Source organism: Populus trichocarpa, chromosome 7, assembly GCF_000002775.5.
Source record: "Populus trichocarpa isolate Nisqually-1 chromosome 7, P.trichocarpa_v4.1, whole genome shotgun sequence".
NCBI lineage: Eukaryota > Viridiplantae > Streptophyta > Magnoliopsida > Malpighiales > Salicaceae > Populus > Populus trichocarpa.
In genome coordinates this window covers 13,771,847-14,049,360 of record NC_037291.2, presented here as the reverse complement: position 1 = coordinate 14,049,360, position 277,514 = coordinate 13,771,847, and the positions used below count along the sequence as shown (strand labels likewise).

Genomic DNA, 277,514 nt, shown 5'->3' with positions numbered 1-277,514 from the left:
ACTGATAGGTATTCAATTGACTTTATAATAATAATAGATAGGAAGCACATAATGACATGATTAATAAAGGAACAAATGTGTTCGAGAGAGAAAATAAAATTAGCAGGAACGGAGAAGAAATAAAGAAACAAACCATTTGACATATGCTATCTAACAGTTGCAAGGCTTCTTCCCATCTGTTGACTCTGAGTAGTCCTTTAATAAGGTGAACTAAAATGCTTAGCTCTGGAATACTGCCCCTACTGATCATGTCCGCATACAACTCAAAAGCCTTATCAGCTTTATGTGCAAGTGACAGATTCTCAATCAAAGTAATGTGTATATTCTGATTGGCAGCGGAAAATGGTGAAAATGATGAGAGCTCTTCATTCAGCTCAAGAGCAATCTCTAGTCTTCCAGCCTTGATAAAATTATCAATCAGGACTCTATAAACTGGAGCAACTGGCACTGAATCATTCTCACTTATCTCAAATGAAAGATAAAGAGAAGCTATAAATTCACGATTGAAACCTTCAATGACTTTACGATAACCTGCTACATGTCTTGGCCAGTATGTCTGTTTCATCTCTTCTAAAAGTTTGTGAGCCTCATCTAAAAGGCCAGTAGAACAGCAGTGGTTTATCAAAACCCTATAGGTCACAAAATTTGGAGCACAGCCCTTGGAACTCATTTGTCGCAACAGCTCAAGGCATTTTTCAACTCTCCCTGCTTTTCCAAAGCCATCAATCATTGCAGTATAAGTTACGACATTTGGATTACATCCTTTTTCTTCCATCATAACCATAAGCTTGTAAGCTTCATCTGTCTTTCCGACTTTGCAGAGGCCGTCAATCATCTCGGTGTAAATAACAACATTGGGAGCACATGAATTTTCTAGCATTTTGGACAAGACTTTCAAGGCAAGATCTAACCGTTTATCCTTAAACAACCTATCAATCAAAGAGCTGTAAGTATATACATTTGGGTCATACCCACACTCCAACATCGTAGTAAACACTTCTTGTGCTTCGTCCAGCTTGCCAGCCTTGCAACATCCATCTATAAGGGCATCATATACGACATGGTTTGGCTCACAACCTTCCACTGACATAGATTTTAGCAAATCCCGTGCCTCTTTGACCTGATAGGCTTTGCACAAACCATCAACCAGAGCTCCATATGTAAAGACATTTGGTTCATTTGAAGCACCATCAACAACCCTGAAATGCATATCAACATCTGGGATCTCCACATTTTCCTTTTTCATTATTTTGTAAATCTGGCTAGCTTTTTCAATCTTCCCTGCTTTACATAGACCATCGATTAAAGCTGTATACGTGACAATATTAGGAGTACAGCCTTTGGACAGCATCATCTCATAAACTTCATTTGCCTTAGACACCTTCCTAGATTTAAGGTAAGCATGTATAAGAGCAGTATAAGTCACAACATTTGGGGCACAACCATCTCTTTCCATTTCATCAAACCAGTTGCGAGCCTGTTCTATAAAACCAGCTTTACAAAAACTATCAATTAGTGTAGTATATACATACACGTCTGGAGCAATACCATTCCTTTTCATTTCTTGAAACAATTGAAAAGCCTTCTCTACTTTGGATGCATTGCACAAATAACCAATCACTTTTGAATAAGTACTGGTATCAGGTATAAAACCCTTACTCATCATTTCACGGATAACATTATATGCCTTCTCAAATTTTCCAATCCCACAAAGACATCGAGAAAAATTGCTGATGTTGACCTTATTTAGTACAACCCCTGCTTCAAGCATTTCACCATAGGCTTTCTCAGCCAAGTCTAGCACATCCTTGCCTGGCTCCTCGCTGCTACAAATACCACCAATCAATATATTGTAAACCACATAACCTGGCTGGCACCCACATTGCACCATTTTCTTTAGCAACTTATAGGCATAAGCATAATCTCCAGATCTGCAATAAGCATGAACAAGAGAATTAAATATCCTAGGACTGGGATAACAGCCCTCTGTGATCATCATACTAAGAATTCTCTTACATCTACCAAGTTTTTCCTTATTCAAACACCCACAAAGCAAAATCCTATATGTCAAAACATTAGGAAGGCAAGAACTAGCCCGCATCCTGGTCAAAAAATCCATAGCTTCTTCAAAAAGCGAAGCTTCACATAACCCTGATATCATCTTCGTATAAAGCACTGTATCAGGCACAAATTCTTCCTTCTCTAGTAACGACAAGGCTTCTCTCCACTTTCCTGATTTACAAAGGGAATGCGCAAAACAGCCCAAAGTAAACTCATCCATTCTATACCCCATAGTTGACATCTCCCTATGAACCAAATATGCAGTATCTAATCTCTCAGCTCTTAAAAACACCTGAACCAAAGCATTATAAGTCAACCTTGACGGCTTATACCCAAAATCCTTTAGCCTACCTAACTCCTCCAATGCAGCATTCCACAACCCATTTTGACAACATTTACGAATCAATACATTGAGCAACTTCCCTAACACTTGCTTGTCATCATCCATAATTTCACGCAAAAATTTCTCTGGTACTCTATCAATACTATTATTACTACTACTTTCTAATATCTCTAACAAAGCATTGTACACGGGCAAAGTGTGATAATACCCAATTTGCCTACCAGCCCAAATAAAAAAATTAACACACAATTCAGGGATTTTAACTATATTCAAAACCTCAACAACCAAATTTGGATTCAATTTCTCCCTATGCTCTCTTAACAATTTCAGGGTCTGGTTCCCAAACCCATCATTATTATTCAAAATCACATTTGCAATCAAAGTAGCTTCATTTGAACACTTACCAAGATCAAATCTTTGCCTATCTTCACTAGGACTTAACAAAGAATCGCGTAAAATTGCGAATTCTTCGCTAGAAAAGGCCTCGACCCGCGATTCCACTTGCAAAAAAGGGTCATTTGGATCAACCAGTCCTTCAAGATTGTCACTTGGAGAGGTGGAGGTGAATCTGGTAGTTATAAAGGTTGAGTTTTGGCGTTGAATTTTGGGATTTTGGCTGGAAAGTTTGTAACTTTGAGAGTGAAATGATGAAAGGGAAAGGGGTTTTGATTTACGAGAGGAAAGATAAGGATTTAAGTGAGAAAGGAGTTTGGTTAAGACCCTCCTTTTCATTTGATTTTTGGGTGTGATTTTGGAGAATTTGAAAGAGAAATTGATTTTTTAGATTGTTTGTTTGTCTGTTCAGTTGAGGAAGTAGGGTTTAAGGAGGGTTTTTCTTTTGCAGGTGGATGGATTCTTGGGTCTCCTATGCTGGTTGAATGATGGGTCGTTTTCCTCTAAGGTTCGGAAATTATGTCAATTTTCCCATTATGTACAAATATTTTTCAAATACCTCCATTATTTCAATTTCACTTACATTTTGGGCCTTCTATAAACTTGAAGAAGTTTATAATTTGTTGAATCATGACCTTAATGTAGGAAGTAGAGGGACGACATTGAAAACAAAATTACAATCCTTGGACGATAATTAAAAAAATTGTAGTTTAGAGGAGACATTGAACAAACTCTCAAGCCTCAGGGAGCATTGTAAACACAAGACGCTATGTTTTGTTGAACCGCAGGTCGTTTGAGGCCTCCCCTCCCCTCGATGAATTCTGTCGGAAGTATCTTATTACATGGAAAAATAATAATAATAATAATAATTATTAATTTGATTGTAGCTTATCAATACGAGCTTACATCAAATATTATTAAACTCAGTTTAGCTACATAGATACTTAAAACTCAGTCAACCTTGCTCCGAGTTAAATGAAAAAAAAATAAAATAATTTGATTAATTGTTAATCTACTTAAAGATTATTTAATTAAAATTATTAAAAATAACAGTTTTAACCTTAAATTTTTTATATTGAATTGGGTTAAACAACCAAGCCGAGCCCGAACCTCGCATCATGTTAATTCTCGAATCGGCTTTAATAACTATGAGTTGTATGTGAAAAATATTATGCATAATAATGATCTTTTCACTTAATGTACTAGTGAACAATGATCTTCAATATGGTTCTGTAATTCTTTGCTTCATCTCCTTGATAAAGAATATAAGACCTAACAACAAGTGTCAATCAATAGTATTTTCTCTGGGTGGAAAGCTCCATTTTCACTGTGTAAAATCCTGCCATTCCATTTCATCTTTTCTGCAATACCTTTCACTTCAACAATGATGTCAACGTGATCTCTTATTATAACAGCTCCTTCTGGACGAAGAATCCGGTGCATCTCCAGAAGGATATCGAGAATGCTGCACCTGCATGAGACATAAACAATGCAAATAAGAAATAAGCATTTTTATCACATTCTTCTGTGGGTAGAGTATGGAGACTCATTTATGAAATCATGCCGGCGACCAGAGAAGATTACTGCAAAACTGAGTGATCAGAGCTAAACTCTAGTTTTCAGCAAATATTGGCATGGATATCTGCATGTATGGCTGTGTGTAGAGCAACAACATTGGAGAAGATTCATTAAATTTTTCTTACAATCACAGGGATTCAAAATCTGAAAGGCCAATAGAAAATTTAAATTAATTGTGGACAATAAGAGTTGTCTGGAGCTATCTATCATCACTGATGCTTTCAACAGTGACACTCTTGAGTCTTTTTCGAATCAATTCATTGAGCCTCTCTCTCTTTCTCTCTCCTTTTGTCTTCGAAAAAAACTTATCATGAGTTTTTTGTTGCAGGATACTGACTTGAAGAGAATTATACTGTCATTCAATAGGAAAAATTTGAGTAAACTGCTTACTTGTCCATATACATGCTGAATACACCATGAGCATGTATCAAGTCGTACGTCCGAGGGTATGTTGAGAAGGCTTCACACCTGCAATCTACCTTCTATTACTTCACATCTGAATAAATGAAAAGGAGTTGCATATTCTTCTCGAATGCATCTTAGTTTATCAGTTGTTTTTTTTTATAAAAAGAAGAAAATGATTTTCCAAAGAAATAAATGTCGAGTTACGCCAGTATAAGGCCTTGTCAAGGAATAGTCAGTCATACAAGGAAATGATTTCATAAATACTGGTGAGACAGCGTTGGGGTTCGAAGAGTTGAGCAAACCAGGAAGGGATAAAAGAAGAAAATTGAAAATCAGACTTCACTTTCAAAGATTCAACTTAAGTGTAATGCACAAAGCAAAGACTGCAGAAAATTACAGAGATCAATGATCTCCGCAATGTATATTACCATCATCGAAAAAATAGAAAATTATGCTAACATGAAAATTCAAAGAACTAATTTCATTCTTACCAATTCATGTATGTTCCAATGAGGCCACGATCGTACACAATGCTAAGGTTGTTCTGTTTAGCATCATAAGGTACTACATTCATTACCCAAACTGGATATTGAGTCAGTGCTGCAGCGAAACCTCCTATGCCAGCATTCATATCCATTATGTTTCTGTATCTGCCTCTGGAGAGAGATTTGAGTATGATCCCATAGTGTCTAACTCTTCTTTTCCATAACTGATTATCTCCTTCGAAGGCCGCACCTGAAATTCCTTCACTTTTAGTCCTAGGAGGAGCAATATTCAACCTTTTGGACCATTTTTCAAGAGAACCCCCTGAGATGTCGTGGATATCTGTTACATTTAGAAGAGGAGTAATACATGGTTTCATCTTTTTATACCTGTGAAAGCATCAAGAGAAATGAAAAAAAATTATCATGGGTTATTGGTACATTCAGAAATAATGAGGTTCCCACAACGTTTTACAAGATTTCATATTCACAAAAATCATCATGGGCTTCATGTCTTGAAATAAGTTTAGCTTGCAATGTGGCTTTGGTGATGTTTTTGAGCATCCTACTGCAGCATCACTCTAGTTACAACATACACCAAGAGGGAAGAGTATCAGACACATTCTGACATGATAAAAAAAGTAACCTATTTCCTTTTGACGTTGCCGATGTCAAACAAATTGACAGGAGTGAGCACACCACAACCCAGAAGGCAAGAGTCCCTTTGCAAGATTGTTATACCAGAACTCTTGCATGTTAGTCAGATCCAATTGCTGTGTCATGACTCGTGATTCATGGAAATTACAATGGCTAAAAGTGAAAATACAATGAACAAACTCACCAACCAGCATCAGGATCGCTGTTAATACAAAACCGGGAAGATTTCCAAATCCTCGACTTTATGATGCAGTGAATGTGGTTATTTGGTTTTCTCCACACAGCAATTGCTCCCTTCTCTGCAACTTTCTTCCAGCACAGTCGCACAGCAAGATCTTCCAACCTTGCTTGCTCTTGCTCCAACTCCTGAGCTCCCACCTCTGACCCCTTGTAATTAGCCTTCCAATTTATAGGTGGTCCAGAAAATATCCAGTAACCACCAGGACGCAACACACGGTCAATTTCCATGAGGTAAAGTCCATCTAGCCATTTGCATTGTGAAAAGAGAGGAAAAGAAATAAGACATCGGGATCCCATTGAACTTCCGCAAGGGGACAAGATCATGAATGAAATGGTTGTATGGGGCGTAAAAACCAAGAAAAACATAGATGCAAAATGAATCAAGTTTTTTTTTTTTCTTTCTGAAATTGATATGATTCTAATTTGACTCTTGGGGAGCAGTGTAAAAATTAATTCCAGTATAAATGTTCTTTTATCAATCTCAAATGCACCAACACCTTCAAAAGCCATGGAACGAAAAACGAAGATACTCTGTTTGTCACTTAACATTATAATGATAAACACACAGCAATGAATAGAACCTATTGTGAGTACCATATTTAGTCCATGGAACCAAGCATCTGGCACAGTGAGCCATATCAAATGATCTTGAAGGGAATGGCAACCGATGGATGCTAAGTATACCAAGCATGGCTGGAACTCCTCTTTCCAGTGCAAACTGTAATTGAGCTTCATGTTTATCACTTGGCGCTATTGACATTGTGAGGATGTTATAATCCATTAAATGTGCTCCAAAGCTTGCAACCTGGAAAGAATCAACCAATGGCCAAAATTTTAGCAAGCAGAGTCCAAGTATCAAATTTACAAGAACAGCTGTCATTTGCAATAAGTTCATATGTGATCAACTTCTACGATTTTAGCCTCTCTAAGCCCCCGCTTTCAAAATTGAAGATACAATACCTACAAGCAACAGTAAAAACAGGTTAAATCCATTAAAAATTAACACCCTTTACCTCTTCTCCTTCGTTGTGCTGTGAATCATCACAAACCCAAATATATAAGATCACAATTTAAAACATACCTAAAATGCAAGCACAGACAAGTTCCACCAAGTACCTAAACAAGAAGCAATTCATAACTTTCCATAACTTACCCCACATCCAACATCAAGAACGGTCCTTATGCTCCCAGATTTCAAAGGCACAAAACGTTTAATCTCATCAACATAACCCTTAACTCCTTTTCGAAATGAAGTCCCACCACCTGGAAAAACCAGCAAATCACCTTCCAATCTAACCCAATTCTGTGTTTTCTTGACCTCACTCAGCTCCTTAAAAGGCAGGTTCTTGAACCAAGCGTAGTCCCTACTCTTTGGCCATGAAAACGGTCTCTTGTACCCAGCAGGCCTTGGAACCAAACACATTGGTTTTTCATAAGGTTCAGGGCAATGTCTCTCTCTACTAAAGAATCTTTCGGCAGTAAAATCCGTTTCTCTTGATGGATCATGGCAAGGACAGTAGTTGGTGAAGTTTGGAGGGCAGAAGTTGAAGAATTGTAGGTTTCTGAGAGGTTCTTGAGGGAGAGAGAGTGTGTGGTGTGATTCAAAGTCAAGAACAGACAATGAGAAGTTAAGTTGGTGACAGTTAAGTGGCTGTTTCTGCTCTTGAAGAGGGGGGCTAGTAGAATTGTTGGAGCTGGTGTAGATACCAAGAATATAGGAGAGAGAGACAAGGAGAATGGAGATGAAGTATTTTAAAAGGGGATGCTTGAGAGGGTTTGGTTTTGCCATTACTGTGTCTCTGCTGCTGGGACTTGCAAAAGTCCACAAATGGTGGGATGGAAAGAAGTATTTTTGGAGTTCTTTTTGGTATTATAAGAGCTCTGGCCATACGTCGAAAAGGAAACGATGCTCATCAGTGAATTACTGTTTTGGAATTGGCCACATTTTTAGAGGATTTGGACTTCTGTTCTACGAGTCTCGTAAAGCATCATACCTTGAACTTAAAAGGCCTATCACTGTTTTCCAATAAGCCAACATCTTGTTATTAGTTAAAAACATTCAAAAAGCACAGCAGATGTGGAATGAATGCATCGATGCTTCTGGCAGAGAGAATCAATATGTTCTTCACTTCACGGCCAGTCCTAGCTTATTTCCATCTGGAGAGATGGATAATGACTGCTGCTTCTAGCATTATGATGGTTTTAACTGATAAATTAAATCCCGAGCAAAGTCAAAGCAACATTGATCTGCTCGCGCGAACCTGTAAGAAACTGTACTCCACTGCTTTGATAGATAAATCCTAGAGAAAATATGGCAACAGCCAGAACCTGGAAAATTCATGCATTTGAAGTGAACTGTAACAGGTAATCAAAGGGGAATCCCTGCATCAATTGGAGAAATAATAAAGTTTTTGACAACAAGTAGCATATTAATTCAATAAAACTCGATTAACTTGAATTTTTAATTATTTAATTCATCAATTCACGTAAAATATAATATAAATCATATCTTAAAATCTCATTTAACAATTTAAACTATTAAATTAAGTTGATTCTTTAACATGGTAAACTATTAAATAAAATTTTAAGATATAATTTATATTATTTTCTAACCGTTCAAATCAAACTAAGTTAATATTAAGAATTTTTTTAAAAAAAATAAAACAATATTGTTTTAATAAAAATAATTGAACCAATAATCCTAAAAGGTTGAACCAATAGATTAATTGGGTCTCTCAACTTTATTAATTTGATTGCGTAACTCCTTTTACTTCTAATTTGGTGAATCAAGCATTTATACTATTAATTGTTTTATTGCATTTGACCCTCCATCGAACTATGTAAATGAATCCAAGAAGCATTTTTATTCAAAAATGCAAGCACTTTCTAAAATATTGGCTTGTACTGGTTGGTTTTGTTCTGATAAACTTAAATTTAAAGGCTCTAAAAACCCCTCATAAAACTCAAACTTTATTGGACTCAGCCAAGGGAAGGACTCATCTTCTTCGGGCATATTTACATACTCTTCCTACACTCATTAAGTGTATAAAAGTCCTTCGAGAAACCACCATGGTTCCATCGATATTAATGTTGTGTTAGAGATAGTATGTGAAAGTTCTTCAAGAGCCCACCGTATTTTCATCCACGTTAATATATATGTTAGGGATATTTTCCATCAACATTAATATATATGTCAGAGATATTTTTTCTAATTAATACATATGTCAGAGATATTTCTCATCAAACATTAATACATATCAGGGATATTTTTCATCTTTAATACTATCAGGGTAATATTACATTTTAGCCCCTCCTCTCGTATAGCCTCATGAGCTATAAATAGATCATGAATTCTTTAAACAAAAGGTTTGGAATCTCCATTATTTACTGCATATTTATTTCCAGAGTATCTCTTTGTAATATTATTGTGTTTTCTCTCAAAAAGTCACTGACATAATCATCGGAGAGTCTCTAAATTCACTAAAGAAGACCTTTTACAAGTATCAGGCACCCGTCTCTAGCCATCTTATCTAGTGAGAATGGATCAGATTGTCAAAACTAAGAAATTAACTAATTATTCAAGGTATAAGTTTTGCCCTTAATCAACTTGGATATTTTGAGACATCATCATGTTCATTGGTTTTGGTACTTGCATTAAGGTTTGCTAAGATAATGGTTCAAAGTGAGAGAGACAACTTTTTGATGGAGTCTATAGAGTTATCTAATCCAACATTTGATGCTAGTTATTAATGGACTGAAGATAGATCTCATACTTATTAATTAAACCCGGTCTAGTCTGGTGGATTGACTTAAAAAACTCGGGACTAAGATCCTGACGTAGGTTGGGTTTCTAATTGAACTAAATAAAACATTAACATATTCAAATATGATTGACCCGACTAAGTTTTTAGTAACTCTGTTGACTTGACTAAATTAGCTCGCGTTGAATGTTTTGTTAAAAAAAAAAGAATAAAAAAATTGTTATGTAAATAAAAATGATTAACTCAGATTGATTTGGTAACCCATGAGTTGATCTAACAGTCTAGATATATTTTCGAGTCAATCCTAAATCGAGTTTAATTCCTATAATCATTAATGTTAAGAGATGCCTATAATTATAAAGAAGGAAATCATGGTGCAAATATGTTGGCTTTGCAAAATTTCTTTGGCATGTGTTAGACTTGGGAATCCAATATTGTTTTAATCCTAGTGAGTTTTTATCCATCTTACTTCTACTTCAGGATGTCTTAAAGGATGTTTTGCCTCGTCCTTTTAAAATGCATGTAATATATTTTCTAAGACCTTGGGCCTCTCCCTTTTAGTACCCAAAAATCCCAAAGCTAGAGTGTGAAAGGAAAATATAATATATGGTTATTGAATTTAGGTTGAAAGAGGGCATAAAAAAATATCATATGAATGAGCTACAAATGAGTGGGTGGGTGAAGGTGGGATTGAATTCAAAATTAATTATGAGATTTGAAATATAGCAAGTTAACAAAGTCATGTCAAGGCAACTACCACATGATTTAATTTTAAACCTAGACTAGACAAGGAATTGGATAAAAAGATTTCAATGTTGATCTGCTGTAATAAAATTATCAAATAATCATCTATGACTTATAAATTTTTTGTTAGTTTTAAAACAAATTGATCTGATATGTAGCATAGTGCATGCATATAAACTAATCAAAACTAAAAAAAAATAGATTTCTTAAAACTTAAAAGGTCTTTTTTAGAATGGGTTCAATTTGAAGTACATAGTAAAAAAGAAAGAGAGATAATAGTTTAAATTTAATTAAGCTTATTTGTTTATATAGTAAATCGCACGATGTACCACATAAACAAACAAACTCTAAGGATGGAGGGAAAACAGAAAAGATAAGTAAAACTATGGAATTGTGAAAGGATACAAGAGCAAGTTCGAACATATTAGTAGAATAAACACTGGGTTCATGTATAAAAACTAGGAAATCCAATTCTAAGTAAGGCTATGTTTGTTTGCTAAAAAGTAACATTCATTGGAAACTGAATTTCTAAAAAGTAAATTATTTTTTGATATTTAACAGTATCATAAAAAATGAGTTGGAAAACATTTTTCAGTGTTTGACTATACCTTGAAAAATAAGCTAAAAAATAACTTATAATATTTTACTTTTTTAATTTTATTAAAATAATAGGGAACAAATTTGATAAATGAAAAAAAATTGAAAGATGATGAAATTGAAAAATAAAATCAATTTCATAAATTATTCCAAATAAAACAAATAGCAATCAAAAGAATAAGGACAAAATCTATCAGATAAAAAATTTGAAAGAAAATAAAATTAAAAAAAATCAAATTTCATAAATTATTTCAAATAAAATAAATAGAAATTAAAAAAATGAGGACCAAATATTATAGATAAAAAATTAATTAAGAACAGAATAAGAGAAAAACAAATAAGGATTAAAAAAATAAGGATTAAAGTTGATAAAAAAAAATCAAGTTATAAATGGAAAATTGAATAAAATTAATAATAAGAAAATTCAAAAAAAAATATAACAATTAAAATTTTGAGGATTAAATTTGATATCATTAATAAATAATATGATTTTTTTAATTTTTTTATGACTTCTAAAAAATATATTCCATCTAAAATAAAAAAAAATTATCTTTCTAGAAACTAAAAAAAATATTTATGTTAACTAATTTTTTTTAATGAAAGACAAACACAAAAAAAACTAAAATAATTTATAAACAAGCACTTGCCATGGATAAGGTGCGTAGCTTTAGTAAAGCAATCATAAGTTCCCTAATGGGCCTCTTGCCCAATGAGCTCCCCTCTTTGTCGTGTCGGCAAGTAGTGCGAGTCCAATTTTTTAGATAATTAATTCCCGAATAAAAGTCAAGACCCAAGTCATTTCCTCCTTCTAGAGAAACTCTAATAGTAAAACTAATTTAAATGAGTTAAATTATTACTATAGTTTTTTTAAATAGTATAAATAAAATTTTTATTTATTTATTTAATATTAACACTTTTAATATATTTAAGAAAAATATTGAAAAAAACTATGAAGATTAAAGGAGTAATCTTTAAATAATTTATTTTAATACTTTTAGATTTTTTAATTAATATATGGGAAGAACTTTTCTGTTATAGAATAGTTATTTTGGCTATTTATTTGACTATTTCTTTGAAGCAGTAAAATCTAAAAATCTTTTTTTTTTCTTTTGATTTTTTCATTGGAGATGCTTTGGTAACTAAAAAGCTAAATCAAAATTAATTACACCTACCCTGAATTGATTCCAAAAATTTATGATAAAACAACAAAATATATTGACAAAATAAAATTTAATTAATCTAATTAAGTTTTTAATGATTTAGATAATTGGTCAAGCCCAATGAAATCAAAATCAAAGACTTTTTTAAAGAATAAAAAAAAATTATTTTAATAAAAATAATGAATTCAATAATTCATAAGAGAAATAGATTCTTTTTTAAATCAATATTTAAATTAGATCTCAATAATATAAGCTAAATTTCGAGACCACAACCCACAAGCAAGATAGTTTTTTAAAACATAAAACGAGTTTTATAAGTATATTTATAGATAAAAGACATGGATTAGATGTCTAAATTTCATGTAAATTTTTTTAAGAATTTGAATCTTAAATCTTTATACATGAATCTAATTTTAAGGTTTATAATCCTTGATTATCTTAAATCAAAGTATGATTAAATTTTATGTCTTAAAATGGACGATTCCAACTTTATAATTGAAAAGGATAACAATAGTTTATTTCTATATCTTCAAACATCATATTTAAAAATAAAAAACAATTTTGGTTTTTTTTTAAAAAAAAAAAATTATTTTTGATATTAAACATATTAAAATGATTAAAAAACATAAAAAAATATTAATTTGAAGTAAAGAAAAAAATTTAAATTTTTTTAAAATATTTTTAAAACGTAGTAAAAAAAAAATAGTTAAGCAAAAATTCCAAGAAAGATTTCTCAGAAGTTAATTTGCAATACATAAAAGTGAATAATTAGCTCGTTAGTGTGTGTTTGTCTTATAGACAACTGTAATTGGCTTCTCAAGAAACATAAAAATAAATGATTTTTTACTGTTTGAAACACGGTTTCCCGCATAGACACCTCCGTTTGTTTTTGTGTGGTTGGAAAATGCTCATGTAAAATTTGATTTTTTTTATTTTAAAATATATTTTTATATATTTTTAAATTTTTTTGATGTACATAATATATTTCTAGATAAAAATAACATTAAAAGTGTGTTTCATTGTGATTTTTAAAATTATGTTTGAAATAAAAAATATTAAATTAATGGTTTTTTTTTAATTTTTCTAATGATTTTAATGTGTTGATTTAAAAATATCAGAAAAAATTTATTTTGAAGTACTTTCAAGCAAAAAGTTATTTTGTAAAACATTTGTACCACAATTTCAAATATATACTGATACAATGTTTTTAGATTGTTTTGATGTGCTAATATTAAAAATAAATAAAATAAAATAATATTATTTTGATGCATTTTCAAGTAAAAAACATCTTAAAAAGCAATATCTACCATAATCTCAACACACATTTCCAAGTAAAACGGAGTTTTGCATGATTTCGAGGGTGTTTGTGACAGAAATAAAAGTTGCTTTTTAAATTTTTTTTGTTTGAAAATATATCAAAATAATATATTTTTTAAAATTTATTTTTGACATCAGCATATCAAGATAATTTAGAAATATAAAAAAAATTAATTTAATTTTTTTAAAAAAAAAGCCCTGTTACTTCCACGGGAACAAACAACCCCTATAGAATGGTAGTTGAACAAGTGTTTGGTAGTTAAAACCGTTCAATGCCTTGTGTAAGAAGTCTTAGCGTGGCAGATCATTATTTGTCCACGTATCACCTTATCTAATGTTTTTTATTTGATTGAAAAAGGCATGTGGTCTTCGAGGGTCGGTGGATGGTGGCCTGAGAGTTCTACGCCTGGCAATGGTCGGCACGCCACCTCTAGGCGACGAGGGCCCAAGCTCCAAGATCCATTTTGGTAAAACAACTTCCAAGAACAATTCTTATTTTCTTAGCCAAAAAAGTGTTTGCGGGCATGCTGTGAGAGGCTGGAGTTGAAGAGAGACCCATAATTTTGTTAAAGGTCCACACGGTTTTAATAACAACATTATCCTTTTCCTAGACTTTTTTTTAAAAAAAATTAGTTTAATTAATTAAAAATATTAAAGGAACAATAAAATAATTGATAAAATAATAAAATTTATATATTAAACATAACTTTTATAGATTGTTACCATTAAAAATCTTAAATGAACAAGAAAAATAGCAATATCATTTTAAAAACTATTAAATGAACAAGAAAAAAAAATCTTATAGACCCATTAAAATTCTGATTACGACATCATTAGTATCATCAAAAAAATCTCAATGAAACAAACATAATGATACTAAAAAAAGTTACTAATATTAACTTAAGGGAATCACACTCGCCGTCTAAAACAAACGTGTTACCTTTTATCTTTAGATAACAAGTATTAAAAAAATTGTGATGATTTTCAAATAAATTTATATAGTTTCAAATAAAAAATAGAAAATAGAAAAGACATAATAACAAAATACTACCTAAAACTTTATATGCAAGTTGTTTGTCCAATTTATGCACAACCGTTACCAGAAGCAGAGGCACACTACTTTTATTCCTTTTCTTTTCTTTTCTTTTCTTTTTTTCACTTTCCCTTTATTTTAATAAGTTTGACTTGATTCCTAAAAAAGAAAGGCAAAAAAGGGGCAAGGTGTTTCCTTAATTCAGGGACGAATTTGAGTTCCTGATGATGAAAGACACCGTCACCAAATCCTTTATAGGATTTGCGTTTCCTAGACCACACATTGGTATATTCAGAACCCAAGCTGATTAAACTTTTTTTTTTTTTTTTGAATTAAAGATTAATGGAACATAATTGAGTTAGTTTGAAAGTGTAGTTGTGGTTGTTTTTTAAAGTGTTTTTTACTCGAAAATACATTAAAATAATTTTTTTTATTTTTTAAAAATTATTTTTGACACCAGCACATCAAAATGATCTGAAAACACTAAAAAAAATATTAATTTAAAGCAGAGAAAAAAAAATAAAAAATTTTAAATTTTTTTCAACAACGTTGTTGAAACGCAAAAATAAATAGGACAAGATTAAACTTTTTTTTTTTAATTAAAGATCATAAAGTGGCTTGATATGATATATTTTATTGATTAAAATTTTTTTCTTTCCTCATTAATCTTAACTAACCATGTTTTTTTTTTCTTGCTTACCTAAGTTGATCAAATTAAACTTTTTTTTTTTTTGTGGTGTAAAATCTTACAATTGAAGCAATTATTTATCTTGGCTACGAATATACCAATATTTAATGTTCAAATTAAGGCTCTGGATAATAGCTTGTAGGAGAAAAAAGAAGAAGAAAGACCATAGGTGTCCCACTTGAAAGCAACCACGCAAGAACATGCTAGAAGGTTCATGGTGCTGAAGAATATTATGAGATGGAAAAGGAAGGAAAAGGGCTAGACGCAAACACACTTAGTTGTAAAAAATTGAGATAAATTTACGTTTCTGTTTTTACCTCATGAATATTTTTAGTCAATTCTTCATCTATTTAGACATAAGAGATAGAAGTAATATAACCATCTAGGAGCTGGTTAAGTGGTATAAATTTAGAATTAAGAGATTTGCTCTTCTTGTGGTCTCAAGTTTGAGCTCTGTAGTTGCTCATATGATGGTCATTGGAGGCTTACATGGTCGTTAACTTCAGGACTCGTGGGATTAGTCGAGGTGCGCGCAAGTTAGCCCGGACACCCACGTTAATAAAAAAAGTAAAGACAAAAGACAAAACCAGGTTAATTTTATATATGATTGGTTTGATTATCTATTTAATTATTAAATATATTTGATAATTTAATTATATTATCTTCTTGGAAATAAATTATATTTTTATGATGATTATACATTTTTTTCAAGATGATTTTGATGATCAATGAAGAAAATTATCATTTTGTCTTTGTTAAAAAAATTAATATTCATTATAAACTAAAATAAAAAAAATAATTTTTATTTATTATTTTAAACATTGCAAATTAAAATATTTTTAACAATTTTTTTATGTCTTATCATTCATTAATCAAATAAAATAAAGAGGTATTCACTTTATCTTCTGTACCAGACACAACTCCTTCTCTATCTTCTATTTTGTTTTGTTCCTTTAATTATTTTAACAGTCAATGTCTTGTCTATATCACGACGATAACAAACATTAATTTAAGAATTTTTTTTATAAAAATCTTAACTTTAAGAACATTACTCACTATTCATAGTGATAAGTTTTGTTTTTTAAATTATTTTTTATTTAAAAAATATTAAATTAATATTTTCTAAATGATTTTTAATATACTAATATAAAAAATATTATTTTAATATATTTTTAATTAAAAAGTATTATTAGAAAACAAAGCATGAAACTATAGTGCATGATTTGATGGATAATCCACGTGTAATTAAAAAAAAAACTCGAGGGAATTTGTTAACAATAGTGTCCAGAAAGGCAATTTTTTGTTTTGTTTCATATAATTAGTTTATTGGCGTGAGATTTTATCTTGTTTGTTTTTTGCGCTATAAAAATATTTTTAAAAAAATTTAATATTTTTTTAAATTAATATTTTTTTATATTTTTAAATCATTTTTTTATACTAATATAAAAAATATTTTTTAAAAATAAAAAAATATATTTTTAAATAAAAAATACTTAAAAAAACAAACACAATCTCATAGTAATTAAATCAAATTCATCAAACGGTTCGGAGGGGCACTCACGTCAGCCGCGGAAGCCCGACCACAGGATCCGCTGCAACGAGTAGTCGCTTTGGAATGGGATCGAAGGTGCCAAAGTAGCCTGGAAGGATGTGCTGTCCCAGGGAAGAAGGAGGTCTTTCAAGGGAAGCTGCAGCTTCTAGGGAAAATTAAAGCAGTCAACGGTAGCCGACACCGGTTTATGACTCACTAGATCACCTGTAAGTAATCAGTTCGACTCACAAAAATATATTATCTTACTTTTAGTATTAATCCGGATGGAGTTAGTTAAGTCAATTGGGATCTTAAAGACTTAATTGAGATTAATATCTTATACAATTCAATTAAATATTCAATCCGAATTAGTTTTATATTTTTTAAAATTAATTTATTAAACCGGGTTTAATAAACATGTTTAAAAATAATATATTTATTCTGCAAAATGGAAGTGTGAGCTTGGACAGAAGAAAAATTATACACCGTCTATTTTTCAAAGATAACTATTGGATAACCTTAAATAAAGTATATTATTATTATGAGTACTGTTATTGGTCCAATTAATTAATTAATTAATTAATTAATAGGAAACCACCGCTTCATCTTCCACAAATCAGAATTTGTGTCTCAGAGATAATCCTATAAATAAGGCAATCACCATTTGTGTTCATCATAACAGAAAACAAGTTCAAGATATCCATCAAAACCACCCACAAATCTACAACTTCCTTTAAAGATCATACAGAACCATCTCCTTTTACAATAGTTTCCATTTAGCTTTTCAGTCTCACAGTCTTCTACATATAACCACACTTCATCAGCTCTTTGCTTGTCACCATAGTTAAACACTACTCTACTTTCTACTCTCTGTATTGCTAGCTCTCTTTCTCTGAAGGCTGTACGCTCTTGTTCAACAATGGGATCGAGCCTAAGCAAATCTAGTTCTAGTGCTTCAGGGCTGGTTGATGGCAATAGCAAGTCTTTGATATCTCTTGAGGGATCAAACTTTGCTGCCAATGGCCACATCTTTCTCTCTGATGTCCCAGATAACATTACCCTCTCTCCCTCCCTTTGTACTGAAAAATCAATATCCTCTGGTGCCGGATCCTTTGTGGGGTTTGACTCGAAAGAATCCAAAGACAGGCATGTTGTCCCTATTGGGAAACTGAGGAACATAAAGTTCGCGAGCATATTCAGGTTCAAGGTTTGGTGGACAACCCACTGGGTTGGCTCCAATGGAAGAGATCTTGAACATGAGACTCAAATGGTCATGCTTGACAAGTCTGATGATTCAGGCCGACCCTACGTTCTCCTTCTTCCTCTTCTTGAAGGGCCTTTCCGAGCTTCTCTCCAGCCGGGCGACGACGACAACGTTGATGTTTGTGTGGAAAGTGGGTCCACAAAAGTTTGTGGAGCCGGATTCCGGAGTGTTGTTTACATGCATGCAGGTGATGATCCATACAATCTGGTGAAGGAGGCCATGAAGGTGGTGAGGATGCATCTGGGTACTTTCAAGCTTCTGGAGGAGAAAACTCCTCCCGGTATAGTGGATAAGTTTGGTTGGTGCACATGGGATGCATTCTATCTTACCGTGCACCCTCAAGGTATCTGGGAAGGTGTCAAGGGTCTTGTTGAAGGTGGGTGCCCACCTGGTCTTGTGTTGATTGATGATGGCTGGCAATCCATTAGTCATGATGAAGACCCCATCACAAAAGAAGGCATGAATGCTACTGTTGCAGGTGAACAGATGCCTTGCCGACTATTGAAGTTCGAAGAGAATTACAAATTCAGGGACTATGCCAGTCCTAAGAGTTTGGCAAATGGTGCCACCGAGAAAGGCATGGGGGCTTTTATCAAGGATTTGAAGGAAGAATTTAACAGTGTGGACTATGTTTATGTGTGGCATGCCTTCTGTGGCTATTGGGGTGGGCTAAGGCCTAATGTCCCTGGTTTGCCTCCAGCACAAGTTGTTCAGCCAAAATTGTCGCCGGGATTGGAGATGACGATGAAGGATCTGGCTGTCGATAAGATTCTGAGCACCGGCGTCGGGCTGGTGCCGCCGGAGATTGTAGATCAGATGTACGAAGGACTTCATTCACACTTGGAGAAGGTTGGGATTGACGGTGTCAAGGTGGACGTTATTCATGTAAGTTTCTAATAACCCAGCCACCGCATCCATACATCCTTTTTTTTAGATTAAATGGGAGGACAACTTGGTTACCTTGCAGGTTATTTATTCATTTACTTTTATTAAAATTACATTATTTTCATTTTTCTACAAAAATAAAATTTTATAAAAATAACTATTCTGTCAATTTTTTTTTTATCTAGAAAATCCAGTCAAAAAATAGAAATTTCCAAGAACAGAGATTTTGGATTCGAGCCAAAATACTTGATAATTTAACTCCTGATTTTTGGGTAACGTCGTAATAAAGTTCGTTTTGTGTCACATCGAAAGCGCTAGCTAGCTAGCTAGTTGTGTGTTAGAAGAGTTATGCTTTTCTAATCGTGCGGGACCAAATCTCACCTGTGTGTTTTCTTTTTTCTAATCCTTTTATCCGGAAAATTACTATTGAAAATTTCAGGATATTGAAGATTTAAATTATTATTAATTTTAAAATTTATAAAATTAATTAAAATATAAATAAATTCACCCCAGTTAACCCAAATTAGTCTTAAAAAAAAAAAATTGGCTTCGGCTGCTTTGACTTTTTTTGTCGGCACCTTAGTGCAATAATTCTGTTGGTGTTTGTTATTGTATTAGCTAATAGTAATTAATTTTTTTTATTTAAAAATATATTAAAATAGTATATTTTTTATTTTTAAAAAATTTATTTTTTATATTAACATATTAAAAAAATTAATTAAAAAAACACGGTATAGTTATGAAAACAAATAGGGTGTTATTGTACCATGTTAGTGTTTTTATTTTTTTCAAAAATACCTAGGTTTTTTTTCTCAACAAGACAAGAAAGTGACTGTGCAGCCCTAGAACTTTACAGAAATATCATGTACATTCATGATTCATTTAACATGTTTTTGATAAGATAATGATTTGTTAAAGTAGTGTTTATCAGCGTGGTTAAAATATTGAAAATTAATTTTTTTTGTTATTTTTATATTATTTTGATGTATTAATATTAAAAATAAATTTGAAAAATAAATAGAATATTATTTTAATATATTTTCTACCCCACACGTCCATAATAATTTTTAATTAATATTCTGCTATGCATGCGCACTGCAGTTGATGGAAATGGTGTGTGAAAACTATGGTGGCAGAGTAGACCTGGCTAAGGCATATTTCAAGGCATTGACAGCCTCTGTGAGGAAGCATTTCAAAGGAAATGGTGTCATAGCTAGCATGCAACACTGCAACGATTTCATGTTCCTTGGAACAGAGGCCATCTCTCTTGGTCGTGTTGGTATGTTACTTAAAACTTCTTATGATTATCGAAATGTTAGATAAATTACAGTAATTAAGCCCATGGATCATATTACGATATTTGATTTGGACCCAATTAACGTTCATATTATAGAGTAACATTCCTGTGTTGTTTCAACAGGTGATGATTTTTGGTGTACAGATCCATCTGGTGATCCTAATGGCACATTTTGGCTTCAAGGATGCCATATGGTGCACTGTGCTTATAACAGCCTATGGATGGGCAACTTCATCCATCCAGATTGGGATATGTTCCAGTCTACTCATCCCTGTGCTGAATTCCATGCCGCTTCTAGGGCGATTTCTGGAGGTCCAATTTATGTCAGTGATGCTGTAGGGAAGCACAACTTTCCGTTGCTCAAGAGGCTGGTGTTGCCCGACGGTTCAATTCTCCGGTGTGAGTACCATGCACTTCCAACCAGGGATTGCCTCTTTGAGGATCCTCTGCATGATGGCAATACCATGCTCAAGATTTGGAACCTCAACAAGGTAAGCAATTTTAGGCCATGTCAAAGAACTACCACCACAGTAGCACTTGCTAGTTCTGGCGGGCTGATCTAAACGTCTAATGCTTTTCCTGTGATTTAATCACCACAGTTTACTGGAGTTGTCGGAGCATTTAACTGCCAAGGAGGAGGATGGTGCCGTGAGACAAGACGCAACCAATGTGCATCCCAATTTTCTCACCTGGTGACTGCTAAGACCAACCCTCGAGACATTGAATGGAGCAGTGGCAAGAACCCAGTTTCCATCGAAGGAGTACAGATGTTTGCAATGTACCTGTCCCAGTCTAAGAAGTTGGTTCTCTCCAAGCCAGACGAGAACATTGAAATTGCACTGGAGCCGTTCAATTTTGAGCTTATTACAGTGTCCCCAGTCACCATCCTAGCTGGAAAATCAGTCCATTTTGCTCCTATAGGTTTGGTGAACATGCTCAACACTGGCGGTGCTATCCAGTCACTGGCTTATACTGATGATGCCAAGAGCACAGTCCGGATTGGCATCAAGGGAAGCGGAGAAATGAGGGTCTTTGCTTCAGAGAAACCAAGAGCTTGCAAAATTGATGGAAGAGAGGTTGCTTTTGAGTATGAAGAACACATGATTACCACTCAAGTGCCATGGTCTTCTCTATCTGGCCTATCTATTGTTGAATATTTATTTTAGAGTTAAAGTTTTTTTAAAAAATTTTGAGGGACATATTATTATCAATACCCTCCAAATTAAATAGGAAAATGTAAAGAATTATCAACTCTTGTTATCAATAGCTAATTATTACAATAAACAATGTTATTGTTATTCTCTCCCCCGTGTATATACACATAAATATTTTTAAAAAAAATATTTAATTTTGTTGATAATCCATCAATATGATTATTGATAGCGTTCTTAGAATACGGTAGTTTTTAATATTATAATAATAATTGTTTTTTATTCTAAAATGTATTAAAATAATATTTTTTTATTATTTTTTTAAAATTTATTTTTGATATCAAAATAATAAAAATATATAAAAAAATCAATTTTAAACAAAATAATTTTCAAATTTTTGCCTAACGGTGTTCCAAACATGTTCCCAAACGCTACTGTACAACATTCTATAGTCTGTGACCTTTCTGTGATGGTGGTCTTTGTGAGATTCCAAGTCTTGATTGCCTTGGTGAAAGAGACGGCGGGATTGAAGATTCAGATGACCAGTTCATCCACCTAATTAATTTATCACCTACATGATTTCCCATTAGTTGTAAGAGCCTGTGGTAGTTGTTGGTAAATACAATTTTAAGGCACCAGCTGCAGAACCAATCTGCTAACAAATGCTTGTATGTCAGGTTATGTCTATCATATACGACTTCTTTGCTCACTGTGTTATTTGAAAGGTGTATGCTTTCAATTTGTCAAGAAACTCATGCTTTACTTCTGCCAAAATGGCAAGTAACAACTTTTTCCAATCATCAATATTCAAGCCTCTAAGCTCCCAAAAGTGACCTGTGATGAGGAGATAAAGAAAGCCTGGGGTGAGAAGGATAATAGGCAATAGATAAGTGCTAAACCTGGTGAGATTGATGGAATCAACCTTTTAGGCTGGGGTTTGATTCCTGAGAAGTAAATTTAAGTTGTGGCAAGGAAAGAGGTGATACAGATGGTGCTGGAAGGGGAAACCTGGGTTTAGCAGGGGGAGTTTAATTTGATTAGGGAGATGCTTGCAAGGTCCTATGAATATTGCGGGTTTTGAAACTTACAGTTAAAGCTATCTTTTAGAATGTTTCTGAAAGAGAGATTTTGGCATGGCAATCGGGCTCAACCTGTCTATTTTCCTCTGTCATGTACTATGTATGCTACTGTCGTTGTAGCTGATTCTAAAATGGGGCATGGCTGTAACGCGTATAGTCCTGGTAAAACTGATGCTGTTGATTCTAAGATAGGTTCGTGTTGTGGCGATCCCCAAGCGGGGCTGCTATTGTTAAGCTGTTGGATCATCCATCGCCGGACGATTTTCATGGAGAACCGTGTAGAAGGTAAATGCAAGCGAAGGTTCACTGGTGAACAGTAATCGAAGAGAGCCTGACTATCAGCCAGTACTTATTACTACTAACACGGTATTTTAAGGTGAATTTCACAGGCAATCAGGAATGTATTAAAAAGAGGAAATTTATTGCAGTAAATCAAAGACGAGTTTATGACTTCCTTAAACCAGACAGAAACCATAACCAAACAGCATACTTAAAATAGTTCCGAGAACATTATAGATTCCCTTTAACAATTGCCAGTTACCACCAACAGAACCACAAATACTAGCATCATCACTGTTTAGAAACCACCACGGAGGCGAAGCACGAGGTGCAGAGTGGACTCCTTCTGGATATTGTAATCAGCCAAGGTCCTTCCATCTTCAAGCTGCTTCCCGGCAAAGATCAACCTCTGCTGGTCTGGTGGAATCCCCTCCTTGTCCTGGATTTTGGCCTTAACATTGTCAATTGTGTCCGAGCTCTCAACTTCCAAGGTTATGGTCTTCCCAGTGAGGGTCTTCACAAAGATCTGCATACCACCACGGAGGCGAAGAACCAAGTGGAGGGTGGACTCCTTCTGAATGTTGTAATCAGCAAGAGTGCGCCCATCCTCAAGTTGCTTCCCAGCAAAGATGAGTCTCTGTTGGTCTGGAGGGATGCCCTCCTTATCTTGGATTTTAGCCTTCACATTATCAATGGTGTCAGAGCTCTCCACCTCCAAGGTGATGGTCTTCCCGGTGAGTGTCTTGACAAAGATCTGCATACCTCCACGCAAGCGCAGCACCAAGTGAAGAGTAGACTCCTTCTGGATGTTGTAGTCAGCCAGAGTGCGCCCATCCTCTAGCTGCTTGCCAGCAAAGATAAGCCTCTGTTGATCTGGGGGGATGCCCTCTTTGTCCTGGATTTTTGCCTTGACATTATCGATGGTGTCAGAGCTCTCTACCTCCAAGGTAATGGTCTTCCCAGTCAAAGTCTTCACGAAAATCTGCATACCACCTCGAAGACGGAGCACCAAATGGAGGGTGGACTCCTTCTGGATGTTATAATCAGCAAGGGTGCGGCCATCCTCGAGCTGCTTTCCGGCAAAGATCAACCTTTGCTGGTCCGGAGGGATACCTTCCTTGTCCTGGATCTTGGCCTTGACATTGTCAATTGTGTCTGAGCTCTCAACTTCCAAGGTGATTGTCTTGCCAGTGAGGGTCTTAACAAAAATCTGCATACCACCTCTCAAACGTAGAACCAAGTGGAGAGTGGATTCCTTTTGGATGTTATAATCAGCAAGGGTTCGTCCATCCTCAAGCTGTTTGCCAGCAAAGATCAACCTCTGCTGATCTGGGGGGATCCCTTCCTTATCCTGGATCTTGGCTTTCACATTATCAATAGTATCCGAGCTTTCCACCTCAAGGGTGATGGTCTTGCCAGTGAGAGTTTTCACAAAAATTTGCATCTGATCACATAACAAAACACGGACAAGATCAGCCAATTTCAAAAATAGGAAAAATCTTCTTCATCACACCCCACAAATGCATCACTTATCGATCAATCTCATAATCTCATCACAAAATAAAAAGACCCATCAAGCATATTTTCAAAATCTTGCACAGATATAATCAATCAGAAGATCAAGTCAATCAAGCAGATGAAACACATATCGATCAATCCTAAAAAAATATTTTAGAATTTTCAAAATACTGATTATTTTAGGACTCTTAACAAAACCTTTCACAAATCAATTAAGTAACCCTCAAAGATCACAACTTTTTAATCAATAAAAGAAATAAATAAAAAATAATGATTGTAAAAACAGAGAAGAAAAACCGATAACTAATAAATCATAAAAGATCATATTTTTTCAATAAAAGAAGAATAAATACCTAAAGTAACAAAATCTATACGCTTAGCCGAAACAAAGACAGATCCTTTAATCTCACTAAATTTAGAGATCCAAAAAAAAAACTCATGAAATCGAAAACATCAATCAACAAACAGATCACGAAATAATGAATCGATTAAGGATTGTACAAAGAGTATTAAACAGAAATTGAGGATCAGATCATACCTTGAGAGATAGAGATTTGAGAGAATTTTAGGGATTGTTTTGATTGAAATTGTGAGAGAATTAGGGCTCCAGGTTATTGATTTATACTAGAAATTATATAGCGAATTGACGATAATGACCTGGAGACAAAGAAGGAATGAGTCACGCTTCTCTGGCTTGATTATTCACACGCGCTCCTCTTATTGGACCGACACTACAATGCCGGTAGATATTTTCTTTTTTCCCTTTTTCATAATTTTTTTCTTAAAAAAAATGGTTAGGTAGAAGTAGTTTTACGATATCACCTATACATCACAGTTGTCTGACCTGTCATGAGCATCGATGGGTTACCTTAATTTAATGGAGTTTAATAATTATACTATAAATTACACCAATAAACACATAACACGTAGATAAAATATAATATCTCGGTTTATAGTGTAAGCATTTCATAAAGTTTTATTAATGTTTTTTATATATTTTTTCATCCAATGATATAGCAAATTAAATTAGCTAATTTTGAAGGGTATAGCTTAATTGGTCAGGTTTTGAGTTTATTTTCTAAAAATAATTAGTTCGAGTCCCACAAATCTCAGGGTTACTGAAGGTTTATATTATTATTTACTTTAAAATTCGTGAGATTAGTTGAGATATAAACAAGTTATTCCGGGTATCTAATTAAAAAAAATTACCTAATAATCTCTCAAGTTTTTAGTATTTTATTGTAAATTTTTGTTGTTGAGCAACCAAGTTTTTTTTTTTGAATGTGGGTGTTCAGGCTAACCTGCGAGTACCTCGACTAATCCCACGGGCTCTGAAGTTAATGACTATAGAAGCTTTCAGTGACCATCATACTAGCAACTACATAACTCGAACCTGAGATCACAGAAAAGACAAATCTCTTAATTCCAAACTCTTATTATTACGCAACTGAGTTATTGATCAGTGATTTGTAGCATCACAGGTGACATGGAGAAGGATATATGATGGGCAAGACAATCATCTTCCTGGTCATTGCACAGAATTATCATCGATTAGTGAATTTTTTTTTTAATTATTTAGCTTGTGTTTAATACTGTAGTTTAATTTATTTTTTATTTAAAAATTTATTAAAATATTTTTAATTTTTTATATCAACACATTAAAACCATCAATATAATTATTTTTCAAGGGTAGCATTGCACAGAATTAGAACTAAATTCTTGTGGTTTTCAAGCAAGGAGTTTTTCTTTTTGGGTGTAGAATAATTGTTATCCCATCCTCCAAGCTTGACCCTTCAGAGAAAAGCTAAGAACGACTCTTCTTTTCATGGGAAAGGGCTCCCAACGTCTTTTACTTCCATCTGCCAAGCTTGACCCGTCAAAGAAAAGTCCAAGAAAACTCTCAACGTTTTTTTCTTCCCGGGAAGGTTCTGTGGGCGATGGTTATATGATTTGATTCTTGAACCGGCTCGGTCAAGGATTAGGTTACAAATACGGTAAATTAACTTGGGTTAATCCAAATCTTTTGAAGACTTGTGCAAATTGACCTTGTTCTTGCAGTCCCAAATTCTTTTTGAACATTTTTAATAAACTCGTCATAGGAACTATGCCTGACATGCTGTCTTATGCCTTTGCTTTAGTGTTGTCCATACACGATTATTTGGGTCAATTCGCTCAACTCGTAACTTGGATCTTGGACCGATTTATAGCCAGCCCAGCCGGTTTAATAACATTCCTCCTATGTCAGTGACTATTGCAGTAAACAATAGAAAGAAATAATGCCATACTTTTCATCATCTGCCATTCATAGCAACAGAGAGTTCAAATTGATGTAAAGATGTAACAAATAGTTATAACAAGAAGGCTATTTCCAATTGCAAACACAAAACAAAACATCTTGCCTCTGAGACTGTATGTTGCTTGCAAGAGTACCTTTAGGCCTGCATTGAAAATAGAATGCAAGACACTGTGAATTTCACTTGATAGCACCAAAGTTGTGCAGCACGCAAAAGAAATATAAGAGAAGAAAGGAATTGTAAGGGAATAGGTGAAGGCGAAGGAAAAAACTCACCAGCAAAGGATAAGATTTCCATTCATTTTCTTTGACAAACACATCTGTGCCCATGTTTTCTTTAACTTCTTTTGCAAACTGTGATGGCATGTTCGTCAGTATTAATTCCTTCAATGTGGTCAGTTTGCTTAATCCCTCAAGCTTCTCTAGTCTTTTGCAGGCTCTAATCTCTACTTGTTTAAGGCAAGGCATGGCTCCTTCCTTCACAATCAACTCCCTTAGCTCCACCAGCTTCCAGAGTTTCAGGACATGGAGTTGAGGAAATCCTCCTTGGTAACATGCAAGTTCTTCCCCCATGTAGGAATCAGCAAGAAGCCTAAGGATGTTGAGGTAAGGTAGCTGTCCTAGCGTCCGCATCGGGTCTTTTCTAAGTTGTGACATTGATAAAGTGAGGATTTTAAGGTTTGGAGGAAGTAGTTTGATGTTAATTGGCCTTGGTAACACTCCAAGCAAATACAAGTCCAGGAGTTTTTGATGGTCTGACAAGGCACTCAATTTGATGGATCCACGCTCGCCGGTGTTTTTAATTGATCTCAACCGTAGAGATTGAAGGGTGGTGAGTTGTGAAATCCAGTTATTTATTGGCTCTTGTGATGTTGAACTGAATCTCAAGGCCAACTTTCTAAGACATGTTATCTTGAATAATGAATTTAAAATGGGGCTGTGTTGACTTATAGACAGCCCCCATAAGGTCTGGAGCTTGGATAAAGGCTCTGAATCAGATGATACTTGAATGGAAATATCATCAAAATGAATCCAATCCATATAAAGATGTTGCAAGTTTTTCGCAGTCCAAATGGAACCAGGCAATGAGGTTATCATAGTGTGCTTCACATCTAAAGTTTCCAAGCATGGCAGATCACAAACTGACTCTGGGAGTGACTCTAAAGCTGTTGATCTTAAACCTAGATGCTTCAGGTTCAGCAGTTTTTGAAATGATTTAGGCAGCCTAGGTTTGTATACACCTTCAAGGTCAAGTACAGTCAACCATCCTACGTCTCTTCTTAGGATTATCTTGTTCAGAAACTTACCTATTTCTCGAGCAGGTATACCCCCTTTATGTGTGCTGAAGGAAATGTAAGACCGGAGACTTCGAGTGTACCAATCCAAGGAAGGGTAGTTCTTGATGCTCAAGTATGATGCAAGTCGCCTGACCGGGAATGATGGTTGGTCTCCAGATGAATAATGTGACTTGCAATGGATGTAAAACAATCCTATTTCTGCTGCTGCTTTTGGAGAGAAAATATCATATATGGCACCTGGCATTCTACATGTTTTGGGGATACCATCAGACCTCCATCTTGCAACTTCAATCATGTTCCTGTAAATTAGTTCTTCCAAAAACACTTCTGTCACTTCTCCAGGGCCTAATTCCCCTGAACGTGAGGGTGTCACCAGTCTCTCAGCAATCCATAGCTGAAACAATCTCCTCACAGGAACCTCAAACCCTTTCGGGAACATCCCCATGTAAAGAAAACAAGGCTTCATTCGATATGGAAGTTCTTTATAGCTTAAAGCAAGTATATCTCCATGAAGATTATCTGCATCCTCAATCACTCTTGACCATTCACTATTGCTCAACTCCACCTTAGATAAGATACCTCCCATCAAGCTAATTGGCAAAGGTAAACCATCACATAGTTTCAAGATTTTCTCCTTGAATGTGATCAAACTCAAATCCAGATTTTTACTTAAAGTATCTTCAGCTGAACATACCTTCTTTAAGAACAGCTCCCAGCTCTCCTCATTGCTCAATCTGCCCATCTGTAGAGTTGTAGAAGCAAATGCTGCTACATCCATATTGCGAGTAGTAACAACTATCCTGCTACCATTTTCTGAGTTTGGGATCACATTTTGTAACCTTTCCCACACTCCAGGTGCCCCAACATCATCAACAACAACAAGATACCTGTCCTTCCTCAAAACTTCACCCAGTCTAGACACCAATTCTTGCTCAAAAAGGGACTCTTCTGCTTCAGCTAATACCTCATCAACTTGTTTCAGCATGTCAAGCACAACATCTCTACCTTTGACCACATAATTACTAACATTAACCCAGATACAGTACTTAAAATGCTTTTTAATCCTTACCTTTTCATACACCATCCTGACAAGAGTTGTCTTGCCTGAACCTCTCTCGCCCGCCACTGAAATGAGTTCATGAGTAGCAGCTTGAATGTTTTCATTCGTGCAAATTAGGCGCTCTTCCAACTCCTTCGCTTGATCACCAAGACCAACAACATCTTTACCCACTTCTAAATAAGAACTTGCTCTTCTTGTTCCCTGATGCCTTGGATTCAGAATAGTTCCATCTTGTAAGCTTGACCCAGAAATGTTGTTATTGCAACCAGCATGTTCTATCAGAGACATGAATTTCTTGATTTGAACAGTAAACAAAAATTGGATCCAGAAGTCTTTAAAGCCTCTAAAGGGTTGACATATAGTCTCATTGTAACCCCTCAGTTTCTGCCTTTGCAAGAGTAGTGTTCTTGCAAGGAAGGTATCAGCGGCATCTTCGGCAGAGTAAAATGCATGTAGAAGCCTCTCTGTCTGCTCTTCATTTGTTGAAACTCTTATAGATTGGTGAAGTAAAATGAGCTTGTTGGTTGCTTCCTGTACTTGATTTCTCAAGCTGGGATTGGTAATAGTTTCTTCTCCATCTAGAAGAAGAGCTTGGAATTTCTGTATCAAAAGCAAAGCTACCCATTCAGCATCCATGGACTGATCTCTAGGAGAAAGTGAAAATAAGTTAGTACTACAAAATAATCATAGGGATATGGATTTCACGAGGATATGGTAAAAGTAAAAGTAAATTAATTTCAAATCTCTCTCTCTCTCTCTTTAATGGGACCATTCTTTTTTGTGGGTCCAAAAGTTAATAAATTTAAGTGATGCAGCTTGAAGGTTAATACAATGCCCAAGGGACCCCATCATCACTTTAATGGAGGTTTGACCTTTTCTTTTAGTTACTGTATCATCTCCTCAAACCTCCCTTTTCATCTCCTTGGCATCTGCGACAGCAAGATCAATAGGGTCTAGCTCACCATCTTCTTGACCAAACTCTTTTAGATTTCTTCACTAAGCCTCCCTGAGGACATTGTCTTGTTGGGTTCCAAAACTTTACTATCTTCTGCTTCTGCCTCCCATATACGTTAGCAGGATCTCTTTACTTTGAGTTAAACTTGAGATGCAGTGTTAGGCAAATTGGAGAAGAAACAAGGCTAGCTGTAGCAGCATATTTCAAGTTAGTATTAATGCTCTCTTTCTTGTTCAATGATAAGTAAGCTGTCGTTTAAAAGCTTGTTTTGCAAAGACTAATTGTTTATTCACCACCGGCTTTGTAGCTCTAGTTAAACATTCGAGAGATTAGCTGTTCAAAGTACGTAGTTAGAGCATCTCTTCTTTGTCAAATGATTCTGTTTTTGTGAGCAATTTAATGCTATTGATCATGACGAGGAGAAAGGCACTCCAGGTAATTCCTCCAAGTATGAGGGAATTGTGGAGCAAATGGCAACTAAGAGTAGTGGTTCTGACTAGTCTCATCCTTCAAATAGTGCTAATAATTTTTGGCAATCGTAGAAAATACATTTCCAGAAGTTGGATTAGATTTGCTGTTTGGTCTGCCTACCTAGCAGCAGATACTGTTGCTACCATGGCTCTTGGTGTAATCTCAAGTGACTTGGGAGAAATCTATGATGATGATGGTTCTATAGACCCAAATGTTGAGCTGAATGCGTTTTGGACACCATTTCTGCTGCTACACTTGGGTGGCCCTGACACCATTACTGCATATTCCTTAGAAGACAACGAGTTATGGTCTAGGCATCTCCTTGGACTAGTTATGCAAGCAATTGGCACCATTTACATTATTCTGATGGCCTGGACTGGCTCTCGTCTTTCTGTACTATTCATTCTGATGACTATTGCTGGCCTTATCAAGTTCGGAGAGAGGACATGGGTCCTCCGATCTGCTAGCAATGACCAGCTTAGAGACTCCATGAGGATTACTCGTTCTGATCAAGGTCCTGGAAACTCCAATCTAGTTGAGGAATACAAGTTGAAGGATGCTGAAGGATACAATGTGATACCCAGCAAAGTGATTGAGGTTCAGCTTCCTGTAGATTCTGCTGTTTTTGAAGGAAATTCCATCTCCAACGACCATGAATTATTGCTTGTAGCATATGGTTTATTTCACACATTTAAGGGTCTTTTTGCCGACGTCATACTTGGATCTCGAGATCGAGATACCAGCCAGACTATTTTCAGGAGCATTTCTTATGAGAATGCTTACAAACTAATTGAAATGGAATGTGGATTCATGTATGATTTGCTTTACACCAAGGCAATGTTGGTCTACAATCCATGGGGTCTTGGCCTGCGCTTTATCAGCTTCTTACTTACATGCTTTGTTTTGGTACTCTTCTCTTTGACTTCCGAGAAGCAAGACTACTCAAAGGTTGATCTTTCTTTAACTTTCATTCTACTAGCTGTAGCAATTTTTCTAGAGATATACGCAATACTAGTACTGCTTTCCTCAGACTGGACAATTGTTTGGCTGAGTACAAATAATAAAACATCTGCCTTGAAAGCAATCACTTCTCTCTCGCTGTTGCAAAATCCACGGTGGTCGAATTCCATGGCCCAGTACAGCCTGCTAAGCTTTACCCTTAAAGAAAAACCTGTGGGTTGTGTTGGAATCTTAAGGCGCTTCAGCATTGTCGAACAGCTAGAACAGCAAAGATATTTAACTAATGTGGAAGTCACTGGTAGTTTAAAAGAATGGATCTTTAATCATTTCAAGAAGAAGCTTAACAAAATTCAACAGGAAACAGAGTTGGGTTCATATAATCTTGGAGCCTTGAACACTGCAAGAGGAAACCTTGTATTACAAAAGTATAGTCATAGTGGATTGAATTGGAGCATTGAGGTAGAGTTTGACAAAAGCATTCTCATATGGCATATTGCTACGGAAATATGCTGCAAATTAGAAGATTCTACAGATGATATCATTCTATCAAAGCATCATATCAGCAAACTCTTGTCAGAGTATATGCTTTATCTTCTAGTCATGAATCCTTCAATGTTTCCAGTAGGGATGGGTCAGTTTGTCTTTGAAGACACTTGTGCAGAAGCTGTGAGATTTTTTAGCACAGCAGGTAAACTTGATGTTCATAGGAACTTGCTTCAGCAATACAACACTGGAGTCCAACAGCCTGGAGAAAGGTACAGATCAAAGAAATCAGTTCTATCTGATGCATGCAGGCTTGCGCAACAATTGGTAGATATTTCAGATAAGGAACAGGTGACTTTCCTTATAATTCAACCTTATTTATTCATTTTACAAATAAATTTCCTGTTAATTAAGATCCTTACCACCATGGTATAATATATGATATGACAGAAATGGAGCCTTGTTGCCGATGTTTGGGTGGAAATGCTAGCTTATGTTGCATATCAGAGTAATGGAAGACAGCATGCCGATCAACTAAGTGGAGGGGGAGAGTTTCTAACCCATGTATGGCTTTTAATGGCACATTTTGGCTTAACAGAACACTTCCAGATACCGCAACGCCGCGAAGTAGCAAGACTGATTGTCAGATAGTCAGTCTACCAAGTCAACAGAATCACTCTCTCAGCCTCTCTATCACTAATCACTCCCTATTCTCTTCCATCCATCAGTTATAAAACTTCTTCTATGTGTGATATACATGTGTTAAGTTATCCTAATTGACTTGGATTTTTAGTGTAATAGTTAGGGTATATAAGCATGTGACTCTCTAGGACTTGGTGAATATCCTGCTTCTTGTAAGAACTATAGTTCAGCTGGATTCAGAATTGGGGCTGTACTCAAAGGGATCGTCATTTTCTTCTTTTTGTACTGAATCCTAGCCTCCTAGCATGTTTTTTAATTGGTTTGACTAGTGTAAAATTTCCTTATCCATCTAAGAACAAAAAAGATACAATAAATGTAGAGGCTAGAGTCCATTGAATCCTGCAACGTTCCAAGAACTACATGGAAAGAACGGATCATTTATGCAAATCTCAGAACATGTGGTTGATCTTATTAGGCCCAAGTCCATGGGCAAAAACAAATGAGAACCCTCTAAAGTAGACACAGTGGTCTGCTCAGAAACCTCAATCACCAACTTGTAACGTGTTACGGCAAGTAAATCATGAAACATTGACTGGCCAACTAACAGCATACCTTGCATAATTCCATCTTCTTCTTTTGCTTTCTGTTTCCTCCTGAAGACATCATATTTTTCAACCAACATTCTCCTTCTTCCAGGTAAGTCTTGGATTGTTTTTTTGGTGTTTGTTTCCTTCAGTTTCTGTTCTTTTTGTGTGTGTGTCAGAGAGAGTGTGAGTGTGGTCGGCATTGATGATTCTATTGAATTGAGTTCTTAGCCCATGTTTTTCCTTAAACTTTGACTTTTTGTTGGTCGTTTGAATTTGAATTCATATATATATGAAAGCACTTTTGCCTGAAGGACAAGTTGCAATTTGAGTGTTCATTCAAAGCTGATTGCAGCTGGGTTGTACTTTTTTGGTAATTTTTTTTTATTTGATAAATTCTAAATATCAAAAAGTCTTAAAAGTTTTCGATAATAGCTTGCAAAAACTGTTTAAAAAGTAAACTAATTAAAACCAGAATTAATAAAATTATAACCTAATTAGGAAAGGAATCTAAAATAACAAGAAAAAAAAAAGTTCCAAAACAATCATTTCTAGGCGTAATTGAGTATGATCCCGACCTTGGTTAATGCCTGTTAGCCAACCTCATACAGATAAGGGTAAATTTCAGCTCGATTCAATTATCAAATGAAAATTTATGTCTTTTTTCATCAAAAAAACTTGTCTAGACTTCTTCTTAGACTTAAAACTAATGATCTGATCTATAAAAGTATCTACAAGAAGTTCAACATTTAGCATGTTAAAGATAAAGATAATTATATGAAAATGGTAATGCATGTACAAGTGTAATTCTGGTATGGGAATGGAAGCTTTTGACGAGCAAGAATGTGACACTCTAGCAAATTTTAAAGAGAGAATCGAGAGGAGATAAATAAAGGAGAAAAAGAAAGAGAGAAGAACTCGAGAAACAAAGTTATTGAGGTCAGATTTATGATTTAATATGTATAATTGTGGTTATTAGCTTTGATTTTTGATTTGTTGAGGTTTAGGGTTTGAATTTGCATTTTTAGGGATTAATTGATGAACTGATTATATAATGAATGAGTTGATTATAGTGTGATGAGTTGATTTGTTATAGGTTAATTATGTTGGGTTTTTGAGGTTTTTAGGTTAAAGTTGAGATATGTTGTTTTTTTAGAAAAACTGGTCTGGAATTCCCGACCAACCGGTAGACCGCTTGGCTACTAGATTTCAATCGACCGGTTGGGTTAAGCTAGTAGACGGTTAGTGTGTTAGATTAGGTCGACTAGTTGGGTTGAACTGGTAGACTGGTTGACTTGACAGTGAGAGAAGAATGATTCTTTTAGGTTCGGTCTGTTTAAATTATGTTTGGGATCGATCAGGTGAATTAATTCCAGTTTATAATTACGTTTTGATTTCCTAAAATGTATAGGGTTATGGATTAGACCCTAAATTAAGTATATTAAATGGATTGTATGTTCTTTTGGAATTTTTTTAAAATATTTTTTTTTTGTATTCAGATACTCTTGACACTCTACCTGCTAGGCATCAATAAGATTTTCTTAGACATCTGCTTTTGAGTTCTTTTTGTTTTTGAGTCTAGGGAGTGAATAATTTTTCATATGTTAGAGGAATAGTATAAATTCTTGAATTGTTGATATGATACTCTAATCTGCTTTTTAGTAATTCTTATATTGCTGTCTATCTCTTGTTTATGATTAAGCATGACCACTCCTTAAAACTAAATCTTTGATATGAGCTATTATGCATTTCTGAGTTGATAACTCCTCGTTTGATTGATATCATGAGTTGAGTTTTGAGATATAAATCTGTCTATTTGATTATGATATGACCCTTTGGTATACCAGTCAGAATACCCATACTAACAAGATAGTGTTAGTTTTTGATAAAAATCGTATCTAAACCTTAGTTGGTCAGGGGAGTCGCCAACCTGTGATGATTGATCATCTCACAATACAGAGCGTCATGCTCATTGCATTTTGATTTTTTGACGAACATTACCTTATAATATTCTTGTTATGCCCTGCTTGTGAAACTTTCTTGTAAAAGCCTAAAGCCAAATTCATATATGTTTTTCTTTGTCTTATTACCTCGTATGTGTATATTTAACGTTATCTACTCACCGATTTGTTGAACTCATCCTCTCGTTATTTTTTTTCAGGCTTATAACTTTGTTAGCAGGTTGCTTTTGTTGGATGTTTAAAACCTATTCTTTTATGCCTAGTTAGCGCTCCATAATTATAAAATTTTGTATTCAACTTTTGTATTAAGATAATCAATTTATAATACAAAGTTACTTATATTATCATGTTATGTAGAACTCTATTTTGTTTATATATATAAAAAAAAGTTTGTATATAAATTTGAATTTCAACTTTGTTTATATATATAAAAAAAATTTGTATATAAATTTGAATTTTTTATAGGTATAAAACTTTGAAGTAGGATTTTGTCTATATACTGGTGATAGATTCAAAAATTGGTCGTGACAAAATAGTTTCAGTGTTCAAATTATGAAATCCTTGGAAAAAGAAATGAATCAAAATATAATTGCTACGACCTAGTGGATAAATTAGGAATACCAAAACAAAAACCATAATTGAAGCAATTGCATTATAAGGTCGTAATTGAGCGGTCAAATTCACGTAACATAAAGCCTACAAGTACATAATCTTCATGCAAAGCAACAAAAGTCCACAGGTCTCCTAATTAACATCAATGAGTAAAATCTCCTTGTGTTTCAGGCCCATAGTAATTCAAAGAACGGGCTAAACTATTAGCGGGGGAAGAAATTGTGGCAGATAAGAAGTTGCAAACTTCCAAATAGGAACTGGCCAATCCATGGGTAGACCATCTTTCACCTTGCAGTAAATAGTATTGGTATTCTTCTTGTTGGTTTTCAGAAGCAAAATTACTCAAAGATTGATCTTCCCATAAATTCCCTCCTGCTAGCTGTAGTCTGTAGATATATTTTCAGAGAACTACACGATTCACTATTCCTACTTTCCTCTGACAGGACAATAGCTGGGTTGTGTAGACTTCAATCTGCTTTAAAAGCAACTAGTTCTCTCCCACTACTTCAAAATTCCCAGTGGCTGAATTCGATGGCTCAGTCTTGCGGTCTGCTAAACTTCACTGTTGAAGAAAAACCTGTTTTATCACCATAGAATTTTGAAGTGCCTTGGCATCGTTGAATAACTATCGCAGAAAAGCTTAAGAAAATTCAATAGGAAGGCTTTAAACACCACAAGAGGAAACTTTTTTTTTTTTGCAAATAAAACAGTGGTTATAGCAGATTGAATTAGAGCACCGAGGTTGAATCCGACCAAAGAATTCTCATCGCCGCAGAAATCTGCTGTATTTTAGATGATTCTGCAGATAGCTTTCAATCAAAGCATGACACGAACAAATTCTACTCACAGTATGTTCTAGTCATGAACCCTTCACTGTTACAATCTGGGGTGGGTCATTCTGTCTTTGCAGATATTTCTTGCCAAAGCTATGAGATGTTTTGGTAAAGAAAAACTTACTAGTGTGGACTTGCACAGGATTTGACCAATATTTTAGTTAAGAGTTTCTTCTTATTTTATTTTTTAAATCGAGAACAAGAGAAGCATTGGATTTTATAATAGTAGAAGATTACTGCAAGGTGGCAATAATAAGTTTTTGTTTGTAACGTCTTAGGTGGTCTCGATGTGTGCATGTGTAATAACAAAGACATTCTTGCCGGCCAACAAAGGTTACACACTCGAAAAACATTAAAAATCAATACCATAACATTGTTTCCACATTCTTCTGCCGTTTTTCCTGTTCTTTTCAACAAGACATCACCTTTTCAACAACATTTGGTCTCTTGGTCCTTCTCTTCTTGTGATTTGATCAAGATGAATGACTTACTCACGGTGAACTTTGTTTCTTTATATATATAACTTTTGTGTTTTGTTCCTCTGTAATTTAATTTTTGTGATCCGTGTATATGGGATTGGAGATGGTAGTGAATTGAGATCTTTAGCAACGTTTTACTTGATTTTGATGTGTTTTTTGAGGTTTGAATCTATCTGGGTTTGTAGTGATGGATTGGCTAGGAGCAGGTTTAGCGTTGCTTTTAGTGTGAAGTTGGCTTTGTTAACGATCATAGACTGAGACATGGTCATGAATAGCACTTAAAGTTTGATTCCTTTTTCTTTTAGTGGATTTTATTTGAATTTGGACCTTTCCAGGGATACCCGTGAATGATTTCTGTGGTTTTTGTTTCTAAATTCAGTGATCCAGATGATCTCAAGAAACGAATTTGATCATCTCTTAGTTTGGTAGTGAGAAAACAGAGGAAAAAGAAACTGAATTAAAGTTTTGATTTTGATCTTGTGAATAGAAAATTCAGTGGAAATTTTCTTAACTCTATAAAAGTTGTCATCTTTTTGTTCCCTTTCATCACAAAACTGAACCTTTGTTAATCCAGTTATGAAATTTTTGGGTTGGACTTTCCAATTCTTCAGTACCAAAACTTTCTTAAGCACTTTTACCCTGCAATGATATATCTATGAGTAACGTTGGACTTCTGTTGAATTTTTCCACTATGAATTGATTGTTCATTGAAAGCTGATACCAGTGTGTTGTTCTTCCACCTCCTATTGAAATGAGAAATATTTTGTGTTGCCTGTGTTTTATTTCCAGAGTTCGTTTATTGGTGATTCCAAAGGCCACCATCCTATCGACGGTGATATTGAAATGGGGATACGGGGTTCAAGGAGCAACAACCCTGATATGGGAATGGAAGCTTTCAATAAGAAGGTATATGACACCATTGTTTATTGTCCTTTGAGGTTCCAAATCCCATGGAAACAAGTCATGTAGGAATTGTGCATTTCTTTATACACGTTGCATTGTTCATCTTCTTGTTCTTGTTATATTTTTGTTTTTAAAATTTTGCTTTTAGTTTACATTTTCCTAATTGCTTCCTGGACTCATTCTTTTGCTCTTAGATACAAGAGGTTGGGAAGCAGCTTGATAAGATTAATGGGCTGCTAAAGAATCTGAAGGTAGGAAACCATACTTCCTTTATAATATGAAGTCAGGTTTTTTTGAGAAATTTCCTGGAATGTTAGATGATTAATCATATTGGCAAGCGGCAGGTAGATTTATGTGCTGTGGTTCTACTGTAGTAAAATGGCATAGTCAGATTATTTTATGGTGTCTCCTATCTCTATTTTTGTGTAGAAGATGGGGTATTTGCTTCTTCTTTTTCATGATTTATGAGTGGATTCCACAATGAGTATGATTTCACCATTATATTTGAGTTGAAACAATAATCAGAAAAAAGGGGGACTCGACTGATGTGCATTTCAATTCAACTTGGCATTGCAGCTGTATGGATGGCAATTTTCAGTTATGTGTTTATCTAGATTAGAAGAATCCCATGAATACTTTTTTTTTCTCTTAGATAACACGTGAATTCTGGTGGACTGTGGTCCCATCTGGCTGCACTTTGTTCGGAAAAGTTTGTCTCGTGTCCAAACTGCAGAAAGGATCAGTTTGGTTAAGGGTTCAAAATCTAGAAGGTATCAACATTGGTGCAATCAATGACACTGATGTGCTTCTACTCTGTCATTGCTGTTCTAGAGAAATGTCTTCTAGCATATTTGAGAAAAATAAAGTAAACTGTTCCCGATAATAACCACTGAGATTTTTCTTGGGCACAGTTTAGCTGATCTTCTAGTCATGATTTCACTTGCCAGAGTCAGAGAACGAAGACAAATTGATAATAGTTGCATTCCTCTTATGTAACATTCTAATGTCAACTTTTGTGCAGGAAGCTAATGAAGATTCAAAATCTGTAACAAAAGCATCTGCAATGAAAGGTGACTCTTTGTCTAGATGCTTTAGTTGTGTTAGAACACTTGAACTTTGAATTTCAACATTCCAAGTCCATGACATGTAGACGGCGAGTCTATCACTTGGCTGTTTGTGATCAGTGAAGAAACTTGGTGTTAGCTCATTGCTGGCCGTGTGACTAGATTGAAATTAGATTTAGTTGGCTGCTTAATTTGAGTACAAATTTAGATAACTTAATGAAACATGGTGCAGGAACTTTTATAGCTGTTTCTTCATTGTTTTGTCACCTTAGGCTATTGACTAAGTTTCCGAGATTTCCCCTTTTGCTTGTAGCATTCTAAGAATGTTGTTAAACCTTTGCAGCTATCAAGAAGCGGATGGAAAAAGATGTTGATGAAGTGGGTAAAATTGCACGTAATGTCAAAGAAAGAATAGTAGCAATAAACAAAGATGTAATCCTTCACTTTTCCTTGACTAGATCCCTCTTCATTCCTGTTAAGAATAGCTAGACATTTTTCTAGGCTGATTTCCTCTCTTTCCTGTCTGTTTTAGAACTTAGACAGCCGACAGAAACCTGGATGTGAAAAGGGAACTGGTGTTGACAGAGCAAGGATGAATGTTACGAAGTGTGTTTCCAACGAAGGGCTAGACTTTCTTGATTTAGAATGAAATCATATATATGTATTCCTCATGTCTATATGTGCACAAGGTATTTACCTTTAATTATTTTCCCATCTTAATTTATTCCAGTGCCATAACCAAGAGGTTCAGGGATCTAATGACAGAGTTCCAGGTAGATCTACATCTCGAGCAGGTTACTTTGTAGTTGTTCATGTACAGTTTCTCATTTTTGTATTTTTCTGCAGACCCTAAGACAAAAGATTCAAGATGAATATCGTGAGCTTGTGGAGAGAAGGGTTATTACAGGTTTGTATATGACAAAAAACATTGAAGTGACAATAAGGATATAGAGTGTATAATGATGATCTAATACTTTAAGTATGTTGCCATTTTAAAACGGTGGATTCATCTTTTGTTGTCTATGATTGAGCAGTCACGGGAACCAGACCAGACGAAAAGGTGAGCCTGAGTTTTAAAACTAGAAATTATGGTATAAGGCGATATGGAGGTTTTTATAATTTTTCAACTCTGATTGATCATGTTAGACAATTGACCACCTGATCGAAACTGGAAACAGTGAGCAAATCTTTCAGAAGGCAATTCAAGAACAGGGCCGAGGGGAGGTATGCCTTTCCTGACATCCAACACCACTCTGCGTAAAATACCGCAAGCTTTTTCAGTTTTAGAAAATTCACATACAAGAGCATAAATTTTGCTACATTTGAATAGTTTTGGATGTGATATTTGTTGGATAAACAGATTCTTTGGATTTCTTAGGAGTCTATATTTTGGTACATATATGGGAGTATTATGCTGTTCTCATATTGAATTTGAGTATCTTTAAGTTCACTGTTGAGTTGATGTTAGGTAGATCCTCTTGAAGCTTTTGTGATTAGAAAAGAATTCATACAGCTTCAACAATGGCGCCATAACACTGAACTCGTTTATTTGACAACAGGAGAAAAGATCACACAGTTCCCTACTGAGACAACAGAAACTATAGAATATCATGTCATTTTTCACCGGTTCTAGACACCGGTTCTTTCAATTTTAGTTTTTGAAGTTACTATTCGTCAGCTCAAGAATGGAAGAGTTTCTTCTTCTAATTGATTGCTTTAAAACCACTGTTTGATGGAACCGTTCTGTAAAGTTTGTAATTTTGAGACATGGCTGCAGGTGCTAAACACCTTGGAAGAAATCCAGGAGAGACACGATGCGGTAAAAGAAATTGAGAAAAAGCTTCTAGAACTGAAAGAGGTATATCTGCTGCTAGACCTGGATACAGTACTCATGCTAGCTGTTGAAAGCAAGCTTGCTAATATGATTATAATTTTGTCAGATTTTTGGTGATTTGGCTGTTCTAGTCGATGCTCAAGGAGAGATCCTAGATAACATCGAAAATCAGGTTTGTTCCTGCTCAGAGATCACATCCTTTTCCAACTTATCATGTGTATGTGGGAGTTGCCAGCTTTATGGCAAGATCGTGTGTTTCTTGGCATTGCACTAATGAAAATGTTGCTCAGGTTGCAAATGCAGTCACTCATGTCCCAGTCAGGGACATCTGCATTTCAAACTGCAAAGAAACTTAAGAAGAATTCTCGAAAATGGATGCGCATTGCCATTATAATACTTTTACTCCTAGCATGTTTGGGAATGTAGTTGCGGTTATTTTTTAAAGTGTTTTTTCCTCGAAAATGTGTCAAAATAATTTTTTAAAAATCACTTTTGATATTAGTGTATCAAAATGATTTAAAAACACAAAAAAATATTAATTTGAAGCAAATAAAAAAATAAAAAAATTTCAATTTTTTTCAAAAACACTTTTGAAACGCAAAAACAATCAGGGAATAGACTTTAATATTGGATCTAGCTTCATTCCCCATGTCTACCTGACCTGACTACCCTAATGCCATTTTGCAACAACACTTTATAATGAATATTCTGGTCCGTGAGAGTGGAAATTGGATCAAATCAATGGTGACACTTGGGTCAATTCAATTTCATCCAAACTTTTTGGTGTTGGTTGTGGTTCTGATCAAGAACCCAAAATTTATTTCAGATTTGTTCTTGTTAGATGTCATCTAAACAAATCTAACCCATTTCGTTCTGCTAATTAGAGTTTCTGGAGTAATACAATCTGCCATCACTTTGCATATGCATTCCTCATTTCATTATTGAAATGCAACACTGTTTTTGTTGGTAATTGTACGTGCAATTAACATTTCGATTGTCCATGCAACATAAGCATCAAGTTTTATATGTTACTGTATAATGACTTAGGATCGAGAACCTCAATTTCACTATTTTTGAACAACTTTTGGTGGGATTCCTGTTTCATGTGTCACAAAAATTAGACCGGCCATCTCCAACAACTACAATCTTACAGTTAACATTGCTCATCAATATGTTTTGCCTTCAATATTTTGGTTACAGGTGACAAATGCAGTGGACCATGTTCATAATGGTACAGATGCTCTTAGAACTGCAAAGAACTTGCAAAAGAAGTCAAGGAAATGCATGATGATTGCCATTATTTTGGTCTTGATCATTGCAATTATCATAGTCCTTTCTATTTTGAAACCTTGGAAGAAGAATTAATCCACACAGGAAAGTACGTTGACTGATCTTTTACAGTGTGCATGCGGTAGCTTTGTTTATATATTGTTCTAGTTCTCCCTTGACTTATTTATCAGATATAGCACAGAAAATCTGTCACACGGCCAGATCAGTGCATTCTGATTTTGGAATAAAGAATAATTAATCCAAGATTCCATGTTGTACAACTTGGCAATCTTGGAATGGTGATGTTTTTCGATTCAAATAACAGCCTTGGTTTCAGGAAAACCTGTGCAACAATAGCGAATGCTGAAGTTTGATGTTTACTGTTCCTCTCCAGTACAACTTGGCAATCTTGGAATGGTGATGTTTTTCGATTCAAATAACAGCCTTGGTTTCAGGAAAACCTGTGCAACAATAGCGAATGCTGAAGTTTGATGTTTACTGTTCCTCTCCAGATAAGTTTGCTAAGAAACCAACTAATGCATGATATAACAATTAGTTCAAATGTTTCCTGAGTGCCTTTAGGACCCAAAAAAACCCTCTTTCTATGTTTCCTGCGGAGATTTTTAGCTTTTTGATTAGTAACAGTCAAGTAACTATGCGTTAAATGCTAGTAAGTTTCAGGAACTAGCCTGAGTGTGCTTTAGCAATGGCGTACAGTAAAGCAGAAACATGATATAATATTGCAAACATACGAACTGAATTACAGTAAACATTGGCGAGTTCCAATTTTGACGAAGGCTTTTTAGAGAGAGCTAGAACAAGTAATAACAAGCACAATGTGGCTGGGGAAAAAAAAAGTAGCCAAGAATGGCCTAATAGCATATGGAAATTATTTCCGCAAATTATTCACTTCCAGTTCCAGAATATAGGAACTGGTTAATGTTCCAAATGACCCATTAACCATACTCAAAAGCAGCTCTTCTGTTACATCCTTGACTTAGCAACCACCTCAGTTCCTGCACCCCCCATGTCCATGGCTCCTGGCCTAGTCCATGTCTCTTTGAATTGCTCCTCGGTCACTCCTGTAAAACAGTATTAGAATTCAAGAATTTCAAGTTGTTTCCAATTAAACTCTCCTTTAATATACAAAAAATATGTGTATCCCTTACCTTTGCCCATGGCTGCAGTGGAGGAAATGCCTCCCTGGACAGTCTTCAGATACCGATCGTAGTAATTTGCACCGGACCATTTCTGATGTGCAAGGGTGTCAACTCCATTTTTCCTCTCCTCCCTCTGGATCCTCTCTACATAGGCCAACATTCCCCTCTTAGCATAATCTCTTGCAAAAGTATCGGTGACCAGTGCATCAGCATGGAAACCTGCCAGTGTAATGAACTGCCAGCAGTAACCCAACTTAGCAATCCTAGGAATGAAATCTCTCATTTGTTCATCGGTCATACCAGATGCATCCCAGTTGAAAGATGGGGAAAGATTATAGGCCAACATGATCTCAGGATGCATTGACTTCAATCCTTCTGCAAACTTGGTGCACTCAGCCAAATCTGGGCTCGCAGACTCCATCCAAATAAGATCAGCATGTGGAGCAAAAGCCCTGCCACGAACAACAGCCGCATCCACAGACCCTCTAAACCTATAGAACCCTTCTCTGGTCCTAGGCAAGTCCCAGTCCCAGAAAAGATTGTTAAGACCCAATCTTTCAGCAATCTCTCGGCCTTGTTCATGGGACAGGCACTTATCATAGCTAGAATGGTTCATCCATTCATTCAATCTCCTCTCCTTCTCATACTCTCCAATATTCATACTCTTGATTGCGTCTGTAACGCACTCAGAAAATGTCTTGAGTTGTGCCGTTGCAAGCCAATTGTCCTCAAGGGCTTGAAGTTCAGCTCCAGTTTTACCAGCAGCCATTGCTTCTGACAAAAGATTGGCCAAATTTTTCCCTCTAAGATTTGGATTAGTGGCACCCAAAATGAACTGGTGATCTCTAGCGTCCACATTGGTTTGGATCAAATTAGCTGCTTCTGCATCAGTCCTAGCTACCAACACTGTCTCCACCCCCATAACATCAAATTGCAGCCTTGCAGCGACAAGCCTGTTAATGTGCTCACTAATAGCAACAAGCACCTTACCAGCCATATGACCACATTTTTTGGTCACAGAGGACTGATCCTCAATATGGACACCAGCAGCACCACGCTCCACAAAGAGCTTGCAAAGCTTAACAGTTGCTGTAGTGCCTCCAAAACCAGTATCCCCATCAGCTATTATTGGCTTCAAGTAATCAACATATGGGGTCCTAGCCCTCTCCTCACGGCTCATGTTCATTCTTGCTTCTCTTTGCTTCCTGTCATGATATTGTTGTGCAAAGAACAGATGTTCTACTTTGTTAGGGACTGTGTCATAGGGGTAATCAGCAAGGTCAGGACCTGGTTCATTGGTACTGGTGTGTGTAGAGGAGCACTGCCAACCGGAAACATAAATGCTGTCCAAGTGCCTAGCCATCATGGCCACTTGGACAGGGTCAAGGGAACCAAAAGTCCTAGAGGCAGTGCCATTGGCTTGGTGAGTCTTGAGAGTTCTCCACAGCTTCTTGGCCATATCATTCGAGCCATAGCTTTGCTTTAGGTTGCCTCTTAAAGCCACAACATCTCTTGCTGAGTATGGTCTGCGGGTTAGCTTGAACCTCTCCGAGTTCCACCATGCTTGCACCTCTGCAACTTCGGCTTCAAACCTCCCTTCTTCCTCCATTATCTGCTTACAAATTGCAATATAATCACGCGTTGTAAAGATTTTCTGATTATTTAATTACTAAGAAAAAACACCCAAAACATTTGCTCTATTTATCCTAATAATTTTGTGAAGGAAAATTGGTGCACATAGTTCATACTGTGATGGATTTTAGCATGTCGAGCAAGAAAGAGAAATACTGTCTTGAATATCATCTACAGAGTACTTGAAAACTTGCACGAAAAGAATAAAAAGGTGTTGTTAAGGCTCTCACCATTGAAGGCACCGAGTAAGATGCAGCCATTGCTAGAACTCTTTTTCTAGAAAAGAATACTCCTTTTCCTTCGTATTGAGTGTAAAAACAACTAAGAGAAGTTCATGCAAAAGGCTTCTCCAACCTCCTCAATTTATAACAAAAGGGTGTTCACATACATCCTTATGATTATCTTTGCTGAAGAAAATATATTTAATTAAAGAAATAGATATATGAAATAATTATTTCTAGAATATTTTTTTGAATGAATTTTTATATTTTCAAGATAGAATATATATAAAAAAAAAACTATCTTTATCTTTTCTATCTCCCTACATTAATCAAATTCTATCTAAATTTACAAGAAAAAAAAAACTTTGCCTAAAGGGAGAAAACAAATTAATTTATTATTTTTCATTGCATTAATTCGAACCATTTAATCTTGTGTCTCTTTTGCATTATGAGTGTAACTTGTCCCTTGGATCAGCTGCATCTGCATGCAAGGGCACGTTTGGTGATGGCAATCTTTCCCAACTAGACACTGCCACCATGCATATCGTCTTACTTTCGTCATTTGATGTCACCATTTTCAGTCGTGTGTGCCCGGTTTCTTTCTTTGTTTCCAAAAATTTAAAATTAATAGCTTAATTAAGTTAATTCTTTCTATAAAATCATTCTTGAGATTTCATACTCGTTGTCTAAAACATAAACTATATCCAATTAATCTTGATTTCTAAGACAATAAATCTTACTTAACACCATGTAATAATTTAAAACAAAATAAATTATTGTTTTTCAGTTAAACTCTTTATTGAATAAGTTATGAAATCATATAATCCAACTTTGTAATGATTTTTTAGATTGAGAATGTAGAATATATTATGTGCGTTTATCCTACATTTAATCTATGATTTTGGATTAAAATGATGTTAATCCTTGTACGTAAGTGAGGTGTAGCTAGATATTAGTGGATATAATAGTTAATTATGTAGTTAATTACACGATAACGTACAAATATGAATGGCTCGTGGATTAATTATTTTTATATTTCATATATTGTTTTAATATGTTAATGTTAAAATATATATATGTATGTATGTTAGTAGTGTCAAGTGGTAGAGGGCAGGCACGGGCTCCTAGGAGAGCGAGATCGGGTGGTGACTGTCTTTACAATTCTGTGTCTTCCTGCTCTGCAAGATGACAACCATGTAAGCATTTTAAAATTGTATATAAAGAAGATGACAACCACGAGAATATTTCATTGCTGTGCTAACCCTAACCCCTATGATTATTACTGGAGCGAGTACGCAGTCCATAACTATCCATTTGCATTTGATATGTGATGGAGAATTGGGACAAGACGTCACATAAACATGGGGAGATGGAGGAAATCGCCCATTTGCACTCCGCACATGGATTGATTGAGGAAGAGGATGAGGAATTGTCCAATGGGCAATGGGCAATGGTGGGTTTTGGGGATGGGGGATTTTATGAGTTTGTTTTGCAGTCTGTGACATTGAAAATGTTCTGATAGATTGTGCAGAGGTGGGGACTTAGGGTTTACTGGTCCTGAATTGATTCTAGCAGGGTATGGAGTTTTTAGCACTTCGAGAAAGAAAAAGGAAGCTTCTTATCTCACATTTCTTTGGAGTTGGTTCTGTCCTTCAATGAGATTCCATGATCATAGCTGTTAGAGACCAATTTAGATTACTATAAGAAGTTGATGGTATATTGCACCCCCTCAGAAAAAGAGGGTTTTATGCAGCCGAATCTCCTTCACAAGAATATCTAAAATGATAGTTATCAAATAAAACCTATGCTATTTCATGTTTATCCCATATATATTATTTTGTATAGAATATAATTCAAAATATCACGAAGATAAAATTATATTTTAGTTCCTCCTCTTCATAAAATAATAAAGTTCATGAGCTATAAATATATCATGAATTTTTTAAGCCAAAGGTTCACAATCTTTTTATTCTTAATATTTTTAGCATGCATATTTTCAAAGTCTATCTTTCTAAAATCTCATTGCACTTTCTCCCTCTGTATAATTACTACTTTACAATCGGAGAATCCTCACGTTTATAAAAACAGATCTTTTGCATGTACCAACTACAAGTTACCTAGCATATCAGGCACCACTTGCTACTCCCACAATTGCTGGTTACCTAACTTATTGGGCACCACTTGCTACTACCATATTTACTGGTTAACTAGCTTACCAAGCATTACCTGATATTAATTACCGATTCTCTGGATTTTTCATATCAAGTCATTAAATATCTTGATTATAAAAAATTAAATCACAACCTGTCTTTGACAAGTTGATCTGGTATGTCATCAAGTTTGTCTCAAGTTGGGTTTATTTTCAAACTGGTTTGAAATTGAACCTTAGTCAAATTATTAATCAAATTTTGTTGGGAATTTTTCTTTTTCTTTTTCTTTTTAATTTAGAGGGTGTTTGGCAGTGTGGTAGTGGTTGCTTTTCAAATAGCTTTTCGTGCCGAAATACATGCCAATGATGTTTTTTTATTTTTTAAAAATTATTTTTGACATCAGCACATCAAAACGATTTAAAAAGTACAAACCGCACTCAATTTTAGCAAAAAAAAAAATTAAAATTCAGTCAAAAGCAGGTTCAACCGCATAGCCAAACAGGCTCTTAATGTCACCTTGAGGACACTAATATAAACAAACTTCCAACTTTTGAGACTACCCCTGATAGCCAAATCCATATCCTCCAGTACCGTTGTTCGATTCTTCCACCCTCCGGCTTCATTCTCTGCTGAAATTGTCCAGACGCCGGCGGTACCTGCACCAATTATTTATCCAATTTCGCATTTAAGATTCATTGGACATTAGAATTTGATGGCTTTGTTAAGAATGTTGAAGGAAGGACGTATAAGTTGCAGACCCCATTTCTTGCTCCACAGTGAAATGGTAATCCAATGACATCTCATGCATTCTTGACATCAAGCATTCATTGGAATTGACTGCAAAAAACCAGCCACGCCCCAGAAAAGTAATTTGATCAACTTAATTATATACTAGACCTTATTGATTAGCTTAATCAAGGATGTCAAAATTAGTTATAGTAATCAAGATTACAGAATTTCCAACGAGCTTGAACAAGAGCGATTTCGGGGTTGTGAGCTAGAAATGGTATGGTGAGCCAAAGAAAGTCGGGTTCAGGCTTAAAATCAGGACCAAATATGGCCACATAATCACATTGTTTAACATAGCTGTGTTTCATGCCATCTTTAAGAGCTCCTGCCTTGTATCCATTCCTGTTGTCCCTACTCTCATGCTTTATTTTAAGGCCTTCGCTTGCCTATCTCTAACATTCTAGCAACACCAAGCTCTGTACAGGTGTTTATTTTTATTATCTTGATGTGTCATTTACTTTGGACACAAACATATATTTTCAAGTCCTTTCAGCAAGGCAAATCACAATGGAATTCTAAGAGATCATGATGGAATGGTGTTGGGTTTATTCTCTATACCTGTTGGAGTCAGATTCTAATGAAGCTGAATTGCTTGCTGTTGTTAAAGCACTTGAATTATGTTCTTCAAGAGAAGATATGTTTGGAAGAAACATTATTGTAGAATCTGACTCTGCTAATGTGGTTAATTGGATGCTTAAACCATGTAATAGACCTTGGTATTATCATGAACTCTTCATTTTGGCTTCTCAATTCTTTTTTTTTTGGAAAAGATTAATTGTATAAATAGAATAAAAAGGACATAATACGAGAGGCATACCTCCGGGATACAAGAAAAAGGAAACGAAAACAGCAAAGGAAAAGGAATTAAAAAAGAAAGATTAAGGGAGCTACACTAAGAGGGCTGACTGCTTGAGAAAAGCCAACCCTTTAGTTTAAATTACAGGGGGAAGAAGTGGCGGGAAGCTAAGGCTCTTGGAGGTCCCAGGAGTCTCGGATAGAAGCTGGGATGGTACACTTGTGATCAAAGTTCATCAGGTGAGTTCGGATCAGTTGGAAGATGTCCTCATTTAGGTACTGAGGAGGTTGGTAGTGCTGGCAGAAGATGCGGTTGTTTTGTTCATACCATAGGAAATACACCGTAGTGGATAGGATGAGGCGAGCTAGCAGATGAGTGATTTCATGATGAGTTTGAAATTTGGAGGAGGCCCACTGGAGAAGCTGATGCAAGGGATGTTAGGCCATTGCATTTCAGACTTGCTGGTCACAGCTCCCCAAACTGTGCTGGAGTAAGAACATTGGAATTACAGGTGGTCATGGTTTTCAGTCTCCATTCCACAAAGAAAGCATGTTGTGTTTGTTATGCTCCCTGTAATGTGCAGTCTATCCATAGTGCGAAGGCGCTCCAGAGAAGCAAGCCAAATGAAGGATTGGCGAGGGATATGGCCTTTGAACCATAGCAAAATGGTGAATGGTATTTACAGCTCCGGTGTCTCGAAGCAACTCCCATGCTGAGTCTATGGTGAATTGCCCTGAGGAATTCCCTTTCCAAACGTGGTGATCTTCCATATGAGGTCTTGGCTGGAAAGGAATAGAATTCCAGATTGCTTGAAGGGCCTGGATGCTTCTTGGGAAATTCCAGCCTTCCTCATTGCTTGAAGGGCATGGCTATGATGTTGTGGTATCTTCAGAAGGCTGGATTCTTATTAAGCCGCAGGCTCTCTGTTCAGAATATCAATGCTGCGCTTATGGTTTCCCCAGTTGGTTCCTCCTTCAAGTATTGATCCTCTAATAAAAATGACAGAAGCGTTGGTTTCGTAGCTCGCCTGATTAGACGAAGCAATTCATCGCTCACTAATGTTTTTCCTCTGTTTGTGGTTTTTTTGCTCTTCAAAAATCGACATCCTGCATAATACTTTTGGTTTCTTTTCTGCCTACTACAGTCGTTATCTTGTATTCCTAAGCTTATCAAAAACTGGGTTCTAGAGATTCTGTTCTTGGTTGGTGAATTCCGCTGGCTAGGCTGTGCTACAGATATGGAAACTATTTAGCTCATGAAATTCCAGAAGATTATACATTGAATCTTGACTTCATCTTCAGTGGTGGTATCGTCTTCAAGCTTTGCATTGTTTCTTGCTGTTTTGAGGACAGAAAGGATACTACTGGGTAGAACTTGGCTGCTGCTGTTTTATCAGAGTCTTCTCTTTTGTATTTGCTTTCTCTCTTGTCGCCATTTCTCGTCCTGTAAGTTTATACCGCTTATCAAAACAAAAACTCAAGGCAAATTACAAGATGAGCTAGAGGCGGAAATCAACCTTAATGGCAGGATCTTTTGAGTCATCTAGCACTTGGATTATAATAAGCTTATATGCAGCTCTAAGATAGTGTTTGGTCAGCCCTTGGATTATAATACGATTAGTGACATAATAGTATATGAGAAAAAAAGATAGATATATGAGATTAAAAAAATCTTAAAATGATATAAGAAAATGCAATTTATATATAGATGAATTAAATAACTTTTTTTTTCTTGATTAAAATATTATTTTCAAGCCAATTATTTTACATAAAAACTAAAATTTCTTAGATAAATCAAATATAAAAACTTATCCTTTCAACTTATTTTGTAACATCTTTTAATGAGATCATAAGGATTTGTTATTATTATTTAGGTTGTGTTTGGTTATTGTTTCAAATAAAAAAAAATGGATACAAAGAAATATAAATATATTTGGTTAAAGAAATAAACACGTAAAATAAATATATCAATATAGTTTTGGAGTGAATTTTTTGTACAAATATGTCATATTTATATCTATTATCTTCATCTTTTTTATCACAAGATAGTAAATAAAATCTATCTTAAAATATAAATATAAATTTTTAGAAAATAATATAAATTATATATTACGGCTTTACCTAACAATTTATACTATTAGATTAAAATATTTATTTAATATGATATCAAAATATTCATAATTAAATATTCACAAACTTAAATCTTACTATATATTTCAAGCATGATATCACGTAACAACTTAACACAAACCAACACTTTATACTAGAATTGTGTTTACGTGAGATTGAACAATAAGACTTTTATCCTTCTTTGTTTTTTTTTTTTTTCCACTTTAATTGAGAAGTCTGCAAACGTTGTACTCTATATTTGTTGACCAAACAGATTAAGCATTTATGTGTTTCTTCATTAAAACAAAAAACATGTTTTTTCTTAAGTCAAGGACGGCTCTCCCCTTCATATCCAGTTGAACATGTTTTTCTCTACCCTCACGTCACTGAATAAGACATTTTTTCAGCTGTAATGTTCAATGTTTATGAATAGAATCCGAAATTTTTAATTTTCAGTCAGATTTTGAGTAAACTACACATAGAAGAAATCGTATCTCATGTGATAACAAGAGGAAGCAACTCCATTTACCATCAGAGTAAATTATTTCAACCATGCCACAATGGGCTTCAGAGTTTAGATGGAGTTCTTCGGTCTCAGCTCTCATCTGAAAACAAAAGAAGTCCATATCATTAGGTTTAATCTGTTCAACTAAATTACTAAAATCATTGTTAGATTAATTGGGTTTTGTCAGATTAATTTCTTATTTGATTCAGCTAGAAATCCAACTCGAATCAGATTTTATAAACTGAGTTTCAATATGCTAGCCATCCAGGTTAGACAACCAGAGTATAATCAGTATTTTGTTGAAATTTTAAAATTTAAACTGCTGGAACCTTATTTGGATCTTGAACTATAAAATATTACAAGGAAAAAGAGTTTTGTACTCTTTTTTAATCCCTCCATTCTAGGTATTTGCAAGAATTGACTCTGAAATTGTCATTTGCTTGATAAAATATCAAGTGATTTTACCAACGAAATTAGACACCGCCCACAAAAGATGAAAAAGACTAGACATAACGAAATATCTCCGGCTGTTTGCATCAGCCAAATTCTTCTCACGAATATGACAACTGACACGAAACATTGAGCTCTTAAAGTTCCACAAATCATTGAATGGGAAAAGATGCTTCTTGGATCACTGCTATACTACTCTGCCCTGAGCCGGAGCCAGAGGACTCAGCATGGCAGTCAGACCATGGATGCGTTTATAAATATCATACCTATTCCCTTTTCATATTTTGTCTGGCACCAGATCCCTGAGTTCAAAATGGTACCAGAATTGATGTCCCAGAAGAAAAATGTTAGCCAAGTTAAGAAGTCAAGGATCTGTTTATGATGCATCTTTATGCAAGTCACCAATCCCGGCCAGTCTCATAGATCATGGAATAGATAGCATCTGTGCTTGAAGATTTTCATACAAATTCCATGGATTGAAAGCTCCGTTTCACCACCATTGGAATTATATGCATACAGACCAAATAAAAGGGTGTCTAGGTTCATGTAAAAATTTCTCAATTTACCATATTAACAAGCAGATTTCATCTTACAATCTAGCTCCCAAACATTAATTAACTACCATTACCGCATTGAAAAACCATTGTACAGATATTTTGATCACAGCTAAACCCCCATATTGCAGTTCCTAAGTAGAACCAGATTTTGTTACAAACCAGCCAAAATTTTGACAACTCTAGGACATCAGACAGGACCTTGGACGTAGATCCCTAATTTACTGACTTGTAGAGTATCTTGAAGTCCAGTACTTCTCAATTTCCTCTGCTGTTCTTCCAGGAATCCTCCCAGCAATTAAAGTCCACCTAGAAAGATCAAAACTTTCTCAATCAAAACTAAAATGGTTGTAGTAAACAGACAGATGAAGGACAAGGGAGAAGTGAAGTTTAAGCCTACCTCTCACCAACCAGATTGTACATCCTAGTAATAAGAGTTTCCTCGTCTTCTGAGAATTCAAGCTTGGAATCTTGGCTTGTATCTGCGATTTATAACCCATGAAAAAAATCCAATCTTAAGTTTCAAATTGGTAGCTTAAGATAAAGGACTAACAATTTTCAATCTTGTAATAACCATGAAACCCAGAAAGAAAAACACAACTGGAGCAGAAATTAGCCAGAAAACAAAGAAATAAGCCCAAAATGAAAGTACATAGAGCTCCTTTGAGCATTTTCATGTACTAATTAATAATCCCATGACTAAAATCAAGAAAGTGTAAGGAAAACACCATTACTTTCAAAAGGGTACCTCTAAAATCAATCATTAAAGTTGAAAAAAAATGCAAAACCGACCGACCCTTGAATAACTAACAAAGAGGGCAAACATTCAAATTAAGTACCTCTAGAATCAACAGAGAGATCATCACTAGAGGAGTGATCCGAGTCAGCCATAATTAAGAGCAAAAAAAAATTAAAATCTTTTGAGTCTATGGAGGGTAACTGTGTGTGAAATTGAAGGGACATAAGAGGCGGAGTATTAATAGAGAAGGGCAAAAAAGATACAGCGAAAGGTGGACATCGATGGATGGAGAAGAATGGGCGCTGGTGTCGAAGAATGGTAGTTGAAGGAATTGTGTGTCGCTAGTCCAACTTTGATAGGTAGTTGAACACTTAACGGTTGGTTGGTTCGTTCTTGTAGCCATTATTTAAATGATTCTTTTCGTTTCTACTTGGGGAAGTTTGTGACTGTGACCATCATATTTACTAATACCAAGGGCTACAAGTCGGAAGATTAATCTAAGTTTATTTTAAAATTAAAAGTTTTTTTAATAATTAAATAATTTTTTTTTAAAATTTAAAAAAATAAGTTAGTTGAGATTGATCGAATTTTAGACAAAAATAACATGTAATTTATGTTAATATTGTAAATAAATCCCATGATTATCTTTGAGTGGCGAAAACTATGAGTTTATTAAGCACACAAGTTGATGTTTATCCCTGGATTAATTAAACCATTGTTCAAGCCAAGTAATAACGGTGTGCGACTGTGCGTAGTTTTTCCAATCATTCACTTCCTTTAACTTTTTGAAGGTTTTATCCAATACTTAATGGGACATTTTGACTAATTGTTATTTAAACACTTAAATATTGTCAATTAAAAACAAAACGAATCTTATTTCCAAATCTTGAGATCATTGGGATCTTAATGTCGGGTTTGAAATAGGTTTCTGAGTTAAATAATATTTAGAGATGAATGGGTTAAAGGAAGAAGTAGAAAAATGTCTGAAGCTACTTCGGGCATGAACAAGAGTCTAAAAGGAGGTTTTATGCATTCTAGGTTACTAGGGACAATCCCTGAGTGTTCCTCATCGAACCTCGACAGACTTAAAAAACTGGGTTAGCTTTGCAGTTAGAATACTCCTCGATCGGTGCTTAGAGCATCGAAAAAAATTGTTTTATAAAGTGTGTTTTTACTTAGAAAAATATTTTAAAATTTATTTTTAACTTTGTATATCAAATAGATTTAAAAACATAAAAAAAAACTAAATTAAAGCAAAAGAAAATCAAAAACTCATGGAAAACATAATTGAACCGCGCAGTCAGACAGCAACTTCTCAGTAACGTGTGTTGTTGGGGTTCGGTAGGTGTTAGGTAGAAAATGATAAGCTTTGTATTCTGCTCAGTTTTGTTTTCTTTCAGGACCTAGAACAGTGTTGAGATGGAGACCAGACCAGTGAGACTCAGGTCATGGCTGATTGGAGAAAGCACATGAAATGCGAGGAAGAAAACAAACAAGAAGATAAGAAAATAGTATGCCTACGTACATTAATTACGTGACAAGTGCATATACTTGCTTGATGTCTACGGAACACTTGTTTATTCCTGTATAAATTTACGTTTGACAAGTACAAGATGGCTGCTCCTTCTTGTCCTTCAGTCGATGAGCTCTTTTTCTGGTGAATCCCCCTTGTCCGCTTGCTTAAGATAAACAAAATGGTAAAAGATGATGAGAATTTGTTGTCTTCCCCGCCTAGCCTCTCTGTAGCCGCTAGACCATGGCCAGAACCATATCACCTTTGCACCATGGCTGTCAAATCCCCCTCACGAGACGCACAAACGCATGGCCAGAACCATCACCTTTGCGCCATGGCTGTCAAATCCTCCTCACGAGACGCCTGAATAGCACAAACGCATCCTACACAAATGCACGTGCTGGCACTTTTGGTTTTTATATAATATTTTGTAATTTTTAGTTAATCCTCTTAGTCAGTTAGATTATAACTCAAAAATTAGAATGAAAAATACAAAATAAACCTCTGGTTAAAAAAATATTGTTTTAAAAGTAATTTAGTTATTTTACTATACTTTATAAAAAATAAAAATTCAAAAAAAAAAACTCTTAAATATCCGTTAAATAAATTTTAATTTTAAAAATAATTTAATCATTTTGTTCTGTTTTAAAAATATGAAAAAACCAAATTATCTTTGTTCAATCTGGTACCTTGTAAATATACTATTTTACCCTTCAAAGATTAAAAAAAAAAAACAACCATCACTATATTGTTTCGGTACAATGAATCGAATGGAACACCGAAACAGCCCTCGATATATTGGGACCAACCAGATTCAAAAACCAAGGTGAAAACACACTAAAACAAACTGTGATGAGTCATGTCTAACTAGGTATGAAAACCCACTAAATCAAGCCGTGATGAGCCGGGTCCAACCAGACCCGACCCGAAAATCAAAGCAAATACCCACTGAAACAGGCTACATACAAAAACCAAATATTTATACCAACCCAAATAAGTCCTGTCAGGTCATGACCAATCAGGCCTGAAAACAAAACAAATAGCCACAGAACAGGCCCTGACCACCTAGGCCCAAAAAGGCTAATACAAGATGCAAATAATGGATTGAACCACCAGGCCGTTGTGTTAATTAAGGAAGTTTGTCCTGCCCTGACTGGTTTTTGTGACTTACAAGTTGCAGCATTTTGGTAACAGGAGGGGGGAAAAAAGAAGGAAAAAGCGTATGGAACAACCTATTTCAGAAGTTGTGTTCATCCTCAACAAACCCGTCAGAAATCCTTGTCAGGTCCAAATATATATCTATTTGGACATGTAAATACATACCAAAAAAACATCTGAAGTAAATACATATAAAATTTCCAAGTTGAAATCTGAGAACAAATATAACAAAAGCTCCTTAATGGACATTGAAGAGTGATTACAAAGAGGCACACAACCGCTTCTGTTCTCAACTTAAAGAAAAGGTTGAAAGGATCATGCAATTTACTGCTAGTAACACAAACATCTATAGAACGCCAGCAAGCTTTATTCTGGCAAGGGATCCGGTAGTCATACATATTTAATCCACATCACACAACAAGCAGCGAATCCACTTTTAAAATGCAGAAAACAGAATATCCTGAATTAATGTTGAAAAGAACACAAGCTAAAGATGCCAAGTTCTATATCGAACTTGATACCATGGAAGACGTGTAAACTAGGTATAGCAATTAGCTTGCTGCTTCTTAGAAACCATGAATCTTGATATTTTCCTTCTTCACAATGCCAGCCTGTTCACAGAGAGCAAAAGAAAAATTTTCATTCATTGCTCCTAAATATAAAAAGAACTACATTTAAAACAAGATCAGGGATGTGATTATTACCTGCACGAGAAAGGTGGAAACGTTCTTCCTTTGATCACCCTGAAGTTGAATGACCTGCACCCATGCACAAAAGCAGTGTTTAGTGCAAGCACAAGAAGGATCCATTAACGGTTACACACGTCCTTGCAGACAAACTCTCTTCATGTTGGCACACCTTAGCAGCTATCAACTGAATGCACTAGTAAAGACTATTGTTGATACAATAATTCCTAATGTCTGAACAGATGTGGTGTTTCTCTATACCATGCCAAATGAGAATTGTAGGTCCATGCTGCAAGCGCTCATTCTCTGGGTTGGTCTAGATAACAAACCGACTAGAAGAGAATAATGATGGAAATTTCTAAGTAGCTTCGGGGGAATAGATGGAAAATAAATCATCTGTTATGGATGCAGAAGGTTATAGTCTAGATAATAGAGAAAGATTTGGAAAGCAACTGAGGTTATAAGCAAGAAAGGGAATTTAGAAGTGTCAAGAGATAGCTACCAACGTGTAAAGGAACTTTCCACACAGGATGCATGGGAGATGGAGAATCAAATACCCACCCATAATATCAGAAAAGCTACAAGAGCTTTATTTTCAAAGAAGATATTCCAAAATACTTTACACGTCATTTTTCTCACAGTTTGAATAACAAAAGAGCTGAGGACTGCATGCAATCACCCCTTGTTGGCAACAGCAGACTATGTACAGATTCATGATAACATCTTTGAAGGACATTCTGGAAACAACATAGATAGAAACAAACCTGGCCTAACTCAGGGTCCTGGACAACAGTTCCATTGCAGCAGAACTCTTTCTTGAGGTCCTTAAGTATCTTGTTGTAGCTATATTCCTTCTTCAACCCTTGCACAGTAGTTAGGCTTTTCCTCCCATTTCGCTGCTGTACACGCACATGAACATAATCTTTTGTCCCAGCACCGGAGTCCTCAGCATTTGCCTCAGCAAAGGGATCTATTCATCCATTGAAGAAACATTATTACTATAAACTTCTAACTTCATCAGAATGATAAATATATATTAATCCAACAAATAAAACATACCAAAAGCAGTTGGAATAGCGTTGTCGAATTCAGACATGAAAGAAAGATTCTGGAAGTAGAAAGCGAAACCGACAAACAATTCTTTTGATATTAATCAAATTTCTCTGAGCTGAAACATATGCCAGAAAACAAAATTAAGGGTGGAAGGTTCCACAGGAGAGAGATACAGATCAAGATCCAGAGAATCCTACAATTTAATAGGTCAAGATAAGTGCTAAAGGACTTAGAAAGCTTTACTATCCAATCATCAGTTCTAATTTCACATTTACGACAAACCAAGCAATGAGAAGGTAAAATCCTTGGATGTGTAAAATAACCATGAAAGATTTTAACTATACATTAAAATGCAAGAATGGTAAATTTTATCATTCTGTATCGAATAACGCAAAAAAAAATTAAAAAACAAAATCAGTACTGTTAAACACTAAAATAACTAAAACAGCTACAGATTATCCATACATCAGATGGTTCTAGCTACAGTCTACACCACCATTTAACAAACAGATGTGTGTATCTTAATCAGCGTCATAGCCACGTATTCCTGTAGACCACTCAATGATTTCCGACTTCACTCAAAAAATGGGTTATCTTTTCAGAAACAAATCTATTTCCTCAATCTATTCCTATAATGGCAGCTGTTACACCTTATCATCAACAATCAGTCCAAAATAATAAAATCTAAAATGCATGTGGATCACCCCATTCATCAAACATATCTTTTCTTGTCAACTGATGAACAAACATCTTTAAGTACTAGTTCCATTATATCACTACAGAAAATTAAGGGTCATCTCCTTCCATCTCCTAACAAGACACTATGAATTTTGGTCACACCAGTCCCTCATGCCATCTGAGGCACAAGTCTGTAGCTTCATAATTCTCTATCAAAATACCCTATACTCAAATCTTAAGTTTCCAAACAGCCTATAAAAGTTTCAAACTTTTCCTCAAATAAACCCATTATTAACATAACCAAAAACTTGTAATTGATTGAATAATTCCAGGAACTGTGTTCTAGCAGTCCACAAGTGAAAAAAAAAAAAGCTAGAAACAATTAAGAGAGCTAGAAACACACAACATAAGCTGGATTCTAAACATTAAAATTTGGATCAGCCAATAGAAAAGGTTGAATGTTAATATGCAGTTACTTTTTCAGCTCCTTTCCCTCAAATCCTTATCAAACAAACAGAAAAACATACTCATCATCCAGGCTAGAAATGAAAAAATAAGAAAAACTTCAACACCATACAGAAATTTCTACCAATATTTTAAAAAAAATCATTTTTTCCCGCAAAAACCAACAAAAAACAATCACAAACAATAATACAAAACACCATCATGAACAAAAAACAATAAAAAAATCCAATTACGAAAAAATAAAGACAAAACACAAAATTAACCAAAACCTAATATTTACAAACAGAAAGACAAGATGAAACCAAAACAAAACCTTAAAAGAAACCAGGCTAGAAAAACTATGGATTATTACCTGACAGAAAGATTGAGAAACAAAGCAAGAAAACCCAAGAAAGATGAGAGATGAAATTTGGGTTTCTTTCTTTGGCGATTATGGTGATTATGCGAAGGTGAGAGACAATATTTATTGACCTCAGCAGCTTCTTCGGGTCGGCTGTTTCTACGGTTGAGATTGTTTGGAGGCCACGTGGGATAGGGACAGACAGTGGTCCTGATTCTTACCCCTTATGCTAAGTTGCTAACCTTTTTCTTTTATGTGGGAAAGGGCTTGAGGCCCATAAAACAACTATCCCAATGAGCACATGGGTGAGCCCATTTATAATTCTTTCTATAAAAAAAAAAAAAAGAGGGGCATTTTAGTAAACATGGAACTTCTTTTTTTTTTCATTTTCTACCTTAGCTATTAATCTTGATTTGGCCAATGGGTGGATCCGGCGATCTAAGAGCACAACTTGAACCAAGTTTATTTTTTACTTATTTAAGAATCGGGTTTATCACATTCAAATAACCTAATATTAAAATTGACTTAGTTAGAAGACCCTACCAAGTCAATTTTAATAATTTTATTCAAAAACAAATCATTTCAACTTTTTAATTTTTTTTTGCCCAAAATAATGTCATTTTTTATATTTAAAAAAAAACTTAAACAAGTCATTTTAAAATAAACATGAGTTGACTCATTCCCACAATCTAGATCTTGATCCAAGCATGATAGCTATTAAAAAAGCTAATTGTCCTTAGGAAGTAAATGTGCATCGAGACTCGGGATACTATTCATTATAATAGTATAATTATGAAATTATCCTTAAACAAAGAAACTATTTAACTAATCTTTTAAGTAGATGATTTTTTCATCATGATACAAATGCTTGTAACAAGTTGTATAAGATTAGATTAATCATTTTTTTTTATTGCACAATAAAATTACTCGTTTAACCATATAATAAAAAAATATATAATGTCTTTCACTCAAGGGCATCTTGATATTTTTCCCTTAAAATAGTATAATTACTTTAAAGTCTATAAAAAACAAAATTAACATCATTCCCTCACAATAGCTTTTTAGTCATTTTATATTAATTTTATTGAAAATTTTAAGATTTTTCATGGGCATTATTGTAATTGATATATATTAAATATTATTTTAAAAAACTTTTTAGAAGATATGTTAGTACGTCGTCATTTGAGGAACTCTTGTGGGATTATTCAGCAACCGAACACTGCTTTTTACAATGATATTTGAAATATTTTTTTTCATTCTCTCTCTATCTACCTTGAACGTCGCACCAACTTCTTCAAAAATTCAGACTAGCCACCATAGTTGATTTTTTTTTACATTTGATTTATATCCTTTTGATCGCTATTTTTTTTAATTATCTATAAAATTACAAATATTTTTTTTAATTTAACCCCTATCTTTTTTAAAACTATAAATAATTTATCAATTTACAAATGTTTTTTTTAATTTCCACCCTCTATGATTTTTTTTTCCAAATTTGGTCATTATTCTTTTTATTGCTATTTTTTATTTGAGATCATTTTTATTTTTTTTTATCAAATTTCATCGTTTTTGATTTTTTTTCTATCAAATTTTATCATCTTCTTTTTATTACTATTTGTTTTTGTTTTCACAAGTGTTTTTATCAATATTTTTCCCATGATTTCATCATTCAAAATTAAATTGATTGAAATTTATGTTTTTTGATTGAATCTGAGTTCAAGATTTCACGGGCTGTGAGTTTTGAAGATTAAATCATGTTTAATAGTTTTGTATGAGCTTACTTGGTTTTTTTTTCTTTTTGAAGTTGATGTTTTTTTTAACGTTTAATCTTTTAAGAGGTTAGCTTATGTATGTTTTTCTTTTGTTTTTTTTTAAAAAAAAAATTTCATTATTATTTTTTTTGATTAGTTTATTTATTGTTATTGATTTTTTTAGATATTTTTTAAATTATCAATTGAACCAATGGTTCAAGTCTCAGATTCTTTTATGCCAGAATTTTATTTTTACCCTGCTTGTGGTAGAGCGTGTACAACAAATCTGGTGTTTTCTATAACTCCATATTTATTTCAAACTAGAGAGTATATTTAGGATGGATTACAAGTTATCCACCCTTTAATAAAAAAGAAACAAAATATTGGTCAAGCAACAATTATATTCTTTAATGTAATGCTGAGTTTTTATTAATTTCTATATTTCAGTACTAGTTAATTGTAAAAAGATTTTTATATCTTTTATCATATAATAAAATAAAAATAAAATTAATTCAAGTTCATAACTTAAGTTATAAATTTAACGAATAAATAATCCTAGCCTATTTTGTTTTTCTTGCTTTTAATTTTTTTTTAGATTTATCTGTTAAAGAAAATCATAATCTAAACAATATTTTTTAAATATGAATTATTATACAAGGTTTAATAACAATGCCCAAAAAATGTTAAATTTCCAACATATAAAAGGTATGTTAAATTTCCAACATATAAAAGGGATGATAGGGATTAGGGATGTTTGGGATTAAACTATAAAATATTTTTAAAAATAACTTTTTGATTGAAAAAATATTAAAATAATTTTTTTTTCCAGATTTGTTTTTTATTTTTTATATTGGCAAATCAAAACCATAAAAAAATACTAAAAAAAATATCAAATTAATATTTTTTTAAAATTAAAAACACTAAAAAAAAACACCAGAAAACAAAAACACCAAAATAACCTAGTTTAAGAGGCTTGAAATATTATTTTATATTACTTCTGTTCTCAACTTGAAGAAAAGGTAGAAAGGATCACGTAATTTTTCAAGGTTTAATTTACTGCAAGGAACACAAACATCTATAGAACGCCAGCAACCTTTATTCTGATAAGGGATCCAGTGGTCATACATATTAAATCCACACAGCGAGCAACCTTTATTCCGGTGAAAGATCCGGTGGTTGTACATACTAAATCCACATCACACACAAAGAAGCGAATCCACTTTAAAAATGCAGAAAGCAGAATATCCTGAAATAAAGTTGAGGAGGACACAAGCTCTACCATGCGAGACGTGTAAACTAGGTATCCTAGCAATAAGCTTGCTACTTCTTAGAAACCATGAATCTTGATACTTTCCTTCTTCACAATGCCAGCCTGTTCACAGAGAGTAAACGAAGATTTTTCATTGATGGTTGCTAAATATACAAGTACTTTGTCTAAAACAAGACCAGGATGTGTTTGTTACCTGCACGAGGAAGGTGGATACGTTCTTCCTTTGATCACCCTGAAGTTGAATGACCTGCAGCCACGCACAAAAGCAGTGCTCACACTAAATTATTTCGGCAGAAAGATATTTAATATATCCAAACCAGGCTTATGCACTGGTATTTAGTGCAAGCACAAGACGGCCGATTAAAGGTTACACACATCCTTACTGACACTCTCTTCATGTTGGCACAGCTTACTAGTTACCAATTGAATGGCACTAGTAAAGACTATTGCTAATACAATAATTCCAAATGTTTGGACAGATGTGGTGTTTCTCTATTCCATGCCAAATGAGAAACCAAGGTCCATGCTGCAAGTGTTCATTCTCTGGGTTGGTCTAGATATCAAATTCAAACCAACTGTAAGAGATAATGATGGAAATTTCTAAGCAAGAAAGGGAATAAAGGAATGTCAGAGATAGCTCCCAACATGCAATGGATCGTTCCACAAGGGATGCGTGGGTAATGGAGAATCTAATACCCACCCATAATATAAAAAAAAATCTAGCTTTACAAGATCTTTATTTTCAAAGAAGATATTCCAAAATACTTTACACGTCATTTTCCCCACAGTTTGAATAACAAAAGAGCTGAGGACTGCATGTAATCACCCCTTGTTTGCAACAGCAGACTATGTACAGATTTATGATAATACCTCTCAAGGACATTCTGAAAACAACATAGATAGAAACAAACCTGGCCTAACTCAGGGTCCTGGACAACAGTTCCATTGCAGCAGAACTCTTTCTTGAGGTCCTTAAGTATCTTGTTGTAGCTATATTCCTTCTTCAACCCTTGAACAGTAGTCAGGCTTTTCCTCCCATTTCGCTGCTGCACGCGCACATGAACATAATCTTTTGTCCCAGCACCAGAGTCCTCAGCATTTGCCTCAGCGAAGGGATCTATTTCATCCATTGAAGAAACATTATTAGCATAAACTTCTAATTTCATCAGAACGCTAAACATATATTAATCCAACAAATAAAACATACCGAAAGCAGTTGGAATAGCGTTGTCGAATTCAGACATGAAAGAGAGATTCTGGAAGTAGAAAGTGATAGCAACGAGCAATTCTTTGATATTAATCAAACTTCTGTGAGCTGAATCAAACGGCAGAAAACAAAATTAATCAAGATGCAGAAAAGTCTTAAAAGCTAAACAGGTCAAAACAAGCACTAAAAATATTTAGAGAGATGCACCACTAAAAATATTTAGAGAGATGTACTATCCAATTGTCAGTTCTAATTTCATAATTTCAACAAACCAAGCAAGTTAGAAAGTAAATTCCTTATTTTAGATGTATAGAAAGTAATCATGAAAGATTTCAAGTTTTTAACAATGAATTAAAATAAAAGAACAGGTAAAATTTGTCAATCTTTAACAAATACGGCAACAAAAGAAAGTTACAATGACACCTCACTGAACTCAGTGCCAAAACCTAAAATACCTAAAGCATTTAGATATTATCCATACGTCAGGTGGTTCTAGCTATGATCAGCTCCTCCATTTAACAAACAGATAATAGTATCTTGTACAGAATCATAGCCAAATTCCAGCAGACCACTCATTGATTTCATCCTTCACTGAAGTCCCTCCTCATGGTTGCTAATTATTCTCAAATAATGGTTTATCTTTTCAGAAACAAAATTATTCCTCAACCTATTCCCTATCAAGCCACTGTTACACCTTATCATCAACAATTAGTCCAGATTATTATATCTAAAAAGCATGTTTCCTGTCAACTGCTCAACAAACATCTTTAAGTACTGGTTCTACTACATCACTACAGGCAGTTATGCCCTTCAATTCCATCTCTTATCGAGATGCTATGAACTCCAGTCACACAACACTCCATCATGACATCTGAGTCGCAAGTTTCATCATTTCTGATCAAAATTCTTTTAATCCAAACTTTAAATATTACTCCTAACTTGGAGATCACTCACCCCCACCCAACTATCACCTGAAAGTTTCAAACTTTACCTCAAAACTCATCGTTGACATAAAAAAAGAAATTGTATGGTTAATTCCAGGAACTGTGTTGTAACAGAAGAGATGAAAAACACAGAATGAAATCACATTAAAAGCACACAACATAACCAAGAAAAAAAATCCAAAACCCAGATTCTGAAAACCAAAATTTAGATTAGTCAGTAAAAACGATCTCATTCAATTTCATGTTCAGCTTTTGCAAAACAAATGTTCATCAGCCTAAACCTCGATTTTTCTGCCTTCCTTTACCCGAATTCCTTATCAAACAAACAGACACCCATGCTCATCATCCGTAATAAAAAAAATCCTTCAACACCATGCAGAAAAACCTACCAAGATAATTAAAAAGTACATATTTTTCCGCAAAAACCAGGCAACAAAAATCACGAACCATGATAAAAACAAAAACCCATCACGAACAACAAACCAAAACTAAGATTATCCCAGTAACGAAACAATCAAAACAAAACACAAAATTAACCAAAACCCAATATTTACATACAACCAAAACAAAAACAACGATCATCAAACTCAAGCAACCAAAACAAACCCTTCAAAGAAACAAGCTAGAAAACGACTATGAATTATTACCTGAGAGAAAGATTGGGGATCAAAGCAAGGAGACAGGAGAACGATAAGAGAATAAATGGGATTTCTTTCTATGTTATTATGATTATATAAGGCGAGAGAGAAGATTTACCGACCACGCAAACTTCTTTGGGTCGGTAATCGGTATCTATATAAAGAAAACTGGGGTTTTCCTTGATACCGTACGTCTTAAGTTCAATTATAAAATCCAAGTTTGACTTTTAGCTTTTATTTTAATTTTTTTAATTTTAAAACTACATTATTTTAATAAAAAATATTGATTTGCAAGCTCGAATTGGTTATTATAACCTTTAAAGCATTATTTTATAACCTGAATTGACTGACTAGGAATATATATATATATATATATATATTTTTTAAATTTAACGTGATGTTCCGAGTCAGCTTGCGTGCATCTCGATTAATTCTACGGGTCTTAAAGTTAACAACCATGTAAGCCTCCAGTGACCATCATATGAACAATCACATGGCTCGAACCTGAGACCACAGAAGAAGCAAACCTCTTGATCTAAAGCTTTTACTACTGGACCACCTAGATGGTTTATATATATGTTATTCTTATGAATCCAGGTCAAATGCGATCAAAATTTAATTATTAATATTGTTTTAAATAAAAATTAAATTAACATTAATGCTTGTTTTAAATCAGTTCAATCTCCCTTCTTTCTCTATATAAATCAGTTCTTTCTTTTCCAAATTACCCCACCAAAAATCACACAAAAAAAACCCAGCCACAAAGCCTTTTGCAACTGCAGCACCGATGTTTAAACCCCTGGACCAGTGGATGATGTATTTTCAGAGATATCAGTGCCATGGTTGATCTAGCAGTTGGTTTCCCTGATGGGATAGAGGGAGAGGTTGAGGCAGGCAGGACTTCCCATCACTAACGAATTAACTGGAGGAGTAACAGGAGGTGCTGATGAGGTTGAGGCCCTAAATTACGAGGTAAAAAGAAAACAGATTGGGAACTGGAGTGGGAAGTCAGGATTTTTATCCCTAAATCAGAATGGCGTCGTTTATCGTTAAAATTTCATGAAAAAAAATATCCGGGTTTCACTCGGTTCCGGTGAATCTGGCAGATCATTAAAGTTACGACAGCCATAGATATTAAACCCGAATTGCTCTGGCAGTTTGACTTAAAATCTAGTAGCTGACCGGTCTAGATGAGGGAAAAGATTGGAATGGATAAAAACCCAACAAAACTTGCCGGGTTAACTCTTGAGCTGAGCAATCCAATAAAACCTAATTGAGATAATTATTTACAAAAAAAAATTATAAAAAAGAGATATGAAAAAACACATTTATATATAAAAAAAATCTCAATCAAGTTTGGTTAGATGACCCAGATCATAAATCAACCAAGTTTTATCTGAGTTTTATCGTTTCCAGTCTTTTACCTCATCTAAATCGGTGCAGCCACCAAGTTAATTGCTGGATTAATTTGGGTGTAATAAATATAGTTTCACAACAATGCTTTAAAGATATCATTTTTTTTTTGTCATTGTCTATTTTTATATACGGTTCTGATTGCTTGAGTGTCTAGAATTTAACGGTGATGATGTTTGTGGACGAAGTCGGTTTTTGCCTTGGGGGCTGTTTCTACGGTTGAGATTGCTGGGTTCTAGAATTATAAAGTGAGAAAATGGGATTTATTTCGTCGGTGATTATGATTATTAAAGGGAGAGAAGATCTGTTGACCGCACAAACTTCTTTGGGTCGGTATCCATATAAAGGAAACTTGGGGTTTTCCTGATGCCTTACGTTTTCGGTTTTGAGAATATAAAGCATAACCAAAGTTTCAATTTAATCCAGAACTCAAGTTGTAAATCTATGATTGACCATGATTAAAGTTTTGACTTTTTTTTAAAGGAAAACTCTAAATCAATGTTGTTTTAATAAAAAAAATTAAGTTTTTATTTTATTTTATTAAATTGACAGTAGAGTAGAGAAATATTATCAACGAGCATCCATATAACGTAACAAATATATTTATAAATTAGTGAAATAAAATAGTTTTAAAAAGAGATCTGTTCGTGTTAGAGTAATAAAATGACATTAAGACCATGTTTGTTTTTTGGAAAGTGGTTTCTGAAAAATCACTTTCCAAACTTTCATGTGTTTGTTTGTCATTAAGAAAGTTGGTTAACGGAAAACAGTAACCAGTAAAAAAAAAATGGCTTGGTTTCCAGGAAAGTGTTTTCCTGAAAAATTTGGGCGGAAAACACTTTTCGGAAGTTGTGAAAAATTTAGAAATGTCATATTATTTGTTGATTATATCAAATTTGGTCCTCAAACTTTTAATTGCTATATATATTTTGTTTTGAATATTTATTTTTCAATTTCATCTCTTAAAATTTAATTTTTATACTTTGGTCCTCATTTTTATAATTGTTATTTGCTTTTCCCTTATCATTTTTTTATTGAAATTTTTTATCTATCAAATTTGATCCTCATTCTTTTGATTGTTACTTATTTTATTTGAAATAATTTATGAAATATTTATTATTATTATTTTAATTTCTTTATCTTTCATTTTTTTTTATTTTTTAGATTTGATCTCTATTATTTTGATTATTATTTATTTTATTTAAGATAATATATGAAATTATATTTTTTTTCAATTTCATTCTCATTCAACTTTTTAATTTGTAAGATTTGTTTCTCATTATTTTAATAAACTTGAGAAAAATAAAACATTAATAAGTTATTTTCCAACTCATTTTCCATAACATAATCAAACACTGGAAAGTGTTTTCCAACTTATTTTTCATTACACTACCAAACATCAGAAAATAATTCACTTTTCCGGAATTCACTTTCCAAAAAAAAACTAATTTCCAGCAAATAAACGGGGCCTTAAAATATCATAACTTTTAAGCGATCAGTTGTTCAGTTTTATAGGACACCCGGTTCTTTGGAAGACCTAAAATTAGGTTTCGAAGATATTATTTAAATCAATTTTGTTAGTTTTTCTTAATTTATCTAGATTTTATATTGGTTTTTCTTTTTGTTTAGGGATTATAATTTTGTTAGTTTTCCTTAATTATTCTTGTGAACTCCTATTTAGAATTTATATTTAAAAGTAAAATTATTACTCGAGTAATGTTGATGTTGTAATTATTTTTTAAAGTATTTTTTATCTTGAAATGTATCAAATAATATTTTTTTATTTTTTAAAATTTATTTTCAACTCCAACATACTAAAATCATAAAAAAATTAATTTGAAAAAAAAAAAATCAAAAGAAACACTACCTCAGTGTTCACGGGATAATCTTATTTCGGGCAAGACTCTGTTTTTCTTGTCTCATGTCTTTTCATTTGTGCTTCTATCTGCATCACCTTGCCAAATACTGGGTTGACAAGTCTCTTCGAGCCAGTTTTATAACTAGGCGTTTTTGGGCTCTGATTGCTCGAGGGTCTAGAATATTCTAATTGTGATATGTTTGTGGGCCACGTCGTTCTTACCTTGTGGGCTGTTTCTACTGCTAGATTGCGTTCCAAATGTTTTTGAGAAAGCCTTAAAGCAGCCATAGGCCCAAACTAACATCCTATAGGCACAAGACAAAACTGAAGTAAGAATGGAATCACTAGAATTTGCTAGCTTGATTTGCCTGGATTATATATATATTCCACAGGCCCAATATATTAAAACTTGACATTTAATTATATATATATATAATTTTTTTTTATATTTTTCAAAAATATTTAACGAAATGGAGGGTAGTTAATAACTGCCACATCATTACTTAAATACCATATCATTATTTAATATTCATATCATAACAGTCACGTCATCATTTAAAGAATACATTAAACATATATGGTCCATGCCATGCCTATCTTCTCTTTAAATTTTATTTTATTATTATTATTTTAAATTAAAAAAATAAAAATAAAATTTAAATAATATCATTTTGATTTATTCAAATTAACCTTTTTAATTTATGATTGAATTCTAAATTCGGTTATAAATACGCCGTGTTTAATAATTTTAATATATAAAATGTCTAATTTTATATACAAAATCCTATTAGATTTGTAGTTTTATACCTATTTTTTTTAAAATTTTATTTAATTATTATTATTTTAAGAGTCCACGCACAAATTTGCTTCCTTGCATACGTATAAAAAGGCACGTAACATTTCATTCAAACTCATAACATAAGCATGCTACGTAGTACAAACTAACTTGCGACAATGCAGCAGACGTTAACACCTTTCATGAAATACAAGGTTGCCTAATTCTCTTTCTCTCCATTTTTTCTTCCTCTTGAATGAGATTTTAAGCAATATCCGAAGTAAATGATCAGAAAGCTTTGGCTTTTACAATGAGGGTGGTGGTGGAGATTTTGACAGGAACCCTTTTCTACATTCAAGTGGGCAATGATGCCACGGTTGCAGATCTTAAGAAAGAGATTGAGGCACAGCAGAAACTACCTCAAGATCGTTTGATCCTGTTTCTCAGTAACAAACGAAGTCACCTGATAAATGAAGAAGGAGATGGGGCAGCTTTAGTTGATTGTGGGGTTCAAGATGGATCTCATATCTACCTCTTCTTCGATCCGGTTGATAATCATGATGAATCTACTGATCATTTGGTTTTCACCTGGCCTCATTCTTTCTTGGAGCAGGCATAGTTTCTTCGGCGAAATTCGGTGTCGAAAAGGAGATGAAATTTACCAGTCTTGTATGTTTTTCATCAAGCAGATGAAAGAAAATGCTAAATAGTACAGTGTAGTATAAGGAGTTTGAAGCATAAACTATGCTGTTGTATGAAATAATGATAGCAAAATGTTAGCTGATAGGATCAATAAGTTTTTCTCCTTTCCAAAATATGTTTTTATCAATAAAGCAACAAAAATTTCCTTGTGTTTTGTTTTCCTAGAGCCATCTGAGATTTTTTAGTTCTCCTTTTATATGTTGAGATGTTCTTGAGAATCACCTTCTTCCCCCCTTCAATCCACATTCCTGTTATTCTACTCCCAAGAACCAAGTAGGGTTTGGTATCCAGTAGTCAAGTGGTAAGGAATTAACCAGGGAGTAAAGACATTCCTGATTTGAATTCTAGCGTTGGTAGACGCTCCTCTGTGGTTTGGTTCTTGAGAGTGGCTACTTACCAGTAGATGGCGTCCAAGAGTGTGTCCACGATATATATATATAAAGAAGAAAAGAATCAAATAGGGTTGATGTTAAATCTCCTTCATTAGCTATTGAATCACATTCAAATCATTGACATTAATTTTTAATACTATAAATCATTACATTTACAATATGCATATTAATGGTTAAGATTATGATGATAAAGAGAGAATGATTTTTTTTTAATGGAAATAAAGAGAGAATTAATTCTCTTAGTATAATTTTTTTATTTCTGAAATATTTGAAGTAAATAGAACATCAAACATTTGAAATACATGAACTGAGAACATAAAATAATTGAAACCATTAACTTTAAAAATTAAAAAGGACACAGATAGATAGGCATGCATGTTTCATTTCAACTCAATCAACAGAACAGACCATGATAGCTACTTTAGTTACTAATCTGATGCTGAAAAGGCTAGAATTCAAACAGCATTCAAATTTTGTGGAACTAATAGCAGGGGACAATCCTCTGGTTGTAATAAACTAACGAGACCAAAGAAAATAGGAAACCTCTACTTGGAATTTCCACTGACATGGGCTTGATCTGCAACCATAACTGCAGAACATACAGCAACTCAGAATCCACTGCGGCTTGCTGTACCCTTTAACACATAAAGGGAATCATCATTTTCAAGACCATGCCACCTGAGGCTACAATCTCCGTTCATGATCCTTTGCTTGTTTATGAACAGATAATCGTCTTAGGGGAGAAATTCTCTGCTCAAAAGAAGCTGCCTTGTGCTATTAACAGTACACGAGTCCTTCATTTCCAAAGGAATGCATGCTGCATTAAGCTGACAAGATGGAGTTTGCACCACAATACTTAGCTTTCTCTTGGGAGGCTCATCAGTCATCCCCTTATTCGATTCATGGTTTCAAGGAACACAACAATCTCTGATGATTCATGGATTACATACTCACTCAGGTTGCGAAAATCTTCATCGATTTCCATCCCAGAAATGAAAAGAGACATCCTTTTGATTGGTTTGCCATCAACAATGTGAATTTTTTTCTTTTAGGCTACCCACCGTACGTATCTGATCTGTCATCTGTCAACCTCTTGCTGCAAATATTGCCATGACTTGAATCTTATCATGATAGCTTTTAAATGCTGGCATCATAGGTTTGATGGTGAGTTGAATCCTTGAGCCATCAGTGACCATGGTTTTTTCCTGTTGTCCTTGTATAGATCTTCTCCCACCATCTTACAGCTGCCTTCAATACATCTATCAGCTTTGGAAAAAAAAAGAGAAAAAGATCTTTCCCGTACACAGGATACGGGACCTTAGGAGGATGGATTAACATAATGTGCATGTATGAAGAAATTATTTCAATCATCTAATCAAAGGAAATGATTGCGCATATTTTTTTTATTTTTTATTTTTTTTATCTGTATTTACTCAATAATTTTGAGTTAGTGCCTTTCATGATTTCTGTGATTTACAACAATTTCTTCTTATGAACATAAAACCATTAATTGCTTTCGGAAGCTTGTCCAGTCGATCGATCAGCAAAGTTAGTGAATTAGCGTGTTCTGTATATTTTTAGGCCATGATTAAAAAGAAATTTAGAATAAAGAAGGAAATTATTATTTGATAATTTTAGATATTAATTACATTCAACTTATGTAGAGTTTATATAGTCTTAGGACACGTATAAAAATAAAATAAAATATAGAAAATATGTTTGCTCTTCTCATTTAATTAGATGATTGAAATAATTTTTTTGATTGTCTAGGGTTAGAATTAGAATTTTTCAATTATTTGATCTTTTATTTTTTTATTGATTAGAAAATAATTAATAATATTTACTTTGATTGTTTTTTTAATATGCCTCCTCAAACTCATGCTTTTTTTTTTTTTTCATGAGTTTGACATACACCACTTTTATTATCATTGTAGCCTCACCTTCACCTGCTTGTTTTTAAGCCAATTTTTTTTTTTAAAATTTAGCTTTTTAGATGGCTAATTTTGGCTTACTCTTTGTAAGAATGATGTTTTTTTTTTTTTTTTTTTTTTTTTTTTTTTTTTTTATCATGACTCAGTTATTTTCAATTTTTTTTTATAGGAAAACTCTCCCTTTCTTTTTCTTCCATGAGTAGTTTGTTTTATACCATCTTATCTTTTACGCAAGAACTTATCAACTTGCATCAAGTTTTTTTCGTTTCTGTTTGTATATTTTTCTCTTGATGCATAATCTCAATTCTTTTATTGGAGTATGTCATCTTAATTCACATGATCTTAAGATTTCTCGTTGATTTATCATTAAAAAAAATGATAGTAAATAAAAGATTACACTCAAGGCCGACAAGGTGGAGGAAATCACAACCCGTCAAGGCTTTACATTGCAGAATGCCGCGTACAGCTTGCTCAGACCTTTCTGCTCAAGAAATTGGTTGTTACAATATCCTGAATGGCACACAACAGTATCTATAATCTGTGTTCGACTGAGATGTGGATTGTTTGTGGAGGGTAGGTATCCACTGGGAGAATGTTTAATGCAAGTTTTATATATATATATATATATATATATTGAGTGATTAAGTGTAAGCTAAGATTATGCTAGCTAACACATTTTTTAGGCATGTTCTGGTATGAGGTCAAATCATTCCAAGAGGACATTTTTCAATTTTGGAAGTCTTTCTGACATGTTTGTTAACGTGCAATCATCTTATTTTTGTGTGCGTGTGTTTCTTTTTTTTAATAAAAGTAACAAGAACTTAGATCCAGCAAAAAAAAAAGGAAAATTCTACGTGGTTTGGGATCCTTCATGGCTTTATTTTGGGATCTTTCTATAGAACCAGTTCTCGTGAATTTTTTTTAAAAATTTAAGTTTAATTCAACGATGGAATAAAAAATTATAATATTTTACTAGATTTCTTCTTAGACTTAGTTCTACATATCGTTATTTTTTTTTTAGTTTAACGTGGGTGTCCGGGCTAGCTTGCGCGCACCTCGACTAATCCCACGGGCCCTGAAGTTAACGACCATGTAAGCCTTCAATGGCCATCATATGAGCAACCACATGGCTCGAACCTGAAACCACAGAGAGAGCAAACCTCTTGGTCCCAAACTCTTACCACTGGGCCACCACCTAGATGGTTCTACCTATCGTTACTTAATTGCTCGGAACCTTAACTTTCTACTAACTCGGCCACGTCAAGTACTTTATTTTTAAGACTAACAGGAAGCTTATATTAACATCATGATTAAGTTGCAGGAGCTTACAAACTTGCATTGTTGTGTTCCAACACATACTCGCCATTCTGAAAACTTTGTACTAGCTCACGCTCACGTACTCTCTCCTTGCTTTGTTTTATTGCCTTTCCTCCTCTGTTTCTTTCTGTGAGACATTTTTCTAGCGAGTTCTAGCAGTCAAATGCAATTGGATTTTCTCCTTTATCTGCTAACGTTCAAGGAGACTTAGAGGAGAGCAGGTATTCTGCAAACTCGAGTACTTGGTCAAAAATAAAAATAAAATAAAAACTTATGCCTAATGCGTGTAGAGCACAACTCAAGCCATAACCAATTGGCAATAACAAAGTGTTTTTCATTTGACAAAAATATTGCAAGTCGGCTCTTAAATTGTTGACCTTATCATATCAACAGCATGAATGAATAACTAATCAAATCACAGTTTGTGCAAAGACACTGTCAAAGGCTCAGCTTAACTATAAAAATGCCAGCAGACTCGTGTTCCGAACCATCTCAGCTTGAGGGATAACTTGCAAACTTCTCTTCAGGGAAAATGGCTGTTCAAAAGCTTTTCCCAGTCCTCTTTCTTCAACTAGCCCTTGCTTTTTTGCTTGCAGGCCTCACTAATGCAGGGGGTTTGCAACTCGGGTTCTACCAGGGAGCATGTCCTGATGCAGAGCTTATAGTCCATCAAACTCTTTACCGTTACATTTCTAGGGACCCAACCCTTGCTGCTCCTTTGCTGAGAATGCATTTCCATGATTGTTTCATCAGGGTAAGCCCTTAAGCTACACTACTGTGCAATTTACACAGTTCTGAAACAGAATTTATCTTGTATCATTATTTTCAACATTACGTTGCTGCATAAGCACACACAGAACAATATCCTAACAAGTTATTCTTTCCAGGGATGTGAGGGTTCTGTGCTCCTAAGTTCTACAAAGAATAATCAAGCTGAGAAAGACGCCATCCCAAATAAAACCTTAAGAGGGTTCAATGTCATTGATGCTGTAAAATCAGCACTAGAAAAGAAGTGTCCTGGTGTGGTTTCCTGTGCCGATATCTTGGCCTTGGTTGCTCGTGACGCGGTTCTAATGGTATCAAATTTACCAACACAATTTATCACCACTGATTAACTGGATCATTATGCCGATGCTTAACCAGTTTTTCCATTCAGATTGGCGGACCACGTTGGGATGTTCCCACAGGACGCAGAGACGGAAGGGTGTCGATTGCCAACGAGGCTTTATTCAATTTACCATCTCCTTTTGCCAACATAACTGTCCTGAAACAACAATTTGCTGCAACGGGTTTAAGTGTAAAGGACCTTGCAGTTTTATCAGGTAGTTTTCGTAACAAAAAAAGCTATCTATTAAGCAAAATATCAGCGTATTTACTTGGAATATGTTTTGGTGACAGGAGGACACACCATAGGAATTGGACACTGTACCATAATCTCGAACAGGTTGTACAATTTCACAGGCAAGGGAGATACTGACCCTTCATTGGACCCAAGATACGCTGCTCAACTGAAGAATAAATGTAAGCCTGGAAACTCCAACACAGTCGTTGAGATGGACCCTGGTAGCTTCAAGTCTTTCGACGAAGATTACTACAACATTGTAGCTAAAAGAAGAGGGCTATTCCGATCTGATGCAGCTCTTCTTGACGATGCTGAAACAAGAGGCTATGTCAAATTTCAGTCAATGACACAGGGATCCACTTTTGCACAAGATTTTGCTGAATCCATGGTGAAAATGGGTTACATTGGAGTCCTGACCGGCGAACAAGGCGAAATCAGGAAACATTGTGCTGTTGTGAATTAAATCGATCTTCTATTGATTTCCTGAAATGCACGTGTGATTTCATTTGTATTTGTTTCATTTATTTTCCCCCACATTTGCAACCCAAATGGTTGCAGGATGTACTTCATAATTTGAGGTTTTGCCTTCATGTTATTTCTTGTGATTTATTCAATATTTTCTTCATACGAATATAAACATCCACTACCTTCATAGTATTTTAATACCTGCTACAGTTTCTTTCACTCTTTTGGCTAGGCCATGAATATATGCATGCTTGGGCAGACTGCAACTCCCATGAACATACCCAACATCTTCACAGAAATTTACCTAAGTTTGCAGCAAGTATTCAATCTGGAAGAACATTTTTATATGTGCTCCTCGTAAAATCTCATTACCCAAATGCCTCTACTTATTTGTCTATAGAAGGAGAATCATATCATGACTTTAATTTTCTGTATATTTTCTTTAAATATTTTATATGTGATTAAAGAGATTCCTGTCATTGTGAGCAGGAAGTCATTTAAATTTTCTGTTATGATGGAACTATACAGGAATAAAGTGTGATCTGAGTTCCCTTAATTTGTTTTATAGCTTGCACCACTATTCTTTGGTTTCAAGGTCTAAATATTAGATCCCAGAAAGAGTAAGAACAATTTGCTTGCCATTGTCAGCACGCAACACAGAAACAAAGCGCATGTAAAAAGCCCATGCTAGTTAGGTCGAAATCAAGAAGGGTGCCAGCCAAGTTTCTTCGTAATATGAAATGCATAATCTTCGCCATTTTTGGCAGCCACTTTCACATCAAGCCGTTCGTCTTGCTGTTTGATGTTGTCTGCATTCTTAATCAGCTGAAATCCTTGTATTCTGAGTTATTCAAGGCTCTATAATCTCTTCAGTTTTATAGAAGGGTGGGAACTGATCAGAATTCCCTGGTGGGTTTCCATGCACTGTGTGACAGTTAATTATTGAGCAGTTTTTTTCTTTGTAACAAAAGCATAGAGTGAATCCTGCTTATTACACACGCATGATGCAAAGTCTTATGTGTTTCTTCTGTCTTCAAAGGCCAACATAAGTTATTGGTTCAGCTAAAGAATCTGAGGATGGTCGATGCACGTATTTTTCACGTATATGGTTTCTTCGAAACTAGCAGAAGACATGGTCTTGTAAAGTATCATGTGTCTGGGCGGGTATTAAGAATATTGCACGACCAGTTCCAGTTAATACAATAATGCTTAATCAATAAATATTCATTTATTATTAAAACGGCTATGTTCGATAGTACGATACCTGCCAACTCCTAGAATCAATAAAAAAAATCCCAATTATATTCAATGTTGTAAATATAATCTAAAATGGTTCTTCACAATCAAGTAATTAAAAATTCAGATTCAGATTTCACTGCGGCATTTGTAGCGGCAGAACTCAGAAAACTTGAAATGGTATGTTAAAGAATACTATAAAATCATTCTTGAAACCTCGTTCTTTCATAAGGTCAACAAGAGAGAAAATCAGAACAAGTCATGGCAATGTATACTTGGCAGAAAGTCGTGAACAGCATGCTTTAAACCTAGCATTCACATATAATATTTCGTTTCGTGATTAGGCCTTTGTTCTTGAGAGTTTGGTTATTATAATATCCTGAATGGTCACACAGCAGTATCTATAATCTATGCTTGTCTGCTTTGCCAAATTATTTTTGGTGGGTAGCCAATGGGAGAATGTTTAATGCAAGTTGAGCTATATATAATTTAAACGGTTGAGTGTAGGCTAAGATTCTGTTAACTATTATTTTCTGGGCATGTTTTGATATGAACTCGACTCATTCTAACGTAAATTCTTCCATTTCGATGTGCTTGAACTTTTTATTAAACACAATACTTCCCCTCCCAAAAAAACTTTCAAATTTGTTTGGAGTTCAGAAAACATATTTTAGAGGTTTCGATAGTTTTTCTTTGCAAGTTTGCTAATGTTTTTCAATTTTTTTCTCTTATATATAAGCATTATTTAGCAATGTAAAATATTAATCAAACTGTCATTTGATTAGTTATTAATTTGTTGTGGGTCAGCTCTTAAATTGTTGACTTTTTCATATAAACACCAACAATTCGTAACTAATCAAATGACAGTTCGTGCAAAGACACTGTCAAAGACCTTAGCTCAACTATAAAATGCCAGCACTTGTGTTCCAAACCATCTCATCCTTGAAGTACAGCTTTAAAACTTCACTCAAGGGAAAATGGCTATTCAAAAGCTTTTCGCGGTCTGCTTTCTTCAACTCGTTTTCGCCTTTTTGCTTGCAGGCCTCACTAATGCAGGGGGGCTGCAACTCGGATTCTACCAGAGAGCATGTCCTGATGCAGAGCTTATAGTCCATCAAACTCTTTATCGTTACGTCTCTAGGGACCGAACCCTTGCTGCTCCTCTGCTACGAATGCATTTCCATGATTGCTTTATCAGGGTAAGCTTTTAAGCTGAAGTACTAGTATGCAATTTACACAGTATGTATCTGATATCATCATCATCATCTCAATGTTACCTTGCCACAAAAGCACTTGGAAATCAAGCGTTTTCATCTTGTTTAGGAAACCACACAATTTCATATCCTAACAAGTTATGCTTTCCAGGGATGTGAGGGTTCTGTGCTCCTAAGTTCTACAAAGAATAATCAAGCTGAGAAAGACGCCATCCCAAATAAAACCTTAAGAGGGTTCAATGTCATTGATGCTGTAAAATCAGCACTAGAAAAGAAGTGTCCTGGTGTGGTTTCCTGTGCCGATATCTTGGCCTTGGTTGCTCGTGACGCGGTTCTAATGGTATCAAATTTACCAACACAATTTATCACCACTGATTAACTGGATCATTATGCCGATGCTTAACCAGTTTTTCCATTCAGATTGGCGGACCACGTTGGGATGTTCCCACAGGACGCAGAGACGGAAGGGTGTCGATTGCCAACGAGGCTTTATTCAATTTACCATCTCCTTTTGCCAACATAACTGTCCTGAAACAACAATTTGCTGCAACGGGTTTAAGTGTAAAGGACCTTGCAGTTTTATCAGGTAGTTTTCGTAACAAAAAAAGCTATCTATTAAGCAAAATATCAGCGTATTTACTTGGAATATGTTTTGGTGACAGGAGGACACACCATAGGAATTGGACACTGTACCATAATCTCGAACAGGTTGTACAATTTCACAGGCAAGGGAGATACTGACCCTTCATTGGACCCAAGATACGCTGCTCAACTGAAGAATAAATGTAAGCCTGGAAACTCCAACACAGTCGTTGAGATGGACCCTGGTAGCTTCAAGTCTTTCGACGAAGATTACTACAACATTGTAGCTAAAAGAAGAGGGCTATTCCGATCTGATGCAGCTCTTCTTGACGATGCTGAAACAAGAGGCTATGTCAAATTTCAGTCAATGACACAGGGATCCACTTTTGCACAAGATTTTGCTGAATCCATGGTGAAAATGGGTTACATTGGAGTCCTGACCGGCGAACAAGGCGAAATCAGGAAACATTGTGCTGTTGTGAATTAAATCGATCTTCTATTGATTTCCTGAAATGCACGTGTGATTTCATTTGTATTTGTTTCATTTATTTTCCCCCACATTTGCAACCCAATTAGTTGCAGGATGTACTTCATAATTTGAGGTTTTGCCTTCATGTTATTTCTTGTGATTTATTCAATATTTTCTTCATACGAATATAAACATCCACTACCTTCATAGTATTTTAATACCTGCTACAGTTTCTTTCACTCTTTTGGCTAGGCCATGAATATATGCATGCTTGGGCAGACTGCAACTCCCATGAACATACCCAACATCTTCACAGAAATTTACCTAAGTTTGCAGCAAGTATTCAATCTGGAAGAACATTTTTATATGTGCTCCTCGTAAAATCTCATTACCCAAATGCCTCTACTTATTTGTCTATAGAAGGAGAATCATATCATGACTTTAATTTTCTGTATATTTTCTTTAAATATTTTATATGTGATTAAAGAGATTCCTGTCATTGTGAGCAGGAAGTCATTTAAATTTTCTGTTATGATGGAACTATACAGGAATAAAGTGTGATCTGAGTTCCCTTAATTTGTTTTATAGCTTGCACCACTATTCTTTGGTTTCAAGGTCTAAATATTAGATCCCAGAAAGAGTAAGAACAATTTGCTTGCCATTGTCAGCACGCAACACAGAAACAAAGCGCATGTAAAAAGCCCATGCTAGTTAGGTCGAAATCAAGAAGGGTGCCAGCCAAGTTTCTTCGTAATATGAAATGCATAATCTTCGCCATTTTTGGCAGCCACTTTCACATCAAGCCGTTCGTCTTGCTGTTTGATGTTGTCTGCATTCTTAATCAGCTGAAATCCTTGTATTCTGAGTTATTCAAGGCTCTATAATCTCTTCAGTTTTATAGAAGGGTGGGAACTGATCAGAATTCCCTGGTGGGTTTCCATGCACTGTGTGACAGTTAATTATTGAGCAGTTTTTTTTCTTTGTAACAAAAGCATAGAGTGAATCCTGCTTATTACACACGCATGATGCAAAGTCTTATGTGTTTCTTCTGTCTTCAAAGGCCAACATAAGTTATTGGTTCAGCTAAAGAATCTGAGGATGGTCGATGCACGTATTTTTCACGTATATGGTTTCTTCGAAACTAGCAGAAGACATGGTCTTGTAAAGTATCATGTGTCTGGGCGGGTATTAAGAATATTGCACGACCAGTTCCAGTTAATACAATAATGCTTAATCAATAAATATTCATTTATTATTAAAACGGCTATGTTCGATAGTACGATACCTGCCAACTCCTAGAATCAATAAAAAAAATCCCAATTATATTCAATGTTGTAAATATAATCTAAAATGGTTCTTCACAATCAAGTAATTAAAAATTCAGATTCAGATTTCACTGCGGCATTTGTAGCGGCAGAACTCAGAAAACTTGAAATGGTATGTTAAAGAATACTATAAAATCATTCTTGAAACCTCGTTCTTTCATAAGGTCAACAAGAGAGAAAATCAGAACAAGTCATGGCAATGTATACTTGGCAGAAAGTCGTGAACAGCATGCTTTAAACCTAGCATTCACATATAATATTTCGTTTCGTGATTAGGCCTTTGTTCTTGAGAGTTTGGTTATTATAATATCCTGAATGGTCACACAGCAGTATCTATAATCTATGCTTGTCTGCTTTGCCAAATTATTTTTGGTGGGTAGCCAATGGGAGAATGTTTAATGCAAGTTGAGCTATATATAATTTAAACGGTTGAGTGTAGGCTAAGATTCTGTTAACTATTATTTTCTGGGCATGTTTTGATATGAACTCGACTCATTCTAACGTAAATTCTTCCATTTCGATGTGCTTGAACTTTTTATTAAACACAATACTTCCCCTCCCAAAAAAACTTTCAAATTTGTTTGGAGTTCAGAAAACATATTTTAGAGGTTTCGATAGTTTTTCTTTGCAAGTTTGCTAATGTTTTTCAATTTTTTTCTCTTATATATAAGCATTATTTAGCAATGTAAAATATTAATCAAACTGTCATTTGATTAGTTATTAATTTGTTGTGGGTCAGCTCTTAAATTGTTGACTTTTTCATATAAACACCAACAATTCGTAACTAATCAAATGACAGTTCGTGCAAAGACACTGTCAAAGACCTTAGCTCAACTATAAAATGCCAGCACTTGTGTTCCAAACCATCTCATCCTTGAAGTACAGCTTTAAAACTTCACTCAAGGGAAAATGGCTATTCAAAAGCTTTTCGCGGTCTGCTTTCTTCAACTCGTTTTCGCCTTTTTGCTTGCAGGCCTCACTAATGCAGGGGGGCTGCAACTCGGATTCTACCAGAGAGCATGTCCTGATGCAGAGCTTATAGTCCATCAAACTCTTTATCGTTACGTCTCTAGGGACCGAACCCTTGCTGCTCCTCTGCTACGAATGCATTTCCATGATTGCTTTATCAGGGTAAGCTTTTAAGCTGAAGTACTAGTATGCAATTTACACAGTATGTATCTGATATCATCATCATCATCTCAATGTTACCTTGCCACAAAAGCACTTGGAAATCAAGCGTTTTCATCTTGTTTAGGAAACCACACAATTTCATATCCTAACAAGTTATGCTTTCCAGGGATGTGAGGGTTCTGTGCTCCTAAGTTCTACAAAGAATAATCAAGCTGAGAAAGACGCCATCCCAAATAAAACCTTAAGAGGGTTCAATGTCATTGATGCTGTAAAATCAGCACTAGAAAAGAAGTGTCCTGGTGTGGTTTCCTGTGCCGATATCTTGGCCTTGGTTGCTCGTGACGCGGTTCTAATGGTATCAAATTTACCAACACAATTTATCACCACTGATTAACTGGATCATTATGCCGATGCTTAACCAGTTTTTCCATTCAGATTGGCGGACCACGTTGGGATGTTCCCACAGGACGCAGAGACGGAAGGGTGTCGATTGCCAACGAGGCTTTATTCAATTTACCATCTCCTTTTGCCAACATAACTGTCCTGAAACAACAATTTGCTGCAACGGGTTTAAGTGTAAAGGACCTTGCAGTTTTATCAGGTAGTTTTCGTAACAAAAAAAGCTATCTATTAAGCAAAATATCAGCGTATTTACTTGGAATATGTTTTGGTGACAGGAGGACACACCATAGGAATTGGACACTGTACCATAATCTCGAACAGGTTGTACAATTTCACAGGCAAGGGAGATACTGACCCTTCATTGGACCCAAGATACGCTGCTCAACTGAAGAATAAATGTAAGCCTGGAAACTCCAACACAGTCGTTGAGATGGACCCTGGTAGCTTCAAGTCTTTCGACGAAGATTACTACAACATTGTAGCTAAAAGAAGAGGGCTATTCCGATCTGATGCAGCTCTTCTTGACGATGCTGAAACAAGAGGCTATGTCAAATTTCAGTCAATGACACAGGGATCCACTTTTGCACAAGATTTTGCTGAATCCATGGTGAAAATGGGTTACATTGGAGTCCTGACCGGCGAACAAGGCGAAATCAGGAAACATTGTGCTGTTGTGAATTAAATCGATCTTCTATTGATTTCCTGAAATGCACGTGTGATTTCATTTGTATTTGTTTCATTTATTTTCCCCCACATTTGCAACCCAATTAGTTGCAGGATGTACTTCATAATTTGAGGTTTTGCCTTCATGTTATTTCTTGTGATTTATTCAATATTTTCTTCATACGAATATAAACATCCACTACCTTCATAGTATTTTAATACCTGCTACAGTTTCTTTCACTCTTTTGGCTAGGCCATGAATATATGCATGCTTGGGCAGACTGCAACTCCCATGAACATACCCAACATCTTCACAGAAATTTACCTAAGTTTGCAGCAAGTATTCAATCTGGAAGAACATTTTTATATGTGCTCCTCGTAAAATCTCATTACCCAAATGCCTCTACTTATTTGTCTATAGAAGGAGAATCATATCATGACTTTAATTTTCTGTATATTTTCTTTAAATATTTTATATGTGATTAAAGAGATTCCTGTCATTGTGAGCAGGAAGTCATTTAAATTTTCTGTTATGATGGAACTATACAGGAATAAAGTGTGATCTGAGTTCCCTTAATTTGTTTTATAGCTTGCACCACTATTCTTTGGTTTCAAGGTCTAAATATTAGATCCCAGAAAGAGTAAGAACAATTTGCTTGCCATTGTCAGCACGCAACACAGAAACAAAGCGCATGTAAAAAGCCCATGCTAGTTAGGTCGAAATCAAGAAGGGTGCCAGCCAAGTTTCTTCGTAATATGAAATGCATAATCTTCGCCATTTTTGGCAGCCACTTTCACATCAAGCCGTTCGTCTTGCTGTTTGATGTTGTCTGCATTCTTAATCAGCTGAAATCCTTGTATTCTGAGTTATTCAAGGCTCTATAATCTCTTCAGTTTTATAGAAGGGTGGGAACTGATCAGAATTCCCTGGTGGGTTTCCATGCACTGTGTGACAGTTAATTATTGAGCAGTTTTTTTCTTTGTAACAAAAGCATAGAGTGAATCCTGCTTATTACACACGCATGATGCAAAGTCTTATGTGTTTCTTCTGTCTTCAAAGGCCAACATAAGTTATTGGTTCAGCTAAAGAATCTGAGGATGGTCGATGCACGTATTTTTCACGTATATGGTTTCTTCGAAACTAGCAGAAGACATGGTCTTGTAAAGTATCATGTGTCTGGGCGGGTATTAAGAATATTGCACGACCAGTTCCAGTTAATACAATAATGCTTAATCAATAAATATTCATTTATTATTAAAACGGCTATGTTCGATAGTACGATACCTGCCAACTCCTAGAATCAATAAAAAAAATCCCAATTATATTCAATGTTGTAAATATAATCTAAAATGGTTCTTCACAATCAAGTAATTAAAAATTCAGATTCAGATTTCACTGCGGCATTTGTAGCGGCAGAACTCAGAAAACTTGAAATGGTATGTTAAAGAATACTATAAAATCATTCTTGAAACCTCGTTCTTTCATAAGGTCAACAAGAGAGAAAATCAGAACAAGTCATGGCAATGTATACTTGGCAGAAAGTCGTGAACAGCATGCTTTAAACCTAGCATTCACATATAATATTTCGTTTCGTGATTAGGCCTTTGTTCTTGAGAGTTTGGTTATTATAATATCCTGAATGGTCACACAGCAGTATCTATAATCTATGCTTGTCTGCTTTGCCAAATTATTTTTGGTGGGTAGCCAATGGGAGAATGTTTAATGCAAGTTGAGCTATATATAATTTAAACGGTTGAGTGTAGGCTAAGATTCTGTTAACTATTATTTTCTGGGCATGTTTTGATATGAACTCGACTCATTCTAACGTAAATTCTTCCATTTCGATGTGCTTGAACTTTTTATTAAACACAATACTTCCCCTCCCAAAAAAACTTTCAAATTTGTTTGGAGTTCAGAAAACATATTTTAGAGGTTTCGATAGTTTTTCTTTGCAAGTTTGCTAATGTTTTTCAATTTTTTTCTCTTATATATAAGCATTATTTAGCAATGTAAAATATTAATCAAACTGTCATTTGATTAGTTATTAATTTGTTGTGGGTCAGCTCTTAAATTGTTGACTTTTTCATATAAACACCAACAATTCGTAACTAATCAAATGACAGTTCGTGCAAAGACACTGTCAAAGACCTTAGCTCAACTATAAAATGCCAGCACTTGTGTTCCAAACCATCTCATCCTTGAAGTACAGCTTTAAAACTTCACTCAAGGGAAAATGGCTATTCAAAAGCTTTTCGCGGTCTGCTTTCTTCAACTCGTTTTCGCCTTTTTGCTTGCAGGCCTCACTAATGCAGGGGGGCTGCAACTCGGATTCTACCAGAGAGCATGTCCTGATGCAGAGCTTATAGTCCATCAAACTCTTTATCGTTACGTCTCTAGGGACCGAACCCTTGCTGCTCCTCTGCTACGAATGCATTTCCATGATTGCTTTATCAGGGTAAGCTTTTAAGCTGAAGTACTAGTATGCAATTTACACAGTATGTATCTGATATCATCATCATCATCTCAATGTTACCTTGCCACAAAAGCACTTGGAAATCAAGCGTTTTCATCTTGTTTAGGAAACCACACAATTTCATATCCTAACAAGTTATGCTTTCCAGGGATGTGAGGGTTCTGTGCTCCTAAGTTCTACAAAGAATAATCAAGCTGAGAAAGACGCCATCCCAAATAAAACCTTAAGAGGGTTCAATGTCATTGATGCTGTAAAATCAGCACTAGAAAAGAAGTGTCCTGGTGTGGTTTCCTGTGCCGATATCTTGGCCTTGGTTGCTCGTGACGCGGTTCTAATGGTATCAAATTTACCAACACAATTTATCACCACTGATTAACTGGATCATTATGCCGATGCTTAACCAGTTTTTCCATTCAGATTGGCGGACCACGTTGGGATGTTCCCACAGGACGCAGAGACGGAAGGGTGTCGATTGCCAACGAGGCTTTATTCAATTTACCATCTCCTTTTGCCAACATAACTGTCCTGAAACAACAATTTGCTGCAACGGGTTTAAGTGTAAAGGACCTTGCAGTTTTATCAGGTAGTTTTCGTAACAAAAAAAGCTATCTATTAAGCAAAATATCAGCGTATTTACTTGGAATATGTTTTGGTGACAGGAGGACACACCATAGGAATTGGACACTGTACCATAATCTCGAACAGGTTGTACAATTTCACAGGCAAGGGAGATACTGACCCTTCATTGGACCCAAGATACGCTGCTCAACTGAAGAATAAATGTAAGCCTGGAAACTCCAACACAGTCGTTGAGATGGACCCTGGTAGCTTCAAGTCTTTCGACGAAGATTACTACAACATTGTAGCTAAAAGAAGAGGGCTATTCCGATCTGATGCAGCTCTTCTTGACGATGCTGAAACAAGAGGCTATGTCAAATTTCAGTCAATGACACAGGGATCCACTTTTGCACAAGATTTTGCTGAATCCATGGTGAAAATGGGTTACATTGGAGTCCTGACCGGCGAACAAGGCGAAATCAGGAAACATTGTGCTGTTGTGAATTAAATCGATCTTCTATTGATTTCCTGAAATGCACGTGTGATTTCATTTGTATTTGTTTCATTTATTTTCCCCCACATTTGCAACCCAAATGGTTGCAGGATGTACTTCATAATTTGAGGTTTTGCCTTCATGTTATTTCTTGTGATTTATTCAATATTTTCTTCATACGAATATAAACATCCACTACCTTCATAGTATTTTAATACCTGCTACAGTTTCTTTCACTCTTTTGGCTAGGCCATGAATATATGCATGCTTGGGCAGACTGCAACTCCCATGAACATACCCAACATCTTCACAGAAATTTACCTAAGTTTGCAGCAAGTATTCAATCTGGAAGAACATTTTTATATGTGCTCCTCGTAAAATCTCATTACCCAAATGCCTCTACTTATTTGTCTATAGAAGGAGAATCATATCATGACTTTAATTTTCTGTATATTTTCTTTAAATATTTTATATGTGATTAAAGAGATTCCTGTCATTGTGAGCAGGAAGTCATTTAAATTTTCTGTTATGATGGAACTATACAGGAATAAAGTGTGATCTGAGTTCCCTTAATTTGTTTTATAGCTTGCACCACTATTCTTTGGTTTCAAGGTCTAAATATTAGATCCCAGAAAGAGTAAGAACAATTTGCTTGCCATTGTCAGCACGCAACACAGAAACAAAGCGCATGTAAAAAGCCCATGCTAGTTAGGTCGAAATCAAGAAGGGTGCCAGCCAAGTTTCTTCGTAATATGAAATGCATAATCTTCGCCATTTTTGGCAGCCACTTTCACATCAAGCCGTTCGTCTTGCTGTTTGATGTTGTCTGCATTCTTAATCAGCTGAAATCCTTGTATTCTGAGTTATTCAAGGCTCTATAATCTCTTCAGTTTTATAGAAGGGTGGGAACTGATCAGAATTCCCTGGTGGGTTTCCATGCACTGTGTGACAGTTAATTATTGAGCAGTTTTTTTCTTTGTAACAAAAGCATAGAGTGAATCCTGCTTATTACACACGCATGATGCAAAGTCTTATGTGTTTCTTCTGTCTTCAAAGGCCAACATAAGTTATTGGTTCAGCTAAAGAATCTGAGGATGGTCGATGCACGTATTTTTCACGTATATGGTTTCTTCGAAACTAGCAGAAGACATGGTCTTGTAAAGTATCATGTGTCTGGGCGGGTATTAAGAATATTGCACGACCAGTTCCAGTTAATACAATAATGCTTAATCAATAAATATTCATTTATTATTAAAACGGCTATGTTCGATAGTACGATACCTGCCAACTCCTAGAATCAATAAAAAAAATCCCAATTATATTCAATGTTGTAAATATAATCTAAAATGGTTCTTCACAATCAAGTAATTAAAAATTCAGATTCAGATTTCACTGCGGCATTTGTAGCGGCAGAACTCAGAAAACTTGAAATGGTATGTTAAAGAATACTATAAAATCATTCTTGAAACCTCGTTCTTTCATAAGGTCAACAAGAGAGAAAATCAGAACAAGTCATGGCAATGTATACTTGGCAGAAAGTCGTGAACAGCATGCTTTAAACCTAGCATTCACATATAATATTTCGTTTCGTGATTAGGCCTTTGTTCTTGAGAGTTTGGTTATTATAATATCCTGAATGGTCACACAGCAGTATCTATAATCTATGCTTGTCTGCTTTGCCAAATTATTTTTGGTGGGTAGCCAATGGGAGAATGTTTAATGCAAGTTGAGCTATATATAATTTAAACGGTTGAGTGTAGGCTAAGATTCTGTTAACTATTATTTTCTGGGCATGTTTTGATATGAACTCGACTCATTCTAACGTAAATTCTTCCATTTCGATGTGCTTGAACTTTTTATTAAACACAATACTTCCCCTCCCAAAAAAACTTTCAAATTTGTTTGGAGTTCAGAAAACATATTTTAGAGGTTTCGATAGTTTTTCTTTGCAAGTTTGCTAATGTTTTTCAATTTTTTTCTCTTATATATAAGCATTATTTAGCAATGTAAAATATTAATCAAACTGTCATTTGATTAGTTATTAATTTGTTGTGGGTCAGCTCTTAAATTGTTGACTTTTTCATATAAACACCAACAATTCGTAACTAATCAAATGACAGTTCGTGCAAAGACACTGTCAAAGACCTTAGCTCAACTATAAAATGCCAGCACTTGTGTTCCAAACCATCTCATCCTTGAAGTACAGCTTTAAAACTTCACTCAAGGGAAAATGGCTATTCAAAAGCTTTTCGCGGTCTGCTTTCTTCAACTCGTTTTCGCCTTTTTGCTTGCAGGCCTCACTAATGCAGGGGGGCTGCAACTCGGATTCTACCAGAGAGCATGTCCTGATGCAGAGCTTATAGTCCATCAAACTCTTTATCGTTACGTCTCTAGGGACCGAACCCTTGCTGCTCCTCTGCTACGAATGCATTTCCATGATTGCTTTATCAGGGTAAGCTTTTAAGCTGAAGTACTAGTATGCAATTTACACAGTATGTATCTGATATCATCATCATCATCTCAATGTTACCTTGCCACAAAAGCACTTGGAAATCAAGCGTTTTCATCTTGTTTAGGAAACCACACAATTTCATATCCTAACAAGTTATGCTTTCCAGGGATGTGAGGGTTCTGTGCTCCTAAGTTCTACAAAGAATAATCAAGCTGAGAAAGACGCCATCCCAAATAAAACCTTAAGAGGGTTCAATGTCATTGATGCTGTAAAATCAGCACTAGAAAAGAAGTGTCCTGGTGTGGTTTCCTGTGCCGATATCTTGGCCTTGGTTGCTCGTGACGCGGTTCTAATGGTATCAAATTTACCAACACAATTTATCACCACTGATTAACTGGATCATTATGCCGATGCTTAACCAGTTTTTCCATTCAGATTGGCGGACCACGTTGGGATGTTCCCACAGGACGCAGAGACGGAAGGGTGTCGATTGCCAACGAGGCTTTATTCAATTTACCATCTCCTTTTGCCAACATAACTGTCCTGAAACAACAATTTGCTGCAACGGGTTTAAGTGTAAAGGACCTTGCAGTTTTATCAGGTAGTTTTCGTAACAAAAAAAGCTATCTATTAAGCAAAATATCAGCGTATTTACTTGGAATATGTTTTGGTGACAGGAGGACACACCATAGGAATTGGACACTGTACCATAATCTCGAACAGGTTGTACAATTTCACAGGCAAGGGAGATACTGACCCTTCATTGGACCCAAGATACGCTGCTCAACTGAAGAATAAATGTAAGCCTGGAAACTCCAACACAGTCGTTGAGATGGACCCTGGTAGCTTCAAGTCTTTCGACGAAGATTACTACAACATTGTAGCTAAAAGAAGAGGGCTATTCCGATCTGATGCAGCTCTTCTTGACGATGCTGAAACAAGAGGCTATGTCAAATTTCAGTCAATGACACAGGGATCCACTTTTGCACAAGATTTTGCTGAATCCATGGTGAAAATGGGTTACATTGGAGTCCTGACCGGCGAACAAGGCGAAATCAGGAAACATTGTGCTGTTGTGAATTAAATCGATCTTCTATTGATTTCCTGAAATGCACGTGTGATTTCATTTGTATTTGTTTCATTTATTTTCCCCCACATTTGCAACCCAAATGGTTGCAGGATGTACTTCATAATTTGAGGTTTTGCCTTCATGTTATTTCTTGTGATTTATTCAATATTTTCTTCATACGAATATAAACATCCACTACCTTCATAGTATTTTAATACCTGCTACAGTTTCTTTCACTCTTTTGGCTAGGCCATGAATATATGCATGCTTGGGCAGACTGCAACTCCCATGAACATACCCAACATCTTCACAGAAATTTACCTAAGTTTGCAGCAAGTATTCAATCTGGAAGAACATTTTTATATGTGCTCCTCGTAAAATCTCATTACCCAAATGCCTCTACTTATTTGTCTATAGAAGGAGAATCATATCATGACTTTAATTTTCTGTATATTTTCTTTAAATATTTTATATGTGATTAAAGAGATTCCTGTCATTGTGAGCAGGAAGTCATTTAAATTTTCTGTTATGATGGAACTATACAGGAATAAAGTGTGATCTGAGTTCCCTTAATTTGTTTTATAGCTTGCACCACTATTCTTTGGTTTCAAGGTCTAAATATTAGATCCCAGAAAGAGTAAGAACAATTTGCTTGCCATTGTCAGCACGCAACACAGAAACAAAGCGCATGTAAAAAGCCCATGCTAGTTAGGTCGAAATCAAGAAGGGTGCCAGCCAAGTTTCTTCGTAATATGAAATGCATAATCTTCGCCATTTTTGGCAGCCACTTTCACATCAAGCCGTTCGTCTTGCTGTTTGATGTTGTCTGCATTCTTAATCAGCTGAAATCCTTGTATTCTGAGTTATTCAAGGCTCTATAATCTCTTCAGTTTTATAGAAGGGTGGGAACTGATCAGAATTCCCTGGTGGGTTTCCATGCACTGTGTGACAGTTAATTATTGAGCAGTTTTTTTCTTTGTAACAAAAGCATAGAGTGAATCCTGCTTATTACACACGCATGATGCAAAGTCTTATGTGTTTCTTCTGTCTTCAAAGGCCAACATAAGTTATTGGTTCAGCTAAAGAATCTGAGGATGGTCGATGCACGTATTTTTCACGTATATGGTTTCTTCGAAACTAGCAGAAGACATGGTCTTGTAAAGTATCATGTGTCTGGGCGGGTATTAAGAATATTGCACGACCAGTTCCAGTTAATACAATAATGCTTAATCAATAAATATTCATTTATTATTAAAACGGCTATGTTCGATAGTACGATACCTGCCAACTCCTAGAATCAATAAAAAAAATCCCAATTATATTCAATGTTGTAAATATAATCTAAAATGGTTCTTCACAATCAAGTAATTAAAAATTCAGATTCAGATTTCACTGCGGCATTTGTAGCGGCAGAACTCAGAAAACTTGAAATGGTATGTTAAAGAATACTATAAAATCATTCTTGAAACCTCGTTCTTTCATAAGGTCAACAAGAGAGAAAATCAGAACAAGTCATGGCAATGTATACTTGGCAGAAAGTCGTGAACAGCATGCTTTAAACCTAGCATTCACATATAATATTTCGTTTCGTGATTAGGCCTTTGTTCTTGAGAGTTTGGTTATTATAATATCCTGAATGGTCACACAGCAGTATCTATAATCTATGCTTGTCTGCTTTGCCAAATTATTTTTGGTGGGTAGCCAATGGGAGAATGTTTAATGCAAGTTGAGCTATATATAATTTAAACGGTTGAGTGTAGGCTAAGATTCTGTTAACTATTATTTTCTGGGCATGTTTTGATATGAACTCGACTCATTCTAACGTAAATTCTTCCATTTCGATGTGCTTGAACTTTTTATTAAACACAATACTTCCCCTCCCAAAAAAACTTTCAAATTTGTTTGGAGTTCAGAAAACATATTTTAGAGGTTTCGATAGTTTTTCTTTGCAAGTTTGCTAATGTTTTTCAATTTTTTTCTCTTATATATAAGCATTATTTAGCAATGTAAAATATTAATCAAACTGTCATTTGATTAGTTATTAATTTGTTGTGGGTCAGCTCTTAAATTGTTGACTTTTTCATATAAACACCAACAATTCGTAACTAATCAAATGACAGTTCGTGCAAAGACACTGTCAAAGACCTTAGCTCAACTATAAAATGCCAGCACTTGTGTTCCAAACCATCTCATCCTTGAAGTACAGCTTTAAAACTTCACTCAAGGGAAAATGGCTATTCAAAAGCTTTTCGCGGTCTGCTTTCTTCAACTCGTTTTCGCCTTTTTGCTTGCAGGCCTCACTAATGCAGGGGGGCTGCAACTCGGATTCTACCAGAGAGCATGTCCTGATGCAGAGCTTATAGTCCATCAAACTCTTTATCGTTACGTCTCTAGGGACCGAACCCTTGCTGCTCCTCTGCTACGAATGCATTTCCATGATTGCTTTATCAGGGTAAGCTTTTAAGCTGAAGTACTAGTATGCAATTTACACAGTATGTATCTGATATCATCATCATCATCTCAATGTTACCTTGCCACAAAAGCACTTGGAAATCAAGCGTTTTCATCTTGTTTAGGAAACCACACAATTTCATATCCTAACAAGTTATGCTTTCCAGGGATGTGAGGGTTCTGTGCTCCTAAGTTCTACAAAGAATAATCAAGCTGAGAAAGACGCCATCCCAAATAAAACCTTAAGAGGGTTCAATGTCATTGATGCTGTAAAATCAGCACTAGAAAAGAAGTGTCCTGGTGTGGTTTCCTGTGCCGATATCTTGGCCTTGGTTGCTCGTGACGCGGTTCTAATGGTATCAAATTTACCAACACAATTTATCACCACTGATTAACTGGATCATTATGCCGATGCTTAACCAGTTTTTCCATTCAGATTGGCGGACCACGTTGGGATGTTCCCACAGGACGCAGAGACGGAAGGGTGTCGATTGCCAACGAGGCTTTATTCAATTTACCATCTCCTTTTGCCAACATAACTGTCCTGAAACAACAATTTGCTGCAACGGGTTTAAGTGTAAAGGACCTTGCAGTTTTATCAGGTAGTTTTCGTAACAAAAAAAGCTATCTATTAAGCAAAATATCAGCGTATTTACTTGGAATATGTTTTGGTGACAGGAGGACACACCATAGGAATTGGACACTGTACCATAATCTCGAACAGGTTGTACAATTTCACAGGCAAGGGAGATACTGACCCTTCATTGGACCCAAGATACGCTGCTCAACTGAAGAATAAATGTAAGCCTGGAAACTCCAACACAGTCGTTGAGATGGACCCTGGTAGCTTCAAGTCTTTCGACGAAGATTACTACAACATTGTAGCTAAAAGAAGAGGGCTATTCCGATCTGATGCAGCTCTTCTTGACGATGCTGAAACAAGAGGCTATGTCAAATTTCAGTCAATGACACAGGGATCCACTTTTGCACAAGATTTTGCTGAATCCATGGTGAAAATGGGTTACATTGGAGTCCTGACCGGCGAACAAGGCGAAATCAGGAAACATTGTGCTGTTGTGAATTAAATCGATCTTCTATTGATTTCCTGAAATGCACGTGTGATTTCATTTGTATTTGTTTCATTTATTTTCCCCCACATTTGCAACCCAATTAGTTGCAGGATGTACTTCATAATTTGAGGTTTTGCCTTCATGTTATTTCTTGTGATTTATTCAATATTTTCTTCATACGAATATAAACATCCACTACCTTCATAGTATTTTAATACCTGCTACAGTTTCTTTCACTCTTTTGGCTAGGCCATGAATATATGCATGCTTGGGCAGACTGCAACTCCCATGAACATACCCAACATCTTCACAGAAATTTACCTAAGTTTGCAGCAAGTATTCAATCTGGAAGAACATTTTTATATGTGCTCCTCGTAAAATCTCATTACCCAAATGCCTCTACTTATTTGTCTATAGAAGGAGAATCATATCATGACTTTAATTTTCTGTATATTTTCTTTAAATATTTTATATGTGATTAAAGAGATTCCTGTCATTGTGAGCAGGAAGTCATTTAAATTTTCTGTTATGATGGAACTATACAGGAATAAAGTGTGATCTGAGTTCCCTTAATTTGTTTTATAGCTTGCACCACTATTCTTTGGTTTCAAGGTCTAAATATTAGATCCCAGAAAGAGTAAGAACAATTTGCTTGCCATTGTCAGCACGCAACACAGAAACAAAGCGCATGTAAAAAGCCCATGCTAGTTAGGTCGAAATCAAGAAGGGTGCCAGCCAAGTTTCTTCGTAATATGAAATGCATAATCTTCGCCATTTTTGGCAGCCACTTTCACATCAAGCCGTTCGTCTTGCTGTTTGATGTTGTCTGCATTCTTAATCAGCTGAAATCCTTGTATTCTGAGTTATTCAAGGCTCTATAATCTCTTCAGTTTTATAGAAGGGTGGGAACTGATCAGAATTCCCTGGTGGGTTTCCATGCACTGTGTGACAGTTAATTATTGAGCAGTTTTTTTCTTTGTAACAAAAGCATAGAGTGAATCCTGCTTATTACACACGCATGATGCAAAGTCTTATGTGTTTCTTCTGTCTTCAAAGGCCAACATAAGTTATTGGTTCAGCTAAAGAATCTGAGGATGGTCGATGCACGTATTTTTCACGTATATGGTTTCTTCGAAACTAGCAGAAGACATGGTCTTGTAAAGTATCATGTGTCTGGGCGGGTATTAAGAATATTGCACGACCAGTTCCAGTTAATACAATAATGCTTAATCAATAAATATTCATTTATTATTAAAACGGCTATGTTCGATAGTACGATACCTGCCAACTCCTAGAATCAATAAAAAAAATCCCAATTATATTCAATGTTGTAAATATAATCTAAAATGGTTCTTCACAATCAAGTAATTAAAAATTCAGATTCAGATTTCACTGCGGCATTTGTAGCGGCAGAACTCAGAAAACTTGAAATGGTATGTTAAAGAATACTATAAAATCATTCTTGAAACCTCGTTCTTTCATAAGGTCAACAAGAGAGAAAATCAGAACAAGTCATGGCAATGTATACTTGGCAGAAAGTCGTGAACAGCATGCTTTAAACCTAGCATTCACATATAATATTTCGTTTCGTGATTAGGCCTTTGTTCTTGAGAGTTTGGTTATTATAATATCCTGAATGGTCACACAGCAGTATCTATAATCTATGCTTGTCTGCTTTGCCAAATTATTTTTGGTGGGTAGCCAATGGGAGAATGTTTAATGCAAGTTGAGCTATATATAATTTAAACGGTTGAGTGTAGGCTAAGATTCTGTTAACTATTATTTTCTGGGCATGTTTTGATATGAACTCGACTCATTCTAACGTAAATTCTTCCATTTCGATGTGCTTGAACTTTTTATTAAACACAATACTTCCCCTCCCAAAAAAACTTTCAAATTTGTTTGGAGTTCAGAAAACATATTTTAGAGGTTTCGATAGTTTTTCTTTGCAAGTTTGCTAATGTTTTTCAATTTTTTTCTCTTATATATAAGCATTATTTAGCAATGTAAAATATTAATCAAACTGTCATTTGATTAGTTATTAATTTGTTGTGGGTCAGCTCTTAAATTGTTGACTTTTTCATATAAACACCAACAATTCGTAACTAATCAAATGACAGTTCGTGCAAAGACACTGTCAAAGACCTTAGCTCAACTATAAAATGCCAGCACTTGTGTTCCAAACCATCTCATCCTTGAAGTACAGCTTTAAAACTTCACTCAAGGGAAAATGGCTATTCAAAAGCTTTTCGCGGTCTGCTTTCTTCAACTCGTTTTCGCCTTTTTGCTTGCAGGCCTCACTAATGCAGGGGGGCTGCAACTCGGATTCTACCAGAGAGCATGTCCTGATGCAGAGCTTATAGTCCATCAAACTCTTTATCGTTACGTCTCTAGGGACCGAACCCTTGCTGCTCCTCTGCTACGAATGCATTTCCATGATTGCTTTATCAGGGTAAGCTTTTAAGCTGAAGTACTAGTATGCAATTTACACAGTATGTATCTGATATCATCATCATCATCTCAATGTTACCTTGCCACAAAAGCACTTGGAAATCAAGCGTTTTCATCTTGTTTAGGAAACCACACAATTTCATATCCTAACAAGTTATGCTTTCCAGGGATGTGAGGGTTCTGTGCTCCTAAGTTCTACAAAGAATAATCAAGCTGAGAAAGACGCCATCCCAAATAAAACCTTAAGAGGGTTCAATGTCATTGATGCTGTAAAATCAGCACTAGAAAAGAAGTGTCCTGGTGTGGTTTCCTGTGCCGATATCTTGGCCTTGGTTGCTCGTGACGCGGTTCAATTCACACAGTTGTGAAACATAATTTATCATATATCATTATTTTCAACATTACATTGCTGCTTAAGCACACGTAGAACAATATCCTAACAAGTTGTGGTTTCAGGGATGTGATGGCTCTGTGCTCCTAAGTTCTACAGAGAAAAATCAAGCTGAGAAAGACGCGATCCCGAATAAAACCTTAAGAGGATTCAATGTCATTGATGCTGTAAAATCTGCACTGGAGAAGAATTGTCCTGGTGTGGTTTCCTGTTCTGATGTCTTGGCCCTGGTGGCTCGTGACGCAGTCCTAATGGTATTAAATCTTCCAACACAAAATTTATCTCCACTAATAAACTGCACCATATGCGCATGTGCTTAATCAAAGCCTTTCCTTCCAGATTGGCGGACCACATTGGGATGTCCCCACGGGACGCAGAGACGGAAGAGTGTCGATTGCCAATGAGGCTTTATTCAATCTACCATCTCCTTTCGCCAACATAACTGTCCTGAAACAACAATTTGCTGCAACGGGTTTAAGTGTAAAGGACCTTGCAGTTTTATCAGGTAGTTTTCGTAACATAAAAAGCTGTCTATTAAGCAAAATATCAGCGTCTTTACTTGGAATATTTTTTGGTGACAGGAGGACACACCATAGGAATTGGACACTGTACCATAATCTCGAACAGGTTGTACAATTTCACAGGCAAAGGTGATACTGACCCTTCATTGGACCCAAGGTACGCTGCTCAACTGAAGAAAAAATGTAAGCCTGGAAACTCCAACACAGTCGTTGAGATGGACCCTGGGAGCTTCAAAACTTTCGACGAAGATTACTACAACATTGTAGCTAAAAGAAGAGGGCTATTCCGATCTGATGCAGCTCTTCTTGACGATGCTGAAACAAGAGACTACGTCAAGTTTCAGTCAAGGACACAAGGATCCACCTTTGCACAAGATTTTGCTGAATCCATGGTGAAAATGGGCTACATTGGAGTCCTGACCGGCGAACAAGGTGAAATCAGGAAACGTTGTGCTGTTGTGAACTAGGAGAATCTTTATTTTGATTTTTTTTTACAATGATTTAATTGATTGCAACAAAGTTGCATGGATTTGTGTTTGTTTCTTTTGGCTTTTTAAACATTTGCAAAGGAATTGGCTGCAGGAATTTTTATTTATTTTTTTGAAATTTTGAGGTTGTTCCCTTTATTCCATTATCTTTCTTATGAATAAATATATTGATTTCCTGAATTCATACTACTGTATTGCCTTTCTTCATGCTTTGAATTTTCCTTGAAACTCCTTCCATCTTATACTTCATGCCTAAAAATTTTACAGATTTGACTACAACAACAAAATTAATCAAGTTTGAGAGATTATTTTCTAAACCTGAAATGAAATTCCATTATAATCCACAAATTAGTGAATCAACCTATAAACTCATTGGATATAACTAAATTTACACCATCTATCAATTAAAAACTATTATTAGTATTTTCTTACAGAAGATGTCGAATAATAATAATAATAATAATAATAAAAGCACTTGCATAGATAAATAAAAAGTTAACGTTTGGAAACTTAGATTACAGTTTTGAGTCTCAGGTTTAAAAACAAGCCTGTAGCAGTGTAGCACGTAAGGAGTAAGGACAGTGATTATTTGAAAAATATAATAATAGTTATTTTTTAAAATATTTTTTATTTAAAATTATATTAAAATAATATATATATATATATATATATATATATGTTTTTTAAATTTTTTTAAAAACATCAAAAAAAAATTAAAATTAAAAAATTAAAATTTCACCAAATTTTTGTTTGGATCGCAATTCTAATCGAAGTGCTCGAGCACTCTCCCATTCCGTACAAATTTGAATAAAAATTGCTTGCTTTATTATCTTTGTAATCTCCGAGATGATGCCAAAGCACAATGGATATCCCAGAAACCACTTCATGGCAATCCCCCAGACTTGCAATTCAGTGAAACCACCCTATGAATGGGCATCTTGGGCGCCATTAAAGGACTCTGGCTCGGCTTGATTATATAGTCATCCCCTATCCCTGGACCTGAGCTCCAATAGGAAGCCTGATAACACTTTCAAGTGGCCCAAATTAGTTTCATGCATAGTAAATTCACTACAGCCTATCTGTGGTTTCTTCTTTCAGCGAAATTGCCAACATTCTTTTCCTGTTTGTCATTCACTGGACATTGCAATGTTATACGGTGTTAACAATGTAAAAATCATGTTATTTTAGCTCATAATTTTAACCAGATTCTGGCATTCTGCATTCTTATCTGTTTCTCTGTACTTCTTTTGTCAATGATATTTCCCTCTGTGAAAGTTCCATTGATCAACCAGGGAAAGGATTACACTCCAACTAGCTAGTTCAGTTGGTTGTGTACCTTCCCCTGCCCTAAGGGCCTTGAGCTGAACCATTCTGTATAACCAACAAGAAAAAAAAAAAAAAAAACACTAGAGAAATGACTAAATTTGTTTTAAGTTGGTGTGCTGTAATGGGATAGGAACTGATGATCTTTATTGTTAATCATACTTTTTTAGTTTGGGGTGCATGCAACCATGCGTTCCATCTTCATTGCATCTTGAAATGGGTGAATTCACAGACTTCACAAGCACACTGTCGCATGTACCGTAGGGAATGGCAGTTCAAAGAAAATACCGTAGGGAATGGCAGTTCCAAGAAACCTTCGGCTGTGTTTGTTTAGGAACTGTTTTTGTATTTGCAGTGCAAAAAACATAATAAGGCATTGGGTAATTGTTAAAACAGTGTTTTATATTGAGAGACCCACTAAAAGATTGAGTTTGAAACGCAGTTTTCATGAAACAACTTTTACATGTTTTTTTAACTGAGTTTTGTAAACACTGTTTGTTTTTGCGTTTCAAAAACGTTTTTGAAAAAAATTAATTTTTTTTATTTTTTTCCTTTAAATTAATATTTTTTTGGTGTTTTTAGATCATTTTGATGCACTGATATCAACACTAATTTTTAAAAAATAAAATACATTATTTTAATGCATTTTCAAGAAAAAAACACTTTGAGAAACAACTACAATCACACAACTGCCAAACATTTTAGTACATGTTTTTTTGTTGCACATAAACTTCAACCATAATTTTTACCAAACACATATTTAAATCCAACTAACTTCAGCTAACCATACTTTTTTAAAACTTATTTTTTTAAACAACAACCATAAAAACTACCTTCAAAACAAATACACTAAAATCTTACTATACTAACATCCTTGACATTACCAACTCTGCGTCAACTTCAAACACTTTAAACTTCATTCAGACCACACTAACTGACATTTCTACGTGAATCATTAAAGTTATCCCTCCAAAAAAATCGCGACAACCCTTTTAAAGTTAAATTTCATCCACGAGGTACAGATTTTTGACTAATCGTTGTTGTGTGTCCATGTGAGGAAATTTACCTCATTTGCACCATAAAGTAATTTGCCAGGAAAAAGGCATATAAGTCTGTACTGTGTTCCATCATGAGAACAAGGACCCTTGTCCGCCACCAATTATCATGTCAACCAACGCCACTCTCTATCTATACTATTCTGAGAATCATCAGTGGTTCACAAAATTCGTTGGCATTGTTGTGTAAGTTTCTATGCATGCATGTAATACAGTTCAGATTTGGTTCAAAAGTGTTACATGGGTACACTTGTTTTATGCTGCTGAGAATTTTGCAGCAAGTTTCCCTTTTATTTCCAGTCCAACTGTTGGATTAGCTGGTCAGAACAGAAGAGCCTTACGGCTTGTGGATCGCTAGTGGGCTGGAATTAATGATAGCATTGTAAGCCTAATGAACCATGTATATATTCGGGACAGTGATATTATATCAATTTGTGCACAGAAACATGAGCCTGCACGTATAAACACACACACAGGAGGCCCTCTGCCTTCTGAAGGAAAGAACCAACAAAAGCCATTCTTCCTTCTAATGCACTCATATTCTGTAATTGCATGGAGTTTGTTCGTAAAGTAAAGACACTGAAGCTTCAATGCAAGGATTTGATGACCTTTTCTTTTATATATAAATTATCTTGGATGTAAGAGAAAGGATTCATCTCTTGCCAAGGGCATCTTTTTGGGTAATCCCACATAGGAATAAATTGACTGATCCTATAAAAGGTGAAGAGCAGTGTGTCCACCATTGACACAATTCAACATAAAGAAAGCACATATCGGAAATAAATACAGGGAATCCAAACTCTTGAGGCACAAGCTAATTTGGTAGGAATCAAGGAGGGGGTCCTAGTATTTTTGGCATGTATTTATGAAACATGTGCAGGTTCATATGTTTATTGTCTCCACCCTCCAGTACCCCCATGAGTCCATGACATAAAGCAAGAAAAAAATTATAATGTCGGGAAAAATATACAATGTTAAATAATATTTATATAGATTTATTTATTAAGGGTAAAATAGTATTTTTATTTTAACTTATATATATTTTCTTTGTGTTAAACACTTACCACTCATAATAAACAAATCATTAAAAAATTTAGTCTTCTTGTTATGTTTGATTTTAATTATTTTAAGAACTATTTTAAGAACAGAGACGTGAAGTTTCTTCTCCCTAGCTGTTTCCTCCAAAGCCATTCTTACACTATACATTAGATTACTGTGTGAATATGCCCTGATGTATTCCTCGGTTCTCTCACATAAAAAAAGCGACCGACAGCTTATGGTTATCATAACTTAATTATATTTTATGCAATTAGCAATGTGCTGATACTCTCTTCTATGCATTTGTGTTCTCTTAAAATAAAATGGGATTCTAGATTTCAAGGTGCCTACTAAGGCTACAGCAACCTTGCATTGATGGATTTTTGCCTTTAAAATCACTAGTTTAGGTGTTCATAATTTGTTTGACATTCTATCATAGAATGATTTGATCTCGATATTTTTTTTTTTATAAGAAAACTTCATTTTCCGGAAAGCGTACTTTATGGGTCCAGGTGAGCGAGTAAAATCTCGGCTGTCTCAGGCTCTTACAATAGGTGCACGCCCTGACTCGAATTCGAGACCTACTATGCAGATCTCAAGCCCTTTGCCATCACACTACGCACCTTGAAGACTAAGCTCATTCGTGAGAATTCACCTTTGAAATAAAATAAGCATGGCAGTTGAGCCCTGGGTTTTGTTTTTGGTGATCAATACATATTGGTGGCAGCAGGTATCCAATTATTGATGAGAAATGTGAGCAGTTGGGGATTAATTAAGACAATGTTAGCCATCAGAGAGCAGGTGAACCAGTTGACCTCATTCTTGCCATATATATACATACAATTACCTTAAGATCAATTTCCGCCACGTCCCAACATTTCCATGGTCACCAATTTGTTTTATATTCAGTCGGCTTTAAAGAGATGATCAGGTTAAGTTTCTCCAGAGAAGCATGGGATTCTCTTGTAGTTTTCCCTGCACAATTACTCGTAAAGCAAGAGACTGGTGTTTGATTCTTACATCAATTTAGGGACACACATAACTAATTATCATATTTTTATCACTACTTTACATTAATTTATGTTTAAGCATTAGTCATGTTAGGTAGCTATGGGGGCCCTTTTATTCTTTTATCTTTTTGGTAGCTCAAGTTGCTAAGGCTCATGCTAAAAGAGAGGCCTATAAATCTAGCCTCATGTTCCAACTTTAATGTACTATAGATCTTGAAGTGGCATAAATTCCCATAACCAAGGTTGTGCTAAGTGGCTTCCACAGTGAAGTAGGAATTTTCCCTAGAAAATGAGGGGGTTTCGTTATTTTGGGATGATGTTCTTTTGTCTTTTGGTATTTATGGGATCAACTGAAGCTCAATTGCAGATGGGTTTTTATTCTAGTAGCTGCCCAAATGCTGAGAGGATTGCGCAAGACTATGTTAACAGGCATATCCATAATGCTCCATCACTGGCAGCAGCTATCATAAGAATGCATTTCCATGATTGTTTTGTTAGGGTATGTGTCTTCAATCTTTTTGTGACTGCCTAGATTTTCACCTCACAAATCTTTGAAACCTTTTGTTTTCACTTTTTTTTTTTTTTTTTATCAGGGTTGTGATGCATCTGTGCTTTTGAACACAACTTCAAGCAATAACCAAACTGAAAAGGTGGCAACTCCAAATTTGACACTGAGAGGCTTTGATTTCATTGACAAAGTTAAGAGCCTATTAGAAGCGGCCTGCCCTGCTGTAGTCTCCTGTGCTGACATTGTTGCTTTGGTTGCAAGGGATGCTGTTGTAGCCACTGTAAGGACTAAAATAAGTCATAACCAAGAATTCAATGCATATGTATATATATCTTCTCATTATTTGGCAAAAACCCTTCTGTTTGAACTTCAACAGGGTGGTCCATTCTGGAGAGTTCCAACGGGACGAAGAGACGGGACAATTTCAAGATCCTCGGAGGCCTTGAACAATATCCCGCCTCCAACAAGCAACTTCACCAATCTACAGAGACTTTTTGCTAACCAAGGACTGGACTTGAAAGACTTAGTCTTGCTATCAGGTACTACACTTAAAGAAAATGCCACTCCCTAGCTCTGCATATGATTTGAAACGTTGCTTGCCGCAATGTTTATCATGATCCTGCTGAATATTTCAGGTGCTCACACAATTGGGATATCACATTGTTCATCATTTTCAAACCGCCTTTACAATTTCACTGGAGTAGGTGATCAGGACCCAGCTCTAGATAGCGAATACGCTGCCAATCTCAAGGCAAGGAAGTGCAGAAGTCTTAATGACAATACCACTATAGTAGAAATGGACCCTGGAAGTTTCAGGACATTTGATCTTAGCTACTACAGTCTTTTACTCAAAAGACGGGGTCTGTTCCAATCTGATTCTGCCTTAACCACAAACTCCGCTACATTGTCTTTCGTCAACCAGCTACTCCAAGGTCCACTTCAGAATTTCTTTGCGGAATTCGCAAATTCCATGGAGAAAATGGGCAGAATCAATGTTAAGACCGGCACAACTGGAGAAATTAGAAAGCACTGTGCAGTTGTGAATAGCTAAGAATCTTCTGTTAATCGGTTCCTATGTGTGCATGTGCGTTTCATTTCTACTCAAATAATGTTAATAAGACTTTATTTCTTTTGAATTTGAGTCCACTTTTGCAACAAGAAAAAAAAAATTTGTGTACTGTTTATATATCTCCATCTAGCTTACTCCTTATGGATTCATCTAATCACCTAGAAACAGCTCAACCATGTAGTACAGCAGATTCAGCTGATCTCCAATTGTATTAACGAGGCTAAAAGTGATAAAATACAACTGTGGTTAGGTAAAATAAGGTTGTTTAGTCCAATCCTTCAAAAGCAAACATGGCTACTATCTTTGGAATCAGCATAAATTGTCCATTAAGGATCTAAGCACGAGTTAGTGCCCTTTTCGAGACACTTATATAGTAAATTAATAGCTGATTTGCCAAGGACCAACAAGATGCTGTTTTGCTTTTGGCAAAGCTATAGTATAATTAGAATGAGCAAGCATAAAGGTCCAACAATCAATAAATGATGATTATAAAGCAGTGACATTGGTAGTCAACAAAGACTAGATCAGACACAAGCAAGATGCATGCTGTTTTGCTTTTGGCAAAGCTATAGTATAATTAGCATGAGCAAGCATAAAGGTCCAACAATCAATAAATGATGATTATAAAGCAGTGACATTGGTAGCCAACAAAGACTAGATCAGACACATGCATGAATAATTAATATTCTGATTGCAGAAATCATGCAAAGATCTACCTTTTCTTTCTTGAATTTCATGTTTCTACTTTTGACAAAACGTATTCCTCTCACAGTGTAAACATATTAGAAATCCCATAAAGAATTTCGATGAATAAGAATAAAGGGGGTGTTGTATATGTTTACCAGGGCTTTAGCACATTTAGGAATCGCATCTTATTTTCATAGCTAAATACTTAATTCATGGTGCTCCTAACATCAAGTAATTAAACTCATCAAAGCAATTTACATGCATATAAAAATTCCAGGGACAGACAAAATTCAATGGCTTGAAAAATATGGTGACGAGTGATAAAGCTGCAACATATGTTACTACTTATTTTTCTTGTTCAGGGTAATTAACTTTGGTACAAATTACTCCATTCAGTGGCTGCATCAACCTAATCTTTTTCTATTTCATCAGGAGATGGCACAAAGATGGTCCATAATTATTTTCACTGTGTTCATCTCTCTTTTAGGTTTAACAATGCTCCTTTGGCTTGGTCATAGTGGACTCTTTGTATCTACCAAGAGGTCAGAGGTTTATATCCTATGTAAAATACGGTCAGATTTATACCGGCTTGTCAAAAGAAAAATCTCCAGTTTTCTGAGTTTGAACTTGTGAGCACCCTTAGTACACAAGAATTAAATGATGGATTGTAGGTTGATGGGAAACAATGAACTACTATTCTTATCTATGCCATGTGTGCTTAGTTCACTTATAAGGTGTTAATGCAGTACACAGCCTAAAAGTTTGACAGAAAGGTTTGTGAGCATGAACTATTTGCAGTTAGAAATTAAAGTTCTGCCAAATTCCATCTCAAAAGGAGAATGAGAAGGTTGTTGTTTATTACCACATAATCTTAGTCAGCATGGAATAATATATACACAACAGGAGCCAGCTGAGACCTGGTCCACATGTTGTTCTAAAAATATGTGAGAAAATCATGAGGTTCCTGAAGGATACAGAACAGAAAAGGACTGGTACCCAATAGTCTAACACTGATTAAGCCAACCGCTTCCAGCCCCAGAAAAAATGTCCCCGATATACAAGAATAGGGCCTAATACCCATCATGTTAAAAGACTTTCCAGATTTGCTTTTGACCCCCTGAGAAGTTCTTTTGGTAAAAGATGAAACTGAGATGATCAAATCTAAATCTTACTAGATATCCTGTTGTCATCAATCTTTTTCCCTCTAGTCTTCTGTCACTTTGTCTGCTGCTTTTTATGCGGATTCCTACTTACATATTCACAATTCTTCAGATGTCAGATTCTTTTCTTGACAATATTATATATTCTTCATCACCCTGCTAGCATCATGGGTGGCAGCGGTATTTTAGGAAAAGGGAAAACAGTTCAGAATTACGATAACATAGCCGCCATAGAGCAGGTGAACAAGTTATATTTATTCTTTTCCTAGTTTTGTTTGTACCTCAGAATACTTTAGCATGCCATAAAAAGAAAATTCTATCTACCAAATGAATACACATATATGTGTATCAACCGCCATCTGCTGATGAAACTATTGTTAGCAAGATCTATCCAGTCGAAACCAAGCCGTAATTTTTCATTCACCGAAAGATCAATGCAGGACAAGGAAATTTCGTCATCTGTAGATCAAATGAAAGGCCTTGATGATGCATGTGGGGTTTTACAGTAGGCTTACTTCACTTCTTCAAGAGCGACAATCCTAACTAATCATGCACTACTTTATACTAAAATATATCTATCTCATCACTACAAGATGGCACATGTTTGTTAGCTAGATGTACTGTATTTATCATTTTCTTATCATACTTATGCTAGATGTTTTGTTTTTATTATCTTGGCTTCTCATCTTGTAGCATAAATCTAGGGCAATAAATCTTTTCTCATGATAGGCATTGCTTGCACATTTGAAGTAAAGTAGTTTCTAGTAGTAGTGTACAGCATTCTACATATACGGTATTTAAGAAAATTTTATAAGAGAGAAAAGAAACTAGAAGCAATCAATATGGGAAAGATCGGTTGTACTGGGATACTAATCATTGGTCTTTTAGCATTTTTGGGCTCAACTGAAGCTTAACTAAAGATGGGTTTCTATGCTACGAGCTGCCCAAAAGCTGAGAAGACTGTGCAGGACTTTGTTAACCAGCACATCCACAATGCTCCATTCTTGTTAAAACAATTCAAATTAACATAAAAGAAATACGAAATAGAGAAAGATTTTCATTAATTATTTTATTCTGAAATGTTGCTTTAACTGAATACAAAGAGATTATACATAGACTAAACTGAAAATATTATTCTACTATTAATAAATAAAACAAGATAAATATACATATATTTCTTAACAGGCTGCAGCCTTTATCAGAATGCATTTTCATGATTGCCTTGTCAGGGTTTGTGCTTGCATGTAACTGCATTTTTAACTCTCTGCTATCTGCCTTTCTTCTCATGATTTTACTGCACAATGTTGAATATGTTGATTTTTCAGATTGTGAAATAACAAGAGAGGAAAAATGCTTGTGTCAGGGTTGTGATGCATCTGTGCTGTTGAACACAACTTCCGGCGAACAGCCTGAAAAGGCAGCCAGTCCAAATCTAACACTTAGAGGCTTTGACTTCATTGACAGAGTTAAAAGCCTAGTTAAAGCCGAATGTCCTGGAATTGTGTCTTGCGCAGATATTCTTACCTTGGTCGCAAGGGACAGTGTAGTAGCCATAGTATGTAATTCCAACACAAAAAACCCTTCACTAGATCTAATACTACTGATTGTTAAAAACACAAGTAAATTTTCTTTTCAATGTTGACAGGGAGGTCCATTCTGGGGAGTTCCAACTGGCCGGCGAGACGGGTTTGATCTCAAAGTCCTCAGAGGTCATTTCCAACATCCCACACTCCCTTTGGCAACTTCACCACTCTACAACACTCTTTTCTAACCAAGGTCTTGATTTGAAAGACCTGGTCTTGCTTTCTGGTATGTCCCATCTTAACATTTTCATTACGTGAGATTCTTACAGCCTTAAATCATAGATCATCAAACCAAATTAATTTCTCCAGGTGCTCATACAATTGGCATTGCTCATTGTTCATCGTTTTCGAACCGGCTATACAATTTTACTGGGACTGGAGACCAAGATCCAGCACTAGATAGTGAATACGCAGCAAATTTAAAGGCAAACAAGTGCAAGAACATTAATGATAACACTACTAAAGTTGAGATGGACCCTGGAAGCAGAAACACATTTGATCTTAGCTACTATGCACTTGTACTTAAAAGAAGAGGTCTCTTTGAATCAGATGCTGACTTGACCACAAATTCCGATGCATTGTCTATGATCAACCAACTACTCCAGGGCTCACTTGATTTCTATTCTGAATTTGCCAAGTCCATGGAGAAAATGGGTATGATTAATGTTAAAACCGGCTCCAACGGTGAGATTAGGAAGCAATGTGCTTTGGTTAATAGGTAGGGCTAAGTATCATGGGATCTTGGAGGTGATTGCTTTGTGTTCTTGAAGGGTTATTCTTTTGCTTATGTGAATAATTGGACTGTATTGTAATGTTCCTTTCTTGTCTTGAGAAATTCTGTGGCCTGTGATTATCTTTCCTTAGCGTTAATACGCCAGGGTTAATCAAAATGTGCCAAGTTAAACACAATTTACTATCATCAAACTTGATAAATAATTTAAATAGTGTTTGGAAACGTGGTTGAAACCATATTTTTTAAAAAATTAAAAAAAAATTAAAATTATTATTTTATGTTTTCAGATCGTTTTGATGTGCTGATGTTAAAAATTATTTTTAAAAAATAAATAAAAAATATATTTTTTAATACATTTCCGACTGAAAAGCATTTTTAACCGCAATCATTACCACACTCTTAAACATCCCTTTAATAATGTGATGTAACTTGAAGTGCAAACCTTTTTAGTCTAACCATGCTATAAGAGGTTTCAACTAAAAATTATGTTGAATTTATTAGGTATTTTTGTGTTGTCTTAGAAAAAAACCAAAAATTAATTAAACCAAAAAAATAATAATTGAAAAGGCATATTAGAAAACCAAAAATAAATTAATTAATCCAGTTTAGTTTCAATTTAAAGCTTTTGATATAGATAGAACCCTTAAGAATAAATATAAAAGATGTTGTTTATAATATGATTTCATAAAAAATAATATAAAAGATGTTTCATTTAAAAAAAAAACCTTGTATTTTATAATGGCAATATACTTTTTTTTTTCTCAGACCCTTAAGATTTTCATCATTTTATTAAAACATGAAATTCATATTGTTCCTAATGTATAAAGGATAACAAGTTAGGTTTTACATGCAATAATTTTATGTGATTACATTTATATATGTTGTTGAATAAGTTCATATGTTTTTCTATTTTTTTTCTATTTTTGTGATTATATTTATATATATTGTTAAGTATATGCAATTATCTAATTATTTTTATGAATTTAGTTTGCTTTTTACATCTTATTCTATAAAAATCAACTCAATTTAGTCTTAAAAAACCCATAAAGCTCAAAAAAAAAAAAAAAAAACACTAAAGAACTAACAAGTTTTTGCCACTTTTTTTTCTTTAAAAAACTAAACCAAAACTATTCAATTTGAATTAGTTTTCGGATAGATTCGATTTTAAATATGTATGTGTGTCTACACACATATATATTTGGTTTGGTTAATTTTAAAAATTTAACCGAATTAAAAATAATTACTTCTAATTGTAATTTTTATAAAATATTGTGTTAGAAGGTATTTTGTTATAAAATGATAAATAAATACTATAACATAATAAAAATATTCTAAAAATTTATTTTATTTATATTAATTTATGATTTTTTTAAACTCGTATATAATATACATATTGTTTTTATAAGAGTGGTTCTTAAATTTAGGAATAAAACAAAACGTAGGATAATAATATATACATGTATAGACATGTTATCTTTTTAAAAAAAAAAAATCAATTATACATAAAAAACAATTTTTAAAATATAATTACATAAAAAATTAGCATATTTGACATGTGTAAATAAAAAAATTAGTGAAGAAAGTTATTATTTTAATTAAAACAATAAGTGGACCTTATAGTAAGTGGTTGCGCTTTTGTTTAGAGACTTCTTCTCAAGGTTAAAAAAGTTTCTCCTTCCTATTAGTAATGTAGTATATTTAGTCCCTTTTCCTTAGAGAATTCTATTTTAGTCCCTGAAGAAATGAAAATTTAAATCTTTTTTCTCTTACATCTTTAACTCTTAAAAAATAGAAAATTAAGTCTTCCCCCTAAAATATGAAACATTTGGTCCTCTTCTCTTCTAAGAACTTCAGTTTGGTCCTTAAAAGAAAAAAATATTTATTTGAGTCATGCAAAATCTCTTGTGGATACAATACTTACCTAAAACCTATTACAAAAAAAAAAAAAAAAAACTTAATTTCAATATACAAAAATTGATCCGAGAATGGCATTCATGTAATTCAATTCAGAGAATATGGCCCAAGAAGTAGCTTACTATAATATAAACATAAAAGCCCAACAAATCCCAAAATGGGCCGTACTTAATGAGCCAGTAACACCAAAGCCCAAATACTGACACACTAAAACCCTACAGCCCGAACGAACACACCACAGATTCCTTGAAACCCTAGTTTCCATGCCACCAAACACTTAACAACATCCCCTATATATACACAACGAAACCCTCACAACTTCTCATCGCTTTTCCCTCTCCGCCAGACCACCCCGCGCAGATCTCAAATCCCATCAAGGGTTTATTCCTTTTCCCCTTCTTTTTTCGTTGTTGTACATGTTTTCTGCTGGTTTTTATCGTGTTTTAGTACAAAAAAGTCTTGATATTTTGGTTCCTGATGTTTTCTTACGGAAAAGAAAGAGTGCAGTGATGAAGCAAATTGTTTGTGGACTAGAGTTTCTGATCTGGGTTCTTCTCCCAGAACTTGATTACTAACCCTTGGCTGTCTGAGCACCTTTCTTGTTTGTTTATTCCTCTCTCCATCTCTCGTGTAGTAGTTTAGGTGTTCTTGAGGAAAAAGTCTTTTTTGGTCAATTGGGCAAATGATGATAACATAAATATCTTAGCGGATTTCAGTGAGATTTTCGAGTCAATGATCTGATTGTTACACACACTGAAGCCCTTTTGATTAAATCCTATTTTTTGATCAATTTTTTTATTTATTTTAAAATTGATTTTTCTAGCTAAATGCCTTTTGTATCACAAGGGATGATGTGGTTGCTGTGATGAGGTTAAGCACTAAATGTGTTGAAGAGCAGTGGACAAGTACTTGATCAAGTACTTGCCGTGAGCTCTCATTTACAAACGACTTCTCCTTCCACTGAGCCTCCCTAATCCCATTGTATAATCTTTCGTTTAGTTGTGTTTAGAGTCTTAATTATGTTTAAGTGACTGTTAATTGGGGTTAAATATATGAAATTTTGCACCCATTACCAATTCTGGGGGATTTATCAGTTCCTCTTGGCATAATGGCTTGGGTGCTAGAACCATATTTTGTGGCTTATCCTGATTAGTGACTGATATCCGTGTCATCTAATCCTGGAAACACCACATACATTTTCCTGCACAATAATGGCATGGTAAGCCCTCTCAGCTCGCAAGCCCTTGCATCAAAGGGATGGTGGAGACTGGACTGTTGGATTGATTAAAGTTGGCCTCGTCCAAGTTTTCCATGGTTGAAAGTCTAATTTGAAGAAAATTAAAATTAATCTAATAAAATTTATGAGATCAAAATGAAAACAAAATTATCAATGATAATGAAATTTTTAATAGCATTACAAGATTAATATTATTATAAAAATATCTAGATAGATGTAAGGATAATAAAATTTGTAATATCATTAGAAACATGCTAACAAGAAGAATTTTAAATCAATTTGAAAGAAAACCAGCTACTGATGTGAGGGGGAAATAAAACCCAAATAATTATAGGCAATCATGATTGTGCTCTAAAGAGTTTTCTGCCAAAGAGATGGTGATCGATTTTATCATTGTCAAAGAAACAAAGCTTGGCTTGGCACCTAAGGCTAGGGTTGAATTCCAAGTCCCATGCGTGGACACTCTATTGTTTTTCTTCAAAGAAATTCGGAGCACTGAACTGATATTAGTTAGACAACATTGGCATCCCATTGTCTTCAGAAGATAAAGATGACTTACTTGAGAACGTATGTTTCCATGCCACTAAAATGCATTGTCGCCTCGGAGACAGACGATGAGAGCAGAGTGATCATCAAGTTTAAACTGACGACTGGAGTTCATTTAGATGATGACAAAGCAACCTCTTGCGATTCATTTCAAGAACCTTTTTGATCAGGTGTTACAAGCTTGCAAACCACCATTTCCATGCTTAAAGAGAACTAAAATTGACAACAATCTGGGTTCCATGGAAGATTTGTTCTGTGCATTTTGTTTGACACCTTCTCATCGGATCTGAAGCTGCTTGCACAACATGCTCTCACGTGTAGGATTGTTTGCCCTCTGTGCCGTTGTTGTTTGCCTGTAGGATTGTTTGGATATTGAGTTGACTGGCCACCTGTGCTGCTGTTTATAATATAATTTCTTTTGTAGGATGAACTCCCATAAAAGAACTGTATAAAATCAACTGTCAATTAGTTACAAGTACGTATACATGAACCCTAGCAGGACTATTCATTCGTTATGTCCTTATTTGTTGTGACAAGTCAAACAAACTTCGAAAGAATATTGTGAATTGTGAGTATGAAACTGTGTATCCTCATCGTAAATGACCCACTGATGCGAATCGAAACTGGTTATAACTATTTCTTGCGTGAAAGGTAAAAGCCTGAAACAATAGCCACACCAGCAACTGCAACACCTAGAGATGCAAGAACCTTCCGAGCTGAAACAGCTGGTTTCTGTGAAGGAATTTCCATAAGATCCTTCATCTGCAACAATGGGAAGGTAGAACTGGTGAGTTTTAAAGAGTTAGAAAATCTAAGTGATTGGCACACAAGGACAATGCTAATCTGGTAAATTTTAAGGTTTCATTAATAAAACTAACTGTATTATGTGTCAGACTTTTGTCATTAATTGAATTATTAATGGACTAACTAACAAGTTTGGAATTCTGTAATCAAATAGCACACAACTCAAAAAATATTCTCAACCAACCTCAAAAGGTTGCCCCCAATGTTTCTTAATCCCTTGCAAATGCCCCTTTCCAACTACTGCAACGACTGAAGTGTGTTCTTTAGCAATTCTTAGTAGCGTTGACGACATGTACCTGAAAGTTGAAATGGATATTAAAATTGCATTAAAAAACAGAAAAGTTCTTCATAAGGAGCTCGTACCCCTAAACTATCACAGTTGTTCACAGAGAAGTAGTTCCTGATTAACTTTCTGTACATAAAAAGATGAAAGGAACATGAGTTCCGGGTGGATTTTTCCAAAAAAGTTTTCACAGAACAAGAGCATGTAGGTCAGACATCAAACTATAAACACGCTCTTCCAAAGTGAAATAGGCAATAGAAGTTGCAAAATATTTCTAGCAATTCCATTCCCTTTGTAAACTCATATAGAAACAGAAAACTGTTTACCAATAGACTGCTTCTTCCTTTTTATAAAAGCCAACAACAGAGGAAGGGATTGTCATCTTTTCACAACTAAAAAAGTATCAAAATACAAAATAAACAGAGGCAAAAGACTACTAACTGATCTCGCTCATGCACAAGGGTATCCATTAGAGTGGGGAACTGCTTGCTCATTTCTTGAATGACAAGAGTCAGCATGTCAACATCATCCATTTCTTTTAGCTGGAAATAAGCAAACAAATTGACTGTCAACAACAGTTCAACAATACTGAATAATTTCTGTAGCTAAGGAAAAAAATTAAAGTTTTTTGGAGGAAAATAAGTAAAGAAAATGGAGCTTAGAGAATTTACCATTTTGTCAAGATCCTCAGAGCTTGGTAAAAATAACGCTTGAAAAAGTAACGAGTACAGCAATTTCACTTTATGCCAAAGTGGCATTTTACCCCATGTCCTCTGCAAAGTAATCTGTTTCAATTGATGCCATCAGAGTCAGAGTAGTTTGTAACAGCAGTAAGAAGAAAGAAAAGAATAAAATCAAAAGAGAAGTGAAGAAAATTAAGTAAATAAGCTCATAAAATGCTAGGTGGACAAGACTTGATAGAGATTAAAATGTGAGTTTATTGTTTTACACCGTCTGCATTCATGAATAATGAGCTGAAGAAGCAATCCAGCAATAAACATTTGACAAATCCACTAAACATGAGATGTATCAGTCCAAAAGCCAGGGTAATGATAGGCACTTTAGATGGATGGCAATATATGCCGGGATGGGGAATTGTTGGGCCCTAGATTAGCAATAAGAAATGCTAACCAGACTAGGAAAGTAGCCAGTACCAAGCACAAAAATATGCACCATGCATCCCATGTATCAAATCTCACAGTCAACCTTCATGGTGGTTAAACCACCCTCTCTTTTTTTTGCATATTATTTTATACTTGAAAACTGATTGCAATAAAAATAAATGCTTGGGTATAGGGATACTGGCATTAGATGTAGATTTTGGACTAGAAAATGCAAATATGGATAGAGAAACTAGGGGCAACTGTAACGACCAAGTATGTGATGGGCAGACCAAAATTAAACCTCCTAATTGGCCTTCAGGGAGATTACTGTAAATTTTTTTCTCACATCCTCAAAATCCGCCTAAAGGAGGCTATACCACTAAATTTCTCTTACGAGAAAACTACATGTGAATGGCAATCAAATAAATCTACTAAATTCATAAACACAACCAGGAATTTCTCTTGCAGTAACAGGAAAGTATTACACCCAACTCCCAAGCAAGAAGTGGGCAGGACAACATAGTTAAGCCAGATTAATAGATAATCCAGCATATCAATGTCAAAAGCAACAAGCAATTCCAACTGGCAATACAGCAAAAGGATATTACCTGTACAGGACGATCACCAAGTACTACCTTACCCTCATACTTTCTCGCTTCTTCAAATGCTACCCGGAACTCAGAACCAGGAAAAACTTCAAGCTTATCAGAAACCTTACATAGAAAATAAAATAAAAGTTAACCAAATAATCTTGATGCAAGAGTTAACTTATATCAATATCAAAGTTTAACGTTGCAGTCTTGATTGAAAAACACAAATAAGAAATTCATCTTAAACACTTACCTTGGCAAGAAACCAGCTATAAAGAATTCCAAATGCGTTATGATTTTTCTTCCACATCTCTATCATTTCCCCCATAGTTGGCACCTGAACAATCAAAAAAGAACACATCAGAATATGAAAACTTGAAGGGTAAAGAACATTAATGAAAGAAAGCAAGAAACTTTCTGGAGGCAGACCTTTAAATTCTGAGGAGTAAGCACAGCCACTCTACTCGCACACAATTCCAGAAATACAACCTGTAATCAACAAATGCTAGCTTCACTTTGAGGAGACTAAATGGGACAAGTAAAACACCATAAAAACAATCTAAATGCAGGCAGCTAACCTTCTAAAAATAGACCTTTGCATTAATATTTGGAATCAAAATGTTATTGAAGTTTCACAAAAAGGGAAAAAGCACCTGTGGTTTCAAGTAACTGACTACAGCTTGTACTTCCCGGCATGATTCCTACAATTCGCAACCCAGCAAAAATATCAACATAAAAATTTACATATTTTTCAATTCTTGCTTGATTTTGCAAAAATTTACAAGATTAGCCATTTGATACTCACTTGAGAAAAGATTTATCTTTAGTCAAGCATCCCAAAACAACAAAAAGTTTTAAAATAGGAATTTCAGCTTTTTCCTTCACTTTCTCAGCAATAAAACAGAAAAATGAAATCAAAACCAAATAAAATACACATTCTTCAATGCCAGTTTAGTTTTGCAGAAAATACAAAAGTAGCTTTTTTAGGATCACTTAAGCAAAGAATTTCTTTTACACTTAAGCAAACTTCAACAATTTCTCTATTTTCCCTTCACTTTCTCAGCAACCAAGCATAAAGATTTAAACCATAACTAAATACTATACATTTTTCAATGCTAGTTTAGTTTTGCTAAAACTTACAAAATTAAAGAGTTTATACTCACTTGAGCACAGAATTTTTTTCTTCTTTCTCAGGTATCCAATACTAACACAAAAGCTCCAAAAAGTTACAGCACCAATACTTCCTCACTTTTCTTTCATTTGCTCCGAGACAAACAGAAAATTCAAATCAAAACCAAATATTTTGCTCTTTTCAATACTACTTAATTTTTTTGCAAATGTTAACTAACCACTCGTTTTATACTCAATTAAGAAAAAGATTTTTCTTTTTCTCAATCTAAGGAATCAAATACTAACACGACAAGTTTCAATATTTAATAAGTTCCGTGCTTTTTTTCCTTCACTTTCTCCATCCAAAAACACAAAAAGCTTATATGGAGACTGGAAAAAGAAAACAACACAAAGAAATTGTACACAGTATTCAATCCTAGCGTAATATTCACTAGCCATTTTAAACTCACTTAACTTCATTTTGTCAGCAGCCCAATAGAAAATCTAAATCAAACTAATTAATTCACACTGTACAATGCAAGTTTAATTGTTTTGCCAAAATTTTCCAATTAGACATCTTATGCTCACTAATAAAGCAAAGAATTTTCTCGTTCTCAATCTCAAGTATCCCATGCTAACGCAAAACACAAAAGTTTCTCACATTTTCCTTCACTTTCTAAGCAACCACACAAAAAAACATAAATTAAAACCAAGTAATTCACATTTCCACTACTTTATTTCTGCCAAAATGTAACAAAAATAAGCATTCTGCACAGAAAAAAGGTCCTAATCTTTCCAAATTTCTCACAATTTCCTTCATTTTCTCAACCAAACACACACAAAAAAAAACACAGAATTTCAATTTTTCACCTGAGAAACATGAGCAGTACCAACTAAATGCACGACACAAGTGCCACCTTCAGCTTTCGACTCGCACGTGAGAACCATAACGCTTCTAGAAAGTTCCTCTGGTAGCTCCTTCCTCCCCATCACGACGTCGTTTTTGTTATCATCCTCGCTAAGTTCATTAGCAACATCAACTATGCTTTCGCTTAAATGATTATCGTTATTGCTAGGACTTTCGATGTGAACAAAATCCTCTTTAGAAGGGTTCGGATCCATAGGATTCCGGTTCGGGTCGGCAATTATAGGATTTGTGGGTTTTTTGGTAGCAAAGGTGATAATTTGGGGGAACTTTCGGCGTGAGTAGATTGAGTGAGAGAAATTGAAGGTGGTTTGGGGGTGGCGGAGAGGGAGTTTCGTAGTGATGGTAGTGAAAAATCGGTGTGAATCGGGTGAGTTAAGGAGGGAGAGTTGTGAGCGAGTCAAGCGATTCATTAATCGGGATTTTATGGTCGTGGAGACTTTATAGGGACGCTGACTCGGTGGTTTTGGTTATCATGACGTGGTGATACCTGTCTTTATAGGGCTTTCGTGGGTCCAGTTGTACGTGGCTGACTTGTTTGGATGGTAAACAAGAGTGAAGTGTTAATTCCTGCTTTAACTTAATTTGATATTTTTTTCATGTTTTCATCTATTTTTTTTATTTTCTTTTCAAACAAATAATTTGTATTGACAATTTAATTTATTTTTTAAACTAAAATAAAACTTTATTTCATTTAAGAAAAAAACAATTTGATAAAAAAACATTCAAAATAAAACTTAACTGGGACAAATTACAAGTTATATAAACTTTTATATTACCTTGGTGAATATTTGAAGAAATATTTTTTTTTAATTTTAAAATTTAAATAATTAAAGAACATAAAATATCTTTTAATTATTGAGTTAATTTGCATTTTAAGTGTAAGTAGTATTTGAAATTATGATAACAATTATTTTTTAAAATGATTTAAAAAAAATATATTAAAATTTTTCAAATTTATTTTTAACATTATCATATAGAATGATCTAAAAACATAAAAAAATTAATTTAACATAAAAATTCTCTAAATGCATTTTCTGACGAAAAAAATCTATTCCAACTTTGTATTCATTAGTTTGTCAAAAATCACGAGTTAATTGGAGAATTCAGAATTATATAAAAGCATGGACAGAACAATCTCCTCAAAAAACTGTGCATCCTGTTCCTGAATTCATTTGATACAAATCGAAACTCTGGTTAGCTATTTCTTGCTTGAAAGATAAATGCTGAACCAATGGCCATACCAGCAACTGCAAGAACCTTCAGAGCTGAAAAGGGTGGTTTCTGAGGAGGAAGTTCAAGAAGATCCTTCAACTGCAACAGAGGGAAGGAAGAACTGATTGTAAACAAGGTGGATGCTAATCTGGTTGTTCTTATGATTCCATTAAATATAAACTAAGGGTATAATGTGTCAGATTTCTATCATTGATGGACTAACAGCAAACAAGTACATCACTCGAAAAATATTCTTAACCAACCTCAATAGGTTGCTCCCAATACTTCTTAATTCCTTGCAAATGCCCTTTTCCGATGACTGCTACGACCGAAGTATGTTCTTTGGCGATTCTTAGCAGGATCGATGACATGTACCTGCAAGTTAGCCAAATAGATAGGAATAAATTCATTCAAAAAGAACTTTGTAGAGAGCTCGTACCCCTGAGCTTTAAACAAGTTAATCACAGATTAGAGATTACAGATTAACTACTCTCCTGTACATAAATAGATATGCAATGAGTATGAGTTCAAGGTGAGTTTTTACAAAAACTCTTGTACCAAGAGTATGTAGCTTTGACATCAACTATAAACACGCTCCTCCAAAGAGACTCGGGCAATGGAAGTTGCAAAATATTTCCAGCAACTCTATTCCTTTTGTAAACTCATGCAATCAACATCAAGCAGAGAGAAACAAAAACAAAAAAACGATTTCTTAATGGACGCTGCTTCATCCTTTTTATGGAAGGCAACAACAGAAAAGTACCAGATTACAAAAATAAATGACGGGAAAAAAATATTAACTGATCTCGTTCGTCCACAACGGTTTCCATTACAGTGGGGTACTGCTTGCTTAGTTTTTTAGTTGAAATAGTAACCTTCTTAACATCATCCAAGTCTTTTATCTGAAAATAAGGGAACAAATTGACTGTCAACCACGTTTAGAAATCTTCAATAATTTCTGCAGATAAAGGATAAAAAAAGAATTGGCGGAAAAAAGTGAAGGAAAAGAGAGTTTAGAGATTTTACCATTGTGTCGATACTCTTAGAGCTCGATGAAAATAATGTTTGAACAAATACAGCACACAAGAATTTTACTTTATGCCAAAAAGGCAACTTACCTTGTGTCCTCCTGAAAGTAATCTGTTTCAGTTGACACCATCAAAGTCAGATTAGTTCGTGACAGCAGTAAGAAAAATGAAAAAGAGTGGCATCAAAAGAGAAGTGGAGAAAATTAATTAAAGAAGCTCACAAAAATCGCTAAAATGGACAAGACTTGATAAAAATGAAAATGTGAGTTTATTGCTTTTACACAGTAATTCATTCAAGAATCAAAGTTGAAGAAGCAGTCCAGCAATAGAGATTTGACAAATCCAATAAATTTATCCACTCGAAATGTCTCAGTCCAAAATACAGAGTAACAGATACTTTTGATGGATGGCAATATATGTCTGGATGTGGAAGTGCTGCCCGTAGATTAGCACAATGGAATGCTAGCCAGACTATGAGAAAAGCCAGTACCTAGCACAAAAGGACATAACATGCATCCCACGCATCGAATCTCTCAGTAAGCCTTCATGGTGGTTAGACCATCCATTTGTATATGATAATAGACTTGAAACATTATTGCTAGCAAAATAAATGCTAGGCTATAGGGATATTGGCATAATATTATATTGATGGTCATTTTGGACTAAAGAATGCAAACCAAATGGATAAAGAAATTAGTGGGGACACTAGACTCGAGACACGGTTCACACATGTGTAAGGTCGAAGATGATGGAGGATAGCCTAACCCCAAAATTATTAGATTTTATTTGGGTTTATTATTGGGCTAAATTTATATTATATTGATGGTCATTTTGTTTAGAGGGTTATAAGCCCAATTATTGGTGTTGGGTTAATTAGTGTTTTACTATTTATGTGTTTTTTCACATTATGGACAGTTAATGATGAATTAAGAAAAATCTGTGGATTTCTCCTCCTCCTGCCTTTCCCTTCCCTTCTCTTCTTCTTCCCAGCTCCTTCTTCCTCTTATTTCTTCCTCTCCTCCTTTTCTTTTCTTCAAATTTTATTGTCCCCCGTCAGAAACTAGTGTGGTTGTACAAAGCAACCAAGTGACCAATTAGGCAAACCATGAAATTAAACCTCATGATTGGCATTCAAAGACATGGCTACAATTTTTTCAGTCTCAAAATCAGCCTAAAGGACGCTATACCACTAAATTTCTCTTATGAGAAAACTATAAGTGAATGGCAATCAAATGAATACTGCTATATTCATAAACACAACCATGAACTTCTATTGCAGTAATAGCAAAGTAATCCACACGCTCCCAAGCAAGAAGTGGGAAGGACAACATGGGTTAAGCTAATTAATAGGGAATCCAGCATATCAGTGTCAGAAGAAACATAGCATTGGTTAAGTATTTCCAACTGGCAAGACAGCAAAAGGATCTCACCTGTGCAGGGCGATCACCAAGTACCACCTTGGCCTCACATTTTCTTGCTTCTTCAAATGCTACCTGGAACTCAGAACCAGGAACAACTCCAAGCTTATCACCAACCTTACATAAAAAGAAAAACAGAAGTTGATCAAATAATCTTGATGCAAAAATTAACTTATAACATTCTCAATGTACAATAATCTAGTTTTCATTGAAAAGCATGAATAATAAATTCATCTTAGATACTTACGGTGGCATAGAACCAGCTAAGAAAAATTTGAGCCGCGTTTTGTGTTTTCTTCCACTTTTCTATCATTTCCTTCATTGTTGGTACCTTAACAACCAAAAGTAAAGACACCAGAAAGTGGAAAATTGAAGGGTAAAGAACATAAATGAAAGAAAGAAAGCAAGAAACTTTCCAGGGACAGACCTTTAAATTCCGAATGGTAAGCAGACCGACTCTACTTGCACACAATTCCAGAAATACAACCTGTAATCAACGAAGTTGCGAATCTTCATGGGACAAGTAAAAGCCATAAAAAAAATTTAAATTCAGGCAGCTAACCTTCTAAACAATGACCTTTGCATTAATATTTGGAATACAAATGTTAATGAAATTTCAAAAAAAAAAAAAAACTGCAAAAGCACCTGTGGTTTCACATGACGGATTACAGCTTCTACTTCCCTGCATGATGCCTGCAACTCACAACCCAACAGAAAAATCAAGGTAAACAATTTGTAAATTTTTCAATTCTGGCACAAATTTGATAACCTTATAAATCCAGCCATTTTATACTCACTAAAGAAAAGAGTTTCCTTTTCTCAAGCATCCCAAAACACAAAAGCTTTCAAATTTTAATAATCCCAGCTTTTTCCTTCACTTTCCCAGCAATCAAACAGAAAAATAAAATGAAAACCAAATAAAATACATGCTTTTAAATGCCATTTTAGTTTTGCAGAAATTACTAAAGTCAAGCTCTCTCAAACCAAGAATTTCCCTTTCTCAAGCACCCAGAACCAGAAAACACAAAAAAAAAAAACATGGACTTTCAGCTTTCACCTGAGAAACATGAGCAGTGCCAACTAAATAAACCACACACTTGCCACCCTCAGCTTTCGACTCGCACGTGAGAACCACTACGTTTCTAGAAAATTCATGTAGTGGCTCCTTCCTCTCCGACGCGACGTCGTGTTTATTATCATCCTCCCTAAGTTCGTCAGCAGCATCAAATATGCTCTCGTTTTTTGTGGCAAATGTGGTAATTCGGAGGAATTTGGGGGGCGAGTAGGTGGGTCGAGTGGAAATGAGGGTGGTTTGGTGGTGGCGAAGAGGAGATTTGGTGGTGGTAGTGCTCGAGAAGAAGCGGTGCGAGTGTGGTGAGCTTAGCTGGGTGAGTAGTGAGCGAGTCATCCGCTTTACATATCGAGTCTTCATCGTTGTGAGGTGTTTATACGGACGCTGACACTGGCAGTGCTGTGCATTATAGGGCTTTGGTGGGTCAGGTTGATTAGTTTGTTTTATTTATATTTTTTTGCTTGAGTAAATTATAATTTAGTCCATAATTTTAAAATGAATTTGTATGTTAATCCTCTTTGTTTTGAGAAAATAAAGTAATTCCCTTTACCAAAGTTGATTTTGAAAGTTCTAAATTAAAAAAAGTGTTTTTAAGTTTGTATATTAGTAAGTGAGGTTGTAAAATTTGGTTAGAAATAAACTATGGTTAGAAAAATAATTAAATTAACATAAAAACAATTGGAAGAACTAAATTATAAAAATATATAAAAATATTTAGATTTGATATTAAATAATGAAAATTTTTCACTGTAATTTTATATTTAAATTAAGTGGAGGCGGTTAAGAAATTAGTGATTTATCAACAACTTATTGCTAATTAATCAATGAAAATTTATTTGTGGTTGTTTTGTTCTTGTTTTCAAACCCTTTATTTTACTAAATAAATAAACACAACAATTCAACCAAATTCCTTTTCTAATTTCTTTTTAAAAAGAAACCACAATGATTTTGAACAACTTACTAATTAGGGACTAAAAAACGATTATAGGGACCAAATTGACAAGCCTTTCAAACCTTAGGCATATTAACGTAGTTCATCCTTCTATTCCTTCACAATACCTTTCACTTTCTAGTTTCTACGCCTGCAGTAACCTTCAGGCGAATCACTTTCTCTCTCAAAAGCTTTCTCTTTGCAAATTGTTTTTCTCATAGATAATATATAAAAATGGCGGAAAGGAAGCTCTTCAAGACGAAGCTATGCGTATTATACCGAAAAGGCCGCTGTCATCGTCAAAATTGCTCTTTTGCTCATGGAAACGCCGAGCTTCGTCAATCCATGCCTTCTCGTTATGGTATCTTTGCTCTTCGTTCCGTTTTTTCTCGCTGTGTAACCCTATTTACTGCTATTTTGTATAATTTTTAATCGTTTTGTTGTTTAGTTTTTCTTTGCATTATTACTGGCTGTAATGTGTTCTATACTAGGTTTCAATTATTCTTATTCTTATTCTTATTCTTATTCTTATTACTATTATTGTTATTATTATTATTATTTACTGTAATTAATCAAATTTGTGTGAAATTTTTTTGATGAGATTGCTTCTTCTTTTTTTTTTTTTGTATTATTCATTTTTTTTAAAAAAAATTGTTTGGTTGGGTATTGTGAGCATAGTTGTTGATAGATTATTTTGTGAATGGGAGTAGTAAATTTTACTTTTTATTTAATATTCATTTGTTTAATTTTGTGTTTTTGAAAATGTTTTAGTTTATTATTGTTACGAGTGACAATTTATGATGAATACTTGTTTTCCAAATGATTATGCATGAGTTCAGAGAAAAAGCAGTGCGGTAAATGTGAAGTAGGGAATACAAATGAGGAGAATTCTTCGATTTGGATTTTATTGATGAGTGATTTGGAGACGTAATCAAAATGTCTTGCAGCAGATTTTTGTTTCATTTGATCAGCAGTATCAGGTAGTGATTTGGAGATGCATCAAAATGGCATCTGGAGAATGTGTTTCGTTAGTGTCAGCTACTATTGGCTTCCTTCAGAATGGATATTGCTCATTGGTCAATCTTAGAGCTGGTTCCAGTATTTTTTTTTTTGTCTCAGGATCTTTATTCTTGTTCATCATACTATACTGTATCTGCAAAATGGCAAATAATTTGGTGAAGGATTGATATTAGCCTCGTTGGAAATTTATAGCCTGTGATTATATGGACATAGCAAGCAACATTGTCAGAGTTCTCAGGTCTTATCTCTAGTGCATTCAGTAGTCTATATCCTGGTGGAGCTCATTATCTATTATGTCTCCTTGAATATCCTTTTCAAGCGATTTCTACCGGAGAAAGTATGCATTGTTTTGCGGGAGTTATTTCATGAAGAAACCAATTCTTCTTGCTGATGGTATATTCGTTGACATTCTCCTGTATTATGGTGCTGGCAACAAATCTATATTATTCGGATTCTATTATTTTGCTTATTGTCATCAAGAAGACAGAGTATACTGACTTGTCTTATTTATCGTGCAAACATTATACCACAAGATTTTACCATGGAGACATCATATTTCTTATTGCTAATCAAGAAGTCAGGACATATTGACTGGTTGTAGTCAATAGATTCTCATTATTTCTTAATATGGCACCGGAGAGCAATCTGTGTTATTCAGCTTGTATTGTATTCACTATTCCTCATTAAGAAGTCAGAATATATTGTCTAGTCTTATCCAATGCGACTTCTATATTTGAAGGGTTCTCTTCCTGGTGTTATATGGTAACCTTCTTTGTCAATTCATAATACATTGGGATAGTATCTTATCCCCTTTGGAATTGGCAAGCAAGCATTAGTACTATTCATTGCTCTTACTAATTTTGTTCCTTATGATGGTAAGCTTGGGATCATTATGATTTACAGGTCCTCCGGTTGCTTTAACTGAAACGTAGAAGATACTAACCTGCTGTACTGGAATTTATTCCCTTCCTTATTGTAGGTACGCGGGACTATCGAGGTGGTGACTTGAGGGATAAACTTGATCAAAGGCTTTCTCCTAAGCGCCAGTATTCCCCAGGAAAAGATGCAAACAGACGAGACTCATTTCGTGGTCAGTAATCGGGTCCTTGTAACTTGTCCACATCTTCTCTTCATACAGTTGTATTTTTATCCCCTCTTTTATCTCTGGGCTATGGATGAGTAGAGCAGTGCTTTAAATTATGAATGTGTTAACATAAATTATTACAGGAAAACTAGAATATTTTATGTAGTTATCTTTTTTTTAATCCGAACACATATGTAGTTATCAACTCAGTTTCTTTTGTCATATGACTACAATTGTCCCCTGATTTTTCCTTTCTTGTTGGCTGCATTTGTTTCAGGATCCAGCCCTTCCAGGTCTCTTGAGAAAAGCAAGTGAGTCAGCGCAATTCCACCTTTTACTGGTTCTAATTTATTCAAGGTTCCATAGGTGTTGCCTCTCTGAAGATATATCTTCCCTTTTGGGTTGATGGCTGTGCTATTGGCTTATGTTTACTTAAGCTTTTATGTTCTTGACTGGTGTAGTATAATTTTTTGTATCCTTTGGAACTTCATAGAGAGAGCATACCTACATCTCCATTGAAGTGTTCAAGAGACTTCATAAAACTTTGAAATTTCAAACAGAAGTTTGTCACTGTACTTTCTAGTATTACTGGAGCCCAGCCAGTGTGGATTTCATATTGAAGAGTCCATATCTTTCTTGATAATGGTTGATTGACTTGGCAAGAATACTTAAGATATTTTTATCCATTTCATGGTATGAATGATCTGGTTGTGAAACATTTTCAATCTACAGCTTGGAAGTTGTGTTAATTAACACTTCTACATGGTCCATCTATGCCATTAGATGGTGTGGCTTCTAAGTTTAATATGTAAAGGACTGTAGTTCATTGTACACTCCAATCTAGTGGCTACAGTGAAAATGTGGCATGTTTGGGGAGTTATTGAAAACTGCTTGTGTTAAAAAGGTTTGAGGAAACAAATATGGCAGTGCTTTTAGAAATATCTTTGCTGATTCTATAAACACATATTGAATACATAATGGCACACAAACTAAATTTTTGTGTGCTGTTCTGTTTTCATGCCCACACTATACATATTTGGCTTCCAAAAAATAATTAATTTTGCTCCTTTTAAAGTGACAGAAAACGTAGGAAGAAACAGCAGTATGATGGCCAAAGTGATTTCTCTGGGAGTCTGAAAGTCTCAGATAGGGCAGATGACCAAGTTAAAGAAAGAAAAGGTGCATCATCTGAGGTTAGAAGAGCTTGATCTGTTTGAATATTTTTACGAGGGAAATTCCATTTTCATTTATTTTTTAATTTTGGAACTATGTGCAGCTAAAAGAAATGCAGTCAAACATCAACAAGCTTGAGCACCACAAATCTGAATTAATGGTGAGTGCTGCTCTTCAGTTTCTAGATTTTTTAGTTGCTATTCTGCATGCAAAATAATTTTCTTGTCATTGTTTAATTCTTTTATTTCTTTAACCTGTCAAGTTTGCTGTTTATTGACGGGAACTTATTATGTTTTCTCTTGTTGTTTCATGTTATCATCTATTGCAGTGGTTTGAGGTGTGCATTCCTTTGTGGAAATGTTTTTCTCAAGTAGTTTATAGTGGCTGAAATAAGTGAAATGTTGATCTATGATTATGAATTCTGTTAGTATGTTTCATGAATAAGATCTATTAAAGTTTGACCAGCTTCAATTTTTATGCTATCCATCATTTGGTCTTGGGATGCATGTTGCATTATGATAATGTTAAAAGTACTTTCTTCTGACTTCATAACTCTAACATGTATCCCAAGAAACTTCTTTTGGTATTTCAAATATTACAATTGTTCTAGGTTCCTTTTTGCTTTCGCTTTTCTTTTCTTTTCTGCTTCTCTTGGTTTTCTCCAAAAAGAAAGCTCATTGACTATTGACAAACATTGTGGATTATTTTAATAAATATGTAACTTAAGAAGCAAAAATATTGTACTGAAATTTCCGGATGTTTTTCAAGTTCACTCAACTTTTGGGAGAGTGGTAATGAGAAAAGCTGTTTGACATGGGACGAAGAGTTTACTGCAACATTAGTTGATTTGAAATCAGCTTGCTTACCACATAGGAATTAAAAACCTAGAGGACATGCATATTCCTTTTCCATAAATGCTTGAGTTGCCAGCTCGGAGTGTTGAATTGAAGCATGAATCATTTTTCATATAGTGATTTGTCAATCTACATGTCTTCAAGCATCCTTTTTTTGTCTGCTACCAACATCTTTTTCTTCCCTTATATTTGATGTTGTTGCCTTTTAGTTTCATGAGAAGTAAAGACATTTTGACACTTGGTATATGTATTTTCTAAAGATCTTACTGGAAAAGAAAACTGAAGAAGCAGATAGTCTTATTTCTAGAATTCAGGAGCTTGAGGCTCAATTATCTGCAGAGAAAGAGGAATGTAAAAGGTAATTGCTAATATTTATTATCATAGTTTACCAATTTTTATCTAACCTTATGTTATCTCTCTACTACTCGATGGAAGACACACTTCTTTAGTTTTACCTATTTGCTCTTTGCTACTGACCATTCAGGATCACTTCAAACATCAAGAAGTTTGTCAAAGCATATAAGCACTATGTGCAGGCTCAAGATGAACTTAAAAGGCATTTTTCTTGATACCATTTCTCATGATCTTTCTGTGTTTTTGTTTGTTTGACACATTTTATCTTTCTTTGGTGGTTGGTGGTTTTCATAAGTCGATTTATTCATGGAACTTTATAGGTCAGAAGTTCGATTTAAGAAGTTGGGAGATCAGCTTGTTTCTGGTACTGCAACTGATTGCAATGAAGAGGATTCAAGCATCAAAATTGTCAATGATGGAGAGATAAATGGTCATTGTGCAATCAGCGCACAGAATGAGATGCGAAAGCAGAATAATTCCTCTCCAATTGAGAAAAGTTTGGGTGGTAAACAGTATACCGCTGAAAAATCAACACAAGGTATATGGTGTCTTTATATATTATATAGTAAATGGAATTTTTGGAACCTTCAAATTTGATTGGTCCCCTGATCTGACGTCATTATGTATCACATAGTATTAGCCCCCTATTACAAAAGGATATGTCATTGAAGATGTAGTTGAACATTTGTCAAGAAGAATAAGAAGCAAATATAAAGGCATGGAACAAGCAGCAGAGTCTAGACCAATAAGTGTGAAAGTTTTTATCTTTAATCTATCCTCTTCATCTATCCTCTTCATGTTGTTCCATAGCTGCATTATTTGGGCAAATGGTCATTCCATATTTCCATCACACTGCTGTATGCTACCATTAATTATTTCCAATACTTTGATATCAATGGAACTTAACTTGAAATGGCCTTTTTAATCTGGTCATTATTACTGATTTTCTGCCACAAAATCACGTGCAACTTTCTAGGTATGTGCTGACATCTTGCTGGATTTTTAGGCAATTTAACCAATGGTGGCCATCAGGCAGAGACTCTAAGACTGAGTAAGCTTTCCCAATTTCATTCACACCCTGTTCAGCTGAATAGCAACCTGGAATTTGGGGTGGTGGACAATAGGAATAACAGTCATTTTCCTATAGGAAATGAAGGCAAGCAAAAGAAAGGAAAAGGTGTTTCCGCCAGTATTCCCTTGGATAAGGTAATTTCTTCTTGCCCACTTTTGTTTTAGGTTTTCTTTATTTTCCTTTTGATGTTTGTCAATCATGACATGAGAGCCTTTTCCAGTAAAAATCAGAGATTAGCTTGTAACTTGAAGATGGTAAAAGCTAGCAAACAAGTGAGAAAATGTAGCCAGGAGAATTAAAAGGGAAAGGAAAATGTTGTTGGTTGCGTTTCTTGTACATATCATAATTTACACTTTGCAAGGTAGTTCCACAGTGCACCAGTATCAGCAGATGCCAGGTCTTGGCTCCTATCAACTTGCAAATTATCATTATAAGCATTGTTGTAGGGATTGCCCCTCTCATTGGAATATTTATGTTACTATTGTACTGTTAGAAATTAGAACACTCAAAACAACTTTTATATATTTTTTTTTTTATGTGGACAAGAGAGTGACCGAGTCATTGTCATTATTCATGAATTACAAGTGCAATGAATGGTGGACTAATTTAAGGAAATGCTTAACTTCATGCATGTTTGAATGGACAGACCAAGGGTTCATGCTCAGTGCTTCACGTACCATCAACCAGCATGGCTGCTCGTGCAATTGATGACCTAGTTGAAATTGAAATGGAGGAGAATGTTGAAGTGGTTGAAAATATTTCTCGGGGGATTGTTAGAGGAGGTGCTACATATGAGGCCCGAAGCTTGCCATTTTCACTTCCCCCACCTCCTCCAATCCATCGAAATACCCATTCAAAGGTTGGTTTGATGGTCTTGCCCTTCTGGTAGACCATAGGCACTTGGTTACATTGGCACAACATATAATAAGAATATGCAGATAGTGATTAAACTCTATCCAGAATCTGATCTCCCCTTGTCTAATATTTTTTATCGTCAAAAAAATGTTAATACTTGTATAGAATTTGTCATGACTTATCTATCTTGCACTTTAACATGTGATATTTATCTGACTTGCTCCGGACTTGCAGTATGAGGGTGAAGATGAGAATGTAGATGTTGGAGGCCTAGAGGAGGAGATGGTGGATATCGATATAGTCTGATACCATAATGGCATTCCACCTCTATACTGTGCGGGATTGATCTGTGAGCTTCATGTGTATAGTTTTGGGTTTTACAACTATCACTGTTTTGTAGTTCCTAAAGACTTGGATAATAGTATTGCTATTATTATGGCAGCTCTGATTGTGTTAACATGGGGTTGTAGGGGCCATACTAGTTTTACTTACATCACCTTATGCCTTGTACACATGGGGGAGCACATTGGTGCAGGCCGGTCTCTCGTGCCTCGTATAGCCATCCTACCGCTGTACAATGCAGTAGATGCTGTAGTCATTTAGCTTCTAGATGCATAACATGGCCATATTTATGAATTTGTGAATGCCAGTTGCCGGGTGTCTGAGGATGTCACTTGTGCTTGTAATGAAAAAGGAGAGCCCTCGAGTAAATCTTGATCAGAATAATTTGCAAAAGTTTTGTTGTCTTCTAATTTTTTTAGGGGGACTTAATGCGCGTTTGGCATTGTAGTAGCTTTTACGGTTGTGGTTTTGAAAAAATAAACAGGTTTAAATAAAGCTATAAATTGTAGTTTTTTCTTAACTAGGGTTCAAGATAGGTTTTAGTAGAATTCATGTAAAACCCCATGGTTATTTTATTAATCAAACAAGATTGAATCTGTGATCGGGATAAAATGTAACCCTAACCACATTAACATGCAAGCTTTGAATCTGCTTGTAAAGCCTGGCTGTCTTTAAATGGAAGACAAAAACAAAAAAAAAACACCATAGCAGTATCATTCAAAAAGATAATCTAAAACCACTCATCTTACAGCATTGATCAGGTGTGTGTGTGTGTATCTTCACACTCCGTTCTGAACGTCCGCAGCACAACAATTTCTGTCATGTATATATACTTTCCAAAAATACACTGCAACAGATGTTAATTTCCCATACAGTCCTATGCTTTCTGTAAAGATTAAAGCTGGAACGATAATAACACTAGTACAAGTTAAATCCACAGGTCAATGATCCTGAATTTCTTTGATCGTTCACAAATATAGGCTCACGGCTGTTTCCTTGCATTGCACCAAAAATAGCCTAGCTAGACATTAAAGTTTATACCATGGTTAGTTGTAAGACTCGTATGCCGTGTATTGAAAATCCTTGCTAGTGTCTGAAAAGTATAAAACCTAAGCTAGTAGGATGGGAAATCACACTGGGAGGTACCAAGCTACATAGTTCTTCTCCGGTATATAACCTACTATGATCAGTCTCAATTCCTAACTTCACAAATCTAGTCTAACCATAAAAACCCTAGATATGTTAAGAACTCTTCTTCTTCTTCTTCTTCTTCTTCTTCTTTCCCCATAAAGAAATTCTTGATATTTTTTCTCCATATTCTTGACACAATTATTAAAAAAAAAACACTAAAATAAATATTAATTTGGCTAAATCTAGAGAGTTAAAAGAAAGTCAATACATATATTAAATATATTTCCTTGTAATTTAGGAATATTATCATTTTTTATTATTGTGTAATTGATTATTATTTTTCTTGAATTTTATTGTTCTTATCCGATTTTTGACTACTTACAAGCGGCCGCCGCCAGGTCCATGCAGTTGTTTCGAGCAGCTAGTGAAATATAGCCACGTAAGCATCCAGATCAGATTTAGAACATCCGGTCAGACCTCGTCTCTTCACTTCAAAAGGTACAGCCAGTAAAACTAGCATTGGCTAACTACAAATCAGTCCTCCAAAGCCACTTTTATTTTTATATCAGTTCCTGAACTAGAAAATATCTTGATTTCATCATCCAACTAGCAATGAATTAACAATCAATTGGATTCTTATTAAAATTTACGGATTTTATTAGCATGCACATATCTTAATTACTATGTTATTAAAATTATGTTTAGTTAGTGTTTTAAAATAAAAATAATTAAAGATATAAAAGATAGAACATGTTTTGTTAAAGAAATAAAAAATATATATATTTATAAAATTATTTTAAATTGAATTTTTGTACTGCCCTTTATCTCGACTACATAATCATCATTTTGTTCATTTACTCCTAAATTGACTGATGCATTCACGATAAATATCGTATCGCAAGCTTTCTTCTTCGAATTCAATTCAATGTAGTTAGGGCATAAATTTGTAACAATTTATAGTTTTAGGGGACTAATTTGTAGCTACCCCAAAGGTTTTTTTTTTTTGTTTTTAGGAAAACAAAAACAAAAAGGTTGAAGAAACAAAAAGCAAGAACAAAACGCATCGACTCTGTCTCTCTCGTTGACGCAAAGCAGAAGCTTTAGCACGGCGAAAGCCAGCCAAGCCTGAGAGAGAAGAAACCCAATAATCGTTAAAAAAAACTCTTTCTGCTTCGTGTCCTTTTCGTATCCTCTGCTTTCGTGTCCTCTCCTTTTCGTATCCTCTGCTTTACTACACGACACGTCGTTTTTACCTCCCTCCATACCCCTTCTTCTGCATATATTATTAGTAGATTTTGAGAGGTTCGATTTTGTTTGGGAATGGCAACGGAGACATCAAAAGACGAATTATTGCAGCTAATCAAGCGATTTAGTGCTTATTTAACCGTCAAGATCTCAAATCTCTTCTCTTTTAATACCCTGGTTGGTCTTTCAATCCCCTTTTTTTCTTTTTTTCAGTTTTTGCTTCGATCTGATTGGGATTTTTTTTCTTCTGATTAATGAGTTTTCAGGGTTTAGTGTATTTGTAAATGTAACTGAAATCGTGGGATGTGGTTTGATTGTTGAAAATATTGATAATTAATGGCGTGTGATTTTAGGGTAATTTAATTAATTCTTGGTTTAAATAGGGTAAAGATTGAAGCTTTTGGTTGTAGTAGGGGTTGAGTTTTGTTGAATTTAATAATTTTTTCTTGCTTAAAAAGGGTTTGTTTTCTTTTTCTTTTTTTGTTCAATTGTTTCTAATTAGTTGATTGGTTTAATTTGTAATTCTTTTTATTTTTTATTTTTTCTCTTGATGGGATTTTTTCTTCTATCCTCATTTGTTCTTCCTTTTGAGATAATGTTGAAGATTTAACGATGTTATTGTGAAAATTTTATTTGAAGTATTGAAATTTCATCAAATGTATATTAACATAGAGATTATTTCTTATTTTAAGAAATTAGAAAATTAAAAGAATAGTTTTATTTGTGGTATTGAAGTGTACTCACACGGGATATATTTGGTATCAGGATTCACGATCAGTTGGGGCTGTTGCGGGGCTTGCTGTTGCGATAGTCTTTACATGGAGGTTGTTGAGGTCAAATAGCGGACCTCGAAGAAGGCAGCCGAAACGGCAAGCTTCTACGACTAGTAGTTCTGTTGTGACTACTCAACCCAATGCGGTGTCGATACCTTCTGGGGGTGTTTGTTCATCTTCCGAGGATTTGAGAGTTCAAAATGTTGTTGATGAGTTCTTTCAACCAGTAAAAGTAAGAAACCGATTGTTAAATTGTGTTTTTTTTATGTAGACTTTTGTTTATTCTTAATAATGCTTTTCCTTTTGCTTTTCAGCCAACTTTGGCGCAAATTGTTAGGCAAAAATTGAGCGAAGGAAGAAAGGTAAATCCAATCTTAGAACACTAAGCATTATTATGACTGTGCTCTCCCTTTGTTAGCTCCTTTGTTTTCATATCTCATTAAAATTGTTTTGGAAAGTTTTATTTGTCCAGTCTATGTGCAGTGACATCGAGGTTTAATTCATGCACTTTGTTTATTTGTGTTAAGTATCCTCTCATTTAGATCACGGGTGGATTTTTAATTTCCTATATAAAAGAAGTTCCTTTAACAAAACATAAATTGTGACTTTTTCAGCTATGAGCCATAGCCAAAATGCATATTCCTAGAACTTATATGAACAACTTTGTTATAGGTATTTGAGTTTGGTTCCTTGCATCTATATGCCACTTGCCTCAAGTTATCTTCCAGCACATGTTACTAGTATTTTTTCATGCTTGTTGAACTTTTCATTACATGTTTTGTTGCTATAAATGCCCATGCATGCAAATTTTTTTAATGGATTCTCTCAATTCTGGTCCAGTTTTCAATTGTTTACTTCTAATACATGCTGTAAGTTTTAGGATTGCTAGTTATAATGCAACAAGAAAAATTGAGTTGTCTAATAAAGAAAGCCATTTCCCTCAATGTTTCATGCTTTGATGACTTGTTTTGTGTAGGTCACATGTCGTTTGTTTGAAGTAATCCTTGAGGAAAGCAGTCCAGAGGAGCTTCAGATTGTGAGCCAAGCAACTGTGAGGTCCTCTGTGCTGGAAGTGCTGTTAGAAATCACAAAATTTTGTGATCTTTATCTCATGGAAAGAGTTCTTGATGATGAGAGTGAAGTACGTACAAACTTCATGGAGAACAGTATTTTATCATCATTTCTCATTTATTGTAAAATATCATTATTTTTGTTGATATTTGTGTTTCATGGTACTAGCGAGCAGGGTTTTATTTGCATAGTTTACATGCCCTTGTATACGTGACTAGCATGTGGTTGTCATTAAGTCTAAATTTTTCTAACACAAAGATTTGATGAGACTTAATATTTCTGATTTAGTTATAATGAAGTTGGATGTTTCAGTTGGGTTAGTTCTCCTAAACTTATCTGTGTGGCTATATCAGCATGGTTGAAGTTATTTTCTGTAATGTTCTGTATGTTTTTGCTCCATCTTATTTGATTTATATATTTCTTCGAGTTGATTCAAACATTCAATTTGGATAGTCTTCAACTTTAATCTTTTTTTTTAATGGTTTATCATTGATCATTGGCTCTATTTGTCCTAAATTACTGTATATAATTTTAGATTTGGTGGAAAATAACTACAAAGAAATTTTAAAGTATCTGTTAATGATATAAATGTTATCCAGAAATGAGATGCCCCTGTTACTTCTGTGACTGTTAGATGTACTTTAACCTGATCTATGCTCCTATATTACGTTATTCACATTCTTTTTCATCTCCACATTAACTTATCAACAGTTTACTATTCTAATTGACCGACTCAATGTTTGCCTTCTATCAATGTTATTTTGCTTTTGCAATTGTCAGTTATTTATGGAATAAATGGTTTCTGCCGTGAATTACATCGTGAACTATTTTCCGCAGCAAAAGATTCTTGCAGCTTTGGAAAATGCAGGAGTTTTCACTTCTGGTGGTTTGGTCAAAGACAAGGTACTTAGAAATGCTTTCAGAATAATATGGTTTCTATGGTAGCTAATGAGCAAAATTTTCTCATGTGGAATTGTTACACATGCATGATGCAATACAGTTGTTTCGTACTGGCTATTACATCATAACATTTTTTCTGGTATATATTAGGTGTGTTTCCTGGCATTCCTTTATATAAGTTGAATTTCAACTTATTTATGATTTTTCATAGCATATTAAGACAGCATGCATGGTTATGTTGGCTGCCAGAATCCAACCGAGCCTTTTATGCAGGGAGTAGGGAAGAGGTTGAATTTCATGAAATAATGCTTTTTTTACTCCTGATAAATTTTGAAGACTCATCAACTTTCCAAGATCACCTAAGAAAGAGTGTGGCTAATAAGCTCAAATAATATGACAAATATCCCTTCTATATCTATAACATTTTATACTCTCGCCAATATTTGATAATCATTAAGAAGAAGCTGGACTTGCTCAACTAGCCAACAAGGATGGAATTATGGTGGTGTAAAAATACGAGGAGAATTTGTCATGTCTGGAAGGTATTTATTTATATTTATTTGTTTATTGATATAATCTGGAGACTTGGGGCACGTCTGGTACATTGTAATCCAATTTGTAACATATTCATGAATACATTATGAATGCTGTTTCATTTCTACCTGTGTTCAAAATATAACACCTGAGTATTCTGCTGAGTTTTTAATATTACCATTTGACGTTTTTTTTTCCATCATTTAATTTTGTCTTTTGTTCTGTTTGTCTTAATTTCTGAAAAATGCATCTGCAGGTTCTCTTTTGTAGCACAGAAACTGGACGGTCATCTTTTGTTCGACAACTAGAGCCAGATTGGCATATTGACACTAATCCTGAAATCCTTTTTCAGTTAGCTGTATGCTTCCTTCACATGCCACGTTTTGAATTCGTCTTTGAAATATTTTTTATTAAACACCATCTGAGTTCCTTTTTTTTTTATGGCAGCGATTTATCAAATATCAGCTTCATGTTTCTCCTACTAGAATTGAACGGACGGCTGCAAATGTGTTCAGTTCTCCATCCTTGGAACAGTTCTTCGGATGCATATGATGTATCGACCCATAAAACTTGAAAATAGAATTTATAAGTCAAAATAGTTTGTTCTTTCTGTTCCGACTGATTACAGCTAAACGTTTTTCAGGCAATCTTTCCTAGTTGCCGGTCTTCTGATGAAGGGCTGTCATGCCATGTATTCCACCGCTATTTCAAGCTCAAAGCTCTGTTTGTTTGAAATTTTTTGCACTAGGCTGGTCACATTTGAACTCACCCAACTGGATATTTCACATATGGATATCAATCAAGAATGTTTTATAAAACTCTTGGACTCCTGAATCTTGAGTAGATTCGACAAACAATCAATATTTCATGATTAAGGGTGTAGTTTGTAGTAGAGGTCCCTTTATGTATCGTATTAACAATTGGTCAAAAGAAAAAAAATATCTCTTTAACATGGCTTTTTCCTATACCTATGAATTCTATGGGACATTGGAAGAATCCTTTTTTATGTGTTTTGTCTTCCAATATCAGTAATTTATCAGTGAAAGGATATTCAGGTCTACACTTGCGATTCCCTTGCCTCATGGCCCTTTGTTCTTCAGTGAGATCAAAGAAAATAATCTTCATTTATTCATTCGTGAGATGCAATAAAAAAGAATTACATGTAATGGTACTTGTGCTCAATAATTCAAGCGGTTGTATACTTTTTCAAGCTTCATCTTTTAATCATTCCAAGTTACAGGCACATTTTAGCCAAGATGGCTTCATAACCTCGTGTATTATTGCCCTTGTCACCTTAAGAAAACACCCCATCACATTCATGTGAGGTAAACATCAGCTAGGAATTGGATAGATTTATCACAACATGCAAGCTCCTTTTCTGGAGGTGTCTGTATCAGCAAGCTAAGTCAAACTGATAGAATTCTCCAGATTCCGCAAATTCCATTAATTGACTTCTTACCAATTGTTAAGCATTTGCATGTGCATGGTTGGGATATTTGATATTCACAGCTTTGAAAGTTGAAATTGACTGATTTGCAATCTTCATTCTCTCCTTGGAGATCAAGTCAGAAAGGCAATTTGCCGCTAAATTATTCCCTTCTTTTCCCACACATAGCTCTCTGGTTGGGCCATATAATCCGAAATCTGAGCAATGGAGAGGTGGAGGAAAATTAAGCAGAGAATCTTTGACCTCAGAACCAAGGGCCGAACCAGCTGTTTGAGCTTCAAGCATGTCAAGAACCAAAAATTGAAGAAACAAGAACGTAGTTCATGATAAAGTGCCCAAAGTTACAAGAATTACTAAGCCAATGAAAAGAAAATGTAGACATAGCAACTCAGGTCAGTCCATTCCTTGAGGGGGTGAAGAACTTTGAGTATCTTCAACTGATAACTCTGTAACATCATCAACAGCATTGGAGACGATGGCCCTTTCAATTCTTTGTGACGCACCATTTATCATCATCTCTTTCTCCAAGTGCGAGCAATAGCTCTCAAAGACTCGAGAACTGACCACAACCCCAAAATCCAAGAGGAAAAGGAATTCCATTTCAAGCCTGTTCAATTCTGCATTGCTCACTCCTCCAACCCGTGCATAGAATGCGTTGTTATAGTGCCTGTAATGTTGCAGTTTACACAACTGACATGATTACATGACTTATCAAATGCACTCATCATTTTCAAATATTGATCTAATCCATTGAACTTATCAAATGTAATAAATGTAGTGGTGGAAGTGCCAATATAGGTATAGAAATGATCGGATTCTTCCAACTCTATTTATATAAGCAATTTAAAAAAAAAAATAAACGAAAAACTGAGCATTTAAGAGAATTATTATCAATTCAGCTAATATCATTTGTAGTCAATATTATTCGAAAGTTTTTCTTTTTCAAAAAAAAAAAAAAAGCGACCTATGTAATTTAGAAATGTGGATTAAAGTACTTGTTTGATCATGAAAATAGACTCTTAATCATTCTAACAAAAATGTGGATTAAAAACGAATTCTTAATTTGAATCTCGAAAATAGGAAGATGGGATTTAGAAATTAAAAGAAGTTAGTATCGAATCTATCGGGCCTTGATTTCAAGAAGAAAAAAGAAGAAGTAAATATAACAAGGAATCAAGCTTAGAGAACAAACACACAAGAACATAAAGAGATGTAGTCCATTGAAAGAGAGAAAACTCACACATCATCCAGCATCTTAGAAGCAACCATGACACTTGTAACAAGCAACCTATGTACATTCAGTGAAATCACAAGAGAGTCGGGATGCTTATGTGTCAGCCTGTCTATATAAACATATCCGACCACAAAACACGATGGGCTACAGCTTGTGTACTTGTAAAGTCTCTCCAAGTACTTTACTATGCTTATGTTAGGAGCCCTCACACCATGGAACACATTCAAGCTCTTCCCGACCCTAGCCAAACCAGAGCTCACCCCATCTAGCTTTTTATCCATGTCATCCACAAGCTTGTCATTTCTAGCCACCAGCTTCTCTATCACATGAGATAATATGGTTAGGACTCTTGGTGTTGTTGACTCAGACGGGCTCGGCTCTGACTGCCGGCTGAGGTTGCTGGTGAGGTCGCCAGAGCCCAACATTTGAAGAGAGTTGTTGGAACATTGTTGGGTGGTTTATCTAGTCTGTGAGTTGGGGGGGTGAAGGGGGTTGTCGACACGTGGACGTTGACGACACGTCCAGTGCGAGGTGATGGGATTTGATGAAGTAGAAGAGATGGAAGTATCTGAGAAATGAATGGTGGGATGTGGGAATGTCGCTGGTGTGGATTGGGTGGTAGGGTAAAGGGGTCCCAAGGTGAATGACAGAAAACGAAGATGGACCTTACATGGACAATAGCGATTCATGAAACAAGTGGCTCACCTTGCCTGGCCTTAAACAGAAAGCACAAGTAAGTCAGACTGTCACGAGCAAATCCCCCTTGTCTACCTGCAATGACGGCTTACCAGAATCTCGGGCTACGAAGCGGACGATTCTTTTTTAAAAAAAAAAAATCAGATTCCGAGTTTTTTTTCTTTTTTTTATCATTGTAATTAAGCATGAAAAAATATATTGTTTTGAATTTTTAAAATATTATTTTTTCTATCAATATATCTTTTATTTGTCCAAGCCTCCGCAATGTTTTTAAGATCCCGTTTGTTTGCTGGAAAGTAGTTTTTTTTAAAAAAGTAAATTTCGAGAAAGTGAATTCCGGAAAAGTGAATTATTTTCTGATGTTTGGTAGTGTAATGGAAAATAAGTAGGAAAACATTTTCCAGTGTTTGGTTATGTCATGGAAAATGAGCTGCAAAATAACTTATTAATGTTTTATTTTTTCTAAATTTATTAAAATAATGATGAACAAATCTTACAAATTAAAAAGTTGAATGAGAATGAAATTGAAAAAAAATATAATTTTATAAATTATCTCAAATAAAATAAATAATAATCAAAATAATAGATATCAAATCTAAAAAATAAAAGAAATAAAAGATGAAGAAATTAAAATAATAATAATTAACATTTCATAAATTATTTCAAATAAAATAAGTAACAATCAAAAGAATGAGAATCAAATTTGATAGATAAAAAATTTCAATAAAAAAATGATAAGGGAAAAGCAAATAACAATTATAAAAATGAGGACCAAAGTTAATATAAAAATTAAATTTTAAGAGATGAAATTAAAAAATAAATATTCAAAACAAAATATATATATATATATATATATATAGCAATCAAAAGTTTGAGGACTAAATTTGATATAATCAGCAAATAATATGACATTTCTAAATTTTTCACAACTTCTGGAAAGTGTTTTCCGCCCAAATTTTTCAGGAAAACACTTTCCTGAAAACCAAGCCAAATTTTTCTTTGACTGTAAAGTGTTTTCCGTTAACCAACTTTTCTAATGACAAACAAACACTGGAAAATTTAAAAAATGATTTTCCGGAAACCACTTTCCGGGAAACAAACATGACCTAAATGAAGAATTGTTTTTGTTTTAAAAAAATCAAAATAATATATAAAAAATAAAAAATACAATAAATTTATGTTATAAATCTATCCAGACTTTCTAATAATAAAAAACCGATTCCAATTGATTTTTTTATGTTAATGTTATTATTTTTAAATCAAATATATAATAACTCAAAATTAATTATTAAAATTAAAATTTATAAGAGCATTTAAAAACTATATAAAAAATAGAAGGTAAATAAATATATTAAATGTTTTTTTTTAAGTGTAAGAATAAAAGAGTCAAAGGTCAAGCCCACACACGATGTCTGAGGCCTTGATTAGGTTTGAATTTGATAAAACTTGGACTTGTAGATCTAGAAAAAAACCATCTGATCTATCAGGTTAACTCGGCACTCGAGTGATCCATGGAGTGATCAACATGGATGTTCACTTTTTAAGGCTTCTTTTTTCTTTTCTTTTTTTAGTAACTTTTTTCAGTCCTGGGAATGTGGATATACTGATTGCTCCGCCTTTTCTTTTCCTATGCCAACATTTTCTTTAACAAACTGAAAAATTAAATCTATAGATAATTTTTTATAGCATGCCAACGAACATTTTTATGTTAAAAACTGTCATATAAGTGTTTTTTTATATCATGTCAACGGACATTTTAATGATAAACACTGTCAAATAAGCAAGCGGTTTTACCTAGAACGGACAACTTTTTTTAATTTGGGATATTAAATCCTAAAAAAAAAATTAATTTTTTCGAGTTGAATCAGTATCAACTACTTAATCGAGTTAACTCTTAAGTCATGATTAATAACATATCAAATGATTAAGAAAATATATTACGATGCTTCATAAAGCACCAAAAAAAATACCCTAATTCTTATAGTGATGTAGGTTTCTTTTAGCATACCCTCCTAATTCTTTTAATGTTGGAGGTTAATTAGCTAGTCAAATAGAAAAGCTTAGCGCTATAATGACAAAGTAATTGATGAATGATATATACTTCTAAATTGTGTATCTTTGAATAACCTATTCCTTTTTTGAACAAAAAATTTGAACGATCATATAGACTACGACTAAGAGTGGAATGGATAAAAACCTTTTTTCCAGCAAAAAACGAGGTTGCCGTTTAAAACTGTAGATCATGCTGCTTGCAAGAAGTAAGCATTTGTTTCTACACATTATGGTTGCTGGGTGCAAGTAATTTGTCTTCCTCAGATGAGATCTCCGAAAGCTGAAGATTTGACTTGGAACTCATTTTAGTCCATTCGTTTTCGACACGGAAGAAAACCCATTGGAATCGGCGAATCATCTCTAAGGCAGTGATTGTGAACACTGTAAGGTAATTGTGCCGAAGATGGGCAGACAGCTTGTAAGTCCATGCCAAACGCAGAATGAAATTGCTTCCTATCACCCAAAAATAAACCTGCAACTCCAAATTTATACAGTAAGATGACAGAACAAGAACAGCTAGGAAAGATAATAGGAAGACTATGGTGAAAACAAATGGTCACTCGGTTAATCTGAGATGTCAATGGGCAAATTGGTTGTCTTGTTGCCTATGAATAATTGGATCTAGGTGTTGAACAAACAGGCCAAAAGTATCAGAGACAGTTTAACTAAACCCAGCAAGACAACCATAATCCTAAAATAACTGCTGTGAATAGGAGTGCTGTAGAATTCTTACCCATTTCCGTCCATGTAATAGGTGTGAACAGAGACTCGGTTTGTTAAATTTGAAAATTCGGGTGAAGCAGCTGGCAAAAGAAAAGGAAACTCAATATCAGGCCTATCAGTCAATATTTTTGATGAGGTAAAAAAGCTTAGAAATAAACATGGTTTCAGTAGCAGATCATATTTTCAAAATGATGCCAAACAAACAAACGAATTAACATCATTAGTACAGTAACAACATTTGTAAAAAATTAGAGAATAAAAAATAATCCAGAAGTTAAATAACTGTCCTTCAATTATCCTCTGAAACTACAGTTATAACTCCAATTTCAAAGTCAAGGGTTCATGAAATCCTGTTCTTTTATTAGTAATAGTACAAAAGGCAAGCTGTAGAAAAGGGTGTGTCATAGTTCAAAGTTTCTACATGCTGTTTTGAATGCAAAGCAAAGCCAGTAAAATCACCAGGAAGACAAGGAAGCCAACCTAATACAATTCAAAACACAAAAAAGAAACTGGATCTCTGGGATGTTTTAGAATGTCAGGGTGAGTTGATTCTCAATAAGTGAGACCAATGGTAATGGCATTTTCGAGTAATCTAATTTGAAGATCACTCGCAAGTAACTTTTCAGATTGTAATTGAGAAACAGTACAATAGCAATCATCATACCTCAAGTCCCAATCCCTGGTCACATCCCAGTAGAACGAATATAATGAGTTTAAGACACCTGAGAGAAGCCACAGTGGCCTATAGAAGTTCGTCCAACTATCTGGGAGGACATGGTATTTAAGGGCTGAAACAAAAATCACTGGTACAGCGGTTGAATATTTTAAAGCTGAAACAGCAAGTAAATAAAGTTAATACAGTATTGCACCAAACAACATGCCTTGTATGAAGTCCAAAAGAAGAAGGAAAAAATAATACCATATAGAATTGTTAGCCTGAATACCAAATAATAAACTAGCACATAGATTGGAGGGTAATGAAAGGAAATTTCAAAGTAAATTCACCATTAAAAAGAGCTGTTTTCTCCTTAGTATCCTTGTATTGTCGAAGACACTGAAATAATCGGAAAATGTAAGGCAAAACTAGAATTATAGGGATGCCAATGGAGTGGCTGCCGCAAACAGAGTCAGCTTCAAACCATGCTATGGTGGCAACCTGAACACAAAATATCTTGCAATAAGCCTCATAGAACCATCATTTGTAGCAAACCAGATTCATACAGGAAGTGTCATTCATAATAACACTGAGAGGATAGAAACTGCTGCAAGTTAAATTTGCTGGTTAGGCTAGGCAGTTCAAATTATTAGCTTGAAATGTGAGCTAAAAGAAATGCACAAAGTCCTGTAAGATTAAAAAAAAAAAAGTTCCATAAAACCATGAAGACGTCATTTTAAATTGAATCTGGTAGCAAACAAGACTAGCAAAGGAACAATACACTAACCTGGCGATGGACCATACGACAAACTGAGCGCTCCAGATCTGAGAACACCTGCACAAAGTTGGTATATATAAGAATATCAAGAAAGTATAGGAATTCAACAAGCATCAAGAAACCATTTCCTCATCTGTCACTCTGAATACAAATATTGGTTACAACTATATCATATTCTCTTCAATATTTCTTTGGAATAATATGACAAAGGAAAGTGCAAGCCTGACAAAGTGGATGATGCATTGATGATCACCACGTTTTTTATTCCAGAAAGGAAAAAAATTGAATTCATCAAGTATAATGTGCCTAACACAGATACCATAGTGCAATCCAATTACACACTTTATCAGCTGGTTCAAAGCTTATTCTCCAACAATATGGAATCCTTGCACATAGCAGATAAACCCACATGAAATAGAAGGCTTTTAAAAACTGCAATCATCAACCATTTTCAAATAAAGTCCTAAACTCTCTTATCTGGGAATTGACCACAGAAGGCAACATCGACAATAAGAGAAAACAAAGCATACCTTTGACATGGAGGTCAAAATATCAGCTAAGAAGAAGTCAGAAAATGTAATAGCCTGTAACAACAGCGGAAACAAAAAATGGGTGTAAATATAAAAAATTAAATAAAGACAATTTGAACTGCAGCTGCAATTACACAGTACATTTCTCTCCCAGACCAATGAGTCAATTGTCCAATAGTGCTCGCTCTGGGTTCCTCCAAGAGAGTTTATGATGGGTAGGAATTACAAGTCTAAAGGAATTCTGGTATAATAAAGTAGTTGCTACAAACTATTAACAAGCGTCCATTGAGTTCAGACCAATTAAATTAAAAAAATCAGACAACACTTAGATTTTGTCAATGAGGTACAAGCCACCAAATTATTTGATACTTAGTCACGGAGCTTTTTAAGTCTAGATTTTTATATTAGAAGTCCACTCAACAGATCAAAAGGTTGATAATTGGCATGAATTAACCACAACAAGAATTAATGAGACAAGCCCCAAAAATTTTTTTAACTTGCCTGTAAAGGGAAAACTATCCGCCAAAGAGTCCTTAGCAAGTAGTAGCGGGATGACAAGTAAAAAATATCGAAGGGGAATATCAAAATCAAGGCAACAGCACAGTACAAGAAGACCTGTGATAATAGAGAACGTTAATTGATTGTATTTCCATTATAAATACCAGTGGTGATAAAAAAAAGATGAAGATTTAATTCTGACAATGCAGTATAGGATGGAAGGACTTTACTTTTCAGTCATATAATCATGATATTCAGAATATTATATTCAAGAATATCATTTTTCTTGTCATCCAAACATTATTTTTTTTGTACCAAATTATACCGTATGCTTTACTTTACAATTTTCAATTGAGGTTCAAATTTTGCAGCCCAGAAACTATTTTCCTAGTTCACGTATATAATCTTCAAAAACCAACATGTTTTGCATTATACTTCAGCAAACTCATCTCTTTCTCTATGCATAAGTGACTTCTTGTAGTTCGTTTTTTCAGCACAGTAACTATTTTACAAGTTCAAATATATAATCTTCACCGTGTTTCGCAATACAATAGAACATGCTAAAACACTCATCTCTTTCTCTATACATAAGTGACTCATGGATAGTTCGGCCATGTGATGACATGCAGGAGTAGGAGAGACCACTACCAGAGGACCACACTGATATAGATCTTCTAAACTGACAAACTTTCAATTGTTTATGACACTCGTACTTCCTAATTCCTATAGCAACTTCTCCAACTTAGTGACAAGCTTAAAAGTAATAAGGTCAACACAGATGAAATAGACATCGGGAAACTGATAATCACCTTAATAAATCTATTAAATGAATCTCATATTTTTTCTCAATAATGAATATCATCATCTATTTGAAATGCTAAACTTGTGCACTTAATTATTCATGTAGGAGAAAACAGAAATCCTCTTGAAGCATGAACAAATCATTGCAAGAAGTAAGGAAATGAAAAAAGAACCCATAATAAATCACTAAGTGAACAAAAGAAATTGTCAGCAAAATATAAGATCATCTATTACACTGGTTGTGATGCAGCCAATGATACTTCTCCGTGAGAATATAGGTAAAGATATGCTGTCATGCTAATTGGGACAATGATGGTCATCCATGTGGCAACCTGCAATGAACAAAATGGCAAATTAACCTCAAAAGGTGCACATGAAAGCAATAAACATGGACTAGAAAACAAGTTCTGGATAAGAGAAAAGAAAAGGAGAAGACAAACTACAAGGAAACAAAATTATCTCATCCTCTAAACGAGACATTTTGCTGCTCAAATATCACATCATGTGGCACAAAAGGCACTTTGATCATGTAGTGCTTGCTTAACAAATATCCAATAGGTAACTGGAACCTAAATCACTAATCACAACAGGCTACATATGTTCCAACCTAAGATGTAAAAGATTAGCAATACCAAAAGGAAAAAAAAAAAAAAAAAACAACAAGGGGAACAATAAGGTATGACAGATCTAATGCATCAGTTTTAAAATACAAACCTTCCATATTTCTCTGTGGGTAAGATGATTTTGGTCCAGATCAAAAATCTTGGCATAGCTGATGGTAGACTGTGCAAAAACCCACAAATTAACTCCCCAAAGCCACACCATCATAGTCTGCAAACCAAAAACCATACAAAAATTTCCTCACTGTAGAAATAACAAGATTAACATATTCTAATGTCAATAAAAACAAAGGTAACTAACCACAAGAAGAAGAGGATTGTAATACAAAAATGCTTCGTAAAGAAAAAGGTCCCGCAAATTCACACTCATTCTCATAACAGAATCCCATCCAATCTACAAAATTCAAACATACACCAAAACATGAACTTGTAATCATAGGTAATAAACACCAGTCATAAACAAATAGAAGAATATAAGTCTCACCTTGCAGCAAAAAAAACCCCAGAGAAAAAACAACAGTACCTATCCAACAATTAACCTCATTTAGCATTTTCAAACACCTCAATATAACAAAAAGAAAACAGATGGCCAAATAAGTAAGAACAAAAACCTTGAATCTCCATAATAATATCGGAGACGGCATTATAGCTGCAGTACTAATCGGTAAGCTAGGAATTTTCAAATCATCTGACTCTGTCGAATGTAACAAACCTTCCATTTCAGTGTTTCCCTGTTCACCATCTAACAAGTATTGCATGATACAATTATTGGATCAACAATCTTTCTTTTTTTTTCTAAGAAAACACACATTAAACTCAGCATTAATATCTAAAAGAGCATTCCAATAATAATCTTTTATTAATATTATTTCTACCAAGATCAAAGACGACAGGTCGGCTACCAGACTTCCTTAAGTGCGGACTATTGCTAGGCGGTACCACTTGTCCTCCAAACATAGATTTAATTGCTGATACTTTACAACCCTGCAATATACACACACACGCACACAACAGATTTCATCTACTAAAATACAAACAAACAAAAATTAATTAATCCAATAATGCAGTTACTTAGTCATCAAAATCTAATGCTTAGAATTAAGTGAAATTGAATCTTAATTAAATTTTTAATAAATATCAATACAAATACGTATAAAAATATGAGAAAAAAGTGAAATTATATATAAAAACTGAAATAATAAATAAATGCTGGTTAAGAAATCAACATTGCAGAATTTCATAGAGAAAACAAGATTGATTAATTAATTAGTTAAGAAGTTAATTTACTGAAGCAGACGCTGTAAGTGATTGAAGCTTAAGCTAAAATTAGAGTCAGAAATCGGATCTAAAATTAAAATAGAAAAGAAAAACCAAATTTACTAACCTGGATCGAGTGATTAACAGTAACGGTAAGATTAACGTGAAAAGTTTGGATCGCAAGAATTTCACAGAGAAACAGAGAGGGAGAGGGAGTTGATTAATTGATTAAAAATGTGATTAGAGGGAAAGATTAACTGAGAAGCTTAAGAATAAGGTGAAGACTTGGATCTAAACTGAATTAGAGAAGGAAGAAATGGAGATCCAGAGATCGACTTACAGAGGAAGATAGTGATTATTGTTAATCAGATTGATGTTGGATTTGATCTTTGTGATTATGGAGATCGACGAGATGGGAAGAAATGCATTTATTTTGTTTTGTTTGTTTGGAGGGATTTTTGAGTGTACAAAATGAAAATGTTTTCTTCTAGGAAAGAATTTATTGTCATATTTGTTGGGAGAGAGCTTGTCCGGCTTTGGGTCATTATAAAGAACAGAAATAACGAGAACGTTTTAATTTGTGGTAGTGATGATTTTTAAATTGTTTTTTATTTATAAATATATGAAAATAATATTTTTAATTTTTTTATATTAGTATATCAAAATAATTTAAAAATATTAAAAATTTTAATTTAAAATAAAAAAATTATTTTTTTATAAAAACACCAACCGATGGACTCTTCAAAACTATCATTTTGAAAAAAAAATATTTATGGTTGATGGAGATTTTTATTTAGATATAGTTTGCCATTAACTTTTATTTTTTAAAGTAATTTTTAAATTATTTTTTATTTTTAAAATTAATGTTTTTTAATATGATTTTAGATGGTTTTAATATGATTATATATATATATAATAATAATAATAATTATGAAAAAAATATAACCTTAATGTATTTTCAACTAAAACACACTTTTAAAAAATATTTATATCATATTATTAAACACACATTTAACTTTGATCAATTTGATTGGTTGGTCCGAGAAATTTAGGATTTAAAATCTAGCCCTGAGTTTTTAATTGAATTGAATATGATACTAACCCGATTAAATTCAATTAACTCGATCAGATTTTTAGTGATTTAGTTTATTTCAACAAAACCTAGTCCAAATCTAATTTTGGTCAATGACTTGCTAAAAAAAATATTGTTGTATTAATAAAATTAATTAATTCAAATTAACAATTCAATGATCCATATTTTTTTCTAGCTCAATTTCTAGATTGAGTCCGATAATTATAATTCATTACCCGAGCCAAGTTGACATTAAGAATTTGTTTGTACATGTCATATTGATAAAATAATATTTTAATTTTTTCTTAAATCTTTAAGTTCTTGGTACATAATATTCATCAATCCTCTAATTTTGAGAGAAAAACAGAGCATAGTAATATTTCATCATCACCATGTTTAAGTGGGGTCCAAAATCTACTATATTAATATTAGACATGAGCTGTTTAGTTTATAATCATTCATTATATAATATTAAGTTGGATAAGAGCACTAAAATGTTCAAGTTTTAAAAAAAACTCTTTTAGAAAAAAAAATTAATCAGATTTTATTATTTATGGCTTCGATGAGATAAAATAATAGATTGAAAAGAATTAATTCTTCATAAACCAAGAAATTATAAACTCAAATCCAAGTTCAGATTAGATTGGTAAAATATAATTTTTTATAGCCTAAAATTTTATTTTATAATAAACTCAAACTCATGTTCATGCTCGTATTTAAAGTTTGATGATCTTTAAACTTAATTTTAACTTTTCACAATTTCACTAAAAAAACTCATGTTCTAGAGGGTTTTGAATTTTTCTAAAACATGTCAATTGAGGGTTATTTAAAGATTAATTTTTTATTCATCTATAATTTATTTAAATTATATCAATATTTTATGTTAAAAAGTTTATATTGAAGATTAAAAAATGAACAACTCAACTTTTAATTTGGGTATTAAAAAAATGATTAAAAACATTAGCATCTAAGAATTTAAATTATTCAACCGTATATAAAAAAAGAAGCTCAACCATAAGACTTGAGATTTTAATCCGTGTCGATGGAGGATTATTCTCATTGTGTATTTTAAGAGTTTGGTAAGCTTCTCTTAAAAAACACTTCATTATCACTACGCCATGTTTGGCTGTGTTCGCAAAACACGGGAGCCAATCCCGCCGCGCTCAACTCATCTTGCTACGCAAAGCAAAAACATTTTTCTGTAGCGAAACAACTTTCGTCACAAGCTACACGCTGCTTTACGTGAAAACTGAAAAGCACCCGCAAAAGTACCAAAATCTATGGATCTTTTTACCTGCTTCCCGCCACGTTCTACTATTTTGTTATGCTAAGGACTGTTTGGTATCACTTGAGTGTTTTATTTTTTGTTTTCCATTTTTTTTTAAAATGATTTGGATACCAAATATATGGTTCCTAAAAATTTTCATGAGTTATTATATTTTAATTTTATTTTCTTGGGTGCTTTTTTTTTGGTAAATACTAGTCACTATTGAAAATGAAAATTGAGTTAATACATTTTTTTTGTATTTTATACTATAGGATTAGGTTCTTATAATATAGTTTATAACAGGCTAGGGCTGGCTTAAATTATTTTTCTCATCGTTTTTTCAACACCCTTTTTTAATTGTAAAGAGGACAAGGACATAATTATTCTATTTTTAATATATATATATATATATATATATATATATATATATATATATATATATATATTAATTACCATGACAAGGACAGTTATAGGATGATACATCTCCTCCGTCTATATGTGATAACAAAGGCAAGAAATCTACCAAATATCTGTTAAAAAACCTACCAAATATATATGATAAGATTTTACATATATACCTAATATGGTATCCTATTTATCCCATGCAATATTTGCACAAATGCTCACTCAGTGCACACTATGCCTATAAATACACATTCAAATATGCTTTCTAGGAATGCCTTTTAATTTCATAAGAGAAAATGCTGAAGCATTTGGAGATCTTTCTCACCATTCTAATCTTCTCAAGTGCTCATGAAGCAAAAGAGTCTATAACTAGCATGGACCCTCCTCGTTCAATTCCTTTAGACTTGCTTCATGTCTCAGAAACCAAGCCTTTGAAATACCCTCCATCTGAATCTAACCCTAGTCCTCCTCATCTAGCCTCTTTAGACTCGCTTCGAGTCTCAGCAGCAGCTGATCCTTTGAAATACCCTCCATCTGAACCTAATCCTGGTCCTCCTCATCTAACTTCTTTAGACTCGCTTCGAGTCTCAGTAGCTGACCCTTTGAAATACCCTCCATCTGGACCTAACCCTGGTCCTCCTCATCTAGCCTCTTTAAACTCGCTTCGAGTCTCAGAAGCTGACCCTTTGAAATACCCTCCATCTGGACCTAACCCTGGTCCTCCTCATCTAGCTTTTTTAGACTCGCTTCGAGTCTCAGCAGCAGCTAATCCTTTGAAATACCCTCCATCTGGACCTAACCCTGGTCCTCCTCATCTTGCCTCTTTAAACTCGCTTCGAGTCTCAGAAGCTGACCCTTTGAAATACCCTCCATCTGGACCTAACCCTGGTCCTCCTCATCTAGCTTCTTTAGACTCGCTTCGAGTCTTAGCAGCAACTAATCTTTTGAAATACCCTCCATCTGGACCTAACCCTGGTCCTCCTCATCTAGCCTCTTTAAACTCGCTTCGAGTCTCAGAAGTTGACTCTTTGAAATACCCTCCATCCGAACCTAACCCCGGTCCTCCCCATGCTCTTCATTGAAATGGGTCAAGAAATGGTGATATGGGTCGGGTCTCTTCCACCTGATCAAGGTCAGGGTTTTTCCCTTTATGTTAAAAATAAATAAATTAATAAAATCGGGTTCAAATCATCCCTATTATTCGAAAGAACATTGTTATATCGTTTCTGGGCTGAGTTGCTGAATGTTACTCGATGCATGCATGTTTATATTTCTGACAAGTAATTAAAAAGAATAAGAAGAGCTCAAATCCTGTTCAGATAAATCAATTATTTATACAAAAAAGGTTATAAGAATCCGTTTTTAATTTCTCCTTCGTCTCTAATTTAAATTAGTCACATTAATTTCCAATCCAAACTTTAAGACCATATTGTAAAGAAAAAGAAATTTAATAAATCAAGAAAATCAAGAACTCACCACCACAACACTTGAAAGCTTGTCCTTTAATTTTCGAACCAATGTTGCAAAGCACACTGCATAACTAGCAGGGATGGGAGCAAAAGCCATGAAGGGGTACAAGATGATTGTGTAATATTGTTCTATAAAAATTGTTGGCTATAAAAGGATTAATATAATTAAAATTTATAGGAATATCATTTCAGTTAATGATATCAATTAAATGAATTATTTTTTAGAATTATATTAAATGACTTTACATGAATTTGAATTTTTGTATTTAATTTTTTTCCCATCTCGGTTATGATAAAAAAAATGCAAAGTATCATCCAAACCAGATTTTCCTGATCCCTTTATTTATTTATTATTTGAAGATTTATAAGAAATAGAGAAAACTTTATAGCAAGCTGTCAAATCTAATTCTATGAAAAATTCAAAAAAAAAAAAACTTAGGTAATTTAATCACTTGATCACCTTCTAGATCATTGTATCAATTGTTTTTACTAAAATAAAAAAAATTACCATGATCATTTTATATTTTAGTTGTTTTTAAATTTAATTTTTGTATTTTTAAAAGTTACAGTTTCCATCCTACACTTTACTGTCACGTAGCAATTTACACGCTAAATTATTCTATTATTTAGTTTATTTGACACTCACTAAAAATATAAACAATATCAGTAATAATTTTTTAAAATATTGTAAAAACAAGTAAATAATAAGATAATAAGAATAAATTTTTCTAATTTATTTTAATTAGATTGATTGAGTGAAGAATTAATAAAAAATAAATGAATTAAAACTCGATCAAATCGAGAATCCAGTTTAATAACCAAGCCTGAAATTTGGAACCCAGCCAAAAAGCCGAGAGAGGAAGACACAATTTCCACGGCACCAGAATTCTCAAATCACAACATCAAAAGCTCATCACCCGTAAGGCCGTAACGCCACCTGTCCAGGGTGCACCAATGATCTCGAGATATAGATTTACGTAGTCGTCTTATCCCAACCCCAAAACAACTCGCCAATATCTCGCGGGCTTACTTGTCAATCACTTGGTGACCCATTTTGTTACCAAACCCACCCCCATTCTCCCCCTTATTTACAATATCTTGCCATTCCAATCCTGGACCCCGCTTAACAAGCCTGACCATACCAAAATTATCCCTCTCCTAATTAATCGTGTACATGTCAGCATAGAATCATCTCTCTAAGCCCACATTCTGACACGTGTCGAACACCCACTAATCCTAGGCAAAACGTGAATAAAATAACAGGCATACCTACCTGCTGTCTTGTCTCATAACATGTCACAAAGCAAGTAACAATGTGGTTAGCTAGTGTTCTTCTTTGATCATCTTCTCTTCTCTATTAGTTTTTTTTTTTTGTTCATCATTAATCACCTTCTTTTTTCTTCGTTAATGGATTGATTTAATTAAGCTAGTGGCGGAAATTCTGCAGTTTTTTTATTGGTGAGTGCCTTTCTTTCACACCATATTCATTGTTGTTGTTGCATGATTATAATAATGTTAATTTAGTTTCTGATAATGACATTAGATTAGTCTTAATGACTGTTCATTTGGAACTTGGCGACCGATTATTTTTTTCGTTTTGGATGTTCTTGCTTGTTGTTTTGAGAAATGGTGAAAGAATAGGGAACCTGTCATCTATGGTTTCAGGGTTGAAACAAAAAAAGCCGAATTTCAGCCACGAGTTTTAGTGTTAGGTTGTGTAGTTAGGAGAATAATTCTTGGTAATTAGTTTGCAGGAGAAGAGGGAAGGGAGCATGGAATCTGTATGTGATTTTTGTGGAGTGGAAAAGGCAGTAGTTTATTGTAAACCAGACTCCGCAAAGCTGTGCGTGCACTGTGATGGATGCGTGCATTCGGCTAACTTTTTGTCGCGGAGGCATCGGCGTTCGCTGCTATGTGATAAGTGCAGTTCACTGCCTGCAGTGGCGCGGTGCTTCGATGAAAAGTTGTCTATTTGTCAAGGATGTGATTGCAGTGCAAATGGATGTTCAAGCTTGGGGCATCAGCTTCGGGCGCTGAATTGTTATACAGGGTGTTATTCCTTGGCTGAGTTTTCGAAGATTTGGTCGTCGGTTCTTGAGGGATCCTCTTCAGGAGGCTTTGATTCAGGATGGGATTCACTCAATTCTGCGCCAATAAATGAGAATTGCATTAGTAGTTGCTTGGAACAAAGGGATAATGAGGGGTCATTCGGCTTGTTTACTGGAAAGTTGAATGAACTAGAATCTTGTTCCAAGCTTGAGCCTTGGAGGGGGCCGCCGAGCATCATCATGCCGAATCCAAATTACATGCCTTGTTGTAGAGATCAGGTGTCTATGTTTCCAGAAGTGACAAATCTGCCGAAGGTAACGTTTCATACCGACAATTTTCGCTGATTGGAACTGCAACATAGATGGTTTTATTTTGGCTATTTTTTCTATTATACTAGCCCTTTTCACTAGGTTTTGTAAGCTGCTTAATTCTAAGGAAAAGCTAGTTAAATCTAATACAGATCTTTTCAATTCTGCAGCAGGGTTGCTCCATCTTTAAGGATATTGGACTTCCGGATGGTGAAGATCTCTGTGAAGGTCTCAACTTGGACGATATACCATTGGACTTTGAAAACAGTGACGAAATATTTAGTTGTTCAGAAACTCAAAGCAAATATCAGTTTGGGGATGTAGGAAAAGACTGCATGTTAATGGAGAAAAACTTATCAGTTACCGGGTCTAATGGTCCTATCGAGAATACTATAGAGGTTTTTTCTCTATAATTTTCTTCTACAGCTATCTTCAATTATATGTCTGTTAGTTATTCTTTCCATATCGCATGACTAATATGAGGTAGTCAGATATTGTTAATTTGCAGCATTATGCGACTACTTGTATTGAAACCAAACCATCGTTGCTGACTGCTACCTTTGTGTTGCTTTTTTAGGTGTCATCATCGGGACAACTGGAATGTGCTGCTTTCCAATCATCCTGTGTTTCTGGGCCAGCTAGCGCAATGCAGACCATAAGTGGTAATGCTAATTGCAGCATATTTACGAATCCCAGTTGCTGCAAAAACCTCAATCTAGGATTCCCTGCTGTTTCTGGACAAGTTCATTCAAGCATGTCTCTTCCACTATCCAACATAATTGGTGAAAGTAGTGCAGCTGATTATCAAGATTGCGGATTATCACCACTATTTCTGACTGGTGAATCACCATGGGAATCGCATTTGGATGCTAGCTCGCCGCAGGCAAGAGACAAGGCTAAGATGAGATACAATGAAAAGAAGAAGACGCGAACGTATGTGCTTGAACTCGTGCTTCACAAATTTTTGTGGTGTTTACTATAAAAAATTCTGCTTACTTTCAACTCTAAGAGATTTCACTCAATTGTGATGTTTTTGCAGTTTCAGCAAGCAAATCAGATATGCCTCTCGTAAAGCCAGGGCTGATACTCGAAAACGAGTAAAAGGTAGATTTGTTAAAGCTGGGGAAGCATATGATTATGATCCGCTTCTGTCAAGCAACTTCTGAGCCAGATTACCGAATCTTTTATCCCTTTCCTTACAAGAGAATACTGAAAAGTAAATAACAAGGTAATGAACTCTCCACTTGCTTAATGTTCATGCATAATTTTCCATGTATGCTATCTGTTTTCCTTCTGGTTTCCAATCAAGCTGATTTATTTTTTGAATGCAATGGCAGATCTTTAGCACTAGTATACCCCTGGATTGTTTGAGTTGGACAAGCAGATCACATTTCTTGGCAGCAAGTGAACTGCTTCAACCATCATTTTTCTCAAAGATTCTTCTACTGGAGATCCTCTCTAGCCTTTCGCCACCACCTCCACCATCTTGCCGTAGGGCAACACCCTTATTGGCAGTCAATTTTGGCCGTTGTAGATGCATATTATCTCCTAGTTTCTCTATTCAATGTAATAAATTTTGATCCAATTATATATAGTTGTTAGGTTCAAATAAAACCTTAACCTCAATTTATCAGAATAATAAATGTCAATTTCTACTTCTCTTGTTGTTCTTGTATTTAATTTGCTGCACATTTGCAGCCCCTAGCTTAAAACGCCTTGCTATCTTATTTGTTCATATCCAGAACTCTACAAGAAAGTTCCTGCAATGGGATGGTTCTTACCATTGTTAGACTCAAGCCATGACTAAAATGATATGAAAGCAAAGATGAATAAAGCAAGCCTGCTGTATGAAGTCCTTGATAAATCGTATCTATCTTCTTTGGGATGACAAGTTATCATGCTTTACGGGCTGCAATGTGGACCTTTCTTAGACACTAGCTAGTAGCTACAACATTATCAATCTTGTCTCTTGGACCACTGCCTAGACAACATAAGATGGCGCTCTCTGTGCTGATATAGCTACCACTCATCATCTATCCTTTGTGATGTAATGCCATTTCTTGTCGATAGTGCTGCTATTAACATCGGGTAGAATATGTTGCTTCTGCTTAATGCATTTTGCAACTTGGAATTTTCAAGGAAAATGCCACTTGAATCATTGTAAACAGTTCATTCTTTGTTGTCATGTCTGCTTCTCTTGCGTGAATCAATGGTCGAGACCATTCCTCTCCAAACCAACAAAAATGGAAGGTGTTTCAGCATCTTCATTACCACAAATAATTATAAAATTCCGGTTGATATTTTCCTGTTTAAAAAAGCTGAGGAAAAATAGATTACTACTGTAATGAAAACTTTGCAGGTAATTAGGCAAATCACTTGCATATGACCATCTTCATAGCTTCATCTTTATTATTCTGAAAGGTCAATCTTTTTACACAGTTTGCTACACGAGAGATTTTCCCTTACCTTTTGATCTAAATGATTACACACTATTTATAACCAAAAAGAAAAGTACACACACCAGAAAAACATTACTTTGGACAAAAAAGAGGTGATAAAATTAGAAAATTTCCAGAGAAAAAAAAAATACATTTTCTGATTTAATTTGATCTCTTTCAGAGGATTTCATGGAGACAATGATTCCAGGGTATCCTCTATTTCATCACCCATCTTTCTGTCTGTGTTTTTCTCCTCTCTTCCTTTTCCAGGATTCCAAGCAGCTGCTATGGTCTCTGTATTTTCTTGGATATATATGGTGGTGCATATAACAGAAAAATTGACTGATCAATTTTATCACCCACTTGCAACAATTCTCATATGCACCCAAAACCCTTCAAGTGACAGTTTTGTGTTCTCTCCATCAATAAATCTCAAGAAAAAAAATCCTTGAACAGCACCAGAAAACTAAAAAAAAGGGAAGAAAAAAGGGACAGAAAAGGTGAAAGAGAGAAGCAGAATCAAAGAAACAAAAAGGGCATTTTAAGTGATCCAGAGCTCTTCTTTTCAAGATTAGAATTGCACTGCCTTCTTTCTCTCCAACTCACAATAGTTGGAAGCAACAACTCAGTTGAAGCCCCTATGAGATATCTTTGTGTAAGATTTTGGCATGTGTTGCATAGCATGCATCTAACATGCCTTTGAGCTAGGAAATTTGCTCCATGCACCCATTTGTCACATTTTTGACATAAAAATGCATCATCTGCTTGACAATATAATGATGCCCTTGATCCACACAGCTCACAACAAACCAATCTTGAGGTTGCCTTAGATGAAACCACCTCTTCGCCACAAGAACCGCCTTGGTTATTTCTCTCCTGATGAATACCCCTACACATTTTCAGAATCTCTCTCAAAATGGAATGGACAAAAAGAAAGATGGAAGAGGGCCATTTATATAGTAATAATGTTCACCTTCATTTCCATGGAAGCAAAATTGTGTCCTAGAATTTTAGCATATGACATGAATGCCACTACTCGACAAAATGGTCACAATTTTTCCCTTTCTCAATGTCCTATCCTTCCCCATCAGAAGTTTCTGTCACCTTTACGCCTTGCTCAGAAACTTGTGGATGAGAAAAATAGTCTGAGAAAAGAAACTTGAGGTGGGTTCGATTCAATGCACCAAAGGGTCTATTTTTGTGATTAAAAACTAGAGAAAATTGTGACTCCACTAGAAATGATTGAAACTGAAAAGAGTACTAAACAAGATTAAGTAAGTTACAAGCTTTATGAGATGCTTGAAGGCAATTTATGAACCATGATCTTTGTTGTTGAGTGGTTACCAGGTCCATTTTTTGTTACTAAAGAAGGGTTTTGCATGGCCAGGAATTAAAGCCTCCTTGGAGGTGGGAACCTACCATCGATCATACATGCAAGTTCCTTGCATGTACAGAGGGCTCAAATTGATTTGTCTAGTTTTACTCTTGGGTCGACGGGGCATTTGGTCCTTCTACTAAGTTTTATCTTAGTTTGGTCCCTTACTTTCACTCATCTTGATGTGTCAATCTTCAGCTCTTTGTTTGTAGTTATTTGGTCCTTCTATCACTGACAACGTTAAATCACACCATTAAAAGCAACCACGATGCAAACTCGCAACATCTACTCTGATATTTGAGTTTCAAATACATTTCATACGACATAATCGCATGATTATCATGTAAATTGGCAACATCCATTGATGATTATTATGTAAACTCACAACATTCACTCTGATATTTGAGTTTCAAATACATTTCATACGACACAAATTTTGTACGATCATTATGTAAACTCGTAGCATCTGCTATGCCACAACCATGACTAAAACAACGATTTAAATCCATACAAAACGGTATGATTTAATGCGAGATGAAACTAAAACAAAACAAAGAGTAAGTAGGACAACATTAAGACACATAAAAGTAAAGAGACTTAACTGATACAAAATTGAGAATGGAGGGACCAAATCAACCCGCTTAAACCTTCCTCTTTTCGTATGGTACCATTTGTTTTCAGACCATAAATCACTGCTGGTTTACGTGGAGAGCTGTGACTGGATCGGATGTCCAAGTCCACAATTTTGTAAGGGTTCATGTATTTGTCCATTTGACTGGTTGAAACGTGAGAGTTTCAAGTTCTTATTTACGCCATCCAAAATCGAAGAAATGGAGAAAATGGAAAACTACTTATTTTTGGCACAATCAAAGATTTTTTTGTTATTGTTTTATGAAAAAAAAAAAAAAAAAACACTACCATGTTTCGTTAAAAATAAAAAAGTAACTTAACTGATCAAACGTTAAGTTTGATCCTCCATAATCAAGAGTTCAAGTCTTCTTAAAACCATTGAAAATTTACATGATCGTTAATTTCATAGCTCATGAGATTAATTGAAATGCGCGCAAGTTGATTCTGACACTCATGTTAATAAAAAAATAATCTTTAATTTTTTAAAAATAAAAAAAAAGTAATTTTGTATTCACTATCCTCAAATAAAACAAAAGCATTTTTTATTTTTATAATGGCGAACAACAAACCCAAACCCAATCCCAAAGGTTGTGCCACAAATGTTTTTTGTGATTACGAGGATGCCAAGGTACTATGATTAAAATATGTTATCTAACCGACCTTAAAGCAAGAAAATAGAAAGTTAACATGTGTCATGTGCTCCAAGATGGGAACTTTTTCAAGGTTTTCACATCAAGCTTTCTCTGGTCTTCCATGGAGTCCTACTTGCTAGATGCTGTTCTTGTTGTGTGCTTGTGTTTTTTCCTTGTCCATTAATCTTAAATAAACCCAACCCATCACACGTTTTGTGGCTGGTAATTACTCACTTGAATTATTTAAACTTAATTAAAAAATTCCTAATCACCCAAAAAAAGAATTAATCTGCTTGCGTAAAAGGAGAGAGTTGAAATTAAGGGAATGAAGGAGAGGTTGGCCTCTCATTGATGTGGATTAATACCTAAACATCTATTTTTCACTCCCTATATATCTCTTATAGTAGGTGAGCATTAGCCTGCATGTCTACGTTATCCTGACGGGGATTTAAATTATTTTAAAAATAATAAAAAATTTATAGATCTTGGAAAAATATTTTTACATTGTAATTAAACTTGAAATTATCTTCTATTGATATATCTCTTATTTATTTTAGCAACCATGGTGTTTTTAACTAGAATAATTGTTTTTGTTTTTTTAAAAATATATATTAATTGTTAAAGTAAATATTTTTTTATTAAAATTTAAATAAAAATTTATAATAATAATTAAAAATCATGTCAAAACTAAAGAATAAATAAATATGATAATTTCTTTTTTTTTGAAGTGTAAATAAAAAAAAACCGAAGAAGAAGAAAAAGCCAGCAAAAACTAGGCCCAATGTCTAGCCCATCATCAACAGGGCAGCTGAGCCCGCATGTCTAACCTGTATTTTTTATTAAAAAAGAAAAAGACATGTCGTCGATCCTAGAAGCTAGACTCCTCGACGGTTCCTGCATTTCGTTTCGTTGTTTTTCTAGAAGATGGTATCATATCAAGCTAGGAAGTAGGAAGCACGTAGATATTACAGGCCTCAGCAAGTATATATTGTTATTCAGTACCACTCTAAAAAAAGAAAGAAAAGAAATTATTGAAAAACATGGTCTAACACTAAACATAGTCTGGTTTGAAAATGTCAATGTTACTAGAACTCTCAAGTATATTAATTAGCAAGGAGATCATTAGTTGAAGCTTGCGCTGTCTTCAAAGTATTACCAGGTATCTTACAAGGCTTTCGAGTGACAGTGTAGGGTGTCGGGTATATGCTCTCAGCTGCAATATTAGCTATGAGATATATTCATTATTTTCATTGCTATCACTGCCACCACCTCCTCCTCCTCCTCATCTGGTCAAAACCAACTCAACACCAACTGAAACTAAAGATTCAACCAGTAATGATGGTAATATTTTGGCCCCGATCCTATATGAAATTTTGCATCAACTTGCTTTACTAATCATATTTGATGTGGTTATGTGTACAGCAATTTAATAAGGTTTATGTTATGGCTGTGCACAAAAGTTTGTGAAGGGAATAGGAACGGATGATGTGCACAAAATGAAATTTTGAAGTGCATCCACATAGGGTTGTTATGTGTTCAAGAAACTGCCGCTGACAGACCTTCAATGTCACTGATTGTCATGATGCTCAATGGTTACACTATAACCTCTCCAGCGTCATCGCAGCCTGGTTTTTATGTGTCAATGGAAAATTCTGGACCAGTTTCAGGGACAGAAGATTCTGGTTCAACTCAGTAGCCATTTTCATCACAACAATCTATAAATGGGGTTTCGATCACTGAATTAGATCCTCGCTAGTGGTGTGAAATTGCTATATGGAGACATTGCCAGTTCAGTAATTGGGTTCCCACGACTGGAATAGAGGTTATGTTTCTGTTAGTTAACAGAAGAAAATAGTGAATTCATGCTCCTACGAGGTGATATTTATATGGTAAATAGTTTTGATCGGTTTCACTGTCTTAAGCAAGATGTAGAGAGCATTTTTGGTTTCCTATAGGTGAATTGTATTTGCTATAATAAAAGTAATTTCGATAACCTTTTGTCTTACTAACAGTGCTTGATTAACATGCATAAAATGTTATCAGAACCAAGTACAAATTTTGCAGAATTTTCCAGTTGCAGAACCCGGAGAAATATATGAAATAAGCAAGGAAATGCTGCATATATAACAAGTCGAATGACCTATCTTCAGATTTTCATAAGCAGGGTTACTTAGTGAAAAGTTATCAGTAGACATTAAATCTTTCTAGTCTTTTGATTTTGAGATTCCATGTATGTTTTCCTCTTCTTACAATTGCATTCGTTTTGAAAATTCAGTCTCTGGAATAGCCCAGACAGATGGACTTGGCCAAATTGAAACTGCTACACCTGAAACATTTTACCGAGGTAGATTTCGATATGATGGCCAGATAAATTCTTTTCTCACAAACTCCTCACTTAGCCAATCATATGATGGGCTGTGTTTCCAAAAAGTCCCTGACGAGAATTGTCCACCTGCTTCACATTTAGATGCTCCTTGTCAGCAACATATCATCACCAGTTCTAAGTGTTAGAAAGGTCAATCCTCAACTCATCATGATTTAGATCAAATGGAACGTATGACAATCTTCCTGTCCACGTTTATATTCTGATATAAATGAAAACAAACTGAGCCCCGCTTCTGCGATGCTGATTTCAGACATTAGAGTACTAAAACATGAACTTGGTGTAGTTTCATTTTTTAAATTTCTGTCATTATTCCTCGTTGAGGTTTCAAAGTGGCTCTTTGTTATGTTATTAATGAATGTATCTGATAATTCTGATGATTTATTGATTCTTTGCATGTCTTTTTTGAGTTGGTGAATCCTTGTATGCTGACAGCTTCCTCTCTTCTCATTGCCCTCTTCTGATGATTTAAGTTGGTTGGAATGCTTGATTCAGAGGGATATTTACTGCCAGCCAAAGTTTCCAGCCCTGATTTTGATGCAATGATATGCCATAACATGAACAAGAGAGTGACATGACTACAGAGGAGAGTCAAAGTTTTGATAGTAATTTACATGGTGCCAAAGTGTTCTTTCTGTTAATATGTTACTTCCAGAAACTTGGTGAGTTTTAAATCGAATTTCATCCACAGTATGTCCCATTTTTTAGTATGTTATCGAGATTTGCTTCTCGTGTCTTAGCTTCCTGATGTTCCATCTTTGGTTAAAGCCCATGTTTTCATTCTTGGAGTACGATGTTCAGGTCTTTTTTTTTTACACGGTTGGTTCAGCTATCGATAGGCTCTTCCTTTGTTTTTTAATAATCAGCTATTGGAAAACCTTGATCCAGAACCTCGAGCTGGTATTCAGTGAGCCAACATGGACTCGGAGGTCAGTGATTTCGATGGATTTCCGGAATATCTATATATAGTTTTCGTCCGTCTCGTCTGTTTGAAAGGGGCATAGACAAAGGCCGATTTTGTTTTGGGACTGCAACAAATTTCCAGATTTGGTCGGATCCACGACCTATTCTCAGTTGGGGAATCTTCCTGCGACTAAGCTATTTGTCTGGCCAGTCGCTTCTCTGTGGGTTCTTGGGAAAGAGTCTCATCTAGGAATTAGTAAAAAACAGAACCAAAGAGGGTTTGGCAGGTCTATGGTGGCCGACGTTATTGGGGGATGTCACATAATTCGTGCGTTCTGCTTTCAAAGGGCTTTCTTTAATTAGTTCTATTCCACCGCCGGTCCTATCACTATCAGTAGTAAACACGAATTCCTTTATTCAATTTAGTTCTCCTCCCTAACGTGCCGATCCGGGATACTCCGAAGGGCGACTAGATCAGTCCATTGAGGGAGGCGGAAAAGGCCCATTTGGCACTCTTTGTGCCCGAACTATCTGGATGATGTTTTTTGTACCATTCTATTAAGTGGTACTGTTAATACCATGAAGATCGTGGTCGAATAAGGCCCATAAACATCTTTGAATTCCGTTCCGTCACCCTCTGCTTCTTACTCGAGAATGCTTCTTTTGATCGGTACTTAGCTCAGTTATTTCAGAACGCACCTTGCCTCAGTTTAAGTCTCTTTCCTCGTCTCCGGTATCTTCATCTCTGGCCTGCTCCGCATCTGATCAAATTCTGTATCTGCTGTTTGCTAGCAGCAGACTCTCCTCCTCCCACTCAACAAAGGGAATACCATCTGAGTCTATTTGTGTGGAGGTCAGCTTCACTATTTTTACCCCAGGTGAACCTTGTAAGCTGACATCCTCATTTTTCTATTGACTTCTTCCACAAAATTCACTGTTTGGGACGCCCAGACAGATGGACATGGCTCAAGACACTGCTATTGTACGACAAAAAGGATATTTGAGTTTAAATGTTAAGAGGATAGTTATAAGATACCACTCGAGGATTCACCCGTGCTGAGGCTTGAGTCACTAGTCCGGAGTTGACTCAGGTCAACCTAAACTTTGACTTTTGTTTCTTAAAAACTCAATATAACTTTGTTTTGGTGAAAAGAAGAAAGGGTTTCCACTTACCTTAACCTCGCCTTGACCCAGGCATCGAGTTAGCGGGTTCCTAGTATGATGCCAGGCAGAGCCGGATCTTATAATTATGGTCAGAAGCTGGTGAATATTTGAATTCTGTATATGTTTGATAGGTTCACAAACAAAAACTACTGGCAATATGCATAAGCTGATAGAGAAGTGTGAATATTTCTAATTATTCTGTGAGCAGACCATTGAAAAGAGTTGTTTCTAGATTTAAAATTGGCCCCAGTCCTTGGATTTTCTGTTTGTATCTATTCCCACCTTCAAAGAAAACAAATACAAATACACAGAGATTGGTTTGACTTAGTCAGAAAGAAAGTAGTTTACTTTCTTAGACATCTCTTGTGACTGATACAATAATACAGGTGAAATCCTTGTTCTTTCATAAGCTTGGACTTTCTTGAACAAAATCCAGCCCTCTCACCCTACATTAACCTCGTAATTTTCTTATTGAAACCCTTCAGAAATTTCATATATGTGTCTGGTTTAAGTTCAATATTTTCATGTCAAACTTAATGCATTTCTCATTCATTCTTCCTCTGCAGCCTTCACCGAACTGACAATTATGCAATCGATGATGTTAGATGCTAGTTTCTTACTCTTGGTTTCATGTATTCTTCATTTTTACTACCTTTCTAAAGGCCAAGAAGTTACATACTGTGATAATTCCATGAATTACACTTCTGGGAGTGCCTATCAGCAGAACCTAAATCTTACCCTCACTTCATTAGCTGCAAATGCTTCTTTAACAGGCTACTATATCTCTACTGTGGGGCAGAACCCCAATCTGGTTTATGGACTCATAAATTGTCCAGGTTTTATATCCAACGAAGTTTGCAAAACCTGTGCAAATTCTGTCACTACAAAGATCATCCAACTGTGTCCTAACCAGAAGTCTGCTTCTGTATGCAACGAGAATTGTTCGCTACAGTACTCGGACTCGCAATTTTTCTCAACTGCTGACAGTGCTATAAGGCTTTCTGTTTTCAGCTCGCAGAATGCAGATGACCCCTTTCTTTTCAGGAGTCAATTAGGAAGTTTGCTTGGGAACATCTCAAACAACGCTGCAGCTGACACTTCAAGATTAGCAGTTGGGAGGACTAGTTACACAAGTTCTATTTACATAAATGGTATGGCTCAGTGCACCAGAAACTTAACAGGATCTGAATGTCTTCTCTGCCTTCAAATTATTATCAGCTATATTACATCGCTTTCGAGTGACAGTGTAGGTTTTCGGGTATATACTCTCAGCTGCAATATTCGCTACGAGATATATTCATTCTTTTCATTGTCATCACTGCCACCACCTCCTCCTCCTCCTCCATCAACTCCAACTCCTCCTCCATCAACTCCAACTCCTCCTCCATCGGTCCAACCCAATTCAACAGCAACTGCAACAAATGATTCAACTAGTAATGATGGTGATATTTTGGCCTTGGTCCTATATGAACTTTTGTATCAACTTGGTTTATTCTATAACCATATTTGATTTAGTTATATCAAAGCAATTTAATATGGTTTATGCTATGGATGTGCACAAAAGTTTGTCAAGGGAATAGGAACTGATGATGTTCTGAATATAACTGTTTCTGCAGGAAAAAGTCCCAACACTGTTGGTACCGTGGTCATATCAGTTGCCGTTACTTTGGCAGTGATTACAGCCATTCTTTGTGGTTTCTTATTTTGGAAAAAGCGAAAGACAAAGAGAGTTGGTGACATAGTTCATCATTCTAGACATGATGACAGCCAACCATGTAGCCGTGAGTTTCTAAATCTTTTACATATATTGCAATGAAGATAACCAAGTGCTATGTACAGGCATCGTACAGAAAACTAGAGAAGACATGATTGAAGATTAACACACCCAGGTGTGGAGCCAGGATATAAGGTTTGGGGGCCAAATTAAAAAACAATTTCTAAGAAGGGTCAAAAGTTAAAATTTACTGATTTTAAGGCCAAAATTTAAAATTATCCAAAGGGGGAGGCAGGGGAAAAAACTTTTTTGCAGGGGCCGGCCCCCCTGCCAACCACCCCCTGAAAAAACCGGCCTGTTAGCATTATAGCATTAGCATTTCTAATGTGATGCCCTGCAGAGGGAATTTAAGATATTACGGAGTCAGAATAATTTTTTCTTTTTAACTATTTGTTGATCAGCTGGTGCTGATGAAGAAGGTTATACTACCATAGATTCACTTTCAATTGGACTAAATACACTCAGGGAAGCAACTGGAAATTTCTGTGATGAATATAAGCTTGGACAAGGTGGCTTCGGTCCAGTTTACAAGGTATCCTTTCTTCAGTACATTTGATGCATGCCAAACATTTACCTACATTTTACTGAATGATACTGGTTGAAATACTTTCAGGGAAAACTACGTAACGGAACGGAAATTGCTGTAAAAAGGCTTTCAAATAGCTCAAGACAGGGTTTAGAAGAGCTCAAAACAGAAGTACTGTTGGTTGCTAAACTGCTCCATCGGAACCTGGTATGGCTGTTGGGTTTCTGCTTAGAAGAAGAAGAGAAGCTACTTGTCTATGAGTACCTGCCTAATGGGAGCTTGGACAAAGTCTTATTCGGTATTGCTCTTCTCCAATCATTTATTGTTATCGGCCCTGTCTATGCTAAGCAAGTGCATTGCCATTATTTCAGAGATATCTCTGTCTTAGGACAAAAAAAATCAGAATAATGCTTTCACCGAACCGTAATATAGCTTCAGATAACTACTTCCAAAATGGGATTTCTTTTCTTTCTCCTAGAACGATCTAAACAGAACTTGATATCTCAACATTGTCTATGCTAATGATGATTCCGATTTTGGGTGAGGTAGATCAAAATAAACGGTGTAGTCTGGAATGGGAGCGACGACACGAAATCATCATTGGAATTGCGCGAGGACTACTTTACCTGCACGAAGACTCTCAGCTCAGGATTATTCATCGAGATTTGAAAGCTAGTAATATCCTGTTAGATGAATCTATGCAACCTAAAATCTCTGATTTTGGGCTGGCCAGGCTTTTCTCGGGAAGTCAAACTCAAGGCAATACCAATCGAATTGCTGGCACATAGTAAGTGCTAAACTCTTGATTCTATTTCAACTTTCTGATGAAAGCTTCTATGATATGTGACTTAACAGTTATATTCTTTGGCCTTTAATGGAAGACTTACTTTCTGTTTCTGACTTTACTGAAATGAAAGTGGTTACATGGCACCGGAGTATGCTAAAAAGGGGCACTTTTCAACTAAATCCGATGTCTACAGCTTTGGTATTCTTGTTTTGGAGATTGTCACGGGTCAAAAGATCTCTAGTTTCCGCCACACAATAAATCTTCAAAGCTGTGTAAGTACGCTGGTGAATTGTTTTCTCTTGCGTAAGAAAAATGTAGCTGCCATTATTGGGCAAAACTTGAGTGTTTTAATTCGTTCCAGGCATGGCAACACTGGACTAATGGAACAGCTTTAGAGTTGGTGGATCCTACATTAGGTGGCCAATGGCCAGAAAATGAAATTTTGAATTGCATCCACATAGGGTTGCTATGTGTTCAAGAAGCTTTCGCTGACAGACCTACAATGTCACAGATTGTCATGATGCTGAATGGTTACACTATGACCTCTCCCGCGCCATCACGGCCAGGATTTTACGTGTCAAAGGCAAATTCTGGATCAGCTTCAGGAACAGATGATTCTGGTTCATCTCCGTTGCCAGTGTCATTACAACAATCTGTGAATTGTGTTTCGATCACTGACTTATACCCTCGGTAGTGATGTGAAATTTTTATATGGAGACCTTTCTAGTTCAGCAATTGGGTTCGCATGACTGGCACACAAGTTATGTTTGTGCTAGTTGACAGCTGAAAATAGAGAATCCATGCTCCTGTGAGGTGATATTTATATGGAAACTAGTTTTGTTTGGTTTTACAGTTGACTGGAAATTTAAGCAAGTTGTAGAGATTTTGATATGCTGGCCTGATAAATTCTTTTCTCACAAACTCCTCACGTAGCCAACCATATGATGGGCTGTGTTTCCAAAAATTCCTTTACAAGCACTGTCCACCTGCTTCACATTTAGATTCTTCTTGATGAGTAAAATATTATCACCGAGGTCAATCCTCAACTCATCATGGTTTAGATCAAATGGAAATATATGACGAGCTTCCTTTCTATGTTCACATTCCATGCATTCTCTTTCACACCGAGGCAGGCAAATATTGCTCTCCATTTAAAGATGAAAGTAGATTCGAGGAAAACACCTGACAAGGAAAATAAGTTTCTTTCTGATATAAATTATATAAAAAAAAGAGCCCCATTTCTATGGTGATGATTTTCAGACATCAGTGCATCACTGGTAGAAAAACTTGGTAGAGAATTTGTTTTTGGAATTTCTAGTACATGAATTCCTGTCATTATTACTTGTTAAGCACAATGGTTTCGCTTTATTATCTCACTCGGGGTCTAGCAAAAGGCTCAGGTTGGGGGTTGACCCTATCAACCTAACATTTGACCTTTTTTTTAAAAAAGAAAAACAAATTAAGATCCATTTAATAAAAAAAAATGGTTTTTTCATGGCACATCTCAGGACAGGCCTTGGGTTGGCATGTCGACAGGTTGATCTATTAGGCGGGTCTGGTCAAAAGCCGGTGTGTTGGGTAATTCCAGAACTCAAACACACACAAATTTACGTGGTTCGGCAACTTGCCTACTCCACGGAGCTACTGGTTTGTATTAATCAAGCTTAGAAACAATACAAACAACAAAACAAGGAGGAGGAGAAAATCTTCTCTACTCAACTCAAGCTCTCTCTCTCACGTTTTTCTCTCTGTGTTTTCACTCTTCTCTGCGTTCTTCACTCAACAACACTCCAGCTCTTCACTGAGCATACATATATATTAAGCTAGGAGTGAAGGGCATGAATCATGCCATGATTTATGCCCACCGTTTGCCTCCACTTGTGCTAAGTGGAGATTAGGTATTCCCACTAAGCACATAGTGGAGGTGGGACATTGCTTGTCTCCAAATAGCTAACAATCTCCCACTTGGAGACAAACAATGAAATCATCATTTATCCTTGAAGACCAACTGAAGTTTTACACAACTTCAGTTTATCAAGTGTAACTCCTTTGGTTAACATGTCAGCTGGATTCTTGCTTCCACAGACCTTTTCTAGCATCAGTTGTTCATCGTCTAGCAATTGTCGGATGAAGTGATATTTGATCTGAATATGCTTCGTCCTGGAGTGAAATGCTGGATTCTTGGCAAGGAAGATTGCACTCTGACTGTCGCTATACAAAGTACCTTTTCCATTCAACTTGCCCAATTCCTTCAGGAAACTCTACAGCCATACGATCTCTTTTGCAGATTCTGAGACTGCAACATATTCAGCTTCTGTTGTTGAAAGAGCGACGATCTTTTGCAAGGTAGAACTCCAGGAAACAGCAGTCCCTCCTAGAGTATATACATATCCTGTAGTGCTCTTTCGGCTATCAACATCTCCTGCTAGATCAGCATCTACAAAACCTTCAAGTTTCAAACCATCAGCTGTGAAACTGAGACAAGTTTCCGAGGAACCTTTTAAGTACCTCATGATCCATTTGACCGCCTCCCAATGCTGCTTTCCAGGATTGCTCATATATCGGCTTACAACTCCCACTGCATGGGCAATGTCTGGTCTGGTACAGACCATAGCATACATCAAGGAGCCGATAGCTGAGGCGTATGGAATCTTATCCATGTATCCACTTTCTAGCTCAGTTTTTGGTGACTGATCTTTGCTGAGCTTGAAATGATTCCCCAGTGGTGTACTTACTGGTTTAGTATTATCCATACTAAACCTGCTGAGAACCTTCTTGACATACTCTGTTTGTGAAAGCTTTAGTACGTCTTTGTCTTTATCTCTGAAGATTCTCATGCCAAGTATTTGTTTAGCAGCTCCCAGATCCTTCATTTCAAACTGTTTTGACAACTGCTGTTTCAGCTTATCAATCTCCTCAATGCTGGATCCTGCAATCAACATATCATCTACATATAATAGTAGAATGATGTAGGAGTTGTCAAAATGTTTGACATAGCAACAATGATCAGCTTGGCATCTTGTATACCCGGAACTGCACATGAAGTTGTCAAACTTCTTGTACCACTGTCTTGGAGCTTGCTTCAAACCGTATAGGCTTTTCTGTAGCTTGCAGACTTGATGCTCCTTTCCTTGCATTGCAAACCCCTCTGGCTGTTGCATGTAAATATCTTCCTCCAAGTCACCATGAAGGAATGCTGTTTTTACATCTAACTGTTCAAGATGTAAATTTTCTGCAGCTACTATCCCCAGAACAACTCTGATTGTTGTGAGCTTCACAACTGGAGAAAATATCTCAGAGTAGTCAATGCCTTTCTTTTGTTGAAACCCTTTGACAACAAGTCTTGCCTTGAACCGTTTACTTCCGTCATGCTCAGTCTTCACTCTGTAAACCCACTTGTTTTGTAAAGCCTTCTTTCCTTCAGGCAGTGTGGTTAGCTCCCAAGTCTTGTTCTTCAGCAACGAACTCATCTCATCCTTCATGGCTAACTCCCACTTGCTTGAGTTTCCATCTTGTAAGGATTCTTCATAAGTTAGCGGTTCACCACCATCTGTCAACAAAATGTAATTCAGTAAAAGTGTGAACCGTTGCGGGGGCTTTATCATCCTCGAAGACCTGCGAACAGCTGGTTCAATTTGCTCCGCTTCTTCTTGTGTAGTAGCGGGTACAGATATGCTTGAGTCTTCTTGTAAAGGCTCTTGATTGTTGTTCTGCTCAGTAACATCGGGAAGGCCTTCTAATCTTATGAATTCAGATCCTTGTGGACTTGTATCTGAATCAGCCTTATCTGTTTCTGCACTTGATCTGGCTTTGTACAGAACTTTCTCATTGAAGATCACGTTCCTGCTTCTGATAATCTTTCTATTCTGATCATCCCAGAACCGATATCCAAATTCTTCATCTCCATAGCCGATGAAGAAACATTTCTTGGATTTGGCATCCAACTTGTTGCGAGCATCATAATCTATATGAACATAGGAAACACACCCAAAGACCTTTAAATGAGAGAGTTGTACCTCTTTTCCTCTCCATACTTCCTCGGGCAGTCTGAACTCCAAAGGAACTGATGGTCCACGGTTGATCAAGTAAACTGCGGTATGAACTGCGTCGGCCCAGAATGTTTGAGGTAACCCTGAATGCAACCTCATGCTTCTAGCTCGTTCATTGATGGTCTTGTTCATCCGTTCAGCAACGCCATTCTGTTGCGGTGTGCCTGGAACGGTCTTTTCCATTCTGATACCATTAACAGCACAATACTCTTTGAAACCTCCATCAATGTATTCTCCTCCGTTATCGGATCTTAAGCATTTCAACTTTAGACCTGATTCAGTCTCAACCATAGCCTTCCATTTCTTGAATGTTTCAAACACATCAGATTTATTTTTCAGAAAGTAAACCCATACCTTCCTGCTGAAATCATCAATGAAAGTCACGTAATACCGAGAACCTCCAAGAGATGCTACTGGAGACGGTCCCCATAAATCTGTGTGTACCAGTTCTAGCTTTCTTGGTCTTAAGGTCCTGCCAACTTTTAAGAAACTGAGCTTCTTCTGTTTTCCAAGAACACAGCTTTCACAAATGTCTAGATCAACATTTTTAAGCTCTGGCAGCTTTCCCTTCGATTGAAGTACCTTCATCCCCTTTTGACTCATATGGCCGAGTCTACAGTGCCATAGATGTGCTTGATTTTCTGCTTCAGTAGAGGCAATAATGTCTGCAAATCTTGTGGTCATATACAGGGTGCCGGTTTTCTTTCCACGAGCCAAAACCATTGCTCCCTTTGAAACCTTCCACATACCTCCAGAAAAAAGGATTGAATGACCACTATCATCAAGTTGTCCGACCGAGATCAGCTTCTTCTTTAGATCAGGAACATGCCTTACATTTTGCAAGTTCCATATAGATCCATTCATTGTCTTGATTTGTACATCTCCTATACCCACAATATCCAATGGTTGTCCATCGGCCAGATAGACTACACCGTGATCTCCAGCAATATAGTTTTGCATCATTTCATGGTGTGGTGTACAGTGAAATGAAGCACCAGAATCAAGAACCCAATCATCAACAGGACTATGCACAGCAAGAATCAAAGCATCTTGTACCTCGTCTGTAGTGGCGTTTGCAGAGTCAGCTTCAGGTTTTTTCGGTTTTGTGCAATTCCTCATGAAATGACCAGGTTTGCCACAATTCCAACATTCAACCTGCTTTCTGGGTCCGAACTTGCTTTTACTTCTGTATCTTGATTTGGATCTGCCTCTAGATAAGCCTCTATCCTGTCTCCTCCCTCGAGTGTTAATGTTGAGAGCTGATCCTGAACTTGAACTTTCACCTGAGTCTTTCCTTCGCACTTCTTCAGCTAAAATCAAGTCTCGGATGTCATCATATTTCAGTTTGGATTTTCTAGCTGAATTGCTCACGGCTGTCCTCATACCTTCCCAACTGCTTGGAAGTGAAGCTAGCAAAATGAGTGCACGGATCTCATCATCAAACTCAATCTCAACAGATGACAATTGATTTGTAATGGTATTGAAGTTGTTGAGATGTTGTGTCACAGAGGTGCTTTCTGTCATCTTCAAGTTGAACAACTTCTTCATCAGGTGCACTTTGTTATTTGCTGAGGGCTTCTCATACATCCCAGACAAAGCTTCCATTAGTCTTGCAGTGGATCTTTCTTTTGTAACATTGTGAGCAACTCTTCTTTTTAATGCCCAAAACCTGTCTATCAAGAAGTTGCAAATCTTCTTCTGGCATATTTTCTGGTTTGCTCCCCAACAGAGGAAGATGAAGTTTCTTCCCATATAAATAGTCTTCAATTTGCATTTTCCAATATCCAAAATCTGTTCCATCAAATTTTTCAATTCCCGCAGCTTTTATTTCATCTGCCATTTTAATATGTCTCGGATTTAAATCTGTCAAATCTGACCTTACAGATGTGTCCGGAACGGCCAAAACTATTGGAAACGACACTGAGATCACCCCAATCGGACTTCGGATGGCTCAGATCTTAACAGTCAAAGTTTTAGGTCAACAGACGGTGCTGATGAAGCCACGTGTCAGGCGGAAATAGTGTCTGCGAAACACTGAATCAAAACCCACTGTGATGACGTGGATAGATGACGTGTCATCCACGTCAGAAATCCGGGCCCACCTTAGATGACGTGGCAAATGCACGCACTTTGTGTCTGACGTGGCATGTGATGACGTGGCTGATGACTGGTCTGATGACGTGGCAGATGACTGTGCAGAATTGCTGGCGTGGCTGATGACTGGCTGCTTGCGTGGCGGGTCAACCCGGTTCAGTTGCAGACAATCGGGTGAAGACGACGCGTGGAGAGCGTGGCGCGAGTGGTCGCGCGTGGGCAGTGCTGTCGTCGGCGCGTGTTGGAGCGTGCGGTCATGCAGGACGTCGGTTCTTCGCCGGGGTTTCACCAGTGAATGCGTCTCTACTTCCTCTACGCGATGGGAATGTCAAAAACACGTTTTGAGAACTTTGATTTTTGAGTTTGGATCAAACACCCTCTTTTTCAAGAACAAGCTCTGATACCAGTTGTTGGGTAATTCCAGAACTCAAACACACACAAATTTACGTGGTTCGGCAACTTGCCTACTCCACGGAGCTACTGGTTTGTATTAATCAAGCTTAGAAACAATACAAACAACAAAACAAGGAGGAGGAGAAAATCTTCTCTACTCAACTCAAGCTCTCTCTCTCACGTTTTTCTCTCTGTGTTTTCACTCTTCTCTGCGTTCTTCACTCAACAACACTCCAGCTCTTCACTGAGCATACATATATATTAAGCTAGGAGTGAAGGGCATGAATCATGCCATGATTTATGCCCACCGTTTGCCTCCACTTGTGCTAAGTGGAGATTAGGTATTCCCACTAAGCACATAGTGGAGGTGGGACATTGCTTGTCTCCAAATAGCTAACACGGTGAATATTTGAAATTTGCATATGTTGACTTGCTACTTGAGATTTAGTCTGGGCTGTGTGATATTAATTAATTATGGTTTTCATATGCTAAGAATTTGCACTGGATTAGAGATGAAGTCTCATGAAACATTTTACCCAGGTTGAAGATTTCGATGTGCTGACCTGGAAAATTTTCTTCTCATGGAGTCAGTATCAGACCATATTACTCGCATCTATTCGTAAAATGTGACATTAACATAAGCAAACAGATGTCTGACTGCCTTTTTAAACTATCAAACTGCTTTCAACTATTTTGTAGGTTCACAAACAAAAACTACTGGCAATATGCATGAGCTGATAGAGAAGTATGAATATTTCCAATTATTCTGAGAGCAGGCCATTGGAAAGGGTTGTTTCTAGATTTAAAATTGGCACAGGTCCTTGGATTTTATGTTTGTATCTATTCCCACCTTAAAAGAAGACAAATACATCCTTCATGGGTTGCTATTTGGTTGTATATTTTGAATTCATACTTCATTTATACAGGAAATGATTTCTTAAGATTTTCTGATGGCATCAAATTATGGTATAATAAGACATCTTAGATAATCTCTTTGTTGTTTGTTGCAAGGATATCAATTCCATTTCGGTAGGTGTTTTGTTTTTTCAATTGGAATGGAATGTTTCAGTTTCAGAGTGTTTCGGCATGTCGTTTCAGGGCTGTACTGTTTATATATATATATATTCAACAAACATAATTCAAATTCAAGATAAATTAATTATAAATTATGCAATACAAACACAATATCAAACGAATATAATTTCAAAATTTAAAATATTTCTAAATAGTCAAGATTAAATAGATCTTTAACTTAAAGTAATTCAACTTAAACAAAATATCAAAATATTATGAAAGTAAAATGTTTTAACACAAATATTTTAAATATAAAGTTAGATCAATGTTATCAAGGTTAATGAAATCTAAAGCATCCCTTGTTTTGCTCAAATTCCTACAAAGTATAAATATGAAAAAAACAACATGAATATAAACCATATATATATATATATATATATATATATATATTAGTGATAAATCTAATTTTAAAAAAATTAATATCATTGTTAATGAAAATAGTAATAATAATTTTCAATATTATTATTAATATTATTGTTATTGAAAATAGTAATGAAAAAGAGTTTTTTATACTTGGGTGATTTAATTAATTAATTAAATTAAACAAGGTTCAATTTGATTCAATGACTTTTCAAGAGCGAAACGGAACACGTGGAATGAAACCGGAACATTCCGGCTGAAATTTGGCCAAAAAAATCCGGAAAGGACCGAGATTTAAAATAAGATGAAAATTATTCTGTTTTATTCTGTTTTTTGAATTGGTATGGAATGTTTCAGCCATTCCGGACGAAACAGAACAGAATTGACAATCTTGGTTTGTTGTAGTAGATAAATTTTTTTTTTCTAAGTCTATTTTTTTTCTTATTCTTATATTTTACTTTGCCTATTGAATTTATGGTATTTTCAATATCTCTAGATGATTATCCAATAAAAAAAAAAAACATACAAATACACAGGGATTGGTTTGACGAAGTCAGGAAGAAAGATGTTTACTCTCTTAGACTTCTGTTTTGACTGATACAATAATACAAGTGAAGTCCTTGTTCTTTCATAAGCTTGGACTTTCTTGAACAAAATCCAGCCCTCTCACCCTGCATTAACCTCGTAATTTTCTTATTGAAACCCTTCAGAAATTTCATATATGTGTCTGGTTTAAGTTCAATATTTTCATGTCAAACTTTATGCATTTCTCATTCATTCTTCCTCTGCAGCCTTCACCGAACTGACAATTATGCAATCGATGATGTTAGATGCTGGTTTCTTACTCTTGGTTTCATGTATTCTTCATTTTTACTACCTTTCTAAAGGCCAAGAAGTTACATACTGTGATAATTCCATGAATTACACTTCTGGGAGTGCCTATCAGCAGAACCTAAATCTTACCCTCACTTCATTAGCTGCAAATGCTTCTCTAACAGGGTACTATATCTCTACTGTGGGCCTGGGCCAGAACCCCAATCTGGTTTATGGCCTCAAAAACTGTCCAGGTTTTACCCCCAAGGAAGTTTGCCATGACTGTGCAAATTCTGTAGTTACAAAAATCATCCAACGGTGTCCTAACCAGAAGGTTGCTTTTGTATTTAACGAGAGTTGTTTGCCACAGTACTCGGACTTGCCATTTTTCTCAACTGCTGACATTGTTATAAAGCTTGTTTTTCTTAGCCCTCAGAATGCTGAAGACCCGGTTCTTTTCAGGAGCCAATTAGGAAGTTTGCTTGGGAACATCTCATCCAACGCTGCCGCTGATACTTCAAGATTAGCAGATGGAAGGACTAGTTACACAAGTTCTATTGATATATATGGTATGGCTCAGTGCACCAGAAACTTAACAGGAGATGAATGTTTACGCTGTCTTTGAAGTATTATCGGTTATATCGCGCAGCTTTCGAGTAAAAGTTTAGCTTCTTGGGTATATGCTCTCAGCTGCAGTATTCGCTACGAGATATATTCATTCTTTTCATTGTCAATGCTGTCACCTCCTCCTTCTCCTCCTCCATCAGTTCAACTCAATTCAACTGCAACTGCAACAAAAGACTCAACTAGTAATGATGGTAATATTTTGGCCTTGATCCTATATGAATTTCTGTATTGATGAATTCGTAAAAACTTCATAGTAGATACCGGCCTTTCCAAGACTGTGTTTTGGGCTATTTGGGGTGACTAATCTTAGTCACTAGTTGATGGGCTAACAAGATGGTTAGACTTGGTCACTAGTTGATGAGCTGACAGGGTGAATAAACTTGATTGTTCCACTCTCTCTTGAGAAAAACAAGACTCCTGTCGGAATAGGAGACTCTTCAATATTTAAGTTTGTAAAAGTAAAATAACAAATGATGTATAAGAAATAAAAGGAGAATGAATAGTGTAAGGAGCTTGTGTGATTGTATAAAATTGTGTTGTTTTGTGTGATGTTTTTGAATGGACTTGTATGTTTACCTGTGACCCGATATGCTTATATATCTCGGTTATATGAGTTTATTATATGGAGAGTGGTGTAATGATCTCGATGAGAATGAAGTAATAATAAGGAATAATTGTTTTTCCTTGTAGGCTTGTTGGTTGTTGTGCCTATGCTATGCCATTAGATGTCTCCATGCAACCTAAAATCTCTGATTTTGGGCTGGCCAGGCTTTTCTCGGGAAGTCAAACTCAAGGCAATACCAAGCGAATTGCTAGGCTTAGTAAGTGTTGAGCTTTTGAGTTCTGTTACATTTGATACAGTTTCTATATATAAAATGTGACTTAACAGTTATATACATCGGCACATAATGGAAGACTTACATTCTATTTCTTGCTTTATTGACATGAAAGTGGTTACATGGCACCACAGTACGCTAAAAAGGGGCACTTTTAAACTAAATCCGATGTATACAGCTTTGGTATTCTGGTTTTGGAGATTGTCACGGGTCAAAAGATCTCTAGTTTCCGTAATTCAATAAATCTTCAAAGCTGTGTAAGTATGCTGTGTAAGTATGCTGGCGATACTGGACCAATGGAACAGCTTTAGAGTTGGCGGATCCTACATTAGGTGGGCAAAGGCCAGAAAATGAAATTTTGAAGTGCATCCACATAGGGTTGTTGTGTGTTCAAGAAGCTGTTGCTGACAGACCTACAATGTCACAGATTGTCATGATGCTCAATGGTAACACCATGACCTCTCCCACGCCATCACGACCAGGTTTTTACATGCCAAGGGAAAATTCTGGATCAGCTTCAGGAACAGAAGATTCTGGTTCAACTCAGTTGCCAGTGTCATCACAACAATCTATAAATTGGGTTTCGATCACTGAATTATATCGTCGGTAGTGATGTGAAATTTTTATATGGAGACATTGCTAGTTCAGGAAATGGGTTCGCATGACTGGCACAGAAGTTATGTTTGTTCTTAGTTAACAGCTGAAAATAGAGAATCCATGCTCTTGTGAGGTGAAATTTATATGGTAAATAGTTTTGTTTGGTTTTACAGATGACTGAAAGTTTAAGCAAGTTGTAGAGAATTTTCAAGTTTCAGAACCGGGAGAAACATATGAAATAAGCAAGAAAATGCTGCAGATACAACAAGTCTGTAGACATTAAATCTTCAGATTTTCATAAGCAGGGATACTTGGTGAAAAGTCTGTAGACATTAAATCTTTCAAGTCTGTTGATTTTGAGATTCCTTGTATGTTTTCTTCTTTTTTCAATTGCCTTCAATTTGAGAAATCACTCTCTGGAATAGCCCAGACATATGGACTTCGCCACATTTGAAACTGCCACACCTGAAACATTTTACCGAGATAGATTTCGATATTGTGAGCTGATAAATTCTTGTCACAAATAACTCCACACTTTTTTTTTTAGTTTAACGTGGGTGTCCGGGCCAGCTTGCGCGCACCTCGACTAATCCCACGGGCCCTGAAGTTAACGACCATGTAAGCCTCCAGTGGCCATCATATGAGCAACCACAGGGCTTGAACCCGAGACCACAGAGGGAACAAACCTCTTAGTTCCAAGCTCTTACCACTAGGCCACCACCTAGATGGTTCAAATAACTCCACACTTAGCCAACTATATGATGGGCTGTGTTTCCAAAAAGTCCCTTACAAGAATTGTCCACCTGCTTCACATTTAGATGTTCAACATATTATCACCACCAGTTGTAAGTGTTGTGAGAGCGGTCAATCCTCAACTCATCATGATATAGATCAAACTAGTCCACTCGGATTCAATACCCACACACACTAAATGAGCTCGAGTCAACTAATTAAATCTCCAGCGCATGTCATGTATGTTATTGAATTCAATAAATTTTAATCTTAGAAATTATTTTTTATTTAATTATATGACGATAAAGCGAATGAGAGTTTTATTGCATTAAATATTTTTTTTAAAAAAAAAAAAACATGAAAGGCGTGTTGGACTAAGATAACAAAAGTAGATAACAAAAATAGATCATCGACAACAAATAATGAAATTACATTATTTTTAGTTTTAAGTGAAATAAAAAAAAAGATCATTAATAACAACAGGTGAAATTATATTTTTTTTAAATTGAGGGACAAAAAATACATTAAAAAAAATAATAGCCTCAATGATATAGCTTAATCTGTCAAATTCATGATTCATATCATAGACTAACGTGTCTTGGCGTTTTTTTTTGCCAAAAAAGATCATTAATAACAACGGGAGAAATTGTATTTTTTTTTAAATTGAGGGACAAAAAATACATTAAAAAAAATAATAACCTCAATGATATAGCTTAATCTGTCAAACTCACGATTCATATCATAGACTCCACTAGATTTAAAAAATTTATTATCATAAATCTATATTTAACCTAAATATATATAAAGGAAATGGCAAAAAAAAAACGTCAAGGCACGTCGGTCTATGATCTAGCAGCTCCCATTAGTCTTTAAAAGGAAGAGCCTAGGTGTGTGGGCCTTCCAACCCAAGCTCGGGTGCCTAGGCCTATTTTTATTTTATTTTAAAGGGTTGTTCGCCTTTTTTTAAAAAAAAAGTAGATGAAGTTTTGTCCACCAACCCATATTCCAGTCATCACTATGGTGGTTGGAAAATCAAGATAGTTATCCCGAAAAACCTATTTTCAATCTTTTTTAACTAAAAAAAAACTCCAAACAATCATGTAGAGACTAACCTAATAAACCCAAAAAACAGTCCAAATCACAAAATCAAACCGAATAAATTTTTTAATTCTTGATTTAGATTTGTTTTTTAGATAATATTGAAGCTCAAAAACCATTATAAAACTCCTCTTACTTGTTGGAACTTGTTGGCACCAATTTCAAACATTTTGATGGTGAAAATTGGTGTAAACAATAATTTTTTCTCTTTACGTCTAAATTCAATAACTCTCTCTTCTTGAACAAACAAGGGAGTGAAAATTAGAAAAATAAAGTTTCAAACTAAAATTGAATTTTCAACAAACTAAAGGGATCGGTTATCTATTAAGTAAAAAAGATGGAGTACTAAAGTGAAATTTACATACGACATTTGAAATTGTCACCTATTTTCCTTGCTATTTTTCTTTGATTCTCTATCTTTTAACTCTATCCTTCAATTATATAAAAAAAAAATTAAAAATCAAATTAAATTTTTAAAAAAAAAAATCATTATTCTAATTTATAATGATTTGTGAGAGAGTATATGCTACATAGAAAAAGCGCATCACGGCTCAGTGTCTTTATAATATAGGAACATATAGCAAGCTTCCTGTCTACGTTCACATTTCACAGTCTGCAGAGGCAGGCAAATATTGTTTGCCATTTAAAGATGAAAGTAGATTTGAGGAAAACACCTAACAAAGAAACTAAGTTTCTTCCTGATATAAAAGAAAAAAGAAAAACGGCGCCCCACTTCGATGATGCTGATTTCAGACATCAAATTAAGCACTCAAAGATGAACTTGCATGGGATTTCATTTTTTAAAAGAATTTTTGGAATTTCTATGTCATTATTCCTTGTTAAGGTTTCAAAGTGGCTCATTACTATGTTAATAATGAATGTATCTGATAATTCCGATGATTTATTACTTCCTTGTATGTCTTCTTTGAGTTGGCGAATCCTTGTATGCTGACAGCTTCCTCTCTTTTCAAAGACCATATTTTAATGAGAATACCAAGTCAGTGGTCTGTCTGACTATCAAACTGCAATCAACTATTTTGTAAAAATTCTGGGAAATATATGCATAAGCTGTTAGAGAAGTATGCATATTTCTTATTATTCTGTGTGAGCAGGTCGACTGGTCGAGTAAAGAATTCTTGCTCTTATGCTGTGAGATTTATATGGTAAAACAATTTGTGCCTATACCTATCAATCAAAATTTTTAAAAACTAGAGTATACACAATTTCGTTGTTTTTCTAGAAGATGGTATCGTATCAAGGAAGCACGTAGACATTACAGGCCTCAGCAAGTATATATTATTGTTATTCACCACTAAAAAAAAAAAGAAATTATTGAAAAACATGGTCTAACACTAAACATAGTCTAGTTTGAAAATGTCAATGTTACTAGAACTCTAAGTAAACTAATTAGCAAGGAGATCATGAGGTGAAGTTGGCTAAGAATGGTATGAGATTAGGAATGCTCAATTATGTTAGTTTGTTTTTGCGGTTTAACTCGTTTTATAAAATATTTTTTATTTTAAAAAATATTAAATTAAATATATAAAAAATATTAAATTAATATTTTTTATATATTTTTGAATGGTTTTGATTTGTAGGTGTCAAAAGAAAAATTTTATAATTTTGAATTGTTTTGATATGCTGATATTAAAAATAAATTTAAAAAAATAAAAAAATATATTATTTTGATATATTTCCAAATAAAAAACACTTTAAAAATTAATTTTTACCGTAATCTCAAACACTATAAAATACACTAATTGGAACTAATAATTTGACGTCCAAAGAACAGTAATCTTGTGAAGCTAAAATACAATTCTGAATTTTACTCTATTTTTCCTAAGTGAGCTTGGAAAATTTCCCTCCGTAAGAGGTATTTGCGAGTGAGCTTTCTCATAAGAAGCCTCGTTAGGTGCTTTCATTTGAAAAATATGCTCAAAAGCCATGAGTTAGTATTTCTGAAATTACTACATTCATAAAAAGAAGCACTTGCTAGCTAGTAGGTGTTTAAAATCATTTAGGATCGTGGTCAAACACCTTGAATGGCCTTCATTTTTTTTCATTAAAAATAAAAAATAAAAACAGGTAAGGTGTTGTTGGACCGCAACTTATATGGACTAGGACTATTTTTTTAATTAGAGGTTGAATTACATGTAGACCACCCATTTTTATTTGTTTAAAATAATTATTTATCTTCAAATATTTTCCTCCCGAATTGCTCTCAAGACATGGTTGGTTTGGGTGGTAGGAATAAGATTATTTCAACTTGAGATGACCAAATTAGAGTTTTATTATTGGATTTTTAGTGAGGAAATATTTTTGTCTAATTAATTTTATTAATAAATTTAAAATTGATATGCGAAGATAAAAACTAGGGTTCTTAATCTTTAAAGTTACAATTCTAAAACTATTGAGAAATTATAGAAAAGTCTTTGATGTTTTATAAAAATCTGAATAATAGTATGAATCTAAAACTCTAACTATATAATTTATATAAAAGTTCTAAAACCGATTTAATCAAATAATCTAAATCTAACAAGAAAAATTAATTAAAATCCCAAAATTAACAAAAACAAATAACTAAATTAAATAGACAATACAACAACTTTTGAATCTAATTTTGAAAAATTTATGACTGGTAAAGTCGTTTTCTAAAAAAAAAAACTGCATGTAAATTCTTTTAAAAAAATTTAAATTCAATCCAATAATTAAATTTATTGTTATCGTTATTTTCATCAAGCTTTATAATCTGAAATCTAACACGTCCAGGGTTTTTCGTGAACTTTATTTCATTTGTGAACCTATGTATTTGGTACATAAATGTGTCAGCAGCAGAATTAGACGTCAAAAAAAAATTAAATTTTAACTCTAAAATAAATATGGCAGAGTCCCCTTTGAAATATAAAATATTTGACAGTAAGGATATGGCTCAATCAATCTGTGCATATATTTTTATAATAAGCAGTTACTTTTTTTTATTTCTCCACCCTTCTCTCAGAGTTGATCATCATCAAATTATGAATCTCTTCCTTCATTTTTTTTTTCATTTTTTATATTTTACAAGCAGTCGGCTCATTACTTGAACTATTCGCATCAGATCATCTCAGTGTTTAGATCACGAGAATCCATCTTGTTTCCTGGAAAAGTTGCACCATTTTTGAATTGGGCTTGAACCGAATACCTTCCTTATATCCTATTCTAGCTCTCAACCACTTGTGTTAGCAAGCTTTATCAAATGAAACTAATCTAGTTTTTACATTCATCAACTGTTCAAATCACCTAACCTCAAAGTTGAGATTTCTTGCCTTCAGCATAGCAAATTCAAATAGAACGTTCTATCCCTAATAAAACAAATGAAAGGGTCAACCCCTTAACCTCATCTAAGTCAATGCTGCTTTTGCTTTATATATCCCAGTATTATCCCAAGTTTAAGATCATCAATCAGCTCTAGCAACCATGTCTTCCTCCAACTTCGCCTCCTTTCTATGTCTATTAGCCTTTTCTCTCCTTGTCCACACTGGATTTGGAGCTGACCCACTTTTCCACTTCTGTTCAACTCCTGAGAACTTCACTGCCAATGGCCCCTATGAATCCAACCTAAACAAGCTTACTAGTTACCTCTACTATCAAGCCCCTAGTACAGGATTTGGTCTGGGTTCAATAGGCCAGAACCCGGACCAAGCATATGGGCTTGCTCTTTGTAGAGGTGACGCCTCAACCTCAGATTGCAAGACCTGTGTTGTTGAGGCAGGCGGTGAGATTCGAAAGCGCTGTCCATACAATAAAGCGGCCATCATTTGGTATGATAACTGTCTTGTGAAGTACTCAAACAATGGATTCTTTGGCCAAATTGATAACGGAAACAAGTTCTATATGTGGAACGTGAAAGTTGTAAGTGAGCCAGTTACATTCAACGGAAAGACCAAAGAGCTTTTGACCCAGCTTGCCAATAAAGTTGAAGCAACCCCCAAGTTGTACGAAACAGGAGAGATGGAGCTAGGAGAATCAACCAAGCTATATGGATTGGTCCAGTGCACTCGGGATCTTTCTAGTGCTGTCTGTAAGAAATGCCTCGATGGTATAATCGGTGAACTTCCAAGCTGCTGTGATGGGAAAGAAGGTGGCAGAGTTGTCAGTGGGAGTTGCAATTTCAGATATGAAATATGCCCTTTTGTCAATGCTTAATCACTTGGAGAATGTTGATGGACACTATATTAAGGGAATGAAACCCTTATTTTATGTGTTCGCACTTCATGTTTTAGTCACTTTCATGTATTAATATTGAATAAAAAGTTCTCTGTGTGGTTAATTTTAAGATCCCATGAGTTTCTCCCATTAGTTAATGTTACGATTGACAGAAGAGGAATCCATTCTTTTGACTAGCATGATCACAGGATATACAGCTACGAGATGGTATCAACTGATGTTTATCAGCTGATTTTTTGAAGTAGTTTCTAATGATATAGAGGTTGGTTTTGTTTCAATTTGGAGACAAAAAAAATATGGCATAATTAGACAATTTAAAAATACAGATTGTAACGAGCTTGAAGTTCAAAAATACTTTTATAAAATAAGAGCAACAACATCTCGTTTTCAAACCTCAACTCTATCTATTTATCATTAATTAGTCTTAGAAGAATCTTAATATCTGCTAGCTCAAAATCTCACGTGCTTTTTACAATTTAAATTTTAAATTTTAAATCTTAATATAATGAAAAAAAATAGAGTTTTTTGAAATTTAAAATTAGAGCTAATTAAACTGCATGGAGAACTTTGATTTAATAAATCTTGAATATCAATGATTCTTAATTCCTCTAAGAAATAATATACAAAATTATTTAAATAGCAAGTTAAATTGACCTGACTAGAATCTAATTAATGAAAACTCAAATAAAATAAAATTTTCAAAACCTAACTATGAAAGGAATCTAAAAATAATAAAGAAATTTCTTCCACAACAACTTTTGAATTATTTTAACCTAAATTGGACATATGATCTCAATCTCGACCAATGCATCTAATTCAATGATAGGATAAGAGTTTATATTTGTTTTTATTAAAAAAAAAACTCATTGGCTTTTCTGGATTTTTTTATTTATTAAACAACAACTTATAAATCTAAATCTAAATCGAGTACATGATCCCAAACTTATTAGAGAATAATATAAATCATATCTTGTGACCTCACTTAACAGCTTAAGTTTTTAAATTGAATTGGTTCTTTAACATTGTATCGAAGCTTGATAACCAAGCTGTCAGAGTTCAAATCTCATCATTTCTATTTAGTTGATAAAAATTAAGTCAAGGGTAATGTGGATCTATACAAGTTTCAAATCCAAAGAGCTTTCACTTGAGATGATGCATTAAAGAATAATATAAATCATATTTTAGGATCTCACCTAATAATTTAAGCTATTAAGTTAAATTGATTATTTGACAAATCTCAACTAACGTTTCAAAATTTCAACTTAATTTGTTTTTGTCAAAAAAAAATCATGTGGCTTGTTTGAATTTTTTTTTATTGAATTTAGACATGTCGACGGAGCTTGTTTATAAATATATTTAATAGGTATTTCACATCCGAATATTTATACAAAAAGGAATGATTTAGATAATAGTACGTCCAAATTCTCGAGAATAATGTTATTAATTACATAAATGTTCACAACAAATACAAAAATTATATAATTGATTGATGCAGTAAAGTCCACTAATATCATTTGTCGTTGTAGTGAGTGAGTCCTTCGTAATTAGCATTCCAATATATCAGTCTGTTTCATAAAAGTCCCACCGCGCCGCATGTTTGCAGGTGACTTTCGAAAGCATTCCCACCACAGCACTAATTATCAAAAAGTAGAAATTTCTCAAAAATCTTAGGAGATTGACCTCTCCCAAACTCCAAACACTGCCGACATCTACACCGTTTACCAAGTCCCATCTTTGACCAAACAAATTACTTGGGTTTGCATATTTTTCTTTGTAAATTAAACTCTTACAAGAGACACAAGTTATTAAGTGGCAGGCAGACCATAGATAGGGGGGACATGGATGCCAACCATAGACCTGGAATCTGGGGCGGAATTAGGGGTGGCAAGCAGGGTCCGGACCCTTACAAAACATTTTAAAATTTTTATTATTTAATATTTTTAATTTAAATAAATAAACTTTTTAATAATATATATTATTATATTAATTTTGGCTTTCCCTATAAAATACACCTAGCTTTGTTTCTGTCTGAAATGACAAGTTTGAGTCTATAAATAGTAATTATGTATGCTAGATTTTACTTTAAACAAATTTAAATATGTAATTTGATATAATATGTAACTTAGAAGATCGATTAAGCTTGATCATGTTAAAATAAATAAATTTATTAAAATAATATTATTTTAAATAAAAATAATAAACACATGTTGTTGATAATCCAGTAATACAAGCTGTTTTCCAAGATAATTAGTCCAACCAAACTTGATCGTATCAAAACAAGGGAATGTAGATAATCTTGAAATACGAGTTGTTCCAAGATTAACCTCAAATTAGGTATACCAGCTAGCTAGCTATACTTCGAGAATATTCTGAATGCCAAATTTGACACTACGCATCACTTGAAAAGATTCAAAGTGATTAGATGCGTGATTGTCAACCTTCATCTAGAAGACTTAGGTAGTGGAAATCAAGTGGTTCCTTTTGCAGCTCCTTGTATTGTAAAATCTAGCTAAAACCCACTTACCACAAGATCACGATAATGGGGGCATCTGCCAACTTATCATGGCTTGGTCTATAAACAAGCTGGCCTCACTTTCTGACAGAGCAGGTCCCATGCATCTTATTGCTCTTGCATGCATGAATTATCACTAATCATGTGGATCATTGCTTAATTGTTGGCACTTAATTATTTTAAAATTGCCCACTCTCTCTCGTATAACCACAATCTCAAGTGCTCAACCTTACTGCTTGGATAGATCGGATAGACACTTGCACAATCAAATATTGCGAAGATATCATCAGGTTTTGAAGTTGCTTTTCAATAATCATGAGTTGAAGTATATTGGTTACTAAAGATTTATATAATTATTAATTATATAACTTATAGAATTAATCAAAGTACATACAAGCTAGTCTGAACAACCACATTAATAATAAAAAAAAATAATGTGAAGATATCTTAATTAATAATGGCTGTTAATTAAGCTTAAAGATTAAGAAATAATACTACATTAATCCTTCACTTTGAATTTAAGGATTTTGACTTCACGTAGATATGTACATCTATTTCTTTGATAATTTAACTTTATTTTCATCAAAATTAACGTCATCAATTAATTAACGATTGTTTATTGTACAATGTTATTTGGATTGATAATTTGATTAAGAAATAAGAATGGTACAAGGATGACATGAAGAATAATCAAAGTATAAAGTGTTAGATACGAACTTTACTCCTTTGTCGAGAATTGGTAAAATGCTCATAGTAAGGTAATAAAACACTGTTATGCTTTGAGAGTCCATATATATCTGAATGGGGTTAGATTTCTTTTAAAATTAAGTATATAGTTGACCAAATAAAAATTGGGTGATCCAATGAGTTAACCTGTGATTTAGGCAAGACTCGATTAATTTTTTTATTTTTTATTTTTTTAAATAACATCTTTTAATTTTTTTTAAAAAAAATATTCAAAGCAATGTCATTAAAAAAAAAAAAAAACAGTTAATACTTATTACCTCGCTGACATGTGGGTTAACAGTTCAATATGTAACTCGAGCCTTGGAGTATTTCATGGATTTAATTGGGTTAAGAGAGAATTGCTCTCTTCTCTTATGTAGATTAAGGCCCAATGGGCTTCTGTATAAATAGTATAGTTTATGGATGAAATAATGACCCTATATATAGGCCTGCCTCGGATATATAATAACTTTTTTGTGTTCCATTTTTGCCAGAGTAAATTATAATTTAATATCTAGGTTCTTAGGATTTTGTGAGTTGCCACTAGAAAATTAGAAAAAAACAATGATGCAATATTCTATCAATTTAAAAAAAAAATTATGTCAATAATTATTATTTCGATGATGAAAACATGTCATAGGGTCAACACCAAGAATATTTTGGAGAAGTAGGGGTGATAGTTAGCAATTATTTAGTATTGCGTTCTAAACGGAATGGGTAAAATTTGAAAATTTAATTTATTTAATTTTTTATATATTTTTAGATTGTTTTGATGTGTTAATATTAAAAATAATTTTTTTAAAATAAAAAAATTTATTTTAATATATCTCTGATTAAAAAAATATTTTAAAAAATAACTGTTATCATATTTCTAAACCATCTATAAATAAAATTATTTTAGAATTTGCAATTTGATACAAGCAATTTTTCCGAGACAAGTAATTAACGATCCAGATTCTTATCACTTCTAAGAGGAGTTGACCTTGTAAGAAGGTTTTTTGTTTTTCCAAATGAAGTAAAAGAAAGATTTCCAAGGTAAATAAATAAAAAAAATTATAGCTTTAGATAAATGGGAATTGGCAAAAAATAGTAACAATTTTTTTTATTTTTCATTCTTTTGATTTTTTGAATAACTTTTTGAGTTTTTAATAATTTTTAACTAAAACTAATAAGAAGCTGAAATCTGAGCTCTTTTCTCTTAAAAAATCAAGATTAACAAAAGATTTAGTTGATTATCAATAGAATTACCTCTAACGCTCTCTAAATGAGAAAATTATAGAAACTTAATTACTAAAATTAAAACTATAAGAATGTGTTTATCAAAAATCAATACCACAAAGATATCTAATGTCATTAAATTCATGGGATTATAAAGAAATCTCGTTTTAAGTATATTTTCAGTCAAATTACGTTGTTTAAATTTAATTGTAACACGAAAAACTACGAGAAAGCATTGATTATTAGATACAGCATAGCTCAAAATATTCTGTCTCCTGAAAATTAGTTAACAAACTTGGGGAATTATTTGTTTAATTTTTTATTTTAAAAATATTATTTTAATATATTTTCAAGTAAAATAATATTTTAAAAAATAATATTTTAAAAAATAACTATTATTATACTTTCAAATATTTCGCGCATCTCCAAAGAAATCCATGTGCATTTCCATTTCAAATTTGTCTGCTTGCAAATTAAATTAAAATACAGTGAATATTATATAATAGGTCCGGTGATTAGAAGCATTTGATGCTTGGCATAGACCAAAAATTCTTCCGAAAATCACTCCACAAAAAATATGAACGACACAAAAAAACAAGAAAAATAGCCCAGCCTTGAAACAGGCCTCACTGGTCTAGGTGATCTAGACCCACGCGTCTAGATAAACAGGCCTAACTGGTCTAGGCTATTTAGACCCACGCGTCTAGATTCTTTTGCACTGGGTCCTATTGGTTTTTTCTCTTTTTTTATTTTTGATTTGTTTTTTTAATTTTATTTTTAATGTCTTGGCCATGTGCTTCGGTTTTATTGTATTAGGCCGGTGACTTTTGTTTTTTCATTGGCCTAGAAAAAAATTAAAAAACTAATTTCATATCTAATAGAGTTTATAACCATGTTTATAAGTTTGACGGGTTGAGGGTTGACTGGGATGAATTTAGCTTTTTTAATGTATTTATTTAACAAGATTATATCAAGATGCTCATATATATATAATTTATTTTTAAACTTGAATTAAATAAAAAATCAAGTTGACTGTTAATATATGTATAATAATAATGTTAAATAATAATTATGATCTAAAAAACAATGTTCTAACCCGTGAGAATATCTCAAAGGCATGAAGTGAATTAATCAAACAATACAAGAGAACTTTATTAAGACTTAAAATCAAACAAACACTTGAATTATTCAAGATTAAATTTCATGTGTTCTTAGCTAGTTAGCTAGAACACTTATTTCTAGTGTTTCTTTCATATTGATCATTAAACCCTTAGAACAGCACAAGAGCTTAAGCTTTAACAAATGGATAAATCTCATATCTAACCGTACAACTCCCACCAGTAACCCTACCCCCTTCTTTTCCACCAGCAAAACCTTGAAGCTCACTTATAGCACCATCAAGACACTTCTTACAATTAGCACTAGAGAGATCCCTTGTGCATTGAGCCATTCCGTAAAGTTTCTTCGATCCCCCAAGGCCCAACTCTCCAGCGGCATACATTTTCCTTGCGATATAAGCCTTGTTTGCCAGTTGGCCCAACAAGTCCTTTGTCTTCTGATTAAATACCACTGGATTGCTCACATTTCGCACGTTATACAAGTAGATCTTGTTTTGGCTGTCAATCTGGCCAAAGAAGTCCTTGTTTGAATACTTCAGTAGACAGTTATCGTAAGCTATGAATCCACTTTTACCGTATGGGCAGCGCTTGCGGATCTCCCTGGTTGCATCAGCAACACAGGCACTGCAGTCTGGGGATGAGACATCTCCTCTGCAAAGAACGAGCCCATATGGTCGGTCTAGGTTTTTCTGACCTAAAGAACCAAGGGCAAAGCCTTCAGCATAGCAAATTCAAATAGAACGTTCTATCCCTAATAAAACAAATGAAAGGGTCAACCCCTTAACCTCATCTAAGTCAATGCTGCTTTTGCTTTATATATCCCAGTATTATCCCAAGTTTAAGATCATCAATCAGCTCTAGCAACCATGTCTTCCTCCAACTTCGCCTCCTTTCTATGTCTATTAGCCTTTTCTCTCCTTGTCCACACTGGATTTGGAGCTGACCCACTTTTCCACTTCTGTTCAACTCCTGAGAACTTCACTGCCAATGGCCCCTATGAATCCAACCTAAACAAGCTTACTAGTTACCTCTACTATCAAGCCCCTAGTACAGGATTTGGTCTGGGTTCAATAGGCCAGAACCCGGACCAAGCATATGGGCTTGCTCTTTGTAGAGGTGACGCCTCAACCTCAGATTGCAAGACCTGTGTTGTTGAGGCAGGCGGTGAGATTCGAAAGCGCTGTCCATACAATAAAGCGGCCATCATTTGGTATGATAACTGTCTTGTGAAGTACTCAAACAATGGATTCTTTGGCCAAATTGATAACGGAAACAAGTTCTATATGTGGAACGTGAAAGTTGTAAGTGAGCCAGTTACATTCAACGGAAAGACCAAAGAGCTTTTGACCCAGCTTGCCAATAAAGTTGAAGCAACCCCCAAGTTGTACGAAACAGGAGAGATGGAGCTAGGAGAATCAACCAAGCTATATGGATTGGTCCAGTGCACTCGGGATCTTTCTAGTGCTGTCTGTAAGAAATGCCTCGATGGTATAATCGGTGAACTTCCAAGCTGCTGTGATGGGAAAGAAGGTGGCAGAGTTGTCAGTGGGAGTTGCAATTTCAGATATGAAATATACCCTTTTGTCAATGCTTAATCACTTGGAGAATGTTGATGGACACTATATTAAGGGAATGAAACCCTTATTTTATGTGTTCGCACTTCATGTTTTAGTCACTTTCATGTATTAATATTGAATAAAAAGTTCTCTGTGTGGTTAATTTTAAGATCCCATGAGTTTCTCCCATTAGTTAATGTTACGATTGACAGAAGAGGAATCCATTCTTTTGACTAGCATGATCACAGGATATACAGCTACGAGATGGTATCAACTGATGTTTATCAGCTGATTTTTTGAAGTAGTTTCTAATGATATAGAGGTTGGTTTTGTTTCAATTTGGAGACAAAAAAAATATGGCATAATTAGACAATTTAAAAATACAGATTGTAACGAGCTTGAAGTTCAAAAATACTTTTATAAAATAAGAGCAACAACATCTCGTTTTCAAACCTCAACTCTATCTATTTATCATTAATTAGTCTTAGAAGAATCTTAATATCTGCTAGCTCAAAATCTCACGTGCTTTTTACAATTTAAATTTTAAATTTTAAATCTTAATATAATGAAAAAAAATAGAGTTTTTTGAAATTTAAAATTAGAGCTAATTAAACTGCATGGAGAACTTTGATTTAATAAATCTTGAATATCAATGATTCTTAATTCCTCTAAGAAATAATATACAAAATTATTTAAATAGCAAGTTAAATTGACCTGACTAGAATCTAATTAATGAAAACTCAAATAAAATAAAATTTTCAAAACCTAACTATGAAAGGAATCTAAAAATAATAAAGAAATTTCTTCCACAACAACTTTTGAATTATTTTAACCTAAATTGGACATATGATCTCAATCTCGACCAATGCATCTAATTCAATGATAGGATAAGAGTTTATATTTGTTTTTATTAAAAAAAAAACTCATTGGCTTTTCTGGATTTTTTTATTTATTAAACAACAACTTATAAATCTAAATCTAAATCGAGTACATGATCCCAAACTTATTAGAGAATAATATAAATCATATCTTGTGACCTCACTTAACAGCTTAAGTTTTTAAATTGAATTGGTTCTTTAACATTGTATCGAAGCTTGATAACCAAGCTGTCAGAGTTCAAATCTCATCATTTCTATTTAGTTGATAAAAATTAAGTCAAGGGTAATGTGGATCTATACAAGTTTCAAATCCAAAGAGCTTTCACTTGAGATGATGCATTAAAGAATAATATAAATCATATTTTAGGATCTCACCTAATAATTTAAGCTATTAAGTTAAATTGATTATTTGACAAATCTCAACTAACGTTTCAAAATTTCAACTTAATTTGTTTTTGTCAAAAAAAAATCATGTGGCTTGTTTGAATTTTTTTTATTGAATTTAGACATGTCGACGGAGCTTGTTTATAAATATATTTAATAGGTATTTCACATCCGAATATTTATACAAAAAGGAATGATTTAGATAATAGTACGTCCAAATTCTCGAGAATAATGTTATTAATTACATAAATGTTCACAACAAATACAAAAATTATATAATTGATTGATGCAGTAAAGTCCACTAATATCATTTGTCGTTGTAGTGAGTGAGTCCTTCGTAATTAGCATTCCAATATATCAGTCTGTTTCATAAAAGTCCCACCGCGCCGCATGTTTGCAGGTGACTTTCGAAAGCATTCCCACCACAGCACTAATTATCAAAAAGTAGAAATTTCTCAAAAATCTTAGGAGATTGACCTCTCCCAAACTCCAAACACTGCCGACATCTACACCGTTTACCAAGTCCCATCTTTGACCAAACAAATTACTTGGGTTTGCATATTTTTCTTTGTAAATTAAACTCTTACAAGAGACACAAGTTATTAAGTGGCAGGCAGACCATAGATAGGGGGGACATGGATGCCAACCATAGACCTGGAATCTGGGGCGGAATTAGGGGTGGCAAGCAGGGTCCGGACCCTTACAAAACATTTTAAAATTTTTATTATTTAATATTTTTAATTTAAATAAATAAACTTTTTAATAATATATATTATTATATTAATTTTGGCTTTCCCTATAAAATACACCTAGCTTTGTTTCTGTCTGAAATGACAAGTTTGAGTCTATAAATAGTAATTATGTATGCTAGATTTTACTTTAAACAAATTTAAATATGTAATTTGATATAATATGTAACTTAGAAGATCGATTAAGCTTGATCATGTTAAAATAAATAAATTTATTAAAATAATATTATTTTAAATAAAAATAATAAACACATGTTGTTGATAATCCAGTAATACAAGCTGTTTTCCAAGATAATTAGTCCAACCAAACTTGATCGTATCAAAACAAGGGAATGTAGATAATCTTGAAATACGAGTTGTTCCAAGATTAACCTCAAATTAGGTATACCAGCTAGCTAGCTATACTTCGAGAATATTCTGAATGCCAAATTTGACACTACGCATCACTTGAAAAGATTCAAAGTGATTAGATGCGTGATTGTCAACCTTCATCTAGAAGACTTAGGTAGTGGAAATCAAGTGGTTCCTTTTGCAGCTCCTTGTATTGTAAAATCTAGCTAAAACCCACTTACCACAAGATCACGATAATGGGGGCATCTGCCAACTTATCATGGCTTGGTCTATAAACAAGCTGGCCTCACTTTCTGACAGAGCAGGTCCCATGCATCTTATTGCTCTTGCATGCATGAATTATCACTAATCATGTGGATCATTGCTTAATTGTTGGCACTTAATTATTTTAAAATTGCCCACTCTCTCTCGTATAACCACAATCTCAAGTGCTCAACCTTACTGCTTGGATAGATCGTATAGACACTTGCACAATCAAATATTGCGAAGGTATGATCGGATAGACACCTGCACTTAATTAACAATGACTTGATTAATGCTGTTAATTAAGCCTAAAGATTAAGAAATAATACCGCATTAATCCTTCACTTAAGTAGTGTAGTGCTTTTAATAATAGCTTTGAGAGTTGACTCGTTAAGTAGATATCTAAATCAGGTTAGGTTTTTGTATAAAATTAACCAAATAAAAATTGGGTGATCCAATGAGTTAGGCGAGACTAGATTAATTTTTTTATTTTTTATTTTTTAAAATAACATCTTTGAATTTTTTTAAAAAAAAATTCAAAGCAATGTCATTATAAAAATAAAAATAGTTAATACTTATTACCTCGCTGACATGTGGGTTAACAGTTCAAGATGTAACTCGAACCTTGGAGTATTTCATGGATTTAATTGGGTTAAGAGAGAATTGCTCTCTTCTCTTATGTAGATTAAGGTCCAATGGGCTTCTGAATAAATAGTATAGTTTATGGATGAAATAATAACCCTATATATAGGCCTGCTGCCTCGGATATATAATAACCTTTTTGTGTTTCACTTTTGCTAGAGTAAATTATAATTTAATATCTAGGTTCTTAGGATTTTGTGAGTTGCCACTAGAAAATTAGAAAAAAAAATATGATGCAATATTCTATCAATGTTAAAAAAAAAATTATGTCAACAATTATCATTTCGATGATGAAAACATGTCATAGAGGGTCAACATCAAGAATATTTTGGAGAAGTAGGAGGATAGATAACCCTATTGTGTTCTAGACGAGATGGGTAAAATTATTTAAAAAAATTATTTAATTTTTTTATATTTTTAGATTGTTTGGTTTCTCATATTAAAAATAATATTTTAATATATATCTGACTTTTTAAAAATCAATTGTTATTCTCTTATTAAAATTCTTTTAAAGTTTGCAATTTCATACAACCAATTTTTTCAAGAAAAGTAATTAACGATGCAGATTCTTATCACTTCTAAGAGGATTTGACCTTGCAAGAAGGGATTTTTTTTTTCAAATGAAGTAAAAGAAAGATTTCCAAGGTAAATAAACAAAAAAAAAAAACATTATAGCTTTAGAAAAATGGAAATTGGCAAAACATCGTAACAATTTTTTTATTTTTTATTTTTTATTCTTTTGAGTTTTTAAATAACTTTTTGAGTTTTTAATATTTTTTTTAACTAAAACTAATACGAAGCTGAAATCTGAGCTTTTTTTCTCTTAAAAAATCAAGATTAACAAAAGATTGAGTTGATTATCAATAGAAATACCTCTAACACTCTGTAAATATTGCAGAGTTCCCTTGAAAATATAAAATATTTCACAGCAAGGATGCTCAATCAATCTGTGCATATATTTTTATAATAAGCAGTTACTTTCTGTTACTTCTTCACTCTTCTCTCAGAGTTGATCATCATCAAATTATGAACCTCTTCCTTTTTTTTTATTTTCATTCTTTTATATTTTATCCAAAATTAACAAAAATAAATAATTAAAATAGATAAAACACCAACATTTGAATCTAATTTTGGGAGATTCAGTGGTGTGATGACTTGCAAGGTCGTTTTCTAAATGAAAATTGCATGTAAATTCTCTAGGAAAAATTTAAATTAAATCCAATAATTAAATCTAATGTTAGTGTTGTTTTCATCGGGCTATATAATCTGAAATCTAACACGTCCATGCTTCTTCGTGGACTTTATTCCAGAGGTGAACCTATTTGGTCCACAAACATGTCTGCAGCAGCACAAAGAACATCTTGTTGATCTTCATCAAATGAATCTCTTCCTTCTTTTTTATTTTCATTCTTTTATATTTTATAAGAAGTCGGCTCATTACTTGAACTGTTCGCATCAGATCATCTCAGTGTTTAGATCACGAGAATCCATCTTGTTTCCTTGAAAAGTTGCACCATTTTACAATTGGGCTTAAACCGAATACCTTCTTCCTTACATCCTATTCTAGCTCTTAACCACTTGCGTTAGCTAGCTTTATCAAAGTTGCACCATCTTGTTTCTCTTTTTATTTTTAATTATTTTTTTTTATTTTTCCAGTATATACCGAGAGAATATTTTTATTAGAAAAATTCATCAGAAATTTATTAATAAAAATATTATCTTGATATTTCTATTTGTATTTATCGATTTTCTGATAGTATATATATATTATCAAATTAAATAGATACGCTAAGATTGAGATATTCTTATGTCCAATATTTTAGGTTAAGATAATTCAAAAGTTGTTGTTTATGAGATTTTTTTATTATTTTTAGATTCCTTTAATAGCTAGGTTTCGAAAATTTTATTTTATTTGAGTTTTCATTAATTAGATCATCATTAGGTCAGTTTAACTTGCTATTTAAATAATTTTGTATATTATTTTTTAGAGTAATTAAGAATCATCGATATTCAAGATTTATTAAATCAAAGTTCTCCATGCAGTTTAGCTCTAATTTTAAATTTCAAAAAACTCTATTTTTTATTCATTATACATTGCGTCATACTGGAATTGTAAAAAGCACATGAGATTTTGATCTAGCATATATTAACATTCTTCTAAGACTAATTAATGTCAAATAGATAGAGTTGACGTTTGAAAACGAGATGTTGTTGCTCTTATTTTATAAAAGCATTTTTGAACTTTAAACTCATTACAATCTGTATTTTTAATTGCCTAATTATGCCATATTTTTTGTCTCAATTGTTTTTAAAACAAAAAACAACTTGTCGATATTGTTGAAAAATAATATAAATTATATTTTAAAACCTAAAATTTTAGGTTGAAATGATTTTTTGACATGATATCAGAACCTCAATGACCAAGCGGTTACGAGTTCGAATTTCACTATCTTTATTTATTTAATAAAAATTAAACATAAAATAACGTAAGTCTGTGTAAATTTCAAGATTAAAGAGTTTTTACTTAAGAAAATATGTTGAAGAATAATATAAATTATATTTTAAAATATCATTTAATAATTTAAATTTTTAAATTAAAATACTTCTTTTATAATAACTTTCATTAGAAACTACAAAAAATTAGCCTAATTCCACTTTAATTTGATGAACATCAGTTGATACCATCTCGTGGCTGTATATCCTGTGATCATGCTAGTCAAAAGAACGGATTCCTCATGTGTCAATCGTAACATTAACTAATGGGAGAAACTCATGGGATCTTAAAACCACACAGAAAACTTTTTATTTAATAATAGAACTTTTTATTCAATAATACATGAAAGTGCGAACACATAAAATAAGGGTTTCATTCCCTTATAGTGTCCATCAACATTCTCCAAGTAGTTAAGCATTGACAAAAGGGTATATTTCATATCTGAAATTGCAACTCCCACTGACAACTCTGCCACCTTCTTTCCCGTCACAGCAGCTTGGAAGTTCACCGATTATACCATCGAGGCATTTCTTACAGACAGCACTAGAAAGATCCCGAGTGCACTGGACCAAGCCATATAGCTTGGTTGATTCTCCTAGCTCCATCCCTCCTGTTGCGTACAACTTGGGGGTTGCTTTAGCTTTATTGGCAAGCTGGGTCAAAAGCTCTTTGGTCTTTTCATTGAATGGAACTGGCTCACTTACAGCATTCACGTTCCACATATAGAACTTGTTTCCATTATCAATTTGGCCAAAGAATCCTTTGTTTGAGTACTTCAAAAGACAGTTATCATACCAAATGATGGCCGCTTCATTGTATGGACAGCGCTTTCGAATCTCACTGCCTGCCTCAACAACACAGGTCTTGCAATCTGAGGTTGAGGCGTCACCTCTACAGAGAGCGAGCCCATATGCTTGGACCGGTTTCTGGCCTTTTGAACCCATACCAAAACCTGTACGAGGGGCTTGATAGTAGAGGAAACTAGTAAGCTTGTTTAGGTTGGATTCATATGGGCCATTGGCAGTGAAGTTCTCAGGAGTTGAACAGAAATGGAAAAGTGGGTCAGCTCCAAAACCAGTGTGGACAAGGAGAGAAAAGGCTAAGAGACATAGAAAGGAGGCGAAGTTGGAGAAAGACATGGTTGCTATAACTGATTGATGGGATTAAACTTGGGATAATACTGGGATATATAAAGCAAAAGAAGCATTGACTTGGGTGAGGTTAAGGGGTTGATTCATTTGTTTTATTAGGGATAGAACTTTCTGTTTGAATATGCTATGCTGAAGGAAAGAGGTTTCAACTGTGAGCTTAGGTGATTTGAACAGTTGATGAATGTAAAGCTAGATCAGTTTCATTTGATAAAGCTAGCTAACACAAGTGGTTAAGAGCTGGAATAGGATATAAGGAAGAAGGTATTCGGTTCAAGCCCAATTCAAAAATGGTGCAACTTTTCAAGGAAACAAGATGGATTCTCGTTATCTAAACACTGAGATGACCTGATGCGAACAGTGCAAGTAATGAGCTAACTACTTGTAAAATATATATAAAAAAATGAAAATAAAAAAGAAGGAAGAGATTCATTTGATGATGATCAACTCGGAGAGAAGAGTGGAGAAGTAACAGAAAGTAACTGTTTATTATAAAAATATATGCATAGATTGATTGAGCATCCTTACTGTGAAATATTTTATATTTTCAAGGGAACTCTGCAATATTTATTTTTGAATTAAAATTTAAAATATTTTTGACTTGTCACGTGCTGCTGCTTCCGATATATTTATGGACCAAATAAATAGATTTTTATATATAATAAAGCTCATGAAGAAGCTTGGATGTATTAGATTTCAGATTATAAAGCTTGACGAAAACAACAATAACATAAGATTCGATTAATGAATCTACATGCTGTTTTGATTTAGTAAACAACTTTGCAAGTCATCAGACCATTGAACCTCCCAAAATTAGGTTTAAAAGATTTTTTTTTTTGTTTATTGTAATTAATTTGTTTTAGTTAATTTTGGATTTTAATTAGTTTTTTCTACTTTAGATTTAGACTCTTTGATTAGGTTGGTTTTAGAACTTTTATATAAATAGTTAGAGTTTTTTTCTTCAATTCATACTATTATTTAGAATTTTATAAAATATCAAAGATGATCTTTTATAATTTCTCTATAGTGTTAAGCTGGAACTTTAAAGTTTGTTAAATTTAGTTTTTATCTTCGATATATATTGCATCAATTTTCACTATCAAAAAATTGATAAATATAAACAGAAATACTGAAGGAATATTTTTATTGGTAAATTTTCGATTGATTTTACCGACGGACATATTCCCTCGGTATATACTAAGGAAATTACAGTGGGAAAAATAATAATTAAAACAAAGCAAAAAAAATAATGACGTGTCATTTATACCAACGGAATAAAGTTTGTCGGTAAAATCCGTTGGTACAATCATTGGTAAACTATGAACACTGTTTATTATGTCAAATACAAAGGGAATCACCAACGGAAAATTCCGTCGATATTTTTCAGAGAGCTCTGGAACTATTCACTTTCCAATTGTACTATTAATTGTTGTTCTTTACATACAAAATTACCGAAGGATTGAAAAGTTGTCGGTGTTATTTGGCGGTTTTCTAAAAAAATTTGATTAAATTAAAATTTTAAATTAAATATTACAGACGGAATCACTGACGGATTGAAAAGTCATCGGTGATATTAGGCAGTTTCGGAAAACTTTTTATTAAATTAAAAATTTTAATTAAATGTTATAGACGGAATCATCAACGGAATGATTAAAAATATTAATATTTAATTATTCGTCGGTAAAACCGTCAGTAAAATGCCCCAATAAAAAGCCTAGAATCTCTAATTTCACAACAGATGGGGCTCATTTCTTCTTCTTTTTCTTCTTCTTTCTTATATGTAAAAAATATCAATATCTATTTCTTTCTCTTCTCTTCTCTTCTCTTCTCTTCTCTTCTCCTCCATGCTCAGGTATGTCTTCTTCTTCGTTCTTCTTTTTTCTTCTTAATTTTTTTTAATTAATATGCTTTACAAAAAAAAAATTATCTTCTTAGCTTCACTTGCAACTACATTAAGGTAAGATTTTTTTCTTCTTCTTTTTTCATGTTTTTTTTCACTATATTTGTTTTTTATTTTATTTTTAATTGTTTTTGTTCTTAATAATTGTAATTAGCATCCATTTTATCGGTCTATTTTATAAAGGTCCCACCACGCCACATGTTTGCAGGTAATCCCCACCACTGCACTAATTATTAAAAAGTAGAAATTTCTTAACCACAAGGGATATAGTTTAACTGCTCGGGTTCTAAATTTATTTTCTAGAGGTCACCAGTTCAAGTTCTACAAACCTCGGGGTCACTAGAGGCTTACATGGTCCTTAACTTCAAGGCCCGTGAGATTAGTCGAAATATGCGCAAGCTGGTCCAAACAACTATGTTAATAAAAAAAACAATTTCTCAACAATATTAGGAGATCAACCTCTCCAAACACTGCCCTCACATTTACACCATTTACCAAGCCCCATCTTTGACCAAACAAATGCATTTATTTTGCTAAACTCTCTAACAAGAGATACAAGTTTTTAGAAATGGTACGATAAGATAATTCTGCAAATCAGTAATTCAAACTCTGATCCAGGCTACATTTTATTTTGAATTAATTTAAATAGCGATTTTGAGTAACCTAATAGATTAATTAATATGTAACTTGGTTAATACGACCACATGCATCAAAACAAATGAATTTACTAAAAATATATTGTTTTAAATAAAAATGATAAACGCCTGTTAGTTTGGTAAATTGACACGATAATATAGTAAAACAAGTTGTTTTTGACCCCAAATTAGGTATGCCAGCTATACTCGAGAATATTCAGAATATGCATCGCTTAAAAAGATCACAAAGTGATTGGATGCATGAATATCAACCTTCGTCTAGAAGACTGACTTAAAGACTTGGGTAGTGGAAATCAACTGGTTACTTTTCAGCTCCTTGTATTGTAAATTCTAGCTAAAACCCACTTGCCACATGATAATGGCGGCAGCTGCCAACTTATGGCTGGTCAATTACTATGCTGGCCGCAGTTTCTGACAGAGCAGGTCCAATCTTATTGTTTTTGCATGCATGAATTATCACTAATTATGTGGATCATCGCTTAATAGTTGGTACTTAACTATTTTAAAATTGCCCACAGTCTCATATAAGCACAATTCATGTGTCCAACCATCCTGCTTGGACCGATCGGATAGATGCCAGCACAATCAAATAGTTTGAAGATAATAATGAGAAATGTAATTTAATTGGTTAGTTTCTGAATTTATTTTTTAAAGATTATTAGTTTGAGTTTTATAAACTTCAGGATCACTGAAGATTTAAATGATTGTTACTTTTAGAGCATATAGAATTAGTCAACGTACGTATAAATTGATCCAAATATTTATATTAATAAAAAAAATTAGTATAAAGATAGCTCAATGACTTTATATGTGCTGTTAGGCCTAAAGATTAAGGAATAAGACTACATTAACTCTTCACTTTGAATTTAAGGATGTTGAACTTGATTTCACACATCTTTATGCATTTTTTTTTAACAATTTAACTTGAATCAATGATGTTGTTTTCATCAAAATTAACGTCATCAATTACTATTGTTTTTTGATGTACAATGTTATTTGGATTGATAATTTGATTAAGAAATAAGAATAGTACAAGGGTGACATGGAGAATAATCAAAGTATAAAGGGTTAGATATGAGTTTTACTTTTTTTATTATTAATATTGATATTCGAACCATCTTGTGCATATCTTAACTAATTTCATGGATCCTGAAATTAACGACCATATAAATTTTAAGTGGCCCTGAGATTTATAAGAGTCGAATTGATAACTTTTAAAAAAAATTCTAGAACTTAACTAGTTAAAATATACCTTTCATAATTAGATATACAAGCTTTACTTCTTTGTCGAGAATTGGTAAAATGTTCATAGTAAGGTAATAAATCAGTGTTATGCACTGTATCAACCATGAAGTGCAAAGTGCCAAATAAATGTGCAAGTAGTGCAAGTGGTAGTGCAGTGCTCTGAATCCTAGCTTTGAGGGTTGACTCGCTAACTGGATACCTGAACTAGGCTAGGTTTCTTTCCAAAATTAAGCATAGTAAAAACTGGTTGATACAGTGAGTTAACGTGTGATTAAAAAAATGACATCTAACTGTTTTTTTAAAAAAATAATATTCAAAACAACAACATTAAAAAAAATATATGCTTAATTTTCTAACTTTATTTGTCAACAAAATATATTCTATTACATATTCCATTGGAAATGCTCCTTAATTGTTAATAGAATATTTAGTCAGAAATTTTCTATCGCCTATATTGTCGAAATGTGAGCAATCATTTCTGATAAAAACATCAACAAAATATTCTGATGGAAGATTTCATTAGTGTTTTTATCAGAAATTTCAAAACTTTTTATAACTTTCTAATAAAATGGACCTAATATTTTTTAAAAAAACACCAACAAAATTAAGAAATAGGAGTGCACGACACAAAAAGCAAGAAAAATGGCCCAGGCTTGAAACAGACCTAACTGGTCTGGGCTGTTTAAGCCCACATATCTAAATCTTTTTGTATTGGATCCAATTGGTTTTTTTCTTTTTATCTTATTTTGGCCCGTATATATATATATAATTGGGTCCAATTGGTTTTTTTTAAGCTCATATATATATATATAATTTATTTTTAAACTTGAATTAAATAAAAAATCAAGTTGACTGTTAATATATGTATAATAATAATGTTAAATAATAATTATGATCTAAAAAACAATGTTCTAACCCGTGAGAATATCTCAAAGGCATGAAGTGAATTAATCAAACAATACAAGAGAACTTTATTAAGACTTAAAATCAAACAAACACTTGAATTATTCAAGATTAAATTTCATGTGTTCTTAGCTAGTTAGCTAGAACACTTATTTCTAGTGTTTCTTTCATATTGATCATTAAACCCTTAGAACAGCACAAGAGCTTAAGCTTTAACAAATGGATAAATCTCATATCTAACCGTACAACTCCCACCAGTAACCCTACCCCCTTCTTTTCCACCAGCAAAACCTTGAAGCTCACTTATAGCACCATCAAGACACTTCTTACAATCAGCACTAGAGAGATCCCTTGTGCATTGAGCCATTCCGTAAAGTTTCTTCGATCCCCCAAGGCCCAACTCTCCAGCGGCATACATTTTCCTTGCGATATAAGCCTTGTTTGCCAGTTGCGTCAACAAGTCCTTTGTCTTCTGATTAAATACCACTGGATTGCTCACATTTCGCACGTTATACAAGTAGATCTTGTTTTGGCTGTCAATCTGGCCAAAGAAGTCCTTGTTTGAATACTTCAGTAGACAGTTATCGTAAGCTATGAATCCACTTTTACCGTATGGGCAGCGCTTGCGGATCTCCCTGGTTGCATCAGCAACACAGGCACTGCAGTCTGGGGATGAGACATCTCCTCTGCAAAGAACGAGCCCATATGGTCGGTCTAGGTTTTTCTGACCTAAAGAACCAAGGGCAAAGCCTTCCTTAGCTGGTGCAAGTTGGTAGAAAGAACTCATTAGAACGTCCAAGCTTGTTTTATAAGATCCATAGTTAGCAGTTGATTTCTCGTTGCCTGAACAGCTACTATATAGAGGGTCAACTCCAAGAACATTTTGGAGAAGTAGAGAGAGAGTTAGAAGGTAGAGAAAGGAGGTGAATCTGGAGGAAGACATTGTCTGAACTACTTAATCTATATATCAGAGAGCTGGAATAGTTGGGTTTGATGAGGTTGGGAGGATATGATAGCTTGTATTTATAGTGGTAATCTCCATGTTAATTAAGGATTAATTAAAGGCTGGGAGGATATTGCATGAACTTGTCTAATTTTGAATTTGCCAGCTGCTCAAGTTGACAAGAATTGTTCAAGGATATTATGGGAGGATTGCGGAACTTGTATAGTTAATCAAGAAAGAAACAATCTCAGGAAGATAATTAATTAAGAAAATGTCAATAAACCAGAAGGATTGTTTTATTTTATTTTAATTTTTTGTATGCCGCACGCAAAGGTGAGTAAATTAAGCACAAATTAACAGGTGCTCCTAGTCAATATCTATATATACACTGACTTTATGTTTAACGCTTCGATCTTAACATAATTGTTTCTTGAATATTAAACAGATTTTTAGCCCTGCAAGCTTCCAAGAAACAATAAATTAATTTCTTTTAGAGCTTGTAAATGGATGAAACAAGTAATTTGACCAAGACAAGTAATTAAAAATCAAGATTAGTTTTTATATAACCTCCTAGAGCTGGAGTTGGCCTTGCAAAATGTTTCTAGATATTCATTTAATCAGCAATTAAGCAAGACAATGCAAAGAGTTTCCTATAAAAACTATAAGAATGTGTTTATCAAAATCAATACCACAAAGATATCTTCTTCTTCTGTATAATAATAAGAAAATAGTCGTTTAGAAGATCCCCTAAAAAGTGGAATGAATTGCGTTACAAATGAGATAAGATGAGATAAGAGGTAAAAAAAAAACATATAATAGGAAAGAGCAACCAAATAAATAATGTGTATTTTTTCATATTTGAATACCGTTTATACTACGAATGAGATCGTTATCAATATAACTAAAATTATATTAACTATATTTTAGCTAAACCGATATTCTATACATGTTCGAGGAGAGCTAGAATTTAAAATTTTAATATAAATACATTTTATTAAAAACTATATCATTTTTTATAAGTTAAACACTCAATATTATACCAAGAAAAAAGAGAGATTCCAAGCCCAAGTCTAAAATCTATATTTCACTAAAGAACGCCATTAATAACAAATCAATAAATTCAGAGTCTATGTGATGAACCCACTACTCCCATCATTGTAAGAATTTTATCCATAATTACCAATATACTAGAATAATGTAATAACAAGTCATTTAGGGTGTTTCAGAATATAATAATGGTTGTTTTTTAAAGTGTTTTTCACTTGAAAATACATTAAGATAAGATTTTTTATTTTTAAAAATTATTTTTGATATCAGCATATTAAAATGATCGGGAAATATCAAAAAAAAATTAATTTAAAATAAAAAAAATTTCAAATAAAATTAAAACATAAAAAAAAACAGGGTGGAAGTCTTCCGCTCACAGAATGGATAAATGAATTGATCTTGATCCTGTAATAATACGACCAGGAAGATATCTAATGTTATTAAATTCATGGGGTTTGTAACCAAATCTCGTTTTAAGTGTCTTTTCAGTCAAATTACGTTGTTTAGATTTGATTGTAAGCGAAGAACCACAAGAAAGCATTGTTTATTTTGAATAGAATATCCAAAAAAACTGTGCTGTGCTCTCATGAAAAAGTATTTAACAAATTTGGGAGAAACAGTCATGTTAAGGATATCCATGGGCATGATATGATCACGTCAACTATATATATATATAAACTCACGAATGAAGTATTTAATTAATCGCTAAAACAACATACGATATATTCCTAAAGATTTGCCTCCTCTTTCACCTATTTAGAATTTCGTTTGGGATGATTTTTTAATTCAAATTGTTGCCTGAAAATTATTTTTCACAAATAATTTATGACAGTATAAACTGAAATAATTTCAAGTTACAAGCATGTTTAGTGAAAATAACTCAGATCAATTTTTTTAAAAAAATAATTCATAACATAAATTAAAACTCTCTACTTTTAATTAAATCAAGACTTTAACTCAATTTTGTAATATTTTTTTATTTAAATAAAAAAATAATTCTAACTAAACATATTTATAACCTTTTTTTCTAAATCAAGAAAAAAAATACAATTTAAATCGATTTGCTTGCTTGTTTTGGTATATCTTGTTTTTTTTTTGTCATTATGTCTTGCTTGTTTAACATGATTTTTCTTTTAGTTTTGATTTGATATCTTAAACGTTTTATTATTATTTTGTTTTAATTTAAATTTAGATTTCGACAATGTGATGAGCATAATGAATTATTATTTTTGTTTTAATTACTGATGAAAAGTTTTGAATTATCATTTGCTTTTATTAGTTTTGAATAATATAATATTTTAAAAAATTATAAAATACTATGTATTTTTAAATAACTTATTTTTTTAATATGTTTATTCTGAAACTTAGAATAAGTGAGATATCCTTTCAACACCGCTCGGGTCGTTGCACCTATCTCATTAACAAAACTTTAAAATAATCAAATACAATGTTACAAAACTTTAAAACAATCAAATACAAAGTTTCTAGTCCCTAGTCTTTTTTGTATAATCAATTCCATGATCAATAAAGAAAAAAAAAAAAAAGGGAACATTGATTGAAGATTGACTGGTCCAATTCCATGGACAATTCAATACGCGGGGTGATGCCATGGAAGAAAACACATAAATAGTTGCCATCACTACCTTAGTTGACCAGCATGCTGATCATATCTAGTTGTCTTCACGGCATAATAAGCAGGCTAATGCCATAGACAATCCAGCCTTCCCCTTCCCGTAACTCATGGAAGCTTTAAAATATTCCCAGAGCACTACTACTATTCATGTATTTCCTTGTCTTGTAGGATCATGCTTGGATTAGGTGCACCTCAAAGGAAAGCCATCCCTTCTTTCACATGGACGCCACTAACCACTCCATGGATTATTTGACTTCTTGGCCTCACTTGGAATCTGTCTCCTGCTTCCATCTATGTCTTTACGAGTGCATAAATAATTTGCCAAGCATGATAATTTCGTAGGAATTACATTAGCTGATTTCCCTCAACTTCCATATGGTTGAAACATGTTCGACTTATTCAACAAGCTAGGTTTTGGCTTGCGAGGCTTTCCTTTACCTGCAAGCTGAACGTTCTAAGATCAGTACCAAAAGTTTTAGTTTGTCTGCAGAATTATCTCAAATTCCCCCTGATTTATAACACATGATGCATTTAACAAGCTGTTGATTTCCCAGTTGGTTCAAGCAATTAGCATGTTTTGATATGATCATTAAAGTACACCAAGTCAAATGAGAGGAAAGCTGCATCTAAACTTCTAGCAGATCATGGTGAGCACAACAATCTACCTCTTCTAGGGTGAGAAACAATATCATAAGATATATACTAAACAACCTGTCATAACATTGCCATAACAGTTGAACCAAATCCAACTTGGAAACCATTAATTGATAGTATTATCTTCATGCCAGCAAGTATCCTCTTTTGTCACTTGTGTCTCTATAAAAGGAATCCCTATTGAAGCCAAACACTCAGAGACTTTTCTCTGTGAGAAACACTCTACATTGTATCTGTTTCATAGCCACATTATTATTGCAATGGTTGAGAACATTCACCAGCTTGGCCCTTGTGGCCATGATGCTAAGATTGGCCATGGCTGCTGTCGCACGTCCCCACACATCGATGACGATTTTCATTCGTTTGCTTGATTTGATCTTGAGAGTCGCCACCTAATATTTGATTGAAGATTACTAGAAAACCTAAATGTACTAGTCGTTGTCAGAGATTCGAAGTTAAAGAACTGGTTGTGGCTAGGGAAGGTATTAGTACCTCTAGTGCACCCTAGCTAAGGTAAGCTGCTTCGTGCTTTGATATAATTTTAAAAAATTAAAATATTAATCAAATTCTTAAAACTTTAATAAATCAGCTATTAAATTCTAAAATATATGCAGAAACATGTTCTTGCATTTTCATGAGAAATACAACATGATTTTATTTGTCCTTTAGATATTTAACCATATACAAATTAAAACATTTAATTCTTTTTTCTTTTCCTTTTGATTTTATAATTCAAAAATATACATAAAAGAAAGTACAATCACACACACATCCATTCTCATCATGTTTTTCTCACACCCACATTTACACGTTCCAAATCACCAAAATTCAAAATAAAACAAACAACAATAATCTAAATATAAACAGTAACATTTGAAAATTACAAAAGAACTTCGTTAACAGTGCTAGAGAATTCTGGGCAACTTCTATGATTATGGAACAGTTGCGGCGCGTCATCTCCATGCGCCACTGACACAGGCGGCGCGTGGGTTCACCCGCCGCCGCAGGCAGAACCTGTGAACGGGTGGATCTGGCTCAACTTCTTCTCCTCTTCCCTTTCCTGCCAGTGGTGAATCTCACATTCACCTACAAAGCAACCAAAAACAAGTAGTAGATTTCACTTTTGTTCTTCTTTCTCTCCAGATCTGTTCTTGGTCTCCTTTCTTTTTTAGATCTGTTTCACTGGAGATGTTTTTTGGTTGGGGAAGAGCTGAGGAACGGTTGGCCGAGGAAGGGAGCTGATCTGTTGTGGCCAGGCGAGGCTAGTTGAAGGAGAAAAAGAGGTTGTTGGACGCTTATGTTCGGCCGTCGCTGGGGGTCGAATAGAGGAGAGACCTGGCGATGGAGATGAGAGAGTGAGGGGATTCTGTTTTGTCAAAGAGAAGGGGGGAGCGACGACTTCTCTTTGGTCTTGGTCGGATGCTCTAAGTCGGCCGAGGCAGGGGAAGATGGGGACGGGTGTGGAGGCAGTAAAAGGGAGTTGCAGTCGGGGGGAAGGAGGGGAGAGTGTCGGCTAGTGTGTGAGAGGGAGAAAATGGGGGCTCTCTAGCACAAGGACTGTTTTTTTTTTTTGGGTAGAAGGCGGCTATGGTTGGCCAGGAGAGGGAAATGGGGGAGCAGACTGCAATGGCAGAGAGGGGCTCGAAGCTTTTGCTCTCTAGTTCTAAGAGAGAAAACCAAAGGAAAAGGGGGGTGGCCCCTTTCCAAGTGACGAAAGAAAAGGTTGGGTTTTTAGGGTTCCTTCTAGCTTTTTTTTTTCAAAATTTTTCTCCGCCACTATACCTCTAAATCCCCCCTTTCACTGTAGACTGATATTTATAGGAGAAGTGTGGCTTGGCCACAATCACATTAGTCCCTCAACTCTTTTTTTTATATATTTTGAATTTATTTTAAAAAGAAAAAATACCAACGTCGACTCAATAAGAAAAATCAGTGATCGTAAAATTAACACATTAAAAGTTGAACGCGTTCGAAATATCTTTGAAAATTTAAATTCTTCTGAGATGACGTTGAAAATGTTAAAAACGATGCAAATATAATCAACATATATGTTTATTTATATTACAATGCATATTAAATATTATTTCACTCGTCTAGAAAATATAGAACTAAAAGAAATATCAGATGAAATACCCGAAAATTATATTGAGGATCATTAGGAGAACCTACAATAAATATATGGAATATACTAAAAAACAACCCAAAACAACACAAATAAGAGATTCCAATGCATAAAATAAAACTAGGTTTAGTCTCCTACGTTTAGGGACAAAAACAACAATTTTCCAAAAACAGGGACCAAAACATAATTTTATCAAAATTAGAGGACCAAACTATAAATACATAACCATACTGAAATTTAACCCATAAACCATCCTCAATTATTTCTAGAAATGGACCAGGGACCTAACTATAATTATTTTAAATGTTCAGGGACTAAAATGTAGATTCCTAAAATTGAGGGACCCGACTGAAAATATTCCAAATCAACTATCAAACTGAGATTCATCATCCATAATCTCATAATAATACTGCCCGGAATCCTAAAATACATTTAGGGGTCAAATTATATTTTTTCAAAGTTTAGGGACTAAACTGTAATTTTCATAAATCAATGACCAAAATAAAATTTCATCTTCAACCTCAAGACCATCCAATCCAGATTTTCCAGCAAAGTTAAAATGAATTTCTTAACCCATAACAAAACAATTAAACAATTCAATTCACAAATCCTTATTTCTAACAATATACTCAAAATCAATCACTTAAACATTAAACTCATAATAATCATGAATCAATCTTAACAACATAAAATTCCAATCTTTATAACCCTAATCTCTTCTTTTATCCTTCCATAAATAAACCATAATAAAGAATAACTTGAGAGGGAACCATTTACTTGTTACTTTCACCTTTCTTAAATCTAAAACTCAAGATCAAAAACTGAAATTCTTGGTTTGATGAGAAGAGGGTCATAGCAACCACGAGGATTATAAAAGACAAAAACAATTCTCCTGCAACGTTTCCTTATATATCTAAGTTAACTTAGGTTGGAGTTGGGCTGACTTGAACTTGGGTTTGGGCTAAAAGCTTGGGTCTTATATTTACTATGTTAATAATGAATGTATCTAATAATTCTAATGATTTATTATTAATTCCTTGGATGTCTTTATATTAATCACTCAAAAATGTTTTTGTACTTTAGCTTGCTTGAAAAATCATCAAATTTAATATTTTTATGTACTTTTTAATGATTTTAATATGTTGATATTAAAAATAAAAAATTTAAATAAAAAAATATTATTTTAATATATTTATATTGAAAAGAACTTTTACAAAAATACAATGCACCAAATTACAATAACTTGAACTAATGATTTGAAGTCCAAAGAACAGTTATCTTCTGGAGCTAAAATACAATTCTGAATTTTACTCTAATTTTCCTAAGTGAGCTTTGAAAATTTTCCCTTCTTGATTAAGAGGTATTTGCGAGTAACATTTCTAATGGCAAGCCTTTTAAGTGCTTTCTTTTGAAAAATATGCTAAAAGTCGTGATTTAAAAGAGAAATTTCTATGTGATAAACAAGGTGAGTAGAGTTAGTATTTCTGATATTAATACATTCATAAAAAAGAAGCACTTGCTAGTTGGTGTTTCAGATCATTAGGATCGTGGTCAGAAACCTTGAATGGCCTTTACTTTTATAAAAAAAAAAAAAAACAGGTAAGGTGTTCTTGGACCAACTTAATTATATGGATTAAGACTTTTTTTTTTAATTATAGCTAGGTTGAATTACAGGTAGACCACCCATAAATGAAGTTGTGTATTTATGAATTTTTATTTTTTTGGTGACCTTGTTTTAAATTATACATCGAAATAATAATTGAGAGAGTAAACTCACTTATCATGAAATGAGCCTACATTTTTATTTTTATTTTAAATAATTATATATCTTCAAATATTTTCTTCCCGAATTGCCCTCAAGACATGGCTGGGTTTGGGTTGTAGGAATAAGATTATTTCAACTTGAGATGACCAAATTAGAGTTTTAATATTGGGTTTTTAGTGAGGAAATATTTATGTCTAATTAATTTTATTAACAAAAATTAGCGAAAATAAAAATTATGATTCTCAGGCTTTAAACTTACAAAACAATAATTTTTAAAACTAATTTTGGAAGACTCAATGATATGATAACTTGTAAAATCATTTCCTATATGAAAACTGCATGTAAATACTCCAAGAAAGATTTAAATCCAAATCCAATAACCGAATCTTCTGTTATCGTTGTTTTCGTCAGGTTTTATAGTCTGAAATCTAACGCATTCAGTGTTCTTCATGAACTTTATTTTATATGTGTGAACATCAAAAATATTTTAAATTTTAACTCTAAAATAAATATGGCAGAGTTCCCTTCGAAATATAGAATATTTCACAGTAAGGATGTTCAATCAATCTGTGCATATATTTTTATAATAAGCAGTTACTTTCTATTACTTCTCCACTCATCTCTCAGAGTTGATCATTATCAAATGAATCTTTTTCTTCTTGTTTATTTTAATGTTTTATATTTTACTAGCAGTCGGCTCATTACCTGAACTGTTCGCATCAGATCATCTCAGTGTTTAGATCACGAGAATCCATCCTGTTTCCTTGAAAAGTTGCACCATTTTAGAATTAGGCTTGAACCGAATACCTCCCTCATATCCAATTCTAGCTCTTAACCACTTGTGTTGGCTAGCTTTATATCAAATGATACTAATCTAGCTTTACATTCATCAACTGTTCAAATCACCTAAGCTCACAGTCGAGACTTCTTGCCTTCAATATATATAGCAAATTCAAATAGAAAGTTCTATCCCTGATAAAACAAATGAATCAACCCCTTAATTAACCTCTCCTAAGTCAATGCTGCTTTTGCTTTATATATCCCAGTATTATCCTAAGTTTAAGCCCATCAATCAGTTCTAGCAACCATGTCTTTCTCCAACTTCGCCTCCTTTCTATGTCTATTAGCCTTCTCTCTCCTTGTCCACACTGGTTTAATTGGAGCTGACCCACTTTACCATTTCTGTTCAACTCCTGAGAACTTCACCGCCAATGGCCCTTATGAATCCAACCTAAACAAGCTTACTAGTTACCTCTACTATCAAGCCCCTCGTAAAGGATTTGGTCTGTGTTCAAAAGGCCACAAGCCGGACCAAGCATATGGGCTCGCTCTTTGTAGAGGTGACGCCTCAACCTCAGATTGCAAGACCTGTGTTGTTGAGGCAGGCGGTGAGATTCGAAAGCGCTGTCCATACAATAAAGCGGCCATCATTTGGTATGATAACTGTCTTCTGAAGTACTCAAACAATGGATTCTTTGGCCAGATTGATTATAGAAACAAGTTCTATCTGTGGAACGTGAAAGTTGTAAGGGAACCAGTTACATTCAACGGAAAGACCAAAGAGCTTTTGACCCAGCTTGCCAATAAAGTTCAAGCAACCCCCAAGTTGTACGCAACAGGAGTGATGGAGCTAGGAGAATCAACCAAGATATATGGCTTGGTCCAGTGCACTCGGGATCTTTCTAGTGCTGTCTGTAAGAAATGCCTCGATGGTATAATCGGTGAACTTCCAAGCTGCTATGACGGGAAAGAAGGTGGCAGAGTTATCGGTGGGAGTTGCAATTTCAGATATGAAATATACCCTTTTGTCAATGCTTAACTACTTGGAGAATGTTGACGGACATTATAAGGGAATGAAACCCTTATTTTATGTGTTCGCACTTCATGTTTTAGTCACTTTCATGTATTAATATTGAATAAAAAGTTCTCTGTGTGGTTAATTTTAAGATCCCATGAGTTTCTCCCATTAGTTAATGTTACGATTGACAGAAGAGGAATCCATTCTTTTGACTAGCATGATCACAGGATATACAGCTACGAGATGGTATCAACTGATGTTTATCGAATTGAAGTGGAATTGGGCTGATTTTTTGAAGTAGTTTCCAATGAAGGTATTGTCTAAGAAACATTTCAATTAAAAATATTAAGTTGTTAGTTGAAATTTTAAAATATTATTTATATTATTTTCCAACACATCTTTTCAAATGAAAACACCTTTTCAAATGAAAATTATTTGGATTTTAGACTTGTATAATTTCATATTATCTTATGTTTAATTATCAAATAAATAAAAATAATGAGATTCGAACTCGTAACTGCTTAGTCATTAAGGCTCTGATACTATGTTAAAAAATCATTTCAACTCAAAAATTTTAATTGTTAAGTGAGAACCCAATATATAATTTATATTATTTTTCAATAGCTATTAACATGTTTTTTTTTTCAATTTTGAGACCAAAAATATGGCATAATTAGACAATTTAAAAATACAGATTGTAAGGAGTATGAAGTTCAAAAATTCTTTTATAAAATAAGAGCAACAACATCTCGTTTTCAAACCTCAATTCTATCTATTTAACATTAATTAGTCTTAGAAGAATCTTAATATATGCTCGCTCAAAATCTCATATGCTTTTTACAATTCCAGTACGACGCAATGTATAATGAATAAAAAATAGAGTTTTTTTAAAATTTAAAATTAGAGGAACTTTGATTTAATAAGTCTTGAATATCAATGATTCTTAATTACTCTAAGAAATAATATACAAAATTATTTAAATAGCAAGTTAAACTGACCTAATGACGATCTAATTAATGAAAACTCAAATAAAATAAAATTTTTGAAACCTAACTATGAAAGGAATCTAAAAATAATAAAGAGATTTTGCGAACAACAACTTTTGAATTATTTTAACCTAAAATATTGGGCATAAGATCTCAATCTCAAACAACGCACGTAATTCAATGATATGATAGAACTTATATTTGTTTTCATAAAAAAAAAATACTTATTTGGCTTTTCTAGATTTTTATTTATTAAACAACAACTTATAAATCTAAATCTAAATTGAGCATGTGATGTTAATCTCATTAGAAAATAATATAAATTATATCTTATAACCTCATTTAACAGTTTAAACTTTTAATTGAACTGGTTTTTTGATTTGGTATCAGAACCTTGATGACCAATGGTCACGAGTTCAAATCTTATCATCTTCATTTATTCGATAAAAATTAAGTACAAAATAGTATGTGTTTATATAAATTTTATGTTCAAAAGGCTTTTAAGGAGCATGTTAAAGAATAATATAAATAATATCTTGTAACCTCACCTAATAATTTAAATTTTTTAGTTAAATTGTTTTTTATTGGATTTTTTTAATTTATTTTTTGGAAGATAGACATGTCGATGCAGTTTGTTTATGAATATATCTAATAGATATTGCACATCTCAATATTTATACACAAGGAATGATTTAGATAATAGGACGTTCAAATTCTCGAAAATATATCGGTCTATTTTTGTAGGCTAGGGAGCCCTTTCTAACTATCATCCAATATAGTGGTCCATTTTATAAAAGTCTTATTGGGCCGCATGTTTGGAGTTGATTTTCCTCCTTATATGTTTTTATATTTTAAAAATATTTTTAAAAAAATTAAATTTTATTTTAAAAAAAATTAAATTAAATTTTATTTTTTTTATTTTAAATTAATATTTTTTAGTGCTTTTAGATCATTTTAATATACTAATATCAAAAATATTTTTTAAAAAATAAAAAAATATTATTTTAATATATTTTTAAATAAAAAATATTTAAAAAATAATTACAGTACCACTCCCACCGATGAACTAATTATCAAAAAGCAGAACAATCCTGGGAGATTGACCTCTCCAAATACTGCCCTCACATTTACTCCATTTACCAAGCCCCATCTTTGACCAAACAAATTACTTGGGTTAGCATATATTTCTTTTAAAATTAACTCTAACAGCTTTGAGCCAAAATCTCATTCGTATAATGAGATCATATTTATAATTAAAATAGTCCTGGTATGACAAGTTGATTCGGTAAATTAGCAATTCAAACTATGATATAGGCTAGATTTTACTTTAAACTAATTTAAATATTAATTGAATAAATCTGATTAATTTGACAGATTAATATATAATTTAGTTGATCTGATTAAACCTGATCGCGTCAAAACAAATGAATTTACTATAAAAATAATGTTGTTTTAAATAAAAAAATATAAATACATGTTAGCTTTGTGACCCGCAAATTGATTCGATATTCTAGTAATACACGTTATTTTTCAAGATTGATCTCAAATTAGGTATGCCAAAACTATTCCTGAGAATATTCTGAATGTCAAATTTAACACTACGTATTGTCAAAGAATCATCTCAACCTAATAGCTTAAGTTGTTAGGTGAAGTCACAAGATATGATTTATATTATTCTCTAACATACCCCCTCAAGTGAAAGTCTTTGTGCTTGAAACTTGCACAAACTCATATTACTTTGTGCTTGATTTTTTTATCAAATAAATAGGGATGGAGAGATTCGAACTCGTGACCGTTTGATTATCAAGACTCTGATATCATATCAAAGAATTATCTCAACACAAGATTTTTTTTATCAAATAAATAAAAATAAATATGATTTATATTATTCTCTAACACTCCTTACTTAAAAAATCATTAGATGCATGATTGTCAACCTTTAGATGCATGATTGTCAACCTTCATCTAGAAAACTGACTTAAAGACTTGGGTAGTGGAAATATCAACTGTTCCTTTTGCAGCTCCTTGTATTGTAAAATCTAGCTAAAACCCACTTACCACAAGATCACGATAATGGGGGCATCTGCCAACTTATCATGGCTTGGTCTATAAACAAGCTGGCCTCACTTTCTGACAGAGCAGGTCCAATCTTATTGCTCTTGCATGCATGAATTATCACTAATCATGTGGATCATTGCTTAATTGTTGGCACTTAATTATTTTAAAATTGCCCACTCTCTCATATAAGCACAATCTCAAGTGCTCAACCTTCCTGCTTGGATTGATCGGATAGACACCTGCACAATCAAATATCGTGAAGGTATGATCGGATAGACACCTGCACTTAATTAACAATGACTTGATTAATGCTGTTAATTAAGCCTAAAGATTAAGAAATAATACCGCATTAATCCTTCACTTAAGTAGTGCAGTGCTTTTAATAATAGCTTTGAGAGTTGACTCGTTAAGTAGATATCTAAATCAGGTTAGGTTTTTGTATAAAATTAACCAAAAAAATTGGGTGATCCAATGAGTTAGGCGAGACTAGATTAATTTTTTTATTTTTTATTTTTTAAAATAACATCTTTGAATTTTTTTAAAAAAAAATTCAAAGCAATGTCATTATAAAAATAAAAACAGTTAATACTTATTACCTCGCTGACACGTGGGTTAACAGTTCAAGATGTAACTCGAGTCTTGAAGTATTTCATGGATTTAATTGGGTTAAGAGAAAATTGCTCTCTTCTCTTATGTAGATTAAGGTCCAATGGGCTTCTGAATAAATATAGTTTATGGATGATGCTAGAGTAAATTATAATTTAATATCTAGGTTCTTAGGATTTTGTGAGTTGCCACTAGAAAATTAGAAAAAAAAATATGATGCAATATTCTATCAATGTTAAAAAAAAAAACTTATGTCAACAATTATCATTTCGATGATAAAAACATGTCATAGAGGGTCAACACCAAGAATATTTTGGAGAAGTAGGAGGATAGATAACCCTTATTTGGTATTGTGTTCTAGACCAGATGGGTAAAATTATTTAAAAAAATTACTTAATTTTTTTATATTTTTAGATTGTTTGGTTTACTGATATCAAAAATAATTTTATAAAAATAAAAAATAATATTTTAATATATATCTAACTAAACAAACATTTTAAAAATTAACCGTTATTACACTTCTAAACACTTTCTTATTAAAATTCTTTTAAAGTTTGCAATTTCATACAACCAATTTTTCAAGAAAAGTAATTAACGATGCAGATTCTTATCACTTCTAAGAGGATTTGACCTTGTAAGAAGGGATTTTTTTTTTTCAAATGAAGTAAAAGAAAGATTTCCAAGGTAAATAAACAAAAAAAAAACATTATAGCTTTAGAAAAATGGAAATTGGCAAAACATCGTAACAATTTTTTTATTTTTTATTTTTTATTCTTTTGAGTTTTTAAATAACTTTTTGAGTTTTTAATTTTTTTTTAACTAAAACTAATACGAAGCTGAAATCTGAGCTTTTTTTCTCTTAAAAAATCAAGATTAACAAAAGATTGAGTTGATTATCAATAGAAATACCTCTAGCACTCTGTAAATATTGCAGAGTTCCCTTGAAAATATAAAATATTTCACAGCAAGGATGCTCAATCAATCTGTGCATATATTTTTATAATAAGCAGTTACTTTCTGTTACTTCTTCACTCTTCTCTCAGAGTTGATCATCATCAAATTATGAACCTCTTCCTTTTTTTTTATTTTCATTCTTTTATATTTTATCCAAAATTAACAAAAATAAATAATTAAAATAGATAAAACAACAACATTTGAATCTAATTTTGGGAGATTCAGTGGTGTGATGACTTGCAAGGTCGTTTTCTAAATGAAAATTGCATGTAAATTCTCTAGGAAAAATTTAAATTAAATCCAATAATTAAATCTAATGTTAGTGTTGTTTTCATCGGGCTATATAATCTGAAATCTAACACGTCCATGCTTCTTCGTGGACTTTATTCCAGAGGTGAACCTATTTGGTCCACAAACATGTCTGCAGCAGCACAAAGAACACCTTGTTGATCTTCATCAAATGAATCTCTTCCTTCTTTTTTATTTTCATTCTTTTATATTTTATAAGAAGTCGGCTCATTACTTGAACTGTTCGCATCAGATCATCTCAGTGTTTAGATCACGAGAATCCATCTTGTTTCCTTGAAAAGTTGCACCATTTTACAATTGGGCTTGAACCGAATACCTTCTTCCTTACATCCTATTCTAGCTCTTAACCACTTGTGTTAGCTAGCTTTATCAAAGTTGCACCATCTTGTTTCTCTTTTTATTTTTAATTATTTTTTTTAATTCCTCCAGTATATATTGAGAATATTTCCATCAGAAAAATTCATCAGAAATTTATTAATGAAAATATTCTCTTGATATTTCCATTTATACGTATTTATCGATTTTTTGATAATGTATATTATCGAATTAATTAGATGTGCTGTTTGAGATTAAGATATTCTTATGTCTAATATTTTAGGTTAAGATAATTCAAAAGTTGTTGTTTATGAGATTTCTTTATTATTTTTAGATTCCTTTCATAGCTAGGTTTCGAAAATTTTATTTTATTTGAGTTTTCATTAATTAGATCGTCATTAGGTCAGTTTAACTTGCTATTTAAATAATTTTGTATATTATTTTTTAGAGTAATTAAGAATCATCGATATTCAAGATTTATTAAATCAAAGTTCTCCATGCAGTTTAGCTCTAATTTTAAATTTCAAAAAACTCTATTTTTTATTCATTATACATTGCGTCGTACTGGAATTGTAAAAAGCACATGAGATTTTGATCTAGCATATATTAACATTCTTTTTTTTTTTATAGTAATCGAGAATATTATAAATAGGCGACCCCATTAAGAAGATGAGGGCTGAAATAAGAAAGATTACAGGGGGGGAATTAAATCATAAAGAGAGCGAGGAATTTACAACCCCGACTAGTTAGTCCAGTTCATGATACATTCAGGATTTCTATAAAGATCGGAACCCGTGTAACTGAAATTTTTAACAGAGGACTTCAACCAAAAGGCCAACCGATGAAAGGTGAGGTCAAAAATAACATCCCAATCTGGAGTTTTGGAGTCGAAGATCATATTGTTGCGCGCTATCCAAATTGACCAGTATAATCCTTTACAGAGAAGGGTAATTGCTTGACGTTGAAAATTTCCTTTTAATAGGCCGGACCATTCCTGAAGGTTATGATTTGGGTCTTTTGGCAGACAGCCTACACACCCAAACCATCTGAAGAGTCTACCCCAGAGAGACCAAGATGTAGGACAGAGATGGAAGAGATGATGTATAGTCTCAATCTCCTTGCAGCAGAAAGGGCAAAGAGCATCCTCATAATTGATGATTCTTCTCTTAGCTAAGAAATCTTTTGTGCAAACACTGCCGTTTAGGAGAAGCCATATGAACACATCTATTTTCGGAGGAGCAAACCCTTTCCAAAGCAGAGCAGGGGAGTGAAGGTTTGATGAAACAATTAAACCATCTAGAAGATGGCATCCTGAGGAGACTGTGTAGACGTTGGAGCTGTGGGATTTCCAAATCTTTCTGTCTTCACCATCAGAGAAGACTAGACCACGTTCCACTTCTGCTATCAAGCTTTCCCGCATACAGAGCTCGCGGGATCGAAGTGGTCTTCTCCAAGAAAGATTGATTGAGTTATCACTTTGGTTATGGACTTCTGCAATGCTTAAAGATTGCTGCAGGGAGAGGTTGTAAAGCCTAGGAAACATGAACTGAAGAGGGGCTGCATGGCCTAGCCAGGAATCAGACCAGAACCTGATGTTTCTCCCATCGCCCACCTTGAACCCGACATTGGATTGGAGGGGAGCGGATATGCTGTGATTTAAGGAAATTGCAGATACCAAGCCACACCAAGTTGGAGATAAAGAGCCTGCAAACACAGGAAGGCCATTTACGAAATATGGCCGGTGCTTTCGTAGGATAAGATCCTGCCAACCTCCTACCACTCTTTTATCAAGGTTCCAGAGCCATTTAAACATCAGAGCTAAATTTTTGTTTTGAATAGAACCCAACCCAAGACCTCCAAGCGACTTACTCTTAATTACCTTGTTCCAAGCAACCTTACAAATACCATGTGAATTTGAGGTGCCCTTCCAGAGAAAACGACGATTGATGGAGGATATAGCCTTTGTAATTCCCTTTGGCATAGTAAAAACAGACATGTAGTATAGAGGTAGAGAGTTTAAGACAGATTTAATAAGACATATTCTCCCAGCCATGCTCAGAAACTTCCCTTTCCATTTGCTTAACTTTGCTCTGATTGTTGACAATACCGGTTTCCAAGTGGAGAGCCTAGTTGGGTTAGCACCAAGAGGCAGCCCAAGGTATGTGACTGGGAAAGTGTCACTGCGACAGAAAATTGCGTTAGCCATACCTGAAGTGTATTCGTTGTCCAAATTAATTCCTATAAGTGAGCTCTTATAGAAATTAACTTTCAGCCCGGAAATGATCTCAAACCAGCGGAGGATCCTCTTGGCATGCAGAAGAGAGGAATAATCATTTGGCAAGAAAATCAAAGTGTCATCTGCATATTGCAAATGGGTTATGTGGTGCCCTGGAAATGTCTGCAAGCTTTTGAAGTAACCCGAATCAGATGCCCTGTTGAATAAAACCGATAGCCCCTGAACTGCTATGTCAAATAGGAAAGGAGAGAGGGGGTCCCCTTGCCTGAGACCCCTCTCCACACTGAATTCGCTGCTAGGAGAGCCGTTTATGAGGATGGCCAATTTAGATGTGGACAAACATTCAGAAATCAGATTCCTCCAGTGAGAGCCGAAACCCATATAATCCATGGTAGAATCGATATGCTCCCACAATATCGAGTCGAAGGCTTTATGAAAATCTACCTTTAGCAAAAACCCGTGGTCCTTCCTGCTGCGAATAGTATGGACAACCTCGTTTGCTATCATGAACCCATCTAGAATCTGACGCCCCGCAATGAAAGCAGACTGGTTTACACTTATCACATCTGGCAAGACACTTCTGAGCCTAGTGGACAATAGTTTTGCCACTATTTTATACAACCCATGAATCAAACTAATCGGCCGGAATTGGGAGAATCTGCACGACCCCTTAGTCTTCGGAATCAACGTTACAAAGGATGAGCCAATCCCCTTTGGTAATTTACCTGTTCTGAAAAATTCTTTGACCATCATAAAGATGTCGGAGCTGATAAGATTCCATGTCTTTTTATAGAAGGAGAAGGTGAACCCATCAGGACCGGGGGCTTTTGAACCGTCACAATCCCATACAGCTTGCTTCACTTCCTCCAATGAAGGTAATCTTTCTAACCAAACTGATCTTGCTTCTGAGATTTTAGAGAATCCCGAGCCCCCCATTTCCATTCTTTCGCATTGTGGCTTGGTAAACAGAGATGAGAAGTAGTTGACAACACCCTCTTTGATGTCATTTGGAGAGACTAGAAATCTATCATTCAGTTCAATCGTGCTGATTTGGTTGCGGCCATTCCTCAAACTTGCCGAAAGGTGGAAGAAACGAGTGTTTTTATCCCCCATTTTGCACCAATTTTGGCGGGATTTCTGTCTCCAAATATCCTCAATCTTCCTGCTGACCTCCCAAAGCTCGGAGTTCAGATTCTTAAGCTTTGATTTTTCAGTCTCAGACAAGAGGCAAACCTCGCTTAAATCTTCGATGGTTGTGATGGAGTTCTGAATGTCTTCAAGTTTTGTATTTTGATTACCGAAAGTGGATTTGTTCCATTGTCTCAGTTTTTTCCCCAAAGTTCCTAGTTTCTTTACCAATCTATAGTCCCCTGGAAATTCCTTGCAGCTATCAGACTAGAGGATCTGAAAATCAGCTAAGAATGAAGGGTGAGACAACCAACAGTTAAGGAAGCGGAAAGGCTTCCATCCCCAATCAACCTTTGGTGTCTGAAGAAGCAATTGACAGTGATCAGACATCCCCCTAGGGTAGCGGCTGAGTGATAAGAATGGAAATTAAAGGTGGAACTCTGGAGATGCAAAGGCCCTATCGATACAGCTCATGGAACCCCCCCTAAACCAAGTGAAACGGCTGCCCTGCAGTTTGAATTCAATCAGAGCACAATCGGATAGGAATTTACGAAGAGCAGCTGACCCTGAATGATTAATATAGCCGCTACTTCTCTCATGAGCATGAAGAGTTTCATTGAAATCACCTATCACAACCATTGGTAAATCAAAGGCAAACTTCAGAGTGGTGATGTCTTCCCACAGCTTAGCACGGTCTTGCACAGAAGAAGCAGCATATACACCAACTACCATGCAGTTAAAGGAAGAATTAACATGTTTGCCGCTTAGGCTGATCCATTGGCCCCCAAATTCTATGGAATTAACCTCAAAGATAGAGCTATCCCACATAACTATGATCCCTCCTGATTTGCCAACAGACTCTAGAAAAGCCCATTTAACAGTTACAACATTCCACAGATTTCTGATGAAGGAATCGCAGCAGTTATCTTTTTTTGTTTCTAATAGAAAGCAGATGCCAACATTACTGTTGAGCAACCTATTCCGGATGGAATATCGTTTGTTCAACATACCCAACCCACAACTGTTCCAAGCAAAGATATTCATAGATATAGCAAGACCAAGCCTGATCAAACTTAGTAGGGTGAGGGACTTACAGTTGATTGATTGATGTCCACTCGTCTACTTCTCTATCAATGTTCCCCCGAACTCCCTCTTCATACCCTATAAGATCTTGGTAGATTCCCAATCCCAGAGCCGCTGCATCATGTAACATTTCCCGAGTCTCCTTGTCTCTATCAAAACCATCAGCCTGATTATCCTTGTAGGCTGCTTCAAACCGAACATTTCCTTGCTTAATTCCTGAATTGAGGGAATCAAAGGAGACACCTTTCTCGGTAGTGTTGGCTACACTACCGCTAGCTTGCAACACTTTCAGTTTCCTTGTTTTGCCTCTAGCATTCCTGTTGTTTTCTTTGATCGATTCTGAGGAGGCCTGCTGGCTGCACTGAGAGTTCAAAGGGCTTGGTAGAATAGTATGTGCATCACTGGTCTCTGTATCCATGGAGGCATGATTTGGGGTAATATCTGCATGTTTATCAGAAGATGACTTAATAGCAGGGGATGAGCTATTATCTTTTAGATATTTGTTTCTGTAGGAGTCAGGAGCAACATCTGTTAAGCCTCTGTTAGCCAAAGCATGTCTGTTTTTCTTCACTTTCTTCCTTTTTATGCATGTATATTTAGGGCCAATTCTTCTGATTGGTCTAAGCTTCTTCCTTTTTCTTTCCTTTCGTTCCATATCCACCACTTCTTGAGGTTCCGCCAGATCACGTATGAAATCCGAGTAGGAGTTCCGCAATTGATTCTGATCTAAATTCAAGGTTCTTGCTGATTTGGAGGAGGACCTTAAATCCTGGGATGAAGAAGTGTTACATAGCCTTGTTCCTTTCACTTGGCCTGTGATGCCTTTTTTTCCAGTGCCCACTCCTGTAACTGATTGTACTGAGACATCTGTGCTGCTGTCACTGTCGGTTGCCTCTTGCATGTTTTCCTGTAATCTGTTATCGTGTGACATTGTAGGGGGTGGCTGATATGTATCATTGTGTATTTGTTGATCTGTCGTCTGGAGGTTATGTGTTTCATCTGTTTCAGGGAAAAGGCATGCGTTTTTTGAAATTGTGTCAGTTTGATCCCAGTTGTTTGTTGGCCCAGTGTGCCCCTGACAAAAGATGAGAGAGAAATCACTATCCATATCCGTCTTTTGTTGCTCTGTTATAGTAGTGTTCGTTGCACAAAGGTCACCGCCAGGGTCAGTAGTCTTTAAGCCCGCTGCCGTGACCTCATCTGAAGTGGCAAAGTCGCTGCATGACTCTTCATCTAATGTTGCAGTAATATCCATTGAATGTTTGATTGTAGACAGTAGGGGACAAAAATCCGGTTTCATTTCCATGATTGAGATATCAAATTCGTCGCCATCTAAAACCAATAAAACATGCTCATTTAGAGTTTCAAAGGAAGTTGTGCTCAGCAACACTTTTACTCCCGTGAGCGATCCTTGGCTCACGCTGGTGATGTCGTATCCAACCATCTTCCCTGCTTTCTCAATAATGGATTCAATACATCTGCGGTTCCATCCTATCAAAGGTAATCCCAGTATAGACACCCACACAAATCTATCTGTAGCTTTAGCTCCCTTTTTCCATGGTTTCAGATGAGAGAATGATGTTTTCAAAACAGAGGATCCATTAACCAGCTCTTTCTCCATAGATTCTCGATTTGAAAAGGTAATGACTGCTTGGCTTGCTCCCAGAAAACGGAAGCCCACTGTCTGCCTAATATTTTTTAGAACCATATGCTCAAGGTGAGCATAGTCCACGTTTGTGTTTATGGATCCCACTAAACTTCTCAGAAGCCATTCCTTGTCATCAAGGATAGACTCATAGTACACCGTCTTCTTTGGGTGCATTGTGTCAGAGAGAGCTTCAACAAATGTCCGGGAGTCCCTGAAGGTGAGTTTAGGCATGGCTTTTGGTTGTGGTTTTATAACAAGGTCTGGTTTTTTCCTTTCTGGATCTTTTTGAAATCTGACTGGGTTTGCACGAATTTTGTATGAATCGAACCAGATAAGGTTCAAACTGTCACAAATTTCAGATTCTTTTAAAGTGGAGAGGAAGGAAACAAAGCCAAACCGTCTCCCTCGTGATGTTTTTTTCCTGGAAACAAAAAGATTGGTAACATGACTAATCTTTGAAAGCCTCCTTTTGAGGTCATGATAATCTAACCATGATGGGAAACGTTCAAAAAAGAACTTAGAAGGGGCAAAGACTGGGAAGGTTGTGTTAGAAGGAGGATTGTTGTTCTGGACGTTTCTGGTTTGGTGCACAGTTGTCGGGAGGCTTAGTGTAACAGGGGGGATGGAAGGTTGTTGTGGGTGTTTAGGAGGAGGAGGGGGAGGGGGAGGGAGAGGGTAAGGATCTGTGAACTTGGAAGTTGTGTTGACCAGTATTTGAGAGGCTAGAGTGTTTAGAGTATGTAGAGTTGTAAGAGTCTGGTTTGCAGTGGTGAGCGAAGGGTTTTTGGATGGGAGCATGTTTGCAGGTAACACCTTTACTTCTCTATTTGTGGAAATCAAACATTACCAAAACAGGGAACTAAGTTTCCCAGCAGTAGCTAGCAGAGCTGTATTCCCATCATTCTTGTGAATACAGAGAAAGTGGTGGTGGGTCGACTGAGTTAGCGGGGAGTGATGGGCTGAGGTTTGTTTAGAAAAAACAGAGGAAGAGAGGGGGAAGATCTTGTGGGGAGCGGCTGGTTTTATTTCTCTAGTTTTGGTCAGGGAAGGGAGAGTGAGATCTGTCGGTTGAGGGAGGGGAAAACTTTGACTGATGAGAGGAGGGAGAGGTGTTGAGAAGGGGAGGCTTATGTTTGTAGTGGGCGGCGGCTCTTTTCAAAATGTGAATCTAATTACCACAAACCAAAATCAAGAGCAAAAACTGACGAAGATCTTCAAGCTAAAGCAAGTTAGATTCCAAACCAAAACCAAGGCAGTTGCTGGTGGTGGTGCTGCAGCACGAGATGCTCCTCATTGCTGCTGAGACAAGTGGTCACGCTTCTGGATCCACCGCCAGTGCTGGAGCCGCCACTGCTGGAGCCATCACTGCCACTGCCTGACCAGTTGGAGATGCTGGATCCGTTGCTGGTTGAGGTGGATCTGGATCTGTTGCTGCTGCTGCGTTGCTAGAGCTCCTTGCCGCTGGATCTTAGTGTAGGGTGTCCTTTAAAATCTTTCCTCCTTTCCTTAAGTTTATTGCTAGCCTTTTCTGTCTTGCTTCAGCCAATTGTGTTGGGAGCCAGTTAGAGATGCTGGATCCGCTGCTGGTGAAGGTGGATCTGGATCTATGGCAGCTGAGAGGGAGGTTTACTTTACTGTAGCAACTTCCATGGTGTAGCCACTTTATCCCCAGAACTTACAAGTCATTTATGTATGAACGCATTGATGCTTGGGATGTATGAAGGAGGAAAAGCTATCACTGCAAAAGCCTGCTAGGAGCTGTTTGTTGCTGTTTGTGGGGATATGAGGATCTCTCTCTTTTATATTAACATTCTTCTAAGACTAATTAATGTCAAATAGATAGAGTTGACGTTTGAAAACGAGATGTTGTTGCTCTTATTTTATAAAAGCATTTTTGAACTTTAAACTCATTACAATCTGTATTTTTAATTGTCTAATTATGCCATATTTTTTGTCTCAAATTTTTTTTTAAAAAAAAAACAACTTGTCGATATTGTTGAAAAATAATATAAATTATATTTTAAAACCTAAAATTCTAGATTGAAATAATTTTTTGACATGATATCAGAACCTCAATGACCAAGCAATTACGAGTTCGAATTTCACTATCTTTATTTATTTAATAAAAATTAAACATAAAATAACGTAAGTCTGTGTAAATTTCAAGATGAAAGAGTTTTTATTTAAGAAAATGTATTGGAGAATAATATAAATTATATTTTAAAATCACATTTAATAATTTAAATTTTTAGATTAAAATTCTTCTTTTATAATAACTTTCATTAGAAACTACTTCAAAAAATTAGACTAATTCCACTTTAATTTGATGAACATCAGTTGATACCATCTCGTGGCTGTATATCCTGTGATCATGCTAGTCAAAAGAATGGATTCCTCTTCTGTCAATCGTAACATTAACTAATGGGAGAAACTCATGGGATCATAAAACCACACAGAAAACTTTTTATTTAATAATAGAACTTTTTATTCAATAATACATGAAAGTGCGAACACATAAAATAAGGGTTTCATTCCCTTATAGTGTCCGTCAACATTCTCCAAGTGATTAAGCATTGACAAAAGGGTATATTTCATATCTGAAATTGCAACTCCCACTGACAACTCTGCCACCTTCTTTCCCGTCACAGCAGCTTGGAAGTTCACCGATTATACCATCGAGGCATTTCTTACAAACAGCACTAGAAAGATCCCGAGTGCACTGGACCAAGCCATATAGCTTGGTTGATTCTCCTAGCTCCATCCCTCCTGTTGCGTACAACTTGGGGGTTGCTTTAGCTTTATTGGCAAGCTGGGTCAAAAGCTCTTTGGTCTTTTCATTGAATGGAACTGGCTCACTTACAGCATTCACGTTCCACATATAGAACTTGTTTCCATTATCAATTTGGCCAAAGAATCCTTTGTTTGAGTACTTCAAAAGACAGTTATCATACCAAATGATGGCCGCTTTATTGTATGGACAGCGCTTTCGAATCTCACTGCCTGCCTCAACAACACAGGTCTTGCAATCTGAGGTTGAGGCGTCACCTCTACAGAGAGCGAGCCCATATGCTTGGACCGGTTTCTGGCCTTTTGAACCCATACCAAAACCTGTACGAGGGGCTTGATAGTAGAGGAAACTAGTAAGCTTGTTTAGGTTGGATTCATATGGGCCATTGGCAGTGAAGTTCTCAGGAGTTGAACAGAAATGGAAAAGTGGGTCAGCTCCAAAACCAGTGTGGACAAGGAGAGAAAAGGCTAAGAGACATAGAAAGGAGGCGAAGTTGGAGAAAGACATGGTTGCTAGAACTGATTGATGGGATTAAACTTGGGATAATACTGGGATATATAAAGCAAAAGAAGCATTGACTTCGGTGAGGTTAAGGGGTTGATTCAACCTTCGTCTAGAAGACTGACTTAAAGACTTGGGCAGTGGAAATCAACTGGTTACTTTTCAGCTCCTTGTATTGTAAATTCTAGCTAAAACCCACTGCCACATGATAATGGCGGCAGCTGCCAACTTATTATGGCTGGTCAATAACTATGCTGGCCGCAGTTTCTGACAGAGCAGGTCCAATCTTATTGTTTTTGCATGCATGAATTATCACTAATTATGTGGATCATCGCTTAATAGTTGGTACTTAATTATTTTAAAATTGCCCACGGTCTTATATAAGCACAATTCATGTGTCCAACCATCCTGCTTGGACCGATCGGATAGATGCCGGCACAATCAAATAGTTTGAAGATAATAATGAGAAATGTAATTTAATTGGTTAGATTCTGAATTTATTTTTTAAAAATTACTAGTTGAAGTTTTATAAACTTCAGGATCACTGGAGATTTAAATGGTTGTTAACTTCAGAGCCTGTAGAATTAATCAACGTACGCACAAATTGATCCAAATATTTATATTAATAAAAAAAATTAGTATGAAGATAGCTCAATGACTTGATATGTGCTGGTAGGCCTAAATATTAAGGAATAAGACTACATTAACTCTTCACTTTGAATTTAAGGATGTTGAACTTGATTTCACACATCTTTATGCATTTTTTTTTTTTAACAATTTAACTTGAGTCAATGATGTTGTTTTCATCAAAATTAACGCCATCAATTACTATTGTTTTTTGATGTACAATGTTATTTGGATTGATAATTTGATTAAGAAATAAGAATAGTACAAGGGTGACATGGAGAATAATCAAAGTATAAAGGGTTAGATATGAGTTTTACTTTTTTTTTTATTAATATGGATATTCGAACCATCTTGTGCATATCTTAACTAATTTCACGGATCCTGAAATTAACGATCATATAAGTTTTAAGTGACCCTGAGATTTATAAGAGTCGAATTGATAACTTTTAAAAAAAATTCTAAAACTTAACTAGTTAAATTATACCTTTCAGAATTAGATATACAAGCTTTACTTCTTTGTCGAGAATTGGTAAAATGTTCATAGTAAGGTAATAAATCAGTGTTATGCACTGTATCAACCATGAAGTGCAAAGTGCCAAATAAATGTGCAAGTAGTGCAAGTGGTAGTGCAGTGCTCTGAATCCTAGCTTTGAGGGTTGACTCGCTAACTGGATACCTGAACTAGGCTAGGTTTCTTTCCAAAATTAAGCATAGTAAAAACTGGTTGATACAGTGAGTTAACGTGTGATTAAAAAAATGACATCTAACTGTTTTTTTAAAAAAAAAATATTCAAAACAACATCATTAAAAAAAATATATGCTTAATTTTCTAACTTTATTTGTCAACAAAATATATTCTATTACATATTCCATTGGAAATGCTCCTTAATTGTTAATAGAATATTTAGTCAGAAATTTTCTATCGCCTATATTGTCGAAATGTGAGCAATCATTTCTGATAAAAACATCAACAAAATATTCTGATGGAAGATTTCATTAGTGTTTTTATCAGAAATTTCAAAACTTTTTATAACTTTCTAATAAAATGGACCTAATATTTTTTAAAAAAATACCAACAAAATTAAGAAATAGGAGTGTACGACACAAAAGGCAAGAAAAATGGCCCAGGCTTGAAACAGACCTAACTGATCTGGGCTATTTAAGCCCACATGTCTACATCTTTTTGTATCGGGTCCAATTGGTTTTTTTCTTTTTTATCTTATTTTAGCCCATGCGCCTGGGTTTTATTGCAAATAGGCTGGTGACTTTTTTATTATTATTATTATTATTTGTCATTTAGGTTTTTTTTGTTTTTTTATCTTTATTTTTTTTTCAATTACATAAGTAAATATTAAGTTTTTTTTTAATTATGTCTTATTGGATTGATGATAATTTAATTTTGTACTTTTAATTATAGAGCAAAATTAAAAGATTAATTGTATCTAGCGGAGTCCATAACTCTATTCACCGATTTTATGGATTAATTAGGATGAAGTTCACTTGTTATTTTTTTTTTTTGAATATGTTCAATTAACAAGAATATGTCGAGATATGATTTAATTTTAAATTTAAATTAAATAATAAATCGAGATGAAAGAATGAAAGTTAACCCTTAAGTTAGATTTAAAAATAATATAAATTAGCAACTGTGATTTTAAAATCTTAAAAAAAAAATGTTCAAAGGTATGAAGTGAATTAATCAAACAATACAAGAGAACTTTATTAAGACTTAAAATCAAACAAACACTTGAATTATTCAAGATTAAATTTCATGTATTCTTAGCTAGTTAGCTAGAACACTTATTTCTATAGTATTTCTTTCATATTGATCATTAAACCCTTAGAACAGCACAAGAGCTTAAGCTTTAACAAATGGATAAATCTCATATCTAACCGTACAACTCCCACCAGTAACCCTACCCCCTTCTTTTCCACCAGCAAAACCTTGAAGCTCACTTATAGCACCATCAAGACACTTCTTACAATTAGCACTAGAGAGATCCCTTGTGCATTGAGCCATTCCGTAAAGTTTCTTCGATCCCCCAAGGCCCAACTCTCCAGTGGCATACATTTTCCTTGCGATATAAGCCTTGTTTGCCAGTTGGCTCAACAAGTCCTTTGTCTTCTGATTAAATACCACTGGATTGCTCACATTTCGCACGTTATACAAGTAGATCTTGTTTTGGCTGTCAATCTGGCCAAAGAAGTCCTTGTTTGAATACTTCAGTAGACAGTTATCGTAAGCGATGAATCCACTTTTACCGTATGGGCATCGCTTGCGGATCTCCCTGGTTGCATCAGCAACACAGGCACTGCAGTCCGAGGATGAGACATCTCCTCTGCAAAGAACGAGCCCATAGGGTCGGTCTAGGTTTTTCTGACCTAAAGAACCAAGGGCAAAGCCTTCCTTAGCTGGTGCAAGTTGGTAGAAAGAACTCATTAGAACGTCCAAGCTTGTTTTATAAGAGCCATAGTTAGCAGTTGATTTCTCGTTGCCTGAACAGCTACTATATAGAGGGTCAACTCCAAGAACATTTTGGAGAAGTATAGAGAGAGTTAGAAGGTAGAGAGAGGAGGTGAATCTGGAGGAAGACATTGTCTGAACTACTTAATCTATATATCAGAGAGCTGGAATAGTTGGGTTTGATGAGGTTGGGAGGATATGATAGCTTGTATTTATAGTGGTAATCTCCATGTTAATTAAGGATTAATTAAAGGCTGGGAGGATATTGCATGAACTTGTCTAATTTTGAATTTGCCAGCTGCTCAAGTTGACAAGAATTGTTCAAGGATTTTATGGGAGGATTGCGGAACTTGTATAGTTAATCAAGAAAGAAACAATCTTAGGGAGGTAATTAACTAAGAAAATGTCAATAAACCAGAAGGATTGTTTTATTTTATTTTAATTTTTTGTATGCCGCACGCAAAGGCGAGTAAATTAAGCACAAATTAACAGGTGCTCCTAGTCAATATCTATATATACACTGACTTTATGTTTAACGCTTCGATCTTAACATAATTGTTTCTTGAATATTAAACATATTTTTAGCCCTGCAAGCTTCCAAGAAACAATAAATTAATTTCTTTTAGAGCTTGTAAATGGATAAAACATGTAATTTGACCAAGACAAGTAATTAAAAATCAAGATTAATTTTTATATAACCTCCTAGAGCTGGAGTTGGCCTTGCAAAATGTTTCCAGATATTCATTTAATCAGCAAGCAAGACAATGCAAAGAGTTTCCTATATATAAAAACTATAAGAATGTGTTTATCAAAATCAATACCACAAAGATATCTTCTTCTTCTGTATAATAATAAGAAAATAGTCGTTTAGAAGATCCCCTAAAAAGTGGAATGAATTGCGTTACAAATGAGATAAGATGAGATAAGAGGTAACAAAAAAATATATAATACGAAAGAGCTACCAAATAAATAATGTGTATTTATTCATATTTGAATATTGTTTATACTACGAATGAGATCGTTATCAATATAACTGAAATTATATTAACTATATTTTAGTCAAACCGATATTCTATACATGTTCGAGGAGAGCTAGAATTTAAAATTTTAATATAAATACATTTTTGTTAAAAACCATATCATTTTTTATAAGTTAAACACTCAATATTATACCAAGAAAAAAAAGAGATTCCAAGCCCAAGTCTAAAATCTATATTTCACTAAAGAACATCATTAATAACAAATCAATAAATTCAGAGTCTATGTGATTTAACCACTACTCCCCATCATTGTAAGAATTTTATCCATAATTACCAGTATACTAGAATAATGTAATAACAAGTCATTTAGGGTGTTTCAGAATATGATAACGGTTGTTTTTCAAAATGTTTTTTCTTGAAAATACATTAAGATAATATTTTTTATTTTTAAAAATTATTTTTGACATCGGCATATTAAAATGATCTGGAAATATCAAGAAAAAATTAATTTAAAATAAAAAAAAATCAAATAAAATTAAAACATAAAAATAAACAGGGTGGAAGTCTTCCGCTCACAGAATGGATAAATGAATTGATCTTGATCCTGTAATAATACGACCAGGAAGATATCTAATGTTATTAAATTCATGGGGTTTGTAACCAAATCTCGTTTTAAGTGTCTTTTCAGTCAAATTACGTTGTTTAGATTTGATTGTAAGCGAAGAACCACAAGAAAGCATTGTTTATTTTGAATAGAATATCCAAAAAAACTGTGCTGTGCTCTCATGAAAAACTATTTAACAAATTTGGGAGAAACAGTCATGTTAAGGATATCCATGGGCATGATATGATCACGTCAACTAATTTTATATATATATATATATATATATATATAACTCATTTGGGATGATTTTTTAATTTAAATCGTTGCCTAAAAATTATTTTTCACAAATAATTTATGACAGTATAAACTGAAACAATTTCAAGTTAGAAGCATGTTTAGTGAAAATAACTAAGATTATTTTTTAAAAAAAATAATTCATAACATAAATTAAAACTCTCTACTTTTAATTAAATCAAAACTTTAACTCAATTTTGTAAAAAAATAATTATTTAAATAAAAAAATAATTCTAACTAAACATATTTCTAATGTTTTTTTTTAATCAAGAACAAAAAACTCAATTTAAATCGATTTACCTTGCTTGCCTTAGTCGTTATGCCTTATTTATTTTATGAGGTTTTTTGTATAATTTTAATTTAATATCTTAAATGTTTTATTATTATTTTTTTGTAATTAAGTTTTGATTTTAATAATGTAATGAGTATTATGAATTATTATTATTTTTAATTATTAATGATAAGCTTTGAGTTATCATTTAATTTTATTAGTTTTGAATAATATAATATTTTAAAAAAATATAAAATACTGTATATTTTTAAATAACTTATCTTTTTAATATATCCATTTAACTTGAGGCTTAGTTTAAGCTGGGGGTGTCATTTCAACACTATTTTTACATTGTTCGTCATTTCATCATCAGAACTTTAAAATAATCAAATACAACATTTCCAGTCCCTAGTCTTTTCTGTATAATCAATTCCATGCTCAATAAATAAATAAATAAAAGGAACTTGATTGAAGATTGACTGGTCCAATTCCATGGACAATTCAATACGCGGGGTGATGCCATGGAAGAAAACACATCAATAGTTGCCATCACCACCTTAGTTGACCAGTAAGCTGATCATGTCTAGTTGTCTTCACGGCATAATAAACAGGCTTATGCCATAGACAATCCAGCCTTCCGGCCCCTTCACGTAACTCATGGAAGCTTTAAAATATTCCCAGAGCACTACTACTATTCATGTATTTCCTTGTCTTGTAGGATCATGCTTGGATTAGGTGCACCTCAAAGGAAAGCCATCCCTTCTTTCACATGGACGCCACTAACCACTCCATGGATTATTTGACTTCTTGGCCTCACTTGGAATCTGTCTCCTGCTTCCATCTATGTCTACATATGTGAACGAGCGCATAAATAATTTGACAAGCATGGTTATTTCGTAAGAATTACATTAGCCAATTTCCCTCAACTTCCATATGGTTGAAACATGTTCGACTTATTCAACAAGCTAGGTTTTGGCTTGCGAGGCTTTCCTTTACCTGCATGCGCGCGTTTGAACGTTCTAAGATCAGTAACAGAAGTTTTAGTTTGTCTGCAGAATTATCTCAAATTCCCTCTGATTTATAACACATGATGCATATAACAAGCTGTTGATTTCCCAGTTGGTTCAAGCAATTAGCATGTTTTGATATGATTAAAGTACACCAAGTCAAATGAGAGGAAAAGCTGCACCTAAACTTCTAGCAGATCATGGTGACTGGTGAGCACAACAATCCACCTCTTGCAGGGTGAGAAACAATATCATAAGATACTGAACAACCTGTCATTACATTGCCATAACAGTTGAACCAAATCCAACTTGGAAACCATTAATTGATAGTATTATCTTCATGCCAACAAGTATCCTCTTTTGTCACTTGTGTCTCTATAAAAGGAATCCCTATTGAAGCCAAACACTCAGAGACTTTTTTCTGTGATAAACATTCTACATTGTATCTGTATCTTCTGCAATTTCCTGTTTCATAGCCACGTTATTATTGCGATGGTGAGAACATTCACCAGCTTGGCCCTTATGGCCATGATGCTAAGATTGGCCATGGCTGCTAATTATACTGTTGGTGGTCCAAATGGTGGATGGGATGCAACCACAAACCTGCAAGCTTGGGCAGCATCAAATCAATTCTTAGTTGGAGATAACCTCAGTGAGTTTCTAATTTATCCTGCTGGTATTTTTGCGTTAAAAAGACATGAGTTTTGAACACCCCAATCTCTGCATTGTTTGAAAATGTATCGGGACTAACTCGTTATCTATTTCAGTCTTCCAGTATGGACTCGTGCATGATGTGAATGAAGTTTCAAAGGCAGACTATGACTCCTGCCAGATAACTAGCCCACTAAAGTCATATAGTGGTGGCACAACAGTCATCCCTCTTTCTTCTCCTGGCAAGAGATACTTCACCTGTGCAACACCAGGACATTGTGCCGGAGGTATGAAGCTTGAAATAGACTCTCTTGCAACTTCTACCCCACCACCGGCCTCTCCCTTAACCCCGCCACCAGCCTCTCCCTTAACCCCACCGCCAGCTTCACCAAGCCTTCCATCACCTCCAACTACTTCGACTCTACCACCTGCTTCCACCGACATTCCTCCCGCTTCCTCTCCAGCTCCAGAAATTTTTAATCTCTCACCATCACAATCACCAGAAATGACTCCAACAATGTCTCCTTCAGCCCCGCGTACCTCACCATTGACCAGTCCTACACCATCTCCTGCAACTGCCCCTTCTATAGATGGTTTTATGAAAACACCTCTCGCGTCATCAGCTAGCAAAGAAAGTTTGCAACGCAGTCTCACAATGGGAATCAGCCTAGTTATCATGATGATACTTCTAGCTATCTAAGCATTGAAAGAAGATTCTCCAGACACTCCCTTTTCTGAGTTCATACTTTAAGCTTGAGCATGAGCATATTTTCCTTGTATTTCTTTCAATGTATCTGATGTTTTCTGAATTCGAATGAAACATTCTTGAAAAACAGTTAATTATTGTTGTTTTGCATTAATATCTACAAATGAGACTGAGATCATCATCAATCTGCAAATGAATCAATGCAACAAGCAAATAATATCCTAGTGTCCAGAAATCTGATTTCTGTGCAACTATCAGAAAAGGTAACTGACCTGATTAACTGCTCTTCTGCTACCATCTGAAATTCTACCTAACCCAGACCCATAGTTAGCTCGATTACATTTCTATAAAGCACTCAACTTTCCCCGCGATCTTCTATATAAAACAATTGATCTTCTAAATGCATCAGAAAGTGTACCTTGATACCATTTCTGTCAAGTATGCAAGCATCCGCGCTTAGTTCATGCTTAGGGAAGGTTTAACCAAAGAAACAAAGAGTTGAGGCAGACCTGAACATTAAATTCTAAGACAATTCAAGATAACTTTGATTACAGGTGACCTTTAGGAACCTTTACTCATACAGAGAAGATGAAGGAAAGAATTTGGCTTTGGTTACCTTGATTCAACAGGATCAAAATATTGGTTTTTGCTTGTCACATTGTAGTCTATCTGCGCTAACCTATCAGTTCCCCCCCATTAGTTCATTGCAAGACTAACTAAGCTCGATTTTTCATAACTTAAATACAAGTATATGCATGCTTGGAAATGATACGAAAAATGAATCAACCATCCTCATAAAGTATACATACCATCATGAATGTTTTCCAAATTAAGCAACTGGGAGGCGAGACATATGAGATTCTGCTGTGTCAACTGCAACAAGTGTCATGAGCCACATTGCAACACCAAGGTAGCTGATGGAAGGCATAATCTTGTTACCAGAAGCTTGTTCTTAGGAAGCAAATGCAACTGGAATTGCAAGGTACGAGGCAGAAATCTTGGTGATGAAGAGATAGCTCTGACTTGAGTCTTGACACTCTAACCTCTCTTTGTCTGCCTTTAGCCCCTGCTTCTCATTCAAAACCTTGAATTTATCCCCAAATCCAATGTGAAAAGTGAAATCTAAGGGACAGAATACTTAATGAGAGAAGATCAAGATCAACAAGCAAGCCTCTCTTTCAGCTACCTTTTCAGCAATTTCTCCTGACAGGCTTTGGAGCCAAATGAATTGAATGATTCAGTTCTCAACATAAACAAATATTTGATTAGTATATCCCTTGACACAAGACTGATAATTGCATTTATTGCAATAAACAAGGGCAATTCAAGATCACTAATTCCTTGACAAGGCTTAAACCATAACTCCATAAGAGCGAAATTACTCTCTTGTTCTGTCAGGGACCATGAGATTTCTGGTACAATTCATTTCAGGCACACAGGTTAGTTTAAAATTTTAGAATGAAATCCAATAACAAACTATGCTAAAGATTCCAGCACTTTGTTTGCATTATAATCATTGCCTCAAGCAATTGGTCTAGTTCTACAGCCAGTGTAAGGAACAGACTGTCATGAACAGTAAAAACGGGGGCCCCATGAAATGGCCATCATTTCTGGAAATTACTCTCCTTTTCGCAAGTCCTCCAAAAAATCAAGCACACCACCCAAGGAAATGGCCCTCATGCACGTCTATGTGCTGTGCTTGTCTCTGTTGGGAGACATGCGAAGCCGTTTGCTCCTCGATAAAGCTTGCGCACCATAATGGCATAGCTGATTGTATTATTTTTTAACCATGTATTATTTCACATTTACCTAATCTCTTCAAATCTTGAACAAAGTTGTCAATCTTATGTGAAAAGGGGGTTGTCCAATTGATTTAGGAGCCATTTGGAATTACAGGCGTTTCCCTAAAGTTTTTTAAAAAACATTACATAAAATTAATTTTTTTATATTATTAAATTGTTTTGATATACCAACGTTAAAAATTATTTTTAAAAATTAAAAAATTATTATTTTTAATTTATTTTCAAACAAAAAACATTTTAAAAAATAACTATTATTATACTTTCAAATACTTTTTTACTAGGTTAATTCATAGAACACCGGATAAATATTTTTATTAAAACATTTGTTTCATTCTTTCTTTAAAAACTTTTTTAAAGTTGATTTTATCTGGTTTGAGCTACGTCAACCAAGTAAATAAAGTAAATAAAACTTTGGTTTGGTGAATCGTGTTTTACCATAATAATACATTTTCTATTTTAACTTGAAATGATTTTTCAGGTCAACTTGTTAAATTAAGCCAACAAGGTCAACTTGTTAAATTAAGCCAACAACTAATTCATAATAGCTTAGGCTCCATTTGATGTTGTGATATGGTATAGTTGAATATGATTTTAGAATGATTATAATTTCAAAAGTTGATTGGTTTTCATTGCTTAAACTTGCTTTTCACCTTAAATTATAATAAAAATTTGGGTTTAAAAAAGGTTATATAAATTTAAAGTTTTTTTTATTTTTTTTCAAACCACAATCATACAAATTATCACAATGTTAAATATATTGATACATTTAGTATTGTAATGCAATGTAATTTTTTTTTTAAAATATTCACTTAAAAATATATTAATAGAAATTTTTTATATTTTTTTATTTTTAATAGCAATCCATCAAAACCAATAAAAAAATATTAATCCACATTAAAATCGCTTTCAAAGACATCACCATAACACTGTTACAACTATGATGATACTGAAACCTCCATGACCTAAGAGCTTGCAAGTGACTCCAACACATCACCATGTCAATGAAACACATGTCTGGCCTCACATGGGAAGGCGAAACCTGTGCCAAAAAGAACCCATGAAAGAACATTAAAAAAAGGAGACGAAGAATATCTGCAGAGTGCAGAGCGTAACCATCAATGACTTTTTAATGGCAACCTTTTCCATTGCAGATTCCTTGACATCACCAGACATCCAATAGTAACCTGAGCAAGTGATCGTCAAGAAACCATAGGAGACACCACCTGTCATGGCAGACTGGCAGTGCCTTTTTCTCTCCTCTTTGACTAGTGAAGACAACTTGCCTCGGATTCTAAACCTTTCACGACTTTTAAGGCTCCATTTTGACTCGATTTACCACAAGTGCAAAACATTTCTTTTCAGTTTTCACAACGCGATAATAATTATCAAATAAATTTACAATATTTAACTAAATTGTTAGTATACTGCTAGATATTAAAAGAAAAACAACATTCTCAAGGGGGAAAAAGCCAGAACATGATTATTGTTTTTTTTCTAAGAATTCAGGGACAGCTCTGTGAATTCACTAATGCTCAAGAAATTATAATAATCACAATCCTTCGTTACAATCCACAACCCGAACAACCATCCCTGTACAATCCCAAAAAAAAAATTATCCTAAAAAAATGACACTAAAAATTAAATACAAAATACAAGGAAAAGAAAAGGTCATGATAGTAAAGAACAGCTAAGCATGCAGAGGACCTGGAGTGATCAACACAGTACTGCTCGGCGGATTATTAGTCGGTGGTGGAGCCCCATTTGTAACTGGAGCAGCAGGAGGAGGAAGAGGTGGCGGTGGGAGCGGAAGAGGAGGTGGTGGCGGTGACAGCAGAAGAGGAGTTGTGCCAGTGTCCGGTGGGCTTGGTGGTGGGGTGGACCCAGAATCTGGTGGGCTGGGCGGTGAGAAGCCCATTGGACTAGGTGGGGTCAGCCCAGTAGGCACAGTAAGAGGAGGAGTAGGGAAGGGTAAGTTAGGAGATTGACAGGAATCATCAGCGCAGTTTTGTGATTTATGAAGGTGGTGGCGTAAGAGACCAAATACCAAGACAAGACCAAGAATTACAAGTGCTGTCACAATGAAAATGAAGATCTTTGTTGCTTTCCCTACATAACACATTTTGTTGTTGGATTTTGAAGTACAGAAGAAGAAGAAGAAGAAAATGAAGGGAAGTGGAGGCATAAACTGAGTAGTTACAGAAGGAGAGGGGAGTGGGGATGGGGCTTGATTCTTTTTCGTCTTTTTTTCATGGTGATGGTGTCTTGAGGGAAGAAGAAGAGGGATAGTGGGAGAGAGAGAAGTGAGTGTGGAGCATTTGAGATGGGGAAGGGGAAGGGTCCAAGTTCGAGGCACGTGAAGGGCAATTAAAGAAAAGGTTTTGTTTACAGCCGCAGTGGTGCCGATCCGCATAACTGTTGTTTTCACAGTATTTTTTAAAAATAAATATTTTAAAATAATTTATTTTTTTATTTTTTATAATTTATTTTTAATATCAAAATAATTTAAAAACATTAATTTTAAATAAAAAAAATTAATATTTTTTAAAATTAATAATTTAAACACCTCAAAAACAAACAAGATACAACTTTGTCGTTTTAGGGGTGTTACAATGAGTCCAGAAAAGAATTAATCCTTTTAAAAAAAAAAGATAATAAATTTATTTAAACTGAAAATGAAAATGTGGATTTTAAACCAATATATATATAAAGAATGAAAGGAGCTTATGTGTCATAGTAAAGGTGTTCGAAGTAAAGGTGTTCGAAAAAAAGAAATTTATTTAGAAACTAAACAATTTAAAATTAGATCTAAATTAAGGGTGAGAAAAAAACTGAAAAAACCGATTAAACTGAGAAAACCAGAAAAAAAATAACCGAAAAAAACCGAACCGTGAAAAAAAAAACCGATAAAATAGATTAAAATTTTAAAAAAAACCAACCGGTTCGGTTTGGTTTCGGTTTTATAAGCCTGAAACCGAAAAAAACCGAACCTAGACCGGAAAAAAAACGAGCCAAACTGAACCGAAACCAGTCGGTTTGAACCGATTTCGGTTTTTTTTAAAAAAATTCAGTTTAATTACTTTTTTTTGATAAAAACCAAACCGAAGTGAAAATAATCCACCCTAATCATGAAAAAGAATTATAAGTAAATGGATAACTAACACTTTTTTTTATATATAATCCTTCAAAAACTCTGTTAGAATATTCCTTTTTAGAAATGATAGATTTGAACATTTATTTATTAATAATATCTGTAAAATATGTGCAAAACCTTTATTATAGTATAAAAACTCAAAAGATCTTCAAAATCTTAGAATTAGAAAATCTCAAGAAGAAATTTAGTTGACACATTTTTTTAATAAAAATTATATTTTTTATATTTTGGAAAGAATTAGCAACTTTGCAAAGTTCATTAGAAATTTTGCCCTTGTTCATCCAAGATGGATTCACTTTATAATTATTAGGCTACGCAAATTTTCAACGCTTCCCCTTTCAACTTAAAATCATTATGAAGTTGTTTGGTATTATATAGAGGTCATTATTTTAGGTTTGATTTGATTTTTATTAAAAAAAATAATTAAATTAAAATTTTTTTAAAAAAAACCAAAATCGGTTCAAACCGACCGGTTTCGGTTCGGTTTGGTTCAATTTTTTTGGAAAAAAAACCGGTTCAAACCGGCTTGACTCGGTTTTTTTATGGTTTGGCTCGTTTTTTTTTTCGGTTTGGGTTCGGTTCGGTTTTTTTGGTTTCAGGCTTATAAAACCGGAACCAAACCAGTCGGTTTTTTTCAAAATTTTAATCGGTTTTTTTTTCACGGTTCGGTTTTTTCAGTTATTTTTTTTCTGGTTTTTTCAGTTTAATCAGTTTTTTAGTTTTTTTGCTCACCCCTAGTATTATATATACAGTTTCTTGTTTTTGGTTTCAATGTTTTCTTAAAGTTATTTTGTTTGATTTTAAAAAATTTGACAATTAATCGTCGGTTTTTACATTTTTTAAAATAAAATCTCTTGCGTTTGATCTATGAATTTATTTTTGTCTATAATGGATAATGTTTGAGTAGTTTTAAGTTTAATTTTTAAGATTAAGTTGCGTGCTAGAAATTTTATTTTTTTGGTTCATTGTGGAAAAGATTTTATTTTAATATTTTATCCATTTAAATTTGTGTATTTTTTATAACGGTTACTTTTTAAAATATTTTTTATTTGAAAATATATTAAAATAATATTTTTTTATTTTTTAAAATTTATTTTTATCATTAACATCAAAACGATCGGAAAATATAAAAAAATAATTTAATTCGAAGCAAAAAAATGAAGTTTTTTTCAAAAACATTTTTAAAATTAACAAAAAAACAAATAGCCTCAATCTTGTAATAAAACCTTTTTAAGGTTCATAAAAGAGGCTAAGAGAATGAAAATACATGATTATGGACATGTTTGGTATTATGATAACTTTTATTTTTTATAATATTTTTTATCTAAAAATATTAAATTAATAATATTTTATGTGTTTTTTTGATAAGCTTGATATGTTGAAATCAAAATACTAAACACGTACGAAATCATGAAAAAAAACTTTAATGTCAATTTAAGTTAAAAAAAAACTTAAAACATTGAATTAAGGATTTTGAATTGCTATTGGCACAACTTTTTCCTTTTTCGAAGGTTAAAAGATGAAACTAGCCTCCCCCTTTTCTTTAAATTTCCAGAACATAAATACATCTCCAGGTTGAATTCATATGGGCTTTGAGTTCAAAGATTTATTTCTCTTCTTTTGTCTTGGAACATGTGGTGTGAAATTGGGATTTTAAATTAATTAGTTTTGAAATATAAAGAGATTTAACATTTTGAATTATTTTGCTTAAATGATCAAATTAGATCAAGGGACACGTTATAAAGAGATTGATAAACTTTTATAATTCTTATTCATGTATTTTTTTTATTAACATGGGTGTTCGGGCCAGCTTGTGTGTACCTCAACTAATCCCACGGGCCCTGAAGTTAACGACCATGTAGGTCTCCATTAGTCATTATATTAGTAACCACAGAACTCGGTAAGATGAGTAAATTTTTTAGTTTTAAATTTTTTATTACTGGACCACATGGTTAATTCATGTATTTAATTTGTCTTGAAAAGGAGATGATGGATGGGAGATAATACCGTTGATTGCAGCCTTGATTCAACGCACCTCTTCTCAGAAAAATAAAATCATAAAGGAAAGAAATCAAGAGGACATAATGAATTTATTAAATAGTAACATAAAAAAAAGAGTCAGATTTGTTATTTATTTTTTTTTTCTTAAAAAGAGACCATGCCAGTAGCCAGATAGATTGTTCCAATAGCACTTTCCATAAAGATTAAAATATTGACTGAATAATGTTTTTAATTAATTAATTCATAAATTCACTCGGTAATTTATTAATCTAAATCTCTTTTAAGCTCATTTATTGATTCAAGTTTAATAAAAGTAATTGTTGTAAAAATCATTTTTAAAAATATTTTTTATTTAAAAATACATTAAAATAATATATTTTTATTTTATTTTTAACCCCATCAAAATAATTTAAAAATATATAAAAAATATTAATTTATAACTAAAAAAATAAAAAAATTAAAACTTTCAGAACATGACAAACACTACCTAACTAGGCTAGAAATAGCTTTTGTTTATAACGTTAATGATGAGGGACACTATTGGTAGGTGAGATATTAAAAAAGTTAAGTTGGTTAACACCTAATTCTGTTTTAAGAAAAAGTTAATAAGTAATTAAGGAGGAGTTAATCAAGAGGTTAATTGTGCCGTTGAAGGAAGGCAAGAGAGGATATATTGGGAATCGAGCCTGACAAGGAAATCTGCCATGTCATCCCCTTCGGAGCATAGCTGGCAGCACTTCTTTTGCGGGGCCATGAACACCTTATTTTATTTGCCTCCATGTTCCTTTTATTTACATACTTGCCACTCTTTCTTTTCACCCTTGTTTTTATTCCAGATTTTTCAATAATAAAAATAAAATACAGCATAGTACTGTAGGTTTGCGGGCTCAACTCATTTCATTATTATTTTTTTAAATTTTATTGAAACTGTGTTTAATAATTATAACTGTTGAATTAAATTATTATTTTTAATTTAATCTAGATTAGGATTTATATCTTGGATTTACTTGCATGATTAGATTAGATTTAATACCATAATATTATGATTTACAACTCATATAATTAACGTTCAAAATCTAACTTATTATAGAAAAAAAGAAAATAGCATAGATTATTCTGGAAAAGAGAAAAAAATCACACTTGTTCTTGACTTTTTTTTTTTTGAAGTAACAATAAGTTTTTCTTCGAAACGGAAGATTTGACTATTTAGAAATCTGTGATTTCTAAAATATAAACTTTCTCAATAAATTTTTTTTATTATATATAATAATTAAACATTATGCGAGAAAATTTGCAATGCATTTTTTTTTCCTAAGATGATTGTAAGTCGAATCTACAGTTTTTTATTTATATGGAAAATTCCCCCTTATTTATCACCTTAAGTATATAGAAAACATATCAAGATACAAAAAGTTCATCCGATGAAAAAACAAGCAATAAGTTACATTTTTAAAGTAAGAAAATTATTTGTAGATAAAATTAAACTAGCATATTGCACAACATTTCCACTAGGATGACAATAGATCCTATCTTATTTATTTTTTTATTGAGTAAAAACTTTAGATATCATATATCTATTTATTATTCAAAATAAGTTAAAATAAAATACCGTATAGACACCGCACATAAAACATTAAAAGACATAGGAAAAAAATTGTTCCTCACGTCACTGTTCATACAGAGACGAATCACTGTGAATTAGTACAGTGATTTTTTTTATCCCAATTCTTTTTTTTTTTTCCAATCAACGCCTTTATGGAGCCAAGTTAATGGTCAATCAAAGCATATTTATTGATGAAGGGCAAGATTCGAACAAAGAGGACCAAAATAAAAAGGACTGCAAAAAGGGGGGTTGTTTTAAACTTGGGGCAAAACATTTAGTTCGGTTCTAAAACTTTTCAAATTATAAAATCACAGTTCCTTGAAATTTATGCAATTCAATTTTAGTTTAAAACTTTAATTTTCTTATTTTGGTTCTTAGTCTGAGAGATAGGAGAGAAAACGGCTAAATCCCAGTGGTAGAGAGAATGTTTAATTAAGTTGACACTGATTCCAACCACGAAAAATAACGATTTTGGTATCAATGAGTTCTTTTCGACGATGAAAGTTTAACCTAGGTATTATTTTTCCCTTAACATTACTTGAAATGGTAGATTTGAGCTAGGAAAGAATTTTGATTTCAGGGTTGATTGTGAGCTTTCAAGCTAATTTTTGGCTTGTTTGAGTCCATTGATATGTTTTCCAAGGTGTTTAGAGTGTGTGTGTTTTTTGGTCAAAAATGGGTTAATAATGGTTTTTTTTTTCCTAGAAACATTATAACTGTGACTTTCTTATGACTAAAGGTCATCAGATTCTGGGTAGGGAAAGTGATGCGTTGCCTACTTTTTTTAAAAAAAATTAAGGAAGGATGACAAACTGTTTGCCACATAAAAAAATAGAAAAAAGTAAAGAGGCCCTAACACGCGAGTTGCTTTAGGCCAGTGCACTTGAACCTTTTTCTCTTCTTTTTAATTTTATATTGTTTTATATTGGTTTTTTCCCCTCAATTTGATCCTTCACATTTAGATGTTTATTTATTTTTCTTGTTTTATGTTTTTACCATGAAAGTTTAATATTTTATTAATTATAGATTCTGCAACGTAATTTATTTTGGTTTGATATTTTTTTATTTATCGTGATCTCAAACAAGTGCCCTGATATTTGATTGGTTTTTAAATTTATAGGTGTTTATTTTATATAAAAAAATTATTAAACCTAATTAAATTTATGATCTGGATCATAAAATTGACTAGTTAACATCGTAGGTTAGGAATCAAGCTTTACATTCTTTTAGGTTGCATAAATTATTTTTGATTTATTAATTAAATACATATATAAAATTTTTAATTTGCAATTGAATTTTTTTATGTCAAAAAGCATATAAGAAATATTGTCGTATTGAAAAATATAAAAATATAAAAATAAACACACATTAAACTATGAAATTATAAATATTATACATATATCAATATTAAGATATGTATGTATTATACTATATTAAAAAATATATAAATATTTTACACATCTGTATAATAAAAATATATACATCTCAAGTTAAATTGATCTCGTATTCCATAGATAACCCTATTCAAGCAGAAATGCCATTCATGGATGAAAAGAATTTAAATGCTTGAAGAAACGAGAGGTTACTGTAGCTAGAGAGGAGTGAGTGTAAAAAGCGAAGAAGAAAAAGGGAAGCTTGGAGATGCGGGGTATCGATCCCCGTACCTCTCGCATGCTAAGCGAGCGCTCTACCATCTGAGCTACATCCCCATTGTTGAAAGGACATTCTTTTAGATTAATTAAAAACATAATATTAAAAATTTAAATGGCAATCAGCATTCAATATCTAGTAGTTTGACGACCTCCAATATCTTGCTTAATGCAAATTTGGTAAATGAAAATTAATTTATTCAAATTTTGCCATTTCAATCCTAGTTGAGAAAGATTGATGCAATATTCAAATGTTGTCCATAGAACTAGGCTGTGATGAGTGTGAGAAAGAAATTTATTTGTGCATCATGGGGATTTATTCTTTCTAAAAAATTTATTGCTTCAATGAAGATGAAAGACCCAATGGAAGAATTTAATAAAAAAAGTAAACAAGAAGATAGAAAAAAATTATACAGATTAAAAATAAATAATATTAAAGTGTAGTTTCTCTATCCCTATTTATCATTGTTTTAAAATTAAATTGGATAACGGGTTAATTCAGGACTTAACTGATATGAGATTTAAACTAGTTTGAGTTATAGAGAAAATATAAAAGAAAAAAACTTGGTTGACATCTCAAAATTTGATAATCAATCTATTAGTTTTTTTTTTAAAAAATAATTTTTTTATTAAAATAATAATTTTTTATATTTTTTTTTCTCTTAAATGTACTGTGAATCAACTTGAATCGGTCCTCTAACCCGCAATTCAAGCCTTGCCGAAGTTAGTTCTTGAAACTATGCCATCTATATCCCTTGATAGTGGGGTATAAATCATTTTCTTCGAATGGATTAAAGCGACTATGCATTAGATCGGGTTAAATGGCTAGCCGTATCAAATGTACGTGGCAGGAAGGACACCTTGATTGCTTAATTGTTTCCTACTTTTTTCAGGGAGGAAGCTGCAATATAAATCAAAATACAAGAGCAAGATTGAATGTTTCACTTAAAAAGGCCACTCTTTTCTCCTAATGGTTGAAGGGGGAGGGTGGTTTCCATTCCGTTCTTTGGGACATCGGAGCCTGAGCTCTTTAGGACTCGAAGCTTAAAAAATGGCGACGCTAATTGTTTCTGATGATATATTAAGCGTTTTTGAATCTGGGTCTCCCTTGGTTTCCACAATGGGTTAAGCTTCTCCACTTTTTACTGGTAAAGAAAAGTTGCTCTCTTGGCTTTCTTTCTATTTTTTTGTCAAAGATATCTTGTTGCCTGAAATTAATTACTTTTACATAATCTTCTGTTATAGTTAATGGTTCTCAAATGTGTTTTTGATAAATTGTCACATTAAAAATCACTTTCTTTTCTTGCTTTGCTTTGATCACTAAGTTAATAACTAACAGGCAATGTGATGTTTTTTTAACCGGTTCTTGACATTAATGGTTAGTAGCTAAAATGTATTTTTGATAGAAGGTAGAAAGGTGGGGGTTTTTTGGGTCAGTGAAATTTTATATGATATGATCAGTGGACTTTGCTATTATGATGAATGTTAATTGTTTGTGGAGCAAATTGCCAATCAATTCGACTTGTGCACTAATGAAACTATAGAAGTTTCCTCAAGTTCTTTGGCAATAAGCTACTTTTTATAAGGGGATCAAAATTCAGGGTTCAGGTTATAGAATGTCTGACTTTAAACATCATTTGTAAGTGTTCATAGTGTTTTTCTAGAGGTGTTTTATTAAGTGGTATTTGATTTGGATTGTGAGGGTTGGCTTACAATTTTCTTAGCCTGTGTTTGAGTCCTCGTTTTATGTTTCCACTTTCCGGTATTATTCTTCTTTTTGCTTCAAAAGCTTATAATATGAAGAAATTAATTGACGTAAAAGTTCTCTCGTCTATGCATGTAGTGAAACTTTAAAGCCTTTTCATTTTATAATTCAAAGAAATATTGATTGAAGAATACAGAGGAGATACAGGAGCTGAATTTGCATATCCTCCTAGCATATACCTCAGGTTTCATTAGTTCGATATAGTACTCAAAGTTGATGGTCTAGAAAAAGAAAAAGGAAAAAAGAAAGAAAGAAAGAAAAAGAGATTCGTTAGACCTTAACAGTTTATGCATATATATACTCATTTTCCTTTTATGATGTGAGAATATCTTGAGGAAGTGTAAGATTCAAGCGGTCTAATTAGTTTATTGAACTCGTTTACCAGGTCTTGATAACTGTGGGATTTCAAGTGCATACAATCTATATGTTGTAAATGAAATATGCTCAAGTATTTTCACCAAGATATTCTTGAGAGTAATGCATCTTTCAGGAATTTTATAATTTGCTTCTATGCATTGCAAGTTATTCCAAATTTAGATACTTGGTTGGACATTGGCTAGCACTTCTGAGCATTTCTGTATATGATTTCTCCACTGAGTTTTTATTTTTTCTAAAATTTTAGTAATTATATCTGCCGGTTCTTTTATGAAATGCACATTGTTTCGAGCGCTCTAGTTAGTCTTTTATTTTTTACTTTAAATTGTGTTATACACAAAAAAATATCCTTTCAAGTGGCCCTACTTCTACCTAGTCTCTGCACCCAATCTATCGAAGCTTGTTCTGTTGTGTAGATTCTAAATTTAGAACAGCTGCATTAATTTTGGGGTTGGTGTAATTAATTCGTGCATATCTGCATTTTCTTACACCCGAAGAAAAATGCTCGCGATAAAGACGGTAATTTGAACATTTGTCACATTTCCATTACTCATATCCTCCTTTTGTAATCCCAGAGAGATTTAGTTCATTCCACCTTCTCCTTTTATATATCTCAGAGTAGTTTGGCATAAATTATCCCTCTTCAGTTTCTTCTCTAATTATCCCATCCATGGGTCGTAACAAGCTTCCGATGAAGAAAATTGATAATCCCTCCCGTCGTAAAATAACATACTCAAAACGTAGAGATGGGATTATCAAGAAAGCCACTGAATTGTCTGTGCTATGTGATACAGATGTTGGTCTTTTGATGTTTTCTCCTAATGGTAGATTGACTACCTTTGCTAGCAATGGAAGGTTGATATAGAACTATTTAGTTCAGAACAATATAGATTCATGTTTTCTGTTTATTCTACTGTGATTTTCCGATGTATATAATTTTGACAGTTTTTAAATGATTTTGTAGGATTGAAGACGTCTTTCTTCGCTATTTTGACCAGTCCAATGTACTAGAAGCAGGGTGTGTCTATTACTCTCTTCATCTTGATTCTTTGATTTATAACCTGTATGTTTTTTGCGTTTCAAAAGCTCTTTAAAAAAAAATTGAATTTTTATTTTATTTTTTTCTTTGCTTCAAATTAATATTTTTTTGTTGTTTTCATATCGTTTTGATGTATTGATGCCAAAAATGAATTTTTAAAAATAAAAAAAATATTATTTTGATGTATTTTCAAATGGAAAGCACTTTGAAAAGAAACTACTATCATAATACCAAACAGGCTTTTAGATTCACACATGCCTTGTTGTTTTTGGATAATGTGGATATCTTTGTTAGATTTTGACTGGAAAATTTTCAATGTCTTTTTATTAATCATTTGTTTTATTTACAATATTTATTTTGATGTGCAGACCAGTTGAACAGGAGGGGGTAAGATCTCTCTCTCTTTCTCAGTATACTTTCTTATATGTGTGCCTCTTTCCGTGTATACGTATAAATTGTGCTTGTGTTTGGGATCCTTTTTTATTTTTTTGAAGATGATGTGTTTGAGATCTTGATTTGCCATTATTTGTTCTTTCAGTATTTGTACCAAAATCTCAAGCGCATGAAATATGAAAGAGAAATGCTGGAAAAGATTGCAAAGTTTGATTCTCTCTCTTTCTCTCTCCCAACACACACACACACTCTCATAGACCATATACACAGAAACCTAAGAGTTAATTTTGTGAGAACTTTCTCTGATTAGAATTCTTTCTTTTGTCATATGGATGTTCCACTACCTTGTGCATGGAAAACAAACTCAGGATAGAGGTAACTTTTTGAAACACATTTTTCTAGAGTGCTTTCTTACAAACTCTACTTGAAACATGATGAAATTATTTTATTTTTTGAACTGTTTATTTATGGCTTAATAGGCGCTTCAGGAGCAACTCGATGAAATCAGCCAGAAACTACAAGAGAGACAAGAAAAGATGAGGCCAGTATCTTTTTTTTTTAATTGTTTTTGCGTAGTTAACCAAGACTGTAATTTAAATCTTTTATTCATCCCATTTTTTTATTTTTATATATGAACATATAAATGATAACTCAATAATATAAATCTTTTTTCCATTGATAATAAACATTGCTGTATTCTTCTTTATTATAAAAAAAACAGGTCTTACAATCCAGATGTGGTGAATATCAACTCGGTTCACGATGCCAATGCGCACCGACAATTTCTTAACGATGCAATTCAAAATATAGAAAAGCTACAAGTGGGTACACGTTTCCCCTGTCAATTATGTAATCCCATTTCAACTTTATTAAAACTAACAATTTCCTTACCCTTCTTCTTAGATGGAGATTTTTCATGAACCTATAGACCTTCAGAAGCCTGGGTGTTTTCAGGTAATTTGAGAGGGAGAACGGCAGGGGCAGTAGAAATAGGGAACACAAACTGGAAAATGCTCTCAAAAGCTTCTGCATTGTTCATCTTGCATTACTTTTTGATGTTTATCTAATCTATGCTGTTTCATTCTGTATTTTTGTTCATAGGTGCCTCCCGCTGCTACCAGGGATGCTCATTTGTCCGCTGAAGAGCTTGTGGATGCCAATGGAAACTGGTAATTCTTGGTCGTAATTTCTTAACTTAATCAAAATCTGGTAGCTTTGGGCCTCTGACAAGCACATTTGAGCATTGGGTCATGCATGTTAACTCCTCTTTCGTATACCATATCAAGAACGAGTTAAAAGAAAATAGTACACACAGATTATCATTTGTAAATTAATTTCTTGCAATTTTGTTTCATGTAGGAATCCACCGCAGGATGACCATCAACCCAAAGAGGCACACTTGCCTGTTGGTCCACACCTAAGCCTCGAGTACCTCAGAGCTCAAAAGCACTGGAACCTTCAAGGTCGTGGGCAGGGCAATGCCTGAGATTAAACACCAAGTGAGGAGAGTTTCATTGTCAGGGTCCTTCGTCCAAGTTTTATTATGGCTTATATTAATAAGATCATCAGCTTCTGTAGTTTACCATGATATGGGTTTTAGCAGAAGCTGTTGCATGCGTGTTTTTTTCCTTATGAACTTCGGATTCTACTCTTGTTTGAAGTTTGGAAGTTGAATAATGTTGGATGTTGGATGTTGCAATTTACATGGATTTATTGTTTCTTTATGCATGAGTTTCAGCTTTGTGATAAGTTTGTCATTTTCATAGAAGATGTCAGCAGGTTACATGGAACATGTTGTCAAGATTTATGGCAATCTTACTGAAAGATTCTTCCCAAAAATCTCAACCATTAGATTAAAGAGATTCATTAGTGGGAAGAATTACTGGTAAAATTAGCATTACTTTGTCAACTCCTTAACATTAGCATCTATCTCTATGTCACAATCAGGATAGATTCTTTTATTAAAGACCTATTAAGAAAGATAGGCTACAAGGTTTGGCAAGTTCTTCCAGGATAACACAATTGTTAATTTTATTGTTATCAGTTATAGACTTGAGGTAAAGGGAATTATATAGAGAACATTGCAGAGTTTTTGCCCTTCCTAAAACCCTATATCTTTCAAACAACCCTAGCTCCTGACATTGACCTCTATCATCATGCTTTAAGTCACATTTTGCTGCAAGATTTTATAATTTGTTGGAGTAGCAGAGAATAGGTCTGCACATCAGGATACTTCCATAGCAAGCGCATGTCATCTGTGTTCTTTTCCTTTTTCTAGTTAATTTCAATTTACCCCTTAAGGTTTAGGGTAAATTTGGTTTCACTTCCTGATGTTTCAATTGTATCAAACTTAAAGAAAGTATTTACATAATTGAAACATGAGGGGGGAAATTGGATTTGCTTCAAACTTTAAGGGGGCAATTGACCATTTTGTTTTCTCTTTTCTTTTTTTCCGGGAGAATCTGGGTTGTATTTGAATCTATCTATTGCTATTGTTTCTATTTTTTATTTATCTCAATTCCTGTTTTTGCTATTAATTCCCATGATTTACTAAACTTTCCAAAACCCAAATCATATTATGCCTAATACTTAATTATTTTCCATTGATAGCACAATCTAAATCTAAAATTCAGGCCGCCCCGGTCAGATCAATTATTTTTAACGTAAAAAAATGTTCTAAGCATTCTTAATTTTTTTTTTAGTAAATGGGAGTTTGACTTGATTTAATTAAATCTACTTGATAAATTCAAAAACCATCTGAACAACTAGTAAAAAAATAATTTGATTAAAAAAATAATTTAAGATGATATTTTTTTTTAAATAATTAAGACAATAATATATTGAATCGACTCGGTCAATATGAGTTAACTTACCAAATTCATGAATTAGATCATGAGATTATAATAACCTTATATAAAGCAAATTAAAATAAATTATGAAACTTGATTCTCAATTAACTCAATGTTAAAAGAAGGAATTGAGAAAAAAATAATTAAAAAAGATAAAAAAACAGCTCAAGTCAACTTGAGTAAACCTGTCAAATTTATGACCCGAGTCATAAGACCAAGATAATTCCATAAAAAACAAATTAAAATAAATTATGAAAATCAATTCTCAATCAACTCAATATTAAAAAATAAAATTGAAAAAAAATCAATTAAAAAAGAACATAAAAAAATAAACCGAGTCAACCTGAGTTAATTCACCAAACCCATAATCCGAGTCATAAAACCAAGATAATCTTATAAAAAAACAAACCAAAAACACCATCTCTTTTTTTTTTTTTAACAATAACAATATAACTTACCGAGTTCATGCAGCTAATGAAAATCTTTTGTTCTTAATGAGGAAATAAACAACTTTTCGACTATTTGTGTTTGTTTGCTGCTTTTTAAACAAGGAAATAAGCAATTTTTTTTTTTTGGGTAAAGGGTGCTCTTGAGACAACTTATTTTTCTGTGTGTTAATCATAAGGACTGAAAAGAGATAATGTTTTGAAAATAAATTTTTATATTTTTAAAATTAAAAATACTTGAAACTTTCCCTCGATTCCAACTATCTTTATTTTTTCTGTAATAAAACTATAATCATACGTTATTTTTTTTATTAACATGAGTGTATGGGGTAGTTTATGCGTACTTTGATTAATTCTACGAGCTCTTAAGTTAATAACCATATAAATTTTTAATAACCCTAAAAATTTACGAGACTCGAACCGATCACCAACATCATACGCTATTTCGTATCTTAAAAGATTTGATTACTCGTTGTGCCTGCTAATTTCACAAATGAGGCAAATCCTCTGCTTCAAAGAGGGGATCTCAAAATGCAAATCCTTTCCTCCTTGAATCGTGGAATTATCAAATCAAATGAGCTTAGAATATGAGATTCAGAATCAAATTAAAAACTAAAACTAAAATCTCTGCAATAAAAGGGATGAAATTATAGAATTTTGCCAATAAAGAATAATCCCAAATCTTATTCTTAAAAAACATAGTGGTCTCCTTAAAACTAAATAATAAATTATGGATAATCGTCAATCTACTAAAAAAAAAAACCCCAAAAAAAGGTGTCCCACATTGTTCTCCTCACGTCCCTTTACGCGTCAACTCTTCCTTCCCTTCCCCGAAAAACATGAAACATTCGAATGAACTAAATCCTTAAGAAAATAATCAACAAAAACCTATTCTATAATCTTTCATGTTTTTTTTTTCCCTTTCTTTTCACAATTTCTTAGGATCCAAAACCATTAATTCCATCTTCCACATCCATTTTTGTTACCTTCATGTTATTGTGGCACTTCAGTTGCTTTTAACACAACATTTGCCTACCTTCGACATCGAGTTTTGACACAAACGTTGCTGCTGCTTCTGTTCTAATCTGATTTGAGAAATTAAGATTGATAAACACCATATAGTTACAGGGATATTTTCGAAGTTGATGCAGAAAAGATTTTTTGGGAGATAAAAAAGATATAGCAATCTGCTTTCCGCTGGGTGGCATATATGCTATATATAGAAGAACAAAATCTCATGTTTTCTGCCTTTGGGTTGCATTAGTATCCGATGTAATGAAAAGGGTAATATGTGAATGGAGTGTTGATTTGAGAGGAAATGGAATTGAGAAGACTGAGAGCAGGTTATGCAATTGTTTATGTCATTCTTCTTTGTACATTGGCAATGGGGAGTATAGAGGGCAAAAGGAGAGCAGATATGCTTTTTGGCAATTGTGATCCTGAGCTAAAGGAAAAAATGGTATGTTGGCCTTTTTTTTGTTTCTTTTTTGTGTCTGAAAAATGCTTGTTTTTTTTCCTTTTCTGAGTCGTTCAATGATTAATGATGGTAGACGGAAAATTATATGGCTTCAAAATTCAGACTCTTCCGTAGCATGTTGATTTTAGGTGGTATGGCTTGCAAATTTATGTTTTGGTTCCATGGTTCAGAAGCAGATTGTTGCAAATGTGCTTGTGGTAGCAGGAGAAAAAGTGTGATTAGGAAGAGGTGAAACTGTGGATTGAACATAGAATATTTGGTTTTATTGTTTTGACATAGGATTGAGTTCTTCTCTCTGGTTTTTGATGAAATATTATATTTTCAGGAAGAACAAGCATGGATTCATTGCTGGAAGGAATTGGTAGATAGGAATGGCTCTTTCGAAGATTTCGATTTAGATATGCTGCAGGAAGCTAATTTTGAGTTGAAATCAAGATTGCTCACAAAAGAAAACATTGATAAATCCTTAAGTGTTCTATCACCGAAAATGAAACAAGAACTTCTGGATTATTGTCTAAGAGAGAAAAATCTTCACTTTTCTTACCATGACGATAGTTCTAGACATTCTTTCATCAAGTGTGTTAAGTTTCTTTTAGATTTGTGTAATAGTCACAGAGGATATCTAGCTAGCAACACTCATCAACATACAAAACCAAGCCTTACTCCATCAGCGCCTGCAGCAGCATCCCCAGGTTATGGTTCAGCACCATTCAATCTAGCAGCTGTCAGCTCTTCATCTCCAAGGAGATTGACCCTTTCGTTCTTTGAAAAGAAATTGTATCGCCTACAAGATATGAGTGACTCACCTCCTCCTCCATCACCAGGAAAACATTCTCCACCCAGTTCACGATTTCATAAACAAGTTCCTCCACCACCAGTGCATAAGGGCGTTGATCAGAATCTTATTGTTGCTGTTGCTGCAACTGCAGCAGGAACATTTTGTTTTGTTGCGACGCTCTTCATTTGCTGGTGCTGTTGTAGGGGTAGTAGCAACAAAATTGGTCCTGGAGGTGGAAAAAGAGATGAGAGGCCTCTTCTGCACTTCAATCTGTCTAATAGTAATGCATTTTCAGGACCCCGTCTAGTCATTGATTCATTGTAATAGTTATTTTCTGAAGAATGTACTAATTATGAGTTAACTTTATCTTCTCTTTTCAGCTACTTCTCAAAGTTCTTTTAGCTTAGGAAATTCCAGTTCCAAAGATCACAGTTCTAATAGTGGAAACACTACGTTCCAAAGCGATTTGTCAACGAAATATGGAAATCATGATTCCTCTCTGGCAGACGCACCATCAGTAGAAGCTCATGCAGGAGAAGCACTTCCTCCTCTAAAACCTCCTCCTGGAAGAACTCCTGCTCCTCCACCTCCTAGACCGCCGCCACCACCACCACCTCCGGTTGCTGCTCCTCGTCCCCCGGTGCCTCCAAAAGTTGGTCGCGCTCCACCAGTTCCTCCTTCTAAAGGCAAGTTGAAGCCTTCCCCCCTTGGACCACATCGTGAGAATCCCAGCGAGGGAGATGATCTTGATAGTGAAGAAGCTCCAAAAGCCAAGTTAAAGCCATTCTTTTGGGATAAGGTTGTGGCCAACCCTGATCACTCAATGGTTTGGGATGAGATCAGTTCCGGTTCATTCCAGTAAGCTACAAATCTCACTTGAACTCAATTTTAGCTCTGCAAGCTATTTTCTTTCGTTGAATCATCCATTAAACATTCCGACCTTACAGGTTCAGTGAGGAGATGATAGAGTCATTATTTGGTTATCATTCTGTGGATAACAATAAAAATGATCGCAAGAGAGATCCATCTGAACCTTCAATCCAGTATATTCAGATCATCAACCCAAGGAAAGCACAAAATCTATCCATTCTGCTACGAGCACTGAATGTGACTACCGAAGAAGTCCTTAATGCTTTGCAAGAAGGTGATCTCCATTTCCTTATGGTCTCTAACAATGAGTTTCATCAGACAATTTCTTCTTTATGCTTACTATTTTTCTCACTTGTAAAGGAGTTATATATATAACTTTGAAAACCACCCAGCATGGGTATTTCATTAAGCAAAATATGATTAGATTTATTTGGCTAATTCAAATAAAAAATGTAAAGATAATAAATTAAGATAACAGGAAAATAAATGAGGGTTTAAATGATCAGCTGTTAATACACTTGTGTTTCATTACAAGGAACCTTAAGCTTAATTGTTTACCAATTGATCAGGTAATGAGCTACCAGTGGAGCTCCTTCAGACATTGCTGAAGATGGCACCGACATCAGAAGAGGAGTTGAAGCTTAGGTTATATGCTGGTGACATCTCTCAGCTAGGTCCTGCAGAGCGTTTCCTCAAAGTCTTGGTAGAAATACCGTTTGCTTTCAGACGAATAGAGGCATTAATATTCATGAGTGCTCTACGGGAAGAAGTTTCAGGCCTTAAAGAGTCCTTTGCAACTCTTGAGGTGAGACGTCAGATGTACAGATTTTCATAATGCACATAACATGTTTCATAGAGTTCTGATAGATTATCCATCTGTTTGTAAAGACATGCATGGTCGGTTGAGACAAGGTTCACTTGTTCTTCTGTTGTCCTAATTAATCCGAGAGTATAGTATTTTTTTTTCTGGGATCCTGTGTAAGTCTAATTAAGATTATTCCTATACAAATTACAGGTGGCTTGCAACAAACTCAGAAACAGCAGGCTATTTCTGAAACTCCTAGAGGCAGTTCTTAAAACTGGTAACCGAATGAATGATGGTACATACCGCGGTGGAGCACAGGCATTCAAACTTGACACGCTCTTGAAACTTTCTGATGTCAAGGGAATAGATGGAAAAACTACACTCTTGCACTTTGTCGTTCAGGAGATCATTCGTTCTGAAGGCATTCGTGCTGTCCGCACAGCAAGACCCAGCCTGAGCTTCTCCAGTGTGAAGTCAGATGAATATATTGACAATGCTAACCCAGCATCAGCAGAGCACTACCGAAACCTTGGTCTTCTAGTGGTATCAGGTTTAAGCACTGAACTTGAAGATGTAAGAAAGGCAGCGATCATAGACGCTAATATTCTAACATCTACAGTGTCGAAACTTAACCAATCATTAACAAAAACTAAGGCTTTCCTAGACTCTGACTTGAAGAGTTTGGGAGAAGACGGTGAGTTCTATCATGCATTGGCTAGCTTTTTGGAGCGTGCAGAGTCTGAAATGTCAAGCATGTCAGAAGAAGAAAAGAGGATAACGGCTCTGGTGAAGAGCACAGCAGACTATTTTCATGGGAATGCAGGAATGGATGAAGGTTTGCGTTTGTTTACAATTGTACGAGATTTCTTGATAATGATAGATAAGACATGTAGAGAGGTAAGAGATGACAGATCAAAGAGGCCAATTACGACAGCCAAAAAAGAGGTTCGGGAAGTGACAGCAACAAACAGTCAGAAACATGAAAATGCAATTCAGAAACTGTTTCCAGCAATTGTCGGAAGGCGAACTGATGATTCCAGTTCAGATGATGAGAGCACATCTCCTTAGCCTTTTAAGCTTCTATTGTCTCTAGACTTATTCAGGTGGCTTGGAATCTTCGAAGGCACGACAGACTGGATTATGCATAGTTCGCAGAAATCTTCCCTACCTCTGTCTAGTCTGCAGCAGCACACGACCTTGATTTTCCTCTTCAAATGTTTTCTGAAAGACTGTTATAACCTGAAGAAAGTTTTTGATCATATAGATAGAAAGAGGATTGATTCCGAATTTGTCTCGGAAGGCACAGCATTTCTTTTGTACAGCTGATGCAGTATTACTGTAGTTAAGGACTTGTTTCTGTGAATTCTATGCATTCAATCCATAGTTTTTCATGATTGTGTCTCCCACCAGGCTGAAATTCTTGATTAATTGGGAATTTTTCTCTTATAGCACACAGAATTATGCCACTGAACAGACCTGGAGACAATCTTCCAATGGGGTAAGATTCTTCACCACATTATCCACTTCTTCCACTGAAATTCAAAGAAACTGAAAAAGTTGCAGAATCTCCGAAGCCTATCTTCTTATGCAATCGACAGACATGAAGTTCACTTTTTTACGCAGAACTTAGAGAAGGTTATTTGGCATACCGTGAGAAACAGAACAGACAAAGGCAATAGCATACCAAAAGTCCATTACAGGTTATTTGGCAATAAATAGCGTTAAAATGCTTTTAATCAGTCAAGGAAATCGAACTAGGCGTGGAGTAGAATTGCTTTAAACCAGGCAAGAAATAAATGTAGTTGACTTCGGCTTTCGGATGTCCACAATAATTCGGCCGGTCCATCTTTTGGAAGCCCATCCTTCACTTTCACAGCATAATTACAGGCCAGTGTTTAAAAATCGAGTAGAAATTAAAAGTATTTTTTTATTTTATTTTTAAAATTTATTTTTGATAATAACCTATTAAAATAATTAAAAATCATAAAAAAATTAATCTGAAGATTTTTTTTTAAAAAATATATTAATCTACGTTACAAGTTGATCCAAAAAATTTAGTACTCTTTAATTTAAACACAAAAACAAACACATTTTTATATTCTGATCAATCTAATAGTTGATCTAAAAATTTAATTTTATGCTTAAAGTTTAACCCAAGTTTGATTTTAAGTTAAATCATATAATATATTAATCTATTTTAAAGTTTAATAAATTAAATTATCTGTTAAAACTAAATCTAAAACCAACAACATTAAAATAAAAACCCACTTAATTTTAATAAAAAAGGTTTTTTTAAAAAAAAATTATTCACTGAGTCTGAGAACCATGTTTCACTATATTTTCAATGAAAATTTTGAGATTAAATCTTTATTTTGTATTTTTTTTCAAATGAAAAGTGATCATTTAATTTAATTATCATTCAATCATTTAAATATGAAAAACATTTTTAAGTTGAACAACACATATTATTCTCGAACATTTAATTCTATAATCATTTAAATAAAATACAATTTAATTTTTTGTAACAAAAAGAACAAAAATAAGAGAAATAATTTTAAGAAATGATAACCTAAATCCCCCAAAAACCCTAAAAACCAACCCTACTCATAGTCTATATATATTAGACACAACCTCTCTCCCATGGCAGTCACTGTCAATATTACTTAAAATAAAAACCCTCATGGCTCGAAGACGCCCCTTTGAAGTCGCCCCGCCTGCCGTTTCGTCTTCCGAGGAAGAAGAAGAAACCGATGGCGAAGAAGAAACTCCAAAAGGCACCGTCCAAGCCCAGCAAAACGGCACTGGTGAGAAACAAAACGATAACGAAAATGGCAGTGAAGACGACGACGACGACGACGACGATGATGATGAAGAGGAGAAAGAGAAACCCAATCTGCCGCCCTCCAAACCTTCGAAACCCGACTCGGAGTCCGACTCAGAAACTGACTCGGAAGATACCGAGTCAACTCAGCCACCGTCACCTTCTCTTTCTGGCTTTACAATCAAGCCCATTTCGCCAAAGCGCAAACCCGGCCCAAAACTCGAGCAGCCCAAGAAGGAGAATGATGGAGAGGACAAGAAAGCTAAGAGGGGAGCTGGAGCGGGGGGTGGGGGGCCTCAACGTTTATGGAGTGATGAAGATGAGATTGTGATGTTAAATGGCATGGTTGAGTACCAGATTGAGAAAGGGAAAAACCCTTTTGCGGATAATGGTGATTTCCATGGATTTGTGAAGAAATCGCTCCATGTTGATGCTACTAATAATCAGTTTTTGGATAAAATCAGGAGGTTGAAGAAGAAGTATTTTACTGATGTGGAGAAGAATGAGAAAGAGATAGATGAGATTTTTAGTAAACCACATGATTTGGAGTGTGTGGAGCTTGCAAAGAAAATATGGGGTGCTGGTGGTATTGAGATGGGAAAAAAGGGCAACTTTAATAAAAAGAGTGGAAAAAATGTTAGTGGTGGTGGAGGTGGTGGAGGAGGAGAAGGAGAAGGAGAAGGAGGAGGTGGTGTTCGAGGAGGAGGGATTACTTTGGCCTTGGCGAAAAAGGGGAACGAGGAAGCGAATGGGGAGAAAGGGAAGCTGAGTGTGAAGAAGGGGAAGAGGGGTTCGAACGAGGAAGTGAAAGTAGAAGGAAAGGAAGGGGATTTGAAGAAGAAAAGGCAGGGTTTGGGTGGGGAGGCTGACGAGGGAGAGGCGGGGAATGTGAAGAAGGGGAAGAGGGGTTTGAGTGAGGAAGTTAATGGAGAAGGGAAGGGAAAGGGTGTAAAAAGGGAGAAGCGGGCCGCTGATGAGGAGATGAGTGGAGAAGGAGAAGAGGTGAATGTGATTGTGAAGAAGCAAAGGAGGTTGGTGAATGATGAAATTAATGGAGGAGGGATGGAGTTGAGTGTGAAGAAGCGAAATGCAGTGGCAAATGAGGAACTGGATAGAGAAGAGGCGGGGAGTGAGGATTTTTGGGATAAGTATCCGTATTTACGCTTAGCATTGGACGGTGAAATTTTGCCCGAGTATTTGAAGGAGAGAACAATGTTGGTGCTGGGGATGGTTGGAGAGGAAAAGTTGGTGGAGTTGGAAAGAGAATGGAGGAGTTTGATGAAAGCAAAGTTGGAGTTTATGGTGATGCAAAAGGACTTGATTGCAAAACAAATCAAGTTGAGTTTGGATGCTATGAACTCTCAGGACACTTAGGGTGATTTTTGTAAAGAAAGGAGAACAAATTTTGGGTGGTACCAAGTTTTGGTTGGGGATTTTGAAAAGTTTTTTGTTTTTTGTTTCTTTGGGCTATATGTGACGGGTTAGCTGGAGATACAGATTGGTCCTTGGCAGGCATCATGTTTTTCTGGTTCAGTTGCACGGAACTATGGTTTTTAAAATCGAATCAGGTTTTGCTCTATTTTCTGGTGGATATCAATATATCTATTGTCTTTCAGCTTGTATTGATTTAAATCTAATCAGTTTTTGCTCTATTTTTGGTTGATATCAATATAGCTATTGTCTTTCAGCTTGTGTTGAATTCCTTGCAATCTATTATTTTTCTGAGAACGTTTTCAGTCATCAATCTCGTAAAAAAAAGAAGGAAAGGAACTGGTATGCCTTTGGCAAAAGATGAAACTTTTAGGCAAGAACCATGATATTCTAGACCCCAGATAACAGTTCAACTGAATTGTAATCCCACCTGCATTTTAACCCTGATTTATGGCTGCTCTGTACATGTATCTTTGAAACTGTGTTTGGGAAGAAAGAAACAGGTGAGACTGCAATTCTTTGTGACTCTGTGAGAGTGATAGTTTTTGCTTTCTCCCGGTGCTTTTGAGTTTCAGAGAATCCAGCGGGGAGGGTGCTGCTGAATAAGTGGATATTTTTTAAAGTTTTTTATTTTGAAATATTTTAAAATAATATATTTTTTATAGGTTGACTTAAAAAAATATTAAATTAATTTTTTAATTTTTGTTTTTTTTATGATTTTGATGTAATAATATTAAAAATTAAAAAAAATATTTTTAAATAAAAAACATGCTGTATACAAAACCAAACATGCAATTAGAACAATAAGCATGGGCTTGCGCGGGTCTCGATCCATCTCCCTTTCATTTTATTTTTTTTAAACTTACCCAGCGGCAACATGTATGCATTATTATAGCTAGAACTATGCTATGTCATTAGTAATTTTATCTGAACAGGTTCAGGGGAAGTAAATTTGGGCCTTAGGCCTAGTCTGTTTATGCTGCAGGATTTTCCATGGGGCTAAGGCTTGAGGAATTCATATTTGTAGTCACAATATAGAGGCATGAGCACCAATGAAGATAACGAGGGTGAGGGTGAGGGTGTTTGGAGAGGAAAAGTTAGTGGAGTTGAAAAAGAGTGGAAAAAGCTGAGATCATCCATGAAAAAAAAAAGAAATTGATCTCAATTCACAACTGAATAGGTTGGTTTCGGATGTTTACCAAGTCCTGGGATTCTTGGGGCTGTTCTTGGAGAACAAATTTTGGGACTTCGAAAATGTGTTTTGGTTTGTTTCTTTAACAGCCATGGTTTTCCTTGCTCAGTTTCTGGGATGGAACTCGTACAGAAAGATTTCCCATTGGTGAAGGTTAAGCAGAGTACAGTCTCATGGCTTTCAGCGACAAAATAGACATTTGCCAAGGATCACACACAGAGAATTCAGCTATGCCTATGTCCACAAGCAAAAAGAAGAATATTTACTACAGAACTTCCAAACCTAAATCTCAAGTATACCCACAGAAAAACAGATCCAGGCACATATTTATAGAGAATATATGTCTTATGAGGTTTTCATTGCTAGACCAAACCAATCCTCAATTCATGAGGATTTGATTATACATCCTTAGTTAGGATTAAAGTTCATGTCACATCACAACAATATCAATTGCTAAGACTGATCTCTCTGCTTAGCATTTGAGAACTCGTATTTCTATCCCTCTGCTTCCAGCAAAATAGACCCAAGCCAATCTGTTAAGAGAGTTGTAGAAGTTTGGTCGCAATCATGGATTTTCACTTGAGCTCCCAAAATAGTCTGTTTCCCGGTGTCCATGCTAATAATTTTATTCTCAGGATTTTCACGTTCAAGCATCCTATGTACATGTAGCAAACATATGCATCTTTGATAAGCTCTGAATGACAAAATGTAGTTCTTTGACTTGAACAAGAGATTTTTCTCCATTTACAAATTCATGAATAACGCAGTCTACCTCGATTATACTACTTCCAGCTTCCTTCTTCAATTCTCTGTCCTCCATCAGTCTATGTGCTTTCAGTGCATCCTCCCACATTCCTGCATCTGCATATGTGTTTGACAAAAGAACATGGACCCCTGAGTCATCAGCCTCCACCCTCCAGTTCCACAAATCTCTCTACAGCGGTTTCAGCAAGAGACACATTTTGATGGATTTGACATGCCAGAAGAAGTGATCCCCAGAGTGTTGAACTGGCTTTGATGGGCATAGCATCTAAAGTTCCTAAAGCTTTATCTAGCTGCCCTGCCTGGCTAACTTTTGAAGTCAAAATTTGAGTATGTGATAAATTCACATTTCAACCTTTCAACATGATATGTGTGAATTCACACATTCTCCTGAGCATTTTTGAGGTCGTGTTATTACACTACATGTCCTTTAATATAACGAAACTTGCTTGTTGATAAAATTGTTGTTTTATTTTTGTATACTGAGCCCGTTATCTTGGTGAACTGCTACTGAGCATTATCTTTATTGGCTAATTTAACGTGTTTTGTTCTCTCAGTCGAACTTCTTGTCATCGTTAATTAAAATTAAATTAGTTTTCTTAAAAAAGAAAGGGGAGAGATTTTTCTGAATCCCTAGAGAACTATTCATTGAAATATATCTTATATTTCTTTTTAATTACATCCCAATGATTCAAAGTTTCTAAAATTAAAATTTAATTAAAGGACCGGCTATCCTTTCCATATCCCAATGGACTAGCAGTCCACCTGTACAACATTCTCAATTAATTTCTCAGAAGATTCATATATTTAGAACATTTTTTTTTAATTAGAAACACTTGATTAACCCGATTATAATCAGCTAATTTCGATTAAGCAAACAAGTTAGCAACGTTTGCATTCTGTGAACAACGTAGCTAGCTCTTCCTATACTCTATGTTTGTTCAAATCCTGTGTCTGTTCAACTAAATTCGCAGACAGATATAGAGTGTTATTCCTTGGTCTTTGGTGCTCTAGAAAGATGGTAACGTGTAAGACAAGAACTTGCAATGGCTCTTTTAAGAATCTATGGTTTCTCACCTACCCTGCATTTGGTTTCTTATCTGGTGGCAACTTGCAAGTTGTAACCATTCATCTCAGTGGAGAAACTGTGCGCGTCGAAGTTATGATTTGGTTTATAACACTCTCTTACAATTTATTTGATATCTATAAGCATCTTCATAGTATCCATGCATATCTCGTCATAATTATTAAATCTCGTCCTCCGTCAGCTAATCTGGTCATCTTCATAGTATCCAGAAATTAACTGCACAATTATCGATCTTCAAAGATCCTGCTCATCTCTTGAAGATTTGTCCACAAACGACACAAGATGATGTGGGACATGAAAGAGACACCGTACTCCCTCATCAGCCGATGTCTTTACCACTTGCCAATTAATCCCATGTGACTAATCTTTCATGTATATTTTCAAACCTTTAGATGACTCATCAGCTAGACTTTAGATATATTTTAACCCCTCCTTTAACATCGTGCTTGTCTCTTGTATCTATATCTAAGGAGTCTGTTTCCCTCCAAGAATTATTGGTCTATCACATATCAACTTCACTACTCCTTACATGTTAACCTGACGTCCCAAAATTGATTCGTTTTAACATCATTGATATATGCTACATATCCACTGCTTGGTGCTAAGGTAAAACCACCACCTAGGATGCTTAATTTGTTGGTGCCAGCAATCACTAAATAATTAAGCAGACATGTTTTTATTTATCAATGCGATCAAATTTGTATATCGTAGTACATCGTACGTCCACCACTTATGCAATTAAATCTCACACCACTCAAACCATCTAAGTGGTGATCTAGTGGTAAGAGCTTGAGACTAAGAGGTTTGTTCTCTTTGTGGTCTCAGGTTCGAGCCCTGTAGTTGCTCATATGATGGCCACTGGAGGCTTACATGGTCGTTAACTTCAGGGCCCTTGGGATTAGTCGAGGTACGCGCAAGCTGGCCCGGACACTCACGTTAAACTAAAAAAAAATAAAAAATAAAAAATATCACACCACTCAAGATTTCTCTCGTCTTTTCTATCTCACAAAACACACTCGCATTAATTGCAGTGTTTTAAAGTATATATTATGGCTTAGGTATCATATATTACTTGGGTTATTGGCATGTGATATGCATTGTATTATATTAATATTTTTTAATATAAAAATACTTAGGTAATGCTAATATTTTTTTAGCATTTTTTTTATATAAATTATACAAGAATTGATTCAACATGCTCGATCAACTTCACATGTCCAATTCTCTTTTATTTTTTTTTTGTTAATTTCTAGAAGCATGGTCAACATATGACACCTTTACAAATTCTGCTACCTTCTAGTGAATCACATGCCATAAACAATAAGAATAGCATTTAAGGGATTACTTTGGTGGTAAAAAACATGTGTTCCTTGTCCTGATTTAGCTAGTGTATGAAAAATGAATTCTTTAAATTGTTAAGAACACAATGTAGTTTTGATTGACGTATAATTAATCTAAGAATATAATTTAACATTAAATAAAAAAATAAAAAATAATGATATGATGTATTGCACTCAACATTGCGAAGACCTTTAAAATTTCATAGGAAAAAAACAGATATCTGACATCTTGTTCGTAGAGGAGAAAAATATTTGGTTTAAGGAGTTACTATTTAGTATTATGGTCATTAGGAACCCTAACTGATCAACAAAGATTTTATGGTACATGACTATTTATGCAAAAGAGAAGATACTATTATTCCTTAAATATTCTATCTAAGATAAACTCATTGTTGGTTTTATTTTAAATTGCTAAGATTTGTTTTATTTTATTTTTAATGGTTCGTTTATAATATTCTTAATTCTAGTTAACTATTAATACTTTTAACTTTATCGTTGGTAATTATTGTGAAATTACAAGCGGGTGAAGAAGAAAGACTTACCTAGTGTAGCTATTGCTGAGGGCGATGGTTGGGGGGCGAGGCGATGGAGACTGGTTAAACAACGCTTCTTTATTTCCTTCTATTTCTGTTTCTGTTTTTTTTCCTTTTAGGTCGTTCTTCTCGGGCTCTTTATATGTTTTTGCTCTGTGTTTTTCATCTCCCTGACTCTCTCTGTGTTTTTGTTCTTTGTCTCTTTTTTTTTCTGTGTTTTGGTTGGTTCATTAACCTGTTGTTTGGGGGATAACAAATATTCCTTTACTAGAGTTCTCAAAGAAAGCCCACAAGTCTCTCTGTTTTTTTTTTTTTTTCATGTTCTCCTGAGTTCTTTATTTTTTTCTTTGATTTTATAGGCCAAGCCCGTAGTCTTCTCCAAGAAATTAGTCCCTTAGCTCTTAGGATGACGATCTCGTGGATGAAGATGACCGTGGGTCATGCTTGACCTGTGTTTGGATGGGATGAGGACTCCCTTAATTAGCTCTTATTCCTGCAATTATTGGATTATTGGGGCCGAATTGTCTTCTGGTAAGAGGGGAGTTGGGGGCATTGAAACAGGTCTCTTTTAGTGTGAATTTGGTGAGGAATTAGGGTTTGGCCGAAGCCATTTTTATGACATCTCGAGTGAATTTCCTTTGCTTTCCTAGAGAAGTGAATGAATAGTGGATCGAACGTCGTTGTTTTAGGCTGAGATGTCATTCTTCAATTCAGCCACTGGATTTCTGACATCTTGCAATCAAGTCTTTATCTTTGAAAATTTCTCCCTTTTTTTTTTTAATTTCACCCTTGGATCAAATACCATAGAACCCCTGGATTTTTGTGTAATTTACAAAATAGTTCTTGGTTTTAGTTTTAATCAATTCAGTCCTTAATTGACTCCTCAACTTTTGATTAACCCCCTATAGTATCGCAGTATATTCACTTTGATCCTTGGACTTTAATTTCTTGTAATTTTAACCTAAATTGACCATGACTTTTGATATTTCTTCAATTAAGCCTCTGATTTCATTAATTAAACTAACTTAAAGTTTTATTAAGTCTATAAACTTATCAATTCTCTTAATTTTTGGTTAAATTAACTTCCAACTTTATAATTTTCTTCTTATTAATTATTCCCTAAACCTTTAATTTATGTTGTCTATTATTTTTGAAAACTCAAAATTATATTATAACAATTATCTTCTCTTTAAACTCAAGCTTTTGACCCAATTTTCTATTTATAAATACTGCATGATTTATATCGTGTTTCTCATACCAAGTCGTTTCTCCAATTTTCTTGATCTCGAGATCATATCGGCTTCTCCAATGGAATTTTCAGTGTTTGCCCTTTCTCCCTCGAGTCTAGTACTCCCCTCACATTTTCCTAAAACGACCATACTTTCACGGAGCCATATTTCAGCGAGAAACAAGCTATTCCAATCATCAAGACTACCCTCTCTCAAGAATGCTTCCATATTTAAGATATTGAGCATGAGTGATGAGGAACGAAGATCAGCTAATTATCATCCTAGCGTCTGGGAACTCCAACTCATTGAGTCCTTAAGCACTCCCTATTCAGTGAGTAATATTAACTGTTAATAAGTACTTATTTCGCTTTCACATTTCCCCACTAACTTCTGGCTTGTGGGGTTTTCAGTATGAGCTTCACGCCAATCGATTGGAGGAGCTGAAGCAAGAAGCTAAAAGAGCACTCGTGTCCACCAATGAGCCTCGTGCCAAATTAAAGCTGATTGATTCAATTCAACGGCTGGGAGTTGCTTATCATTTCGAAAGAGAGATTGAAGAAGCTATAAAGCTTACTGAACTAGACGTTAATGGGGATCTTCATACAACTTCATTGCACTTTCGGCTTCTAAGGCAGCATGCCTTTTCAGTAAGCACAGGTGATATTATTCTCACAAGTCTAGATGCAATTAATTTTATTTATTCTAATTACTAGTTGTTGTGCCCCGCTTATTCGAACTTAAAATAGCAATTTCAATATTATCAAAACCTCGATATCCAAAGTTTACAAAGATTATTTAATGTTTACAAAGTTTCAGGTTTATAATGTAGAATGTTTTACTCATTTTTTTTTTATAATGATCGAGTCATTTGTTATCGAAAAACATGTTCTTTCATCAACTAATTATATAAAAACATATTATATTATAATTTTATATAAATGAAATTAACATGTATAGCTATAACATCGTATAAAAAAAGTCTCCAAGAGTCGTGACGTGATGTTAAAGGGTTTGAGATCTACACAGTAGGTCTCGAGTTCGAGTCAAGACGTGCATTTCTTGTAAGAGTCTAGAACAGTTGGGGTTTTACTCGTTCACCTGAGCTCATAAAATATGCTTTTTTAAGATGGAATTTTCTTGAATTCAAAAAAAAAAATCATACCAAAAAAGACAGCCACTGCTTATAAAGCCTTGGACCGATCCTAATGAACTAATTATATAAAAATATATTATAATTTTGTGTAGATGGAATTAACATATATGGTTAAAATATCACATCAAAAAAAGAGTGAGCGTTCCAACTCCTTATAAAGCTTCGCAATTCTTATCATGCAAGGCATCTCTTAAGACGAGCCGAATGCTTATAAAACCTTTGACAAGCCTCCTGTACCTTTTGAGATTAGTTGGGTTTTTTGGGCTTGGGCCTCGAACCCTTTTCTAGACTTGGCCCATTTGTCTCTTCTAGACTTATTTATCCCCTCTTAAATTCAACATATATTTTTTAGATAATAATTTTCTTAAATTCCCAGCAACAAGTGTAACTGAGGTAACATTATGGGGGGTTTGGGTTTTTAAAATGATATACGGCTTCTGGATCATTTGCTTTTGTATGAGTCTTATCCTTAGCCCTCCTCACTAAATCCACCAATACTTCCCTGGATGGGCTCTTCCCCTTTGAATTTCCTCAGACTTCTTATAGTAAATTGGATGATAATTGCAAGTACATTATGCCTCCTTAATAATGTTTCCTGAATACAAAGATCAAATAAATAAATAAAAGGGTTGATTACGTATTTTGTTTTTTAAACGTCTTTTTTTCTCGAAATGTGTCTAATTAGGCCTCAAGCGTTTAAAAGGAAATAATATGAAGCAATGGTAAGAATACTATATTTGTTCTAATAATTTATTTCTTATTTATGGAAAAATATTAGTGCTTTTCTTTTTTTCTCAAGTACATGGAATTGATAAGTATTTGTGGTATTTTGGATCTGAAGTTAAGGGATTTTTTTCCTCTTTTTTTTTTTATTCTGTGGGATGGTGAAAATTTACAGATGTGCTTGGAAAATTCAGAAGTAATAGAGATGGGAAATTCAAGGACAGCATAAGGACGGACGTTGCAGGACTTTTGAGTTTGTATGAAGCTTCATACCTTGGAGTGCCTGGAGAAGATCATGTTTTAGAAGAAGCCAAAAATTTCAGTAGTAAACATCTCAAGTCATTGTTAGAGACAATAAAGGATGAATTTCTAGCTAAGCAAGTGAAACAATCATTAGAAGTTCCTCGGCATTGGAAGATGCCAAGGATTGAGGCTCGGGATTTCATTGATATTTATTCAAGTGATAATACGAGGAACTTAGATTTGCTTGAGCTAGCTAAGTTGGACTATAACCTTGTGCAATCACAACACCAAAGGGAGCTCAAAGAACTGGCAAGGTAAAATATTTATGTTCATGGTCTATTTATAATATAAATTATATTTTAGGTTTTTACCTAAAAATTTAAATTTTTTAGTCGAGATTATTCTTTGATATAATGTTAGAGTTTTGATGATCAAATGGTTATGAATTTAAATTTCATTATTTTTTTTTATTCTAATTAAATTAATTAAAAACACAAAATAATATGGATCCGTGTGAATTTTAAAATCAAAAGACTTTCATTTGAGAATGTGTATTAGAATATATTATAAATTATATCTTTGATTTTTATTCAAAACTTAAAATTTTAAATTAAGATAATTTTGTGAAATAAGAATTATTAATTTAATTTGATGTAATTTGATAGATTTTTCTGATGTGCACTTCAACAAACAACCATGAAAAATCTTGGAACATTATAAATAGGTGGTGGGGTGCCCTAGGCTTCAAGGAGAAGCTGAGTTTTTCGCGAGATCGATTGATGGAAAATTATTTATGGGCAATGGGAATGGTGTTTGAACCTCAATTCTCGAAATGCAGGATAGGCCTCACCAAATTTGTATGCATTTTAACAACAATTGATGACATATACGATGTATATGGATTACCGGAGGAGCTTGAGCTCTTTACCAAACTAGTAAATCGGTACGTCTAGCCATATATAAATGGCTGTGCAATCCACTATGAGCTTCTCATACTTCTCTTTTTGTCAAATATTTTTCCCAACTCATCACAATATTTTTCTATTTTGTTCTCTCTATATGAATCAGATGGGATTCCATGGCCATTGACGACCTTCCTGATTACATGAAGATATGCTATTTGGCCTTGTTTAACTTTGTTAATGAAATGGCATACGATGTAATGAGAGATCATGGCTTGTTTGTTTTACCCTACCTTGTGGAAGAGGTGAAGTGCTGCTAGCTTCCATATAACAAAGATCATATATATACTCTCATGTGGAATGCCCTAAATTCTATTAACCGAACTAACACAACTTTTGCATAATTCTTTCAGTGGGCAAATCTCTGCGGATCATATTTGGTCGAAGCTCGGTGGTTTAGCAACAAGTATTCACCAACTTTGAGTGAGTACTTGGAAAATGCAAGGACATCGATTGGCAGTCCTGCAGCCCTTGCCCACGCTTGTATGTTGCTGGGGAGCCCCGTAGCACAAAGTTCACTGATGGATTGCTTCAAGCATGGCAATGATCAATTAATCTATTGGTCATCCTTGATTACTCGACTTAGTGATGATTTGGGCACATATACGGTATGTACAATAGCTTATTAATTTGCTAGGGTTTTTGGTATATTTGCAGTTTTTGTTTTTGGTTAAGCACATAAACAAAGGAAAAAAAAAAATATTCTGTTTAATTTGAAAAAGTAAAATTAGAAAAGCCAATACTATGCTTTTGAAATCCCACTTTATTTAACTGATTTTTCACTTTTATTTTTTTGAAAATAGGAAAAATTACAATAATCAACTAGTCATCTAAAAGTTTGAAAACTTGACACAAACCTCATTTTTTACCCAAAGTATTCTTCATTATTATTTATAGAAAAATAGTTAAATTAAAAAAAATCTAAAAATTAATAACCGAGATTAAATTGATCAAAACTAAATAGGGAAATTAATATTCTTCGTATACTAAAAAAAATAATCAATTATAATTTTTACATTATTTCTCTAGTTTTTTTTTAGTTTTTAATTTAAGAATTCCTCTTAAAATAGTAAATAAGAGTATTAATTTTGGGTACAAATAGAGATCTCAATAATGTTTTCTAGAAAATTCAAGATATTAAACATGGAGGGAGTTTTATAAAATCTTTATATTTTTTAATGGTCTCTGTAATTTCACAATACCTTAAGAAGGTTATTAAAGGATGCTTATTAAAATATTTTGTTCTTGATCACAAACACTAATATTTTTATCTCCCTCTGTTTCCTTTTGTCCTGCTTTTAGGCAGAGAGTGAGAGAGGTGATGTGACAAAATCAATTCAGTGCTACATGATTGAAAAGGGTGCATCTGAAAAAGAATCAAAAGAGCACATTAAAGGCTTGATTAACCAAGCATGGAAGGAACTAAACAAGGAGAATTCCAAATGTTCTCTTCCTAAACCTCTTGTAAACATGTCCTTGAACATGGCTCGAACTGCTCAATGCATCTTCCAATTTGGAGATGGCATTGGTACTTCTACTGGGGTCACTAGAGATCGTTTAACGTCATTGATTGTCGAACCTATCCCGGTCAAAGAACCTTAGTTACAATCTATGGCATCGTCTTTGTTGATGACCACCTTTTTTTAATGTATGATCTTGGAAGAACAATAAATTTTTAAGAATAAATTGAGCTCTCTCCATATTTTAATGATAAAAAATCGTATGTTAAGATGCCGGATTATCACAAAATGTTCTTTCGGATCAAAGATGTGAAAAGTGTGGAGCTGAGGTAGAATTGGCGTTTCAAGATTCAAGGGATTGAGGGATTGCTAGGGAGGTATGGAAAGGGGCTGGAATGGAGAAGTTCCTTGCGAAAGATTCTGTCCATGATATCAAAGATTGGCTCTGGTGTTCCATTTTGCATCATGAAGATAGTAGGGTTGAGTCGACGGCGCCTATGAATGCTTGGTCCCTGTGGTATGCCCGCCATGCCCTTCACTTCCAGCAGATATGTATTGATAGTGTAGGGATAGTTCAGATTGCTCATACAACCTTACAAAGGTATCGAGAAGCTAATGCTAGTTCTGTGTCTTCATGTCTGGGGATTGTTTGGTTATTGAAATTCTAAAAAAAAGAAAGAAATTGAAAAGGCCTACCAAATACAAGATCCATTTTGAGAAGAGAAGCAGAAAGGCTAAAGATCAGCCCAAATACAGATACAAACATGAAGAGGTTGAATATCCTGGCCCAGTTACCTTTACGTCCCTTCACCACATACACACACATATTTTATAACATCAGCTCAGCCTTTGTTTAAATTCTAAAACTAAAAACATCAGCTCAACTGTTAAGGCTGGTTTTGCTTTTAAGAGAAGAGAAATTTTAGGGTTAGTAAAATTAGTCGGGATATATATAAATTGATTTATAAATTGATTTAGATATTTATATTAATTTTAAAAAATACTAATAAACAACAAATATATAAATCTTAATTTTATTATATTTTAAGAAAGAATCACTATAGTACTCTAAATTTCGATTTATAGATTCGGATTTGCTTGCCTTTTTGAGCTTCATCTTTTGTTCATGGAATTTAAAAGGAAAAGGACGATTATTTAAAGAGTAATGTTTTTGGAAAAAAAGGATTCCAAAGGAGAAAGAGTCTTTCAAGTCTTAGGTATATAGTACCTTTTTTTTTTAAAAAAAAAAAGTCATGAAGATAAAGGCAATGATATTTTGCACCTTCTTTTCTTGATTAATATATTGTTGTTCTTGTGATGGAAATTCTATAAAATGATGAATTATATGTCATAATAATTATTTATTAATCTTATTTTTATGTGAACAAGAACAATACACCGTATTTTTCAAGTGGCAAAACTTTTTTCAATAATTATAATAAAAGGATTAGCAAGATAATAAGTTCAGCTCATGACACAATTGCTCTGAAGGATAATATTGCTTGTCACATCGAGGTTAGAATTTTACAGCTTACACATTAACAAAATCCTTGTGCCATGAAAAAGAAAAGACCTAAGCATGACCTCCATGCTTTTCTTCACTAAAAGCAGCAGTGGCAGAGACGTAATACGCAACACAAAACAGTCCATGGGCAAAGCACAAAATGCCTCCATAAGAAAAGAAATGATGGTGTGTGAAACCACAAGAGGATCTTGACTTGTTGTTCGACAAAGTGCCAATCGCTAGCATGGATAACCCAGCAGCCAATATGATCCTGCCCAGACAATTAGGTGTATGCAGAAACATCATTAATCAATAAGTAATACATTATACTACTAACTATAGTTTTTTGTTTTTGGTTATAGTTAATCTCTGAGAAACTGATCGGTTCAAGCTACGGAATAAAAAAATAATTTGCTTGTTAACTCAGTTGAGTTGGGAATCAAGAAAATGTCTATACAACTTCACTTACCACGAAAAAAGGAAGCATGCCACAGACAGTTGTCTATGAGGGGAAGCTCTTTGAAGCTCTTCTTGAGAACAAATGCACATGCACCCACCTAGGAAGTTAGCAATAACATGAGCTAGAACTAGAATCCCCGCTGCAGCTAACCCTAGCTTGAAGGCATCCTCGCTTGGTTCTCTGCACTCAAATATCCAAAGTCTTAGGTGCTTAACCTGTATTAACACACACCCACATGCACACATTATTGACTACAACAAGATATATTCATATTTTTGAAGTATAAGATCAAGATAACTAATATATCAAAGAAAAAGTTTTTCTTAAAAGAAAAAAAAGATTGGAAAGGAAGGAGGGGTTAACATGCCTTGTTTTGTGCGATTTCTGCTTGGATGCCAAGAATACCAGCTGCTACATCCATAGCAACAACCAACATACAAACAAGTATACCTCCTATTTTAACCATTTTTTCATAAAAGGAGCACTTGATCAAGCTGGGTGTCAAGGAAGAAGGAAAACAGAGCACTCTCTCCACTAGCTTCTTGGTGCTAAGATTTAGAAGATGAGAAAGAGGATATGAACAAAGTCTAAAAGAGAATATTTAAAGAGTGGTAAAGTGAGGAGAAAATATGACTAGCCGGGATAAGTTAGCGAAAGCTTCTTTTGTCCAAACAGTGGAAACTTTATTCCTTTGATAGGGGAGCAAGGAAAGAAGAGTATGAACAAGCTCATAGAGGAGCGTGCCTTGGCATCTAGCAATGAACCATGTAATGGCCCAGCAATATTTGTGATTTTTGACTTTAATAAGTATTTCTCTATTGGTATAGGCAAGCAGGCCACAACTGCGAACCTTTTGCTACCTATTTATTTTATCCAAAATGATAGATAATTGCCCCCATTATCTCCATACTTAAGGATTTAAATGAGTGGGATTAAAGTAGTTTCAAAGTAAGCTTGCATATGCTTGAGACTTAGATTCGAGGACAAATGAGTAAGCTTCCAAAATTATGATTTTGTGCTCCAATTTAAAGAGAATGTATTACAAAGAATTATTTTTTTTCTTAATATAAGAAAAATTGCTAAGTTAGAATCTAGAAAAAAAAAACAAATTAGTATTTGCATGGCATTTAATTTTTTGCCCTTTTTTTTCCTTTTAATATTAGGTTAGAAATCCCACTCTCCGTGGTTTATTGACATTGCAGGAGTGGAGTGAAACTGCTCTGTAGAGAGAGAGGGAGAGGGGGAGAGAGAGAGAGAGAGAGAGAGAGAGAGAGAGAGAGACTTGACATTTGCTACATGGTATCATCCTCATTCTTCACTATTTGAAGGGGATGCCATTTGCTAGTGTAAAAGAGAGGGAGGAAGCAAAATTCCGGGAATAAATGGGTACATATTTCAAGCTGCGACAGCTGTAGGGGACCCCCAAGTATCAGAGAAATAATGCATGAAAAGACTACAAGGAAAAGCTCAAAACGGTGCATCTGTAGTCTGTATCCCATTGTCAAACCTTGTGTCTGTGATTATCTGAGACTTTTGTGTCTAGCTAGCAAACAAAAGGGACCCCATTTTCATACCTCAATCCCTTAAACAAGTACTATACAGGAACCTTTTGGCTCAAGAAATTACATGATTCAAAATCAATGGCGCCATGATATGCATTCTACTAAACAAATCAAGTGGGACGGACCTAAGTTCATGATGGGCTGGACTGAAAGCAATATAAAAAACCTGAAAGCTATAATGGCCTGAATCGGCCTTTCCTTTTATTTGAACCAAGTAGGAAGGAAGGCCACATCAGAATTTGGCACCTCATGAGAAGATGCAAGCTTATTGCTCATTTGCAGGCCACTAGCCCATCCTTTACAATCGGTATCTCATATCTGGCATATATATATTTGATTAGTCTTGCTGATCATTGCTGAAAAGAATGAAATCAATCAATATACAACAGAAATTAATACTGGAGCAAACTTTCCCTGAAAACTTAAAAAAAAAAAAAACTATAGTTATCAACGCAAATTGGGATCTAACCTGGTAACCGACTTGTGATTTTGAGTTATCTGGTCAATTCAATTTTTTTTTTTATCAAAATAATAATATTTTTTTCTAGTTTTTTTTATTTATTTTGACAAGATTTGGTTGGATTATAAATCAACCTCCTAGATCTCCCAGAATTTAACTATATTAAAGTCAATAGTAATTCAACTTGAAATCCGACAGAAATGAATTGTAAGTTTGCTAGGTAAACACATTAACGGTACAAGGTTTAATAACTAAACAAAAATTATCAAATTAATTATATGAGCCATAAAAATAGTAAAGCAGCCTTGATTGATAAGTGATAACAACCATGAACATTACCCATCTCCATTTTATGATAGCAAGCACATAGTCTATACACATTCACTTTTTCTTAAGCTAAAAGAGACCTAGCTAGCACTAAAACACTCACATACTGGCATTACAAGACATCATCATCAAAAACATCTCCTGGTTTAGACTTTGATACAAGACGAACAAATTAAGGCAGCAAACACAACAACATGGTTCACTGTCAACATCTAAAGCACACATTAAACTGTTCTGTTTCTTTATCAGTCAAACTCATGTCAGATGTAGCAAAACAATATATAAGAAATCAAACAAAACCCAACAAATAGAAAATATCTGATACCTAAAAAAGCCTGTGTGTGTATTAATTACAGTAAGGCCAAGTCATTAATTAAGCTGCATTTTGCTGTTTTTTTTTTAAAAAAAAAATAATTTCTAATACTATATTTGCTAGTTCTTACTAGCCCGCATATAATCTTTTTTTAAAATGTATGCCCGTACGTTTATGATTCTGTTTTGGTGCAAAAAGATCGAGGTCATATTTTTTCATGGCCGGCCTAGTAATACGACAATTGATTTCTCTCGTGCAGCTAACCCCTGAAGGCTGAAACTAAGGTTAAATTATAATAAACCATTTAAGATATTAATTATAAAATTATAAAATCATTCAAAAGTTTGAAGATTTGTCAAAACTCCCTATTATATCTAGAATGCCTTTGATTTCAAAAAAAGAAAAAAAATTAAATTAAGAAAATTTTTAAAAACAGAGAAAGAATATTAAAAAGGAAATTAAAAAAAATTAAATAGTGAAATTACTATTTTTCATGTACGTACTAAAAATATCATGTCCCATTTTTTATATTATTTCTCTAACTTTTTTAAATTCTCAAGGTAACTGTCATGTTAAATAATAATTAAGAGTATTTTAGATTAAAAAAATAGTTAGGGTTTGGGATCCTAAATCCTACAGGTGAGTTGCTGGTCTAGTTAAGCAAAGTGAGAACAATGGACATTAAGTAGGGGGAAGGAAAAATTAAAATGAAAAATAGATACCGTCGAACATTAGCTGAAATAATTAAAAGCCACCTACCTAAAACATGATCTATTACGTTTCCAAATAATGCACGCTGTCCGAGGGGATCGGAGGCCTGAAATAGAACATCCAAAGCTCCCTGGCTCAATCATTTCGTGATCAAAATATTAGAAAGGGCACAAAGAGGATGGTCATTTGAATCAGTAGTACTAGAATGTGCCCTATTCTCAGAAAAGGAGGTTTCCGAACTGTAGCGAAAGACAGAATAATCAAGTGAAAGCAGACTACATATATAGCTAATTTGGAAAATTAACTGATCACCATGCAAGGAGAAGGCAACCATGAATTCTAACCTCTTTCACTATCCAATTCTGCTACTTTATCTGCCTCTCTACAAACATGACTAACAGTGCAAGTAGCAAAAAAAAAAAAAAAAAAACAGAGAATGAATGAAGATACAAAAATAATTAAAACATAAATCTTATTAATCAAAACCCAACATCAACAAGCAAGTTTCCTGATATATATATATATATATATATATATATATATATATATATATATATATATATATATGATAACCATATGAGTACATGCAAAACACCTAGATGTAGGCGCACAGGAGAACAAAAAGACTTAAAAGCATCAAAGAACTATGAAATAGTAAACAGGGAGCTTGTAAACCAGTAGACATAGAGCTTAGAGACACATGAACAAATTAAAGGAAGCTGGATGCACTCCCAATATTCCATGTAAATGACATGTAGTATAAGAGCACAAGACCTCAAAAGGACAAAGCATTATACGGAGCCATATATATGGAATAATAGTAAGAACACAGCACACCGCTTTCGTGCCAAGAAAAACTCAAAGGCTGATTATCGAGGAAGATAACTTCATCCCACGCTTATAAACCTAAGCCATCATATTGAACAAAGGCATGTCAGGACCCAGAATTGTTTTTTTTTTTTTGAAAACGAAGGGGCCAAGCAACAAAGCAAGCATTAGGTACTGTAACAACATGAGTAAATATTTCAGATTTTTATTTGAAATTCAACAGCTGAAACTTACATGTAAATGAACTGAAAGCGCTATATAGCAAGTTCCGTATTCGGCTCAACTCTAATGTTATAGCTGACTCCATTTTCTGCATCTGCTACCATTGTTAAGATGATAGAATCATTGACTGTAAGGCCCTTCTCACGGACGTACTTCAACCAGCCTCCTCCGAAGACGGGTTTGTTGTAACGACCATGAGTTCTTGTATAAAGCTTAAATTCCCACACTCTTCCAGTGGGATCTCTTGCAGCAAGACTGATAGCGTTTTCTCCTTGCACCATTTGAAAAGGCCAGAGATTACCGGTTGGATAAGACAGACGAGACTCTATGTCTGTGGTGGTCAGTTTTTTATTCACAAGCTCAATCTCCATGGTAGGCTAAATGTGTCAGGAAGCTGGGAGGAGAATATTGGATGCGAAGATCTCCCTCCTCTCTGCCTGGTCATATAGAGGGCTTTGGCGCTGGCGCTGCCCATTTGCCCCTAGAGGGCTTTGGCGCTGCGCGCTGCCCATTTGCCCCAAGCCTCTGCCTGGTCATATAGAGGGCTTTGGCGCTGCCCATTTGCCCCAAGCGCTCGTTTGCCCCAAGAGTCCCAAGAAGGCCGGTCAGGGTAGAGATTATTCCCTGTCTCATCTTACTGTTGACGATCCCGGGTCCCACCTTTCAATCGAGAATTTTGGAAGCATTAATTTGATGGCGACCTGGCATGATCACAATCAATTTGTTGCATTACAAGACTAGCCAACCAAAAAAAAAAAAAAACTGGTCGTGAAAAAGGAACGGTATCGTTGTTATAGCCTATACGTTGGTTGGTGCGTGAATGTCACTCAATTGGTTTGGGGTTGGTTACTTGATAATAATACATGTAAAGCATGTTCGTGGAAAGTATTTTGAAAAGGTACTGTAAGTATAATACGCTTGGGATTTTCCGAAGGCAGTACTGCAGAAAAGCACAACATTTGTCAGATAAGCTATATAAAATTAATAAATAAATATAATATGAAAGAAAAAATAAAACAGAAAAGTACAATAATTTATCAATCAAAAGTTCGGACTTTATATGAAGTGCCCAAAAGTGCTTTTGGTTTTATCCATACTTTTGGGTTGAATTAAGGAAGTGCACATCCGTGGCCCCCAGCTTGTGTGCCAAAACTCCAAATCATCAAAAATAATTGGAGTGCGGAACAGTTGATCGAGTGAAGCCAGTGGTTAATGGTTAATACGTACAAAGAACTTATATTGCATGATATGACTCAGTCAGAATTCCAAGATAACCGATCAACTTGTTTTCTTGGTTACAGAATTTCAAAGTTCTTTGAAAGTACGTATATCTACCGACCCATTAACCACTGGCTTCACTCGATCAACTATTTCGCACTCCAGTTATTTTTGTCTTCGTATAACCTTAAAAATTATTCTATAGATTAACGTTAATCTTATTGAAAGATATTGAAGGACACAACAACTATAGACACATATATCAATATTTCCCAAAGTAACCCAAATTAGATATATAGTTATCTTTGTCAATCTGAAGTTTATGGCATGTCGGTCCATCAGTTCAAAGTTTATTAAAACGTATGTATTAAAATTTCTTATTACTACTTCCATGTTATAAAACTCAATCAATAAATAATATCATATAAGATAAATCTTAAGATTTATTGAAGAGATTCAATAATTAATTGACTTAATCTATAATAGATATAATTGATTTGTTTTCGCTTACTCTCAACATGCATCTTCTATTATAAATATAATAGTTTTTTTTTTTTTTTTGTAATCTGTTCAAATATGTAATATTGCAATATCTATTCATCTTATAAATATGAGTCTTTTTATAATTTCTTCAAATACAACAGTACAATATATAGTTACTCTGACTTTAATCGTATATATTATCATTATTTGCTCAATGCAAAATTTTCAACCTTAATATTACCGATGATTTGAATCATGTCTTAATTGGCACAACATGATTTTTTTATGCAATAAAACGACAGTTTTGCTGACATGAAATAAAGAAAATTGTAGTCAGTTGAGATTTTAGGAAGCATTTGATGGCATCCTGCAAGCAAAGCTCAGGCAAATGATCCACTGGTTAGGGTTTGGAAATCCTAAATCTTACGAGTGGGTTACTGGTCTAGCTAGGCAAAGTGAGAACAATGGATATTAGGGGTAGGAAAAATTTAAAATATATATATTAGATGCCGTATAACATATGTAGCTGAACTGAATTAAAAGCCCGTTAGACTTTCATTTGATTTGCAGAATTAATTAAAAGCCACCTAAACCATGATCAATAACGTTTCCAAATAATGCACGCTGTCCGAGGGGAGGCATGAAATAGAACATCCACAGCTTCCTGGCTCAATCATTTAGTGATCAAAATAACGGAAAGGGCACAAAGAGGATGGTCGTTGGGATCTGTAGTGCTAGAATATATCTTATTGTCAAAAAAAAAAAAAAAAAAACAGGTTTCGGAACTGGAGCCAAAGACAGGCCAATCAAGTGAAAGCAGACTACATTAGTTAACGTGGGAAATTTATTCACCATGCAAGTAGGAGGCAGCCATGAATTCGAACCTCTTTAACTACCCAAATCTGCTACTTTATTTGCCTCCCTCCCAATATGACTAACAGTGCAAGTAGATATATATTTCTGAACAGTATAATCAATCCCTCCAGGGAAAAAAATTGAGGCGCGTTAAACACCTTGGGCTGCTACCCTTGGCAGCCCCTCTCCATCTTTCTCTCCTCACGTTGTTTCTCTCTTCTTCTGCTCATTGTTTCTTCTTGTTCTCACACACTTTGTTGTAAGTAGCTATCCCAGCAAACCTCAAAATACAAAACCAAGAATGCTAAATATGATCCACCAAGATATATAACGGAATCAACATGCAAAACTAAAACAGCAAACTTATCAATAAAAACACAGAATCAACAAGCAAAGTTTCTGGTATTGTATGATACATATGGCCTCCTCGTTGACAAATCACACGTGACAGCACAATACCTCATAAGGGCAAGCATAAGTAGCGTGCCCATATGAACAAATGAGGATGGGGTCACATATAACCATAAAATTATTAAGCTTTAGTTTTGATTAAAAAATAGTCCTGCTTAAATCTGAAAAAAATAATCCTAGAAGCTGCACAACGGACTGCCAATTAGCAGCCCTTGCCACCTGAAACTAGATTTTTTTTTTTAATTATTCGATATCTGATAACCACACAGAATTGTAATTAATCAAGATTCGAGCCGGGTAAGACCACAATAATAACAAAGTTTTCTCTATCAAATATTCAACATAACTGCAATATTCTCAAGCCTCAAATCAAGAATCTTAGTTAAGCTGGAATAACCTCGTGCAAGTTGATTTATATGCTTGGTGGTACCTGAAACTAGATTTGAAATCAATTTTGATTATCAAGAAATTATATAACAATATATAAATCAAATAAGAAAAGAAGTTACAAAAATTTACAGTAAAAGTTGTAAACGAACCATTTATTATAAAGTCATAAAAGTGAGTATAAATCTGTAAAGATAAAAGTAATACCTGCAAGAAAATAATAAA

General features: G+C 34.4%; 40 protein-coding genes, 1 long non-coding RNA gene, 5 other non-coding genes and 2 pseudogenes across 63 annotated transcripts in view; 30 read left to right on the top strand and 18 right to left on the bottom strand.

The window, feature by feature from the left end:
• LOC7486032 (pentatricopeptide repeat-containing protein At1g06710, mitochondrial) overlaps positions 1-3,305 on the bottom strand; it is a 4,943-nt gene extending 1,638 nt beyond the window's left edge. The window contains exon 1 of the mRNA XM_024605040.2: positions 134-3,305. Within this exon, the coding sequence (XP_024460808.2) occupies positions 134-3,136 (3,003 nt within the window). The 5' untranslated portion in view covers positions 3,137-3,305. The remainder of the gene's footprint in view (positions 1-133) is intronic.
• Positions 3,306-3,882: 577 nt separating this feature from the next.
• Positions 3,883-8,136, bottom strand: LOC7486033 (probable methyltransferase PMT19). Of its 2 annotated transcripts, none has more exons than XM_002310421.4 (6): positions 7,313-8,134; positions 6,754-6,964; positions 6,104-6,401; positions 5,272-5,652; positions 4,766-4,843; positions 3,883-4,268 (listed from the first exon to the last, which is right to left on the bottom strand). In XM_002310421.4, exons 1-6 carry the CDS (start codon positions 7,946-7,948, stop codon positions 4,070-4,072), a joined length of 1,803 nt encoding a protein of 600 aa, XP_002310457.4. In that variant the 5' UTR covers positions 7,949-8,134; the 3' UTR covers positions 3,883-4,069. The 2 variants fall into 2 exon arrangements, with proteins under 2 accessions (XP_002310457.4, XP_052310657.1); XM_052454697.1 differs by lacking the exon at positions 3,883-4,268 and adding an exon at positions 4,290-4,519 and having other exon boundaries at positions 7,313-8,136.
• Positions 8,137-17,645: 9,509 nt separating this feature from the next.
• LOC7486034 (probable galactinol--sucrose galactosyltransferase 5) lies at positions 17,646-21,739 on the top strand. Its single transcript, XM_002309792.4, has 4 exons — positions 17,646-19,139; positions 20,241-20,418; positions 20,560-20,927; positions 21,036-21,739. Exons 1-4 carry the CDS (start codon positions 17,910-17,912, stop codon positions 21,600-21,602), a joined length of 2,343 nt encoding a protein of 780 aa, XP_002309828.2. The 5' UTR covers positions 17,646-17,909; the 3' UTR covers positions 21,603-21,739.
• A 1,327-nt stretch (positions 21,740-23,066) lies between these two features.
• Positions 23,067-25,160, bottom strand: LOC18100858 (polyubiquitin). The gene is made up of 2 exons (XM_006380245.3): positions 25,002-25,160; positions 23,067-24,389 (listed from the first exon to the last, which is right to left on the bottom strand). Exon 2 carries the CDS (start codon positions 24,387-24,389, stop codon positions 23,244-23,246), a length of 1,146 nt encoding a protein of 381 aa, XP_006380307.1. The 5' UTR covers positions 25,002-25,160; the 3' UTR covers positions 23,067-23,243.
• A 1,567-nt stretch (positions 25,161-26,727) lies between these two features.
• LOC18100859 (disease resistance protein RPM1) lies at positions 26,728-29,832 on the bottom strand. Its single transcript, XM_024605408.2, has 2 exons — positions 27,033-29,832; positions 26,728-26,901 (listed from the first exon to the last, which is right to left on the bottom strand). Exons 1-2 carry the CDS (start codon positions 29,748-29,750, stop codon positions 26,896-26,898), a joined length of 2,724 nt encoding a protein of 907 aa, XP_024461176.1. The 5' UTR covers positions 29,751-29,832; the 3' UTR covers positions 26,728-26,895.
• A 101-nt stretch (positions 29,833-29,933) lies between these two features.
• On the top strand, positions 29,934-32,941 carry LOC7486036 (uncharacterized). The gene is made up of 3 exons (XM_002310423.4): positions 29,934-30,276; positions 30,377-32,334; positions 32,434-32,941. Exons 2-3 carry the CDS (start codon positions 30,469-30,471, stop codon positions 32,632-32,634), a joined length of 2,067 nt encoding a protein of 688 aa, XP_002310459.2. The 5' UTR covers positions 29,934-30,276; positions 30,377-30,468; the 3' UTR covers positions 32,635-32,941.
• Positions 32,942-36,859: 3,918 nt separating this feature from the next.
• On the top strand, positions 36,860-42,726 carry LOC18100860 (syntaxin-132). 3 transcript variants are annotated; one of them, XM_052454444.1, is made up of 14 exons: positions 36,860-37,111; positions 37,884-38,000; positions 38,192-38,248; positions 39,019-39,067; positions 39,405-39,493; positions 39,594-39,667; positions 39,792-39,834; positions 39,908-39,968; positions 40,096-40,121; positions 40,208-40,285; positions 40,839-40,919; positions 41,002-41,067; positions 42,096-42,273; positions 42,620-42,726. In XM_052454444.1, the coding sequence occupies exons 1-13, from the start codon at positions 36,911-36,913 to the stop codon at positions 42,258-42,260; spliced, it is 1,107 nt and encodes a 368-aa protein (XP_052310404.1). In that variant the 5' UTR covers positions 36,860-36,910; the 3' UTR covers positions 42,261-42,273; positions 42,620-42,726. The 3 variants fall into 3 exon arrangements, with proteins under 3 accessions (XP_052310404.1, XP_024461178.2, XP_006380309.3); XM_024605410.2 differs by lacking the exon at positions 42,620-42,726 and adding an exon at positions 42,502-42,557 and having other exon boundaries at positions 36,861-37,111; XM_006380247.3 differs by lacking the exon at positions 42,620-42,726 and having other exon boundaries at positions 36,868-37,111; positions 42,096-42,557.
• A 155-nt stretch (positions 42,727-42,881) lies between these two features.
• Positions 42,882-45,320, bottom strand: LOC7491783 (isocitrate lyase). Its single transcript, XM_002310422.4, has 3 exons — positions 45,187-45,320; positions 43,334-44,936; positions 42,882-43,246 (listed from the first exon to the last, which is right to left on the bottom strand). The coding sequence occupies exons 1-3, from the start codon at positions 45,214-45,216 to the stop codon at positions 43,149-43,151; spliced, it is 1,731 nt and encodes a 576-aa protein (XP_002310458.1). The 5' UTR covers positions 45,217-45,320; the 3' UTR covers positions 42,882-43,148.
• Positions 45,321-52,516: 7,196 nt separating this feature from the next.
• Positions 52,517-53,632, bottom strand: LOC18100861 (MYB-like transcription factor ETC3). Its single transcript, XM_006380248.3, has 3 exons — positions 53,369-53,632; positions 52,930-53,011; positions 52,517-52,838 (listed from the first exon to the last, which is right to left on the bottom strand). The coding sequence occupies exons 1-3, from the start codon at positions 53,490-53,492 to the stop codon at positions 52,751-52,753; spliced, it is 294 nt and encodes a 97-aa protein (XP_006380310.1). The 5' UTR covers positions 53,493-53,632; the 3' UTR covers positions 52,517-52,750.
• Positions 53,633-56,286: 2,654 nt separating this feature from the next.
• On the bottom strand, positions 56,287-59,341 carry LOC7486037 (protein translation factor SUI1 homolog). Of its 2 annotated transcripts, XM_006380250.3 has the most exons (5): positions 59,174-59,341; positions 57,685-57,793; positions 57,390-57,595; positions 56,644-56,697; positions 56,287-56,550 (listed from the first exon to the last, which is right to left on the bottom strand). In XM_006380250.3, the coding sequence occupies exons 2-5, from the start codon at positions 57,719-57,721 to the stop codon at positions 56,506-56,508; spliced, it is 342 nt and encodes a 113-aa protein (XP_006380312.1). In that variant the 5' UTR covers positions 57,722-57,793; positions 59,174-59,341; the 3' UTR covers positions 56,287-56,505. The 2 variants fall into 2 exon arrangements, with proteins under 2 accessions (XP_006380312.1, XP_002310460.1); XM_002310424.4 differs by lacking the exon at positions 59,174-59,341 and having other exon boundaries at positions 57,685-57,817.
• A 2,647-nt stretch (positions 59,342-61,988) lies between these two features.
• On the bottom strand, positions 61,989-65,164 carry LOC7486038 (protein translation factor SUI1 homolog). The gene is made up of 5 exons (XM_002310425.4): positions 64,981-65,164; positions 63,390-63,497; positions 63,094-63,299; positions 62,376-62,429; positions 61,989-62,284 (listed from the first exon to the last, which is right to left on the bottom strand). Exons 2-5 carry the CDS (start codon positions 63,424-63,426, stop codon positions 62,240-62,242), a joined length of 342 nt encoding a protein of 113 aa, XP_002310461.1. The 5' UTR covers positions 63,427-63,497; positions 64,981-65,164; the 3' UTR covers positions 61,989-62,239.
• Positions 65,165-73,839: 8,675 nt separating this feature from the next.
• On the top strand, positions 73,840-75,358 carry LOC18100863 (peroxidase 56). The gene is made up of 4 exons (XM_052454577.1): positions 73,840-74,113; positions 74,247-74,435; positions 74,516-74,681; positions 74,758-75,358. Exons 1-4 carry the CDS (start codon positions 73,892-73,894, stop codon positions 75,162-75,164), a joined length of 984 nt encoding a protein of 327 aa, XP_052310537.1. The 5' UTR covers positions 73,840-73,891; the 3' UTR covers positions 75,165-75,358.
• Positions 75,359-77,326: 1,968 nt separating this feature from the next.
• Positions 77,327-78,879, top strand: LOC18108883 (peroxidase 56-like). The gene is made up of 4 exons (XM_052454578.1): positions 77,327-77,601; positions 77,768-77,956; positions 78,037-78,202; positions 78,279-78,879. The coding sequence occupies exons 1-4, from the start codon at positions 77,380-77,382 to the stop codon at positions 78,683-78,685; spliced, it is 984 nt and encodes a 327-aa protein (XP_052310538.1). The 5' UTR covers positions 77,327-77,379; the 3' UTR covers positions 78,686-78,879.
• Positions 78,880-80,848: 1,969 nt separating this feature from the next.
• On the top strand, positions 80,849-82,401 carry LOC127905566 (peroxidase 56-like). The gene is made up of 4 exons (XM_052454579.1): positions 80,849-81,123; positions 81,290-81,478; positions 81,559-81,724; positions 81,801-82,401. The coding sequence occupies exons 1-4, from the start codon at positions 80,902-80,904 to the stop codon at positions 82,205-82,207; spliced, it is 984 nt and encodes a 327-aa protein (XP_052310539.1). The 5' UTR covers positions 80,849-80,901; the 3' UTR covers positions 82,208-82,401.
• A 1,968-nt stretch (positions 82,402-84,369) lies between these two features.
• LOC127905567 (peroxidase 56-like) lies at positions 84,370-85,922 on the top strand. Its single transcript, XM_052454580.1, has 4 exons — positions 84,370-84,644; positions 84,811-84,999; positions 85,080-85,245; positions 85,322-85,922. Exons 1-4 carry the CDS (start codon positions 84,423-84,425, stop codon positions 85,726-85,728), a joined length of 984 nt encoding a protein of 327 aa, XP_052310540.1. The 5' UTR covers positions 84,370-84,422; the 3' UTR covers positions 85,729-85,922.
• A 1,968-nt stretch (positions 85,923-87,890) lies between these two features.
• Positions 87,891-89,443, top strand: LOC127905568 (peroxidase 56-like). Its single transcript, XM_052454581.1, has 4 exons — positions 87,891-88,165; positions 88,332-88,520; positions 88,601-88,766; positions 88,843-89,443. Exons 1-4 carry the CDS (start codon positions 87,944-87,946, stop codon positions 89,247-89,249), a joined length of 984 nt encoding a protein of 327 aa, XP_052310541.1. The 5' UTR covers positions 87,891-87,943; the 3' UTR covers positions 89,250-89,443.
• A 1,968-nt stretch (positions 89,444-91,411) lies between these two features.
• Positions 91,412-92,964, top strand: LOC127905569 (peroxidase 56-like). The gene is made up of 4 exons (XM_052454582.1): positions 91,412-91,686; positions 91,853-92,041; positions 92,122-92,287; positions 92,364-92,964. Exons 1-4 carry the CDS (start codon positions 91,465-91,467, stop codon positions 92,768-92,770), a joined length of 984 nt encoding a protein of 327 aa, XP_052310542.1. The 5' UTR covers positions 91,412-91,464; the 3' UTR covers positions 92,771-92,964.
• Positions 92,965-94,931: 1,967 nt separating this feature from the next.
• LOC7486040 (peroxidase 56-like) lies at positions 94,932-96,790 on the top strand. The gene is made up of 4 exons (XM_052454583.1): positions 94,932-95,207; positions 95,663-95,851; positions 95,937-96,102; positions 96,179-96,790. Exons 1-4 carry the CDS (start codon positions 94,986-94,988, stop codon positions 96,583-96,585), a joined length of 984 nt encoding a protein of 327 aa, XP_052310543.1. The 5' UTR covers positions 94,932-94,985; the 3' UTR covers positions 96,586-96,790.
• Positions 96,791-101,213: 4,423 nt separating this feature from the next.
• On the top strand, positions 101,214-102,676 carry LOC7491786 (peroxidase 3). Its single transcript, XM_002309796.4, has 4 exons — positions 101,214-101,531; positions 101,626-101,820; positions 101,917-102,079; positions 102,176-102,676. The coding sequence occupies exons 1-4, from the start codon at positions 101,322-101,324 to the stop codon at positions 102,589-102,591; spliced, it is 984 nt and encodes a 327-aa protein (XP_002309832.1). The 5' UTR covers positions 101,214-101,321; the 3' UTR covers positions 102,592-102,676.
• Positions 102,677-104,516: 1,840 nt separating this feature from the next.
• Positions 104,517-106,994, top strand: LOC7491787 (peroxidase 3-like; annotated as a pseudogene).
• A 2,189-nt stretch (positions 106,995-109,183) lies between these two features.
• LOC112328272 (small nucleolar RNA Z157/R69/R10) lies at positions 109,184-109,284 on the top strand. The gene has a single exon (XR_002983028.1). It is a non-coding gene; the product is annotated as a small nucleolar RNA Z157/R69/R10 (small nucleolar RNA).
• A 78-nt stretch (positions 109,285-109,362) lies between these two features.
• LOC112328274 (small nucleolar RNA R11/Z151) lies at positions 109,363-109,448 on the top strand. The gene has a single exon (XR_002983029.1). It is a non-coding gene; the product is annotated as a small nucleolar RNA R11/Z151 (small nucleolar RNA).
• Positions 109,449-109,542: 94 nt separating this feature from the next.
• On the top strand, positions 109,543-109,655 carry LOC112328275 (small nucleolar RNA Z152/R70/R12). The gene has a single exon (XR_002983030.1). It is a non-coding gene; the product is annotated as a small nucleolar RNA Z152/R70/R12 (small nucleolar RNA).
• A 102-nt stretch (positions 109,656-109,757) lies between these two features.
• LOC112328280 (small nucleolar RNA snoR80) lies at positions 109,758-109,885 on the top strand. Its single transcript, XR_002983035.1, has one exon. It is a non-coding gene; the product is annotated as a small nucleolar RNA snoR80 (small nucleolar RNA).
• Positions 109,886-110,869: 984 nt separating this feature from the next.
• Positions 110,870-115,953, bottom strand: LOC7491788 (uncharacterized). Of its 2 annotated transcripts, XM_002310426.4 has the most exons (9): positions 115,230-115,937; positions 113,903-113,950; positions 113,679-113,738; positions 113,503-113,586; positions 113,268-113,372; positions 112,228-112,341; positions 111,998-112,098; positions 111,458-111,569; positions 110,870-111,231 (listed from the first exon to the last, which is right to left on the bottom strand). In XM_002310426.4, the coding sequence occupies exons 1-9, from the start codon at positions 115,695-115,697 to the stop codon at positions 111,103-111,105; spliced, it is 1,221 nt and encodes a 406-aa protein (XP_002310462.4). In that variant the 5' UTR covers positions 115,698-115,937; the 3' UTR covers positions 110,870-111,102. The 2 variants fall into 2 exon arrangements, with proteins under 2 accessions (XP_002310462.4, XP_024461150.2); XM_024605382.2 differs by lacking the exon at positions 113,268-113,372 and having other exon boundaries at positions 115,230-115,953.
• A 383-nt stretch (positions 115,954-116,336) lies between these two features.
• LOC7486041 (uncharacterized) lies at positions 116,337-120,440 on the bottom strand. Its single transcript, XM_002310427.4, has 9 exons — positions 120,003-120,440; positions 119,591-119,638; positions 119,373-119,432; positions 119,193-119,276; positions 118,958-119,062; positions 117,526-117,639; positions 117,301-117,401; positions 116,763-116,874; positions 116,337-116,598 (listed from the first exon to the last, which is right to left on the bottom strand). Exons 1-9 carry the CDS (start codon positions 120,375-120,377, stop codon positions 116,482-116,484), a joined length of 1,116 nt encoding a protein of 371 aa, XP_002310463.3. The 5' UTR covers positions 120,378-120,440; the 3' UTR covers positions 116,337-116,481.
• A 625-nt stretch (positions 120,441-121,065) lies between these two features.
• On the top strand, positions 121,066-128,095 carry LOC7491789 (zinc finger CCCH domain-containing protein 13). Of its 3 annotated transcripts, XM_024605686.2 has the most exons (12): positions 121,066-121,309; positions 122,948-123,058; positions 123,330-123,363; positions 124,128-124,245; positions 124,329-124,385; positions 125,340-125,437; positions 125,564-125,635; positions 125,754-125,971; positions 126,440-126,484; positions 126,581-126,639; positions 127,152-127,364; positions 127,595-128,095. In XM_024605686.2, exons 1-12 carry the CDS (start codon positions 121,183-121,185, stop codon positions 127,664-127,666), a joined length of 1,224 nt encoding a protein of 407 aa, XP_024461454.2. In that variant the 5' UTR covers positions 121,066-121,182; the 3' UTR covers positions 127,667-128,095. The 3 variants fall into 3 exon arrangements, with proteins under 3 accessions (XP_024461454.2, XP_002309835.3, XP_024461453.2); XM_002309799.4 differs by having other exon boundaries at positions 124,134-124,245; positions 126,440-126,639; XM_024605685.2 differs by having other exon boundaries at positions 126,440-126,639.
• A 1,776-nt stretch (positions 128,096-129,871) lies between these two features.
• Positions 129,872-134,174, top strand: LOC7485002 (peroxisome biogenesis protein 22). Of its 3 annotated transcripts, none has more exons than XM_006380253.3 (8): positions 129,872-130,255; positions 130,844-131,083; positions 131,166-131,213; positions 131,828-131,992; positions 132,760-132,825; positions 133,613-133,714; positions 133,804-133,909; positions 134,000-134,174. In XM_006380253.3, exons 1-7 carry the CDS (start codon positions 130,154-130,156, stop codon positions 133,906-133,908), a joined length of 828 nt encoding a protein of 275 aa, XP_006380315.1. In that variant the 5' UTR covers positions 129,872-130,153; the 3' UTR covers position 133,909; positions 134,000-134,174. The 3 variants fall into 3 exon arrangements, with proteins under 3 accessions (XP_006380315.1, XP_052310454.1, XP_052310455.1); XM_052454495.1 differs by having other exon boundaries at positions 129,874-130,032; positions 130,064-130,255; positions 133,804-134,174; XM_052454494.1 differs by having other exon boundaries at positions 129,873-130,255; positions 133,804-134,174.
• A 929-nt stretch (positions 134,175-135,103) lies between these two features.
• On the bottom strand, positions 135,104-137,310 carry LOC7485003 (cyclin-U1-1). The gene is made up of 2 exons (XM_002310428.4): positions 136,044-137,310; positions 135,104-135,470 (listed from the first exon to the last, which is right to left on the bottom strand). Exons 1-2 carry the CDS (start codon positions 136,460-136,462, stop codon positions 135,197-135,199), a joined length of 693 nt encoding a protein of 230 aa, XP_002310464.1. The 5' UTR covers positions 136,463-137,310; the 3' UTR covers positions 135,104-135,196.
• A 1,495-nt stretch (positions 137,311-138,805) lies between these two features.
• On the bottom strand, positions 138,806-145,187 carry LOC7486043 (uncharacterized). 4 transcript variants are annotated; one of them, XM_024605891.2, is made up of 14 exons: positions 144,775-145,187; positions 144,293-144,374; positions 144,002-144,132; positions 143,875-143,913; positions 143,692-143,784; positions 143,485-143,601; positions 143,007-143,102; positions 141,973-142,086; positions 141,472-141,525; positions 140,951-140,998; positions 140,514-140,664; positions 140,173-140,338; positions 139,519-139,588; positions 138,806-139,257 (listed from the first exon to the last, which is right to left on the bottom strand). In XM_024605891.2, the coding sequence occupies exons 2-14, from the start codon at positions 144,345-144,347 to the stop codon at positions 139,006-139,008; spliced, it is 1,386 nt and encodes a 461-aa protein (XP_024461659.1). In that variant the 5' UTR covers positions 144,348-144,374; positions 144,775-145,187; the 3' UTR covers positions 138,806-139,005. The 4 variants fall into 4 exon arrangements, with proteins under 4 accessions (XP_024461659.1, XP_002310465.2, XP_024461658.1 ...); XM_002310429.4 differs by having other exon boundaries at positions 144,266-144,374; positions 144,775-145,186; XM_024605890.2 differs by having other exon boundaries at positions 144,266-144,374; positions 144,988-145,186.
• Positions 145,188-147,687: 2,500 nt separating this feature from the next.
• LOC18100865 (vegetative cell wall protein gp1) lies at positions 147,688-148,473 on the top strand. Its single transcript, XM_006380255.2, has one exon. The coding sequence runs from the start codon at positions 147,688-147,690 to the stop codon at positions 148,471-148,473; it is 786 nt and encodes a 261-aa protein (XP_006380317.2).
• A 1,688-nt stretch (positions 148,474-150,161) lies between these two features.
• Positions 150,162-152,876, top strand: LOC7485004 (putative zinc finger protein CONSTANS-LIKE 11). 2 transcript variants are annotated; one of them, XM_024605130.2, is made up of 6 exons: positions 150,162-150,318; positions 150,608-151,223; positions 151,388-151,615; positions 151,795-152,150; positions 152,257-152,445; positions 152,555-152,876. In XM_024605130.2, the coding sequence occupies exons 2-5, from the start codon at positions 150,633-150,635 to the stop codon at positions 152,381-152,383; spliced, it is 1,302 nt and encodes a 433-aa protein (XP_024460898.1). In that variant the 5' UTR covers positions 150,162-150,318; positions 150,608-150,632; the 3' UTR covers positions 152,384-152,445; positions 152,555-152,876. The 2 variants fall into 2 exon arrangements, with proteins under 2 accessions (XP_024460898.1, XP_024460899.1); XM_024605131.2 differs by lacking the exon at positions 150,162-150,318 and having other exon boundaries at positions 150,329-151,223; positions 152,257-152,433.
• An 8,178-nt stretch (positions 152,877-161,054) lies between these two features.
• On the top strand, positions 161,055-164,720 carry LOC112328190 (cysteine-rich receptor-like protein kinase 44). Of its 2 annotated transcripts, none has more exons than XM_024605215.2 (7): positions 161,055-162,184; positions 162,359-162,523; positions 162,918-163,048; positions 163,130-163,340; positions 163,592-163,829; positions 163,960-164,101; positions 164,191-164,720. In XM_024605215.2, the coding sequence occupies exons 1-7, from the start codon at positions 161,329-161,331 to the stop codon at positions 164,521-164,523; spliced, it is 2,076 nt and encodes a 691-aa protein (XP_024460983.2). In that variant the 5' UTR covers positions 161,055-161,328; the 3' UTR covers positions 164,524-164,720. The 2 variants fall into 2 exon arrangements, with proteins under 2 accessions (XP_024460983.2, XP_024460985.2); XM_024605217.2 differs by having other exon boundaries at positions 161,056-161,893.
• Positions 164,721-172,446: 7,726 nt separating this feature from the next.
• LOC18100866 (cysteine-rich receptor-like protein kinase 10) lies at positions 172,447-174,685 on the top strand (annotated as a pseudogene).
• Positions 174,686-179,554: 4,869 nt separating this feature from the next.
• LOC127903906 (cysteine-rich repeat secretory protein 38-like) lies at positions 179,555-209,541 on the top strand. Its single transcript, XM_052454435.1, has 2 exons — positions 179,555-179,877; positions 208,602-209,541. Exon 2 carries the CDS (start codon positions 208,683-208,685, stop codon positions 209,412-209,414), a length of 732 nt encoding a protein of 243 aa, XP_052310395.1. The 5' UTR covers positions 179,555-179,877; positions 208,602-208,682; the 3' UTR covers positions 209,415-209,541.
• On the top strand, positions 179,871-180,817 carry LOC18109704 (cysteine-rich repeat secretory protein 38). Its single transcript, XM_024605257.2, has one exon. The coding sequence runs from the start codon at positions 179,959-179,961 to the stop codon at positions 180,685-180,687; it is 729 nt and encodes a 242-aa protein (XP_024461025.1). The 5' UTR covers positions 179,871-179,958; the 3' UTR covers positions 180,688-180,817.
• On the bottom strand, positions 186,292-227,296 carry LOC18100868 (cysteine-rich repeat secretory protein 38). Of its 2 annotated transcripts, none has more exons than XM_052454433.1 (2): positions 227,015-227,296; positions 186,292-186,976 (listed from the first exon to the last, which is right to left on the bottom strand). In XM_052454433.1, exons 1-2 carry the CDS (start codon positions 227,226-227,228, stop codon positions 186,453-186,455), a joined length of 738 nt encoding a protein of 245 aa, XP_052310393.1. In that variant the 5' UTR covers positions 227,229-227,296; the 3' UTR covers positions 186,292-186,452. The 2 variants fall into 2 exon arrangements, with proteins under 2 accessions (XP_052310393.1, XP_052310394.1); XM_052454434.1 differs by lacking the exon at positions 186,292-186,976 and adding an exon at positions 199,476-200,160.
• LOC18108882 (cysteine-rich repeat secretory protein 38) lies at positions 187,108-188,007 on the top strand. Its single transcript, XM_006387086.3, has one exon. It carries the CDS (start codon positions 187,149-187,151, stop codon positions 187,875-187,877), a length of 729 nt encoding a protein of 242 aa, XP_006387148.1. The 5' UTR covers positions 187,108-187,148; the 3' UTR covers positions 187,878-188,007.
• Positions 193,971-194,751, bottom strand: LOC127905537 (cysteine-rich repeat secretory protein 38-like). Its single transcript, XM_052454436.1, has one exon. It carries the CDS (start codon positions 194,716-194,718, stop codon positions 193,990-193,992), a length of 729 nt encoding a protein of 242 aa, XP_052310396.1. The 5' UTR covers positions 194,719-194,751; the 3' UTR covers positions 193,971-193,989.
• On the bottom strand, positions 223,154-224,060 carry LOC18100867 (cysteine-rich repeat secretory protein 38). Its single transcript, XM_006380257.3, has one exon. The coding sequence runs from the start codon at positions 224,009-224,011 to the stop codon at positions 223,283-223,285; it is 729 nt and encodes a 242-aa protein (XP_006380319.1). The 5' UTR covers positions 224,012-224,060; the 3' UTR covers positions 223,154-223,282.
• Positions 227,297-230,633: 3,337 nt separating the features above from the next.
• Positions 230,634-231,743, top strand: LOC7486049 (uclacyanin 1; the record flags this gene model as incomplete). Its single annotated transcript, XM_024605100.2, has 2 exons — positions 230,634-230,904; positions 231,020-231,743. Coding segments are annotated over 2 exons (855 nt in total), but the record flags the coding sequence as incomplete, so codon positions are not given.
• Positions 231,744-241,802: 10,059 nt separating this feature from the next.
• On the bottom strand, positions 241,803-241,875 carry TRNAA-AGC (transfer RNA alanine (anticodon AGC)). The gene has a single exon. It is a non-coding gene; the product is annotated as a tRNA-Ala (tRNA).
• A 674-nt stretch (positions 241,876-242,549) lies between these two features.
• Positions 242,550-247,136, top strand: LOC7486050 (uncharacterized). Its single transcript, XM_052454393.1, has 9 exons — positions 242,550-242,963; positions 244,920-244,973; positions 245,363-245,381; positions 245,533-245,762; positions 245,867-245,928; positions 246,109-246,208; positions 246,291-246,341; positions 246,489-246,556; positions 246,747-247,136. Exons 4-9 carry the CDS (start codon positions 245,739-245,741, stop codon positions 246,871-246,873), a joined length of 432 nt encoding a protein of 143 aa, XP_052310353.1. The 5' UTR covers positions 242,550-242,963; positions 244,920-244,973; positions 245,363-245,381; positions 245,533-245,738; the 3' UTR covers positions 246,874-247,136.
• Positions 247,137-249,540: 2,404 nt separating this feature from the next.
• On the top strand, positions 249,541-254,003 carry LOC7485013 (formin-like protein 3). The gene is made up of 6 exons (XM_002309811.4): positions 249,541-250,141; positions 250,485-251,217; positions 251,318-251,795; positions 251,885-252,081; positions 252,377-252,612; positions 252,823-254,003. The coding sequence occupies exons 1-6, from the start codon at positions 250,001-250,003 to the stop codon at positions 253,678-253,680; spliced, it is 2,643 nt and encodes an 880-aa protein (XP_002309847.4). The 5' UTR covers positions 249,541-250,000; the 3' UTR covers positions 253,681-254,003.
• A 1,233-nt stretch (positions 254,004-255,236) lies between these two features.
• Positions 255,237-257,132, top strand: LOC7485015 (GLABROUS1 enhancer-binding protein-like 1). Its single transcript, XM_002309813.4, has one exon. It carries the CDS (start codon positions 255,293-255,295, stop codon positions 256,805-256,807), a length of 1,515 nt encoding a protein of 504 aa, XP_002309849.3. The 5' UTR covers positions 255,237-255,292; the 3' UTR covers positions 256,808-257,132.
• A 1,250-nt stretch (positions 257,133-258,382) lies between these two features.
• LOC127905549 (uncharacterized) lies at positions 258,383-261,823 on the bottom strand. 2 transcript variants are annotated; one of them, XR_008059693.1, is made up of 3 exons: positions 261,788-261,823; positions 258,829-259,120; positions 258,383-258,711 (listed from the first exon to the last, which is right to left on the bottom strand). It is a non-coding gene; the product is annotated as an uncharacterized LOC127905549 (long non-coding RNA). The 2 variants fall into 2 exon arrangements; XR_008059692.1 differs by lacking the exon at positions 261,788-261,823 and having other exon boundaries at positions 258,829-259,301.
• Positions 261,824-261,946: 123 nt separating this feature from the next.
• LOC7485016 (probable terpene synthase 9) lies at positions 261,947-268,183 on the top strand. Of its 2 annotated transcripts, none has more exons than XM_024605300.2 (7): positions 261,947-263,338; positions 263,418-263,664; positions 265,059-265,440; positions 265,965-266,069; positions 266,195-266,333; positions 266,442-266,696; positions 267,391-268,183. In XM_024605300.2, exons 1-7 carry the CDS (start codon positions 262,913-262,915, stop codon positions 267,688-267,690), a joined length of 1,854 nt encoding a protein of 617 aa, XP_024461068.2. In that variant the 5' UTR covers positions 261,947-262,912; the 3' UTR covers positions 267,691-268,183. The 2 variants fall into 2 exon arrangements, with proteins under 2 accessions (XP_024461068.2, XP_002309850.4); XM_002309814.4 differs by having other exon boundaries at positions 261,955-263,338; positions 265,851-266,069.
• An 837-nt stretch (positions 268,184-269,020) lies between these two features.
• Positions 269,021-270,249, bottom strand: LOC18100870 (protein VASCULATURE COMPLEXITY AND CONNECTIVITY). Its single transcript, XM_006380260.3, has 3 exons — positions 269,880-270,249; positions 269,522-269,727; positions 269,021-269,323 (listed from the first exon to the last, which is right to left on the bottom strand). Exons 1-3 carry the CDS (start codon positions 269,976-269,978, stop codon positions 269,122-269,124), a joined length of 507 nt encoding a protein of 168 aa, XP_006380322.1. The 5' UTR covers positions 269,979-270,249; the 3' UTR covers positions 269,021-269,121.
• Positions 270,250-277,514: the final 7,265 nt, after the last annotated feature.

Coding starts and splice junctions, on each gene's coding strand:
- LOC7486033 (XM_002310421.4), bottom strand. CDS start 7,948: ATGGCAAAACCAAACCCTCTCAAGCATCCCCTTTTAAAATACTTCATC. Junction 5,653..6,103: donor AGCGATCCTGATGCTGGTTG/GTGAGTTTGTTC, acceptor ATGCTTTCACAG/GTATAAAAAGATGAAACCAT. Junction 4,844..5,271: donor ATTGGAACATACATGAATTG/GTAAGAATGAAA, acceptor GGTAGATTGCAG/GTGTGAAGCCTTCTCAACAT.
- LOC7486034 (XM_002309792.4), top strand. CDS start 17,910: ATGGGATCGAGCCTAAGCAAATCTAGTTCTAGTGCTTCAGGGCTGGTT. Junction 19,140..20,240: donor TCAAGGTGGACGTTATTCAT/GTAAGTTTCTAA, acceptor TGCGCACTGCAG/TTGATGGAAATGGTGTGTGA. Junction 20,419..20,559: donor CATCTCTCTTGGTCGTGTTG/GTATGTTACTTA, acceptor TTGTTTCAACAG/GTGATGATTTTTGGTGTACA.
- LOC18100858 (XM_006380245.3), bottom strand. CDS start 24,389: ATGCAAATTTTTGTGAAAACTCTCACTGGCAAGACCATCACCCTTGAG.
- LOC18100859 (XM_024605408.2), bottom strand. CDS start 29,750: ATGGATGCTGAATGGGTAGCTTTGCTTTTGATACAGAAATTCCAAGCT.
- LOC7486036 (XM_002310423.4), top strand. CDS start 30,469: ATGCTATTGATCATGACGAGGAGAAAGGCACTCCAGGTAATTCCTCCA. Junction 32,335..32,433: donor ATATTTCAGATAAGGAACAG/GTGACTTTCCTT, acceptor ATGATATGACAG/AAATGGAGCCTTGTTGCCGA.
- LOC18100860 (XM_052454444.1), top strand. CDS start 36,911: ATGTGTAATAACAAAGACATTCTTGCCGGCCAACAAAGGTTACACACT. Junction 38,249..39,018: donor GGCTGCTAAAGAATCTGAAG/GTAGGAAACCAT, acceptor ACTTTTGTGCAG/GAAGCTAATGAAGATTCAAA. Junction 40,920..41,001: donor AGCTTCTAGAACTGAAAGAG/GTATATCTGCTG, acceptor TAATTTTGTCAG/ATTTTTGGTGATTTGGCTGT.
- LOC7491783 (XM_002310422.4), bottom strand. CDS start 45,216: ATGGCTGCATCTTACTCGGTGCCTTCAATG. Junction 44,937..45,186: donor CTTACTCGGTGCCTTCAATG/GTGAGAGCCTTA, acceptor ATTTGTAAGCAG/ATAATGGAGGAAGAAGGGAG. Junction 43,247..43,333: donor CACTGCAGCCATGGGCAAAG/GTAAGGGATACA, acceptor ACTGTTTTACAG/GAGTGACCGAGGAGCAATTC.
- LOC18100861 (XM_006380248.3), bottom strand. CDS start 53,492: ATGTCCCTTCAATTTCACACACAGTTACCCTCCATAGACTCAAAAGAT. Junction 53,012..53,368: donor TCTCTCTGTTGATTCTAGAG/GTACTTAATTTG, acceptor TATAAATCGCAG/ATACAAGCCAAGATTCCAAG. Junction 52,839..52,929: donor TACAATCTGGTTGGTGAGAG/GTAGGCTTAAAC, acceptor TGATCTTTCTAG/GTGGACTTTAATTGCTGGGA.
- LOC7486037 (XM_006380250.3), bottom strand. CDS start 57,721: ATGTCTGAATTCGACAACGCTATTCCAACTGCTTTTG. Junction 56,698..57,389: donor AGGACCCTGAGTTAGGCCAG/GTTTGTTTCTAT, acceptor GCATGGGTGCAG/GTCATTCAACTTCAGGGTGA. Junction 56,551..56,643: donor TTTCCACCTTTCTCGTGCAG/GTAATAATCACA, acceptor CTCTGTGAACAG/GCTGGCATTGTGAAGAAGGA.
- LOC7486038 (XM_002310425.4), bottom strand. CDS start 63,426: ATGTCTGAATTCGACAACGCTATTCCAACTGCTTTCG. Junction 63,300..63,389: donor CGCTATTCCAACTGCTTTCG/GTATGTTTTATT, acceptor TGGATGAAATAG/ATCCCTTCGCTGAGGCAAAT. Junction 62,430..63,093: donor AGGACCCTGAGTTAGGCCAG/GTTTGTTTCTAT, acceptor GCGTGGCTGCAG/GTCATTCAACTTCAGGGTGA.
- LOC18100863 (XM_052454577.1), top strand. CDS start 73,892: ATGGCTGTTCAAAAGCTTTTCCCAGTCCTCTTTCTTCAACTAGCCCTT. Junction 74,114..74,246: donor TCCATGATTGTTTCATCAGG/GTAAGCCCTTAA, acceptor TATTCTTTCCAG/GGATGTGAGGGTTCTGTGCT. Junction 74,436..74,515: donor CTCGTGACGCGGTTCTAATG/GTATCAAATTTA, acceptor TTTTCCATTCAG/ATTGGCGGACCACGTTGGGA.
- LOC18108883 (XM_052454578.1), top strand. CDS start 77,380: ATGGCTATTCAAAAGCTTTTCGCGGTCTGCTTTCTTCAACTCGTTTTC. Junction 77,602..77,767: donor TCCATGATTGCTTTATCAGG/GTAAGCTTTTAA, acceptor TATGCTTTCCAG/GGATGTGAGGGTTCTGTGCT. Junction 78,203..78,278: donor GGACCTTGCAGTTTTATCAG/GTAGTTTTCGTA, acceptor TTTTGGTGACAG/GAGGACACACCATAGGAATT.
- LOC127905566 (XM_052454579.1), top strand. CDS start 80,902: ATGGCTATTCAAAAGCTTTTCGCGGTCTGCTTTCTTCAACTCGTTTTC. Junction 81,124..81,289: donor TCCATGATTGCTTTATCAGG/GTAAGCTTTTAA, acceptor TATGCTTTCCAG/GGATGTGAGGGTTCTGTGCT. Junction 81,479..81,558: donor CTCGTGACGCGGTTCTAATG/GTATCAAATTTA, acceptor TTTTCCATTCAG/ATTGGCGGACCACGTTGGGA.
- LOC127905567 (XM_052454580.1), top strand. CDS start 84,423: ATGGCTATTCAAAAGCTTTTCGCGGTCTGCTTTCTTCAACTCGTTTTC. Junction 84,645..84,810: donor TCCATGATTGCTTTATCAGG/GTAAGCTTTTAA, acceptor TATGCTTTCCAG/GGATGTGAGGGTTCTGTGCT. Junction 85,000..85,079: donor CTCGTGACGCGGTTCTAATG/GTATCAAATTTA, acceptor TTTTCCATTCAG/ATTGGCGGACCACGTTGGGA.
- LOC127905568 (XM_052454581.1), top strand. CDS start 87,944: ATGGCTATTCAAAAGCTTTTCGCGGTCTGCTTTCTTCAACTCGTTTTC. Junction 88,166..88,331: donor TCCATGATTGCTTTATCAGG/GTAAGCTTTTAA, acceptor TATGCTTTCCAG/GGATGTGAGGGTTCTGTGCT. Junction 88,767..88,842: donor GGACCTTGCAGTTTTATCAG/GTAGTTTTCGTA, acceptor TTTTGGTGACAG/GAGGACACACCATAGGAATT.
- LOC127905569 (XM_052454582.1), top strand. CDS start 91,465: ATGGCTATTCAAAAGCTTTTCGCGGTCTGCTTTCTTCAACTCGTTTTC. Junction 91,687..91,852: donor TCCATGATTGCTTTATCAGG/GTAAGCTTTTAA, acceptor TATGCTTTCCAG/GGATGTGAGGGTTCTGTGCT. Junction 92,042..92,121: donor CTCGTGACGCGGTTCTAATG/GTATCAAATTTA, acceptor TTTTCCATTCAG/ATTGGCGGACCACGTTGGGA.
- LOC7486040 (XM_052454583.1), top strand. CDS start 94,986: ATGGCTATTCAAAAGCTTTTCGCGGTCTGCTTTCTTCAACTCGTTTTC. Junction 95,208..95,662: donor TCCATGATTGCTTTATCAGG/GTAAGCTTTTAA, acceptor TTGTGGTTTCAG/GGATGTGATGGCTCTGTGCT. Junction 96,103..96,178: donor GGACCTTGCAGTTTTATCAG/GTAGTTTTCGTA, acceptor TTTTGGTGACAG/GAGGACACACCATAGGAATT.
- LOC7491786 (XM_002309796.4), top strand. CDS start 101,322: ATGAGGGGGTTTCGTTATTTTGGGATGATGTTCTTTTGTCTTTTGGTA. Junction 101,821..101,916: donor GGGATGCTGTTGTAGCCACT/GTAAGGACTAAA, acceptor GAACTTCAACAG/GGTGGTCCATTCTGGAGAGT. Junction 102,080..102,175: donor AGACTTAGTCTTGCTATCAG/GTACTACACTTA, acceptor TGAATATTTCAG/GTGCTCACACAATTGGGATA.
- LOC7491788 (XM_002310426.4), bottom strand. CDS start 115,697: ATGAATCGCTTGACTCGCTCACAACTCTCCCTCCTTAACTCACCCGAT. Junction 112,099..112,227: donor CTGAGGATCTTGACAAAATG/GTAAATTCTCTA, acceptor GCTTATTTCCAG/CTAAAAGAAATGGATGATGT. Junction 111,570..111,997: donor CTTGTGCATGAGCGAGATCA/GTTAGTAGTCTT, acceptor TTCAACTTTCAG/GTACATGTCGTCAACGCTAC.
- LOC7486041 (XM_002310427.4), bottom strand. CDS start 120,377: ATGAAGACTCGATATGTAAAGCGGATGACTCGCTCACTACTCACCCAG. Junction 119,063..119,192: donor TTAGCTGGTTCTATGCCACC/GTAAGTATCTAA, acceptor TTTTTATGTAAG/GTTGGTGATAAGCTTGGAGT. Junction 117,402..117,525: donor CTAAGAGTATCGACACAATG/GTAAAATCTCTA, acceptor CCTTATTTTCAG/ATAAAAGACTTGGATGATGT.
- LOC7491789 (XM_024605685.2), top strand. CDS start 121,183: ATGGCGGAAAGGAAGCTCTTCAAGACGAAGCTATGCGTATTATACCGA. Junction 123,364..124,127: donor AGGTCTCTTGAGAAAAGCAA/GTGAGTCAGCGC, acceptor CTCCTTTTAAAG/TGACAGAAAACGTAGGAAGA. Junction 126,640..127,151: donor CCAGTATTCCCTTGGATAAG/GTAATTTCTTCT, acceptor TTGAATGGACAG/ACCAAGGGTTCATGCTCAGT.
- LOC7485002 (XM_006380253.3), top strand. CDS start 130,154: ATGGCAACGGAGACATCAAAAGACGAATTATTGCAGCTAATCAAGCGA. Junction 131,084..131,165: donor AGTTCTTTCAACCAGTAAAA/GTAAGAAACCGA, acceptor TTTGCTTTTCAG/CCAACTTTGGCGCAAATTGT. Junction 131,214..131,827: donor AATTGAGCGAAGGAAGAAAG/GTAAATCCAATC, acceptor TGTTTTGTGTAG/GTCACATGTCGTTTGTTTGA.
- LOC7485003 (XM_002310428.4), bottom strand. CDS start 136,462: ATGTTGGGCTCTGGCGACCTCACCAGCAACCTCAGCCGGCAGTCAGAG. Junction 135,471..136,043: donor TCTAAGATGCTGGATGATGT/GTGAGTTTTCTC, acceptor GCAACATTACAG/GCACTATAACAACGCATTCT.
- LOC7486043 (XM_002310429.4), bottom strand. CDS start 144,347: ATGTTTGGAGGACAAGTGGTACCGCCTAGCAATAGTCCGCACTTAAGG. Junction 144,133..144,265: donor ACCTGTCGTCTTTGATCTTG/GTAGAAATAATA, acceptor AATACTTGTTAG/ATGGTGAACAGGGAAACACT. Junction 143,602..143,691: donor ACAATCCTCTTCTTCTTGTG/GTTAGTTACCTT, acceptor TTTGGTTTGCAG/ACTATGATGGTGTGGCTTTG.
- LOC18100865 (XM_006380255.2), top strand. CDS start 147,688: ATGCTGAAGCATTTGGAGATCTTTCTCACCATTCTAATCTTCTCAAGT.
- LOC7485004 (XM_024605130.2), top strand. CDS start 150,633: ATGGAATCTGTATGTGATTTTTGTGGAGTGGAAAAGGCAGTAGTTTAT. Junction 151,616..151,794: donor CTATCGAGAATACTATAGAG/GTTTTTTCTCTA, acceptor TTGCTTTTTTAG/GTGTCATCATCGGGACAACT. Junction 152,151..152,256: donor GAAAAGAAGAAGACGCGAAC/GTATGTGCTTGA, acceptor ATGTTTTTGCAG/TTTCAGCAAGCAAATCAGAT.
- LOC112328190 (XM_024605215.2), top strand. CDS start 161,329: ATGCAATCGATGATGTTAGATGCTAGTTTCTTACTCTTGGTTTCATGT. Junction 163,830..163,959: donor AATCGAATTGCTGGCACATA/GTAAGTGCTAAA, acceptor CTGAAATGAAAG/TGGTTACATGGCACCGGAGT. Junction 164,102..164,190: donor CAATAAATCTTCAAAGCTGT/GTAAGTACGCTG, acceptor AATTCGTTCCAG/GCATGGCAACACTGGACTAA.
- LOC18109704 (XM_024605257.2), top strand. CDS start 179,959: ATGTCTTCCTCCAACTTCGCCTCCTTTCTATGTCTATTAGCCTTTTCT.
- LOC18108882 (XM_006387086.3), top strand. CDS start 187,149: ATGTCTTCCTCCAACTTCGCCTCCTTTCTATGTCTATTAGCCTTTTCT.
- LOC127905537 (XM_052454436.1), bottom strand. CDS start 194,718: ATGTCTTTCTCCAACTTCGCCTCCTTTCTATGTCTCTTAGCCTTTTCT.
- LOC127903906 (XM_052454435.1), top strand. CDS start 208,683: ATGTCTTTCTCCAACTTCGCCTCCTTTCTATGTCTATTAGCCTTCTCT.
- LOC18100867 (XM_006380257.3), bottom strand. CDS start 224,011: ATGTCTTTCTCCAACTTCGCCTCCTTTCTATGTCTCTTAGCCTTTTCT.
- LOC18100868 (XM_052454433.1), bottom strand. CDS start 227,228: ATGTCTTCCTCCAGATTCACCTCCTCTCTCTACCTTCTAACTCTCTCT. Junction 186,977..227,014: donor CTTTGCCCTTGGTTCTTTAG/GTCAGAAAAACC, acceptor TTGGTTCTTTAG/GTCAGAAAAACCTAGACCGA.
- LOC7486050 (XM_052454393.1), top strand. CDS start 245,739: ATGGAAAACAAACTCAGGATAGAG. Junction 245,763..245,866: donor AAAACAAACTCAGGATAGAG/GTAACTTTTTGA, acceptor ATGGCTTAATAG/GCGCTTCAGGAGCAACTCGA. Junction 246,557..246,746: donor GTGGATGCCAATGGAAACTG/GTAATTCTTGGT, acceptor TGTTTCATGTAG/GAATCCACCGCAGGATGACC.
- LOC7485013 (XM_002309811.4), top strand. CDS start 250,001: ATGGAATTGAGAAGACTGAGAGCAGGTTATGCAATTGTTTATGTCATT. Junction 251,796..251,884: donor ATCAGTTCCGGTTCATTCCA/GTAAGCTACAAA, acceptor CCGACCTTACAG/GTTCAGTGAGGAGATGATAG. Junction 252,082..252,376: donor CCTTAATGCTTTGCAAGAAG/GTGATCTCCATT, acceptor CCAATTGATCAG/GTAATGAGCTACCAGTGGAG.
- LOC7485015 (XM_002309813.4), top strand. CDS start 255,293: ATGGCTCGAAGACGCCCCTTTGAAGTCGCCCCGCCTGCCGTTTCGTCT.
- LOC7485016 (XM_002309814.4), top strand. CDS start 262,913: ATGTTGTCTATTATTTTTGAAAACTCAAAATTATATTATAACAATTAT. Junction 265,441..265,850: donor GAGCTCAAAGAACTGGCAAG/GTAAAATATTTA, acceptor CATTATAAATAG/GTGGTGGGGTGCCCTAGGCT. Junction 266,070..266,194: donor TTTACCAAACTAGTAAATCG/GTACGTCTAGCC, acceptor TATATGAATCAG/ATGGGATTCCATGGCCATTG.
- LOC18100870 (XM_006380260.3), bottom strand. CDS start 269,978: ATGGTTAAAATAGGAGGTATACTTGTTTGTATGTTGGTTGTTGCTATG. Junction 269,728..269,879: donor CAGAAATCGCACAAAACAAG/GCATGTTAACCC, acceptor GTGTTAATACAG/GTTAAGCACCTAAGACTTTG. Junction 269,324..269,521: donor GCATGCTTCCTTTTTTCGTG/GTAAGTGAAGTT, acceptor TTGTCTGGGCAG/GATCATATTGGCTGCTGGGT.